Raw genomic sequence first — 288,358 nt, 5'->3', positions numbered from 1 at the left:
GCCGCACTCTTTTGCGCATGCACGGATCGGCTGCCCGCGCCCACCACTGGGAGTATTCTACTCTTGTGTAGTAGTACTGCACAGGCGTGGGAGCACAGCAGGGGTCGTGCAAGGCCAGGTCCCATGCGTGCAGGAGCGCAAGACTGGCCAGATTACCAGCGGAGATAACAGGACAACAGAGCAGCAGGAGAGGACAGTGAGGGAACCCACACACCTCATGGGGCTGTAGGAAGCCCCTAGTAATTAAGCATACAACAACAGTCAAGATCTCAGGTACACTGTAGGAAAGTAAAAAAAAACTGTGACATTTAAAAAGCATACATTTAAGGTACACCTTTGTCCCAAAGTAAAATGCACTATCAATTCATTTTCCTATGATGCGGTCACTTAGAATAGGTGGTAAAAATCTGACAGGGCAAGACCAACTCTTCATGTGGGATGCCAAGCATCATTTTCAGAAGGACTGAATGGCAGTTATTCAGTCCAACTGCTAAAATTGTGTTCCAGTGCATAGGGAGACTCACCGCCATCTTTGTATAGATCTTATTAAGGGAGTGCTTCTGTAAGGTGTAAAGGAAATACTGAGAAATCCACACGTGGAGAAAAAAGGACTAGCCCACACGTTGAGAGATCAATCAGGTTTTTTCTACCTGCTGTAACAGCAACAAAGGAAAATTGTAAATTATAGTGCATTCTACTTTGGGAGAAATGTATTTATTAAAGGTATGTGTTTGCCTGTATTTATTTTATTTAAGTATTTACATAGCACAGACATATTACACAGTGTTGTACAGAGTATATTGTCTTGTCACTAACTGTCCCTCAGAGGGGCTCACAATCTAGTTCCTACCATAGTCATGTGTCTATGTATGTATCGTGTAGTGCATGTATCCTAGTCTAGGGCCAATTTAGGGGACACCAATTAACTTATCTATAAGTTTTTTGGGATGTGGGAGGAAACCAGAGCACCCAGAGGAAACCCATGCAGACACGGGGAGAATATACAAACTCCTTGCAGGTGTTGACCTGGCTGGGATTTGAACCAGGGACCCAGCGCTCCAAAGCAAGAGCGCTAACCACTACACCACCGTGCTGCATGTTTACATGTTTTTGTAATAGTTGTCCTCTGAAAATTTTACTCAATAGGTATTTCAAATAGCTACCATCCGCAGCTCCTGGCCGACCTTCACTTTCGTGACCTCTGAGTCACGATGCTGAAAAGAGAGATTGATTCTCTCTACCAACGTGCAGGGAGGCGGGGAAGCGGCAGGGAGTGTGGCCAGTGAGAGAGAGCTGACCAACGGCAGGTCTGGAAACCCTGCAGGAACTCCCCTAGCGGGCGTTCTGAGCAGGGAATACCTCTCCCCATGTTTACCTCCGATAGTGACAAATAATGTCGCTAATCTCGGGGGGCTATAGCGCAGCGGTGGGGGGGGGGGCAGAGAGCAGCAATGTGGGCACACAGAAGCATGTCATGAGGCAGAGAACATGCCTCTGTGTCCCATCTGCCCTCCAAGGAACTGCCTCTGGTTCTCTTTCATGCAAACTTCAAGGTCATGCTGTTCAGCGGTCTGTAAACCATGTGGAGCCCACCTTCTGCACCTTTAATTAGACTGCTCTTGCTGAAGTTGAGGCCAACACACACAGTGAGTAATAAGGGATGCAGATGTTGTGACAGCATCACACAAGGTAGCTGCCGATGTAGCAGGAAAAGTGATGACACAACTGCAGAGTGTTTCTGAGATCCATAGCATCAATGTATTCACAAACACACATGAACTCTACTACCTCAAAATCAACATGTAATAAATAAATGATAAGAACACTAGAGGCACAACTGACAGAGCACTATCAGGCTGCACATGGGAGGCACACCTGACAGTGACAGAACAATGTTAGGCTGAGTTACATTCTCTCTCTTTCATAGACTAGGGCAGCAAAGTGAAATAACATGGCAACAGAACTACTGAGAAGGGTGCCGGCCAGTATCTCGCAAAGAGGAGTAGTTGTGGCAAAGCTGCTCTGAAGATCAATCACAAATGAGAGATTGGGTAAGATGGTATGCTTAACTTTTCCTACTTCCAGCTAAGGAACACAGGAAAAAATAAATGTCTACTCCCACATAAGATTTAAAGGTTTAAAGACAAATTTCTCCACCAAGATTTTAAACTCTTTTTTTGCAAAACGAAAACATTTTTTTTTTTTTGTGTGTGTCATATTTCCACAAGAGACCTTCACATTCATGGCAGATTTGGTCATAATAATATTTGCAATTAAGTCGAAAAGTTGGTGCCAGGCATAAATACCTTTCAGCTTCAAAACCATAAGGTCGAAATGTAAGGTAGAATTTGGCTAGTTACTCTGCTAGTTACGCCCACCTATATTCACCACTCACCACTAGGGGTTGGAGGCAGAGATCTACAGAGCTCTGACCACATGTGCAGCTTGAGTGCATTTAGTGATTGGCAAGTAAACTTTAGAAAACAAATACTCCTGTGCTGCAATCCATTTTACAAGATGAACAGTAATAAAATGTCACTATGTGTTGTTACTAAAGAGCATACAAAACATTTTTTTTTCAAGCACATTTATTTACTTTTAATCACAATTACTATGTACTTCTATACTCATTCCACAGGAGTGGAGCAGATGTCAGAGACCATTGTGAGATTAAACGTGGTTTCCAAATTCTACTCCAGTTTATCCCTGGTGCATAATAGGGGGATCTTTATTTATTTAACCTTTATACTCTTATGGATCATATGGGCTTGTATTGCACACTCACTAACTCCGTATTCCCTGAGCGTTATCAGTCCACACTGGGCACAGAGATTTAAACAGCTTGGAAAGAGTAACCCCACACTGCTTGCTTTGTAAATGTGTTTTTAACTATGTACACTTTAAAAGCTTTAAATATTAGAGAGAGAAGTTAACCTGGTCACTCTAGTTTGAGAATGATTGGATAGCACTATAAACCGCCAATGCTATTATTAGCCACCCCACTGGACCAAATGGGTTTGCCTAAAGAGCTCCACTTTGCTCAACATCCTGTGTCTGGTTTTTAAAGGACAACTGTAGCGAGAGGAATATGGTTGCTGCCATGTTTATTTCCTTTAAAACAATACAATTTGCCTGGCAGCCCTGCTCTTCTATTTGGCTACAGTAGTGTCTGAATCACAATGTCAGAAAAACCTGACCTGCTGCATGCTTGTTCAGGGTGTATGTCTAAAAGTATTAGAGGTAGAGGATCAGCAGGATAGTCAGGCAACTAGTATTGCTTAAAGGGTAATAAATATGGCAGCCTCCATACACCTCTTGCTTCAGTTGTCCTTTAAGCATCAGAGATGTTTGAATGTGGTCACTGTTATGCAGCTGTACAGAGGAGACATTTCACTAACACCATTGGGCACAGAGCTGCACTTGCATAATGCCATGCTTTTTTAAATACAGATGTTCAATGAAGTTTGCACTAGAGATAAGGATAGCATGATTAGAGTGAGTTTTTTCAAGGTAATTCCACTGTGACACCTGTCTCTTAGTGTTGTCCGGATCATGAACGATTCGGATCTTTGATCCGAATCTATTTAATGAGTCGATCATCCGAATCATCAAAATGAATGATTCGGATCGCAAAAGGGGCGGGGCCAGGAGCGACACGCCCCCTCTCAGCGGGCAGCGGGGTCCTGGAAGCAGAGCTGAGATGGATCGCTCTGTTGGATGGGAGGCAGCCTTGCCGGGACAGCAGGTAGATAAGAGAGAGAGGACATGGGTGCCACTGCCAGATATGTGTAGAGCACACATACTGGCTGAAACGTGCTTCTCATTATAGGCTGGCTGTTCCGTAGTTGTACACAGTGAACACATTTGAAGCTTTTGGCTCAGCACAGCTCAGTAACTTTGCAGGCACTGTGATTGCAGGGCAAAATGATCCTCCTCCACTCGGCACTAAACAGCTGCACTTATCTTCTGGGAATGCTTTCCTTCACTGTGTGACGTTTGCATGGAAAGTACACAGATAAATATAGGTGAAATAAATACATGTAAAGCATATGATTGCAGCATGTGGGTATTGTGTGCACAAACATTTCTGCTCTCTGCTCGTCCCTCCTCCCTTCTCTGTCCACTCCCTGCCCTCTGTCCATCTTCTCCCCTTCTCTCTGTGTGTCCACCCCCCTCCCCTTCTCCTGTCCACAGCAGGGAAAGACCTGTCCTGCTAGTCATCTCACCCCGAATGCTTCGGTAGTAAAATGATCCGAGATTCGGATCAAAGATCCGGATCTTTTCAATGATCCGATTCGAATCATCCGGATCATTGAAAAGATCCGAACTTCCCATCTCTACTGTCTCTGTAAAACAATTATTATCATAACCAGAAACCAGCTATTTTTATAATAGTCTCACAGGAGCAGCTGAACTGAGCATGTGTTCATCTCATGTAAGATGAATGGAATTGGACAGATGCCATAATTATCTGGATAAAACATTGTACAGACATTGTACAGCCAGCCCCCCCTCTCCCTTTTAGACCCCATTACCAGTTGCTTGATCTACTGTTGTACTTATACTCTTGATAATACACAGATAACCCATCATTTAAATGTAACATGACTTCTTGCTGATATACTGCACATATACAGTAAATACCAAGCTTCTTTAATACAAACCTTCTTAACGTTGATCCCCCCTCCAGGGTCTGATCCCCCCTCCAGTGTTTATTTATTTTAAATAAATATTTATGTTATTATTTTTTTATTAAATATTGCTATTCTTTTATATATATATTTTTTAAAATCCCTCCCTCCCCCAGCCGGCCAATCGTGGCGATTGGCTGTCATAGGCTTCTGCCTATGAGAGCCGATCGCACTGTAGTGCCCCAGGGGGACAGCTGTGTCACACGGCTGTCCCCAGTACACCGCTGCTGCTGATCGCATCGCTGTACATGTAAATAGATGTCGGTTACGTTGTCTAACAGTCTCCCGAGCGGCAATCACCTGCGCGCAAACTCCTGCATTAGCCGGCTCCAGGACCTGACGCCAATTGGCATTAGGCGGTCCTGGGGCTGCTGCCGCGGCCACGCCCATTGGCGTGGAGCGGTCTTCTAGTAGTTAAACTTAATAACCTTAATAACCTCCTGCAGCAACAAAATAGCAATATGGATGGCCGTCGAACATCACAAATGAGTGTTCACACATTTGACCATGAAAATTTAGGAAACTCTAATTTGAGACGAGCCCCATTGACTTTAATGGCAGGCAAACTTTGAATACCTTCAGGGCATCTTTGCAGCCACAATTTCTTTTAAAAAGGTGTACAAAGTGTCCAAAAACCCAGACAGTGGCATGTGGATGTGGATCAAGGGCAAAATATTCACCAAAAATATGTATTTCATGCAAATGCTTTTTTTAAAAACATATTAATGGCCGCTAACCTTAGCAGTTAATAGCAAAGTCCCCAAATGTGCGGGGTATGTTAAGAGGGACAATGGGAACAAATGTATTTTTAAAAAAGACATTGTAGTATTTCTTTTTAAACAATACCAGTTGTCTGGCAGCTCTGCTGGTCTCCTTGGCTGCAGTAGTGCCTGAATAACACCAGAAATAAGCATGCACTAATCTAGTCAGAACTGACAATAATGTCAGAAACACCTGATCTGCATATACTTGTTCAGGGTCTATGACTAAAAGTATTAGAGGCATAGGATCAGCAGGCAGCCAGGCAACTGGTATTGGCTAAAAGGAAATAAATATGGCAGCCTCCATATCACTCTTGTTACACTTGTGCTTTAACGGGGACTCCCTATGACCCCCCCCCCCCACGTGCGTCAATGCCCCCATCTCCTCTTGGGCACTGGAGATGGGGAAGAACCCCGAGTCCATGGACTGGGCAGTGACTCTGGGAAAGAGCGGGAGGCTTGGCTGTCTCTCTCTTCCAGAGCCCCCACCCCCACACCACGAACTATGTGGGCTGGTATAGCTCAGGCTGCAGAGCCCAAAGCGGCTTGGGCGCCGCAATATGGCTATCCCAGCCTGCATGGGTGACAAGGCGTTAAAGAGGCTTGGGAGGGGGACCCCACGTCATTTTTTTTCTTTTTACTGTAATTTTGCCATTAATAAGTTGAATTTTTTGAAATGTTTCCTCTTGTTCCCACTTTTCTTCTTAGCATACCCTGACAATTTGGTGATTCTAGTATGTACAAAGGTTGTGCTATTAACCGCTAAAGTTGGTGGCCATTGGCTTCAATGTTAAATGTGATAAAAGCAAATTGCAAACGGTCATTCTTCGCCAGGAACTCTTCACCGACTAACTAGTTTATCCACCCCAAATAGCAATATCAAATTTCCCTAAATTATTAATTCCCTTTTATCCAAGCCACAACCTAGGACTATTGTAATCAATACACCCATAAAAGTGATATTACCTCCATCTAAATGCTTTACTCCTTGTTGTTCCACTCACACACACACCCAATACTAATACATCTTAATATTTACTATACCTGGACTGGGTAGTGCCGGGGGCTGACTTCACAACCTGGCAGGATGGAGGTGAAAGTTGAAACTCCCCCATTGTCTGCTTTATACACACTTCAGATAAAGGATTGAGTCCTTCCTCGGTCTCTAGGATCCGGAAACTCAGGAGTAGTGCTTCTGAAGCCTATTGCGGTTCTGTATAATCACACTTTTCATGCTTACTATTGTCCAGTAATGAAATGAATTGTTAACCCCCTGAGTATGTGTTAGTATTTGTTTCCGTTCTGTTTAATGGTTTTACATTTCTTAAAGATAACTTTTTACCTGACCCAACACAATCAACTTGCATGTGCATGCACACACATCTTTTACAGCATTAGTCATTGTTTTCTTTATAGCTCTTGCTACTTAGGTGACTGGTGTTTGGATTTAAAAAGATGTTGTAAATAATATTAATAAGTAACATACATGCATAGATAGGTTCATGTGTTTTTATTTATTCATTTTATTGGAATTGCTTCTTGTTTAAAGGGAAGGTCCAAGCAAAAAAAAAAAAATGAGATTCACTTACCTGGGGCTTCTACCAGCCCCATGCAGCCATCCTGTGCCCTCGTAGTCACTCACTGCTGCTCCAGTCCCCCGCTGGCAGCTTTCTGACCTCGGAGGTCAGGGCCGAATTGCGTACATTTTTACACATTCCCGCTAGTGCAGGATCATTAACACATACATTTTTACGCGTTAGTGGTGAAACGCGTACATTTTTGTTCCTGCACTAGCTGGAATGCGTGAAAATGTATGCAATGTGGCCCTGACCTCCGAGGTCGGCTTGCTGCCAGCGGGGGACTGGAGCAGCAGTGAGTGACTACAAGGGCACAGGATGGCTACATGGGGCTGGTAGAAGCCCCAGGTAAGTGAATCTCATTTTTTTATTTTGCTTGAACCTTCCCTTTAAGGAAACACGGTTTGGTGGTAGTTTAGGCAAAAGGTTTATTGAATAAGATTAAAGCAGATCCAGGATGAAAAACTAACTATAACAAGTAAATTGTCTATCACGCGTTGGGCTTGATTCACTAAACCGTGGTAACTCATATCACGGCACGTTTTCGCGCACAATCGCAATTTTTTTGCCCACGATTGCGTGAGAAAATTTACAATTGCGTGCAAAAGTATGAGTATCATATGAGTTATCACGGTTTAGTGAATCAAGCATGTTATCAACGTTAACACGCCTTATCAGAGTAGCATAGTGAGCGAAACAAACGTATGCCTGTTAATTAGCAATGGCACTCGTCCTGCCCTGAGCCCCTGCAGGTTTGTAGCGCTCGCTATGCTACTCTGATAAGGCGTGTTAACTTTGATAAGGTGTGATATTTGTCTTATCACCGTTTAGTGAATCAAGCCCCATAAACAAACATTTGCGCATGATCACCGTACACGTTTCAAGTGAAGAGCGCACATGATCGCGCGATAACCTTTGTTTATCACGTGAACTAATACTGTTCCCGTGTTAACTTTTACAAGCGGCACAGCGTGTGATAACTGCTAGGATAGTAGTTATCATTCATCATGTGATAACTGCTGGGATAGCAGTTATCACTCTTTAGTGAATCAAGCTCAATATGTGAAACTAGCCTCAATGGTGTTTTCTTGGGTCCATTTTCCTCCAACATGTTTTGTATAAAACTGAAGAAATATGGAAGTTGCTGTCTTTAGTCACCTTTTAAAATAATACCAATAAAATAACAAAAACAATAATGCCTGCCAAATTAACCTATGCATCTATGCTACTTATATACATTATATATTTTTTGTCATGCTAATCTTTTGACTTCATTCATTTCTATCACCTGGAACAAGCATGCAGCTCGTGGAATCAAAAGAGTTGAAATGCTTACTTGATTGTTCTGGTAGCGACTGAAAGTATTAAAGGAAAATTGACAGCCAAGAAAGTCGCATTTCTTGAATTGAATGAATATGGCAATCTCCATTTCCTACTCGTCACAGGTTTCTATAAACACCTCCTCTCCTGCTGGAAGTGTATCATTAGCCTTCAGCACAGGTACTTAGGTAGCTCACAAATATCACATGAGTATCGAAAAATATACATTTTTTTTTTCTGAATTCTGATTTGTCTCTGTCCAAACTTTTCAGTTCCCAGGTAAGAAGGATCCTGAGTGAGCAGTAAGATGCAAATCTAGGCACTGATTTGATTTTTATGCAGGACACTTAAATGCATGGGTTACATATATTCCGTTCAATTGCTCTGTAATAAAATATCCTTAGTCATCCAGAGTGCAATGATTCAAGACTATAACTCACTCCTGAAAGTTTTCTAATACAGAAGCCTTGGATCTGATTGACTGTAAGCAGAAAGCAGTGAAATGATATGCACATTGCACACCGATGAACCCTGATCTGCAGCTGCTTACTTACATAAAACATTTTATATGATATGGTTTGTTCAGAAGAGTAGAAAAAGAACCAAAAGCGAAGTAATCTGTGCTGTGTCTACATTGCTCAAGGTGCCGTGATTAAAAAATTAAGACTTGAATGTGAATGTTCTAACCAGAAGTCAAAAATAGAAAAAAATACATGTGGGGGACAACTGGGAATAGATTCAATTATCTCTTCTTGAAAGGCAAATAAAAAATGAATGTCTGTCTTACTAGGCCTCAAGTGCTGTGCCTGCTTTACCTCTGCAGGAAAATGTGGCAGGATAGTCAGCCGGGTTAAAGGATTAGGAATACCCAGGTGACAATGACTCTAGATTAGTGATCTGAATAGTGTATACTGTAGTTCTATTCACACTGCTAGAAATACTGGATATTGAATTAATCTATACATCTTAAAAAATGTGCTTGTTTAATTGTTCAGTTTGTCTGCTCCTATAAAGCTAAAGATAGGTCATTAAAGTCAACCTGAGGTGAGAGTTATATGAAGTCTGCCATATTTATTTCCTTTTTAGCAATACCAGTTGCCTGGCTATCCTGCTGATCCTCTGCCTCTAAGGGCCAGTGCACACCAAAACCTCTAGCAGATCTGCAAAACGCTAGAGATTTTTGAAAAAGATTTCTGAGCCACTCTAGGCATGTTTAGAGAGGTTTTCTAAACATGCCTAGTGTTTTTTTGCAGCGTTTGTGTGTAGCAGATTACAAATATTGTTACAGTAAAAGCTGTTACTGAACAGCTTCTGTAACAAAAACGCCTGGAAAACCGCTCTGATCTAGTGTTTTGCAGAGCGGTTTTCCACATTCCTATACTCTAACATTGAGGCAGAAATGCCTCAGAAATCTAAAAAATGCTGCAGTCCCGAGTTTGCGGTTGTGGAAAAAACAAACCGCTCTGGTGTGCACCATCCCATTGAAATACATTACCCAAGCTGTTTTCAAACCGCTAGCGTTTTTAAAACCGCTCATGAACCACTCTGGTGTGCACCAGCCCTTATACTTTCAGCCATAGACCCTGAACAAGCATGCCAGCAGATCAGGTGTTTCTGACATTACTGTCAGATCTGACAAAATTAGCTACATGCTTATTTCTGGTGTTATTCAGACTCTTCTGCGGCCAAATACACTAGCAGGGCTGCCAGCCAACTAGTATTGCTTAAAAGGAAACAAATATGGCAGCCTCCATATCACTTTCACCTTGGATTCATTTTAAATAGGTTGTGGTGCTTTTAAAAACCAAGTTTAGCCCTAAAACTTTAACCCTAAAATGTTCTTTCATCGCACAGTTCACAAGTACTTGAAAATTCAAGCGGTTTGCTTTTTTCCCAAATCACAATCTTCTAGTGTCTAATGTATTTCCATTTTATACATTTTATGATTTCTGTGCATTTTAAATGGCAGGTCTGCATTTTTTTTGTGTGCGCAATGTGTCATTCACATTTCAATGCAAGTCAGTGCCAATGCAGAAAAAAATCCTTTTTTATGGCAAATCAAGCTCAATTTTGAAGATAATTACCGGTAGATACATTTGCAGCAATGGTATTCAAAGAAAAAAATTTGAAATGACAATTAGTATAAAAACACATATAAAAGTCACAAAAAGGAGCAATAAACTTTCATCAAAAATGCCCAGAGAAATCACAAACATAGATTTGTGCATACAGGAAATCACATGCAGAATTCACACTGACAAATTTCAATGCATAAATTTGAAAAAGCTGCAAGTTGAAACGGTAATGTTACCGATATTCTACTACATTGATATAGTAAAATATCGGTAATATTTACTGATATTGTACTATGGTGTAGTAGTTAGCATTCTCACCTTGCACGCTGGGTCCCCGGTTCAAATCTCAGCCAGGTCAAGATCTGCAAGGAGTTTGTATATTCTCCCCGAATCGGTGTGGGTTTCCTCCAGGCACTCCGGTTTCTTCCCACATCCCAAAAAAATATAGATAAGTTAATTGGCTTCCCCCTAAAAAATTTGCCCTAGACTGTGATACATACACTACACGATACATACATAGACATATGACTATGGTAAGGACTAGATTGTGAGCCCCTCAGAGGGACAGTTAAATGACAAGACAATATACTCTGTACAGCGCTGCGTAATATGTCAGCACTATATAAATACTTAAATAAATAAATATGATCTAACCTCTCCCTACTCTCACACAGAACCCTCCCCTGGTGGTACCTTTACCCTTAACCTCCCTTGTTGGTGCCTAACCTTTAACCCCCACCTTGGTGGTGACTAACCCTCTACCCCCCTAGTGCTGCATAACACTTTTTGTACAGTTTGACAACAAAGAACACATTTGTGTCAATATTGCAGAATGAAGAACAACAATACTTATAATTACCAATGATCTCCCATAGAAGTATCAGTCTGATAAAATCCCAATAGCCCTTTTCTTCCTTTGACTTAAAGGGAAGGTCCAAGCAAAATAAAAAAAATGATTTTCACTTACCTGGGGTTTCTACCAGCCCCATGCAGCCATCCTGTGCCCTCGTAGTCACTCACTGCTGCTCCAGTCCCCCGCTGGCAGCTTGCCGACCTCGGAGGTCGGCTGGGTGCATTGCGTACATTGTTACGCATTCCCGCTAGTGCAGAAACATTAACACATACATTTTTACGCGTTACTGGTTCAATGCGTACATTTTTACGCATTGAACCAGTAACGCGTGAAAATGTATGTGTTAATGTTCCTGCACTAGCGGGAATGCGTAAAAATGTACGCAATGCGCCCAGCCGACCTCCGAGGTCGGCAAGCTGCCAGCGGGGAACTGGAGCAGCAGTGAGTGACTACGAGGGCACAGGATGGCTGCATGCGGCTGGTAGAAGCCCCAGGTAAGTGAAACTCATTTTTTTATTTTGCTTGGACCTTCCCTTTAAAGTGAACCTGAGGTGAAACTAAAAGGATGAGATAATTGTATTTATCTTTCTACTCCTAAACTGTGATGAAACGCGGAAAAGCCGCTGTCTCTCAAGGTGAGGCGGCTGTTTCCGCGTCCAGCATGGCGTCACAACGCGGAAAAAACGCCGCATGCCGCTTAGGCGGAATCCGCATTGGGAACGGCGGAATCCGCATTGGAGGCGGCTCCCGCACTCAGTTCACTGGATACATTGCAAAACAGTACTGGTGTGGCTGGGACTGATAGTCCACCAAGATTCAGACTTACACGCGCGCGAGCACAGAGGCAGAGTTTAAATAGCAGTTAGAAGGGTGTCGGCTGACCAGCTGGGTCAGCTGACAAATTCCACTGCTCCCATTGGACCAGCAATTAGGGAGGTCCTGGAAAGGTCCTAGAGTATATATACTGCTGGTTGTTCACTTGCTCTTTGTCTGGCGTGCGATCACATATGTGGGAGCACCCAGATCCGTAGTCAGATCCGCAAGTGTGCCGGGACCAGCTGGAGCTGTAATCCTACACTTAGCTAGATTCTGTTGATAGCTAAAGTACTAGTTTGATTGTGATTATCTGTTATGACTTTTGCCTGCCTTGACTATCCTCCTGAACTCTGATCTTGCACCTCGATATTTCTGATACTCTGTTGCCGAACCCCGGCTCGTTCCTTGACTCTGCTTCTGCCTCCTGATTTTGTACCCCGATATTTCTGATACCCCGTTGCTGAACCCTGCCTGTACTTTGACTCCGCCTTTGCCTTCTGATCTTGTACTTTATCTGTCCGTGTGTGTACGACCTGGCTTGTCTGACCTCGAGAACCGACCTTACTGTTAGAGGCGGTTCCTCGCTCTGTTAGTGATCCTTCCTCCTGAAGGTTACTTTCAGTCTGTCCTTCCTACTGTCAGTCTGACTCCTCCCGTCTTGGAGAGCTCAGGTCTGCGGAAGGAATCTGTGCAGTACTCCTTGCTGCACTGAGGCCTAGTCCTCAAAGTGTTACTGTTACACCAAACACTACACTCTACTCAGGTGAACAGAGGTTAGCTAGTATGTCGGATTATCAGTGATACTGCAGATCACGTATAATCTGGTATACATCTGTATTCCCAGTGATTCTGCAGATCACTGGTAATCAGATCCTCTCTGTGCTTCACCGATCGTTACAGAACGCCAGACCAAAAATACTGATGGACGCACGAGCTGACCCTCTGTCTGTGCTTGCCACTTCGGTGGATAACATCCATCAAGCACTGGGCCAGCACAAAGCCTTAATTGATGCTCTTAAAGGCTCTGTGCAAACCCTTCAGACGTCAGTTGATTCGGTGCGATCCCCTTCCTAGTGATGACATACGTATGCCCGTACCTGATAAGTTTTCCGGCCACAAGTCTGACTTCCGGAATTTTAGGAGTAGAGTGTTGTCATATTTCGAATTGAGACCCCGATCATTGGGGACTGAGACCCAACGGGTCATTTTTATTAAAACATTGTTAACCGGTGACTCCCAGACCTGGGCATACAATCTGCCTCCCACAGATACAGCTCTGACCTCAGTTGAGGAATTTTTTAAGGCTATGGCTGTGATATACGACGACCCTGACCTTGCGGCAACCTCTGAGCGGAAGCTCAAACTTTTGCGCCAAGGCAGAGGGTCGGTCGAGGATTACGCGGCAGAATTCCGTAGGTGGTCCGTCACCGCTAGATTTGACAACTTTGCCCTGATAGATTACTTCCTGTCTGGGTTATCGGAGGAGGTCTCCGACCTAATGTTAACTGTACCTGAGCCCAAGACAGTTGATCAGGCCATATCATCGGCCATTCGAGTTGATCGCAGGCTACATCATCAGAGGCAGGCTAGGGGCAGTCACCGTGTCAGGGTGACTTCGTACGCGGCACCATCCGCTACTCCCCTAGTAACACCTTATCCGCCTGTCTCAACCTCTCCGGCCTTGCCTCCGCCCGAACCAATGCAGATTGGTCGAGCGAAACTGCCCGAACAAGCCGGGAAACGAGTCTGCCTAGGAGTAGTGGGGGGTGACACCCTAGGCACGCCATTCTCACCCCAAAAAGAGAAAAGATTGCTTCTCCCCTGTACGATTACATGGGATAATAAGTCTGTAGCCACTGAGGCTTTTATTGATTCGGGCTCAGCGGCTAATTTTATGAACACTGAATTTGCTCAGGAGTTGGGTATTCCTCTCACTCCAGTGAGTCCCCCCATTCAGGTCACGGCAGTAGACGATTCCCCTCTGCAACGGAATCGTTCCCTGTCACAGACACCGCAGGTGAAGGTCACCTTAGGGGTACTGCATGGGGAACATCTACAGTTTTTTGTATTGCATATGTCAACCTCCACTATCATCCTAGGCATGCCGTGGTTACAAGTCCATTCTCCACAAATAGACTGGGCTACGGGTCAGATAACCAGATGGTCCGATCATTGTCACCAGCACTGTTTAGGGAGAGTGACTTTGGGCCAAACCAGGGTTCAGGTGGAGGGGGTTCCTGAACAGTACATGGAATATGCTGACGTATTTTGTCCCAAGGCAGCGGATAAGTTACCCCCACATCGCCCTTTCGACTGTCCCATTGATCTCCGTTCCGGTTGTGTACCTCCCCGGGGTCATTTGTACAATCTGTCAGGGCCCGAAAAATTGGCCATGCAGGAGTACATCCGTGAAAATTTGGCCAAGGGTTTCATTCGCCTGTCCCGGTCCCCTGCTGGAGCAGGGTTCTTTTTTGTCAAAAAAAAAGATGGAGGCCTGCGACCCTGCATCGATTATCGCAGTCTCAACAAGATTACTGTAAAAAAATCGCTATCCGTTGCCACTGATAGATGATTTGTTCACTCAGATTACGGATGCTAAAATCTTTTCTAAGCTAGACTTGCGGGGCGCGTACAATCTGGTACGCATAAGAAGGGGCGATGAGTGGAAAACGGCCTTTAATACACCAGACGGGCATTATGAGTACCTGGTGATGCCCTTCGGGCTATGTAATGCTCCGGCCGTTTTTCAGGAACTCATTAACGAGGTATTCCGGGAGGTGTTGGGGAAATTTGTTCTGGTTTATCTTGATGATATTCTTATCTTCTCCAACAACCTCCCTGAACATAGAAACCATGTGAGGTTTGTGTTGAATCAGTTAAGGCAGAACTCGTTATACGCAAAACTTGAGAAGTGCATCTTTGAAGTAACATCTGTCGCTTTCTTGGGGTACATAATCTCCACCACGGGCCTATCTATGGATCCTGCCAATGTCTCCGCTGTTCTGGAGTGGCCACAACCGGTTGGGTTGAAATCCCTTCAGCGCTTTCTTGGCTTCGCCAACTACTATAGACGGTTTATAAAGGGGTACTCCACGGTTATTGCTCCCCTTACCTGTCTCACTAAGAAGGGGGCAGATACCACCCACTGGTCTCCTGAGGCTTTACAGGCTTTTGCCACCCTGAAGGGCCTATTCTGTTCAGCACCCATCCTCAGACATGTGGATGCCTCTTTCCCGTTCATTGTAGAGGTGGATGCCTCGGAGGTTGGGGTGGGGGCTGTGCTGTCTCAGTGGTCAGGCTTGCAGGGTAGATTGCACCCGTGTGCGTATTTCTCTCGCAGGTTCTCCCCTGCAGAGAGGAATTACGATATTGGCAACAGGGAGCTTTTGGCCATCAAGTTGGCTTTCGAGGAATGGCGACATTGGTTAGAAGGAGCTGAGCATACCATCACGGTTTACACCGATCACAAAAACCTAGAGTATATCGAGGGGGCTAAGAGGTTGAGCCCGCGCCAGGCTCGGTGGTCGCTGTTCTTCTCCAGGTTTAGTTTCATTATTACGTACACTCCAGGTAGCAAAAATGTTAAGGCGGATGCGTTATCCAGGTGTTTCGAGTCAGAGGCAGCACAGCCCTCCGTTCCAGAGACCATTGTTCCCCAGAGGTTGATACTGGCAGCAACTGGAACTTGGGAGGACTGGAAGGAGACTTTGACTCCCTTTCAGCAGGACATCCCGGAAGGGAAGCCCGCAGGGGTTTTGTTTATTCCTCTGCCATTTCGTCTCCAGGTACTGGAGATGTTCCATGCGCATAAGAATGCTGGCCATCCAGGGGCATCTAGAACACAGGATCTGGTGGCCAGATGCGCCTGGTGGCCGTCACTGGCAGCAGATTGCAAGGAATATGTGAAGGAGTGTACGATATGTGCCAGGAGCAAACCCTCCCGGCTGGCACCTGTCGGTACCTTACAGCCTTTGCCCACCCCGAGTGAGCCGTGGACCCACCTGTCCATGGATTTTGTGGGTGAGCTTCCCAGATCTGAAGGCATGACATTCATTTGGGTCATAATTGACCGCTTTAGCAAGATGGCCCACTTTGTGCCATTGAAGGGACTCCCCTCGGCTCAGGAGTTCGCGGAGTTATTTATTACACATGTATTCCGATTGCACGGCATTCCTGAAGACATAGTTTCAAATAGGGGAGTGCAATTTGTTTCCCGATTTTGGAAGGCTTTTTGCCAACTTATGGGCATAAAGCTATCATTCTCGTCTGGTTATCATCCTCAGACAAATGGCCAGACTGAGAGGATAAACCAGTCCTTAGAGCAGTTTTTGAGGTGTTATGTTGCAGAGGCGCAAGACGATTGGGTCAGATTCTTGCCCTTCGCGGAGTTTGCTCAGAATAATTTAAAAAATTCGTCCTCCGGATTTTCCCCCTTTCAGGTAGTGACAGGGAGATCACCCAAATTTTCCCCATTGCCTGTGGTCTCCACTCCGTTCCCAGCCCTGGAGCTCTGGCAAATGTCATTTAGGAACCTTTGGGGGACGGTAAGAAGTAACCTGGAAAAAGCATTTCTGAGTCAGAAGGGTCAAGCTGACAAAAGACGCTCAGTGGAGTGGAGGTTCAGACCAGGAGACTTGGTCTGGGTATCCACACGTCACTTGACCCTGAGACAACCTTCTGATAAACTTGGTCCCAGGTTTGTGGGTCCATTCCCGGTTGTCAGGAAAATTAATGATGTTACATATACCGTTGACCTTCCCACCAGCATGCGGGGAGTAAGGTCTTTCCATGTATCCCTTCTTAAACCAGTAGTCCAGGTGGGTCCCACTCCTCCTCCTCCTGTATTGGTAGATGCCCAACCCGAATATGAGGTGGAGAAGATTATTGATTCACGTACTGTACAAAACTCGGTACAGTATCTCGTTCATTGGAAAGGGTACGGCATTGAAGAGAGGCAATGGGTACCAGGGAGGCGTATGCATGCGGATGAGTTAAGGAGGGAGTTTCATGCCTTACACCCCGAGAAGCCTGGTAGGAGTTGTCCGGAGTCCACTCCTCGGGGGGGGGGGGGGTACTGTGATGAAACGCGGAAAAGCCGCTGTCTCTCAAGGTGAGGCGGCTGTTTCCGCGTCCAGCATGGCGTCACAACGCGGAAAAAACGCCGCATGCCGCTTAGGCAGAGAGGCGGAATCCGCATTGGGAACAGCGGAATCCGCATTGGAGGCGGCTCCCGCACTCAGTTCACTGGATACATTGCAAAACAGTACTGGTGTGGCTGGGACTGATAGTCCACCAAGATTCAGACTTACACGCGCGCGAGCACAGAGGCAGAGTTTAAATAGCAGTTAGAAGGGTGTCGGCTGACCAGCTGGGTCAGCTGACAAATTCCACTGCTCCCATTGGACCAGCAATTAGGGAGGTCCTGGAAAGGTCCTAGAGTATATATACTGCTGGTTGTTCACTTGCTCTTTGTCTGGCGTGCGATCACATATGTGGGAGCACCCAGATCCGTAGTCAGATCCGCAAGTGTGCCGGGACCAGCTGGAGCTGTAATCCTACACTTAGCTAGATTCTGTTGATAGCTAAAGTACTAGTTTGATTGTGATTATCTGTTATGACTTTTGCCTGCCTTGACTATCCTCCTGAACTCTGATCTTGCACCTCGATATTTCTGATACTCTGTTGCCGAACCCCGGCTCGTTCCTTGACTCTGCTTCTGCCTCCTGATTTTGTACCCCGATATTTCTGATACCCCGTTGCTGAACCCTGCCTGTACTTTGACTCCGCCTTTGCCTTCTGATCTTGTACTTTATCTGTCCGTGTGTGTACGACCTGGCTTGTCTGACCTCGAGAACCGACCTTACTGTTAGAGGCGGTTCCTCGCTCTGTTAGTGATCCTTCCTCCTGAAGGTTACTTTCAGTCTGTCCTTCCTACTGTCAGTCTGACTCCTCCCGTCTTGGAGAGCTCAGGTCTGCGGAAGGAATCTGTGCAGTACTCCTTGCTGCATTGAGGCCTAGTCCTCAAAGTGTTACTGTTACACCAAACACTACACTCTACTCAGGTGAACAGAGGTTAGCTAGTATGTCGGATTATCAGTGATACTGCAGATCACGTATAATCTGGTATACATCTGTATTCCCAGTGATTCTGCAGATCACTGGTAATCAGATCCTCTCTGTGCTTCACCGATCGTTACATAAACATGTCTTTTTTTTAAGATATCCCGCGGTTTTATTTTATATTTAAACATTTACAAAGTAGATTGAATATTACATTGTCTCTGCTCAATGGCAGCCTATTAAGCATCCCAGAGTTAAAATACATTAACTATTGACCTTTTCCTACTGTCCTCAGAAGTTGTATCCTGCCAGGAAAACTGGTATGGCTGTGATTTGCTTATCAGTGATAGTTATTATATTTCCAACAAGGTAACAGCAAGACAGAAGCAGCACTACACACAGATTGGATGCACAAAAGCAGACACCAGTGAATGCCTATGGGAAAATCTGCATCAGAAAAATTGCGTTTAGTGGAAACAGGTCCATAGGCATTCATTGGAGTCAGTTTTTCTGCCTCCATTCTGCATCCAATCTGCGTTTAGTGGAAACAGGCCCTAAAACAAGACAAACAACCTGGTTATTAATATGCTTTGCTCTCAACATACACATGTTTATCTCCTCATGTCACATGTCGCCTCAGGTGCACATTAAAAATATTTATATTTGTCACTCCAAAAATCCCACAAATTTGCCTTGTGCATTTTAGGTTTGTAAATAATTTCATCCAGATTTACAGATCATGTTAAAGGTACAGTACCTTTCCAAATGATTGAAAGGACAGTCTCCCCAGAGAGTAAAGAGAGAACAATGAATAATTAGAGAGAATAATGAATATTTTCTGAAGAATTTGTCCCAACCATGTTATCTGTTGTGTGTATCTGTACAATCATCATAACTCAGCCCTCTTAGCCATAATAACATCTTTTTAGCCTACATTGTATTAATGATAGTACAGATTTACCCTTGTGACTAAATACTCTGATCACATAAGGACATAGGATACAGGTCTAGGCTGGTGGACAGTGGTGACCTGCCACAGAGATCAATACATTTCAGTCTTCTCAGTAATGACCTAGTCGATTATGAATAGATAGTGTTGATAGATGTTGCCATTTTTTCAGATGATAAATACTTGAATGCTGAAATATATCAGATGTTTACATAAAGACCTTGACAAAATTGCAACACAGGCTATAAAATGACATGTGAAATGTGGATAGATGTGAGGGTACAGGCTGCAGCACTAACACTGTGATGTATGCAGTTCATTTTGCATTGGCTAAGGTAGATATGGAAAGGATGGCTAAGGTAATTAAAGAAATGAAAGATCTATTTTATAACGAAAGGTTAAAAAGAAGATTGCCTTGCAAAAAGATAAAAATCTTGTCTACAAAGACAGTATAAAATAAGGGGAGATTGGGGAGGTAAGCAGATGAATTAAAGGACATCCGGGGTAAAAAATAAACTGATGAAAAACAATTGTATCTATCCCCCTTCTCCTAAAAATGACTGTTTAAGGTATCCCACAGTTTTATTCTATATTTATATCTAGTTTTTTTACGTTTTTACTATTTCACTGTCTCTGCTCAATGACACCTTCACTGAAGTATGCCAGAGCTCAAATCTATGAATGATTGACACTTTTTATCTTATATATCTGGTTTCAGAAGCCATTTAATGACAGGAAAGTGTTTTATGGCTGTAATTACTTATCATTGAGTGTTATGCTATAATCTGACCCAGTCCGACATGGTCAGAAACTGTCACTTGCATACCTGATGTTTCTTTTGTTCTTTCAAGCAGAGAAAGAAATAAAGGAACACAGCCTAGTTAGTTGTGTGCTTGGCACTGTACATACACATGTCTATCTCATCATGTCAAATGTCACCTCGGGTGTCCTTTAAATGTTGAGTTAGTTTTGGTGCTGCTGGTTCCATGTCTGGGTATCAGCATTTAATTCACTGAAAAGGTACACTCAGACTAATGGTGCCCATATGGCATAGTCACCATAACTATTCAGATCCAGATACAGCAAAACCAAAACGAACACTGGGATGGGAATGCCGGGATCTATACATACTGTCTGCTAGAGGGGGAAAGGGTCATACAAAAAAAGAAAAGTTCTCTGTCTCTTCACAATATATATATATACATATATATATACACACACACACACACACACACACACACATATATATATATATATATATATATATATATATATATATATATATATATATATATATATATATATATATATATATATATAGTGGGTTGCAAAAGTATTCGGCCCCCTTGAAGTTTTCCACATTTTGTCACATTACTGCCACAAGCATGCATCAATGTTATTGGAATTCCACGTGACAGACCAATACAAAGTGGTGTACATGTGAGAAGTGGATCGAAAATCATACATCATTCCAAAATTTTTTTGCAAATAAATAACTGTAAAGTAGGGTGTGCATAATTATTCGGCCCCCTGATTCCATACTTTGTAGAACCACCTTTTGCTGCAATTTCAGCTGCCAGTCTTTTAGGGTATGTCTCTACCAGCTTTGCACATCTAGAGACTGAAATCCTTGCCCATTCTTCTTTGCAAAACAGCTCCAGCTCACTCAGATTAGATGGACAGCGTTTGTGAACAGCAGTTTTCAGATCTTGCCACAGATTCTCGATTGGATTTAGATCTGGACTTTGACTGGGCCATTCTAACACATAGATATGTTTTGTTTTAAACCATTCCATTGTTGCACTGGCTTTATGTTTAGGGTCATTATCCTGCTGGAAGGTGAACCTCCGCCCCAGTCTCAAGTCTTTTGCGGTCTCCAAGAGGTTTTCTTCCAAGTTTGCCCTGTATTTGGCTCCATCCATCTTCCCATCAACTCTGACCAGCTTCCGTGTCCCTGCTGAAGAGATGCACCCCCTGAACATGATGCTGCCACCACCATATTTGACAGTGGGGATGGTGTGTTCAGAGTGATGTGCAGTGTTAGTTTTCCGCCACACATAGCGTTTTGCATTTTGGCCAAAAAGTCCAGTTTTGGTCTCATCTGACCAGAGCACCTTCTTCCACATGGTTGCTGTGTCCCCCACATGGCTTGTGGCAAACTGCAAACAGGACTTCTTATGCTTTATGTTAACAATGCCTTTCTTCTTGCCACTCTTCCATAAAGGCCAACTTTGTACAGTGCATGACTAATAGTTGACCTATGGACAGAGTCTCCCACCTGAGCTGTAGATCTCTGCAGCTTGTCCAGAGTCACCATGGACCTCTTGACTGCATTTCTGATCAGCGCTCTCCTTGTTCGGCCTGTGAGTTTAGGTGGATGGCCTTGTCTTGGTAGGTTTACAGTTTACAGGTTTACAGTTGTGCCATACTCCTTCAATTTCTGAATGATCGCTTGAACAGTGCTCTGTGGGATGTTCAAGGCTTTGGAAATCTTTTTGTAGCCTAAGCCTGCTTTAAATTTCTCAATAACTTGATCCCTGACCTGTCTTGTGTGTTCTTTGGACTTCACGGTGTTGTTGCTCCCAATATTCTCTTAGACAACCTCTGAGGCCGTCACAGAGCAGCTGTATTTGTACTGACATTAGATTACACACAGGTGCACTCTATTTAGTCATTAGCACTCATCAGGCAATGTCTATAGGCAACTGACTGCACTCAGATCAAAGGGGGCCAAATAATTATGCACACACCACTTTGCAGTTATTTATTTGTAAAAAATGTTTGGAATCATGTATGATTTTTGTTCCACTTCTCATGTGTACACCGCTTTGTGTTGGTCTTTCATGTGGAATTCCAATAAAATTGATTCATGTTTGTGGCAGTAATATGACAAAAAAAACTTCAAGGGGGCCGAATACTTTTGCAACCCACTGTGTATACTGTATATATATATATATATATATATATATATATACAGTATATATATATAGTGTTTCCAGAGTTGAAAGAAAACAAAACAAAACATAATTTTACTGTTGGACCTTGCATTACAGGCACATACCCCCGTGCCATTTCTAAAAAACGTTGTCACCAAGAAATAATTAAAAATAATAATTAAATAATAATTAAAAATACTGTTGTCACCACACAGGAGTGGTAGCAGCTGTATGACCTGTTTCTCAAGCCCCTGGTAACTGATATGTGGATTCTAGCTTCCTTTGAAACAAAAACATGTCATCACGAAGCAACTCATGGGGGAAAATCATCATTCTAAAGAAACACTTTCAGGGCTGGTGCACACCAGAGCAGTTCTGGAGCATTTTTTTAAACGCTTGCAGGGGGAAAAGCGCTTGGCTAATGACAGTGAATGGGATGGTGCACACCAGAGAGGTTTGTTTCTTCCACAAACGCAAACTCGGGGGCTACAGCATTTTTTAGATTTCTGAGGCGTTTCTGCCTCAATGTTGAAGTATAGGAAAGTGGAAAACCGCTCTGAAAAACGCTAGATCAGAGCGGTTTTCCAGTTGTTTTTGTTACAGAAGCTGTTCAGTAACAACTTTACTGTAACAATATTTGTAATCTGCTACACACAAACGCTGCAAAAAAACGCTAGGCATGTTTAGAAAACCTCTCTATACATGCCTAGAATTGCTCTGAAATCTGCTTCAACAATCTTTAGCGTTTTGCAGATCTGCTTGAGGTTGTTGGTGTGCACTGGCCCTCAGAAAGCAAACATTGCACATATGCAACCTTACGGTCAATTTAGTAATTAAATAGAACTTCAGTTAGGCCTGGGGCACACCAGAGGAGTTTTTCTGAGCGTTTTGAGTTTTTAAATCTGCTGCTAATGTTATCCTATGTGTCTGTGCACACTGGAGCAATGAGGTTTTGTAAAAAACCCATAGCATTACATTGGGAAGAGCTTTTAGAGGTTTCAAAAGCTCTTCTCAATGTAATGCTATGGGTTTTTTTACAAAACCTCATTGCTCCAGTGTGCACAGACACATAGGATAACATTAGCAGCAGATTTAAAAACTCAAAACGCTCAGAAAAACTCCTCTGGTGTGCCCCAGGCCTTAGACCAGGTTCAATTCCCAAAAATGGGTTGAGTCACAAGTGAAGCCTTCTGCAGTCAACAGATTACTAAAGAGCATTCTGTAGTGAAGGCCAGAAGTAACCACCTTTTTGTATAATGCAGGTTTCTGCTTGTCAGCAACACAGAGAAATAAATGCAGAGAAAATCATCACATGGTCCAGCAGTCAGGGACAATGACTGCAGCAGGCATGCTCAGAAATACCGTACTTTTAAAGACAATACCTGAAATAGTTGTAAAAATAGGTCATCTTTTATAGACAAAGATGTGGCTTCCATAATTCACTGCAAGAAAGTGTACAGTATCTCTGACAAGAAAACTGCATGAATTGAAAATCCCGACGTATTCCCTTATTTGCCCATTTAAAGCGGATCTGAACTCAGAACTTCTCTACTCTAAAAGATATGCCTTTAAAGAAAAAATTATTTCCAACAGCTAATACAAATCCTGCAATAAATCCGCAGTGTTTCGACTTCCTGCTTTCATAAAAGCAGACCTTTTGGTAACATCCTGTGCTTTCAAATGAGCTTATGTGCCATGGCAGTCAGCTGACACAGGGGAGAGATCAAAATAAAACGTGTGATTAGACACGGATGAGGGAGAATTAGACAGGCTAAACTCTCTAAATACATACATGGTGCATTTCTTTGTGTTTTCCTTCTGTTTTGAGAAAGAGGCAGAAAGCAGGAGAAAATGGACTGGTAAAAAGTCCAGCGGAGCCCTTTACCAGTTCACATGCAGTCACAAACCCTTCCCATGCAGCAGACCAGGGCTCTGTAGTTCCATCCATAACTGTATGAATGCTCACCTGATTGGAATTCGGCTTCGGCCGGATCTAACCAGTCCAATCATCTCTCTTGTCCTCTTTTATTGCACATTTGGAGGATTGCTTTTTTAAAGTAGTCATTTCAGCAAGAAATATTGCTCAACATTGCAAGCAGAAATCTTCCAGTGTGCTTATTGGAAATCTTGGGAACAATCCTACATAATAAATGGTGATAATCTTCAGTCGTAATGCTATACATTTTATCAACATTTAGTGAAGCAAAACCAAGTCAAGAAAGGTCAAAGGATGAAGAATATTCTGATTACAGTTCATGGCAAATCAGATTATGTTTGTACAGCATGAATACAATTATTGCCTGAGCAATTGAACCAAGCAGAACTCAGAAAGCTTCAGATGTGTTCTGGCCCATAAACCATTTATTACTTCAACTTACACCCCAGGGAATAGAAGTGAACTACGCAGGCTTTAGCATCCTGATTGGGATTTTGACTTTAGCTTGAACTGAGAGGCTTTTCTACACATCAGGGCTGAATGACATTGGCTGAAGGTAATCCCATCTGTCTCTGTCTAGACAGTTCTCGGCACCAGTTTGCATTGCGCCTTCTCGCTGCTTTGTTGGTGTTTTCTTGCGATATCCACAAATTTGACAACAAAATCAATTACTGATCATGCTGCAGTGCGTGCAGGAACATGATTGAATGCTGCACATTGCCACTGTACGCTCAGCTTGTACAGTAAAAGAAAAGAGAAGGGGAAATACAATCAAGTGAATAAATGTGTATATCATGAGAGCATTCCTCTTCTCTTCAAAGTGTAATGAAGTAATCAGACATATGGGAGGTTTGCTTACAAAACATATAAAATCATCCTAAACTGCATGGCATGGTTCAGCTGGCAGCACATCTCAAAGTTGCTATTTTCTTCATGTTTTCATTGCAAATGATTAGCTTTAATAAGCTAAGCAGGTTATTTCCAGGTCTTGGAACACATCCTATTTCACAGAAGCAAATTGGCTGAGACATGTTCTGTATAAAGATGGAACAGACACATTTATCACTATGAATAACCTGAGAGGGGTACCATTTTATGTTGCATAAACCAGAAACAATTAGATCGTTCTAAATGAACTATATAATTGTTTTTTAAACACTGAATATTTATTATCCAATAAGTTGCCAAATCGTCATTGATTTCCATTGTTTGTTTGTTTTCTCAATGATTTAGCGAGTTCTAAGGGGAAGAATATAGAGACTGGATAGTACAAGTCAGCACTCAACTCATACTGACCACTACCTTTGTAGTAAAACTATTATACAACAATATGCGTCATTTACTTACTCTCTTGGTTAAAAAGGCTCCTTGGTTAGATCAATAATGCACATCTGTTTTCACAGAAATTATACAGTCTAAGGCCCGGTTCACATTAGCGGTGGCCGTCCGGAATCGCCGTGCCGGAGCCGGACCGCTTTCAGAACGGACGGAACGGACGCACGGCATGGCAATGAAAGCCTATGCGTCCGTTCACATGCGTCCGTTCTGCCGGACCGGAGCCGGACCGGATCCGGGCCGGATCCGGACTCCGGCGTCCGTTCCAACATGCGCTATTTTTTGGTACGGCTCCTCCGGCAGCCGTATCCGGAGCGGAGCCGGACTGCACCATCCGGCCAATACAAAGCAATGAGAGCCGGAGAGCGCACAACACACTGGCTACAAAAACCGGACGTTCTACCCCACTTCCTATGCATTTTGGATGGGGACCACATGGGCCCAGCAAAGAGTGGGGCAGCAGCGATTTCATGCTGGAGCTCTTTTTGCCAGCAACATGTCTGATATGTGAAGGAGGCGAACAACAGAGAGAATTCCCAGGTTTACGAGTAAAAAATGCCTGGATCCATGGTCCCAACTGCAGTCTCTGTATCCACGGATGGTCTCCACACGTCCACCTGTCTCCAACAATGACCCCAGACCCTTCTGCTGACCTCCCAGACCCCAGGTAAACCTCCCAGACCCCAGGTAATTAAAGGGTGTTATCTCCTTAAGAAACCGGATCCGGACCGCAACCGTGTTCACACCGCACGGAAACCGGATGCAAACGGACCGGATCCGGACCGGATCCGGATAGGAACCGTACGGATCAGGTCCGGTCCAGATACGGTGCGGTCCGGACATCCGGTGCGGTTTTTACTAAACCGCAAGTGTGAACGGGGCCTAAGATGCATACTTAGGATAGCTTTTTCCCACATTTTTTTTTATATTTACATGGAAACTGGCAGTTTGCTTGTGATCTTACCACTATGCACAGAATAAGTTGCTCAGTACAAGTAGTTTGGTCAATGCAAGCAGTATTTCTCCAGAGACTTGAGACACATCTGTAACTATAGGGGGGAGGTGGGACAACAATTAATTGGGTTGATTCACTATGAAGCGTTTAAGCTACTGCACTCGAGCAGTGCAGGCTAAAATTAGTGTGCGTACGCTATGCGCGGTTCTGTTTCATAGGGTGCGCTCCTAAGTTACTTGTGCTCCATTGCCACGCGATGAGATAGAGCGTAAACATGAAACTTCACTAGTGAGACGGCCAATACGTTAATTACAAGGAGCGCACGTAACTTAAGAGTGCAGGCTATGCAACAGGACATCGCGTAGCATGCGCATGTTTATTTTATCACAAGCTGCTTGTAAGCGGTATCTTAAGTGCTATTGAGTGAATCAACCAGAATGTGCTCAGGGGTTAGTCAGGTGTTAAACGTTGCTAAAGATCCAGTCTGCTGGATCTTTAGGCGACGCTGAGGGGGCGTACATCAAAAAAGGGCGTCGGGAAAAAGGGCGCGATGGTAAACGATAAGCAGTAATACCGTTTATAAAAGTATTGTGTTGTATTTCGTTTACAAATAATGTTTTACAAATTTAGAAATCATTAAATAATGTGTATGAAATCGCTAATTGTGAAAATGTTAATCTTCCCTGTTTCAAAAGTGAAACTTATAATTACGTTTGTTAAAAAAAGATAATATATGTTTAATCGTTATAACTGTATATTACTGTGAATAACCTTCATTTATTGTTTCTTCTTATAATAAAATCTGAAAATATTGTTTATAACGATGATATAAATATATAGTATACGAAAACAGAGGCGCCAACAGGATAAAAACACTGTTTAAAATCTATAAAATTGCTTAGGAAGCAGTGGTGGACTTACCCCCTACAAGCAGGCACAACGACTGTGTATTCAAAACAGGTTAAATTTATTGGTACACTCCAGGGTTAGCTTGCAACGCGTTTCGCAGGTCAAGCACGCTTCATCAGGCAAATACAGGAAGGAGTACACAGCAGTATGTCCGGGTAGAACCTGGCGCCAGGTTCTACCCGGACATACTGCTGTGTACTCCTTCCTGTATTTGCCTGATGAAGTGGGCGTGACCTGCAAAACGCGTTGCAAGCTAACCCTGGAGTGTACCAATAAATTTAACCTGTTTTGAATACACAGTCGTTGTGCCTGCTTGTAGGGGGTAAGTCCACCACTGCTTCCTAAGCAATTTTATAGATTTTAAACAGTGTTTTTATCCTGTTGGCGCCTCTGTTTTCGTATACTATACGTCTAACATCCACCCTTGGTGGAGGGGGATACCCCATCTTCTTCATATCTACAGAGAGCGACTTTGTAACGATTGGTGTCAGCAAGAGGCACAAATATCTGATTAAGTGGTGATATACAGAATCACCACTAATGCAGATATGTTAGAGTGAAATAGTCAGTATCTTCCGGATGGTAAATCAGCGGAAGGCTCACTAACACGGTAAGTGCCTGAAATGATCTACTCAGACCAGTGTCACACCCCGAACCTTGATTATTTGGGATCCGCAGTATCGCCAATAATACAAGGATAGACCCGATTATATAGCAATCTGCGGAATTGCTAATAATGCGGGTAGATGTAAAGCAGTGGACACACGAACAACATGGAAATAAACAAAGCAGTAAATATTCACAAAGTTGTGGAAATATCCATCACACGGCAATTCCTCAGAGGTGTGGTTACCTCTGAATGGGAACCCCGTGTGTGAGATCCCCCAAAGTGGCAGTGGAGGAATCTCGGCCTCTGGCAGTAACGGTCTGCTAGGGCCGGCGTCTCAGGGAGGCAAGCCTCAGATAGTAACCCAACAGTGGGAGACGTTCCACTGAAGGGAGCAAGGTCAGACAGAAAGAGGTTCGGCAACAGTACAGGCGGCAACAGTACAGAGACGTGAGACGAGAGAATAGTCATGAACCAAGCCAATAGTCGTTAACGGTACGGGCTGGCAGAGTACAGAATCAGGAAGCAGAAGAGAAGTCAAGACAGGCACAGAATCATACACAGAGAATCAATAACAATAATAATCTCCTAGTCTAGGTGTGAAGTCCTTGGTTTCAACACCTGGGATCTAGTCTAAGGTCTGAGTGCTGACACAGGGTATCGCAAACACAGACAAAGTGTGACTGAAAAGCACTTCCTTATATACTGCCTGGGAGAGAAGTCTCCACCCCAGGCAGCAACCAATCAGAGCAGGCTAAAATGTCAGCTGACCTCCAGGTCAGCTGACACGCTTTCTAAGAGTATAAAGGCGTGTCTGGCGTGCGGCCGCACCCCCTAGAGGCAAGATGGCAGAACCCTGGTGAACAGCATGTTGGTGAGTTTGGAGCAGAGTGCTCGGACGGGTGTGCGCAGCGGATGCGGACGAATTTCCGCATCCCGCGTTGGAAGGTCCGCTTGCCGGACTGGATGCGACCATATTTCCGCAATCCATCCGGCGTTGCAGATTTTTCGTTACAGTACCCCTCCCTCTAGGCGTGGACTCCGGACACGTCCCACCTGGCCTGTCAGGATGGAGCTCATGGAACCGTCTCCTAAGTTTATCAGCATGTAAATCACCTGCTTTGACCCAGGATCTTTCCTCTAGACCGTACCCTCTCCAATGCACCAAATACTGCACTGAACCCTGAACTCGTCTGGAGTCCAAGATCTCCTCAACCTCCCATTCAGGCTCACCATCAACCATGACAGGGTGAGGCGGGAGGGAGTCCACCTGAACAGCTGGTTTCAGGAGTGACACATGAAAGGCTTTCCCCACCTTTAGAGAATGCGGTAACCTGACTCTGTAAGTAACACGATTAACCCTTTCGGAAATTGGATATGGTCCAATATACCTGGGCCCCAGTTTTGCGGATGGCTGCCTCAGAGCTATATGACGAGTTGATACCCAAACCTTGTCTCCTGGTTTAAACTCCCACTCCGCAGGCCGTCTCTTATCTGCCTGCCTCTTCTGTATGATGAAAGCCTTTTTTAAATTTTCTCCGACATTAGCCCAAATCCTCTTGAAAGATTCCTGCCACTCCTCCAGGACAGGGAATGGAGAGGTCGACACTGGCAAAGGAGAAAATTTGGGAGATTTCCCATTGACAATTTGAAAAGGCGCATAACCAGAGGACTCATTCCTGAGATTGTTATGTGCGAACTCAGCAAATGGTAGAAACTCCGCCCACTGGTTTTGGGCGTCCGCCACATAACATCTCAGGAACTGTTCCAAAGATTGATTGGTCCTCTCTGTCTGGCCGTTGGTCTGTGGATGGTAACCTGATGAAAAGGACAACGACATACCCATCCCCTTACAGAAGGCCCGCCAGAACCTAGAGACAAACTGGACCCCTCTGTCTGAGACAACATTCTCTGGAATGCCGTGTAATTTAAAGATATTTTGAATGAAAAGATCTGCTAGTTTTTGAGCAGTAGGGAAACCACTCAAAGGCACAAAGTGGGCCATCTTACTGAATCTGTCTGTGACCACCCATATAACAGTCTTTCCATTGGAATCTGGAAGTTCTCCCACGAAGTCCATGGAAATATGTGTCCATGGCTCCTGAGGGGAGGGCAGAGACTGCAAAGTTCCAACTGGAGCCAGTCGGGAGGGTTTGCTCCTGGCACAGACGGTACAGGTCTTAACAAATTCCTTGCAATCTTGTTGTAGAGATGGCCACCAGACAGATCTACACAACAATTCTTGGGTTCGGGTAATGCCAGGGTGTCCAGCATTCTTGTGTCCATGAAACAACTGCAGCACTTTGGGATGTAAAGTACAAGGGACATAAAGAACCCCTCTTGGTTTCCCTTCTGGGACTTCTAATTGAAAAGGACTTGAGAGGCTAGGAAGGTCTTCAACTATCTCAGTGGCTGCCAGGATGATCTCTTTCGACAGAATACTTTCTGAGGAAGGAGATGGTGCAGTTTCAGGTTCAAAACAACGAGAAAGGGCGTCCGCTTTAACGTTCTTACTCCCTGGTGTGAATGTAATTATAAAATTAAAACGGCAGAAAAAGAGAGCCCATCTAGCCTGTCTGGGGGTGAGTCTTTTAGCTTTTTCAATGTACTGTAAATTTTTATGACCTGTGTACACAGTAATTACATGCTCCGCCCCCTCTAACCAGTGGCGCCACTCCTCAAAAGCAAGCTTGATGGCTAATAATTCCCTGTTTCCAACATCATAATTTCTCTGGGCAGGGGAGAATTTTCTGGAAAAAAAAGCACAGGGATGAAGCTTGCCCTGAAGTCCTGAACGTTGAGACAATACTGCTCCTACTCCAACCTCCGAGGCATCCACCTCCACTATAAATGGGTAAGCAACATCTACATGACGTAATATGGGAGCAGAACAGAATGCCTCTTTCAGAGAGGAAAATGCCACAACTGCTTCTTCTGACCAATGAGTGGCATCAGCCCCTTTTTTTGTCAAATTAGTAAGCGGATACACCACCGAAGAGAACCCCTTGATAAATTTTCTATAATAATTTGCGAATCCCAAGAATCTCTGTAGTGCTTTAAGCCCAGATGGTTGTGGCCAATCCCTTACAGCAGAGACCTTCTTGGGATCCATGGACAACCCTGATGTAGAGATAATGTAACCAAGAAAGGCAATCTCCTTTACCTCGAAAACACATTTCTTTAATTTCGCAAACAATTGATTCTCCCTGAGTCTTTGTAACACATACTTCACATGTTGGCGGTGTTCCGTGATATTTTTAGAAAATATCAAGATATCATCTAAGTAGAAGATTACAAAGCGACCCAGTACCTCCCTAAAAATCTCGTTGACGAACTCCTGAAAAACTGCAGGAGCGTTACACAACCCAAAGGGCATCACCAAGTATTCGTAATGCCCCTTGGGAGTGTTGAATGCCGTCTTCCATTCATCTTCCTCCCTGATACGGATCAAATTGTAGGCCCCCCTTAGATCCAACTTAGTGAAAACAGAAGCCCCGGGAACCTGTGTAAATAAATTGTCGATTAGCGGTAGTGGATACCGATTCTTAATCGTGATCTTATTTAGACCCCTGTAGTCAATACAGGGGCGCAAACCACCATCTTTTTTCTGAACGAAAAAGAATCCCGCTCCTGCAGGAGATCTTGAAGGGCGGATGAAACCCTTCTGCAAATTTTCCTGAATGTACTCGTCCATGGCCAATTTTTCCGGGGACGAGAGGTTGTATAGGTGGCCCCTGGGTGGCATGGTTCCTGGTTTCAAATCTATTGGGCAATCAAAAGGTCTATGGGGGGGTAATTGATCTGCTGCCCTAGGACAAAAGACATCAGCATATTCCTGATATTGTGGAGGTACTCTTTCCACTTGAATCTTAGTAGAACACAAAACTACATTCTGTAAACAATGTTGTGTACAATAAGGCGACCAAGTAGTCAACTGCCCATTCCCCCAATCAAACTGAGGAGAATGTAATTGTAACCAGGGCAACCCTAGTATCACCGTAGAGGTAGACATCTTTAAAACGAAAAACTGTATGACCTCCCTGTGCAGAGCTCCCACTTGCAGCGAGAGGGGAGGTGTCTGACACAGTGGGGACTTTCCTTGCAAAGGAGTGTCATCAATCGCTGTAACATATGTATGTCTTCCTACCGGAAGTACAGGGATATTTAAACTTAAAGCAAAGCTTAAATCTAAAAAGTTAGCTGTTGACCCGGAATCTACAAATGCTGTGGTAGGAAAGTTCTGCCCTTCCCAATTTAGGGAACAGGGCAATAAAAAATTGTCTTGTTTTGGAGGTAAAACAATTCCGCTTAGGGTGGTGCCCCCTACCACACCTAAGCCGAGGAGTTTCCCGACTTCCTACCACAGTTTTGTGCAATGTGGCCCTTTTCCCCGCAGTACATGCAAAGACCCTCTCTGCGTCTTCTTGACCTTTCCGCCTCCGTGAGGCGCCCGTGGCCTAACTGCATCGGCTCCTCAGTCTCAACTGCTGCCGAGCTACTGGCCCCAGAAGTCCTAGAGTACATGGGGTACCTGCCCTTCTTGTTGTACCTCAGACGCCTATCTATTTTAATAGACAGCGTAATAGCCTCATCTAGATCTTTGGGTTCCGGATGACTAACCATCACGTCAGTTACTGCTTCTGACAACCCATCTAGGTATCTATCCAAGAGTGCATATCGCTCCCATCTAGAGGACACAGCCCACTTCCTAAACTCTGACGCATACTCCTCAGCAGTACTGCGTCCTTGTCTAAGGTTTTTGAGCTTACGTTCGGCCGTGGCGGCACTATCTGGATCATCGTAGATGACCGCCATGGCCTTAAAAAACTCCTGGACAGAAGACAGAGCAGGATGCTCATCAGGTAAGCCATAAGCCCACGTCTGGGAATCTGCATGCAATAGTGTCTTGATAAGAGTGACCTTCTGAGCCTCGGTTCCCGAGGACACAGGTTTCATCTCAAAGTAAGACAGCACTCTGTGACGGAAATTCTGGAAATCTGACCTTGTGCCTGAAAATTTCTCAGGAATGTTCATTTTAGGCTCGCTAAGAGCCGGGGGAGGTAGAACGTTAAGTGGTGATTGCAACCTTTGGACAGTCTCATTTAACTGAGTAATCTGAGCCTGCTGTGCAGTTACAGTAATCTTCAGCTGTTCTAACTCTGCCCTTACAGTCTGAAGCTGGTTTATCACCCCCTCCATTTTACTTCTTTATGGTCTGTGTTTCTGTAACGATTGGTGTCAGCAAGAGGCACAAATATCTGATTAAGTGGTGATATACAGAATCACCACTAATGCAGATATGTTAGAGTGAAATAGTCAGTATCTTCCGGATGGTAAATCAGCGGAAGGCTCACTAACACGGTAAGTGCCTGAAATGATCTACTCAGACCAGTGTCACACCCCGAACCTTGATTATTGGGGATCCGCAGTATCGCCAATAATACAAGGATAGACCCGATTATATAGCAATCTGCGGAATTGCTAATAATGCGGGTAGATGTAAAACAGTGGACACACGAACAACATAGAAATAAACAAAGCAGTAAATATTCACAAAGTTGTGGAAATATCCACCACACGGCAATTCCTCAGAGGTGTGGTTACCTCTGAATGGGAACCCCGTGTGTGAGATCCCCCAAAGTGGCAGTGGAGGAATCTCGGCCTCTGGCAGTAACGGTCTGCTAGGGCCGGCGTCTCAGGGAGGCAAGCCTCAGATAATAACCCAACAGTGGGAGACGTTCCACTGAAGGGAGCAAGGTCAGACAGAAAGAGGTTCGGCAACAGTACAGGCGGCAACAGTACAGAGACGTGAGACGAGAGAATAGTCAGGAACCAAGCCAATAGTCGTTAACGGTACGGGCTGGCAGAGTACAGAATCAGGAAGCAGAAGAGAAGTCAAGACAGGCACAGAATCATACACAGAGAATCAATAACAATAATAATCTCCTAGTCTAGGTGTGAAGTCCTTGGTTTCAACACCTGGGATCTAGTCTAAGGTCTGAGTGCTGACACAGGGTATCGCAAACACAGACAAAGTGTGACTGAAAAGCACTTCCTTATATACTGCCTGGGAGAGAAGTCTCCACCCCAGGCAGCAACCAATCAGAGCAGGCTAAAATGTCAGCTGACCTCCAGGTCAGCTGACACGCTTTCTAAGAGTATAAAGGCGTGTCTGGCGTGCGGCCGCACCCCCTAGAGGCAAGATGGCAGAACCCTGGTGAACAGCATGTTGGTGAGTTTGGAGCAGAGCGCTCGGACGGGTGTGCGCAGCGGATGCGGACGAATTTCCGCATCCCGCGTTGGAAGGTCCGCTTGCCGGACTGGATGCGACCATATTTCCGCAATCCATCCGTCGTTGCAGATTTTTCGTTACAGACTTCTTAATCCTGAGTGGGGACAGGCTAAACTCCTCACCTGCCTATACAGTGGTTGCCTGGAGGTAACCCTGGTTTGTGAGTATTTCATTTATACTCGTTTCAATTACCCCTTTTTGCCTGTACATACTACACCATATTGGGCTCTCGGTTCTTCTTTCTTTCTCATCTAGATGATATAAATATAACTACGTTCGTAATAAGTGCTGTAAAACATTAGTAAGTATTACTAAAATTTTACTAAAACTATACCTAACCCTACTCTCATACAGAACCCTTCCGGTACCTATCCCTGACCCCTAGACCCCCCTGGTGGTTCCTAACCCTAAGACCCCCCCCCCCTGGTGGTGCCTAACCCTAAGACCCCCCTATTGGTGCCTAACCCTAACCCCCCTGGTGGTGCCTAACCCTAAGACCCGCTGGTGGTGCCTAACCCTAACCACCCCCTGGTGGTGCCTAACCCTTAGACCCCCCTGGTGGTGCCTAACCCTAAGACGCCCCTGGTGGTGCCTAACCCTAAGACCCCCCTGGTGGTGCCTAACCCTAAGACCCCCGGGTGGTGCCTAACCCTAACCACCTCCCTGGTGGTGCCTAACCCTAACCACCCCCCTTATTGATCGATTTATCATGTGGATAATAATGTTTTACAAATAGTGACTGTAAAAAATATATTGCAATTTACGTTACGTACTGATCGCTTTATTTTGTGAATAATAATGTTTTACAAACAGTAAGGGATAAAACTTTAAATAATTTTTTAGTTAAATACGATACATATGTTTAGTATCTTTATAAACGTTATTCGTCACGGGCGCATTTTCTAAACTTAAATCATCACAAGCACAGTTATAAAACATTAAAAATCTCCGGGCGCCATTTGTAAAACGTTAATAATCTCCGGCGCTCTTTTTTCCTGTTCGGCGCCCATTAAACTATATTTATTATGGAGGTGAATGGCGGTGCCCTTTTTGTCCACTAGTTGCCAGGGCCTTTTTATCGTTGAGGGGCTCTCATACATATGTTAGATTCTGGCCTGATGCAGTCCATATCAGCCACCTCGGCCGAGTTTAATTCGGCATGTGTTTGTAGCTTAAACGGAACTCAACATAAGAGTGATATGGAGACTGCCATATTTATTTGTTGCCTGGCTGTTCCCATTATCCTATGTCTCTAATACTTTTAGCCAGGTACCCTAGACAGGCCTGCAGATCAGGTGCTCTGACTCAAGTCTGACTGTATTAGCTGTATGCTTGTTTCAGGGTTGTAACTCATACACTTCTGATGCCAGAAGATATCACTCCTACCTCAGGTGCACATTAATTAGTACAAAGATTGTACAGTTAAAACCCTTTAATGTAAGCATGGGCAGGTGTCAGCGGCAGTAACTCATCCCCTCCCCATAAATTATTCCTATTTTGAAACTCCACCTGACCATCAGAAAAACTGCTGTGTCATTTTTTTTTCTCTCGAAAGGGTACCACCTCCACCTGTGTCTCCTCTGTTTGTCTCCAGTTTGGCAGTCTTAAAGGCTGCCGCCTGGTTGAGGACAGGCTGCGGCAAAGCAGGTGAGGTTAGCCATAAAAGCCACAGAAGCACAGAGCCCCAGAAAGATTTGGAAAAAAATGGCTGCGGCAATCTTGCCAATCAGGGGATGGAGTTTTAAAATAAAAATTATTTATGCGTGAGTGGATGAGTTACTTCTGCTGACCACTGCCGAATCTTGCAGCACTAAAACAGGGCTTTACATTAAGGGCTTTTTCACCCTTAATAATCTACAGCCTAGGCCCTCCTTACAGGATATACAAACTCCAAAAAACTTTAAATACGTTAGATACTGTACAATGCTCTGCAATGATATCCAGTTCAGGGCTACACTTACCTTCCTTTCCTGCAAACCTCTGTTTCACTTCAATTGCTCCCATACTAGACCCCAACCACCAGTGGTCGGGACCTTTTGAACCAGATATACTAGCTGCCACGCATGCGCAGATGGATCCTGGAGGCTGCTCTGGCTGCAGCCAGAGCGCTTCCTTTTCCACTGTAAAAGCACACAGCACTGTCATTAGTGCATGTGAAAATGGTAGCGGGTCCAAAGCAGCCTCCAGTATCCATCTGCCCTTGTGTGGCAGCTACTATACCCAATTCAAAGGTCTAGTATGAGAAGAATTGTGGATAGTATACCATGGCGGATCAACATATTTTTTAGTTCGGATATTCTTTATAATTATAGCAGATTTACTTACCTGTGGCTTCATCCAGCCCCTAGAAACCTATGTGTCCTTTGCCACAGCTTTACTCTCAGCTACTCTCCTGGGGTCCCCTCCGTATCAGGCGCTGACCTGGCCAGCTCGGTGGCTTCTGCACTAGCCACTTGTGGTCACGCTCCTGTAGCCAGGAGCATTCTGCACAGGCACTTCTGTGTCTGCACAGAATGCTTCTGGCCATGGAAGCAATGAAGCATGACCACGAGCGGTGCATCGGCGTGCTTGCACATAAGCCCCAAACTTGGCTGCTCCGGAGGGGCCCCCAGAAGAATGGCTGAAGGCAGAACTATGGCGAAGGACACAGAGGCTTCTAGTGGCTGGAGGAAGCCCCAGGTAAGTAAATCTGCTATAATTACTGTATTTTTGCCTCATGTATCCTTTAAGGGGACTAGTCAGGGATACAGATTTAGGCCTCAATTCACTAAGATCATGCTGGAGATAATAAGACAATAGAAAACTTACCTCCACACAATGATAGAGTTATTTTATCTCTTCATTCCTTAAGTTACCTCCTCTGTAGTTATTTTTACACACAGTTAATTAACAGCCTGTCTAATTCTGTAGTTATTTTAAGGACTGAAACATGACAGAAAGGTTAACTTTAGGTTTGCATGAGGTAAAATGTTTCCTGAATACTACATGCCTTATCACCATGGTGACAACTCTAGAAACATTATTAAAGACAGGAGATAAGCTTAGTGATTTGAGGCCTTAATCTCATAAACTATTCTCCGTACTTTTTTATGTAAATATCTTTTTGAACATGCTCCATTATACAAAAATCACTCAAAAATATTGTTCCTTATTAACTAAACTTTTATGATACTTTTCTCAACTTACACTATTTTACCAAATATATTAGAATGCCCCTCCAAACCACTGAATTCAGATGATCCAATCCCTTCCGCGGACACAGGTGAATAAAAGCAGGCACCTAAGCATGCAGACAACTTCAACAAACATTTGTGGAAGAATGGGCTAATATCAAATTAACTGCGGTGTGGTACCATGAGAGGAGTTCACATGTGTAATAAGGCCATTCATAAAATTTCCTTACCACAAAAAATTCCACAGCCAACTGTCAGAAACACTAGGAAGTCAGCCACAAAGTTGTGGGCATGTAACATCAGAGAGCGGCATCAGTGCATACTGAGGTGCACATTGCACAGTAGTTGACGACTTTCTACAGAGTCAATACAAGGCAGGTTCTAGACTTTGGCTGCCTGAAGCTAAAAGTCCAAAACCCGCCCTTCCCCTTCCCCCTGGCAGAGACGTGATATCGCATAGATGTAGTGGCTCCCCTCTCTGAATATCCTACTCCTCGCACTCCCTCCCTTGAAAATAAAGTGTGCTGGTTCATTTTCCCAACCTCTCCGGGCGGCAGAGAAGCTATTATAGCATAGATGTGAGGCCGCGTCACTCACCTGCTCCCAGCAGTTTAGAGATGGGATCACCAGTCACAAGTCTGACTACAGCGGCACCTCATGCGACCCAGCAGGACTAAGGCCCGGTTCACATTAGCATTAAATAGTGGACCGTAAGCGGAACGGAGTGGAACGAATACTGTACAAACATAACAGATGCAAACGGATCCAATGTTAACCTATGGAACTATTCACATGTGTCCATTCGTACGGATCTGTTGTGTATGTTCCCCTAAATGGAACGCAACTTTGCTGCAGCACCAATTGTTTTTCAGACCGCTGAGCCCAGCAGACCAGAAATGGAAGATGAAGCCCTGCATTGGGGGCAACGGGAAAAAGGAATGTTTCTTCACACTAGTGAAGAAATGGACCATTCGGAGGGTAAAATCCACTGGGGGTGGGGGGATGTGGGGACGTGAACTGGGCCATTTCTGAGCGGGCAGGTGGGTGAGGGAGGGTGCTGCAGCCGTGCGAGTGGGTGAGGGAGGGTTAAAACTTACCCAGGCATCTTTTTCATTGCAGCCAAGTGGTAGAAAGGGTTTTTATTCCAGGCTTCCGTCTTCTACTGCGTCATGTGACTACACACATTATGTGACTAGTCACATGGCGGGAGTAGTCACATGACACGAAAAAAGATGAAAGCCTGGAAGAAACCCTCTCTACCACCTGGCTGCAATGAAGGAGACGCCTGGGTAAGTTTTTAACCCTCCCTCACCTGCCCGGCTGCTGCATCCTCCCGCACCTGCTGGAGTGGAAAACGGAGTGAAAATGGGTCCGATCGACTGGTGATCAGATCTGTTTTCACAGATCCGTTTGCCAGTGTGGACCAAGCCTTTCAGATCTGGTGAAGCGGAGACCGAATCTGCTTTACCGGATCTATTTGGCTGAAAAATGCAGTGTGAACGGGTCGAACTAACAAGTCCCAAGAGGCACCGCTGTAGCCATGGATATGGACGATGGATGGGTGGGTGTAAATCTGAGAGTGGGTAAGGGATGCGGCGTGGCATCTATGCTATATTGAGTCCCTGCTGTCTGGGGAAAGTTGGGGAAATGAAGCAGCACGGGAGTGCAAAAAGAGGGATATTTGCTGCCTCTAATTGCCGCCGCCCTGAAGGATGCATTTCTGCTTTAGTCAATCTCTACAGACCTCCAATCATCACATGGCCTTCAGATTAGCTCAAGAACAGTGTGTATAGAGCTTCATGGAATACGTTTCCATAGCTGAGCAGCTGCATGTAAGCCTTACATCATCGAATGCAATAAAAAAGCATTGGATGCAGTCGTGTCTCTGACAAAAAAAAAGTATGTCTCAGGCTGATCCATAATTGCTATCATGTGAGTAACCCCACATTTTTTTTTAAAATCCAGAATCTTAATTTATGTGGAGATGCCATTTCCTGAAGGAAAATACAAATTGCTATCCTGATCAAATCTATCATGCCATGCGTCTCTGTTAAATTTACTGCAGCAGGAATGTCCCTAGGAGACTTGATCATGTCTAGTAAACACTCACATTTCAAGTGTAATCACTTTTGCAGCAGAAACACCATTTCACTGAGAAACTCAAGCACAAGTTTGTATTTTGTGTTGATATTGCTTAAATTTCTGAATATTGCTGCAGGGGTCTTTTAACAGCTGTCTGGCCATGTATAATTGCCCTGTTTAGTAAGGTGGAAGCTTGCGCTCTCCCTGGAGCTGTTGGGGGGGACAGGAGAATGTAGACTGCTTGTTTTTACCAATTATTTTAGTGAATGTTTGAAGTATTGTGCTCATAGGATAACAGCATTGTTATATCTTATTTGAAAATGTTTAAAAGTAGCTCCTGATAACGTAGATATATTGCGCTATTGTTTGGTTTGTATAAGAAGTTATGCTTGGTGAACTCTGCCTTCTTAAAACAGAAGGACATTTGCAATAATTCAGCTATAAGTGAACACTTGTGGTTACCCACAATGCACCACTACTGAATATGCAAATTATATTTTTTCGCCCCTTTAAGCCAGGCAAGCATTCAGAACCTTTAAAGTTGAAAATTCCAGAAGTAAACCGGAGGCGGGAACCGGAGCATCAGTGAGTGGCTGCACGGGTGCAAGATGTCTGCGGGGGACCATTAGAAGCCCCGGGTAAGTTCAACTCTTTTTCCCCCTACCCACCTACCTTTAAATGCACCTCTTATTAAAACCAGAGCATCCACTATAAATTAAATAAATTACTTGTGCACATTTATGAAACACTGAATTGCATTATATTGTATTAAATCCTCCTACAATTTGTAGGTACCATACAATTTGCAGATTATGGGGGTGTGGCCACACCATCCTACCCCCCCCCTCCCCCCCCCCCTTCTGAGATTGCAATAAAGAAAAACATAAATATAAATTACAATGTAACCCCATACCATTAACAAGTATATAGCATACAAATTTGCATTAATCAACCCCCTCCCCCACGTTGCATTCTGTTTAATCTCTGCACCGTTTATGCAGAAGTGATTAGAGGTGGGCAGCATCCAGAACTGATTGAGTTCTACTGACACTGAACATCTAGTTACAGGTCAGGTCAGGGGAATTGATTTGCTCAACTTTCATTAGCAATCAAATACTTCCTGCTTTTATTCTCCACTGCTGAACACTGAGGAAATCGTGTCGGCACTATTTACTAATGCAGCCACAGTGCACCTAAAGGGAACCTAAACTGAGGGGCATATGGATGTTTCCTTTTAAACAATACCAGTTGCTTGGCAGTCCTGCTGATCTCTTTGGCTGTAGTAGTGGCTGAATCACACACCTGAATCCAGCATGCAGAGGCGGCCTTAGAGTACGCGGGGCCTGGGGCGAGTGATGTATGCAGGGCCTATCGCCATAAGTGTAGGCCATATACCGTACCACCACACTCACGGACTTTTAAAGGGAACCTGAACTGATTATTTAACATAAACACATGACTTTGCTGCAAATCAGTATTACATACTTACCTCACCGTTAGTTCCTCTCAGAAGCTCACCATGTTCTTTTTCCAGTGATCCCTTCCAGTTCTGACAATCGTTTGTCAGAACTGAAATATACCATTTGTTGTCAGTTGTATATCAGCTGCTGTCAGTTACAACTGAATGTGCAAGGTGATGTCCATGTTTTCCTATGGCTCAAGTGGGCGATATTACAGTTTAACAGTGTGCTGACCAGGAAGCTGTTAGCAAAATGGAGGACAGAGAATTCCATTGATCACAGTCCACAAACACAACGCAGGAGAGGAGAAAGAGATTGATGAGTGAACTACACAGGAGGTAAGTATGACTTTTTTATTTATTTTTACTTTTAATTTTTTGTTTATTTTTACTTTTAATTTTCAGTTCAGGTTCTCTTTAATATACTGTAAGTAAAAAAACAAAACATGAGTTTAACATACCTGGGGCTTCTACCTGCTCCCTGCAGCTGTCCTGTGCCTGCATTGTCATTGAGCGATGATCGCTCAGCGAACCTCCAGTCCCCCGCAGCGCCCCTCTTTCGGTCGGGCGACTCGCCAAGTCACTGTCCACTGCGCATGTCCACTGCACTGCCGCCAGAGAGATACGTAGAGAGCGCACTTCTCTTGGCCACGACTGGAGGAAGTTACAGGAGCAGTATCAGAGCTGTAGGCAGCAGAGGACTGCGGCATAGGAGCAATCCATGCGCATGGGGCTGGAGGAAGCCCCAGGTATGTATAAAAACTTTTTTTTCTCTTGTCTCTGGTACACGTAAAGTAACGTGCTAATTGCTATTAAGAAAATAGATGCATATATGCAAGACTTAAATACAAAGAGTCTGTGCTGCAACAAGCTAATTCAACACCAGCAGTGAAAGGGTTACACACACAAGAGAAAGAGAGATGCTGGCTAGTGTTATCAGGGCTGGCAGGGGAGAGAGAGAGAGGAGGTGTCGGCTTACCAGGGAGAGCCTGTAGCTGATGTCTGCAGGGACTGAGAGTGCCTGTGATCTCTGCACAGCCAGTGTACCTGTCCCCTTGATCTTCAAGAAGAGGCTTAGGAGTGATTGGAGAGAAATGTAGGAAAGCTGCAGACACCACCAGGCAGGACTGGAATCCTCGGCAGCTTTTACTATTTCAAAAGAGCCGCTGCTCTCGCCTTACTGGCTGGCTGTCTCTGCAGGCAGAGGGGGCTGGAATGTTGTAGTCTAACAACAACAACAAATAACATTTGTAGAGCGCTTTTCTCCCATAGGACTCAAAGCGCATAAGCATGGCTCAGACCATCGTGGTACAGAGGAAGAATTTTATAAGTCTGGAAAAGGCCAGGCTAAACAGGTGGCTTTTCAGTCTGGATTTGAATAGCTCCAGGGATGGTGCTGTCTTTACTGGGTGTGGCAGGGAGTTCCAAAGAGTAGGGGCAGCATGACAGAAGGCTCTATCTCCAGATTTTTTGAGGTGCACTTTGGGAGTGACCAAGTTTATAGAACTTGCTGATCTGAGGTTGTGAGAGGTGTGGTGCAGCTTCAGCAAGTCCTTCATGTATCCAGGGCCCAGATTGTGCAGGGATTTGAATGTCAGCAGTCCAATCTTGAAGAGTATTCTCCATTCTACTGGTAGCCAGTGCAGTGAGCGAAGGATCGGTGTAATGTGACAGTGGCGAGGCTGGTTTGTTAGCAATCTGGCAGCAGCATTCTGCACTAATTGCAGGCGACGCAGGTCCTTTTGGGGGAGGCCAGCATAAAGGGCATTGCAGTAGTCCAGTCGTGATGTGATGAAGGCGTGAATTAGGGTTGGAAGATCCTCTGGGGAAATCAGATGTTTAATCTTTGCAATGTTCTTCAGATGAAAGTAGGAAGATTTAACTACAGATGAAATTTGGTTTCTGAAACTCAAATCCCCATCGATTAGTACACCAAGGCTGCGCACAAGGTTAGAGCTGTTTATGTCTGAATTCCCAATCCTGATTGGTGTTGCTTTAGGATAGAGCTGTTTTGATGGCGAGCACTGGCTTTGGACAAAGAGGACCTCAGTTTTGTCAGCATTCAGTTTCAACCAGTTATCATTCATCCATGCCTGTAGCTCAGCTAAGCAAGAGTTTATTTTTGGAGTAGGGTCTGTTCCACCAGGTTTGAAGGACAGGTATAGCTGTGTGTCATCGGCGTAGCAGTGGTACGTCAGGCCATGTCGTTGGATAAGTGTACCGAGTAGCAACATGTAGATTGCAAACAGCAGAGGGGATAGGATTGATCCTTGTGACACTCCGAATTGTAGAGGTGCAGGTTTGGACATTATAGGTCCTAGGTATACTCTCTGTGTTCTGTCAGTCAGGAACAGCCAGCCACAGCATCTTAACTCCTGCAAAGCAAGTCCAAGTTTGCGGCAGGAAGGGCATCCAGGCGGACAGTGGCATGCTGGGTAGACTCATGTCTTCTTACTACCGTTTTCTGCCTATTGTTGCCTAAGGGAAGCAATTTGCCGCCTAAGGCAGGCTGAAGCTGCGTCAGGCTGCCTCATAGACAGACCTGCGCTAGTAGCATGTGGCAGTGCAGGGCCTCTTCAGGTGTGGGGCCTGGGGCGATTGCCCCACTTGCCCCCCCCCCCCAAAGCCGGCACTGCAGCATGCAGCTAATCCAGTCTGACTTCAGTCAGAGCACCTGATCTGCATGCTTGTTGTGGGGCTGTGGATAAAAGTATTAGAGACACAGGATCAGCAGGGGAATCAGGCAACTAATATTATTTAAAAGGAAAAATCCACATCCCTCTCACTTTAGGTTCCCTTTAATGTGACTGGTTTCTGCTCCTTGCTTCTACCACTAGGTGGCACAGCTTGTCATAGATACAAAGAGGAAGGTAATGGGATAGTTAATACTTGCAGGAGTCATTTCAAAAACATCAGTTACCAAATCTCCGGGAAAAAAGAGTCACCTGTATGCCTCAAAATGAGTTCCTTCCCTCCTTATTGCCCCAACCTTTTCCAAACTGCCATTACCAGATAGCTCAGTCATTTTGACTCCCTTTTGGCAGTCTGTCTGTGAGATTCATATTAAAACACTGGAATACTTAATTCTGAGGATAAAATTCCCAAACTGTTTACTGTTTAATAGAAATTGCACATTCTATTAAATATAGGTTAAAGAAACAAAAGCATTCTATATTTAAAACACTGGAGCTATTTTATGACATAAGCCTCAACAGGGTGACACAGTGCTGCTAGCGTTATCTCACCGAACATGTGATTATACAATAGTTCTTACTGTTCTACAGAAACAAGCTTTGATTTAGAACTATTGACTTCATACATTGCTGACAGTGATTGGACAACAGAAACAATGCCACACATACAGGACGCTATAGCTTCCTGAACAATTGTGAAAGCATTGGCTTGGAAAAGGCGCACAAATAACAGGAGAATCGGATATTAATCATTCATAAATGAGGAAGGGGTGTTAACACATTAACTGCTAGCAAGGAAGATACTTGAACCTGACTGGGAATGATTAGAAAAAAAACGACCACATTACTTTCAGTTCTCCAGCAGGTTGATTTCAGCACCTTGGACAGGGCCCGTCTGCCGCAGTGTAGCACTATGCAGGACAGCAGATGGAAGCCTTAGCCAGTCCCCAGCAGGGCCGGGCCGAGGCATAGGCTGGAGAGGCTCCAGCCTCAGGGCGCAGTGTAGGAGGGGGCGCACAATTCATTCAGCTGTCATTCCTAATTGTGTTTGAAGCAGAAAGAAATAAGAAAAGGGCATACATGGCAGTGACTGCAAGCCAGATAACTAGATATTAAGGTGTTGGGGAGGTTGTGGGCCCTGCGGCACCTTAGTCTAATAGCAATCAGTGTGTGATGGCTGTGGTGGCAGGGATGGGGGGCGCACTTTAGTGTCTAAGCCTTGGGTGCTGGAGGACCGTGTCCCGGCTCTGGTCCCCAGCTTTCTCCTCATCATCACCTATACTTACTGATTCACACCACTGATAGATACAGCCCCAACTGCTGTGCACAGGTACTGTAAATTGACCCACACTGTACACTAGAGCATATCCTCATGCATTACCTACACAAAAGCATTGATCCACCTCTCTCCCATCCCTTGTACACAAGCACAGATCCACACACATCATTATCCTCTATGCACAAACTCATCTGAACACATATAACCAAATAAGCTGAACACAAGCATACTCTCCAGTCCAAAAGTACACTGATCCACATATACTCGCATCCATGGTATGCAAGCACTGAACTCACGGATCCACATACACTCACATTCCTGGTATACAAGCATACACTGATATCACTGATCCACACTTGCCACTGTCACATGTACAAATTCACTGATCCACATACACTTACACGCAATGTCTATCATCTGTTCAGGAGTACAGTTATACACCACTATGCCCAAAACACATGCAGACTAATCCACATACTCATACAAGCCCTCTACAAAAGCACACTATTCTACATACACTCACATCACACATAGAAGGCAAGCACATTGGTGATGCACACACTGCAATATCCCTACTCACTCACTCACTCACTCACTCACTCAAACAAACGCACACAGATCTAAATACCTGTACACCCCTATCTCCTGCACACAATCACCCTGTTTCACAGTGATCCTATCACATGCACACACAAATACTGATCCACATACATCCAAACCCTCTGTACAAAACCACTGATCCATATAAACCCACATCCCCTGTTCACCATCATAATGACTCACATACACCTACATCACCTAACACTGACCTGCTTATCCACATACATCCAAATCGAATGTAAACAAGCTCTGATCCACATACTCTCATACCACTTGTATACAAGCACTGATTCATGTACACCAATATCACCTGTACACAGGCACTATGATCTGCATCCAAACCCCCTTTATGCTGGGAATACACTGTTCGTTTCTGCCATGCGTTTTTGCTCTCGATCGTTTTTGCTGCTCAATTTCAGCTCTCGATTCGTATCTTCCTCTCGTTTTTCTTATCTTTTTCCATTCACTTCTATCAGAAATCGAGCGGCAACACAATAGAAAGGGAGATCGGACATGTCGGAAATTATCTATCGAACCATCTAATCAGCTACAAAACAAAACGTGTATTCCCAGCATTACAAACGCACATATTTATAAAAACCCATATCCCCTGTACACAATCACAGTGATCCTCATACACCCATATTTCCTGTATTTAAGGTATCCAGGCATCCCTTGTACAGAAGCACACTGATCCACATATAGCCACATCCTCGGTTTAGTCATTGCTCAATATACTGTACTTGGCCTGTGTAAAAAGAAACTGATCCACATGTCTACAGCCCTATCCCAGGTATGTACACAAGAACACTGATCCACATATACCTCTATCCCTCCCTGCACACAAGTGCACTACCCAACATATACCCCAGTCCTCAACACATACAAGTATTGGGTTCCACATACATCCCCATCCAGAACACTAATCCACATAAACCTTTGTCTACTTATCCACAAGATTGCTGATCCACAGACATGCAGTCCCTCAAGCACATACATTCATCTATAAGCATCCCCATCCTCTGCTGACTCAACAATACTGATCCAGGTATACTAACTTACATACACCCAATTACCTTCATACACAAACTCGCCTGATCCACATGCACTCCCGTCTCTTGAACACAGGTACAACAACCAACATACAGCCCATTCTCTGCATACACAAGCACACTCATCCGCATACACTCCCATCCCCTGAACACAGATACAACAACCAACATACAGCCCATTCTCTGCATACGCAAGCACACTCATCCACCTACACTCCCATCCCCTGAACACAGGTACAACAACCAACATACAGCCCATTGTCTGCATACACAAGCACACTCATCCACATACACTCCCATCCCCTGAACACAGGTACAACAACCAACATACAGCCCATTCTCTGCATACACAAGCACACTCATCCGCATACACTCCCATCCCCTGAACACAGGTACAACAACCAACATACAGCCCATTGTCTGCATACACAAGCACACTCATCCACATACACTCCCATCCCCTGAACACAGGTACAACAACCAACATACAGCCCATTCTCTGCATACACAATCACACTCATCCACATACACTCCCATCCCCTGAACACAGGTACAACAACCAACATACAGCCCATTCTCTGCATACACAAGCACACTCATCCACATACACTCCCATCCCCTGAACACAGGTACAACAACCAACATACAGCCCGTTCTCTGCATACACAAGCACACTCATCCACATACACTCCCATCCCCTGAACACAGGTACAACAACCAACATACAGCCCATTCTCTGCATACACAAGCACACTCATCCGCATACACTCCCATCCCCTGAACACAGGTACAACAACCAACATACAGCCCATTCTCTGCATACACAAGCACACTCATCCACATACACTCTCATCCCCTGAACACAGGTACAACAACCAACATACAGCCCATTCTCTGCATACACAAGCACACTCATCCACATACACTCCCATCCCCTGAACACAGGTACAACAACCAACATACAGCCCATTGTCTGCATACACAAGCACACTCATCCACATACACTCCCATCCCCTGAACACAGGTACAACAACCAACTAGAGATGGGCCGAACGGTTCGCCGGCGAACGGTTCCACGCGAACTTCGGTGGTTCGCGTTCGCGTCCCGCTGGCGAACCTTTGCGGAAGTTCGGTTCGTCCCATAATGCACCTTGAGGGTCAACTTTGACCCTCTACATCACAGTCAGCAGGCCCAGTGTAGCCAATTAGGCTACACTAGCCCCTGGAGCCCCACCCCCCCCTTATATAAGGCAGGCAGCGGCGGCCATTACGGTCACTCGTGTGCTGCCTGCGTTAGTGAGAGTAGGGCGAGCTGCTGCAGACTGTCTCTCAGGGAAAGATTAGTTAGGCTTAACTTGTTCCTGGCTGGCTGCATACCTGTTCTGTGAACCCACCACTGCATACCTGTACTGTGAACCCACCACTGCATACCTGTTCAGTGAACCTGCCACTGCATACCTGTTCTGTGAACCCATCACTGCATACCTGTTCAGTGAACCTGCCACTGCATACCTGTGCTGTGAACCCACCACTGCATACCTGTTCTGTGAACCCACCACTGCATACCTGTGCTGTGAACCCATCACTGCATACCTGTTCAGTGAACCTGCCACTGCATACCTGTGCTGTGAACCCATCACTGCATACCTGTTCAGTGAACCTGCCACTGCATACCTGTGCTGTGAACCCACCACTGCATACCTGTTCTGTGAACCCACCACTGCATACCTGTGCTGTGAACCCACCACTGCATACCTGTTCTGTGAACCCACCACTGCATACCTGTTCTGTGAACCCACCACTGCATACCTGTTCAGTGAACCCACCACTGCATACCTGTTGTGTTCAGTGAACCCGCCACTGCATACCTGTTCTGTTCAGTGGACCCGCCACTGTATACCTGTTTAGTGAACCCGCCACTGCATACCTGTTGTGTTCAGTGAACCTGCCACTGCATACCTGTTCTGTGAACCCGCCACTGTATTCCTGTTCTGTTCAGTGAACCCGCCACTGTATACCTGTTCAGTGAACCTGCCACTGCATACCTGTTGTGTTCAGTGAATCCGTCACTGTATACCTGTACTGTTCAGTGAACCCGCCACTGCATACCTGTTCAGTGAACCCGCCACTGCATACCTGTTGTGTTCAGTGAACCCGCCACTGCATACCTGTTGTGTTCAGTGAACCCGCCACTGCATACCTGTTGTGTTCAGTGAACCTGCCACTGTATACCTGTACTGTTCAGTGAACCCGCCACTGCATACCTGTTCTGTTCAGTGAACCTGCCACTGTATACCTGTACTGTTCAGTGAACCCGCCACTGCATACCTGCCCACCACTGCATACCTGTTCAGTGAACCCACCACTGCATACCTGTTGTGTTCAGTGAACCCGCCACTGCATACCTGTTCTGTTCAGTGGACCCGCCACTGTATACCTGTTCAGTGAACCCACCACTGCATACCTGTTGTGTTCAGTGAACCTGCCACTGCATACCTGTTCTGTGAACCCGCAACTGTATACCTGTTCTGTTCAGTGAACCCGCCACTGTATACCTGTTCAGTGAACCCGCCACTGCATACCTGTTGTGTTCAGTGAACCCGCCACTGTATACCTGTACTGTTCAGTGAACCCGCCACTGCATACCTGTTCAGTGAACCCGCCACTGCATACCTGTTGTGTTCAGTGAACCCGCCACTGCATACCTGTTGTGTTCAGTGAACCCGCCACTGTATACCTGTACTGTTCAGTGAACCCGCCACTGCATACCTGTTGTGTTCAGTGAACCCGCCACTGCATACCTGTTGTGTTCAGTGAACCCGCCACTGTATACCTGTACTGTTCAGTGAACCCGCCACTGCATACCTGTTCAGTGAACCCGCCACTGCATACCTGTTGTGTTCAGTGAACCCGCCACTGCATACCTGTTGTGTTCAGTGAACCCGCCACTGTATACCTGTACTGTTCAGTGAACCCGCCACTGCATACCTGTTCAGTGAACCCGCCACTGCATACCTGTTGTGTTCAGTGAACCCGCCACTGCATACCTGTTGTGTTCAGTGAACCCGCCACTGCATACCTGTTGTGTTCAGTGAACCCGCCACTGCATACCTGTTGTGTTCAGTGAACCCGCCACTGCATACCTGTTGTGTTCAGTGAACCCACCGCATCAGTGCGCATACCTGTGCAGTTAAGTGAACCCACCTACCTACATGAGTGCACGCAGTGTGATATACCACTCCGTGCATACCCGAAATGGACAAAACAGGTAGAGGAAGAGGTAGTGCCAGAGCCAGAGGAAGGCCGCCCGGCAGGTCTGCGCGAGGTCGTGTAAATGTAATTTCGTGTGGACCTGGCCCACAGTACAGTGCTCGGAAGAAGGCACGTCCCATCACCTCCCAAGATTGTCAGGACGTGGTTGAGTATTTAGCGACACAGAACACCTCATCTTGCTCAGCCACCAGCGCTACTACTAGCACCACTTCCGCTGCATTTGACACTTCGCAAGAATTATTTAGTGGTGAAATCACTGATGCACAGCCATTGTTGTTACAGCCAGATAATTTTTCACCAGCTCATATGTCTGCGTTACGCGGCAACACTATGGATGTAACGTGTAAGGAGGATGAAGGACCTACTGATGGTGCATGTTTGGATTTTTCTGAGGCAAGCGAAGCTGGGCAGGATGATTACGATGCTGACGATGATAGGGATCCTCTGTATGTTCCCAATAGAGGAGATGAAGAGGGGGACAGTTCAGAGGGGGAGTCAGAGAGTAGTAGGAGGAGAGAAGTTGCTGAAAGAAGCTGGGGCAGCTCTTCGTCAGAAACAGCTGGTGGCAGAGTCCGGCACCATGTATCGCCACCTATGTACAGCCAGCCAACTTGCCCTTCAGCATCAGCTGCTGAGGTCCCCATAGTGCCCACATCCCAGGGTGGCTCAGCGGTGTAGAAATTTTTTAATGTGTGTGCCTCAGATCGGACCAAAGCCATCTGTTCGCTCTGCCAACAAAAATTGAGCCGTGGAAAGGCCAACACTCACGTAGGGACAAGTGCCTTACGAAGGCACCTGGAGAAAAGGCACAAACAGCAATGGGATGGCCACCTGAGCAAAAGCAGCAGCAGCACACAAAAGAAAAGTCACCCTCCTTCTCCTCTTCCTCCTTCAGGTGCATCATCTGCTTCTGCCGCTTTCTCCCTTGCACCTTCACAGGCACCCTCCTCCACTCCGCCTCTGCCCTTGAGCGGTTCCTGCTCCTCTGCCCACAGCAGCAGTCAGGTCTCCGTGAAGGAAATGTTTGAGCGGAAGAACCCAATTTCGGCCAGTCACCCCCTTGCCCGGCGTCTGACAGCTGGCGTGGCGGAACTGTTAGCTCGGCAGCTGTTACCATACCAGCTGGTGGACTCTGAGGCCTTCCGTAAATTTGTGGCCATCGGAACACCGCAGTGGAAGATGCCAGGCCGCACTTATTTTTCGAGAAAGGCCATACCCCAACTGCACCGTGAAGTTGAGAGGCAAGTGGTGTCATCTCTTGCGAAGAGCGTTGGGTCAAGGGTACACCTGACCACGGATGCCTGGTCTGCCAAGCAGGGCCGCTACATTACGTACACAGCCCATTGGGTGAACCTGGTGGTGAACGATGGCAAGCAGGGCGCAGCGGACCAAATTGTGACACTTCCACACTTCCACGGCTTGCAGGCAGGCCTCCTGCCACCTCCTCTCCTCCTGCTACATGCTCTTCGCTGTCCTCCTCCTCCTTGGCTGAGTGGCAGTTCTCCTCTCCAGCTACACAGCCCCAGCTCCGCAGGGCCTATGCTGCATGCCAGGTACGACGCTGTCACGCCATCTTAGACATGTCTTGTCTCAAAGCGGAGAGTCACACTGGAGCAGCTCTCCTGGCTGCTCTTAAGAAACAGGTGGATGAGTGGCTGACCCCGCACCACCTGGAGATTGGCAACGTGGTGTGCGACAACGGCAGCAATCTGCTTGCCGCTTTGCATATGGGGAAGCTGACACACATACCCTGCATGGCACATGTCATGAATCTAGATGTTCAAAGATTTGTGGCAAAGTACCCTGGCTTAGCGGATGTCCTGAAGCAGGCCAGGAAGTTCTGTGGGCATCTGAGGCGGTCTTACACAGCCATGGCACGATTTGCAGAAATTCAGCGGAAAAACAACATGCCGGTGAGACGCCTCATTTGCGATAGCCAGACTCGCTGGAATTCGACCCTGCTCATGTTCTCCCGCCTGCTAGAACAGAAGAAAGCCGTCACCCACTACCTCTACAACTACAGTAGAATGAAACAGTCTGGGAAGATGGGGATGTTCTGGCCCGACAACTGGACACTGATGAAAAATGGATGCAGGCTCATGCGGCCGTTTGAGGAGGTGACCAACCTGGTGAGCCGCAGTGAGGGCACCATCAGCGACTTAATTCCCTACGCTTACTTCTTGGAGCGTGCTGTGCGTAGAGTGGCGGATGAAGCTGTGAATGAGCGTGACCAGGAACCGTTACGGCAGGAACAGGCATGGGACCAATTTTCATCAGACCCAGCTGTTTCCTCAACACCTGCGGCAGCACAGAGGGGGGAGGAGGAGGAAGAAGAGAAGTCGTGTGCAGAAGACGAGTCAGATTCAGAGGATGATGAGCAAGGCGGACCTGTTACCAACTCACCGGAAGGTGGAAAGGATGCAGCACATGCAGAACCAGCTGTCAACTATGCTTTACAATGCCTTTAAGGGTGATGTGACAGCACAACGCCAGCAAGGTACCACTGCCACTAATCCTCCTCCCGTGTCCACGCAGTCAAAGACAGGAGGCTCCAGCGATCTCATGGTGATGTCGGACATGCGGACGTTCTTTAGTCCAACGCCTCGCCGTAGCCCTTCCGGATCCACCCTCCACCAACGACTGGAACGGCAGGTAGCCGACTACCTGGCCTTAAGTGTGGATGTAGACACTGCTGTGAACAGCGATGAGGAACCCTTGAACTACTGGGTGCGCAGGCTTGACCTGTGGCCAGAGCTGTCCCAATTTGCCATCCAACTTCTCTCCTGCCCTGCCGCAAGCGTCCTGTCAGAAAGGACCTTCAGCGCAGCTGGAGGCATTGTCACAGAGAAGAGAAGTCGCCTAAATCACAAAAGTGTTAAGTACCTCACCTTTATCAAAATGAATGAGGCATGGATCCCGGAGGGCTGCTGCCCGCCCCAAGACTAAGTCAGTCCCCGCACACACAGCATCTCTGCCTGCACGCCGTGTGACTGGCTGCCTGGGCTGCCCCAAGAAGACTAAGTCGCTCCCAGTCCCTCCACACAGCATGTCTGCCTGCAGGCCGCTTGACTACCTTCTCCGCCACCACCAACAGGGTCCGGGACTCCAGGCGGATTGCTGAATTTTTTAGGCCGCTGCTAGCAGCGGCCGCTGTAATAATTTTTCTGGTGCGTGTACATGACTGCCTAATTTTTCTGGCTGCACTGCGGGCAGCTGCAACAACAAAAGAAAAGGCATGTACATGCGCCCATTCCCCTTCGTGATCATTACCTTGCCGTGGTGAAGGGGCTTGCGTATCACAATGAAGCAATGACTGGCGCCTAGATGAGTGTCTCGGGGGGCACACAAAAGATAATAAGGTCGTTGCTTCATTGTGGTCAGACCAAATTTGATCAGCTGGACAGTCACTGTTCTGTCATTCAGCTACATCAGCCAGGCGACCATATGGGCTGTAAAGCCACCAAAACCTGCACTCTCGCCATGGTGCGCACCAGTCCAGCACGGCCATCACTACACAAACAGCTGTTTGCGGTGCGTTACACGGTGAGTTTGGTGTGTCAGTGTGAAGCAGTACCTTAATTACACTACCTGATTGATGTATACACATGCAAGATGTTTTAAAGCACTTTAGGCCTGTCATTTAGCATTCAATGTGATTTCTGCCCTTAAAACGCTGCTTTGCGTCAAATCCAGATTTTTCCCGGGGACTTTTGGCATGTATCCCACTCCGCCATGCCCCCCTCCAGGTGTTAGACCCCTTGAAACATCTTTTCCATCAGTTTTGTGGCCAGCATAATTATTTTTTTTTTCAAAGTTCGCATCCCCATTGAAGTCTATTGCGGTTCGCGAACTTTAACGCAAACCGAACGTTACGCGAAAGTTCGCGAACCCGGTTCGCGAACCTAAAATCGGAGGTTCGGCCCATCTCTACAACCAACATACAGCCCATTCTCTGCATACACAAGCACACTCATCCACATACTCTCCCATCCCCTGAACACAGGTACAACAACCAACATACAGCCCATTCTCTGCATACACAAGCACACTCATCCACATACACTCCCATTCCCTGAACACAGGTACAACAACCAACATACAGCCCGTTCTCAGCATACACAAGCACACTCATCTACATACCGTCCCAACCCCTGAACACGGGTACACTTACCAATGTACAGCCCATTCTCTGCATGCACAAGCACACTCATCTACATACACTCTCATCCCCTGAACGCAGGTACACTAACCATTGTACAGCCCATTATCTGCATACACAAGCACACTCATCTAAATACATTCCCATCCCCTGAACACTGGTACACTAACTAACATACAGCTCATTCTCTGCATACACAAACATACTCATCCACATACACTCCCATCCCCCTGAACACAGGTACACTAACCAATGTACAGCCCGTTCCCTGCATACACAAGCACACTCATCCACATACATTCCCATCCCCTGAACACAGGTACACTAACCAATGTACAGCCCATTCTCTGCATACAGAGAACACTATCCACATACACTCCCATCCCCTGAACACAGGTACACTAACCAATGTACAGCCCATTCTCTGCATACACAAGCACACTCATCCACATACACTCTCATACCCTGAACACAGGTACAATAACCAACATACAGCCAATTATCTCTGCATATACAAGCACACTCATCTACATACACTCCCAACACCTGAACACAGGTACACTAACCAACATACAGCCCATTCTCTGCATATACAAGCACACTCATCTACATACACTCCCAACACCTGAACACAGGTACACTAACCAATGTACAGCCCATTTTCTGAATTCAGAGCACATACAGAAGTAACATAGATTATTACAACTACAATACCAATAGAGAGTTAACATGGCAAATAGTAAAGGGCCTCATATGGGCCCCTCAGGTCTACGGGGTCCTTGTGCGGTTTCAACCCCTGCACCCCCAATTGCTATGGCACTGAATGAGGGTTAGTTGCTCGAGTCAAGAGGGGGGACATCTGTGCACAATATACATGAAGTGGAAAGAAGGAAGGGGCAACAATAGGATAAAAAAAACAACAACCTAGGAACATAAGGACAGAGACACATTGCAGAATACTTTCCTGATACCTCCACGTCTCCATACTTCCTGGGTTAGCTCCTCCCCTCTAACCCCTATAGGACCCGTTCTAAAACTATAAATAAAGGTCATGATCCCACACACCTCATTCTCTGTTTTGTCCTCAGACACTATAGGATCCGTGGATTGGTAGATATAGTTTGTTACATTGTGTGAATACTTTTGTGCATCTTATTGTTCGCTCATTGAGCACCTTACCCCATGCCAGGTTTTTCTCTCTTTAAATGGTTTTTTCCTGGTATTTAGGAGAGTCTGTGGCTACTAAATGTGCCTCTATAGACCTCCTAAGGGATCAATGAGGCGCTTCACCCTGGCTAAATGCTGGGAGGGATTGCTGTGTGCCCATTTTAGGGCGCGCTTTAGCCTACCTGTGGGCTCTGTGTTTTGGTTAGTGTAGCCGTTGGTCTACCCCCCTCTGCTCCACAAGTGATTCGCCGCAGGTCTGCCGGAGAGGCTGTATCGGTGGCCATTGCTTCACTTCCGGTTGCGCGTCTTCAGCGTCCGGAAGTACTGTCTGCGCATGCGGAGGCATGGGCGGAGCTCTATAGACTCGGTCGGGTCAGGCGGCGGCCATGTTTGTTATGGGCAGCGTGCCCTTGCTTGCGGAAGTGCGTTCAGCACGCACACTAAGAAGCCCATTTAAGTGCAGTAAGATCCGCTCCTCAGAGTGAGAGGAGTGGATTACTGCGACAGCCGCTGCAGATACTCCAAGGAGGTTTTGGTCTGACTTATTTTCAGTAAGTGTTTTAAACCCTTAGGGGTTAGACTGGAGTAGTGGATTTTGTGATGTATTCTGTAGCTTATATGTGGTACTTTTATGGATGCATGTTCTTTATTTTATATATATCATTCTGGATGTTTTGGTAATTGAAGTTATCTGATATTCCCCACAGTGAATCCCGCCGACAATATTGATCCTGGCCCGTCGGGGTAAGGCATTTTTTTTTATTCTTAAAGGGGCCATGTGTTTAAAAAAAAAAAAACGCACATTTTATTAAAAAGCAATTAAATTATTGCTCAATTCCCGCAGAAATCACGATGCAGGAGAGGGAAGTTCGAGATCTAGCTCTCTGCGCTCCACAGTTCATCCCGTGGATAATTCTGTTCCGGGAACTTCTGGGTAAGGAAAATGATAGCTATATATATAGTTTGAGAGTTTTTCCTTTCTACTACTAAAGCAATTAAATCATTGCTTATGTCTTGTAGAACTCAAAAGGAAAGTCAGAGATCAGGCAGATCACGATCAAAGTCAAGACCGAGGAAGCATAAGTCGAAAAAACACCATCGCAGGTCCTCACGGTCATCACTCACTCATCTTTGTTTTTTTAAAAAAACACTCCCATTAACTTGCATTAAAATTACGGCAAAATTGCTGCAACACTGATTTTCAGAAAATCGTGATTTTGGCAATTTTGCTACAATTTTACAGTGCTTTTAATGGAAGTCAATGAGATTGTGTTTTTAAAAACAAAACTAATAGAAAAGCTCTCTGCAGTGTGTCACTGCCCTTTGTACCCTTAGCCTAGTTCCCACTACAAAACGCTTAGCGTTTGTGATTTTGCAAAGCGATTTTCAGAGTGATTTTTAAAGGAACAACCGTTTTTGTACATTTCTTTAGGCCTTATTCACACCTAAAATCGAATATGCAAACATTTTGCGTTTTTGTGTGTTTTTCCACCTCCCGGCGCTCCACTGCACGCTGCATTTCTGGTAAAAGTGCTAAGCGTTTTTCCAGAGCGGTTTTGTAATTCACCCCCTGACGCAAGTCAGGAAGTGAACTCTTTGACCCATAAAAGAATAAATACAATGTATTCTTAAAACCGCTCACGCAATCGCCACAAAAAGCGATTTTGTGAGCATTTTGCTTTTTTCCTACAGGCAAAATCGCCTCAAAAATGGTACAGGCACCACTTTACTGAGCGGATTGCAAACAGCTCAGCTTTGAACTCTCTCAGGGGGGAATCATTGCAGAAGGGTGATTTTAGGGTGATTTTGCAAATCGCCTGCGCTTGAAAAAAGTGCAAAAACACCTTTAGTGTGAATGAGCCCTAAAAGAGGAACTTGAGCAAAAAGGGGAAAAAAATCAATACATTGCAAAGTGAGAAGTTAAAAAATAGAAGCGAGAATAAGAAATAATTGGTATTCGCTATGTAATTTGTTCATGTTGTTTGACCCACAATCAGCCTTCACGTCATCATCTTTACTACTGGCAGACAAGAGAAAAACTAGACAGCACCAACTGCCTTTATCTATAACCACATCCCCTAACATTGAGATAGGCTGTAGGCTACATTTCAATATGCTTTTTTTCATAGATATACATACAGTATACATAGAGGGAGATACTGGTTACTTGGCAGTTGAAAATGGCCTTATTTCCTACAATGCAATGAGGTTCACAGACAGGAAACTGTCAGGACCATGGTCATGGCATCACAATGTGGTAGGGGTTTCACCATATCAGCCATGCTGAAACGCAGGAACGGCAGAAGGGCATAGACAGCCCTTCTACCGTTCACATGTACTGCACTGCGCAGCAGTACGATGCACTAGGAATCGCTTGCGTACTGCTGCTTGCATTTTGCCCGGAAGCGCAGAGCTGATCCCATCACTGTCAATGGATGGGATCAGCAGCGCAGCAGCGCAGGTGGCGTGCGATCGTATGCGCTGCGTTCGGATCGCACAGCCTTCTGCGCTAGATAGATATGAACTTAGGGCCCTTTTCCACTAGCCGCAATCTGCTTAAGTAAGCGGATCACCAGCATTTTGGCGATCACTAGTGCACAGTGATTTACATGTAAATCAAGATACACTTTTCCTTTAGCGCATTTTGATTTCTTGCAAATCACAATCGTCGGGCTGCATAATTATTAATGTGATTGCATTTCACTCCCAATGGTTCACAGCACAATTGCAGCAAGTAGAAAATGAAGCTTTTAAAATCGCAAACGCATTTGCAATTGTGCACTACATGCAGAATATGTATATATTCAGTCCTATACCCCCCCCCATTATACACACATATCCCCCCCCCCCCCATCTCCTGTACACATATCCCACCATCCACTATAGACAGCACGGTTATAAGCATACAACCCCATCCCCTGTACGCAGTCACACTGATACATATCCACCTCATCTCCTGCACACAAGCACCGAGTCACTCCGCAGGGACATCCATACATCCACCTCCCCTCCAGCATCCCCGTGCTGGCGCGATCTGCAGAGAAAAGCCACAATTCTGAATGGGGAGCACATTCTAAAGAAAATCATTTTTTGCTCAGGGCACGATGGCCTTTTAATGGATTTCATTGCCCTCCGCAACCCTTTCCCCCTCGCGGATTGATTACTGGCCCAGGGGTCTTGTTGGTGGGGGCGGACAGGGAGGGGAGAGGGAGATTAGCAGGCTCAGTGCTAGCTATCAGCTCTACAGGCAGGGAGGGGATCCGCATAGAGCGTGTCACAGCTTGTCCGGAGACTGCAGCTTGTGTCCTCCTGTCGCCTGTCTGCAGTCTCCGAACCATGCTGCTACGTGACAACTGTCTCCCGTATGCCTGGCCCTGCATGCCTCTCTCACAGTCCCCCTGCTCTCATACATTGCATGCAGGCATTATAGATGTCCGGGACACATAACTGCACTGTACCCAGCACAGCCAAGCTCTATAACAGCATTCTACTAAATGAGGATGCAGGCTGGCAAATGATGGAAGGGCATCACTGGTATCCCTTTAGAAGTGCATCCTCCTTCCTCCTCTTGCCAGTGTACCCCGGCACAGGTCTATACACACCATCTGCTGGCAGAATGTCCAGATATATTACATTAAAAAAAAAATTGAATGAAGTCCTGTGTTAAAATATTGGTCTCATGACAGCAAAATATGCTGAAGGGGTTAACAGCAGGTTCTGTGGGATGGCTGCTGCTTTGGTTCGGAGTACAATGCAAAGAAAGAGATGGCTAAGAAGATCAGAGCCTGCAGCTCTGTTAGTCTGCATTGAGGGAAATGGCTGGGGTGGGGGCTCCTGATCCATACCATACTTTTGCATATAGAAAAAACAAGATATCTATTAAATGCTGACTCAGAATTGGGCAAATACGTGGATGGAGTTGGCTTACGGTATCAAACTATGTCAAATTTGAACCTTGGGCTATGATTGTTATGCAAGTAAATACTGTACACAGTGCACTGTTATATATGTCTGATGCATGGTACACACCATGCAATTCTCACTAAAGATCCTATTTCCAGTCGAGAAAATGATAGAATCGGGTTAAAAATATACAGACTACTAAATGCCAGCAACCGATCCCCACGTTTAAAATCGATCTCTTTTGCAATCCGAAGCAGATCAGTCATGCTGGAAAATATCGAACAAAATACTGGCCAGTGGCCATCATTGCATCTGTATGTCCTTTTGGTGCATACTCAAGTGGAAAAAAGATGTGTGTCTGCTAAGGTCCATTTCCACATCGCAATTTTCCTGCGATCATCTTTTCATGAGGAACAATTGTTTTCATGATATCGGGTAACATAATTTAACGAAAAATCGTAAAACGATGTTAAAAGAAGTGTGACTACCCGCGATATTAAACGGAGCGGCCATCGTGATGGATCGCTGAATGAGCAATTGCTTAGATCCCCACTGACTGCCGCGCAAAGTATCACAATCGTTCAAATGCATGTTTGTGCCCATCGTTTGTTTCCATGGTACACAATTTAGGCTCTCTGCACACTGCATGCGATTCCGATTTTTAATCGGTTTTTACATCCGATTCCGATTTTTAATCGTTACTGCATGCTGCGTTTTTTCCGTTGATTGCATTCGGGAAAAATCGGAATTGCAAATTGGAATCGCAAAACGGATTTGCGGTGTGCAGGGAGCCCTAAAAAGATGCTATTTTGTAGTATCACTTCAGATTCCCCAATCCATCTTCCAGTGGGTATGTAGATTTAGCTGTTTTCTATATCCGATTGATTGATGTTGGATCTGAATATCGATCGCATGATCACTTGCTCGAAATAGATCTTGACTAGTCTGACATGGTATTATTATCCATGACCTGCGGAAACTTCGCAGCAGCTCCATGCGTGCAGGATCGCGTGATGTTGTATTGGACAGCAGCGGTGGTTTATTGCATTGCACTGACAGTGATCGGTGTGTGACAAGGTGCAGCAGCGCAGCCGTAGAGTTAGCAGAATGTACGGTGCTGCTGATGGTTTGTACAGTGAGAGCTCTGCTGGTGCTGCACGTAACTGAGCAGCTAGGTGGCAGGGAGCCCGGTACAAGTCTCTGCACCACCCTATGACCAGCAGGGAGGAGGAGGATGGAGCACGCACGTCCAGAGGGATAACCAGGATGCGCGGTTTCTCCCTTTCTGTCCGTCTCCCATCCACATACTCCTAGACAGCCAACCAGTGGCTTCTGGGCGGCTCTAGGCAGCAAATCCGCCCTCCCTTTGGGTTTATTGAGAGTTCTATCAAGAAATCCAGTTCAGAGGGAAAGGGAGGGCTATCTAGCGCACGTCTGTGAGAGGGATACTATAAAGAGGGAAGAAGGAACATCCTGCAATCTCCGAGCGATCTGGTTGGGGATTTCTGGCAGCTAGCACTTGAGAAGCGCTATTCCAACTCTGACTTCTGCCACACCAAGTTTCAGACTCTTGATTTTTTTTTCCTTTCTTTCTTTTTATTTTTCTTCTTTTTTTTTTTTTTTTCTTCTTTTAACACCGTTAGAGGCAGCTGGAGATATTACCGTGCGTTCAATGGAAAATAAGAGCGGCTTGATCAGTCCAGCTGGATGTGGTACCCATTTCACGTTTTATTACTACTTAGGAGGATGGTGACTGGTGGACCCGGCGGAGAGAAGGATTTGATTTACAATGCAACTGAGTGCTAGCCTGGAGTTGCTAAATCACCGTCCAGGAGCAGCAACACATTTTGAGGGAGCCTTTGGGTTGATGATGCACAAACTGGTCCTGTTTGTCTTGTTGCCAATCGCTGCTGGATGGATTCCTAGATGCACAGCATCCGTTCATTCAAGGGACGCCTGGGAAGTGTGAAGTTGAGCCTGGTGGCGTTTTATTTTTCTGGTGTTTTTGTTTTTTCCTCTAGCCTGAGAGTCTAGATCTTGTTGTGAGAGCACACTTCTGCCTGCATCTGTACCTGCCTCTATCACCCTGCTGGAACTAATCACAAGCATCAGCTTCTGCACAGCCTAATGCAGATAAGATTACAGCTCAGAAACTGCCCAGTTTACGCCAAGTGTCTGCTAGCAGCGTTTTCTCCTGTGTAATCTGCAGCTACTGGAGCAGCTAGGCAGTCCGAACAAGCACCGTGCTTTTTACCTGCTGCACTTACCAACAGTATTTAACAAGTATTAGATGAAAATCCCATCCCTGGGCTAACCTTTTACTACCAGACTGCGTCTTTCCCGCATCACAAGAGGCATAACTGTCCTGCTACCTACAACTGCTTCATCCCTGGCTGCAGCTAACTGGCCTCTGGACTGGGAACAGCAGCTGCCTTGTAAGTTGTAAGACCTTTATTACTAGTTAAGGCACCCACATGCGTTACAGTGTGATTGGGTTGCCTATAAATGTGGGGGGCAGACACACACAGTACAATCAGATCATAATAACCCATGCCATTCTAACAAAGTTAACAGAATGAATTTGCAAATCGTATTTTCTGACTATTTGATCTGATTGTAATGTGTGTGATAGCATTGGGCGATGACATGTAGGGTTCTGTAGAACAGTGGGGAAGCTTGATGAGGATTTTTCTTGCAGGGGTAAATATGCAGTGTTTTACTGCCATATTAATTGTGACTAGATTGAATACAAATGTTGCATGCCTTGCCCAGTAGCCTAGTATGGGAAATGCTAGATAAACCGGTGGGAAATCAGTGAAGCAGCCTCAAGCATGCAGTCAGTATGGGTCTGAAGGAAAGCATAAGAAGAAGGATTGTAAAGACTTGCCAGGTTAGTGGTAACGTGAGCTAGAAAAGCCTGGGTTTGTCTTCTAGCTATCAGGGATTGCAAGTATACTGAGCAGTTGCGGCAGCAGCTTCTACAGCCCTTTCCAGCTCTCCATATCATAGCAGTAGAGTAGCAAAGACACAAGGAATGGGCTCCGATAAGAGGAATGACTCCATAGTAGGGGCAATGAAGCACAAATTGTATTTGGCAGCTGACAGTGCAGTTACAAGGAATACTGGTAAGGACTTAGGATTCTATTGGCAACAGTTATACGGATAGGTGCATTATGTGAATTCTACATCACGCTGCCTTGATTAGAATATTAGAAAAACAAATGTGTGGGAATAGCGTATTTGGCTTAATGAAGAAAAGTGGCCAACTGCATACTATGTATGCAGAATGCCGGGCATGCTAGCATCAGTGAATAGGATTCTTTTTTTTTTTATTTTCTTTATCAGACATGACTGCCTAGGCTGAAAGCAGGCACTTTTTACAAGTGATATATTGTAATGTGTTGTGTATTTATATCTGTACAGACTTATATTATACTGAATGAAACAAATCTGTTTGTTTGTGTGATTGTGTTGACAGCTGTTGGCTCCAATTAGAAATGAGATGTAAGGCATCTTGCAGTCCATGCACGCCTCCTCTTGCAAATCGGCACCATTTCTCAGAGGCAACCCTTAAATCCTAAAATCCAAGAAAACAAAGGAAGCACATTATCATGGACCTAAGGGATTTTTACCTGTTGGCTGCTCTTATTGCCTGCTTAAGGCTGGATTCTGCCATCGCCCAGGAACTTATTTACACCATAAGGGAGGAACTGCCGGAAAATGTACCTATTGGAAACATACCAAAGGAGTTGAATATCTCACACATCAATGCTGCAACTGGAACTAGTAACAGCCTCGTCTACAGACTGGTCTCTAAAGCTGGCGACTCTCCTCTGGTCAAGGTGTCCAGCACCACTGGAGAGCTCTTCACCACCTCCACAAGGATAGATAGAGAAAAACTGTGTGCCGGTTCCTCTTATGCCGAGGAAAATGAATGTTTCTTTGAGCTTGAAGTAGTCATCCTCCCCAATGACTTTTTCCGTCTTATTAAGATCAAGATAATTGTCACTGATACCAATGATAATGCACCCATGTTCCCTTCAACTGTGATCAATATCTCTATACCAGAAAACACACTTATAAACAGTCGCTTTCCCATCCCATCAGCAGTGGACCCTGACACAGGTTTCAATGGAGTGCAACACTATGAGCTTTTAAATGGGCAGAGTGTCTTTGGACTGGACATTGTCGAGACACCAGAGGGGGAGAAATGGCCACAGCTGATTGTGCAGCAGGTGTTGGACAGAGAGCAAAAGGACACTTATGTGATGAAAATCAAAGTGGAGGATGGTGGCAGCCCTCAGAAATCCAGCACTGCTATCCTGCAAGTCACAGTAAGTGATGTGAATGACAACAAACCAGTGTTCAAAGAAAGTCAGGTAGAAGTTCACATCCCCGAGAATGCTCCCATAGGGACCTCTGTAGTACAGTTGCATGCAACAGATGCAGACATAGGTACCAATGCTGAAATCAGATACATCTATGGTGCCCAAGTGACATCGGCTACCAAAAGGCTTTTTGCTTTACACAACAGTACTGGATTAATTACAGTTCAGAGACCCTTGGACAGAGAAGATTCTGCAATTCACAAGTTAACTGTCTTAGCTACAGATGGCAGCTCCACACCTGCGAGGGCAACAGTGACTATCAATGTAACTGATGTGAATGACAACCCACCTAACATAGATCTCAGGTATATTATAAGTCCAATAAATGGAACAGTGTATTTATCAGAGAAGGACCCTATCAATACAAAGATAGCCCTGATCACAGTGTCCGATAAAGACACAGATGTCAACAGCAAGGTCATCTGTTTTATTGAAAGAGAAGTCCCCTTTCATTTAAAAGCTGTTTATGATAACCAGTATTTGCTAGAGACTTCTTCTTTGTTGGACTATGAGGGCACCAAAGAATTTAGTTTTAAGATAGTTGCAGCTGACACGGGAAAGCCTAGCTTGAACCAGACTGCCTTGGTGAGAGTGGAATTGGAGGATGAGAATGACAACCCTCCAATCTTTACTCAGCCTGTAATTGAGCTATCAGTGTCTGAAAACAACCGCAGAGGTTTATACTTAACTACTATCAGTGCCACAGATGAAGACAGTGGGAAGAATTCTGACATTGTTTACCAGCTTGGCCCTAATGCATCTTTCTTTGATCTGGACCGGAAGACAGGAGTTTTGACAGCCTCTAGAGTTTTTGACAGAGAGGAGCAGGAACGTTTCATTTTCACTGTCACAGCCAGAGACAATGGGACTCCTCCACTGCAGAGCCAAGCAGCTGTGATTGTGACTGTGCTGGATGAGAATGACAATAGCCCCAAGTTTACACACAACCACTTTCAGTTCTTTGTGTCTGAAAACCTACCAAAGTACAGCACAGTGGGAGTCATAACAGCAACAGATTCAGATGCGGGAGAGAACAAAGCTGTAACCCTTTCAATACTTAATGATAATGAAAACTTTGTCCTAGATCCATATTCTGGTTTGATTAAGTCCAATGTGTCTTTTGACAGGGAGCAGCAAGGTTCATACACATTTGATGTCAAAGCTGTAGATGGAGGCCAGAGTCCACGCTCCTCCACAGCAAAAGTAACAATCAATATAATGGATGCTAATGATAATAGCCCTGTAGTTATCTCCCCTCCATCCAATACATCATTTAAACTGGTGCCTCTTTCAGCCATTCCTGGTTCCGTAGTTGCAGAAGTTTTCGCTGTGGATGTTGACACGGGGATGAATGCTGAACTGAAATACACAATTGTCAGTGGAAATAGCAAAGGATTGTTTCGAATAGATCCAGTAACAGGCAATATTACTTTAGAAGAGAAACCATCAGCAACAGATGTAGGCCTACACCGCCTAGTGGTAAATATCAGTGACCTGGGATACCCCAAGCCTTTGCACACTCTGGTTCTGGTGTTTCTTTATGTAAATGAGACAGCTGGGAATGCCTCCTACATTCATGATTTGATACGCAGGACTATGGAGACTCCTCTAGACAGAAACATTGGAGACAACAGTCAGCCTTATCAAAATGAGGATTACCTTACAATTATGATTGCAATAGTGGCAGGTGCCATGGTGGTCATTGTGGTCATCTTTGTGACAGTTCTTGTCCGGTGTCGGCATGCATCAAGGTTTAAAGCTGCCCAGAGGAGCAAACAAGGGGCAGAATGGATGTCACCAAACCAGGAGAGCAAACAGAATAAGAAAAAGAAAAGGAAGAAACGAAAGTCTCCTAAAAGTTCTCTGCTGAACTTTGTTACCATCGAGGAATCTAAACCTGATGACACTGTACATGAACCTATCAACGGGACAATTAGTCTTCCAGCCGAGCTGGAGGAACAAGGGATCGGACGCTTTGATTGGGGAACTGCCCCCCCAACAACCTTCAAGCCTAACAGCCCTGACCTAGCTAAGCATTACAAGTCTGCCTCTCCGCAGTCTGCTTTTCATCTTAAAGCAGACACTCCAGTGTCAGTGAAAAAGCATCATGTCATTCAGGAACTTCCTTTGGACAACACCTTTGTTGGGGGTTGTGACACCCTCTCCAAACGCTCTTCCACTAGTTCAGATCACTTCAGTGCCTCAGAGTGCAGCTCCCAGGGAGGCTTCAAGACAAAAGGTCCTTTACACACCAGACAGGTAAACGAGCACTTTTACTGGTCTATAAGTACTGCATACAAGTGCCCAATCAACCAGTATTAAAGTGCCACTATGTCTTCATACAGTCATCTTTGACTTGCTCATGTTACCGAGAGGGAAAAAAAAAATCAACCCCTTTCCATTTTTTTTCCACTGAGTCTTGACAGACTTTTGAGGACTCAGAAGTTCAGAATATATATGCATACATGTGTTTATGCATATATGCATTTACCATTGTTACATTCCTGATTGTACTGTACTATACATGTGCATGTTAAATCTCACGGCCCCACTGTAACCCCTATACTCCAATAATGAAAAGGAAAACAAAAATGTTCCAGAGGACTTCCTATTGTCACCATGAATATGTCACATATGCTCCACTGTGCAGACTTCAGAAGATCTTGCTTTAAAACTTTTTTATTCTTAATTTGATGGACAAGTATTATATAAGGTCACACAAAAAAGGGGTTCACTTTTTTTTACTCTTGCTGGAAAATGAGATGATGTATTTTGCATTAAATACCAATTGTGAGTAAAAATGCATGACTGGGTGCAATTCACATCTGGAAAATGTATTTTAATGTTTAAATGATTTTTTTTTTATTTTCTTTTGTACAGTATTTATCAGAAAAATTACAGGTATGCTAAAAAAACATGCTTGTAGCTAAATTGAAGTTCTATATGTACTTATCAGTCCTGTGCCTTTGCTAGGCTTCCTAGCTGCACAATGTATTTTATGTGTTCTTCTGTCCTACAAATATCAAAATTTAAATAAATAGTCTATATATACTATTTATAAATACTTTCCTGTGTATGAATCCGTCTTTAAAGAAACCAATATGCCGCAAAAGTCAATGTGCAAAGTGCAGTAACCCCTGACAAACACCGTAAACCACCTTTCAGTCTTAGGAGTAACCTAAGCTCATGAAAGGTGAAATCTGATTGGTTGGTCACTTCACTTTCCACATAAGCACTTTCTTACTAAAATTAGCCCAGTAAAATTTGGAAAAAAATTGGTTAGAGTTTAACGCGTGAGTCCCAGTACACAGGCATTACTTTAATTAGTATGATAAGACGGTCCCGTGACTTTGAAGAATTATAGATTTGAATTGCCCCCAGGTTTAAGTTATGTCATACTTGAAAGTTTTTACAGAATTTCTATAGAAGGGTGTATGAACTGTCTACCCAGCATTTGTTATATTATACGTCTTCTTATACAGCAAACTTCTGCTTTGAGGCAATGGATTTATTCAAATAATTAGAGCAAAAATTATGCAGAAAGAACTCAATCCATTGTAAATATTTCTTCATCTAAGTAAAGCAAAAGCAATCTGTCAAAGCCCATTTTAGCTGTGAAATTTGCCATCTAAAGAGGGATTAGTGATCAGGGAAACTCATATTTTACAAAATCCAGCATTAGCTTTCAGACCAATAATTCCCTACTAATAAAGATTTAAATGCAGAGCTGTCTAATTTATTTCATTGAGACTTGTTTGCTGCCTCTGAATTAGAGTAGCGGAGCAGCCTGTAGATGGCAGTAAGGTTCTATGTGGCTTGTTCTGGCTTGGTGCCAAGCCTGCAGTATATTAGACATGGGGGGGAGGAATAGATCAGGCTGGCTCTACAGCCAAAGAAACCTTTTATTTAATGACAGTTGCACTGGAGCGACCAGTCCTTGAGTTTGTAAAGCAGATCCAGAATGGATAGGGTGTACTGCACCAACTTCCTCATCTTCATTTCATATGCCCAATAAGTAATGGGACTTCTGGCGTTAGGCCTTAGGAATTGTGAATGCTTGCAGTGGTAGTATTCTGTGTAAGGAAAAAGAACAGTTTGTGTTTCACAGTTCACCATGCCTTGTGACTATGCTATATACCGTAACTGTACTTGTTGTACATCGCTATTGTCCATGCAAGTCATTTAATAATGTAGTGCAACAAGCAATAAAGACGAGCAGCATGCAAAAATCCATAGCAGCCAATCAGGTTTCACCTCTTATAGGTTAACGGCTGTTAGAATACAGAATGGTGATTGCTGATTGGTTGCTTTTGATTACCGCTTTGACTATATTGCTTTTATACTGATAAAGTAAAGCCACTTATTTTACCGCACAGCCCTGTGAATTGCTGGTGAATTGTGAATTTATTTTACCATATCATCACCCATCACACTTAACATTTTACCCTTATGGAAGAGCTTACGAGCGACTCTGCCGGCGCAATTGTGGCCTCAAATATTGAGAATTTTTTTGTTGTTGCTGCTGCTGTTGGCTCCTGCCAGAGTTCTGTAAACTACTTTAAATGACAGTTGGCTTCCTTTCATTCTTTATTTATAGACGTGGAGGCTGATCTATTGGTTACTGTATAAGTAATTCCCTTTCAAAGGATCTATTTTCTCAGTACAACATTACCATATCAGGCATGCTTTATTGACAGCCGTTTTATTGTAGCCAGAGGCTTTACAGTAAGCTGTTTATTGCTGTTCCCTAACTCTGTTGACAGCAATTGGGGAATTAATTTCCTTGCCCTAGTGAATTTTCTTGGGTATAAACAACAGATGTTAAAGATATGAAACAATGACCCACTTATATGCTACAAGTATGATGTAACTCGCTTCAAGTAGCGATATTTCTCAGCTGTAACTTTGGGTCATCAAAGGGTGGGGGCCTGTAGGATGTGACTGCTGCAGACTGGGTGTTGTGACAAGATACTTCCAACTGTGCTGTCGTACAATCCAGTCTCTCTTCATTTTAGTAGTAGACTCAGAGCAGATATGGTAAAAGTTAAAGCTGAAGTAGTGAGTGTGTCTGTTAATAATTCACATTCTTAACATAGAAGGAACAGAAAAAAAAAATCCAATATTCACAACATTCTCAAGTGCTATACCAAAAAGCATGGGGATAGTCTAACCATTTTATTTTTTAAGATGTGAAAAGTAATTTTTTGCTATCACTTAAGCAATATCTTTGGGCGTTTAATTCCAAAATAGTAATTCTTTTTTCCTCAATTTAAAAAAAATAAAAAACATTATATATAGTTACTTTCCTCCAACTTAAAATGATGTTTTCTTTAATAAAAATAAAAATCCTGTTGCTCGTAAATGCTCCTAGATTATTAACCATGTATTCATATACACTTACATAGCCATTTAGCTATATAAAATGGAATTTATCTCACAGAACTTTGTGTATATATATATATATATATATATATATATATATATATATATATATATATATATATATACATATACATATATATATATATATATATATATATATATATATATAATTTTTTTTTTTTTTGAGGGTTGATTTGCAACTTTTCAGATCAGTACTACTTTTTTAACATCCAGAACAGTATCAACGTTTTCATGCTCCGGTTTAAACGTATTGAGTAAAGGATACAGAACGTTTTCCTGGTTAACTAAAAACGTTCAATTTAGGTAACCCTAGTCATTGTTTATAGTATACTTTTGGCCAGTTATTCTTACCCTCTCAGCATACTTCATACTGTGTGCATTAAGGCCTTGTATCTACCAGCAGACTAGTTGTTACACACATTTTTATGGCATCACATGTAAAGTAATTTATTCCAAGTAAAATAAACCAGCACTGTTTCATCACTGCCTGTAGATATACATGTTGATTATTTTTGTGCAGTTGCTGTATAAAACCGTGAATGACAATATTCAGGGGGTTTAATGGAAGCTATGGGTTTTAACCCTCATGGTTTTGTGGCTGTGCACTGGGTGTTTATTACAGAAGGGATGTGGAAAAAAAAAAGAAAATGTGTATACAGCTGGAAAGGCGTACGCAGAACTAGATTAGCATAATCCCTTCTGGGAATGGGATGTCAGGGCCCTTGGTATTTAGAAGGTTAACAGTTATTGTTGATCTGAAAAACAGCAAGTTATATGGTACTGTCAGTAATTGTTATTTGTTTATACTTTGAAGTGCTGGCAAGTTCACAGTTCACAACGCTAAAATAAATTGCCTTTTTAATACCATAATTTTATTTGTTAATGTAGGAAAATGTCATCTGTAAGTGCTCAGCTCCATCCTGTCTCAAGCATAGGTGACACATTGTAAATTGAATGATGAAAATGTTCCAAAAAACAATTTATTTTTGCATGCAGAACGGTCTTGCTCATTATTCAAGAAAAAAAAATATTTTTAAAATATTTTAGAGTTCATTTTCTCATTATTAAAGAGGAGGAGGGGAAGGGGGGATTTGTAATACTGTGAAATGTATCATGCTTAAAGTCAGAACACAAACTGACTTTGTCACCACTACTGAGTTAATAAGTCGGAGGCCATTGTTTATTTTAGTGATGGAGAGGCAGTTCATATTTAGAGGCTTCGGAGGTTGACCCTTACTGCTAATAATATAACATTGCAATTTGCTACTCTCAAGTGGCGCATGTTGCTGCAGTGCTTCAACATTACTGTTCCGAGCTCATAAACCAGTAGTATAAAAAATACCCAAATCATTAGCAACATGTGTAGGTGAACCAGATTACAGTAACACGAGACTCAAGCATAGTAATAATGTCATCTATGCAAGCATTTTTATAGTATGATCCTCCTTACAATTTCCAGAGTTTAAAGCAAACCTAAAGCCAAAAAAGTATGATATAATGAACTGTATGTGCAGTACGCATAATGTAGTAGCAAAGAAAAATTCTCATATTTTTAGTTATGGTGTACTGTTTTTTTTCTTATAACACTGCATCACACTGTCTAAGGGCCCATTCACACCTAAAATTGCAAAACGCTAGCGATTACCACCAGCGTTTTGCGGGAGTAATTTTGCCTTGATTACCGCGGAAAAATCATTGGACAGAGTAGCGTTTTGGGAGCGATCACGATTAGCTGTTGTATACATGCTAATGGGGAACTCTCCAGAATCGTCGCCAAAATGCTGCATTGACGCTAATCGCAAAAGCCCACGATTGTGGCAGTGAGAACACTGCCATAGGGAAACATTAGCTACACTGTTTACAAAACTGCTAGCAGTTTGCGGTGAGCGGGAATCGCACGATTCCCGTTCAAGTGGGAACGAGCCCTAAGGGCTGGTGCACACCAAGAGCTTTTCTGAGTGTCTTTAAAAACGCTAGTGCTCTGAAAAGCGCTCAGCTAATGTATTACAATGGGATGGTGCACACCAGAGCGGTTCATTTTTTCCAAAATGCTAACTTGTGTCCTGCAGCATTTTTGGTGATTTCTGAGGCGATTCAGCCTCAATGTTAAGTGTAGGAAAGTGGAAAATCGCTTTGAAAAACGCTAGATCAGAGCGATTTTCCAAGCGTTTTTGTTATACAAGCTGTTCAGTTACAGCTGTACTGTAACAAAAAATAAAAAAAACGCTACACCAAACGCTCCAAAAAATGCTAGGCATGTTTAGAAAATCGCTCTAAACATGCCTAGAATCGCTCAGAAAAACCTCTCCAAAAAACGCTAGTGTTTGCGGATCCGCTAGCTGTTTTTAGTGTGCACTGACCCACAGTCACAGTTTTAAAACCACACTCTGTCTTTTGACCTATAAAACAGAGCAGAAATAATGACCCTTTTAACTCTCCTGCAGTAAAGCTTTCTTATCTTAGGCCCAGTGCACACCAAAACCGCTAACAGATCCTCAAAACGCTAGCGGTTTTGGGAGCAGATTTCAGAGCGATTCTAGCCATGTTTAGAGACATTTTCTAAACATGCCTAGCGTTTTTGGGAGCGTTTTTGTGTAGCAGATTACTAATATTGTTACAGTAAAGCTGTTACTGAACAGCTTCTGTAACAAAAACATCTGGAAAACAGCTCTGATCTAGCGTTTTCCAGAGTGGTTTGCGTTTTTCCTATACTTTACATTGAGGCAGAAACGCTTCTGCAAACTGCAAACGTGCAGCAGGAGGCACGTTTGGGGTTTGCTAAAAACCTCAAACCGCTGGTGTGCACCATCCCCTTGAAATACATTAGCCAAGCGTTTTCACAGGCGGAAGCGGTTGGTGGATCGCTGCTAAAACCGCTCGGTGTGCACTGGGCCTTATTTGAAGCTGTTTCTCACTGTTAAAGTGTTTCAGAAAACAGGACAGTATACGACCCAGTGGATCAAATAGCTCAGAGAAGCTCTTTTGCATAGATAACAACTGACATTTTTTGTTTGTTTTTTTGTTGTTCTTTTACTCTCTCTGTACTGGAAAACAATATGATACTCGTTTCTGTGCTACTAATGTTCTAGTTCTTTGCTGTACTTCACATAGAATTTATTATCTCATAAGTTTATCTTTGCTTCAGGGTTGCATTAACAAGTATACAAGTATTCATGAATTATCCCATGTGCCCCATGCATGGCATATGAGAATTCACTAGCAATATGCTCTAATGTGCGCAGATGTGTATATATATATATATATATATTTATACATACATATATATATATATATATATATATATATATATATATATATTTGTATGGTAACCTGAGCTGTCTGGAGAGCCTATGACTTCAGGCTGCTCACTGGGCTCTTTAGCCTAATTAATATTCAACCAAGGCAAGCAGGATCAGACTAGTTTAGTGTTATGCTGGGAATACACGGGTCGATTCGGCGGCCGATTAGCCGGCAGATCGACCCCAGCTGCGGCCCGCTCGTCCGCGCGGATCGATCACCGCTCGTCCCCGCCGGCGCTTCCTTATCAGCGCTTGATTCCCTGCCATTGTCCGCCGGCGGGGATCGAGCAGGCGAAGGTCGAGCGGCTTGATCAGGCCAGCTGAATATTATCAGCTGGCCGGATCAGCTGGTCGATACACGGTACAGAAACGTTAGGCTTGTGTGATTAAACCAAGCCAGATACATTATTTTTTGGGTTTTCTCACAAAAAGTCATATTATTCAAGGGAAGGGAAAGAAGAATCCAATGAGTTTCCGTAACCAATGACACTCTTAACTTTATTTTGTGTAAGCTTTGCTGTATAGGCTTCATCACAGTTATGCTTGCTCTCACTACATTACCATGCAATGCTACTCTATTAAAGTGATACTCCACCTTCAGTGGAAAAATCAGTAGGTGCCAGGTCCTCCAACAGTGTGTTCATTTAAGGTTGTCTCTGTTACCTCTCCTGCCATCTGCCTTGATATAATTATTCCATGCCCCAAGTGGGAGATTACTGCACAGACAGCTATGTGCATAGTTCCAGCCTTAGAGAGGGGAGTACTGATGGATATGTCTGCTATGGAGCTCCTGAAAGTGTTGCAGGAGCTCAGTGCTCTGCCTTTCTGCAGTATGTCATCATTTATCAGAGGCTGGTGCTTAGTGATTTTTCCACTTAGGGCCCGTTCAGACTGCACACGTTTCCAGCCGCGTTTTGGAAACGCGTGCAGGAGGCTGACACGCACGACATCAGACAGTGCATAGAGTGCACTGTCTGATGTTCACACTGCATGCGTTCCGGACCTGTGCGGTCCGGTAACGCATGCTGCACGCAGATTTTGTCAAAACGCGCGGCTGTCCCATTCACTTTTCAGTGATGGGATCAGCCACGCAACGCACAGAAACGCGGATGGCGTGCGTTCGTACGCGTTGCGGTCCGCACGCGTTCCACACGCATGGCCATCCGCATTTGTGATCTGAACGGGCCCTAAATATAAATTATGATTTTAAATAAACAATATGAGGCTGCACATCCAAATTCTTTTAGATGATCTAGAAATGTATTTATTTATTTTTTAAGCGTGGTACACAACATAATTTTTCTGTGAACAGGTGCTTCAGAATTTGGGTGGGGCAGTTTAGGATTAGGCATCAGAAACTATGTTGGAAATACATATCACTGTATAGTGAACAGGTTCTACAAAGTGTGTGTGTGTGTGTGTGTGTGTGTGTGTGTGTGTGTGTGTGTGTGTGTGTGTGTGTGTGTGTGTGTGTGTGTGTGTGTGTGTGTGTGTGTGTGTGTGTGTGTGTGTGTGTGTGTGTGTGTGTGTGTGTGTGTGTGTGTGTGTGTGTGTGTGTGTGTGTGTGTGTGTGTTATATGTGTGTGTTATATTAATCATAGATATACACATACTGTATTCAATGTAATAATGTAATAATGATAGAGATGATAATATACATATCCCATGCAAGGGACATAAAACAGTATAACATATAAAGAACAAACAAAAATATCACAGATTCATTAAGTCTTTAGTCATATACTGAACATAATATGGAAATCATACAATAAGGTAGTCTATATGTTTGTGGATAATAATGAATATAGCGTAATTGCCACTGCACCAATGATTGGTAGATGTGCAGGAATCACCCTTGGAGTCACAAGTCACTGTAGATCACTCCATACGATTCGCACCATCTAAAAAAGGTTCTTGATTAGGCTTATTAAAAAGAGTTACAGCATCTTTCACATACCCACATGTGGATTTTTAGGATGCTGTAACTCTTTTTAATAAGCCTAATAAATAACCTTTTTTAGATGGTGCAAATCGTATGGAGTGATCTGTGTTCAGACAAAAATGCAGGGACATACCCAATAGTTTGAGGGCCGGTTCATATGGGCCTCTGGCGGCATCCCTTTTGTTGGCGTCTTGTTCGGGGGCCTTTGCGGGCTTTCTCCCGTAAACTTGAATGGGAGTGTTTGAGGATGAGTTCCGGGCGCTGGCAGTAAATGCCCGCCAATCGTCCATGTGAACCGCCCCTAAGAATCAGCATAGCATGTGTTAGATGGCAGTGGCAAACTGAGACTAAATACAGACTGTCATCTGACTTCATAAGTCTCTGCTAAGAAAAACAGGATCAGTGTGCTCAGAGGGCCTGATTCACAAAGCGGTGCAAAGTTTTTGCACGCCTGTGAAAAGACCCTTATCACGCCTAAACTCAGTTTAGGCGTGATGAAATTAAACTCATGCGAAATTCCCACGCGCAGTTTTACGTGCGCAATCGCGTAATTCCGCGTGCAGCGGCCATAGGGTTTTATGGGCGCATCGCGCGCACTGCGCCGCGCGATTGCGCACGCAAAAGTTTGCACGGGGGAATTTCGCGCGAGTTTCATTTTATCACGCCTAAACTGAGTTTAGGCGTAATAAGGGGCTTTTCACAGGCGTGCAAACAATTTGCACCACTTTGTGAATCAGGCCCCATGGGCGCTGCGCGCGGAATTACGCGATTGCGCGCGTAAAACTTTGCGCACGAAAAAAAAGCACAAATCGGTGCTAACTCAGTGGTGCAAAGCTTATCACGCCTAAAGTCTTTTAGGCGTGATAACTGAGTTATCACCACCTTGTGGATCAGGCCCATAGGGTGAAATTCTGCTATGCGATTGAGAGGTTATTTTAAGTTGAAGCAGCTAGGGAGCAAATAAAATCAGTAAGTGAACATACAAAGCACTGACTGTAAACAATGACCCTAAAGAGTAAATCAGTAAGTCTCCGTGAGCGTAGCAGTGGAGGGAGCAAACAGTGTGTGTGTGCGTGGGGGGGTGGGGGTGGATTGATTGGAAGTAGTCTGTTCTGGGCGCTGGAAGTAAAATAAATCATGAGTATGACTGCCAGTAGATCATGGTCTGAGTTATATGTTGTTATAAAGTGAGGAGACCCAGATACTAAAGATCAGGGTAAGTTGCCCTAAATCTACATAAGCAGCTAATAGTTGCCTTGAGGCAGACCTGACAAAAAGAAGGGAAAACAGAATAATATTTTAAGCCAAAGTAGGTGGGGGAGGCATATGATATTAATTTTCATATAGCAAGGAACATTTTTGCTTCTTAACTGGACGTCTTATCTACCAAAATTGCTTTAATTTTATTGTAAAACTAGGCACCTTAGCCGGTTTAATAACGGGCTAGGGCTGTCACCGCCGCCTCCTATCAGCACGCATGCGCGTGCCCTCGCCGCACGTGCGCGTGCCCCCGTCGCACGTGTGTGCGTGCCTGCTCGCTCGGCCCCCTGCCTGTCCTGCTCCCGTCCATCTGCTGTCCCTGCGGCATGTGTGCAGTACCACGCAGGGACACACACACGGACATGGGATACAGAGACACAGGGGTTTTATTAGGTAGGATATGGCATGCCCGAGAGAAACGTGCTCACGGAAATCGGTTGAAAAAAGACAGTCCAGCAATACGGAAAGGAAAAGAGCCGGGCACTTACCTAAAGTTGCTGCTTTTTATTCCTTGTGGATCACATAAACATACAAAAAGGTATAATACCAGTGAAGATGGCTTCCGGAGGCGAGGTGCACCCTTGCAGCTGAAGCCATTTGTATTTTTGTATGTTTAAGTGATCCCCAAGGAATAAAAAGTAGCAAATTTGGTAAGTGCCGGCTCTTTTCCTTTCTATATTATTTAAAAATAGTTTCACCATGTGATTAAATCACAAAACACCATTAAGCAGCCCATACACTCAGCCGATTTTCTGGCCGACCGATCGATCGCGATCGATCGATCGATCGATCGATCGCAAATCGGTTGGCCAATCGACCGATCGACGGCCGATTTCGATCGATTTCGATGGATTTCCATCGAACTAGCAGGGTGGAAAATTTAGGTCGATCTGATGAGATTGCTTATCAGTTTGCATTGACCTTAATGGAAATCTGATGGCAAAAAAATGCCATCAGATCGAATTTCAACAGATTTCAAACTGAAATCTATTGGAATTCTATCCTGGTAAAAAATGTTCTAAAAACGCATCAGATAGATCATCAGATGCATTTCTTATCTGTCTGCTGCCAATCTGACGAGTGTATGGGCACCTTTATGGTTAAGGCCATGTTCACAGTGTTGCGGTCTAACAGCCACTTTGCAACATGACCTCCAGCACTGCAATACGATGTGCGGTGGTAGTGTTGCGTTATAACGGGTTGCGGTATGGCAATGCACTGCATGCAGTGCGTTACTACAAACATGCTAACAGTAAAAGTAAGGCATAATTTTCATTGTCTGTATGCTTACTGTACCTGGATAACATGTGGCACCCTTGTCATGATCCATTGTGTTGCATTCCTGCTGTCACAGGGAACGCAACGGGCTCTGAATGTGGCCTTAATGTGTACCCGAGGCGGAGCAGGAGGGGGGGCAGATGGGATACAGAGGTGTGTTCCCTGGTTCATGACATGCCTCTGTGTCCCCTATGCAGCTAGTCAAAAATTTGGAGGGGGAAGGGGCGTCCATCGCAGGAGAGGCACTCCTGCAAAATGCCCACTTTGGGCCCTCTCCTTCCTCTCACTGGCCCTTCGAAGCCTATCCCCCGCCTGTTCCCCACCTTTCTGAGCTCTGTGATTCTCGGAATGAGAGCACAGAGCTCTTAATGCAGTGTTGTGACCCCTGAAAGCGAAAGTAAGCCATAACAGGCTTCAGGGGGTTGGGGAGCAGCGGGGATGGGTGCTACCTGATCCAACTTGCACCCAGGATCAGGTAGTATGTTTTTTATGACCAAAAAAACCTGCCTTGGGTTCTCTTTAACAGGAGGATTTAAGCATTATTTTACCGCACTTCACATGGATAACAGTTTATGGTATGCACAGAGAGTTTTACTGCTCCAAACTCAATGTTTATTGAATGCAATAGGCTTGAAATAGAAGGTGTATATTAATGTACATTAGGTCTTCAGCAGTAAGACTTAAAACGTGTAAACCATTAGGCCTCGTTCACATCTGTTGCGCTGAGAAACGCGTGAAAGCGCGTGGCAAAAAATGCATGCGCTTGTGCGCGCTTTAGTGCGCGTTTCTGTGCGTGGCGCTGCGCTTCTTTAAGGCACGTTTTGATTAATGTAGCAGTAGCAGTTGTCAATAAAGCTTTGTTTTTCTATGTAAATGTATTTTTTTTCCAAATAGGGGTAAAAAACGCATGCGCTTCTATGCGCTTGTACGCGCTTCTATGCACTTAAAAAGCACACCCATTCAATTGCATTGATGTGCGCTTTACAGCTCAATGCACAGAAATGCATGCAACACTACGTTTTTGTAACGCTGCTCAGCGCAGTGCATAGATGTGAACTGGCTACATTTAATAACATGGGAAAATCAAAACCTTTCTGAACAATGCGCTGTGAAAAGCGCACAGAAACGTCCCTTATGTGAACGAGGCCTAAAGCATGTGCAGTGCGCTAAAATAATGTGTGTAAATTAATGTTTTACAAAATAATACTGCTCTGTATATCAATCCTTACATTCTATGTTTTTAGAGTTTTCAACAGGTCCATAATGGTCTGGCCAGGTAAAACAATATATTTTTTAAGGTAATAAAAAAATGAAATTTAAATGCAGTGTTTTTCAAGGTTATTTTGAGGTAGCATTCACATGTCATGTTTGGCAGATTTCTTCCCAAAATCACAGCTGAATTGATTACAGTACTTCTCCCATACTGTAAAACTGCCTGTGAAACATCAAGGGCTTGATTCACTAACCGGCGCTAAGTGTTAGCGCCAGTGTGAAAAGCCCTTCTTGGGCGCTAGTGCGTGCAAACCTACTTTGCGCGCAGTCCCGCGTACTGCGCGCACAGCGCGGGTGTGCCTATGTGAGTGCTGATAATGTTGCACCCACTGCCCCTTGAGTCACACCTGGTGCGGCAAAAATGGCATATCGGGTGCCCCCGAAGTGGCGCATCACAGCGCTGCTTATCGGGTACCCGATGCGTCATTTTCGTCGCACCGGGTGCGACTTTTAAGAAGCAGCACCGCGCACTATTACCCGCGCTGCACGCGCAGTGAGCAGGGCTGTATCAAATGTGTGGGCTTAAAGCACCTAACGCCGTGGTTTGCGCACACTAACACTTAGGGCACACTAATCGGCTTAGCGCCGGTTAGTGAATCAAGCCCCAAGTCACTAGTTCCTAAATAATGCACTATAGCAGCCTACAGGGCCGGATTTGTATTTCTTACCGCCCAAGGCCGACTATTACCAGCCGCCCCAACCGAAAACCGTATCCTACCACCTCTCTCCACACACACCAATCCAAAAATTTTTGGGTCGATGGTGTCCACTATTGGGGCTAGTGCCGAGGTCTCCATGGCAACGTGAAGTGAATCAATCATGTCACACGGGGGAACTGGTCAATCAAGCGATCTACAGGTGATGGGTGTGGTGGGAGCCTTCCACCACACACACATAGTCAAAAGTGGCTCACAATTGGACATCGGGTGGGGTCAGCAACACGTAAAAGTGAGTCCTGTACCCACTGCTGTTTTCAGGGTAACAGTGCTGGCCAATCAATAATTAAGAAATGGGTACTGTGAGAGGCTGCCTTCTGTATTCTGTACTATTTGCTGGTGCTGCTCCTGGTCCTTTCATCCCCCACACCAAGTGCGTGAGACCCGGCCTTCTGTCACTGCCTGCAGCTGTTGCTATGTCATTGGTCAAGGTCTGGGTTTTTGCTAGTCACACACTGTTCACAAACGTTTGGTTAACGGACTGCAGCTGCCTGTAGCACAGCACAGGCAGATGCCAGCTGGTACTAATAGTGCAGTTATCCTGACCACTTTCATTTGTTTGGACACTTGCAAATAATGCCCACTGTCTGCAGGCCGCCCCTTGTTTATCTGGTGCCCTAGGCCATGGCCTATGTGGCCTTGCCAGAAATCCAGCCATGGCAGCCTAGTGACACACTGAACACAAAATGACCACACACACAAATACGCACAAACATACTTGGACACACACACACACACACACACACACACACACACACACACACGCATTTCATATCCCATCCTTTTCTACTTTGCACCAAAGCAGAGGCTGGGCCATGGTCATTTTGAGGACACATTGACACATTAGGACTCTACAGATTAAATACTGTAGTGCAAATAGAAATATAAGATTAAATGTGATGTAGTCCTATAAGCACTTTTCTTCATTTCATAAAAGTATTGTTTTAAGTACTGAATGACTAAAAGGAACAGCATGGGGGACAAGTCCCTAGACCAGATTTACTAGGTCATATCCAGAGAGTGACAAGCACATGGAGCTTGCTAGATATCTTCTGATCTGCTTCTGATATTCCCACTTGATATTATTGGAGATCTCTTGAGATCATATTTTTGTAATTTTTTATCTTTTGTAGCGCACATGTAGAAAGGTGGACATTTTTGTTGGTACCTAACAGTTGTTAACAAAATAACTTGGAACTGACAAAAAGTAATATTGTTTATTCTATATTGAAAAAAAAATCTGACTTTGCTTCAGAGTTTTAAATCAACAGAATATTTCAAATAATAATACAAATTAAAAAGGCTTGTACAAAAATTGTAGGATAATAAAGTCCAAAGAAGGTCACTCTACTCCAGTAATCTGCAGGTTAAATCTTAATGGCATATACAGACATAGTAAGGGCATAATGTTTTGGGCTTCCCTGAACTTTGTCAAATGCATTTGAGATTTACCCTGCAAGCAAAGCAATTGGACAGATTGCTGGGTAGAGTGACCATTTTTGAACTGTATTTTGCTGATTTGAGGTAAGGTGAATCCCGTTGTTTGAGGCACTCCCAGTCACAATCATTGTTGAAAATTAGTTACTCCACTGCAGGTAGTCTAGCCCACTCCCAGTGAGCGCCTTCTCCAAGCTGCATTTTAAGTCTCTCAAGCCTGATGTAGTATTGCAGCTCCAAAATATAACTCAGCCTCCTTCGGCTTTTATTTGGTATGGTGTGGTGTTCTTTTCCTCGAAAGTTTTTTTTTAGATAGTTGACATAGAGCTGATGTACCACAAGGTTCAAGTTTTTTGTCTTATCTGTCCCAAGGTCATTGTCCAAGAAGCATGGGTGTTGTTTCGTAAAACTTTTCTTATGAATTAGCTCACCTTACATATTAATTTACAATTTATCTCTCATACAACCTGATACAGGAATGGCAGGACATTTTGCTGCAGTAAGCACATGTTAATTTTACCAATCCTAATGTCATGCTAAGGAAAATGGGCGGTGCTTCCCCTGAACCTTGTGCATAGCAAAAATTACTGGCCTTTTCGTGCTTCAGGCCCATTTTTTGTCTTAATTCATCCTTTATTTTTCCTTACCTGAATTAACTCATGAATTATCTCCCCTTATCTGTCTAAACTGATGATTTATTGTTCCTTCTTTGTTTTTCTCATAAATTGGCTCTTCTTATAGAAGAGGTGAAAAATAACTAAGGTGAAATAATACGAGAGAAAAGCTTTGTGACTCAACCCCATTTTGGTTTGTCAATATGCATTTTAGCAGATTCTAGTCTGGCTTTTTTGTCTTTTTGTTTCAACAGTGGAGTCCTCCTGGGTCTTCTTCCATCGAGGCCACTGTCACTCAAAAAGCAACGGATGGTGCAGTCAGACACTGACGGACCTTGACCTTGGAGTCCAGCTTGTATCTCTTGGGAAGTTGTCCTTGGCTTTTTGTCTACCATTCTCATTATCCTTCTGCCCATTCTGGGGTCAGTTTTCCTCTTGCAGCCGCATCCAGAGAGGTTGGCTACAGTTCAATGGACCTTAAACCTCCTAAAAAATATTGCAACTGTTGTCACAGGAACTGTAAGCTGCTTGCAGGTGGCCTTATAGCTTTTGCCTTCAACATGTTTGTCCATCATTTTCTTTCTGATCTTTTTAGACTACTTTTCTTTTGCCTTCACTCGTACGGGTTTACAACGATACCAAACTGCAGGGGGACCACTTTTTTCTTTATTTAAATTGGCTAAATGACTGGTTTTATTATTGGAGATGTATAATAATTATTAACTATTAAAGAAAATAGCTAATCTGAAAAATCACGTGAATGCTGTTATTTACCATTCTTTCTAGGGGTACCAGAAAATGTATCCAGCTGACTATAGAATTTCTTTGTAGGACAACCAATACCCACTCTGTTTTACTCAGTGATACACCAACAAGGGGCAATTGTTTTTTGTTTGATCAGGTTTTTTTAAAGAGGCGTGACATACTTTTTTGATCTGTTTCTTCACTGTAAGGGTACCAATACATTTTCCACATCTTTATATTAAAGGGACCCTGAACAGTCAGTCAAATGAACTTACCTGGAGCTTCCTCCAGCCCCTCGTAGTTGATGAAGTCCTTCGGTGTCCTCCGGGCTCCCTTCGCGCTGCCCCCAGTGGCTCAGTTAGAACGGCGACTTTGGCCGAAGTCATGGGCCAGTACGCATGCATGGCCCCTCCGCGCGCCGTCTCACTTGCACGCCTGTTGCTCTAAGCATTCTGCGCACACGCAGTTCTTGAAAGAATGAACTGCACATGCTCAGAATGCTTATGACAAGACGAGCGTACAGAGGGGCCGAACATGCGCAATGGCTTCGGCTGAAGTCGCCGCTCTAAGGGAGCCGCTTGGGGCAGAACAGAGGGAGTCTGGGGGACACCGAGGGACTTTATCAACTACAAGGGGCTGGAGGAAGCCCCAGGTAAGTTAATTTGCCTATTTTATTGTCTGCTAAGGGTCCCTTTAAGCCTTCTGCGTATCACAGTAGTTTTTATGAGCTGTGATGTTTAACTATATAGTGTAACCTCAGGAGAGGTAAGTGCTACATGGATATTTCCAGGTGCAAAAACAGCAGCTAGGGATTATTTATATATCCAATTCATAGGAAGTTATGAGTCTGTTTTCACATAAAGCAGGTCATGAAGGTGACTCTTCATTTTAATTCTTGTGGACATATGCCAATGATTGAAATATACTCCTGCCTATCAGATTGATTTATCATTTATATTTAGATTTGGAGGTGACTGAGAAATAAAATAATTAGCCCTAAAAATTGGAATCTTATGTAAAAAAAAAACCCCAAAAACAAAAACTTGTGTGAAAATCAGAAATGACGGGCAAATATAAGTGGCACAAAAACCATAGTTTACACTAAAGCTTGTAAAAAAATGAATTTTCATTGATTCTCAGTATTGATGATGGTCAGGTGATGAGATCAATCATTTTATGTGGATCAGGATGATCTGCAGAGAGCTAATATCACAGCCCATAGATATATCAAGTGAAGATTCCTCTATTAGGTAAATGGGTTAGGTTGCCCACGTACTGGATAATATTGTAAGCTTATGCTTTTGTAGCTGTTAACTAGTGGTCAGTGGGTAAGTTGTATCCAATGAAAATGCTCCTTTTAAAAACTGGCAGTGAAAAGCCTAATCTTTTATTTGTCACTTTCACAGTGGCCTTTTCACACCAAAGGCAGAGCAGAGTGAGGGCTCTTTTCCACTATGAAACACAATCGCAATTGCGATGCAATCTCGTTTCAAATGAATGTCCTCTAATGCCATTGAGCTCCTATACTCAGTATAGGAGCTCAGTCACATCCAAAATGCGGCAGGAGGACGATTGCACGCAGGACAAAATCACAACGCAATCGGATTGCACTAATGGAAATGCCCACTGCCATTTTCATTTGTTTTACTGTACCCTGCGTTTTGCAGTCCAATAGTGATCATAATCAGATCGTAGAAACGCTTGGTAGGGAAATAGGGCCCTCATACTGTTTTTCACGCTTCAGCGCTGTTTACACCCCTTGTGGTGGGTTGCAGCATGGCCACACAGAACATGCTTGGAGACAGGGGTTCCTATTCACTTGAGTTGAATGGGGCTGTGTCTCTCTTTATTCCACCACAAGCAGAAGCAGTGTGAACAGAGTGTACTGATCGAAAGTACCGTCTGGGCCCTAAGAGAAACCTGACATCACAGAAACATTGCAGTTGAATGGTTATCAGGCTGATTCTGTGGCTTCAGTAGCTTCTGACTGTTGCGTCTGAAACCGACATTAAGTCAGTGGATTTCGATTAGCGTCAGAACTCCTTATTTGTATACTTCTCCTGGGACAGCAACTCAGAAACTGTTTGGCTGGTCTAACATCATAAAATCCTTATTGTACAACTCTCTAGAGCTATAGCCCACACAAAAAACAAAAACAAGAAACCTTTTCAAAATGAATTTCACCGATTTAGTCTAACACCACATACACATGGTAAGGGTACAGAAGAAGATAGTACAATACATATTATATAGAGTTTGGTCATGGGAAGAGTATTAGAATGACAACAAGGCCAGCAACACTTTTTAGAATGCAATAAAGCTACAAAGCCTCTAACACTGATCACAAGTTTGTCAACTTCTGTTCTGACTAATGGAAAAATAATCTGATTGGTACAAGGACAACAAATTCATAAACTGTTTCAATGACAGAGGCTGATTTTGTTGATTGGAATGATTTTCACCTTATCCTATGTACAATTAAAAAACCCATTCAGGTTTATGGAAAATCACTCTTTGTAAAAGGTTCTGAAGATGGGGTTGCTAAAGTCAAAGTACACATTGTAGGCTAAATGGTTAGCAATAAACAGACAGACACAAGCAAGCCCTTATTTACAGGGAAAGGTATGACGAGTTATCATTAGTTTACACCTAAGTTGTCAACAAATTCCCTCATAAAATGTAGGGTTTATTACTTCAATTAAAACAATGTTCTCATAACATCAGTAGGAAATAAACTATGTATCATGTCTTAGTTAGCAGCTGATTGCTGGTATGCAGATCACTCCACATTCCATTTACAGCCTGTATTAGTGAGATGAACTAGTGACCTTTATTTAAAGCAATGTATAGGTTACTGAAATTAACATCTGTTGGTTAATGTGCAATGCTTACTGTGCTATTGCACAACAATCAGGCCACCAAATACCCCAACCTGTATGAAGTAATATTTAATTACAAGACAATGACACCGTTATCAAAGAGTATTTAAAGAGGAACTGTAGTGAAAATATATAATGCCACTAATACAAGTGCTTATTTTGTTTTACAGTATTAATTTATAAATTATTTAGTCAGTGTTTGCCCATTGCAAAATCATTCCTCAGCCTGATTTACATTTTGACATTTTTAAAAGGTGGCCACATCTTTAGTCCTGTCAGGTGCATCTCTGCGAAAGGTTTGTTCACAGAGAGGTATAAAGCCAGTAGAAAATATACCTGGTCTCCCAATATGCTCTGGGAGTAGAATTCTGCATAGATAAGCAGCCTAGGCTAAACATCACTTTTAGAGCAGGGCTATATACCAATGTACAGCAATATATAGATACAGGATGTGTTTCTGATACTGAAACCAAGATAATTAATGTAAAACTGGCTATCCTGAATAATGTTATGCATTCTTCTATATGTCACTACAGTGCCTCTTTAAACCCCTTTTTATCAGAGAATGAGCCTGATAGAAGAAGGGGAAGCAATATCTATCCCTGATTTAAAGGACACCTGAAGTCAGAGGGATATGGAAGCTGCCATATTTATTTCCTTTTAGGCAATACCAGTTGCCGGGCTATCCTGTTGATTCTCTGCCTCTAATATGTTTAGCCATACACACAGTGGCGGCTCCAGGAAATTTTTTTAGGGGGTGCTATGCAGGTGCTGGACCAATTTCCGGGGGAGCTGACGACCTGCGGCGCGCGCCGCGGCAAAAAATGGGTGTGGCTACAACCTGCGGCGCGCTTCGCGCGCCGCGGCGAACAAATAGGCGTGGTCATGACCGGATGAGGGCGGGGCTAACTGTAATTTAAAGTGAACCCAGGGTGAGAGTGATATGGTGGCTGCCATATTTATTTCCTTTTAAACAATACTAGTTGCCTGGCAGCCCTGCTGATCTATTTGGCTGTAGTAGTGAACTGAATTACACCAGAAACAAGCCATGCAGCTAATCTTGTCAGTTCTAACAATATTGTCAGAAACCCCTGACCTGCTGCATGCTTGTTCAGGGTCTATGGTTGAAAGAATAAGAGGCAGAGGACCAGCACGGCAGCCAGGCAACTGGTACTGCTTAAAGGGAGATAAATATGGCAGCCTCAATATTATTCTCACCTCGGGTTCCCTTTAAAAGTGCAACGCAAAGACAGAGGGCCCAAGTTTTGGTGACCCTTTTCCCAGAAAATTCACATAATTGTGCAGGTTTTCTGAAGAAAATACACGTAATGTGAGCAGATTTTAACAAAAAACACGTCCAATGACCCCAATATGCACAATCGTTATCAGATATGGCTCCAATATGCACAATCGGTAGCAGATATGGCCCCAATATGCACAATCGGTAGCAGATATGGCCCCAATATGCACAATCGGTAGCAGATATGGCCCCAATATGCACAATCGGTAGCAGATATGGCCCCAATATGCACAATCGGTAGCAGATATGGTCCCAATATGCACAATCGGTAGCAGATATGGTCCCAATATGCACAATCGGTAGCAGATATGGTCCCAATATGCACAATCGGTAGCAGATATGTTCCCAATATGCACAATCGGTAGCAGATATGGTCCCAATATGCACAATCGGTAGCAGATATGGTCCCAATATGCACAATCGGTAGCAGATATGGTCCCAATATGCACAATCGGTAGCAGATATGGTCCCAATATGCACAATCGGTAGCAGATATGGTCCCAATATGCACAATCGGTAGCAGATATGGTCCCAATATGCACAATCGGTGGCAGATATGGTCCCAATATGCACAATCGGTGGCAGATATGGTCCCAATATGCACAATCGGTGGCAGATATGGTCCCAATATGCACAATCGGTGGCAGATATGGTCCCAATATGCACAATCGGTGGCAGATATGGTCCCAATATGCACAATCGGTGGCAGATATGGTCCCAATATGCACAATCGGTGGCAGATATGACCCCAATATGCACAATCGGTAGCAGATATGACCCCAATATGCACAATCGGTAGCAGATATGACCCCAATATGCACAATCGGTAGCAGATATGACCCCAATATGCACAATCGGTAGCAGATATGACCCCAATATGCACAATCGGTAGCAGATATGACCCCAATATGCACAATCGGTAGCAGATATGACCCCAATATGCACAATCGGTAGCAGAAATGACCCCAATATGCACAATCGGTAGCAGAAATGACCCCAATATGCACAATCGGTAGCAGAAATGACCCCAATATGCACAATCGGTAGCAGAAATGACCCCAATATGCACAATCGGTAGCAGAAATGACCCCAATATGCACAATCCGTAGCAGATATGACCCCAATATGCACAATCCGTAGCAGATATGACCCCAATATGCACAATCCGTAGCAGATATGACCCCAATATGCACAATCCGTAGCAGATATGACCCCAATATGCACAATCCGTAGCAGATATGACCCCAATATGCACAATCAGCATCACCTGAAAAAGAAAAGAAAAACCCATTTACTCACCTACAGCCAGAAGACCTTCTTTCCCGACCTCCTGTCCCGAGTCCCGACCTCATTGTGGCGCGCAGCGCCCGCGCGCCCACGATCCTCTTCCTTCCCGACGTCACGACGAGACTTCCTGCCTGCATGCAGAGAGCAGGGCTACGGGAAAGAAGTCTGCAGAACAGGGCTCCGGGCGGCCATCTTACCGTAGCCCTGCCTGCTGCTCCGTGCTGCCGCTGTGTGAACTGACTTGGCGTCTTTTAGACGCCTGAAGTCAGTTCACTCCAGGGGGTGCTTTGGGGGTGCTTGGACAATTCTAGGGGGTGCTCGAGCACCCCCTTGCACCCCCCTGGCGCCGCCCCTGCATACACATCATGCAGCAGATCAGGCGTTTCTGACATTATTGTCATATCTAAAAAGATTAGCTGCATGCTTATTCCTGGTGTTATTCAGACACTGCTGCATCCAAATGGATCAGCAGGGCTGCCAGGCAACTGGTATTATTTAAAATGAAATAAATATGGCAGCCTCCATATTCTTCTCATTTCAGTTGTCCTTTAAGGCAAGATAGTCTCAGATTGGCTATACAGATTAAAATGACGTATAATGCAGATGGGGAAATAAATATTATAGGGTAGCTCAGGGAGGTATAGAGGTGGCTAAAATTCACATGAATTAGAAAATTTCAAAAGCATTTATGGCACATTGGTTTATTTTATAGATATCTCTAGCTTCCAATTATACTAAATCAGTTATGTGGCAGGCAGTTTAGACATACACCTCGGCTGTTGTTATGTGTGGCAATCCCATGCTCCACACTCTGATGTTTATAGTATTGCACATTTGTCTCCGTCTCAAGATGCTTTATCCTGCTATCTATGCTTTTATATCATAGATATATGCATCTCTAGCGTAACAGATTCTTGTCCTAGGACACTTATGCTGTAATATATGCTTCACAATGGAATGCATGGTTTTCTGGATGAGGCGGGGGAGGGGTATTTGGGTCTGGGAATTTTGTGCAGTAACCCTATAGGAATGCTCATTACCCAGCGGGTGTTCCTATACATTGCTTCAGAAGCATCACATTCCTTCCATCTCACCGTGATAAATGGAATTAGAAGTGATTTACACATCAGGATTCAGCTGCTCATTGCGAGACGACAGTTTGTTTCCTACTGAGGACATTTAATAATTCAAGCAATAAATTGGTTGACAGATTAGGTATATATTGCTAATAGTTTGCATAAGATTTCCTAGGACATGTTTGGGTATAGTTAAAGCGGATCCGAGATGAAAAACTAACTATAACAAGTAACTTGTCTATATATCTTATCTAAAGTTTAGATCTAGCTGCAAACAGCTTTAATAGAAAATGATTATTTCTTCCTGTGATACAATGTGGGCCACCATGTTGTTTGTAAACACTACACAGAGGCAGGCTTATCTGTATCTTGAGCACTCAGCCTGTGAAAAAAACCTAATCCCCCCTCCTCCCCTCTGCCTCTGAAATCAATGGCTAGTAAGGCCTGGTTCACATTAGCATTCCCTGTCCAGATCCGCCTGATTGGATCCGGACTGTATACTGTACAGATGGAACGTACGCTCCGCATAGCAATGCAAAGTCTATGCGGACGTTCACACGCGTACGTTCTGTACACTCCGGAGCCGGATCGGATCCGGGCTCCGGAGGCTTTTCCAACATGCGCTATTTTTTGGGTCCGGATCATCCGGCCCACGCACCCGGACCGGATCCTGACTGCACCGTCCGGATATGGAAAGCTATGGGGAACAGAAAGCACAAAACACACAGGATACAAACACCTGACGTTCTACCCCACTTCCTATGCGGATTCTAGCGGCCATTTCGGATGGGGACACATGGGAAGCACTGGAGCAGCAGTGACTAACCGTGCTGGAGCGTGCTGGAGCTGTTTGGCAGGATGTCGGAGGTGGAGGTGAGGCCTACAGTGGAGGACCTGATTCTACAGGTGCACCAGGTGCACCTTCTGCAGACCCCAAGGTAATTTTGTTATTTTTTTTGTTTTTAAACCCCACGGATCCGGATGCATGCATGATGCAAAAGGACCGTACGGTCCCAATCCGGATCAGGTCCTGATACGATCCGGTCCGTTAGCAAGCCAAAATGCAAGTGTGAACGGGGCCTAACACCTCCTCCTTATCCTGCCCAGACTGAGCTCCCATGAGCCCTTGCTACTGCCAAGGCTCTCTGAAAACCTGTGGGCGTGGTTTATTTAGTTTTATAGGGAATTAGAGTATTAAAACAAAAACAAAAAAGTATTTGGCTTGAGGAATGCCCTATAAACGATAGGAAAAGAACACAATTATGCAATGAGTAAAAGTTCACCTCGGATCCACTTTAAACTAACCTGCTGATAACTTGCAAATGGCATCGGTGATGGGGCAAAAAGCAGAAAACTCTTCTCATGGTATTTAAAGCAAACCTGAAGTTATCTGCTGAGATAAACAGTTGTATCTACAGTTCTTATCCTAAGTAAGACTTTACTTTAATCCGTTAGTCTTAATTTGATTTTAAAGATTGCAATTCTAAGTTTGAAGTTTTTACTGTTTTGAGTGAATAACTACAGTGGCCACAGTGTTTTTTGATGCTCATATAGGTTTCATACAGACGAAATACAGAACTATGGAACTTATATGCACTCAGGAGTGTATTTCAGCCATGAAGAATATTTATTATGACCTCTAATTATTTATCAGTGTCAGTACATGTAGCTTCTCATTCTCAATGAAGAGAAAAGATCATTTGCAGCTCTGGGGCCATATGCAATTCACTTTTTCTCCTAAGTTTTCTCCTAGGAGATCATTTTTTAATATTCTATTTAAAGTACTGTTCAGTACTTTGTACTCAAACAAATACCAAAAAGTAGATGATAAAGTGCAATCAAAATTGTTTTGAGTATTTTCTTGATTGCTAATGGCTTAAATGGAATTTTGACAAGGTGGGAAAATATCACCTAGGAGAAAACTCAAGAGAGAAAGTTAATTGCATATGACCCCTGGGTTAATATGCAATTAACTTTTTCTCCTCTATGCTTCCTCCTAGGAGATAATTTGTCGTCTTGCATTTAAAATAGTTTTTCAAAACTTTGCAATTGAAAAAGTACCAATAAGTATGTGAAAAAGTGCCATCAAAATTGATTTGAGTATTTTTTTGCTTGCTGGTGGTTTAAAGGCAATGTTATTTACAAGTTGTGAAAATATCACCTAGGAGAAAACTCAGGTGAAAAAGTGAATTGCATATGGCCCTTGTCATAAAATGTCTTTTAAACCAAAAACCAAAAAACCTTGTAAGACAATACTAAAAATAAATTTGATAGTAACTATTCATAAAGTTTTGGGTACTTTTTAAATTGTAAAATACTTAAAAGTTATTTTAAAGAGAATTTGAAAATTGTCTCCTAGGAGATAACTCAGGAGGAAAAAATAATTGCATATGGGCCCAGAGCCCATATGCAATTCACTTTTTATCCTGAGTTTTCTCTTTGGTGATATTATCGCACCTCTTGGGCCATATGCAATTCACTTTTTCACCTGACTTTTTTCCTAGGAGATAATTTTTCATCTTCAAATTAAAATAACTTTCCAGCACTTTTCAACTAAAAAAGTACCAAAGAGTAAATGAAAAGGTACTATCAAAATTAATTTGAGCATTTTCTTGCTTTCTGATGGCTTAACATGCATTTTATTGACAAATTTAAAAATATCACCTAGGTGAAAACTCAGGTGAAAAAATCAATTGCATATGGGCCCTTGTCAATAAAATGTGTTTTTAAATCCCCAGCAAGCAAGAAAGTACTCAGAATAATTTTGATAGTACCTTTTCAACTACTTCTTGGTAATTATTCATTTCATTAATTATGAAAAATGTTGAAAAGTTATTTTAATTATCTTAAAAAATTATCTCACAGGAGAACAGTAAGGTTCAAAAGATAATTGCATATGGGCCCTGGGCTCACTTTTTCACCTAAGTTTTCTCCTAGGAGATAATGTTTAATCTTCTGTTTAAAATAACTTTTCAGCAATTTGCAATGGAAAAAAAATATCAAAAGTAGGTGGAAGAGTACCGTCAAAAGTATTCAGTGTATTTTCTTGCTTCCTCTTGGCTTAAGGCTGCTTACACACAGGGACGTTACAGGCGCACGTTAGTGCGCCTGTAACGCTCCCCCAAGGCACATTGTAACGCTCCCCCAACGCACAGCAATGTAACTCAAGTGGGCTGTTCACACAGCCCACGTTGCGTTACATGTAACGCTGTACGTTTCCCGGAAAGTGCAGCATGCTACGGCGTTACAGCGGCTATAGCCGCGTTAGACTGTTTACACATGCGCAGTAGGAGGCGGAGAGGAGGCGGGGAGAGCCAGCTACAGTAGCCGCGCACATGGCTACTTAATATTCACTGCACTGGCAGCCGCTGATTGGCCGGCGGGACCACGTAATGCGGAGTGTCTCGCTCCGCGTCACGTGGTCCCGCCGGCCAATCAGCGCCACTCTGGGAGACTTTATCGGAATAGAGCCGCCTAACGCGGCTCACTCTACCGTCGTCTCTTGCAGCACCATACGTTGTGTTAGGTGCACGTTATGCGACCTTAACGTGGCACCTAACGCAACGTCTTGGTGTGCAGAGGCGCTGAGTGTCGTTTGTTTTGCTAGATGCTGTAACTCCTTTTTCTATTGCCTGAGGAAGCGGGCGCTGACCCGTGAAACGCGTTGCTTTGTTTTATCTGGAGTTCGTTAATAAATAGACTGAATGTACAGTCGTGTTGTGTCTACTTGGAGGAGGTAAGTCCACCACTGCCTCCTCTAATTACCAAGTTTTGGCTTTTAAGTTCCTTTAAAACCCCTTTTATCCTTTTGGCGCCTCTGTTCTCTCTTATATAGTCTTGGTGTGCAAGTAGCCTAAAGGCATTTTATTGACAAGGAGTACAAAATATCAACTTGGAGAAAACTAAGGAGAAAAAGTGAATTGGCCCATATGCAATTTTTCTCCTGAGTTTTCTCCAAGTGATATTTTCACAACTTGTCAATAAAATAGCTTTTAAACCACCAGCAAATAAGAAAATACTCAAAATAATTTTAATAGTACATTTCTCCTACCTTATGGTACTCTTTAAATTGCAAAGAACTGAAAAGTTATTTTAAAGAGAAAATGGAAAATGATCTCCTAGGAGAAAACTCAGGAGAAAAAGTGAATTGCATATGGGCCCCTAGAGTCTTAACCCTATGAGTGAGAAAATAGGAACTAGTTCTAAGTACTATAAACATGTTTACTTCATTATGGGGTACATTCACTAACTTGTATATAAGTTGAAATGATACAGGTGTTTACACAAGCAAAGTACAAACAAACAAACAAACACAGAACACTTATATCGCGCTTTTCTCCTGGCGGACTCAAAGCGCCAGAGCTGCAGCCACTAGGACGCGCTCTATAGGCAGTAGCAGTGTTAGGGAGACTTGCCTAAGGTCTCCTACTGAATAGGTGCTGGCTTACTGAACAGGCAGAGCCGAGATTCGAACCCTGGTCTCCTGTGGCAGAGCCAGAGGCAGAGCCCTTAACCATTACACAATCTAGCCAAGTAATGTGCATTGTGCACTTATCATAACTCATGTCACGTATACAATGTGAATGCTGCTTCCATAACATGCATTACACTATTTTCAAGTACTTTATACCAGCAGCATGCATGTTACGTTCATAAGGCAAGTTGCACTATGTGTGCAACACTGGTTACGTTGCTTGCGTAGACAATGTAAAATTGTAATGCACTGTCTGCATATCCCATCTAATGCACCCACCACTACAACTGTGGATATAACCTTACAGTAAGGGATTGGTGAGTCCTCTATATGGATAAATATTTTGCAAGAGAGGCATAGAAGTAACCTTAGCAGACCTCCTACAAATGATGTAATGCTGAACATCTGCCTGCTAGCCCTCTAATCCATGTTCTGTGGCTGACTAACCATTGTAAATGCTACTTGCCTGGCTACATCTATACTTTCAGAGTCACTTACCTGGAACAAGCATGCAGATCAGCTGTACTGACTTTCCTCTGCCTCCACTGGCTGCATGCTTGCTTTAGGTATATGATTTAGAAATGACTGCAGCTAGCATATCAGCATGACAGGCAGGTTAATGTCATTTTTAAAAAGAAATCAAGATGAGAGCCTGCATAAGCCTCTCTATCCAGGATTCTTACAATCTGCACATTTGTTCTGAAAAGTGGAAGTAGAAGTACCTTAAAGAGACACTGAAGTGAAAAAAAAGCATGATAATGAACTGGTTGTGTAGTACAGATAATAATAATAATTACTAGATACATTACTAGAACATTAGTAGCACAGAAAATATTCTCAGTTTAATTTTCAGTTATATAGTTTGTTTTTATAACGTTGCATCATTCTCTAATATTTTCAGTTTACACACTACTCAGCATTCTAAATGATTTTGCAGAGCAGGCTTGTGAACTATTTACCTGTTCTCTGCAGAGAAAAAGAAGATGCAATGATTGACAGTTGAGATAATAAGCTTCAGAAGACAGAGCTCTCTGCGACTTTGAAAGTCGTGGAGCTCAATGGCTCTTTTGCATAAATAACAACTGGAGTTTCTTAACTCTTCCTGCACTGGAAAAAATATTAGACTTATGTCTCTGCTCCTAATGTTTTATTTCTTACCTGTACTACACATACAAATCATTATATCAGAATTTTATTTTTTTGCTTCAGTGTTTCTTTAACCAGAGGATGGGTATTATTATAACCAGGCACCTTTTTAGATGTAGGATGGCAAGAGTCATTTGTTTACCTCACTTTCGACTTTTGTACGTTAAGCATCTGCTTAAACCTAGCAGATTTAATTATTAAGAAGTGCTTAAAGGCCAACTGGCATGGGTTGGATCATTCAGAGACTTTTTGTGTTTTGTATTGTTTTCCTCAAATCATTTTGTGATTTAACAGTATGAGTATTATGTTACTATTTCAATTTTCAGTCAGTTATGATTTTATACCTATTTGCAACCCAAATACACCATTTGGTGTAACAAACAAACAAAAAAATGCTTCCTTTTACTTCCTTTCCTCCCTATTATGATGTATGGATTAAATACAGTATGTAGTATATGCACAGTGTTGGACTGGGACCTGGAAAAACTCAGGAAATCCACTTGCTGGCCAAGCAGCAGCAATCAGGTGTTTCTACTCACAGTGAAGACTAAAGGTTTCTATTGGGAGTGACAACACAGGGTTTCTGCTACTTGGCCAGCAGGTGAATTTCCTCAGTTTTTCCACCTCCCAGTCCTACACTGTATATGCATGCAACATCAATGCTTGACAGGGGTTAGTTTGGAAATCTGGTATCTCTAAAAAGGATCCTTAGGATGGGGTGGTGGGGGTTTGGGGGGGGGGGGGGGGTTCATATCTAAGGCTAACCAAGTCAGTATGAAAAGATTAGTCTCTGCCCGCTGTCAGCCGCTGCACCGACACTTTACAGATTCTGGATGGGGAGAGGCAGGAAGAGGGCCCCAAGGTGAGTGAAGGGGGGGGGGAACTTGGCCCCTTCTCCGCTGCTATGCCCATCACCCTCCTTCGGTGGCTGTCTCCCCTCGTGCTCAGGACTCTCTGGCGGGCCCCCCCCTGACCACGGGCCCTCGGTCTGTGCCCGAGTGCCCTAATGGTCAGTCCGCCCCTGGTCTAACCCTAACCATCCACAGTACCTGCATTTAGGACCCATACCCCCAGTAGCCCCAATATTGCCCTTTTCCTCAATTTGAAGAGTAGCTTTAGTCTATCACAGAAAATTATGTGACAAAAGTCATCACCGCACAAACATTTTGCTCACATGCGTGTGAATGTGTGCTCACTGCATAACATTGACCAAGTTGTGAAATAAGCTTACATTCAAAATAGGCAACTTCAAATGTGGGTGCCGGATAAAGCAACTAGCAGAATATCATGAATATTCTAATAACAGGTGCCGGATAATGCCAAAAGTAGAATATTGGAATTTTTTGTGATATTCTACTATTGGAAGTTTGTTTAAAAAAGAGCTACAAAATAAATGTAAAGTGCAAGCTGTTTGAGATAATCCTCTACTTCTGAGGAAATAACCACACAAATTCTCTCCACAATACAAGAGCTTCACCTCCCACAGACTCCAGTAAAAACGCCACACACTTCAGCAGTATTGCACAAATCTTCTGCACTCCAAACTACCTCCAATGCACCACCAAACTATCTCCAATGCCCTCAACAGATGTTGGGGACTGAACAACAGCCCACAGTGCGCATAGGACCGGGGGTCACAAAAGCACTAGTCGGGTGTCACAAAGCCTCGATCAATCTGCTGGCCAGGATCAGAGACACCATGCTCCCCTCCATGATCAGACTGCTGTACAGGTACAGCTGATTGGCTCTGTCCACTCCGCTGGGAGCTCCATGCATGCAAATAGTTCCAGGACACAGGAAGTGAAATAAAAACTTGTTAGAGTACAGAATATTTGTGAAACTGCTTAAACTTGTGGTGCTTTTACTGGAGTCTGTGGGAGCTGAAGCATTTGTATTGTGGAGAGAATCTGTGGTATTTCACTATCACTTTGCCTAACCTACCTCTCACACTATCCCCTCCCCCTTAACCTAAGCCTAACACTACAGTGTTAACTTACTGCATAAACTGCAGTGTGATTTACGCCTGCCAATGCTGGTTTTGGCAGTGTTATAATTGCTTCTTTCATTTTGATCACCTAACCTTAACCAAACCATTTATGAAAGATTCTCTAACATGAAGCTACTGTCATTACCTTATCACTGACATCTAACTGCATCCTTACTCTAACATTAATCCCTTACTAATGACAAACCCTAACTTCTCCCTGACATAAACCCCCTCCTGATGACTAACCCTAACTTCCCCACCCCCCTTTCATTAACCCAACCCTGACCTTCCCCCTAAGATTAACTCTTCTCTGATGCTTATCCCCAACCTTCCAAAATATTTTAATGCCCACCTGCTTCCTAACCATAATCTTCTAACCCTAACCAATAAAACTAACATGCCCTATTTTATCACTAATAGCTACCTTTCATCATCTTTATCAACCTCTCAGACAAAACCTTTAGGCACCAACACTGGGCATGTTTTAGCTGACTGTTTATGGTCAAATAAATCGTACAGCAATAACCTGCTTTGGATAAACCTGGCCCAATACTAATTAACCTTAAATGTATTTAAAGGGATTATTTTACCTGTTAAAAAAATAATTTCACTTACCTGGGGGTTTCCTACCAGCCCCCTGCAGACATTCTGTCCCGCGCCAGTGCTCAAGGATCCTCATGTCCCCCGGAGCGGGTTACTCTCCCTTTTTTCATCTAACTAGATGAACGCCACTTTGCACTGCACAGGAAGCTCCCCGAGACGTGATCGAGAGCAAGGACGCACACTGCCACGGCCGTGCAGATGCAGTGGCGTTCTAGTAAGACGAAGAAATGGAAAGTGACCTGCTTCGGGGGAAATAAGGATCCTTGAGGACCGGCGCGGGACAGGGCGGCTGCAGGGGGCCGATAGAAGCCCCAGGTAAGTGAAACTTTTTTTTTTTACAGGTTAAAAAAACCCCTTTAAGGACTGCAAGCTCAGCCCTAGCCACCTCATCATGCAGACCACTGTTATATGCCTCAAGTGCCTGACACCCAAACTTCTCCATATTTTAACCCAAAGAAATCTGAGTCTCCCTGTAAGGGTATCCACAGGAACAGACTGACTGGCACCATTGTAGAGAAGGTGAGTTTCTAGTAATGAGTAAATTAATTGACTCATCGTAATCACCACAACAGTCCCGATAGTTACAGCAGATAGCAGGATATGATTTGAAAACATTCAGCTGTCATTGTCACCCATGAGAGCTACCTGCATATGGTGTTCTTTACAGCTACATCTTTACTTTTTACACATCTACAATTAAAAAAAAGGAAAAGCTGCAGTTACCATTCAGGAGCTTATTTCCCTATGGTAATCCTTCTCATTGTTCCAGGTGTGACAGCGTTGGGAATTCCGACCCTGAATGACGCCCGAGACAGGCTGGAGAACCAGCCAGAATTACTTAATAAGGCTTTGCTAAAAACAAAACAGGAGATGTCAAATACCTGTTTATGTATAAACAACACTTAAAATGTTTTGCTTACGGTTTACAACTAAAATTCTGCAAGGAAAAAAAAAAAAAGATAAATGTTGTTTTACTTTTATTTATGCTAATGTACTATGCAAATACTATGCTACAAGCAACTACATGTAAGCGAGTAGTGTAGATTGAGCTGCATACAGGTGAATGTGCAAATGAAGTGCTTTATTCCCAGAGGAAGTAGTGTGTTTACATGCTTGTTTTTTTGTTTACGCTCTTTTAGGATAGTGTGTGTGCCTGCGTCCTTCTGGTTGACGCTACTGTTTTTTTGCTATTAAGACTGTTTGCTGTGGTCATGGAGCTGTGACTATATATACAGTGTGTATATATATATATATATATATATATATATATATATATATATATATTATCTTTCCGTTGTGGCATAATGATTATCACCATGCTTATACAGAGTGGGAGCAAACATTAACCTGCTTGTCAGTGTGACGGCTGCAAATGCCAGGAAGTATAGGCATGTTCTTGCTTCCCCTGTGCTCTGATCATGGAATCATGGATTCGCATGACCGAATGGCACAGGATGCAGAGCCCAGAGGAAGCTGGAACATGCTGTTAAGTAGATCTATGTAGTGCAAATAATTAATGATATCCACTATGTGAATATTACATTGTCAGCGTTGTGGTAGTCATTAAACCGTATGACACCAACACTGTGAAATAGGAAGAAATGGGGGTCCTCTGGAGCTGGGGCATTGTTGCTCTTGTAATTGCTAAGACTTCTGGTCATTTGTAGAGCAGAACACTAATTATAGCACACTTCACTGTGCACAGGGAGCATCACACCTCGTTGTACAGAATACTGCACACATCACCCAGCAGAATGCTCTACAATATTGCACACAGAATACTGTGCACAACACACTCTGCAGAACACTGCAGACAGCACACCCTGCAGAACACCACACAATACACAGTCTGCAGTCACAACACACTGCACATAGCGCACACTGCAGATTACTGCACAAATCATGCATTTGAGTGTAGCTGTGTGCACAAAGCATGGATTACATTCAAAGGGAACTTGAAGTGAGGACATGGAGGCTGCCATATGTCTTTACTTTTAAGCAATACCAGTTGCTGCCTCTGCCTCTAATACTTTTAGCCGTAAGCTCTAAACAAGCATACAGATCAGAGGTTTCTGGCAAAAATCTGACAAGCTTACCTGCATGCTTGTTTCACTTGTGATTACCATTATTATAGCCAAAGAGATCAGCACTGCCAGGCAAATGGTATTGCTTAAAAATAAATAAATATGGCAACCTCGATATCCCTCTCACTTCAGGTTCCATTTAAGCAACTCCTGGAACAGGTTTCAGTTTTTAGCAATGAGAGACTTTTTATGTGGAGGATGTTCATCTAAAGGGATGAGGTGATGTCTTATATTTCTGTTTCACACAAGCCTGGGCTTCTCATGTGCAGACACTTCCAGCTACCACATCATCTTAAGAGATCACTGAAGTCACTTGTCTATGACCAGGGCCAGTTCTAGACTTTTTGCTGCCTGAGGCAAACTTGTGAGGATGCCTCTACCCCCGATTTGGAATGATCACACAGCACCCGACAATTTTCTATGCTTCATTTAATGTTCTTACATGACATGCTGCAGCTCAACACAATAGCACACTGGCTGGCTGTAACAAACAAACTGCTCACTCTCAGCCACACCATTCCTCCTCAGTCAGGACAGCAGTGCCACCTCCTTCCTTCTGCTGTGCAGAATCAGAGTCAAATAAAACGCTACTGCTCTCCTGCTTCCCTCCTCCTCACTCTCTGTCAGACTCCTCACACAGCACTACAAGCTGCTTTTCCCCAATGATGACCTCTTCACCTCGCTCTCCTCTCGCTTCTCTTTCTACTCTGACTGCATGCTGTAAGTGTAAACACAGTACAAACACACTGCCCCTCTAATCTCGGCACCTGGCGCAAATGTTTCTCCTTGCTTCATGATAGAACCAACCCTGTCTACAACAAAGTTCTGTGAAAAAGATTCACACATTTATAAATTGTATGTAGGATTTTCTTAGAGGGAGTTGTTTTAACTCCAGTTTGGTGGATTTAACGAAGGGGCTCTTGTAAAAACATTGATTAGAATGTAACCTTTATGATGTGTCAAAAGCTATATTATGTGGCGCTGTCTTTTGGAAAGTGTATTGGTTACGGGCTCTGCCTCTGACACCTATTCAGTAAGAAGTCCTTAACTCCGCTACTGCCTACTGAGCACACCCTAGTGGCTGCAACTCAAGCACTTTGACTCTGCCAGGAGAAAAGCACAATATAAATGTTATTTGTCTTGTCTTGACAGTTACCTGTTCACCCACTTGTAGATATTAGCTTAGCAAAATGTCTATAGTTGTTTATGTAGTATGCAAAGCTGTGCACTACACATTTCTAGCAACGTAACCCAGCACCTCTAAGCAGCTGTTGTATGTGTATAAAAGCCCATAACAAGATATTGCCAACAGCGCGGGCTTGGCCCTGTACATATTGCAGAGCATTATACATTACCTGCTCCCGGTGGCAATGCAGGACCCTCTTATTTTCCTGTTTAGTTTGCGTGCTCTGTGCAGCCTGCTAATAACCATACGGCTTCAGTCCTATGTCATATGAGAGGGATGAAAGCTGCATGATAATTGGTTGGTTGCTTACTTGTAAACTGAACAGGAAGGGAAGAGGACCTATCACTCTGCGCAAAAACTCTCAGCTCCTGCTCCTAAGCCCCCCTCAGCTCCTAGGCCCAACCAAATGAAGTGGGTCAAAGGAACTATTGTTACAACCCTAATTTGAAAAAATAAAATCATGTGTTTTGTTCATCAATTCCTCATGGGCTGAAATTTTAATGGGATGAGTCTTTTGCCCAAATAAGTTTGGAGTATAAACGGTTCTTTCTCTTCTATGTCATGCTAAGAGAAGATATTTTGTTATTGTTTGCTGTCGATTATGGCACTTTATTGCTGTATGCTACAGCAGCAATTTTTTCTTTTGTCTTTGATCTGTGGATGTGGTCAGACATTTATTATTAAGCAGACAATGTGCATTTATGTCCAAAAATGACAGTGCTGTATTTGTCTTAGGAGCAGAATACAGCTTGCACCAGAACATCTTGTACATTAAGCCTGTCTGTGTGCAAAAGCACCTGTTTATGATTGTTGCAGATTCTTTAAAAAAAAATGATAATGAATGCTGATATATCTGTCACTGACAGCAGAGGGGAAGCTATAAAAAAGCAGTTGTGGGATCTGTGCACATGGCTGTTTGCAGCCTCCGTTACCCAATTTAGTTTTTCGGAAACAGATCAGTACTGATTGCTGTGCTCATATCCTGAAGCAGAGCAGCAGGCCAAATTTGCTCTGCTCTCCTCTGTATTTGGTGTCTGTTTCAGGTCAGCCAGACACAGAGGGCTGTTTCTGATATATACTGTGCTAAGTTTCCATCTTCGGTCCTTCACCATTTTCTCCCTAAAAAGGTAAAGAGAATGGTAGCGACAAACAGTCTTATGCACAGCTACTAAGTGTTTAAGGGACCACTATCGCAAAACATTTTAAAATTTAAAATACAAGCAAACACATACAAATAAGAAGTATGTTTCTTCCAGAGTAAAATGAGTTGTACATTACTTTTCTCCTAGGTTGCTGTCACTTACAGTAGTTTGTAGAAATCTGACAAAATTTTTAACAGGATGTTCCCTTTCCCATGCATGGACACACAGCAGCAGTCTTCAGAAACCATATGATGGTTCTCCATATGATGGGATTGTTACTTGCATAGTTTTGGGAGGGCCCAGTATATGTTTTGCTCTGGCACCCTTAGCTATGTAAAGGCCTGAGCAAGCTATCGCAGTTGTGTCCTCTTCTGTTTGCTTTTCAGCATCTGTAACATGTATGTGTTGTTGAACAGTGGACACAACTGTGTTAGTGGGGTCAGACCCAAACTATGCAATTTTAAAAAGGCCAAGTCACATGGCCTGCTGCCTGCGGCTACCAAGCAGAAAAGCAGTCAGTATTGTTTCCTGTTGATTCGTTGCCGCACCACATTTTCAGCCCCTAGGGGGATATGGAACTGTTAACACCACAGACGCTAGAAGCTACATGCACCTTCTCTGAAAAGTCCATCAAACGTGGCACTGGCGCAATTGATGGCAATTAATGGTAACACTTCCACTCATCTTAAATGCGGGACACAGTGGATCCTGGTGTGGTAAAGGACTGGCAGCTGTCCATCTGAACCTGTCCTAAACTTATGCTAATAAAACAGTGTGTCCTCAAATTCTAAATGTGTGCAAAACAAGAAAAAACAACAGTAAGGTAAAGCTATTGAAAAATGTGTACATTTGTGGTGAAACTATTGAAATTTTAACAGGTCATAATTCGATTTAGGCCTCTTTTATAGTGAGTTTTTTTCTGCAATTTTGAAAAAAAATGTAACAGCCATGTAAATCTAAGGGCTTTTTTCCATCTGCAGAAAAACAGAACTGTTTGTATTTTTCTGTGTGCGTTATAGCGGTCAGGAATGTGCACATTTTAACATGTCTAAACACGTATGGTATAGGCTAGAGAAGACATACAGAAGACGGTGTATGCAAATGGGGTTCAGAGTGTAAAGGAGGCAATGTGGTATATATGTGTCAAGACAAGACAAGACAAATAACATTTATATTGCGCTTTTCTCCTTGCGGACTCAAAGCGCCAAAACATTTTAAAATTTAAAATACAAGCAAACACATAGGATTCCTATGCAAGGGCTTGCAATGCAAAGGAATCACAAAGGAAGTAGCTTTGTCACTATGCAAGAAACACTGAGACTCACACCGAAATTAAAGGAATTAATATGAAGATTTATTGCAAATGTTGACATAAATGAAATAAACAGCATCAATGATGTACATAAAGCTCATGCAGCAAATCATGCAAATAACCAGGCAATTAGCATACATAAACAAATGGCATTAAAGAGAAACTCCGACCAAGAATTAAACTTTATCCCAATCAGTAGCTGATACCCCCTTTTACACAAGAAATCTATTCCTTTTCACAAACAGACCATCAGGGGGCGCTGTATCGTTGATATTGTGGTGAAACCCTGCCCACAAGAAACTCTGAGTATGTACTCCTGGCAGTTTCTTGTCTGTGAACCTTGCTGCATTGTGGAAAATAGCTGTTTACTGCTGTTTCCAACTGCCATAAAAGCATGCAGCAGCTACATCATCTGCCAACAGTAAAAATTTCACCATGTGATAAATGTCAGAATGTAAATCAGGGATTTAAAAGATTTTAGGACCTACAGAGGCGCTCTAGCTTTCTATTGACCCACACTTGTGTTCTCCTACCTCAATTGCCTGATCAAGCGGGATGTGCGCCCGTGAAACGCGTTGCACTGTATTTGGAGACTAATAAATATTTTCTTGTATTATCTACGGCTTGATTTAGCCTGGTCATTTTTAGTGAGGGTAGTGGATCCACCCACCCCCTCTTTTTTAAACGGTTTTTAATCCATCTTATCCTATTTTGGCGCCTCTATTAACCATTTTTATTCATATCTTGTCCACCCTGGGTGGAGGGGTGTATCCCCATTTCTTCCTATAGAGAGCGACTTTTTATACCTGAGTGGGGTCAGGTGAAAATTCTCCCCACCGGCTATTACAGTGGTCGCCTGCGTGGTGACCTACACTTGTGAGTATATTCTCATTTATATACCTTTTCCACATTGGTCGAACATATTACACCAGATTTGGCTCCCGGTTTTCTTCTTGTCTTTCAAGCTCCGCTCATTATAGTCTGTGTTGGACAGTTCCTAAAGGAGAGACCCCTGCTGGTGGCAGAGAGTAAAACTAGTTGCTGCATAATCACTGAGGACATCTGCTGGTGACATAGAGGAAGTTCATCAACAAAGTTCAGGAAATTGCCAGCAGATGCCACTCGTGACAATATGTCTGCGAAAGATATTCCTTAGCTGTTTTTAAATCTATGATCAAATTCTCTCTAAAGGTGGCCAGGAACGATACAATTCTTTGAATGATCGATAAGAAACAATTGTTCGGGCACACTAGCAGAAGGCTAGCTGCTATCCAATTCCATCAAATTAATGGAATCAATCCAAAAAAGATCATATAATTGATTGTACAAATATTTTTTTTATTGTTAATGGCCACCTTTATGCTGGGCAGACACCACACACATTTCAGCTGTGACTGTTTCATTGTATTTTTTAAAATAGATTTCATTTATGCAAAATCAAACTGATAAGTTAAGAATAATTGATCATTTCTGATCTCTTTATTGTGTGTTGATTTTATGAAGTAGTGTTTATTGTGTGTTGATTTTATGAAGTAGAAGACTCTGAAAGTGGATTGATCATTTTAAAAACAGTTCAATGAATTTTTTCACTTATTTTGCAATTTTTTTAAAAGCAATAGTTTACAAGATTGCATTATACACTGTATGTGTGTGGTCAGCACTAGAATTACCTTGCTACAGAGTGATGGTGTTGAAAAGGTACATTGTGCATTACAAGTACAATTCTGGGTGACATAAACATGTTTCAATGTGGGTGCTTTCACACTGTGCACATTACTACATGTGAACACGGTACATGCAATGGTATGGGAATACTAACATGTTTGTGTTGTATCAGATCGAATTATTAATTTCTGAATAAGCTGTGAATTCTATTGAAGTATGCTATGAAAAAAAAAACACATACACAGTGTGTCATTTATCATGTGCGCGTTGCACAATGCACATGGTTTAAGTATACCCTTTCTCTGCTCATTAAAGTGGTCTGAAAGCCAGCATTTCTACTTTGCTCTAAAAGATTCCTCACAGCTTGAAAGCTACTATCCCAGATTTTTTTTTTATCAGGACATCACTGAAATCTTTAAACAAAGCACTTTGTCCTGCTATTCAGCTTCAAATCTGCATCCAAACTAGTGATAACAGTATCTTTGTTTACATTCTAATGTTGTTACACAATGTGTAAACACAGTGTAACAAGTTGAAAGGAACTCTCTGTGCTTCAGACACACACACAGTTCAGAATAGCTCATTAAAAGATGGTAATATATAATAAAAAGCAGTTTGAATAAAATGCAATGACAGCTTTAAGGGCACAATAAACTACACTTTGGAAACTTGTCATTTGTAAATAGACAATATTACATATGCACAAAAGCAAATATGATAACTGTATGAGTAATAAAAAGTAGGAAAGCACATTTTTATTGAATATTATGTTGAAATTTAAGACCACTGTAAGGCCTGGAACCCACTACCAGTGCGTTTCTAAACACTTGTGATTTGAAAAGCTCTTGCTAATATAATGCTTTGTGTGTGATCCCACTTTAGGGATGCAATTTTTAAAATAATCCATAGTATTACATTAGCAAGAGCTTTTCAAATCATAAGTAGTTAGAAAATCACTGCTAGTGGGTCCCAGGCCTAAGTCACAGCCGGGGACCAAGTTGGGATGTTGGAAGTTGAAGAGGTACAGACAGTTCTCTCATCACTGTCTCTCTTCAATAGAATGTAAAATATATTAATAAAAATAATCCTATAATGTTTTATGTTCTATTTTTAAAAATAGATTCAATTTGAATGCAATGGATTCTTTATATGTAACTTCATGGCAATACAAAAAGTTGGGGGAGAGAGAAAAGTTCACAAGCGTAAACAAAATTGGAGAAATTTTAAGAAAAAGAGCCTTATATCTAAAGACCTAAATATATCACAAACACGAGAGGAAATGATGCTTTAGCTTCTTTATTGCTAATTACCCATCCTTGTAAAGAATATATATATATATATATATATATATATATATATACACACACATATATATATATATATATATATATATATATATATATATATATATACCTGTGTATATATATATATACAGAAACCACAGTGAGATATTTTGGATGTATAAGATTCACCAAGTCTTGTTTTTTTCTTCTTTTGTTTTTACATACACGGTCCATTGCCTCTGTGTTGAATGCTCTCTTGCTAGCCTGGCATTTGGTATAACCGTAGTTTAAAATACACAGGATACAGTGTGAGCTCTGTGGGGGACAGTACAGTAATGACTGACTCTTGACAGTTATGCTGAGAAAAAAACTCTGTAAGGTGGATGTGAAAACAGAGAGTGTGAGTCTGATGGAGTTCCAGGAGTTAGGAGAAGTCAGGGAAGAAAGTGGAAGGCACAAGCACAGGGGGATTGGATGTTGCTGAAAAAAGGCAATTTTTGGAGGAGATAAGGAGATGCCTAAGGATATATACAATATAATGAGGGCAATAAGGGACTTTTCTGCATTCTGGGGAAGAAATACACGCATGAGAATTCTTTTTAAATCAGCTATGTCCTAGGGAAAGTTTTTCCTACTGCAGAATTATTTGGAACAACATGTAATATAGAAATGTGTATACACTTTAAAAATAGGTGAGAAATATAGGTAGGAAAAAAACTGTAAATATTGTTCCACTGACCATCATGCAGAAAATAATCCTGTTAGTTACAATTAGCGAACACTATGCAACAGAACCTTCAGCATACTGTCCTCCATAGTAAAAATAATCATTTCTGAAGACCTCATTTACTACCGTACTTATTATAAGCAGGATGGTTATTCTGATAAAAAGGTTCATAAATAAATCTTGTCTGGACTTATTACAAATTGTCTGTGATTAGGTGGCAAAGATTGTGCGTTTTGGTGTTATAGGATCATAGTTAGGGTTGCTGAAAAGTGAGAAAATTAGGGCCGCAGTCACATGCAAGCATCAGTAGCACTTTTATTAATGCATTTATAATAGCCGGGGTGTATTCAAAAATAAATGGTGTTGTTGGGTACATACACCTACAATCACACTAATTATTTCAGTTAAAATAATTAGTTGCTAGAGCGCTGGTCTCTCTGGAAAGTCACGTCAACTCCTGCCGTAAAGCGAACCTGCTCAGGCTTTGGCCAGAAAAGCCAAGCCGCCGAGTCACACCCATGCTACAATGCATGCACAAGCCATCTGTGCCATAGCAAGGACCTTTTGGGCTCGGCTATTTCCGCCAAATCCCAAGGGGGTCCATGCTACCGCACAAGCTGCCATGGTTTAGGGGTTCCTGTTCTTAATTGGCTTGGTGAAAGAAGACGGCTAAGGCCTCTAGGAATCCAGAGCATTCCCCTTCCAGGGGTAGTTTTCACATTGTTCTTTCAGCAAATTTCACGTTTGCTTAATAAATCCAGGTTGGGTTTGGAAGATTACTTATTTTCGCTTATATATCCGGCCCTGCAGATCCTTAATAAACCACTAAGACAGTGTAACCTCTCCGAGATGTGTCTTTCTACTGAACCCCATATCTGCGTGATTGTTATGCCTTTAGTACCAGGAACAACAGAACATTTTTTTCTTAGCAAAATCCACTTCTCTAGCATGAGAAAGCAGATAAACACACAGGACAATAAAACTACGTAGTAGCGGTAATAGTAGTAGTAGTAATAGTAGTAGTAGTAATAGTAGCAGCGGTAGTGTTATTATTATTATTATCCAGTTTCAGAATCAAGTCATCTTTACCCTGCACATATAAAGGCATGACTTGCATAAAATACATTTTTATATATCTGTTAGGGAGTACTTAAAGATTTTTGTTTAAATGATTTTCAAATATTCCTTTATCCTTTTCATTTATTAAAATATTTATTTTTGTTTATTTGTTTTATTTTTCTGATCCTCAACTCACTGCAATGGGCTGACTGGGTCAAATTCAAACCCAACCCAAGTACTTCCTGGAGTAAGCTAAAAACCTTGGTAAGGCACAGTAGTGTACATCATTGTTGAAATAAATACAATTATACACGTACATGGCAGCTGGGTGCAGGGTGAGCCGAACTGACAGCTCTCTCTTCTGTTGCGCAAATTCTGGGTGGTGTTCATTACTATTACCTCTCCGAATTGCAGCAACTCCAAGGGAGAAGTACTTTGGGGTCAGGCAATCACTGTATACCTGATTTACCTGTGCAGGGAGTGCGGACTACAGCATTACTGCTATAGCCGTGCCAAGCTTTGGCAAAATGTGGCTATAGCAGGGCACAAGAAAGCCCTGCTTTGCAATTATACTTCTATAAAATACTGACATTTTTCACATTGCATTATAGAGGACACTGAATGATTCCCATTACCGACAGGTGGGACTCCAGCACTATAAGGAAAGACTGACATATATCTATCATACTCCTCACACTGGACATAGATACTGAAATCGGTACCCCAGATAGAGCATTGACACTGTGGGAGATAAGCCTAGACTTCCAACATGGCCAAAAGACAGAGAATACCAAGCAGCTTTTGAAAACATATTTATAAAAAGCCCACCTGGACAAACCTAAAATACTTACAGTAAATCTGAAATGAGGAAAGTTGACATGTGTTTTACAATTTATATAATACAGGTACTAAAAAATAAATATCTATTTGCGTTGCCACCCTTTACATTTTTGTAGATTGTATAGTTATACTTCCTTCTCTGTCGAGTTTAGCTTTTTTGCCAGCTAGCATTCTTTGTGTTAAACCACAGAACATGTTTGATAAATGTTCTATTTGTAACCTGCAGTGGTAAGCTTTATCCCACGTAAAGGTTCAGAAATCTTAGATTTAGTTAGATTTATTCTTTTCAATGAAAGCTGCAATGTTCTGCTGTGTTTTCAGTTCCAGACACTGCAATATTTTATCATTTTTGCCTTTGTTTCTCGGGTCAAGATGGCAATCTAGATTTAGGGTTTATATTTTCAGACAAGCATTGGAGCTAGTAGAGAAGCCTGTATTGGCCTGTCACTTTATATTTATAAATGCCTAGGGAGGGAGGTTCAGGCCTAATAAAATTCTGTAGATATATATTTCTTAACAACCATGCTCAAAAAAAATCACTAGTTAAGCAAGTGAATGTGAACTCTGGAAAAGCACTGTAATCTCTCATGCATTCTGTAAGATATAGTCTGAAATGGGAGATTTCATTGAGTTCATTTCCAATGCTCTTTGCACGTGCCATGAATTACTGCAGGGATCAAAAGCACAAAAGGTATATTATAAATCTTAGATATACTTTCTGTGTGGAATAGCAGCAGTTGTTGGAGCACAAAAACATATATCCAGTGGTTGTGTAGAAAACAGTGAATTCATTTCTTCCCAGCTTTAGTAAGAATGGAATATAAGCACTAGCTAAATGTCAACTCACGTGATCCTTAAAGGGCTTTTCAACCTTTGCTTTAGTTACAAATTCCATTATAACTATTCATTTGAGATTCCTTTTCTGGGACTTAGTGGTAATAATTGCTCATCTGGCCTGTTTAGAGTCCGGAAAAAGAAGGATGTCGCATTACATCTAAAGAACCCAGTGAAAAAAAAAAATGAATAGCTCTACAGAAGTTAACGTAACCAAACTTCAAAGGAAATGTGTACAGTTTCATATTTACGTTTTGAGTGTATAATCAGATAATTATTTTATTTCTGGAAGAACTCTGTATTTAAATACAGTTTGCCATAAAAGGCATTTAAAAAACAAAACAATGTTTTGGGGAACCTGAAACACGACTAATTATTTAATTTAAATAGTGAAATGTATTTTGCATTCATCTGTTTGGACTCAAACCCACTAGCAGCCTTTTCTAAGCGTTGCATAATGCAATGCTACGGGTGATTTTTATAAAATCACATCGCTCTAGTGGATCGCACCCATAGCATTACATTAGCACAAGCTTTTCAAATCACAAGCGCTTAGAAATGGCATAGTAATGTACTGCTAGTGGGTTCCAGGCCTTAGGCCACTTTTAAAAAGGAGGCAGCACTACTTTACATCTGCTGGACGATTTAATGCTGCTGAATGGCAGTATTGCACCCATGTGTGTCAGCACTTGACACAAGGGGCCCTATGCAATTCATTTTTTTCAACTGAGTTTTCTCCAAGGTGATATTTTCACAACTTGTAAATAAAATGCCTTTTGCACCATCCGCCAGCAAACAAATACTCAAAATAATTTTGGTAGTACTTTTTCACCTAATTTTTGGTACTTTTTTCATCGCAAAGTGCTAAAAAGTTATTTTAGATTGAAGATGAAAATGTATCTCCTAGGAGAAAACTCGGGAGAAAAAGTGAATTGAATATGGCCCAAGGTGTTTGCCAGGCAGCAAAAAATGCCTCTGGAAGTACCAGGCACATGCACAGGAGAAGGTGACAGACGCTAAACTCGTTGCTTTAAGCCTATGTATCTAAGCTGCCTTAAAGTGTACCTGAGATGGGTGGGGGTAAATGATTTATACTTACCTGGTGCTTCTTCCAACACCCTGTATTCTGCCAGCACCTCAATGTCCGTCTGGTCTAATCCATTCCCACGCAGTCAGCCCTGAGTTGGGGACATTTGTGACCCTTGTCAAACGCCTCCTTGGTTGGCCTTTCAAACAGGAGACATTACCCAATGCTCATTTCAATAGAGCATACACATTCTTTCAGCACCCAAAGTAGCAAGGGTTAGTGCACATGTTGACATTTTGAGTGAGGTTTGTAAATATAGTGGTAGATCTGTGTCTATTTATTTTGAGGTATTGAGTTGTATGAGAAAGACATAGTTAATTGTTATTTCTTCTACCAAATGATGGCTTAATCAGGATAGGACTGTGCAAATTTGGGGGTAAAAAGTGTGCAGACAAGTCATGACAAATAGGAAAACTTTATTTCCCTTCAGTGTAATGTATTTTTGTCACCCCATGTCCTTTGCCCTTTGTTTAGAGCTCTGGCTACAATCATTCTTTCAGCAGCTTTGTAGGAGATTGCTATTGTTTGCCGGCCACAGGAGCTGTATTAGAAATCCACAAGTCCTTTTTAATAGCAGCATTTTAAGCATCATGTTCATCCATCATGGTTTTGGCTCTAACATTTTTCACTATAATGTGAATTGGATGTGAAAATGCCTTTCTCCTTTTGTTTCCTTAACTAGTGATGCATGTCAGCAGCTTGCATGCAGTATCACATTTAGAGTCAGATCGCTCCAGTATAAACAACATAACAACTGAACAGTGCAATGCATGGATTTAAATCATTCATCCGATCCTCATGCCATACTTATTTTTTTAAGGGCTGCATTCTCAGAATAGATTAACATTATTTGTCTCCTGCCAGTTGCACAATTTCAGGTGTAATAGGAAAGAATGTTACTGAGAAGTATTTTTCAAGAGTTATTTATAATTTTAGTTTGGCTGAATATTGTAGAATGCAAATTAGTACAATGTAATATAACATTCTCTGCAGATCACGCAATTTAAAACTATTTTGTGACTGACAGAAAATTGCTATGAAAAGTAGGCACAAACACATCGGTTTAGCATAACATTTGCATGTACTTTGTTTTGTTTTTAAAAATATATATCACAGCAATAAAAATATTATTTCCTGTAAAAAGAAAAAATATCCATCAAACATTTGAATTTAAAGCTGATTTTTACCTTAACAAAATGAAAATGCACCCTCCCGACTACCCATCTTAGATGCACACAACATATACATCAATCACAACAAATTAGTGGCACTATTTCTTAAAGAGGAACCTTAATCAAGTATTGAACATCAACCCAATCAATAGCTGATACCTCCTTTGCCACACAAAAATATTTACCTTTTCTCAAACGGATCATCAGGGGGCTCGGTATGACTGATATTGTGGTGAAACCCCTCCCACAGTGTGATGTCAGCACCTAGGTACTGACATCCTATTTTGGGAGCCACTTTGCATTGTGGGAAATAACAGCTGTTTCCAACTGCCAAAAAGCAGCATCTCCTTCCACAAACATCACCTGCCAGCAGTAAAGATGTCACCATGTGATACATTTCAGAATGTAAATCAGGGAGAGGAAAGATTTAACGATGGGAAAACACTGACTAAATCATTAATAAATTAGGATTGCAAACATTAAAAGCACTTTTTTTTTTCATTACGTTATTTTCACTGCAGTTCCTCTTAAACTTTCTAAATACAGTAGAGATTTGGTTATCTGGTTGCTTTCTAGTTGCTTTAGACCAGGGGTCTCAAATTCAATTTACCTGGGGGCCGCAGGAGGCAAAGTCAGGATGAGGCTGGGCCGCATAAGGAATTTCACAATCGCGACGCATCGCCGCCTCTGCCCGCCCCTCTCACTCTTCCTTTACAGAGAGGGGTGGGGAGAGGCGGCGATTGACGTCAGGAGGGGCAGAGCTGAAGCTGAAAGCTCTGCCCCTTCCAGGAAATGCCGGCGGATTGCCCCCCGGGCGATTTGGGGGCTCTGCAGCCCTTGTTTAGCGGCGAGGATGCGGCGGATTACTTGGGAGCACGGAAGCGAACTATAAGGAAGCTTTTGCCGGCGAGGGCCACAAAATATTGTATCGAGGGCCGCAAATGGCCCGCGGGCCGCGAGTTTGAGACCCCTGCTTTAGACTCAGTGTTAAAAATAGCCCCAACTAACATAGTACTCTACCCACTCTATATACATGCCATTAACTCTGTATTAAATGTTAAAATACAGTATTTGAAAGTATATTAACCTTGGGGGAGCCATGCAACTGAGTCTTTAAGCACAGCAGAGCCCACAAACAGCCTAAGAAGTTTGCCTTCACTACTGTGGGTACTGCCGGTGATGTGTGCTGGTTGGTTGAGACTGCTGGTTAGCTGAGTTCTGGACTGGGACTATCCTGTACTGTATTTTTAGCCCTCTGATATAGTTAGATGACTACGGTTTTGTTCTTCTCACCTGTCTTGGTTTGGCAAGTAAGGCCAGAATTCAGGCAGTCCACGGCACACCTCATATCTGGAGGCATGGCTTGGTGAAGCTCTGGTCATTGTCTTTCTTTCAGTGCTGGAGAGATGAGCAGATGTGCTTCTAATGTACCATACAATTGATGGGAAAGGGGATTTTGTTTATGTTTAAAAGGCTAGAATTCTGTTTAAACTTGGCTTGGCTGGTCATAGTAATTGATGCTAGCTTGGTCAAATCCTGATTGCATTCTAGTATCCACTCCAAGTAACAGTCATAATTTTTTGTAGGATCTTAACAGAAATTAATCATGCAGTTGTTTTGAGGGAATTTGTTTTGCAAAATTAAAAACCAAAAAGGACAATGTTGGAAAATAGTTGGGTATTTGAAGTGAATATTGTTATTTGCAAAGTTAGTGTAAATATATTTACTGCTAGCATATGAAGTTTTGAGCTCCACACAGTAGACCACAGGGTTGTTTTTTGTTCAATAATTCAATGTTTATTGCCATATACTTCTAAACTGAACATATCAAATGTGTGCTTATAATGATTCTAGTATATGCAGTGTCTAAATGTACCTAAAGGTTTTTGGATGTTCCTTAGGAGCCCTGTTTATGATGACTGCAGTTGAATTCCCAATCTGGATTCATGCCTCACTAGTTACAAAGACATCACATTTGTTGAATGTATAATTTATTTTGTTTCAGTTACTGTACATGAAAAAGATAAAGATTGAAACCCCTCTCTTGGTAGCCTGAGGAGTAATACTACAAATAGTACTTTCATTAATAGAAGTCAGACATGCAAGTGTAATCCCAGTGATATTTCTATAAGTGGCTGGATAGTGTACTGGTTAAGGGCTCTGCTCTTTCTGTTCAGTACGTTTTCACCTATTTAGTAAGAAGTACTTGGACTAGACTCCCTAAAACTGCTACACTGTAAGAAGCAGTGCCCTTCACTAGTACACTAACCAGCCACTACATACATGCTTATAGAAATATCACGGGGATTACACTTGCGTATCTGACTTCCATCTAATGAAAGTACTATTTGTAGCATTACTCCTCAGGCTACCAAGAGAGTGTTTTCAATCTTTTTTTTTTTTCATGTAACTGAAACAAAATAAATTATACATTCAAGAAAATGGGATTTATTTTGTAAGTAGAGTGGAATGAATCTAGACTGGGAATTCAACTGCAGTCATCATAAACAGGGCTCCTAAGGAATATAAAAAACCTTTAGGTACATCTAGACAATGCCTATACTAGAATCATTATACGCACAAGTTTGATGTGTTCAGTTTAGATGTGTATGGGTATATTCATTGAGAAAAAAACAAAACTGTGGTCTACTGTGTGGAGCTCACAATTTCATATGCAAGTGGTATATACCGTATTTTTACACTACCTTTGCAAAAAAAAATTATTCATTTCAAATACTCTATCTTCCACCATTGTCATTATTAGTTTTTATCTTTAAAAAAAAAACAACCCTCCCTCAAAACATCTGCCTGATTTATTTATGTTAAGATCTCAGATTTATTTATTTTTTTGACTGAAAAGGTATCAAGCTTAACGGACCACTCAGTACTGGGGTTTGACTATACAGCACTAAGTACTGAGGTTGACCATATACCACTAAGTACTGGTGTTGACCACACATCATAAAGTACTGGGTTTGACGACCATACATCACTAAGTACTGGGGATGACCATACATCACTAAATACTGGGGTTGATCTTACAAAAGTCTAGTTATATGTGTTAGTCAGTTAGTAATGGACGGCAATATAAGTTTATGTTCACGAATAATAATAATTTTGCAAAAGCTACATTTTGTTTTTGAGTAAATCAAAGTGCCTTGACGTTAATGAGTATGACAAATTACATTTTTATGGTGGGGGGGTCTTAAGGCAATTCAAAGTTTTTAACCACTTCAGGACTCAGCCTTTACCCCCCCCCCCCCCCCCACCTTAAGGACCAGCGCTGATTTCGCTGATCTGTGCTGGGTGGGCTCTACAGCCCCCAGCACAAATCAAATACCAGGCAGAGCGACCAGATCGCCCCCCTTTTTTCCCCACTAGGGGTATGATGTGCTGGGGGGGTCTGATCGCTCCTGCCTGCATGTGGCTGGCGGGGGGGCACCTCAAAGCCCCCTCCAACACAGGATTCCCCCTCTCCCTCTCCTCCCTCCCTGCCCCGGAGATCGGAGGCTGCACAGGAACGGATCTGCTCCTGCCTGTCATGTGACAGCGATCCCCGGCCGCTGATTGGCTGGGGATCGCTGATCTAGTACAACGCTGCTACCGTTAGCAGCGTTGTAAAAATGTAAGCAAAGCACATTATTTCCGCTTGTGTTTACATTTAGCCTACGAGCTGCGATCGGCAGCCCGCAGGCTATTCACGGAGCCCCCCGCCGTGAATTGACAGGAAGCAGCCGCTCGCGCGAGCGGCTGTTTCCTGATTAATTAGCCTGCAGCCGGCGACGCAGATGTGCGTCGCTGGTCCTGCAGGTACCACTTTGCCGACGCGCGTTATGAGTGTGCGGTCGGCAAGTGGTTAAAGGATGCTTGAAGTGACATGTAAGACAAACTTAGGTACATATACAGTAGAATCCCTTTATAGTAAACTCCAAAGGACCAGGAAAAGTAGTTTACTATATCAGAATTGGTCATACATTGTATATTTATACAGACACAGCTACTTAGACCTGAGGACTGGGTTTACTCTATCCAGAGGTTTACTATATTAGGGTTTACTGTAACCAGAATCTACTGTAATACTACTATTTTGCTGTTTTGTAGCAGAAAGAAATTGATTTTACATCAGACTCAAACCTCAAATAGTAAAAAAAATAAAAATAGACTCTATTCTATGTTTTATTTACCATTCCCATATACATTTCTTTTCAGTGCTGGTTTGCTTTCAATGGCAATTAAAGGGTTCTTAAGACTATATTTGGCGGCCCACAAACTAGGAATGATGAATGGCATTGAAAATTCTGAGGTGATGCAGAACTGCTGAGTTGACGGAAGTACTCCTGGGTCTCGGCTTGGCTTCCTATTGGAGGAAGCTAACAGAGGCGGGGAGTGGTGGGGGAAGCCTGGAATCGAGGGCGAGATGCTACGAGGCTGACTGACAGCCTCGCATAAATAAAGCAGACTAGCGACAAGCAGATTGTCGCTAGCCTGACGATCTTTTAAGGGGGGACAGTAGGGCACGGGGGGGGGCTGGCAGTGGCAGTACAATGACCCAGGGGCATGCCTTTGTGCACACGACATGCCTCTGGGTCCTGTTAGGATAACAATATGCCACCTCCGGTTCTCTTTAAGTGGTTTGAAAATACATTTTTATACAATGTTCATAATTCTGCATCAAATCCAATATTTTCATCTCTTTGACTATCCATACCTTGAAAAGACACACTCCTTTACAAACATACATTGTGAAAATGCTTCCTTAACTATTGCCAAAATGAAATCAGTTTGACTTAACAAAACATCTGATATGAAAAAAGAGGTCATAGTGAGACTTTAGTAAATCACTTCATGAGGGTCATTCTTATAAGCAAACTGCGGCATATTGATATTTGATTTGTTCCTTTTTGAAGGCTTAATTACAGTGTGAATATTAAGACACTTCATTGCTACTCATAACACTTTGATACAGATAGTAACAGTGATAATGACTTCTGACAATGAGAACAACAAGAACTGACTAATTCCTAATAATGAAATCTGAATAATAATAACCTTCAAGTCAGGAAAAATTACTTAATCCTCTTCTGCTAGAGGGACTCAAAGGCTTTACTTGTGACCGCCATTCATATCCCTCTAGCCAAATGTAAATTAAAACTAAATTAATAATACGTTAACCATGCACAGTCTGGTAATAGCCCTTGGCTCTCTTTCATTTATAAGACCATAATATGGAGGTAGAAGGCATATGTTAGCATGCAAAGTATGAGAATCCACTTTACAACTTGTCCCATCTTTATCTCCACAAGCTACATTTTTTATTATGCTCTGAAGGAATAAGGAATCTATAGATTATAACTATGGTAGATGGATGATGATGGTGATATATCAATTATGTTTATTGCTGCAATGTTTTATAGTATGATTAGCAGTATTTTACAGTTCAGTACAGCACCTTTCACATCCATGTCTTTTTATAATATGTGTGAGCTTGGCTTTGTATTAATAGCAGTCGTTTTATAAGTGTTGAACACAAAACTATACTTGTTTGCTTAGTTTGTGTCTTTATTAAAGACTGTAAATTTTACATCATAAATTAATTAGGTAATTAGGAAACATAATATATTGTTTTGTGTGCATTGCTCCACCCAAAGTGGTATTTGTGTTTACATACTAAGATAAATGCAATGGCCTGTAAAGGGGTTTTCTGGATTACTTACTTTATCACTTTGTCATTAGGGCTGCTTTCCACTAGCAGCATTTAGCAATGCGATTCTGATCACTATTGAATTGCAAAATGTGAGGTACTCACTAATGCAAACAACCTATTTCATTTCTTCCAACGGAAATCACAAATGCATCACAATCATGTTGTATACCTATTGGATCGTGTGGAATCTAGATGGGAAATAGAAAAAAAATCATCACATTGCAATTGCAGTCGTGTTTCATAGTGGATAAAAGCCCTTAGTGACATTCACTGTTGTGTGGTACATACACTAAACATGAGCCTGAGGTACACACATCATATGACCTATCTATAGTGAATATGTGTTATATGAAAAGTTATAGTCAAATTACGAAACATATACGGTACTATATACACTGATGAGCGAAAGCATTTACACTTAATTTAGTTTCTATTTTCCCTGAGAGTGAAAGTGTTTGCACAATCCCTGATGTAGCCACATTGGGCCCAATCAAATTTACTTTTTTTCCTTAGTTTTCGACTAGGTGATATTTCCATATTATAAATAAAAAGCACTCGCCAGCAAGCAAAAAAAAGATTCAGAGTAATTATTGTAGTACTTTTTCACCTACTTTTTGGTACTTTTTTAGTTGCAGAGTGCAAAAGTTGTTTTACCAGATGTAAAATGATCTCTTAGGAGAAAATGTAGGAGAACAATGAATTGGATCTGGCCCATTGTGTTTTTCCAATAAAATGTATTATGTGGTACAGTCACAGACTCCTGCAGTTGATGGTTTTCAGGATCATGTGAATATGTGGATGTATGTGTTTGTCACTTCCTTTTAGGATGTGGTGGTATCTTGGTGTTTTCCCTTACACAGCATGCCCACGCTGTTTTATCTCCTGCCCCCCATATGTTATTGTGACCTGCATAAATATGATGAGGTTGGTAATCAGGGCAGTATGATGAAGAGCTTTATGACTTGGTATCACTTCTGCTTGCTGTACTGGTAGAATGGATCCATTGATTCTTATATGAATTTGCTCAGGCATTCTGTTGGTGGTCATCCCTATGTGTCCTACTGGGAGAGTTTCTGTATATGGGTTCCAGCTGGCTTATTGGTACCAAGAATGTGGTAGGTTGCAGTTGCTGCACTTATTTTTTAAATCATTAAAAACTTTCCCGCAGATATTGTGTAGGTAATGTGTGCTGCCAAAACAGCTCTGATTCATTAAGGAATGGATTCAAGAAAAACACATTTTGTTTCAGTGTCTTGCACTTCCATTGTAGGAACTTTCAGCGGTGGACTAGAATGTCAGCATGAGTAATCAGATTGGTCTACAGCTACACAGTCCCATATGCAACATGCTAAAATACACAATGCGTTTTTCATAAGCAGCCTTAGATTCGTCAGACATTTGTGCTATAATATCTCTTCTGTAGGCTTAGACCACATGGGCTTGCCCTCATTTCACACTGGCAGCAATGAGCATTTGATGCCTTCCCCATTTCCTGTTTCCAACAAATCACCTTCAAGAACTGACTGTCAGGTGTCAGGTGCCGTTGCAATGATGTTATAAGGTATCAGTATTCTTCACTTCAACTTCAGTGGATTGACTGTTGTCACAGATTGGTGTGTGGGTGTTTATATAATCGAGTCACTAACTGTCCCACAGAGGAGCTCACATTCCAATCCCTATCATAGTTTTTATCTTTAGTTCCTATTGTAGTCTAAGGAACATTTTAGGGGGGGACCAAATAATCTATTTGCACGCTTTTAAAGGATACCACAGCCCAAAGGCTGTGGTAAAATCAAAGTTGCAATGTGGAGGGAAAGAAAGATGCATACTTACCGCTTCCCTCGTTCCCTGCCGACGGGTCCCGCTCATCTGTTACAGCTCCCGGTACCGACCCGACTCTCCTGACCCTTCACCCGGACATACTGTGCTGCGCATGCGCAGTATGTCACTATACTCTTCGCTTCTGCCGTCGCATCGTGACGGCAGAAGTACGGACACTCCCCCGCCTCCTCCTCTCCCAGCGTGTGCGCTCCAATCTAAAGCTAGCGTGACATGCTGGCTGGAGTTCGCACTGGGATAATCGATGTGGAGAGAGCGGAGGGGGAGTAAGTTAAAAAAAAGACACTGCCGGCTGGAGGGAGGGAGCGAGTGAGTGGGCGGGCGAGTGGGCGGGCAGGCAGCGAGTGGGCGGCGAGCAGGCAGCGGCAGTACAGCCCAACCATTCTGTACATAGATGCAATGACATCTATGGTACAGCGAGAAAATTGTCCCCACATTTATCTCTGCATATGTGCATGTATATACATGTGTGTACATGTATATATACACATGTATATACATGCACATATGCAGAGATAAATGTGGGGACAATTTTCTCGCTGTACCATAGATGTCATTGCATCTATGTACAGAATGGTTGGGCTGTACTGCCGCTGCCTGCTCGCCGCCCACTCGCTGCCTGCCCGCCCACTCGCCCGCCCACTCACTCGCTCCCTCCCTCCAGCCGGCAGTGTCTTTTTTTTAACTTACTCCCCCTCCGCTCTCTCCACATCGATTATCCCAGTGCGAACTCCAGCCAGCATGTCACGCTAGCTTTAGATTGGAGCGCACACGCTGGGAGAGGAGGAGGCGGGGGAGTGTCCGTACTTCTGCCGTCACGATGCGACGGCAGAAGCGAAGAGTATAGTGACATACTGCGCATGCGCAGCACAGTATGTCCGGGTGAAGGGTCAGGAGAGTCGGGTCGGTACCGGGAGCTGTAACAGATGAGCGGGACCCGTCGGCAGGGAACGAGGGAAGCGGTAAGTATGTATCTTTCTTTCCCTCCACATTGCAACTTTGATTTTACCACAGCCTTTGGGCTGTGGTATCCTTTAAGATGTGAAAGGAAAGCAGATTACCCAGAGGAAAGCCACGCAAACATGGGAGCAAACTCCATGCAGATTCTTTCCTGGCCCCGATTTGAACCAGGGATATACATTTGAGGATTTTTTTCACTTTTACAATTTGCATTTTCAAGTAAAAAAAATCTTCTGCTCTAAATAGTGTATATACTATTCTGTAATGCGTAGTAAAGATTTTTTAATATAGCCACGATAATATATTATGAATGCTCTATTCCAAAGTCATCTGGCGTGAAAATAATTTTGCCTGGAAGACTATAAATAACATCAAACGTTTATCCCTGACAATTTAATGGGTAATCTACTTCTAGGTATCTGGGAACACCCCTATACTGAGGTAGAAACGGGTTATTTTTTTCTTTTATTTATGAAACAGTGATGCTTAGCTTTCTGCTTAGAATTATTCTTTGTCGTACGGGTGTGCGTTAAAGCATAAACCATAAATTTTGATAAAGCATTCATAAGAAAGATCAGTATTCCTTGGAAGCCACTTTATACATGTTGATACAGCATAAATTAAATTTCTTGATAAAACAGAGAAGAATTGATTTTACTTAGATAAGTTTACCACTAGGATTTAACTCCCCAAAAATGTGATTAAAGTCTATGGGGAGACTTGGCAAAAGCATATCAAGATAGATTTATCTCGTGCAGTAATACAGAGAAAATGAAAAATAGCAGTTTTCGATGTTTACAATGCACATACAGTGCTCACATCTATTTTGGAGCATCTGAAAATGTTCTGTCACTGAAGCATTGATTTGCTTTGCTAACAGTATTCCCCTTAGTGTTACCTCTCCTTAAGGAAAGAAATTATTACTATTATATGAAGCCAGAGAGATATAAAATCATGAGTGCTAATAATTTTCAAGATCACAGTGTGTCTTTGAAGTGCGTGGATTAAATAAGCATCTTCTTTTTTCTTCCTAAGGTTAAAATACAGTTTTCCAAAGCAACCTATTTTAATCAATTAATCACAGAGGCGCTAGGCTGAGACATAGACACTTATTGGTGTATGCTCCATCCCCTATTGCCTGATGAAGTGGGGCCACACCTGCGAAACGCGTTGCGATGACCCTTTGGAGTATATATATATATATATATATATATATATATATATATATATATATATATATATATATATGAATAAATGTCCTTGTTGATATAATATCAACCTGTTTTTTTTGTGTGTTTTTGTAAAAAAAAAAAAAAAATTAGCTACTTTTACACTTTTGGCGCCTCTGTTCATTTCCACATTGTTCGAGTCCACCCATGGTCCAGATCTACAGAGAGCGACTTCTTAATCCTGAGTGGGGACAGGTCTAATCTCCCCACCTGCATTTACAGCGGTTGCCTTAGTGGCAACCCATATTTGTGAGTATTACTTTACATACTTGCCTCTCATCACCCACATCAATCCAGTACATACTGCAATATATTGGGCTCTCTGTGTTCTCTCATGTTTTCTCGTTATTTTAATAATTTGTAAATGTTGTTGGTGTAGGACAGCTCTGTGCTTGTGCACATTTTTGAGGGACTGCGAAGGAGAAAATTATCTTCCATAATACCCTTTACCTAAGGAGAGGGAAAGCTCTGGGTGCTATAGAGCCTTACTACTCCTCTCCTTGTCCCCTCGTACCAGCGCTGGCTTCTTCATTAGCAATATTTAACTGATCGGTCTAACACTGCTCTCTGCCACTGCAGAAGGTTTCAGAAGTCATTGGGAGCCTGAGTGTCCCTGAAGACAGGCCTTTCTCTGTACTGCGCATGCACGCTCCCATGCATGCGCAGTATGCAGCTGCCTATTTTTCAAGAGCACTTGGGCTCCCAAAGACTTTCAAAGTCTCCTGCGATGCAGGATTTAAATGGGATAACATCGCTCCAACAAGGGCACCGTGAGAGGAGCGGAAAGGCTCTATAGGACCCAGAGCCTTCCCTTTCCTTAGGTAAGTATTTTTTGGTTTGTTTTTTATAGGGTCCCATTGACTTTAAATAAGCAGAAACCACAGAGTTAAGGGGACTGTAACTCTCTCACTGCTGGATTACTAATACCAGTGCATCTACTGCTTACACCATATATAGAAATACTATCTGCTGAAGGATTTTAGCATTTTGCCCTTTTGTTAATATTTCTGGCTTTAAAGCTAAGTTTTATGCAGATTGCTAAAAAAAATCATAACATGCTGTCCTCACCTCCTTATAGTTAATGATTTTAGGTTAAGATTAAAAAAAGTGTTGCTTGTAAATTTCTTTCAGTCGGGCTCTGAAGTGGTGGTAATGAGACCACTTCTGGCTGTTTCCTTCCAGTGAAAAGCTTAACAGGGCAATGGGCTAATGGGCATTTTCTCTTGTGGTTAAGCAAAGACTATTTAAGTGAAGATTACATTTAAATATAAAAGAATTAAAGAAAAAAAAATAATAACCTTTTACTTAAAGTCATTGGATCCTTAATGTTAGTGTACTCTTCATGATTTACTCGTAATGTTCAATACTTAGTTATGATAGCATTGTAACATAGGATACTTTAAAGGAATACTTAAGTCTGGCAAAAAAATGACTTTTACTCACCTGAGGCTCCCCTCAGCCCCTTGCAGCTGAACGGTGCCCTCGCCGTGTCCCTCCGATGCGCCGGCGGCCACTTCCGGTTTGGCCGTCACCGGCCGACAGGCTGGGAACGCGGCTGATTAGCCGCGTCCCCGGACGCAATAGCATTATAGAGGGCGCTATTGCGTCCGGGGACGCGGATGATCAGCCGCGTTCCCAGCCTGTTGGCCGGTGACGGCCAAACCGGAAGTGGCCGCCGGCGAGTCCTGGTGCATCGGAGGACCATGGCGAGGGCACCGTTCAGCTGCAGGGGGCTGAGGGGAGCCCCAGGTGAGTAAAAGTCATTTTTTTTGCCAGACTTAAGTATTCCTTATAATACGTGCAATACACTGAATTTATGCACCAGTTTGGGATTTTTCCATTTGAAGGATAAAAGTTTATCAAAGTTCTCTCTGGTTTTTTTTTGGTTTTGGTTTTTTTTTCAAACATAGCAAGTAAAAATAAAATTAAGGACGTTTTGCCATGATTAGATTTTATGTTACTCCGCTTCACTTCAATCTTTCCTTTCTGTCCATCCAACACAATTCTAAAACCAAATCAAGGAAACAATAGAAGCAAGTAGACTTTGGAGACAAATGCATATGCTATACCTATAACATGGTGCCCCACAGGTTCATAGTTTCACAAAGGAAAAGATCTCAAAATTATGAAAAAAAAGGTCAACGCATTCTCTCAGATAGAGTCTTGAAAATAATATTGATGAGGATGTTTTACGACGCTGAGTATTATAATCCATTGAGGAAATGCTCTTTTGGATCAGCTCTCATGTATCACTGAGATTTTTTTGTTTGTTTTTGTTTTGTAGCCTCCTGTACATGTGCATGTAGTGATAACCTTACAAGTAAACAATGTATCAAGTGGATCTGTTGTCAAGTGAAATACTTGTCTGATGGATGTTGGCCTTGTCTGAATTTTAACCATTGAAAGTTTAAACTGGACGTTTAATAATTTCAGAAAGCAGTTGAAGAAATTTACTTAAACTCGTTTTTTTTTAATATATATATATGAGTGAGTTTTAAGGTAAAGCATTTGGGAAAGGTAAACCTTTAAAGGGGTCTTATAGTCTGTCTTGAGTCACAGAAATCATATATAGTATATATTTTTCAATTATTGTTGGAGAACGCTGCCAGTAAAGCCTTAAATTGTAGCTCAAAACTCAGTATACCCATGTATACGTCTTGTGTTGTCTGACCATGATTCCAACTTAACTATCCTTCAGAGTGATTCAAGCCAACCAACCTCCTTAAAATGTATCTCTGGTCGTTCCTATGTCTTGAGAGTCATACCTACTGTGAGTTTGTTTACATGATTACCTTCTTCATGAGGTTTAATGAAAAAAGTAGCAATTAGCAAGATGGGTGAAAGTCCAATTAAGAGCATTAAAGAAGATTGATAACCCTCTTAGACAGAAGCTCTTCTGAAGTCATGCAATGGTGATTTTGGAACAAAAATAAAGGTATTTGCAAAGTGTCTTTTTCCTTTACATAGACTAAATGTATCTTAATTAGGAAGTAGGGACCGAGGTGAAAGTGATTGCATGGACATTAACCCGATTCCGGACGCAGGTAGGGGAAATCTATGCCCTTTTGACGGCCTTTAATTCCTGCCAGGGCGTAGAAATCAGCTACTCTCACCGCACGGTCCCATCACTCTCACCTTTCGTAGGTAGTAGCTCACTTGCACTGCTTTCAGAATTATAGCAAGGTTCTGTGCAACAATCAATTTCATTGGCTCCTGTTCCTGTGATCAGTGTGAGACAATCAGTGATTACAGCTCTGGTTCCCGTAGAGAGGGGCCAGATACCTACCATATGAAAGTGGTTCACTTTTCTGTAATGTCCACAGTTTAGCACGCTAAATGCCTAGGTTGTAAGCTGGAATGCAAAGTAGAAAATGCTACTTCTGTTTTGGGCAGGAATGGAATTTTGAAATCAACTTTTAAAATACATACATACTGGGGTCCAATACGCTATTGGGCAGAATACTGGGAATGTGTCACAAGCAGAGAGTCAAGGACAGGTCTACTTTGAGGTAAACCTGTTTGCGGGTCTGCGAATACTGTGTGCTGATTGGACCATAAGTAGTGAACTCTGGTCAACAACTGTGATTCTACCTTCCCAAGATGCTCTTTAGATATGATTGTAAGATCTGCCATATTTAGCTTGTGACAGGTTTGTTTTAATATTATCTATACTAAGTGTTGATTTTTTCTTTTTTGTTGCATCCTGTGAAGTTCTTTGGTGATGTTGCCTTATTATGTATTAAAATGAATTACATATTCTCAAATCATAAATTCCACTTTTGTGGCATTTTGTAAAAGGCAGATAGCTTATTTCTTAAAAGCAAACAAAACTCATTATAATCTTTTTGAATTCTGCATAGAAAAAAAAAGAACAATTACTTTAAACTCTGTTTAAGTAAATGTCACAACACATCCACAGTATTTAAGCGTTCTTGTTCCACAAACTTTGAAATGCTAAGTACACTTTCAGAATTATAAGAAAATGCACAATATTAGCAAGTCTTTTTGCCAAAGTGGATGTGCTGGGAGTGTAAACATTGATCTTGGTAATAATGTTTTGGTTGTATACAGAATTATTTTAATGAACTGTGTAAAGAGGGGAAATATCCTTTTTTTTAAAAAATCATTTGATTTCAGCATTAACATTGCAAATGTCACCACTCTTCACACTGACTATATGAAAGGGCTGTGTAGTTAAGAGGCAGAGCATAAATGAGGGGACCGCATGCTGAGGCAGCATTAGTAACGGCGTACACTGGCAGAAATTACTACACTTAAAAAGTACTTAGATCTCAGATGCAAATCTGTTTTCACTCTATTAAGATATGCAAAATTAAAGTTGTTAAGCTTTTTTTTGTATTATTTTGTGAAACTTATTAAGAAAGGAAAGGACTTTTTAATATCAGCAACAACACAAAGACTGAAAATACAAGAGATCACTTTTGTATGCTGCCATGGCGTTTTGCCTATGTGTTGGGATCAGTGAGGCCATACATACACCCTTCACTATGGTATTTCAGCCCTTTACAAGGGAGACTTGGAGTGAGTAGAAAAGTATAGATTGATATGAAGGAAAGCAGATTCCCAGCCTAGAAAGCACAAAAAATGGACACAAACTCCCCCCAAATACTTACCAAGCCTCCGGTGATGTCTAGCATCCTTTCTGAATCACCTAACGGACTCCTCACAGATTTTCACCTTCCCCCTTGCACGGAAGCAAGCATGTCAGCTGACCCACATCGGGTCACAGGACAAAACAACTTGAGTGCACGGAAGCTGCTAGGAGTCCATGTATATGTATATATATATCCTATATTATAATCTCCTGTGTCCCTAGGTACACTCCTGTGCCTATGTCCATGTGATTGCACTACTGCACATGTGCCACACGGACAGCCGTTGGGACAGGAGCAGGACGGGCCAGACGCACAGGCGTGTGACATGTGGCGGTGATGTACAGCATCACTTCTCCACCATAATTTGCTCTGCATTTGTAACCTCCCTCTTCCATTTGCAGTCTTCTCTTTTGCAATCAGAAACCTCTTTTCCTTGTCTAGCCACCCCCTTGGGCAACAGTCACCCAAGGTTAGTACCATTGCAGCCTTTCCAGAAACCCAGCACTGCCTCTATGCTCAAGGGATGTAAGTAAGCACAAATATATCGCGAGGGGAACGCCAGCGCATACCACTAAGGCTGCATCTGAAATGACCACCAGCTCAGTGTGTAGAACCTATATAGACTTTCTACACACTTCGCATTCAATTCAGCTAAAGTACCTCCTACTTTAACCACTTGCCGACCGCGCACTCATAACGCGCGTCGGCAAAGTGGCAGCTGCAGGACCAGCTGCAGGCTGATTAATCAGGAAGCAGTCGCTCGCGCGAGCGGCTGCTTCCTGTCAATTCACGGCGGGGGGCTCCGTGAATAGCCTGCGGGCCGCCGAACGCGGCTCGCAGGCTAAATGTAAACACAAGCGGAAATAATCCGCTTTGTTTACATTGTACGGCACTGCTGCGCAGCAGCGCCGTAAGGCAGATCGGCGATCCCCGGCCAATCAGCGGCCGGGGATCGCCGCCATGTGACAGGGGACAGCCTGTCACTGGCTGCACAGGACGGATAGCGTCCTTTGCAGCCCCGATCTCCGGGGGGGAGCAGGTAGGAGAGGGAGGGGGGAATTTCGCCGCGGAGGGGGGCTTTGAGGTGCCCCCCCCGCCAGCCACACGCAGGCAGGAGAGATCGGACCCCCCCAGCACATCATCCACCTAGTGGGGAAAAAAGGGGGGCAATCTGATCTCTCTGCCTGCTACCTGATCTGTGCTGGGGGCTGCAGAGCCCACCCAGCACAGATCACTAAACACAGCGCTGGTCCTTAAGGGGGGGTAAAGGGTGGGTCATCAAGTGGTTAATAAATGTTAGCACTTGTCTTGGATGCAGGGCATGCATTTTTCAGTCTGGCAGAGGCGGTGCATGCCTGTGCGATTAACCATTCAATTGCAGCATGTGTTTAGGGATGCGCAGCCTTTCCCCCCCCCCCCCCCACCTTTCCTTAAGCACAAATATATACTTGTCAATGATTCCCTCACTACACACACACACACACACACACACTTTTGTCACAGGTCTAATGCAGTGACCCATCTCCAGCTTAAGTTCTTACATATACCCGGCAGCTTTGTAACTTGCCACTAAAGCTTTAGTGAAAGAAACTGCAGAGGAGACACTGGGAATCAAGCTTGAGCAAGGAGAGGTAGCTATGATTTCTAGTATGCTCCCAATGCATGCTCCATGGGGGGGGGGGGGGGCGGGGGGCTTGTATCACCCAGGGATAAACACCCACACACAGTTTTATCCCCAAAACTTCCCATAAAAAGTTGGCCTATTTGCAGTGATATTTAGTGAGGCGAAATAAGTACATTTCTGTATTTTGAGTGCAGTACCTCTTTGACATTTCTTTTCTTGTTTAAGGAACTGTATGTTTTGTTAGTTTTTCTCTACCTCTATTTTGCTTATCTTAAAATTATTTGAAAGCATACTCAAGTAGTTATTTTCGGTAGTTTAAGCTATTACTGTGCTGCCAATATAATGCTATCACAGAGGGTACTCTTTTCTGAAAAGCATTATTTTGTACTTAGTTGCATTAAATTACAGGTTGTACAGAATTGTCCCCTGTATGAACTCCAATGGAATCTCCATGTATGAAATACATTCAAGCACTGTTGGGCATACCACCACTAAGATGTCAGCAATCTATGTAAATGAAAATAACAATGCGTAAACTCAGTAAACCAAACTGTGCTAAATGGGCTAAAAGCAAAACTAGTGGTTAGAAAAATTAGATCAGCAATAAACCTGTACAAAGCTTCTGTTCAAATAGTGTACACACACACATTGATTTCTGGAAGCTTTACTGAATTAAGGAAAAACTGAATTTCTACAAAGTTTATCGTACAAAGCTGTGTAGGTAGAAAAAACTAAGTTTTGTAAATGTGATACTTTTTAGTGCAAAGCTGTACAAGTGTAGCATTTTATATGTAAGGTAAATAGAGCATTTCATTCCCTATTGATCCTACACTGGCTAATATTACAAGATGTGCTACTAAATAACTGTAAAATGCCTTTGTTACCATTTTGGTACAGGCACTGTTATCACTTAAAGTGTATCTTCACGTAATTAGGCAGTATATATAAAGCAAAGCTGTACAGAAAAAAAAAAGAAGAAAACATAGATACTCGTACTTGCTTGTTGCTTCAGTAGAGGGGTGGGGGTTTTTTTTTAACCTTGCCATGGAAGCTATTTAGTCTAGAAACTGCCCTGACTTGCACATTTGTGGCCCGCTGGAGATCATTTTGCAGGGCTCTGGCAGTACTCCTCCTGTTCTTCCTTGCACAAAGGTGGAGGTAGCAATCCTGCTGCTGGGTTGTTGCCCTCCTATGGTCTCCTCCACGTCTCCTGATGTACTGGCCTGTTTTCTGGTAGTGCTTCCATGCTTTGGACACTACGCTGAGGGACACAGTATACCTTCTTGCCACAGCTTGCATTGACAATCCTGGATGAGCTGCACTACCTGAGTCACTTCTGTGGGTTGTAGACTCTGTCATGCTACCACTAGAGTAAGAGCACTGCCAGCATTTTAAAGTGACCAAAATATGAGCCATAAAGCATAGGAACTGAGAAGTGGTCTGTGGCCACCACCTGCAGAACCACTCATTTTTTGCGGATAGCCCAAAAGCCCACCGTTCCTACATAGGGTCCCTCTGAACATATCCGACAAGAGCTTACACAGACTGTCTGAGGGTTCGGGCCAATGGCAGTAGGGTAGAGGCAGAGGCATAAATACAATTAGTTGGGCCTCATGCAGAGATCTGCTGCCCAGGAAGTCCACAATTCCATTACGTGTGAGGGGAGGATTCCCACTCGTAATTCATGCAGGGCTGTGGAGCGTTATACATAACTGATCCCAACACAATAGGTCTCCTCTGTTTCCTGTTGAGTTTGCAAGTGCTGTGCATAACTTGCAAACTCATCAGGAAGTAGAGGAGAGCTATCACGCCGGAACAGGTGTGAATAAAGCTTTGCTATCACTGCCGGCTCTGTATAACTTACAAACAGGATAACCCCCCCCTTCTCCCCAGCTCCAGGGCCCCCCAGGTTTTTAAAATCTAGAGAGATAGTGAAGAAAGTAAAATCCTTAAAATAGAAGTTAAACAGGCATTAAAGGCACCAAAGAAGTCTTGTGAATTGACCTTAAAGAGAACCCGAGGTGGGTTTGAAGAATGTTATCTGCATACAGAGGCTGGATCTGCCTATACAGCCCAGCCTCTGTTGCTATCCCAAACCCCCCTAAGATCCCCCTGCACTCTGCAATCCCTCATAAATCACAGCCACGCTGCTGACAAACAGCTTGTCAGAGCTGGCTGTGTTTATCTCTATAGTGTCAGTCTGCTGCTCTCCCCGCCTCCTGCAGAACTCCAGTCCCCGCCTGCATCCCTTCCCTCCCTGCTGATTGGAGGGAAGGGACGGGGGCTGGGACCGGAGCTCTGCAGGAGGCGGGGGAGCAGCCGAGACTGACACTACAGATGTAAACACAGCCCGCACAGTGCGGCTGTGATTTTTGAGGGATTGCAGAGTGCAGGGGGACCTTAGGGGGGTTTGGGACAGCAACAGAGGCTGGGCAATATAAGCAGACCCAGCCTCTGTATGCAGATAACATTCTTTAAACACACCTTGAGTTATCTTTAATATGTTGTTGCAGTAAGCCCAGCAAAGCAGTAGGAGTGTAAAGGATAAATATACTGTTGACCTAACTCTGCATTATTATAACAGCAATGCCATTGGATGATGCTGGTCTTTGTCCTAACTCCTTATTGGACACAGGTTCACACCTACCGTGATCCCAAGCATAGAATGTCAGGTTGCCAATACCTCACTGCAAACACAGAATCCCATTGACTAATGTCAGTTTGCACGGCCACCTCTATAGAGAATCTAGCATTTGTAGAGGCAACCAAGCATCCCACCATTCACCAGATGCAGCAGTAAGTAAGCTCTCTGGACTAGCAGATTTTGTTGGCCGAGTACAGGCTAAATCTATTGTTTTCTTCTTTATCCCTTCTGCTCTGTGCTGCTTTGTTGTGCGCCTCCCCCCCATAGTTACAAAACAGGTTGCTAGCCTGTAGGTTAGCAATGCATCTGCCCTGATGTAATGATCTGCTCAGCTGTCTGCACGGGCAGACATCTGTTTGTCCATTCTTTGGGTCTGGATGCTGCAGGTCTCTGGAAAAGAGACCTGTCTTTGCTCTGCAAGTTTAAGAGTTGCTCTGCTGAGGAATTTGCATACACTTATGCAAATTGCCTGGCTGCCTCCTTTGAGGGCTTGCAGTATAGGTGCCATGTTCTCCCAGAATCCCTTGCTGGTCATGATGGTTTGTTCCTGCAAACTCTCCTGGAGTGTTAGCCTTGCTGTCGTTTGCTAAGATTATCTTAGAGTAATTCCTGGGGACTGCACTAGGCATCCCCTCTAGTGCAGTCAGGTTGTATTATCTGTATTGCCTTGTTCTATCTCTTTGTCTCGATTGTCTTGTCACCAGCGGTGGTCGACAGGAAATCGTTCTGTCTGTCTGGGAGTGTAGGCCAGAGCTGCAGTTGCTACTGGCTGCTTCATCTGTCTGGATTGCATTCGCCCTAGTGGTAGTGGCAGTGTTTCCTTCTGTATTCTGCCTTAGGGGTGCTAACCAGAGCAGCGGTTGCTACTGGTAGCCCCATCTGTTTGTCTGTTTGGATTGCATACGCTCTAGCGGTAGCAGCGGTGGTTCCTTCTGTATTCTGCCTTAGGGGTGCTAGCCAGAGCAGCGGTTGCTACTGGTAGCCCCATCTGTCTGTCTTGTCTGTTACGAACGCTTGCTGTAGGCTCGGTGAGGCAACCGTTTAGCAAGCGTTCACGTTCCCACTTTATTTCCGTTGTTGTGTTTTCATCGACGCTGGGTGGCGACTAGATTGGTGGACACACATACATTCTGTCTCTGTGTTCTCTCTCTCTTTAAGGGCGATCTTGCCCTGCATTGCTTCAACTCGTACAATTCCCATCTGGCGTCTGTGGCAGTGCAGAGGCTGTATTCGTCTGCACTCCACAGCTCCATCTGCTGGTGGGAATCTCCCTCTACAGGTGCATAGCACCATAGCTGGGTTCTCTCAATTTACACGCTTGTGGAGGTTTTCCATAGTATCAGCACGCGTCCTGTGCGCTGACCACGGAAATAATTCCCCAATCGTTACACCTGAAATGTTATCTTTAGAAAAGATAAAAGTCATCTTTATCAGAGATTCAGTTATATATATATATATTGTATATTCTGGCATATAAGACTACTTTTTAACCCTTGAAAATCTTCTGAAAAGTCAAGGGTCGTTGTATACGCTGGATGTCATTGATGCTGGGTGATACGCCCTGTCCTGTTACTGACTCTCAGATCTGACTGCTGAGGACTGTAGTGTAGTGTTGCAGGCGCACATGTGTGAGATCTGAGAGGCAGAGAAGGAGGTACAGTAAATAGTATACAAGGGTGGTCCAGAAGGGTGAAAGAGGTGTGTTTTATGGGCACAGCACAATCTATTCTTCCATACCGCTCTGATAAACCGGGAGACGGAGAGCTGACCAATCCAACCAGTCAATCGCCTATATACAGTTACTGTTATACTGTTAATGTTTTTTAATGTTTTTTTTTTGGTGTGCGTTTGAAGATGGGTAGTCTTATACGGCGAGTTTATCACAAACTCTATATCACCTTAAACACCCAGTGGTTTTATACGTGAAAAGATAAGGTATGTATATATATATATATATATATATATATATCTATACAGTGTTTAGCAAAATAAACCTGATAGTGAGTGTGCATTGTACAGGCCATCAGATTGCACTACAGAAATGAAAAAAAAAGGGAAAAACTGGGACCATATTAAGAAAATATATACTCTGTAGACACGACATGTATGTGTAAATATGCACTGAAAAAAAACAAACACGTTATCTCCTTGGGTTAATTTTAGTCTTCACTCATAAGAACTGTCTTGCAGAAGCACATGTGGCATGTAGAATACAGCTGATCAACTGCTCTGAGCAAATTATTGCTCTATATGCTTCAAACAGGGACAGATGCTTCCAGAACAGCAAACAAATCACAAATCAAGTGTATATAAAACACTCAATATATGATAGCAACAAAAAACATATGGGAAGGAATGTACTGGTTAATCTAATATTGGTAGGCTGTAACAAAAACACGTTCCCAACACACGGTGCACACTAAACCTACGGACCGTGGCTAGTAATGCTGCTGGCATATGACTGTGCACTCATGTGTTGTTTTAACCCCACACACAGGTAATATTTTACATCAAAGAAATGCCAGGGTCTGAACAACCTTGTAAGTGACTGTAGCTTGCAGCCTTCCTTTCCACATTCTATTAATTTTGCTGTGATGGTGAGATAAGAATAAAGTACACAACCGTTCTGTTAGTAGCACTAGCTATATGATTGACTGTGTCTGTTAGATGTACATATATCCATGTGTAAATTGATTGTATACAGTAATGGAGAGTGCAGAAAAAATGTATAAAATATATGCTGTCCATTATGCAATACATTGTGGACTAACAGTATTTGCATTATTTATTTATCTATCCTTCTGTTGATTCAGACCTGTCTTTGATTAGTGTTCATTATCTGATTGTCACTATTTGATATACAGTTAATGGATCCATGTATATGAATTCCCCAGACCCCGCTCAAATGATTTAGCTGCATGTTGCTAGGAAGCTTAGATTTCAAGCCTGATGGGTTAGGGTTGCTTTACCCGCTATGTCATGTTCATTTTCCAAGTACAAAACTGTGAGGATGTCCAGCTCCATCAGTTGCAGCATTACTGTTAGCCCTGGAGGGATTTACTGTACATGGTTCTTCATGAAAGGGATCCTGAAGTGAGAGGTATATGGAGGCTGCCATAATTATTTCTTTTTAAGCAATACCAGTTGCCTGGCTGTCCTGCTGATCCTCTGCCTCTAATGCTTTTAGTCATAAACTCTGACCAAGCATGCAGCATATCTGGTGTTTCTGACATTATTGTCAGATCTGACAAGATTAGCTGCATGCTTGTTTCTGGTGTTAGTCAGACACTACTGCCGCCAAATAGATCAGCAGAACTGCCAGGCAACTGGTATTGTTTAAAAGGAAATAAATATGGCAGCCTTCATATTCTTCACACTTCAGGTTCCCTTTAACCCTTTCCTCTTCATTGCCAGACTTAGTCCTTTCTCTTGATGTTGGACTCATCTGACAAAGAGGATTATGGCTGACCATACTGCCATTGGATCTAAGCTGACAAGGTGTCAGGCCCATCTATCCAAAGTGTTGGACTAAGTCTAACAATTTGATCCCTCGTCAGGACTATGTTGCACTGCTGCACCACAAAATATAAATATTATTTGGATTCCCATTGCCTGTTCTGCCATTGGTTCTATTGCAATATGGCATCAGGCCCCTCAGATCAAAGTGTTGGTCTAAGCCTGACACTTTAATCTCCCCCAGCATCATGCTGCACCCATAATAGCATTTTGTGTCGCAGTGTGTGCATTATGGGGTGGAGCTGGAGCACACATGAGTCAGCACCAGCCGCCCTTTGATGGGTGAGTCACATCCTCATACTAATACGAGGAGGTAGGGACCCCACTGGCTCCCCCAGGCAGAGCATGCAGGGATCACCCAGTTCCCGCCACCTGCACAGAGAATGGAAAAGTAAGTGCTCTGAGGAATGTGAGTGGTCTACCTAATGGATTGCAAAGGGTTAAAGCATACCTGAACTGTCACATGGCATGAGGAGATAAACATGGATGCAAGTAGTACCAGTCCTAATAAGAACTTTTTTATGGTCTTTTGTTATTGCAAGGGTTAATAAACTAGTGTTTTGTCTATGCAGAGGAAGATGGTAGATTAGCAGCCAAAAAGAGGAGGAATGCAGATTAGCAGCCCAAAAAATGCAGAGGCTGCTCTCCTGAAAAGTATATAGAAGCCAACATCTGGTTAAACAAACACACCAAACTTAAAAATGAAGCCCTTGGATTAAAGATAAAAATATTATATTCTAGAAAACCTCTATATCCCATAACTATTGCACATACAGTTTATGATCATCTTGTAAATTCAGGTTGACATTAGTTTGGAAATGTAGTTTGCTCAGGATCGGACAAAAAAAAATCACCCCCAAAAGCTATGGTAATCCTTTAAGAAACTATTGTTAGTGCAAATTAAAAGAGTATCACACTCACAGTACTCAGCCTCTTTTTGATGTATTGTGAAAGTAAACCCACACAAAACATACCAACATACTCTTTTATGTCCTTTGTAGGATAATAGTCAGGACTGTAATGTTACAAGGCAAGAGTGCTAATCTCTTGGCCATAATACTGCACATACATCAATATGACAGAAATGCTGTTTGACGTTTTTAAAGACGTGTTTGTATGCACCCTTATCAACAAGTGGCTTTCTGTATCCTTTTTATTACTGCTTACTCTGAAGTACAAATTTTCTTCATGATGTTGTCAACATTTTCTTGGGAACTTGTATGTTTATACGTCTGCTTAAATGCAGGCTCATGAAAGGCAATTTATCCTTTTACCCTCTGCTGTATAGTGGGATCAATCAAAATAATTTCTATAGAGACATAGTGGGAAATTAGTGATTATTTACCATGGCTTCCTTAACCTGCAAATCATTGGTTTTCGCAAGCTGTGTTTACTATCTGCAGCAAAAGAATATGCACTATTGATTCAACAGTTATTTCCAACTGGTGGTCGATTTTGAACCTATCAGAATACTTCCTTCTAATGCAGACAACAGTGATCAGGGATTATGTTTGTTTTTGTTAAAATGCTAAGTAGTTCCTGTGATCATCAGACTTTATGTATACTGTCACAGTAACCTGTTGTGCTAGCGAGCAAGAAGTCTAATCCTATTCTGAAACTGATAAACTATACATACAATGTAGTTGCAGCTGCTCAACCTTACAGCTAGCCAGATGACTAATGCTGGGTTAGTGATCAACAATTTCATAGGTTTCTTTCTCATGTATTTTACTTGAGGAGAACCCCAGCTGAAGCTCGGGTTCAGAAACACATACTTACTTAAGAAGAGGAAAGATTCTGGATTCTTTAGAGGCTTCCTGGATCCTCCTCACTCTTGGTGCCACTCGCCGGGACCCTCTTTAACATCAGGGTGTCACTCCTCTTCTGTACATGAGAGACTCTGGCTTACTGACGGGCACAGCCATACTGGCAAAGACGGAGTACAGCTGCGCTCATGCCTGAAGAGGAGGCCCTGATATTCCTACTAACAAGCCCTAGTCGGTTATCTTTGTGCTTATGCTTAGTGATGGGGAACTGGAGAATGGGGTAGGAAGCCTCTATAGGATCCAGGGACTTTCCTTTTTTAAGGGCAGTCTTTGTACCAGAGGTTCACCTCCGGTTCAGTTTATGATAACTTTCACCTTTAAAGCAAATTTGTCATGGGGGATGGAAAAAATCAGATAGCAGTTGGAGGCTTCTGAATGGCCCAGAGGCTTTCGGGTTTCTTGATAAGTCCACCATTCAGGCACAGGAGCACCATGATCTTATGCTTCTGCCACACTACCATCAATACATCAGTGCATCCAAACTTGGATTATGCAAATAAGGTCAGTGCACAGCTTTTTTTCCTTTGTGCTAGAGTGCTTTCTTCTACTGGGCATATGTGGATCATACTTGCGCATGCCCATTTCAGATGTGCCTGTCCACAGAGGGAGCACAGCCACAAGAATCCTAATTGACAAGCTCTTGTCAAATAGGTTTTGGGGTCCCCAGTGCTTGAATGATGGGCTAAAGTTTTTAATTTTACTTAGATACACTTCAAGAGCTCACTGACATTACATTTTTGTGTCCTACTTTCAGTGACAATGACATAACAAAACCTTGATGTTTTTTGTGGACCTTCACTCGTATGAGAGACCCCTAAGTGGCATATTTTGGGAGGAGGGAGGCATGATTAATTAAAATAAATACTTATTAGTGGAGGCTCTGCCATCAACAAAGCAGTCAAAGCACATCAACTGTCAATAATGGTGCCTTCCGTTGATTTTTAACCACTTGCCGACCGCGCACTCATAACGCGCGTCGGCAAAGTGGCAGCTGCAGGACCAGCGACGCAGTATTGCGTTGCCAGCTGCAGGCTGATTAATCAGGAAGCAGCCGCTCGTGCGAGCGGCTGCTTCCTGTCAATTCACGGCGGGGGGCTCCGTGAATAGCCAGCGGGCCGCAGATGGCGGCTCGCAGGCTAAATGTAAACACAAGCGGAAATAATCAGCTTTGTTTACATTTGTACGGCGCTGCTGCGCAGCAGCGCCGTAAGGCAGATCGGCGATCCCCGGCCAATCAGCGGCCGGGGATCGCCGCCATGTGACCGGAGACAGCCTGTCACTGGCTGCACAGGACGGATAGCGTCCTGTGCAGCCCGGCTTACCAGGGGGGGCCAGGTAGGAGAGGGAGGGGGAGGATTTCGCCGCGGAGGGGGGCTTTGAGGTGCCCCCCCCTCAACACCCGCAGGCAGGAGCGATCAGACCCCCCCAGCACATCATCCCCCTAGTGGGGAAAAAAGGGGGGCGATCTGGTCGCTCTGCCTGCACGCTGATCTGTGCTGGGGGCTGCAGAGCCCACCCAGCACAGATCAGCTACAACAGCGCTGGTCGTTAAGGGGGGGTAAAGGGTGGGTCCTCAAGTGGTTAAACAGTGGCATGGGCTATAGAGACAAAATGTTTCGTCCAGAATCGATGTGTAAAATAGCCAAGGGCACCCAAATACACACACAAACAAAAAAAGGATTTAGCAAAAAGAATTGGAGTCAGGTCTACCTTGTCGCACCTGCTTGTAAAGCCCTGCTGTAGTTTAAATTTCAGGAACAATTCTCAAGCAGCTTACAGGTGTCTGCGCACAGCTATGTACACAGTTTTCTAAAATAAATTGCCTTACTGGCTCTTAATAGTGCTGTTTTGGCCAACACAGCACTCCTGCCCATTTGTACTTTAAAACTGATTTCTTTGGCATTTTATGTGCCAAGCATGCCGCCTCTGGCAGCTGGGGAGAAATACACAGACAACAATGCCTGATTCAACAATATAGAGCTAATATGAGCTGGATCCTAAGTTCTCAACTGAATGAACATGTACCCCAGTGAGTATATGAGCTTGTCCTAGACATTCAATTATAGTAAAATTTGAGACTTCAAAAATAATAAATCATGTATAAACAAACCAGACTATGTATTTATAGTTTGCTAAACCAATCAAGAATTGTTTAACATATTTATACATACAAATTAAGTACTTATAACAAACATATGTGTCAAGGGGTATTTGAGATGATGTTACCCACAATAAGGGGCACCTGGCCAACACACTCAATAATAAAAGGGTACATGTTATAATACTTTTGAGAAACACTGAGAAATTATATAACTGGTTTCAAAAAGTCACCTGATCCAGAGTGATAGTTTGCATGTATTCACAGGAGAAAAATGTAGTACTCAGCAGAGTGTGTTTTGGGGCTAATTTAATAAGTCACATGCATAGTAAACTGGAGCAAAAGTGGAGCAGTTTTCCAGAGCTACCAATCAGGTTTCAACTGTTGAATGGAACATGGATTCTGATTGGATCCTTTTTGGTATAGCATCCGCGTTGTTCCAGTTTTAAATACTCTTTCTTATCAAACAGTGACAGTTTATGAACACTGGTGGGCTAACCTTAAAATGCTTGATTACCAAAACTTAAATTAGGTTACCTGATTAATAATGCTACATAGCTGCACTGTTGATTTTAGCTCCAAGTGATGAAATATCACCCCCAACATGTACAAACATGTACAGTAAAAAACACTTGTATCACTTTGTGTCTCTACAGAGTAGTAGAAGGGGTTTGATTGTCCTTGTAGGGACCAAAAGCACCTAAGCGAGAAGTAGAGAGACACGAGGAGCCCAATAGTTCTTTATCGTTAGGTGTAAGGGGACGAAAGTATATATATTGTAATAAATATTGTTGGTTGCTATTGGCAACAACGCTACATCTTCGTACAAACATATACAGTAAAAACCACTTGTATCACTTTGTGTCTCTACAGAGTAGTAGAAGGCGTTTGGTTGTCCTTGTAGGGAACAAAAGCACCTAAGCGAGAAGTAGAAAGACACCAGGGACCATATGCAATTCACTTTTTCACCTGAGTTTTCTCCTACGAGAAACATTTTCATTTTCAATTTAAAAAAAAAACATTTTAGCACTTCGCAATGGAAAAAAGTATCAAAAAGTAGGTAAAAAGTACTATCAAAATTATTTTGATCATTCTTTTGCTTGCTGATGGTTCAAAAGTAATTTTATTGACAAGTTTCAAAATATCACCTAGGTGAAAAATGGAATTGCATATGGGCCCAGGAGCCCAATAGTGCTGTATCATTAGGTGTAAGGGGACGAAAGTATATATATATATATATATATATATATATATATATATATATATATATATATATATATATATATATATACTCACAAAGGTGGGTTGCAGTTCCTGCAACCAGCATATAAGCCTGCATGGAATTCACCGTATCCACTCGGTGCTCCAGGTCATGTCGGATACTGGAGGGTCGTTCTCCCGTAGTTCAATACACTTTCTATAAAACTGTAAGGCAATTACTTCCAAAGGAGGTCTGAATAATAGAAGGGTGGGATGGAGGCGCCCTAAATATATGGGTGTTAAAACATAACATGTAAACGAGAGGTATTCACATACCTGTACAGAAAATGCAGACACCGGTTCAACTTAAAAAAATATTTATTAAAAAAATTGGTTTTGGGGGCTCCCGATTCGCTGTTTTGGATGCACTGGGTGTGACGTTTACAGGGCAGCGGGTGCAATGTTATCGTCGCACCGTGCACTATTACTTTCCAGCCGCGCTGCGTGCGATGTGGTGGTCCTATGGGCGCAAACCACCTAACGCTGTGGTTTGCACCCACAAACTTTTAAGGCCTCCTAACCGGTTAATTGCCGGTTAGTGAATCGAGGTCATTATGTTTTACAGTCTTAACACCCACCCCACCTTTGTATCTGTCTCTACAGAGAGTATACTCATTGCACTGTGTGATGATTTTGAAATTTAGATTCTAAAGTATTTCTTTCTATCTAAACCCTTATTTTATACTGTATTATACTTTTTTATTTAAATCCTTTGCATTTCAGTGCACAACTGAGAAAATGTACAGGCTAGCCATGAGTCATCCCTATTTTTACTGTGAATGTTAAAAACATTGGATGCAATATGCCAGAAAGTTAAACTGAAAAAAAATTAAAAACAATAAATGTAGGCATGTATACTGCACTATTGATCTAAGCCTAGCAGTAGGGAATTTTACACATAAAGTATGAATATGGAAAAAATATGCCAAGATTTTAAAGACAAAGGAGCCTTCATAAAGATGTGGTTATCTGAAAACAGATCATCACAACCTTTTTCTCCAGTTTTATAAATCGTATCATATCACTTTTACAATTATATGTACTGTATGTGATCAATTTCCCTGTTCCCTAAACTGGCAGTCAGAAGCTTCATTAACTTGCTTGTCTTAACCTCCTTAGCGGTAACCCCGTGCTGGACACGGGGTAAGCCGCCGCGGAGGATTCCTTAGGCCCTGCTGGGACTATTCGCATAATTTTTTTTTTCAAACACGCACTTTGCTAGCTGCGTGTTTGGTCCGAACGCCGCCGATCCGCCACTACCCGCCGCGATACAGGGCCCCCTCCCGCATACCCCTTACGCAGCCTGGCCAATCGCCGCCAGGCTGCACTATGGGGTGGATCGGGACTCCCTGTGAAGTCGATGACGGCACTCCATTCGTCGCCATGGCGACAGGGGAAGCCCTCAAGGAAATCCCGTTCAGAACGGGATTTCCTTATGGGCAAGCAGCGCCGGTGGCGATCAGACGCTACGGGGGGACGCCGCAGGGAGGGGGGAAGCATGTAGCTAGCGCTAGGCTAGCTACATGCGGAAAAAAAAAAAAAGGTTAAAAATCATACCGCCAGGGAGGTTAACTGTTTGCTACTTACAACACTGAGGCCTCTTTCAGAAGGGAGGCTGAACTGCGAGATTGCCAAGAAGTTCAGACTCCCATCTGCTGCCCGCCAGTGTAATCTGGTGCAATTTAAATGCAGCTGAATTGCAGCAGTAGTAACACCACACGTGCCAAAATCTGAAATGTGGTGGTGTTACAGGGTGGCAGAGGACTGAGAAATGTTGAGTCTGAGCATGGCTGCGGCCACGCTCAGAGCTGACTCCATGGGGGCTGCCTGTATAGTGCCGATGTATACCTAAAAATGAAGTAGACCTAACTTCATGTTGAGTTTGAGCATGGCTGCGGCCATGCTCAGATCTGACTCCACGGGAGCTGCCTGTAGAGCGCCGGTATCGAACACTATCAAGTGCATGGCCAGTGCCGCATTCACCACCTGTCAGTTGCCTGTGAGAAAGGGGCCTTAGTTATTGCCGGAAAGTGTAGTGGTACATGATCCACTGACTTTCTTTGTGGCCACGTACCATTACTTTTTGAAGTGTGAAATGGTGAAAGGTGAAATGAGGCCCTGGGCAAAACCTACCATGGCCAGCACCACCCGATAGCAGCATGCGGTGTTCTTTCCCTCTTCTTCCCCAGATAGGAGCATTAATTTGTCTTTGTCCCATGCCCCCCATATAGCAATATTAGGGTAGCCTTTGATCCCCCCTCCATATTGGAATATTAGTATAGCCATAGCCTCCCCCCTTCCCTCAGATAGTGGTGTTAAGGTGAACTTTGTCCTTCCCTCCCCATTCATGCAGAATGAACAGCAGCATGTGATCTCATCTTTCCAGGTGGTAATATCATGTCTGACATCCAATCATCATTTGCCAAAGCAGAACTGAAGGCAGACATTCCCTGAAAATGCATCTAACAACATTTCATAGCAAAGTATACTGCCGTGTTACTGCCCTTTCTTCATGAGTTCTAAATATAAATGCATGTGTTGCACTGTCTTGAAATTGCATACATTATCTGCACTTCCTGACTCATTGATAACAAACAGCTGGTCTAGTCTGTGGCCACTGTAATGAATGTAGCTATGTGGAGTTTCCTTTATTCACTGTGTTGTCAAGATATACAATCCCTTGCTGGCTTATCTAACTGGTATACTGCAGTGCCCTTAAAATAGAATACTTTTTGACAAGCATGTGCTGTTACTCCTTACTGTACAATCGCTTCTCCAGAAAACAGCTATGTTGTGTTGATAATTATCCAGTTCTAATTTTACCTACAATATAGTCTCAAAAATGACTGTTATTACACCTCGTGGAGACCTGTAATTAAGGGAGCAGTCTTTCTTCCCTTACAATTTTCTTTTTCGTATGAGCTTTTCCTTGCGTGAAGTATATTCATGTATCCATTTTATTTATTTTTTTGCTTTTCTCTTGCAGAGAAAATGAAATTTGTAGACTTGTTTTTTAGAAGTACAGTAAACATTATGTAAGAGGAGGAAGTCTGTAAAGCAGTAGACAGCATACATTGTGAACGCATGTTCATGAGACGTGTGTGAGGAAATTTGCAGATAATAATAACCACATGAAATATGTTTCTTGAAGTGTTGACGGCATAAAACACACAGAGAGGGAGGAAAAATAGAACATCATTTATAGTGTAGGCCTCCTCTGGCTTAACGATTCACACATTTCTCACACAGCCTTGTAGAATCAAAGTTGAGCTGAAAAAAATAACAATAACATACTTGTTTAGCTAGTTATGCTAGTGCTACAAAATTAGCTCAATAGAGTTAGCTTCCTAGTTACCATAGTGATGTGGGCATGCCATAATTTCTGGGTAGAGGAGAGTGAGCATGGCAATGTTTATGGGTGGTAGAAAGTGGGCATAGCATCATTTGTGAGCAAGATGTCAGTTTATACCACACTTACTGAATGTTCCTTATTTTGCCATATTTCCTGGCCACGAATACATCTACCTCCAGTACTTCAAGTCAAGGCACAACCATATAGATACCTTCTGGGGGAACCTATGGTAGAACAGGAGAACATTATTTATAACACAGATAAAGTTAGTTTTCATAGGTTTTCACAATACAATATCATTATAAAGGTTATGGGCTTTTCACAATAATTAACTTTACCTTTATATTTCTTGTCCACTTTAGGGCATTTTTTATATACAGTATTTATGTATAAGTTCACTAGTTGCCACAAGCTGAGGCGTACATTCAAAAGCATAGCAAGCTAATTTGGGCCCGTTTAAAGGGGACAGGAAATAGCGGAAATAGAGTATCAAATTTACCAACATTCTATTGCTTAGTTTATATAGTGAATATTTGGTATTGCCTATTTTACTATGAACTAACATTTTACAACTCTCCTAGTGGTCCACCTAAACTTACCAAATCTTACACTGCATCCCAATAATTTGTGTGTCCCATAAAGTAGTGGATGCCGGGGCCACCCGCTATGTCAACTGCGGGTACTAATAGCAGGTGCTTCGCTTTGAGACAGCTATCATTAGCTGCAGTTCACATAGCAGGCCCCCAAATTTGTGGTATTTTTGGTGGTTCTACAAGGTGAGGGCCCAGATTCTTCACTGCAGCAGCAGGGTTATGTTATAAGTAATCTGTGGAAAACACTTATGGGTTTGATTCAGGGCCCGTTTCCACTAGCGCGGAAACCGGGCCGAATTCGGAGAGTTTCGCGCGGGGAAACTCTCCCATAGGAAACTATGGTGCCGACGGCCGAATCGCTTACCCTACCGATTCGGCCAACACTGGCCACAGTTTTCAGGCGGGAGGCAGCGAATCCCATAGCCGTGCATGGCACGGCTCATGGAATTCGTCAGCTTTTTTTCCACCAGCAGCATTTTGTGATCCAATTCCAATCACATGCAGATCGCAAAACAGGACACCTTATAGATAATGTAAATCACAAGGCTACTTTTCCATTACTGTGATGCTAATGCAGTCATATTTTCCCCAATTGCAAAAGTCCTGTCTGCTGCATTTTTTTGCTTGTATCATTAGCGTCCCTTAAAAAACACAATTGTACAAAAAATTGCATTATTAAAATTACATGACATTTTCCATTGCCTTTTGCAATTTGCAGGGTAATAGCCATAACTGTGTTTCACGCTATGCATCTGCCACATCCTAAATGTTGCTGTGATGCTGTTCACCAATATTGCTTCCTAAATGTCAAATGAGAAGGACCACCTTGGCATTGACCATGCTTCTAAGTCATAGACTCACGTCTATATATATTCTGCTGTAGGTGTCCATTGGACTCCGGAATGAGTAAGTGCACATTTCATTGTGTTCCAAACAGCAGATTCCCACACACTCTGACAGTAAATGAGTCTTACCATCAACCATTATGTACTTCAATAGCTGCCGAGAGGGCACAGGTTATATGCTTGTGCCCTATATTTAATTATTTAGACAGTACATGACCACAAATTTACAGAGGGAAAAAAAGCAGAACGTATAAATGCTTTCATGTGCAGATTTCCCAGATCTATCAAAATATCCATTTAGACAATATTCGGTTGGCGGTAACATGGCTATTAGAATATGACATTGATGCTTTCAATTTGCTTGGAAATGCAGTTGGTCATATTGTTTTAATGTAGCACATAATCCAGGCACTTCACCATTCTTTGAATATTTATTATGTGCAGTGATGTGCTGCATTGTTTTTCTCAGATAAGAAATACTTGTCTGAGATTTTAAATTAATTATCAACATAGCCAGGAATTCCCTTGGCGCCGGTAATATATGAGAAAATCATAGAGCAGACACCCAGACACAGGCACACAAGCGCAAACAAGGAAGAAAGCAAAAACCCTCACAATTACATTTTCTCTAAAATACATTTTTATAGAGGAGCAATTTGCTGTGTTCCCAAACGTATAGAAACAATATGCTTCAGAAGAGAGTAAAACTATCTTTGAATGTTGTTTGTTTACAAAAAAAAAAAAAGTTAAGCTTTCTTAGGAATTAATTTATCAGCTGTTCTCCAATGATATTTATTAGAAAGCCTACCACTGGCTGTAGGGGCCTCATGAGGAGCGTGCAAGGCTAATAATCTTCCCTCGCACACTGCGTTATGAGTCTTCTCAGTAGGGCAGCCCAAACAAGGGAAATGGGACTTGGGAGTGAAGGGATAATTTCCAGGTTCCCCCATTTATCAGGAAGACTTTGTTCCTTTTGCTGAAAACTACAAACAGCCAGCAGGTATTATTTTTTATTATTATTTGCCAATACAATCTTTTAAGATGCTGTTCATGCTGAATCTGTTGCTAGGGCTGCCTGCCCGATATTCTTAATTTATGCACGGAGCCTGCCACTGAGGTTGTGGGAGATATTGCGTGGGTAGATCCTGTGAAGCACCTACTGCAGATACTCAGTATTCTTCTGAATATCATAGCACTAAAGCTAATGCACAAAACACTTCAAAAACTCATGCTGAAATTAAGGGAAAGAGCCCAGTGCTCAAACTTGCATCAGTGGGCGCGTTTTGGAATAGTTGTAGCCCAGACCGCAACATATGGCACTGTGTAAACAGCTCCACTGACTTATTTTTACTGTTTCCATGATCAAAGGTTGTTTTCAGTAGGGGCAATGTTTGATGGCTGTTTGAAGGTGGGGATACAGTGCACCGTAAATGTAGGTCCGCAGAGACTTGCCATTATGATAACAAAAGTTGAACATTAAAATATCTTTGCTTTGAAGCTAGAATATGTTTGGTAAAAGCAACAACTCCCTTTCCTGAGACTAATAGAGTCCTAGCAAGTGCAAGTGCATATGCATTCAAATTTCATGTAAATTGTATACAGCTTGAGCTTTGACCAATCAAAATTGACAAGAAGTTATGATGATTGGTCTAATTTTAAAATGCTTACAATGTATACATTTATTTAAAATAACTTTCAGTACTTTGTATTGGGAAAAGTACCAACATATAAGTGAAAAAGTACTTTTAAAATAATGTTCAGTATTTTCTTGTTTGCTGGTGGCTTACTTGCCAACCGCGTCACACCGTTGGGCGTGGAAGTGCGGCAGCCCCAGGACTGCCTAACGCCGATCGGCGTTGAGGTCATTGGGGCGTGGTTTGCGGTCGATCGTGCGCGCTGATGCATGCACATCCCTGCTTGGATGGCAGAGCTCCGCTCCGCCTTCAGTCTCCAGTGTGACACGGCTGTCCCCTCCAGAGGCAGGGAAGTGATTGGCTGAAGCCTATGGCAGCCGATCACGCTGATTGACTGGTGGGGGGAGGGAGGGGGAACCACAAAAATAAAAAAAAATATACACATTTTTATTTAAAGAAAAAATAAAAAAACATACATATTTGTAAGAAGAAAAAATAAACATTGGGGGAGCGTTCAGACCCCACCAACAGAAAGCTCTGTTGGTGGGGAGAAAAGGGGGGTGGAATCACTTGTGTGCTGAGTTGGACAGCCCTGCAGCGAGGCCTTAAAGCTGCAGTGGCCTAATTTGAGAAAAATGGCCTGATTTTAAGGAGTCCTCAAGTGGTTAAAAGGCATTTTATTAAAATGTATAATAAATTACATCATCACATCAATTAAATTACATTAAAATTATATAAAAATATCACATATCAGAAAACTTGGGAGCAAAAGTGAATTGAATTAGGATCACAGGGGTAAAAATAAGAGTAAACCCATGCAAATCGAGATCAATTACAAAATATGTAAGAACAAAACATATAATATATATTCATACTACATATGCATCACATGACCTTACGCTGCCTCAATAAAATACATAACGTCATCTCACTATTATTCCACATTCTATGCCCAGAGTTCTCCTTTTTTAACCACTTACGTACCAACAGTCTCTGCCCCCTTAAGCACCAGAGACTGCTGGTACGGTAAAAAGCTGCCTCCTGACGAATCGCCGCACATACCCGCCACTCTTGCCGGTCACCACGCTGCCCCATCGCCACAGGCTCCTCTCTCTACCGACTCTACGAAGGCAGAGTGCTGACAGCCGGTCAGAAGCCACTCTTATTGGCTCCTGACGCTGTCTATCAATGGGAGCCAATCAAATGCAAATTTTAATGCGTAAAGTGCAAGAAACCCCCACCTTAGGCTAAGCCTGACTCACTCTCACCATTTCCAGCTATTTTTCCCTAGATGAATAAAGCTCCTCCATACCGCCAGGGAGGTGAAAGTAAATCTGTAGCCACATTTAAAGTCAAATACTCACCTATAGAGAGGGAAGGCTCTGGGTGTGGCTCTCTCTTCCTGACCACACCCCCTGGTGCTCTCTCACCTCCCTGCATGCTGCGAGAGAGAATCAATCTTTCCTTTCAGAGTCGTGACCCAGAGGTCGCGAAAGGGAAAGTGGGCCAGTGCAGCCCACAGGAGCGGCAAAGAGTGGCGGTTTTGGCGGCTACTTGATCCGCTCAGCCTCCACTTTGGGCTCTCTTTAAGACTGAGGGAACTCCCCAGTAAACAGGCAGATGGCCAAACCCACTAATTATAATCAGAGAGGGGCTGCAGTCAAAATAGTATATATTTAAATAGACATATATATACTCAAATATGCCTTTCGATATAATAAACATTTTATATGTGACACATGTATTTTAAATAAAGTTCAGAATGTAAGAATAAAATTTACTATGCCTTTTCTTTTTTTTAATCCCCCTAGATTTTGTTTTATATTGGCAGTACAATGAGATAAAGATGAATGGACACTCGATGGCATTTAACCTGTATTAAAAATAGGGGGGGGGGGGGGGGGGGAGCCGAGATTGCTTCTCTCTTAAGGAAATAGGATTTGAGAATAGAAAGTACATTTACATTCCAGTCTGACTATCAGCGCCTCTGCTTAGATTGTAGCATTGTGCTTAGAACATCAATAGGCAGATTCCTCATGTATTGCAAGATTCATCCATTGTTTATCAGTGAGAGCTGCGGGTCAAGTGCATAGGTAAAATAGAAAATAAATATTTCAGCTACAAGGGTAAACAGGAGCCTGGCTTTCTAGAGATCCACACTTTCCCTAGCGCATAAATATTTAAATTGTAACTTTATCATTATAAACAAGAAATGCAGGTGGGTCATTCAATTACCCATCCCCCACGTACAATAAATGCCTTTTTCATATTTTTAGGTAAACATTTGCATCACCCCTGACAGCTCAGAATAGTTGAGCTATTCAGTGCGTTTAGTGCTTTGTTACGGTCTGGAAATGCAATTGCTTATTTTAGAAATTGCAGTGTTGACTCGCACCTCTAAATATTCATTGCTAAATAATGGTCCAATTTACATTTCTCCCATCCATAATTTAATATTTTTCCACTGGCCATACAATTAAGAGATAATATTGTACATGCAAAGGTTGGTTGAGATGTATGAAAAGCATTTATGTTTTGCATTAAGATGCTGCACAAATCAAATGCAAGCATCCAGGGAAGATGATTTGTGCCCTGATTAAGACTTAATGCATTAGTATGTTAAAGTGAACCTCTCATCTCCACATAGCAGCAAAAGGGGCCTGTGTGTGTGCAAACACAAATAGCAGAGTATCTTCCATCTACAGGCATAATTACAGGTTCTGCTTTATGATGTCATCCAGCTGATCAAGTGCTGTCACAGCATTCTTTTGAAATCTGCTCAAGACATCCTTATAGGAACACTATTCGCTTCTGCAAGCATATTTCCTATATGTGGATGCCTAAGTGCTGTATTGGTGAATATTGGGGCTGTAAGAAGCTAACATTTCAGTCTGTACTGAGGTCTGTGGCAAATATATTCAACTCTTAAAGGGACACCCATGAGGTGAGAGTGATATATGGAGGCTGCCATATTTATTTCCTTATAAACAATGCCTGGAAGTCCTGTTGATCTTCTGACATATGTAGTATCTGAGTAAAAACCGTGGAACATGGTTATGGCTAATCTAGTAAAACCAGAGTCAGATGAGTCAGATCACCTGATCTGCTGCAGGCTTGTTCAGGGTATATAGGTAATAGTTTTAGAGACACAGGATCAAGAGGACTGCTAGGCAACTGGTATTGTTTAAAAGGAAATACATATGGCAGCCTCCATATCACTCTCACCTCCCTTTAAAGACAAGTCATACTTAAAATGTGGAATTAATGCAAGGCCTTGCTTTTAAGAGTAACTGTCGAGCATAAAATCAAAAATCAATTCTTTATTTTTATCTGGTAAACAAGTAATAAGTGTGCTAATAACCAAGCAACCCAGAAGTTATTTTTCTTCTCCATAAAACATATTTGGTACATCTGCCACACAAAGGAAGTTGCAGGGAATACTGGGCTTTCTTTTTTATTCTTTACTTTCCCCTCAGACTTAACTAATGCAGCCTGATTGGCTGAAGCCTATTTCCCTCCTGTTGTACCCTCCCACACCTCTGTTCCTCTCTGATTAGCCAATATTTCTCAATGCACTTTCTAATGCAGAACTGGGTGGGAGTGTCTGAAGACTGGGAGGTGGGTGGGCAATACAGAGACAGAGTAAGGGAGGAAATTATGTCAGGATTGGTTTCAAGATAGACACAGACAATTTCTCTTTTTTAACTATATAAAAATCACTAAAATCAAAATGTGGACAGTGCAACACATATGTTATGTAAGTAGAGCAAGTATTTATCTACTTATATATGTTTGTTTTTTTCTCTGAGATAGTATGGCTGACAGCTCCAATTTTAACAATATTTGCAAAAGGTTTGCACCAACCTCACCTAACAAACATTTTCTATATTTTTGTGTCAGTAAGTTTTCCAGCTTGAAGTAAATTTGAAGGGAAAATACACTTTTAAGATAATGTATTGTATGTGTAGTATGGCCGATATATAGAACATGAGTAGCAACAATTCTCAGTTACATGGGTTTATTTCTAACATAGCATCAGATTGTCACAGTTGCCGACCGTGTCACGCTGATGGGTGTGGCCACGGCAGCAGCCCCGGGACCGCCTAACACCGATCGGCGTAAAGTCCTGGTGCAGCCGTTTGCTGGAGATAGCGCACAGGCTACGTGTGCATCTCCTGTTGGTAGGCGGAGCGCACACAGCTGTCCCCCTGGGAGACCTGAAGGTGATTGGCTTTCCTAGGCTGAAGCCTATGACAGCTGATCACAGTGATTGGCTGGTGGGGGGAGGGAAGGAGGGTCTAGGGTAAAAATAATGAAAAAACTAGTAAAATGTATTAAAAAATAAATAACAAACATATTTACATAAAAAATAAACACACAGGGAGTGATCAGACCCCACCAACAGAAAGCTCAGTTGGTGGGGAGAAAAGGGGGGGGGGAATCACTCGTGTGCTGTGTTGTGCAGCCCTGCAGCTTGGCCTTAAAGCTGCAGTGGCCCGTTTTACATAAAATGGCCTGGTCTTTAGGGGGGTTTAACACGGCAGTCCTGAAGAGCTTAAGCTCTGTGTGTGTGTGTATGGGGGGGGGGGAGGTAGGAGTCCCTCGTTATGTCCCTAGTTATGTCCCTAGTGGGTTCTTTTACAACACAGGACTAGTGAAGGCTGTTTTCCTGTGTCCCAGGATATCTAGAGTAATTGATATCTGAACTGTACCTTCCTTCTCAATGACTCAGCCCATTATTTGGCATAGTGCATTATGGGACATAATTGTGCAATCCTCTGGGCTTCACTTAATATAGTTACATAGTTATTTAGGTTTAAAAAAAGACATACGCCCATCAAGTTCAACTAATAAATAAGGTACAACAGTTAGAGTGAGTTGCTGAACATCATGACATCATCCAGTAGCCTCTCTTGCGTCACTCCATTAATTTCTACTTCTCTGACTGATAGAAAAAACCCTGAGAAGTGAGTGTGGCCTGGAATCCCCAATTTTTTTTTTTGAGCGTTTAGGTAGCACTTTAAATCGCTAGTGATTTCCCTAAACGCTCTTCCAATGTAAATGGATGGGATAGATTACACTACAGCGATTGCAATTAAGCATATCACAATCGCAGGACATGCAGCATTTTTGGAGCGATTCCATTCTAATGAATTGTATGGAAGCAGGGAAATGCCTCCCAAAATCGCTTGAAAATGTTGTCTCAAATCGCTAGCCATGGCACTTTCTAGTGGGTTCCAGGCTTTTGTGTGTGTGTGTGTGTGTGTGTGTGTGTGTGTGTGTGTGTGTGTGTGTGTGTGTGTGTGTGTCTGTGTCTGTCTGTGTCTGTGTGTGTGTGTCTGTGTGTGTTTGTGTGGCTGTGTATGTGTGTGTGTGTGTGTGTGTGTGTGTGTGTGTGTATGTGGCTGTGTGTGTTTGTGTGGCTGTGTATGTGTCTGTGTGTGTGTTTGTGTGTGTGTGTGTGTGTCTGTGTGTGTTTGTGTGGCTGTGTATGTGTCTGTGTGTGTGTGTGTTTGTGTGTGTGTGTGTGTGTGTGTCTCTGTGTGTGTTTGTGTGGCTGTGGCTATATGCAGGCAGAAATACTGTACATTTCTGAGTGTTTGTATTTTTTTTTTTTTTTTATAAAGAGCTTTATTGTACAATAAGGCAAATACAACAACAAGCTAGAGATAGCATAACAAATACAAAAAAAAGAATAATATCAAACATGGATACACATCCTACGCATATATATATTGAAGAGCGAAATACCAATGTCCATACCATTCAACCTAGGAAATGGGGCACAAGAGTGCCTCCTACTGAGATCCTAGGGATCAGTCCAATCTAATAAGTTCTATAGTACGTTGCTCTTCTTGACTGAAAGAAAAACCTCTAAACTAAAACCAACCCCAAAATAAAAACAAACAGAAAAATAAAAAAAAACAAAAAAGGGAAAAGAAAAATAACATCCTGTCTAAACACAAGAGTCCCGAATGTCAGAGGCATTCAAACAAATAGAAACCCATCACACATCTGTCCAAGGGGAACTAAGATTGTCTATACGTTTTCCATGCATCCCAAATAAGATCAAATCTTGTTATATTCTCAACACTATAATAATAGACTCGATCAATTAACATCATCAAGTCAAGACGCTGAGTAACCAAAGCTAACTCCAAACCAGTGGATTTCCACTGGAGGGCTATTGACCATTGGGCAGCCAATAACATGTTTCTATATAAGGGCCGGAAACTTCCAGGAACTTCATCATTAGCCATATATAAAAGGGCCTGGGGGGCAGTCAAAGAGATTGGAAAACCGAACACATCTTGTATTAAATTTTTCCATGAGTCCCAAAAACGTTGTGCATGAGGGCAATCCCAAAAAACATGCACCAAAGACCCTTCCATACCACAACCTCGAAAACAAGATGAAGAGGCTGAGGGATACATTTTATGAATTTTAACCGGGGTATAATACCACCGAAACAAAAGCTTAACCGCCGTATCTTTCACCATATTTGACTTTACCACCTTGAAGACTGCAGTCCAAATAAGGGACCAGTGAGTGTTTGTATTTATAAAGCACTTTGCTAGAAATATGACATAGTTGAGTCATGCCTATTAGATTCGCTAACCTCTAATGTCTGTGGGCATCCGCACACTTAAAATAACTGGTAAGTTTTAATGAATTTTAGTAGTGATTTTATAGGCTAATATACCTATATAGAAATGAAGATAATTTAAAAATAACGAACTACATCTATAGACAGCAAATTTCAAGGTTAGGAATTTTTTGGGGGACAGTTTGTTTAGCGATTCAGTTTTGTGCATGAAAACACAGCGTCGTGACCCAGGGGTCACGCAAGGGAAAGTGGGCCATTGCGGCTCACGAGAGGGGCGGGGAGTGGCGTTTCTTTCGTCTACCTGATCCGCTCTGCTCTGTGGATCGGGTAGCCTATTTTTTTTTTTTGAGCCCACCTTGGGCTCTCTTTAAGCAGAGTTCTTGTCCCAGAATATTCTGGACTTGGAGACTAGTTATTATTTGCGCTAACTTTGGAGCACACATTAAACAAACATTCAGCAGTGATGCACCTGCCAGCTGTAAAGATGTCACCACCTGTGATACATAGGGTGAGGAAAGATTTAAAATGATCAAACACTGACTTCATATATCATACTGTAAATTGATATTGTAAAAAAAAGTATTAATTACATTAAATTCTGTTAAAATGTACATAAGACAAAGGAAAAAAAAGTTTTATACATACCTGGGCTTCCTCCAGACCTGACCGCTCCCTTGTCACAGTTCTCAGCCTCCTACAGCCTCCACAATCCAGACCAGTAATTCGGCCAGTCAGCGCTTGCACAGTCTGGCCGGGCCGTGCATGCACAGTAAGCCCCCGACTCCTGAGGTTCCCGGGCCGGATTGTGGAGAGTGCAGGAGGCAGAGATCAGTGACAAGGGACTAATCAGCACCAAGGGGGCTGGACAAAGCCATAGGTATGTATAAAATGTTTTAAATCCCTGCTGTCAGGTTCACTTCACATTCCTCTTTAAAGAGACTCTGTAACAAAATTTTCAGCCTTAGTTCTTCTATCCTATAAGTTCCTTTGCCTGTTCTAATGTGCTCTGGCTTACTGCAGCCTTTCCTAATTGCACAGTGGCTGTGTTATCTCTGTTATATGATCTAATCTGTTTTCTTCTGTGGGCTCTGTCGAGTTAAGGCTGGAATGTGTGGAATGTGCAGGGCTGCTTGTGATTGGATAGAAGCGATACACACCCTCTGCAGGCCCCCTGCAGGCTCTGTATGACTCACACACTCTGCTTATGTGAGCCTATCACAAGCTGGTTAGTTTGTTTGTAAACACTGCCTAAAACTGGTAATTACAAGCCAGGATTGCAGCAGAGAGTGGCAGAAACAGCACAGAGGGGCCCAGGAGAACATAATGAATAGAATGGTATGCTTTTTGCTGTCACAATTTTAGAGTACAGATTCTCTTTAACACAATAAGCATGACTTCTGGGTCACTTTTCATTGTTTACATGGGCTTTATGTTCATAAATATAGACCATTCTGAAGCTAATTCAATGTCAATATTTATCTGCATAATGGAAGATATATTTAGCGGTCGAGACAAAAGCAGTAATATAATTTAAATATAGAAAAGTTTCACATTTGAGTGCATGTGGTCATCATACAGCAATCTTCATTGTCCCCAAACTGTCCACAAGTTAACTTCTGGACCTGTCAGATTGGAACACGTGGGCATCCCCAAATAAATTAAAGAATGGGACATCTGGGCACCCAAGTAGATACTGGCGGCCCAAGCTTAATGTATGGCCACCTTTAGTGTAACAATGCTTTTCTTGATATTTGATACAAAGATGAGTACAATTTTGCAGCTGAGAATTTTTAAAGATATGTGTGACAGTAATTATACATTGCATTTCATTTTTTACTCATACTGTAGTATTAATGGTAGATTTTTCAATTTTTCATGATAGGTCCGCTTTAATGAATGCCCAGATGTCCTACAGCATGTGAGTGGGTGGAGCTAATGCACCGTGACACTACGCTTTTTCTACTCTACAACATGCACTGATTATGCGGTCTGTCGGAAGTTACTCCATCTGAAAACTAAAGCCAGTAATGCATTCAATGTTTCTGACACAGCAGAAAGTGGACAGCTTGGGCCGTAGAGACTGACACAAATATAAAGATGAATTATTCTGTACAGACATGGATTTTTCCCAGATTGCCCAGCTTCTGTAGGGCAAGGATCAAGAAAGGAATGGATTTGCCCCAGTGAATACAAACCTGGATTCTCCCCACTTGCCTCAGTTCTGTTGGTTATGGACTAAGAATGGCTCAAAAATATCAAAACTGACTGGCACAATGCCAGATTCACCTTGGATCCCCCAAATTCTTATGTCTGTAAAGATGCACTTGTATGTAATATTGCAGGTGTTCCTAAGCTAGGATCAAAGGTCTTGTTAATCAGGTCCTTAGGGATAGGCAAATCTGGTAAGATGAAAACACTGAAGATGAAAGATCATTTCTCTTTTTAAAGACAATGCATCCGTTAATCAAATAGTTTGCAATGCAGGCACATTTTTCAGATGGTGGAATAACATTTGGGGACTAATGATCTAAAAAAAGACAATTTAAATGCTTTGATTTATATGTCTTTTTGTAAGTCTGGTCGTCATATGCATCTATGTGAACCCAAAGTTCAAATGAACAGTCTCCTTATGTGAAATCTATATGCAAAATAATTGCACTCAGAGTAACATTATTTTTAGAAGTATGAAAATAATCAGTGCTGTTTCTTCTGATTTGCTCTTAGTGTCGTGAGTCAGCTTAACTTTACTTAAACTATCAAAAAAAAAAAAAAGAAAGAAAAAAAAAACAATTAAAAAAAATATGTCCAGCATACCTGAAAGATGCCAACCCAGCAAACCAAGCATAGAGACTGGTACCTTATTTGCAAGAGGCAACAAGTCTTCTGGTCATCTGATACTGTAATTCTGGTTCATCTGGCTTTCAACAGCAGACAGATGGTCCAAGAAGAGGTCCAAAAGTGTTAGCTTCTACTTAAAATGTGAGCCAAGTTTTGATGGACACTGTCCGCATTCTTGGACATAGTGTGGGAAGCTCATGCATTATCATTAACTAATGGGTCATCATAAACTAATGTGATATCTGTATGCTCTTGTATCTCAAAATTACATTTTAGATGTGATTATTAATTGACAAAAGGACCAAGAAGTGATCAATTTATTCTGCATAAATCTACCTTGATAAGAATTCATGGACATGCATGTAAGTGATATGATCATGAAAATATGATCATGTGATTGATTTGTATGTATCTTGTTTTCTGGTCATGTTATCATGTTGTTCTTCTGTTTCCTGTGTATATTAAGAAGCAGAGGCGAGGCATAACCACATGATTGTAACCATCCAATCAGACACTTACAAATTAGTCACTGGATCAAGTGAATTACATGAAACTCTGTGACTCTCTGTAAGAAGAATTTCTGCAGAATTAATAGATCAACTATACTAGTGACTGGTAAGGTAGAAGAACTGTTATTCGATTATCAAAATTCTAGTCCAAGCAGAAAATGAGAGAAATATACTTTATTTTCAAGAAACCTAGTTTTTTGTTTTTGTTTTTTTAACGCATCATAGTATACTTAGAAGGACATCAGCCATCTCCTTTGCAAGTTGTAGAAGCTACATGGGGCAAATAACTTTTCACATACACACGTCAATAGCCCACACCCCCTATATATATATATATATATATATATATATATATATATATATATATATATATGTGTGTGTGTGTGTGTATATATATATATATATATATATGTATATATATATGTATATATATATCCCCACTTAAAGAGAAACTCCGACCAAGAATTGAACTTTATTCCAATCAGTAGCTGATACCCCCTTTTACATGTGAAATCTATTCCTTTTCACAAACAGACCATCAGGGGGCACTGTATGGCTGATATTGTGGTGAAACCCCTCCCATAAAGAAATTCTAAGTACGTACTCTTGGCAGTTTCCTGTCTGTGAACCTTGCTGCATTGTGGGAAATAGCTGTTTACAGCTGCCAAAAAAGCATGCAGCAACTACATCACCTGCCCACAGTAAAAATGTCACCATGTACTAAATGTCAGAATGTAAATCAGGGATTTAGAAGATTTTACAATGGGCAAACACATAATTTCATTTATACATAATTATTGTAAAAAGGAAGCACTTTTTTATTATATTATTTTCACTGGAGTTCCTCTTTAAATAATGTTTGAGGGACTTTTTTTTAGGGCTTCCTGCCTCTACACCTAATGCTGATGTATATATAGCTGACAAAAATACATGTGACTATTTTATTTTGTTTAGTGAGATCCAATTATCCTAAGTTGTTTTCTTTACAGCTTAACTCATGGCAAACAACTAAAACACAGTTGAAATATGATATATGCAACATTTCTTACCTGCCAAATATTTGTAACTGCACAGCCAATACTGTAATTCACATGGCTCTAGGCAGCTTGGCCAGACATCAGCAAAATGATGTGAATGACATTCTTGCATTAAGCAGATGCAAACAGGCCACATCTAGTTCACTGTAGAGAGTAGCACCAGCACACTAATGAATCAACACTTTAGAATTTTCTCTTGTAAGGAAACACACAGAGTAGGAATAGCAGTGCAGATCTGCTCCTCCCTCTACCAGTCTGAAAACTGCTGTGCAGGGAACTAAAAGAGGCAGATTCATGTATTTATATTAGAAGTATATAAAAATATATGTATTTATCATGTTTTTTAAGAACACATAACTACTTTACATGGAGGATTTTTTATGCTTGACCAGACATCAGGTATAATGAAAACATAAAAATGTGATTATAATATTATAAACAGTATGTATACAATGCCAGTGAGTGATAGGAGTGCAATGTGTTCTGCAATAGACATTCAGATATATTTATTCTTTAGTACAAATTTCTTTTCTTGATCTTTTTATATAGTATATTAAGTGTCTACATAATTAAAAGTCCAGTAAAACACAGTATGCAGGTTGTCATTTATAAAACAGGGAGTATAACAAATCAGCAATATGCATGTACATTTTTGTGATACTTTACAGGCCTTTAGGTATTTGTCATTGTGTTTACTGACTGCAGTCTATTAGTTTATATTATTGCTCTTGGAGGCTGCAAATAAATTGCTATGGCTAGTGTAATATAAATATGGATTTACATGAACAATTTCAACACCCCTCGTCTGAAAGTAGTTGGTTTTATTGCCCAAAGACCATCAGCTATGACTGTTTAAACACCTATTTACTTCATCTAACATAGAGAAAATGGTTCCTATCAGGCAACTTTCACTTCCCATGTACAGTCAAATTAAAGAGAGTAAATAGGTTTTATATATATATTTATTATGTGTAGAAAAGTAAAGAAAAAAAAATCTTTCAAGGAAAAAGGAAATATTACCTATAACATTTCACAAATACTAATTCCATCCAGCAGATAGCATTACAAACAACACTGGAAGAAAAAAAAATGTTACCATATGTAGCTCTTTGTTCTCACACTTCTGACACACCTATAGACCGCCTGTCCTGCACAGGCGCATGCTATACAGAGTATCTTAAAGTGACACTGAAACGAGAAAAAAAAACTTACGATATAATGAATTGTGTAGTATGGATAATGAATAGAACATTAGTGTCAAAGAAAAGAGTCCCATATTTTTACTTTCAATTATATTGCTTTTTTTTCTAGCATTACATATTCTGTCATATTTGCAGTTTTCTAACCACTCTCTGTATTTTAAACTATAAAACAGAGTAGAGCTAATGTCCCTTTGAACTTCCCTGTAGTAAAAACTTATCTGAACCTGTCTGTCACTGTTTCTTTGACGTAGAAGTGTTTCAGAAAACAGGACTATCTTCGACCCAAGAAGAGCTCAGAGAAGCTCTTTGGCATAGATAACAACTGGCATTTCTTAACTCTTCCTTTACTGAAAAACAATATGAGACTATCTCCTTTGCTACTAATGTTTTATTTCTTAGCTTTAAGGCCGAATTCCTGGTATTAAGCAAATATCTTGAATTCACTCTCTGTACAACAAGTGATTGTAAGTTGCCTTTAAAAATGCTCTTCACACATTCTTTTATTTTCTTTAAATTTTTGTAGCCACATGACCGCTCAGTTACTCTCCCTCCTCTACTGATGCAGTCAGACAAGAACTGGCATGCTGGTAGTGTGACACAGTCTTCAATAAACCCCATTCTATAATGCTCTGTGGCATATTGTCTTAAACCTTACACAATGCACTCTTGGGGGGGTAGACTAGGGGATTCTGCTAAATTCCTGAAATGTATTTTTAAGGCATGCACATACTGCTGAGCTTTTTAATAGAAAACCCAGCATGCTTCAAAACTGAGTTTCACCTTGCATTAAATGTTTATTTGTAAAAGAGTTCTGACTAAAAAATTGCAAAAGGTTAATTTGCCCATGTCTAAAGATGGCACGTGCATTCAAAAGAATGTATTTGATAATATAATTACATTGATCATGAAATTGAATGCAAATTGCCTCTTCATCAACAATTGGGCTGTCTTTGCCTTGAATTGTTTATTTTCAAAGAATCAGTCAGAACAAGTGGAAAATAGGAACATTTGAGTAAAATGATAATGTTAGGAGATTCCACTGTTGTTGAGATAAAGGCAGTTCTGTCAGTTCAGTGCTATACATTGCACAGATTACCAGTATGTCTAATGTAAGCTTCCTCTTTTGCAAGCAAGCAAATGCATTTAAAGTATAGTCATTTAACAGTGATGATGGAGTGTCGACATTTTCTGCCAGCCAATGGGTTAGTTCTGGTTTGGAAAACATGTAAAAAGCTCCTGCTTTGTGTAAGCAATTAGTCTTGCAAACAGGTTGAAAGTCCTCACTCCACAAAGAGACTGCGCGTTTTTCTAATTTCAGCTTAAAGCAGATCCGAGATGAAAAACGAACTATAACAAGTAACTTGTCTACATATCTTATCTAAAGTTCAGATAGTTTACACAGCAAATATAGCTGCAAACAGCTTTAATAGAAAATGATTATTTCTTTCTGTTATACAATGACAGCAGCCATGTTGTTTGTAAACATTACACAGAGGCAGGCTTATCTGTATCTTGATCACTAAGCCTGTGAAAAAAAACTAATCCCCCCCTCCTCCCTCCTCCCCTCTGCCTCTGAAATCAATGGCTAGTAACACCTCCTCCTCCTCCTGCCCAGACTGAGCTCCCATGAGCTCTTCCTACTGCCAAGGCTCTCTGAAAACCTGTGGGCATGGTTTATTTAGTTTATAGGAAATTAGAGTATTACAACAAAAACAAAAAAGTATTTGACTTGAGGAATGCCCTATAAACAATAGGAAAGGAACACAATTATGCAATGAGTAAAAGTTCACCTCGGATCCACTTTAAAGGAATACTATCGATTAAAGCATTTTTTTAAATGCTGTATGTTAGTGCAAACTTTATTACAAGTACTAGGAGCAGTTTCTTTCCTCACACAGCTATGCCTCTCTGCTGTAAAATCCTCTGTCAGTTTTAGATACAAAAGTGATGGACTTTTAAAGGGCTAGACCATGTCCCTGCACAGGGGCTGCTATCAACTCCTCAGTGTATAGTTTAAGAATCTTATTCAGATGGAGTTAAGGGGTTAAAGATTCCAGCAATGTGTATTCCTTGTCCTTTGTTCTCTGACTGATAATGCCTTTGTAAACAGGGTCTCACCCTCTCACAGCAGCCTATGAAGTAGAAGCAGCCTACAATGTAACTTAACAAGCAAGCCAGTCAGTCAGGAATAGTGTATACACATCTGAGATCTCCCTGCTAGTCATATTTACAGCAATATTACAGCTCATCTAGTTACCTGTAAACTCCTTAGATCAACCTCCTCCTCAGACTCCCCTGCATGCTGTGACACAGTGAAGTATATTTGTGAGCTGTGTGAAGAATGAAGGATAATTTTTGAGCAGGGAAAGAGGGAGAGAGAACGGGTTGAATAAATAAAGTGCCCCTAGTACTAGTGGTAATGTGTACCCTGATATAGAGTATTCAAATAAAAAGTTGTTTTAATTGATAGTGTTCCTTTAAGTCTATTTTGAAACTTTTTAGTTGGCTATAGACCGAAATAAAAAAATACTATTTATTAATGCTATATTGAAGAGCATGAGCATATGTTTGTAGACATTTCTAAAGAAAGTGGTGTTTCACTTTAACCTTGATCTGTTCTTTAAAATTAGCCATTTAAAACATCACATCAAGGCTAAATTGAACTTGTTGCCTGGACAGCGTAGTGTCACGGAGTCTAGCTTTTCATCTGCAGACACACCCATTTAGCACCATTTAGTTAAGGTGCTGCAATCAGCCCACATGAATCAGGGATTTGTTTTTCAAAAATGGTTGTTTTTTGTTTTTTTTATTTCAATAATTGAAAACCCTTGATCCACTTGGTGATCTCCTCCTCACCTGTGGTCGAAGAGGCACCCTTTTGCAATGCTGGTTGCATTTTAAATTGCTGTTCTTATCTCATGACATTGAAGATGTGAGTTTAACTGTAGTCATTTAAAATAAAATGCCAAGAGCCAGGTGTCTCTAGGCTTTAACATTTCATGAACATCATTCATGAAAAAAAAAATGACACCAAGCATGAAAGACAATCACTTAAAAATTAAAGAAATCGGCATAGTGATATTCAACAAATCAGTTATATATTTAAAATGAGGCAATTTCATTTATGTTGTGAGCATATTACATATGGTTATATATTTTATCAGGGTGAATTATAAATAGACAGAATGGGCCTTTTTCACTTTTTCTCCTACGTTTTCTCCTAGGAGATAATTTTTCATGTTCTGTTTGTAATACATTGTCAGCATTCTGGAATTGAAAAAATAAGTGAAAATGTATAGTCAATAGAGTATTGTCTTGTTAGCTGATGGCATAAAAGTCATTTTATTGAAAAGGTGTGAAATATCCCCTAGGAGAAAAACGTGAATGGAATAAGGGCCAACGTATTTAAAGGTAGGCCACAATCAAGAACATCACAGGTGGCTGGATTGTGAAGATGGCTCCCATACCTTTTGGCTGGAAGGCCACGGTTTACTGTAGCAGCTCCTCTGTTGACAGAACTGTACTCCTAATGAGAAGGAAATAGTTTGTATTTTACTATAGAAATGGATTGTGGTATATGTGAATATTTTATGAATGTGTAAATGTCCTTATTGCTGAAACTCAAACGTGCCCCACTTCACATTAATCCTATGTGTCCCCATTTAATTCCATTTAAAAAATTGGGATCTCCAAGCTTAGCAGTTCAGTGTGGGCAATTTCAATGACTCCAGCAGCAATCTGAGTTCTTGGCATGCTATTAAATCTCCATTTCATGGATTAGCTTTCATCATGACTTTAATAAACACTCAAGCACGCTGATCTAATGCAGCTCCTTCTAAAACAGTACTGACAGAGCTCACATTTGAACTCCAAGGTCACCACTCCACCAGTCCTGCCAAGATTATTCAGACTCAGACCTTTCCCAATTAGATTTGCAAAAAATATCCAGAGTGTCTGTGCTAAAAATATTAAATTCCTTTGAATTCATTTTTTAGTAGACTGGGAAAGGTATTTCAGGTACTTAATATGTATTAGCTGTGCCTATCTTGCACAAATGCATCAATGTACTTTTCACACTTGTCAGAAGTCCAACCTTTAAAGAGAATTTATCATAAAATATGTCTGTCTGTAAAAAAGACAGTGCCACACCAGAATGATAAGTCCGAAGACTGGAAATTATTTATTTCACTAGAACATTTAAAAATAGCTTCTTTCAAACAGGTGACTTGATAACACATTATCTTCCACATGCCATATGTAGGGAACAATAGCGTTGGGCAATTAGAAGTTATAACTTGAGGAAGTCTAATAACTCAAATAGCATAACACCAAGCTGGCCTCATATTTCCTGACACGGCTTTTATAATTATTATAATTATCATTATTTTGTCAATTGTTAGAAGGTCCAAAAGGTCACTATAGATGGGATGGGGTCCTAAAAAATGTACAAATTAATTTTAATGGAACATTAGAATTTGAAGTGTAACTTCAGTCATTAAAAAATAACATGTTTGTTCTGAGCACACTATTGTGTTGCTTTGGAATGCAGGTGGTTTTATATTATGCATAGCGCCTGCCACAATCTGTTGTTTTCTTTTTGACTATGGCATTTTCCTGGCTATCCTGCTCATTCAGTGTCTCTTAGGCTAGGTTCGCAGTGGGACGTTGCAGAACTGTGTTATAAAGTCTTATAACACAGCTTACTGCACTGCAATAATAAGTCTATGTGACGCTCACAGTGCCACGTTAGCGTTGCATGGTAATGTGTTGCATTATGGTAATGCACTGCTGCAGTGCATTACCTCTAAATGCACAAGTAACCAGGTACAAGAAATCATACTTTTCATTGCCTGTATGCTTTACTTTACCTACTTTATGCAACGGTACCGCAGCGTTCGTGTGTTACCCCTTTTTTGTTGCCTTGTGTTGTAATGTTGCATTGCAACTTTAACTTTGCATCACAATGCAACGTCCTACTGTGAACCTAGCCTTACAGGTCTTTCACACTTATCTCTGCAAATTCTTCCTGTGACTTTGTGTTATGTGATTTTTCGGTTCCGTCTTACTTTTTTTTTGCACATTTTGTAAGTAATTTTACCTATTGCATACCAATTAAGTTAATTTACATGACATTGTATAAAAATGCCTTGCACACAAAAGCATGCAGCACTACTGCATGACTTACAAAAAGCAGAAAAATTGGATAACAAAAAAAAATTGCACAGGAACACAAGTCAAATACAATGCTATTGACTTGCATTATATGGAAGCCAAATTTGAATCTTCAAAAATGCAAACCATGCGCAAATTCTGTTATGCGGGAATGACCACTAATACTGTCAAATCAAGTATACAAATCAGGCACTGTAATCTAAGGTCTAATTAAGATGGACATTGGAAGGCAGTGAATTCACAGAAAGCAGACAGGACAATAAGTCTACCTTCAGCTGTGAGTATCAACAGCAGGTATGTCCAAAGTCCGGCCTGGGGGCCAAGTGCAGCACTCCAAGTCATTTCTGGTGGCCCCAGCTCTCTACAGTTTTTAATTCCATGCAGCCCGCAGGCCATAGCTGTGGTGCCACTTGCAGATGCCAACAGCAGTAACAGCCACCGATTAGCAGTTGCCACTATGCCAGCAGCAGTAACAGCCACCGATTAGCAGCTGCCACTATGCCAACAGCATTAACAGCCACTGATTAGCAGCTGCCACAGTGCTAACTGCACACAGTATATGAGTTATTTTCCATGGAAATATTTTAAGTGACAAACTGTCGCGTCACACGTGCACAGTGTACCTAATGGCAATCAGCAAAAATTGTGCTTAATTTCACTAGTTCGCCCCCCTACAACTCACAAGAACGGTGACATGGCCCTCGGCCTATAAAGTTTGGCCACCTCTGATCTACAGGGTTAAAGGGTCTAATATCCAAGTACAAACAGTTTCACACTGTGTAAAGCGATGTCTGTGCCAGGGATAACGTGTAATGGAATTTTATTTCCACTTTATTATGTTTGTTGCTGAGAGAAAGTGTCTGATCTGCAGGAAATAAATACACTCAGACATCTTTCCCCTATAAAGCTATTTGCAAAAGACAAGGGCGCCTATGCAATTAACATTTTTTCCCCGGAGATAATTTCTCACCTTGAAAAAACTTTTAAAAAGTGGAGGAAAAAGTACTACTTAACTTATAATTGCATGATCCCATTGCAAAGCAATTATATTTCTATGGTAAGTTCACATCAGGTTTAGTGTGGCGGGTTCCGTCGGAGTCTGATTTTTGTGCATGCTTGTTTGTGAATTTTTAGCTTAACATTTTTCATGCAAAAACAATGAAATTAATTTCCCTGAAAATGTATCTGATTGCATTCAATTTTTCACTCAAAACACAACTGTTACACGTTTTGTCACTTGTCTACTTTAGGGGACCCAACAGGAATAGGTAAATTCAGCTACGTGATTAGGTGGACAGCACATTCTCAAACTACTAGGTTTCCAATAGGTTGTAGTAAACTACGCCCACACTATTTGGCCAATCACAAGGCTTCATGCTGTAGTGCTGCTGGGTGCTGTGGAGAAATGTTCCTATAATGATTCCTGCTGGATCCCCTAAAGTAGATTAGCGCCCACAATTTGTTTATGCAATGCTATTGACTAGCATTCAATCAAATCGCAGATGAAAAAATGCTGATCTGTCCCCAAAGAAAAACTCAAAAACTGCAGATCTGTCCCCAAAGAAAAACTCAAAAACTGCAAATCACACACAAGCACATAAAAATTGTATCATTGACGTATAGAGGTACATCAACATTTCAGAAATTTGTATTTATTTGGATAGATCGCCAGCAGACTGAACTGTTTGCTTTTCTACAGGCAACTGAAGGTGGTGAATTCACCATCTATCAGTTGCTACCGGTAATGAGATGGGCGCTTGCTAAATGGCCTCCTATGGTTTTAAAAAGGAGCACAGCCTTTGCCATACACAGATGCAACAAGAGACCTTTTTTCACTGCTGGGTAACGTCACAGCATGGCAAATACAACATGTGTGGTGTTACCAAATGTTGCCATTCGGCTCCATGTAATTGCAGTAGAGTAAGGCTAGTGAGGGCAGCCTGAACTCGAGACAGACAAAAATGTTGCAGGGAATTTGGATGCACCATACGCCGTCATGGACCGTAATGTGGATTACGGATATAGCGGCGCTTAAACAGTAATTTGCACACTGTCGAAAGACAGAACCCTTGTTACTATACACATCCCTGAGCTCTACGCCCACATTTCCCGGTACCTTAATTACATGCATGTTCCTGAAATGCCTGCAATTCAACCATCCGTGGAAAAGAGGCCTAAGACAAATTTGTATCTGAATGAAGTATAAAATCAAAAAGATCAACAAAACTTGACCAAAAAGGAAATACAACGCTTGCGTTAAGCAAAAGCAAATATTTTAAAGCTACTTGTAAAATGAATTACCTGTATTGTATAAACACTGCAACATGTATGATATTCAGAGACACTGTAGTGTGGCATTTTAGACACAAGTGCAGCTCATCGTTAATGAATGGAACTGGCTAGATGTGGAAATGTACATTTCAATATGCATCCTATAACAAAACACATATTTCAGATCAAAAGACCAATGAAAGAAGCAAAACATCTCTAATATCAGCATCAGACACATTTACATCCACTTGCATCTATTCCTAATTAAACGGAGCCTTCTTTGCTTGTTTCAGCGGATGTGAACCCATGGAGACTGCATGAAAGAATGCCTACTTACTTCACAGAGTGATTGTTGTAGCCCAGTGTACAGTGGTGGCATGTTTTCTAGAAACCTTTGCTTCACATATTGGTTAAACAGAGTGTTTTTTTTTTCTTTTGACATGTTTTACAAATCTAAAAAGCAGTTCAGCATTTCAAAGACAATCCTCCTCAAGCAGAAATTAAGCTTATCACGCTGTCTGGATTGTGACACTGCAGAATATTTGTCTTCTGATCCCTGATCATTCCCATTGAAGCTATCCTTCTCTGAAGCAAATCTGCTGAACTGATTATGATGAGCGCATTGGTCTGCCTAGTGGTTAGCAATAAAGCTTTGCAGTACTGGTGCTTTGCCTTCAGCATCTAGCAGGAAAATATTTGCTTTGGGTTTGTGTGTTCTCCTATTTTTTGTATGGTTATTCCAGTCACCGTGTTCCCGCCCACAAAGCATAACGAAATGTTGGTTGGTCAACTGCCTTCTGCCCGATTTGGCCTTAGTATGTTTTCTTGTATGCATGTTTGTGGTAGAGATATTAGATTGTTGAATCTTTTGGGGCAGAGTCTGAAGTAAATGATTTTATGTAATTTGTAAAGCGCTGCATAATATGCCCTTTCTCTGTGTATCTATATATGTATATATCTATAAAGTATATAATAAAAATGAATAAATGATAAACAGTGCTTAATGTGAAATTTTCTGTTGTGTGCTCCATTGAGCCAGATTTCTCAACTTCAAGTCTAAGGCCTGGTACCCACTACTCTCAAATGAAGTATTGAAGTGCAAATGCTCCGAAAATGCTTCATGTCCTGCGATTGCGATTTTGCTCATCGCAATCACTACTGTGGAATTTGTTACATTTATTTACATTGGCAGAGCATTTAGAGAAATTACTAGCGATTTAAAGTGCTCCCTAAATGCTCAAAAAAGTGCTCTAGTGGGTTCTAGCCCTCAACCTGGGTGAGACTTGATTGTTTTTTTTGTCAAGCTGCATATATTTGCATAACAATTTACATAAATTTGCATAAACTTGGAAATATTTGAATATCATTGATCACCCCTACTCCTCAGCAGAAAATTAACCCATAGTCTAGCAAGCAACAGCGACCTGCTCAGATCTTCATGCACAAGACAGACGCCATTGCACTTCCTGTGCTGAATGCTTGCATGTCTGCAAATGTGTGCCTGTCTGTTGCACATGTGAAAAAAAGAATTCCATGAGTTTCCCAATATGCTCTATGGGGAAAACTCATGCTATTCTACTAAGTGTGACCCTGGTCTAAGGCTAGTTTTACGCTGGAGTGTTGCATTGTGTACCCTGTAAAAACAGGATCACAACACAACGGAGGGGAAAAATAGCGTTGTGCATTACATGCTCAAAGCAATTAATACAGTGAAGCATATAAGCATACATCACTGCAACTGTAAATGCACACGTTGTCTGATACTGCACAGCATGCTGCGCGTTATTTCAATACTTTCCATCGCACCACTACCATGATATTTGCTATGTGACTATACTGTCGGATGCAAAGCTACAGTACACATGTACCCAAAAATAAGGGTACTGCAGTGCTGGAGATAAGGAATGGTCAATGAGATTCTAATAATGCTTTTGAAGCAGAAAAATTAAAATTCGGTATGCACATTTATACAACTTGAAAATGTACCAATTGAATTCCACCATGATGGGATTTGATTGGTACATTTTCATTCTGCAGAAAATGTGCATTCTGAATTTGCGTAAGCCTGCATCAACTCAAAGTTATTTGCATCTTAGGCTTGATTCACTCATCAAAAGGTATCCAGTCCTGTCAGTTTTGTATCAGTTTTGTATGTGTTTCGATGGGTGTGTCCACACATAAAAAGTATACATTTCAAAAAAACTAATGCAAAACAGACGGGACAGTACTGTACTGGACTGAAAATGTACAGCTTTATGTTTGAACCAAGCCTTATTGACTGCTGGAGAGATCATTAGAGAACAAAAGTGGTCCTGAACACCTGGATTGTATGCTGTTATGGAAAGAGTTTGCAGTCCTAAGTACCAACCTTTCAGCAATTCTCTATATGGTCAAATATGGCTCATGTCGTAGCAGACAGGATTAGTCAAGTCAGGCCAAGTTTTGAAGAATCAGGGCTATTGAAATAAACAGGCATTTATTTTCCATTATGTGCTAAGGCAGTGGTGTTACACTACATGGGCGGTTAGGTAGAATATTGGTAAAATAACATGTATTCTACTAATGGTATTCGCTATTGCCCATTAACCACTTCGCATCCAGACCTTGTTTTCCCCTTATTGACCAGAGCAGTTTTGACGCTTTAGCGGTGTCCCTATTCAATCAGCAATAACTTTATCCCTACTCACTACACCTAAATGATCTATATATCGTTTTTTTCAAGACAAACCAGGCTTTCAATGGGGGGTATTTAGTCCCAAGAACAATTTTGTTTTCTAGGCATTTTAATTGAAAAAAGGGAACAAAAATTAAAAAAATGCATTATTTCTCAGTTTTTAACAATTCCAGTTTAAAAATAAAAAGTACCACAGTTTATAAAACCATTCCACCAGTTAATGTCCCCCCTAATATAGTCAGATGTGCCCCGAGTATCAGCCCAACCTTCCCAGTTTATCCAGATGTGACCCCAATATCGGCACCCCGGTATAGTCAGATGTGTCCCATGTATCTACCACCCCCCAGTACAGAGAGACAGTAACGCCGCCAGGATTGGCACCCCTCATTATAGGCAGTTGTGTCCCCCGGATAAAATTTCCCCCTTTATAGCCATATGTACCCCCAGAATTGCCCCCCCCCACCAATTATAGCCAGATGTGCCCCCAGTATTAGGTTACCCCCTCCCCCAGATAATCAAATGATCCCCCATTTTTAGATGTCATCCCCCCCAGTTACCCAGATGCCTGGCAGTTTTTTGCACCCCCAAACCCCCCCCCCTCCCCCCCCCCAGTGTGGGTAGCCAGATGTATGACACCCCCCCCCCATTAGGCAGCCCCTCCGTGCACAGATGCTAAAAAAATGTAAATAAAGCCACCTCTCTCACCTTACCTCGTTCCAGCGATGAGCCTGCAGCCCGAGCATCCGATCCCAGCTCTGATCTCAGCCGCGTATTGCCGGTGACCCGGGTCCCGGCTTGATGACGTCATCAAGCCGGGACCCGGGTCACCGGCAATACGCGGCTGAGTTCAGAGCTGGGATCGGATGCTCAGGCTGCAGGCTCATCGCTGGAACTAGGTAAGGTGAGAGAGGCGGCTTTATTTACATTTTTTTAGCCATCTGTGCACGGAGGAGGGGGAGATGAAGGATCACGCTGTTTGTTACAGCGGTGATCGTTCATCCGCAGGGGGGTCACTAATTGGCTACAAGGGAACATGTTCCCTTTTGCCAATTAGTAAGGCAACCGACAGTGCCGGGGGGTGCGCTCTGAAGCGCGCCTGTCCCTGCACAAAAGGGCTTAAGGCAGGTCAGTATATCTACGTGGCTGTGGCTTGGAGAGTGCCACAGCTGACGTAGATATACTGTAGTGGTGGGGAAAGTGGTTAATAATGGACTATCAGTAACATTGTTGATATCCTACTAGCCATCTTTTAAATTAAAAAGAGAATATACAGTAAATGGGTACCTAGTTTATACTTTTCTGTTATTTTATTTATGGACATGTTACACAATATAGGAAAAGTCAGTACCATGGAAATTTGAGTCATTTACCTCACACCACATACACGCCACATAAAGGAAAACACAGTATTCAATTTCATACAATGCAGATATTTGTTAGATGCCGTATGCTATTGTTTCAGCTTGAAATACTAGGCAAAAGTCTGATAAATTCAGTTTCAGACACAGGTGAGCTGAAGAAATTTCAAGGGTGGATAAATACAGACAGTTAATGTTATAAACATTAGAAAGAACTCATTAAGTAGATTGTTATAAAGCAATCACTTCTGCAAGCAATACACTAAGTGCTAGGGGGTCACATGACCAGCAGGCACGCCAACAAACAGCGTGCACGTTGTTTGTGAAAGAGCAATTTATTATGGGTTCTCAAAATACAAACCAAGAAATAATTTGCCTGTGAAAGATTAAATTGAAGCTGCTGGGGGATCAGATAAATCTCCACAGCGCAGAGAATACTGAGAAAGGAGCATGGATTTACAGTGTATTAGTTTTAAAACTGTTATAAAGCTGAAATGTCAGCAAAGGACCTCATTACACAAGTTGTTCAAAATGTGGCCCACTTTTTGTGTCTCAGGAGAGCATACAATATCAAATCTGAATGGTTGCTATAGGCAAATGTTATAATCCCGCTATTCTTTCTTTTTTTTATAAACCTTCATAAATGACCTAAGTGGATTGTTTGTAGTATACAGGTTTAACCCAGTAAAACCTGTGATTAAAGCAAACGTGGGAGGTTTGTATAGGCTTCATTTGGATACTTTTCTCAGGAGTGGGAAGCCTCTGAATGCTGAAGAGTCTTCCCAGTTCTCATCAGGCAGACCGATCCAGCGACAAGACCCCGAAGTACACCTGTGCAGTAACTCGGACCCGCCTGTGTTCCGGCAGACAAAGCCCAGCCTAATCAGGTCGGTACTACTGTACAGGCGGCTTGCACAGTAGCACGTGCTCAATCTGATCCAGCTTTTTCCCAAGAAAGCTGAGTAGGTCTGTGCTAGTGCGCAAGTATGAGTTGTCAGCAAGTGCCAATAAGCTATTTTTGGGGGGTCACAGCACTGCAGTGGCCACGGAGTAGGATGGGGAAACCTCTTTAGTGGCTTTAGTGGCTTACTCCTCCTGAGCTGAGTACTCCGTAGGGGTTCTTTTTCCTTTCAAGTACACTTTATGAAAAAATATAATTCTAAATATCGCAGTGTTTCCATGTAGCCATCATTGTGCTTGAAGGCCGGATACATCACACATGAAATGGATTTCATCCAAAATCATTACTTTTGATATTGATGATCATAATACATATATTATAATGTCACCAAGTGTATAAATAGTGCATGCGCTCTCCTCTTTAATTTGCCATCATGAGCATCTTTTGATGCTACCAAGATATTAATAAGATGACAGTTACATGATTCAGTTATCTAGCTGGATCAGGTGGCAATACTTTATTTAGGCCTCAATTCACTAAGCTTAACTCCTGTCTTTAATAACTCTTCAGAGCTGTTTTACAGTTATCACAATTATATCACCATGGTGATAACTGTAAAACAGCTCAGAAGAGTTATTAAAGACAGGAGTTAAGCTTAGTGAATTGAGGCCAAATGGCTGCAAGACACTTCTCATCTGTGAGGAAAATAGTTTGGCAGGTGGGATTACCCCTTTGCTCTTGCCCCTCACACTCAACCCAGTAATGCCTCTTTCAGATAAAAGGCTGAACTATACACTTATCGGGCAGTACAGCATCCTGTCGGCCATCTACGAGTGCCATTTGGGTGCAATTAAAATACAGCCAGATGGCAGCATTTTTAACACCATGAGTGTCAGTGCTTGACATAGAGAGTGGCAGAAAGCTGTGACATGTCTTGCCTAAACGTAGCTTTGGCTGTGCTCAGATGTGACTTCATGGAGGGCAGGGGAGCTGGCTAACACCAGTACTGAGCGCTAAAAAGTGGGTGCAAGAGAGCAACCGACAGATGGTGACCTCACTGTCTTCAGCTGCCCATATGAAAGAGCCCTAAGTTAGAGTCAGCAGTCTTTGTGTGTGGCTGCCTATGCACCCATGCAGAGATAGGAGAAGAGCTGAGTAGTCCGGTGTGTTTCAAAGCTGACAGGTCAGGTCAGAGTTACCAAATCATCCCTTTAAAGGGAACCTAAACTGTGAAGGATATGATTTTTCCTTTTAAAATAATACCAGTTGCCTGACTCTCCTACTGATCCTGTGCCTCTAATCCTTTTAGCCACAGCCCCTGAACAAGCATGCAGATCAGGCGCTCTGACTGAAGTCAGACTGGATTAGCTGCATGTGTGATTCAGCCACTACTGCAGCCAAAGAGATCACAGGACTGCCAAGCAACTGGTATTGTTTAAAAGGAAACCTCCATACCCCTCTCAGTTAAGGTTCACTTTAACTACTGGCAAGTCTAAGTTATGCAGGTTCTTAGACACAGAACATTTATATTGTGCTTTTCTCCTGTTGGACTCAAAGTGCCAGAGCTGCTGCAGTGGCTGCCACTAGGACACGCTATATAGGCAGCAGCAGTGTTAGGGAGACTTGCCCAAAGGCTCCTACTGAATAGGTGCTGGCTTACTGAACAGGCAGAGCTGAGACTTGAACCCAGGTCTCCTGTGTCTGAGTCCTTAACCATTACACTATCCAGCCACCACTGGACCCAGCTGTAATTAAAGGGATGAGTTTTCAGAACTGGGTCAGATTCTGTAAGGTTAGCACAGTTGCCTGTATAATACATGAGCTATCATCACTCCAGGTGCATAACATACAGTTACAGAAACCTACAAGTAAGTGAGGTACTAATGGAAGAAACCCCTAGGTTGAGAGTGGGCAACTGCATATGTATCTTTAGTAGCACATTTGAGTGGGAAGCGCATTTACCATACGATGGCTGCTATGCAATGATATTGTCCGGTGCAACACAACACAATAAAATTAGTGTGAAAGGTATAGGTACCTTTGCATGTGACAACTAGAAATGATAAAAAAAATTGTTATTTGATAACTTTTTTTTGCATCTTGTACGCAGCTTGAAATTGTTTGGAACAAAGTGCAGGTGCAACAGAAATTGCACAGTCAAAATAAGTTACCATATTTTTTGGACCATAAGACACTTTTTCTCCCCACAAGTGTGTGTGTGTGGGGGGGCCTGCATCTTATGGTCCGAATGTTCGGCTAAATGTGCAGCCAAAAGTACGTGTCCCCAACCAAATACCTATAAAACGCCGCCATCCAGCGTGATTCAACTCCTCCTGCATCTCCAGGATGTTCTCTTCTCAGTTACATGCCACGGGGAGGATCGGGAGTGCTGGTTGCCCTGGTGTGTCCTTGATCTGTCTCTGAAGCTCCCAGAAGCTCCTGGAGATGCGTCCTTCTGACAAGCTGGCCAGACCCCCCAGCATGTTTTCTTTGCCGCGGTAGTGTTTGCCGTGATCACATGACATCTGGCAGCTACAACACGGCTGTGCACAACAGCCATGTTCTGCCCACTGGCTGGCAGCATTAAGCTCCAGTATGTCTCCATCCTTGCAGTGGATTTTTGGCACGAGTGCTCCTTTCCCGCTGCCATGCTGGCCATGCCCCCATCATGCCAATGTCTTTCACGGAGGCCTTGGAGGATTTGTACAGCAGGTTCTGAGACAAGAAGAGTAATCAGAGCTAAAGCGTTCCACTGGAGGATGAGAGAAGATGGAGAAGAGGACTTACAGGCTGGTTCTGGTGAAATCTTCTGTGGCAGGTAGCTGGGGGGGGAGGGGGCAGCAGGGGTTTGTAAAGGATAGTTAGTGTAGCCATTGGGGCAGCAGGGGTTTGTCCAGGGTAGTTAGCGTAGCTAGTGTGGTAGCAGGGGTAAGTCTAGGGTAGGTAGAGTAGCTAGTGGGGCAGTAAGGTTTAGTGTAGCTGGGCAGTGTAGCATAGATAGAGACCGCTTAGGGAGAAAAGATCCACAAGATGTCCCTGCACCATGGACGCACCAAGTTAAGTATATATTTTTTTCTCTGATTTTTGCCCTCTAAAACTAGGTGCGTCTTATAGTCCGGAGCGTCTTATGGTCCGAAAAATACGGTACCTCTCACTGATCATCTCCAGTACCCAACCAAGATCTCTTTTTAACCAACATGACCATCCAATATTTCATGTGTGTTAGTTGAACTCTATGGGTTACAAACCTTAGATACTGGCTTATCTCTCTGCGCCATCACGTAGGAACAAAAAGAAACTTGGCCAGTATTTTCCAATTAGCCTAATTGAGTTCTATAACCAGAAAGCTTTTTGGCGGTGGTTGCTTTTGCTCTGTAAACTGCAAAACAATAGCACAGAGTGACTTATTTCAATACATGTGTATAACAGCTTTTGCCAGGTTTTTTTGAAAGACATTTGGATTTTATTAATAGGATTACATGGCTAAATTCTGGATGCTTACAAAGATCTAATAGTAAGTAATTACAATCTTTGAGCGCTACGCTTTTCTTTCATTGATAAGCCTTTTGTGTACCTTATGCCATTTTTTGAAGGGATAAATAGTCAAATATGTTATTCAACACATTCAAAAACCCGGTCGGATCTTCTATTTATTATAGAAATAGGAAAGAGAAATATACAGATATTAATTGCACAGGCGAACCTTCCTCTGTTATGTAATTTTGTAAAGCCAGTTTCATAAGCATGGGAACAAAGTGCATAGTAAATTAGAAAGTATGCTTTCTTTGTGTTTGTCACAGTTATGTGGTTTATTGTGGCTCTCTGTTTTGTAAATCTTTTGCATGAAGAAGGGTTTATTACTCTAATTAAATACTGTTGTTCAGCGTGTCACTTAACATAGATACTTGTGCGGCTAATTAGTCAGTGGTTCAGTACTGTAAGAGGTCACTTGGTAACCACAAATAGGTTGCATAAAAAGATTTTTTATTATTATTATTTTCAAGTGGGAAATAACAATTACAGGTTCCAAGCATCCGTTTTGTTAATTGTGAATTAAACTGGGGAACAGGGTCTTTAATTGGGAAAGAGCTATGGAAGCAAGTTTGAACCAACAAAAAGAATAACTGGAAATTAAAACGATAAATTTGCCAAGGGAAAAACTGTTGTTTTATAGGGTTTAATATATATAATGCTTTGCTTGCAAGTGTTCATATGATAAAATTTAGGAAAGGACGATAATTATTAATAATTAAGTGTCCTCTTACTGTTACTAAGATATTGTGACCATTATGTGGTCTGCTGAACAGTGTTATAGGTACATTCCAAGTTTGTTCAGAAAAATGCAATTTTTTTAGTTTGGGTCTCAGTTTTGGTTCTGTCTGTTGCAAGGGTTCATGGAACATATTTATCATATTATTATTTCACAGTGCTTTTGAGGCCTAGTTTACAGTGCTCTGTTGCGTTGTAGAATAATTCTGCAGGTCAACTCGCTGCCCATACAATCCTATGGAGCTGTTCACAGTAAAGCGTTGTAACTGATTGCGTTACTCTAACTCGCTGCATGCAGGCTTTGTAATAAAGTCTATGTCCAGTCTCCATTGCAGGTAACATACATTTCAACGCATGGATTATGCAACTGACCACTGTGAACCTAGACCAGGCATGGACAAACTTGGCCCACCAGCTATTACGGAACTACAAGTCCCACAATGCATTTGCCTTTATGACTGTGGCTGTCAGACTCCTGCAATGCATTGTGGGACGTGTAGTTCCTTAACAGCTGGAGGGCCAAGTTTGCACATGCCTGACCTAGACTGAGGGTCCTTTCACGCTGGGGAGGCGTGGTGTGGTAATTTTAATGCAGCCTAATGAAAGTCTGTGGGGTAGGTCATGCTACCCGCGTTGTGGTATGCTGTGCCGGAAGTGCCCTATATAACACGCGGCCTGAGCGAAAAGTGCAGTTAGGCTATGTTCACAGTGCCAATGCGCATTGCATTGCTACATAACGCAGATAAAACGCAACGCAAAGAAGCAAGTAATCTGTTGCGGTGGCATGCAATGTAACAGAGGCATAAGAATGACAATTGCATCATAGGTGTGCGACGTTTGTGTTGCACATTTCAGACTATAAAGCCCCACCTTTTTAAAAATAGATGTGCGCATGTGCAATGGCTATAACATAGTGTGACGCAACGTAAAAATTCAAACATGCAAGCGTTACCATAGACTAAAATTAAACGCGTCAATGCATAATTTGCATAAACGCATAGCAGGATCTGCGTTATTTTTATGTACCCCGTTGACGCACTTCGTACCGCATGCACGTGAAAGTTGCATTGACTTTTCATTGCTGTGCGATATTCTCCATTAAAAAACATCCGTCATGATGCAACGTAACTGAGCACTGTGAACATAGCCTAAGGGTTGTTTGCCAGTGAATACATTAGTGCAGGTGTTGAAAACCAGTAACAAAAGGGTATAGTTACTAAACTGCCTGATGTGGTAAGACTTTACACATGTTATTATGCTTATTGTAGTTTAATAACAATGACAATAATATTTTTAAAGCGCTTTTCTCCCTGGGGACTCAAAGTGCTGTGACCCTGCATTATGCAGTCTCAAAGACTCGGGAAAAGAGGTGAGTTTTTAGCCTTTTTTTAAAGCTGTCCAGAGAAGGAGCCTCTCGTACTGATTGTGGAAGTGAGTTCCATAGAGTAGGGGCTGCATAGGAAAAGGCCCGAGCACCAAATGTTAAGTGTATCCTGGGAACAACCAGATTCATCTTGTTGGCAGAATGGAGGGTGCGTGGATGGGAATAAAGTTCCAATAGATCTGCTATGTATTTGGGTCCCATGTGTTTTAGGGCCTTGAATGTCAGCAGGCAGACCTTAAAGTGGATTCTCCATTTTACTGGCAACCAGTGAAGAGTTTGCAGTACTAGGGTGATGTGTGATTTGCTACTAGTTTTAACCACTTGAGGACCCACCCTTTACCCCCCTTAAGGACCAGCGTTATTTTTTGTGATCTGTGCTGGGTGGGCTCTGCAGCCCCCAGCACAGATCAGGTTTCATGCAGAGCGATCAGATCGCCCCCTTTTTTCCCCCCTATGGGGATGGTGTGCAGGGGGGGTCTGATCGCTCTGGTGGGCAGGCTTGTTGCGGGGGGGGGCACCTCAAAGCCCCCTCCGCGGCGAAATTCCCCCCTCCCTCTCCTACCTGCTTATCCCCGGTGATCGGGGCTGCACAGGACGCTATCCGTCCTGTGCAGCCAGTGACAGGACGTCCCCTGTCACATGGCGGTGATCCCCGGCCGCTGATTGGCCGGGGATCACCGATCTGCCTTACGGCGCTGCTGCGCAGCAGCGCCGTACAATGTAAACAAAGCGGATTATTTCCGCTTGTGTTTACATTTAGCCTGCGAGCCGCCATCGGCGGCCCGCAGGCTATTCACGGAGCCCCCCACCGTGAATTGACAGGAAGAAGCCGCTCGCGCGAGCGGCTGCTTCCTGATTAATCAGCCTGCAGCTGGCGACGCAGTACTGCGTCGCTGGTCCTGCAGCTGCCACTTTGCCGACGCACGGTATAAGCGTGCGGTCGGCAAGTGGTTAAGGGGCGCAGAACCTGAACAGGGCATTGCAGTAGTCTAGGCGGGAGGATACAAGTGCATGAACCAGGGCAGGTAGGTCTTCAGCTGGAATATGGTGTTTCATAGCGAATACACCCCAATGTCCCTTGTCCAGTGCAGCTAATTATTTAAATGTCTACATAATCTCATGACAACTGTGTGCCTAACAGAGAATAATATTGGTAAAGTTAAACTAGCCACAGCATGATAACCTTTATGGACAAATAAAAGTGTTTATTCCAGTTAATGGAAATCCTAAGTTTAAAACCACTATATTTGAAGTAGGTCATTTTGACGCCTGTGGACCTTTGGTAGAATGAGTGCCGCATTGACTGTAATGATGATTGCGGCTATAGTAGTGTTGGGCGAACAGTGTTCGCCACTGTTCGGGTTCTGCAGAACATCACCCTGTTCGGGTGATGTTCGAGTTCGGCCGAACACCTAATGGTGTTCGGCCAAACTGTTCGGCCATATGGCCGAACTAAGAGCGCATGGCCGAACGTTCCCCGAACGGTCGGCTAGCGCTGTGATTGGCTGAATGTGTCACGTGGTTCAGACCCGAACGCGCTCTGATTGGCCGAACGGGTCACGTGGTTCGGGTAAATAAATACCTGATCCACGTCATTTCTCCGCCATTTGTCTGTGGGTTTAGCTTTGGGTAGGCAGGCAGGGTAGTTCTCTCTCCAGCCAGGCTAGCCAGGGTCCCCCGGTCATTGTGTCGCTGCTGGGAATAGTAGTACACCGCTTACCCACACTATATAGCATTGTGTTTACTGCCACTCTGTGTCTCTCTGCTTGGAACAGTAGTACACCGCTCACCCTGTATAGCATTGTGCTCTGTGTCGCTGCTGGGAATAGTAGTACACCGCTCACCCACACTATATAGCATTGTGTTTACTGCCACTCTGTGTGTCTGCTGGGAATAGTAGTACACCGCTCAGCCACACTATGGCCTCAATTCACGGAGCATTATCAAACGTTTATCAAACACTTTATCAAACGTTTGATAATTTACCTCATGGGTAAAATCTCATTTTAAATTCACTAAGGTGTTATATATTAATCGAATGTTTTACCGATAAAACGTTCAACAAATATATAACACCTTAGTGAATTCAAAATGAGATTTTACCCATGAGGTAAATTATCAAAGGTTTGATAAAGTGTTTAATAAACGTTTGATAATGCTCCGTGAATTGAGGCCTATATAGCATTGTGTTTACTGCCACTCTGTGTGTCATCTGGGAACAGTAGTACACCGCTCAGCCACACTATATAGCATTGTGTTTACTGCCACTCTGTGTGTCATCTGGGAACAGTAGTACACCGCTCACCCTATATAGCATTGTGCTCTGTGTCGCTGCTGGGAATAGTAGTACACCGCTCAGCCACACTGTCTATATAGCATTGTGTTTACTGCCACTCTGTGTGTCATCTGGGAACAGTAGTACACCGCTCACCCTATATAGCATTGTGCTCTGTGTCGCTGCTGGGAATAGTAGTACACCGCTCACCCACACTATATAGCATTGAGTTTACTGCCACTCTGTGTGTCTGCTGGGAACAGTAGTACACCGCTCAGCCACACTATATAGCATTGTGTTTACTGCCACTCTGTGTGTCTGCTGGGAACAGTAGTACACCGCTCAACCTGTATAGCATTGTGCTCTGTGTCGCTGCTGTTCCATCACGTGTGCTGCTGCTGGGTTAGCGTTGCCGTTCCCTGTTTATGGAACCTCTTATCTTTATTACATTTATGACTGCATGGCGGCAAAAAGCATGCTATCCGCACGCTTCTTGTCCTCATGCAAGGCCTGGGTTGTTGTGTCTGAAAGCGTGGCCTTCTCCTCCTGCGCCTCCTCCTGTTCCATCACGTGTGCTGCTGCTGGGTTAGCGTTGCCGGTCCCTGTTTATGGAACCTCTTATCTTTATTACATTTATGACTGCATGGCGGCAAAAAGCATGCTATCCGCACGCTTCTTGTCCTCATGCAAGGCCTGGGTTGTTGTGTCTGAAAGCGTGGCCTTCTCCTTCTGCGCCTCCTCCTGTTCCATCACGTGTGCTGCTGCTGGGTTAGCGTTGCCGGTCCCTGTTTATGGAACCTCTTATCTTTATTACATTTATGACTGCATGGCGGCAAAGAGCATGCTATCCGCACACTTCTTCTTGTCCTCATGCAAGGCCTGGGTTGTTGTGTCTCAAAGCGTGGCCTTCTCTTCCTGCGCCTCCTCCTGTTCCATCACGTGTGCTGCTGCTGGTGTAGCGTTGCCGGTCCCTGTTTATGGAACCTCTTATCTTTATTACATTTATGACTGCATGGCGGCAAAATGCATGCTACCTGTGCAAAGAAAACAGACATTTCCCACATTTAAAAGACAGTTTTCCCTTTGAAACTTTAAAATCGATTTTCTCAAAAACTATAAGCTCTTTTTGCTAAATTTTCCCTCTTGTACCCACTCCCAAGGTGCACATACCCTGTAAATTTGGGGTATGTAGCATGTAAGGAGGCTTTACAAAGCACGGAAGTTCGGGTCCCCATTGACTTCCATTATGTTCGGAGTTCGGCGCGAACACCCGAACATCGCGGCCATGTTCTGCGAACGTTCGCGAACCCGAACATCCAGGTGTTCGCCCAACACTAGGCTATAGCAATGCTTAGGGGGAAGTTTGGGTTCCAGTGGTGCCTCATAATTATCAGAATTAGGTGGTGCAGAAATCAGCGAAGTGTAATATTTGCAGTGAATCTGGCACTGATATCGCCAAAGATTGTGGTGCAGAGGGTGTGTGAGTAGAGGGTGTGAGTAGAGAGTTATATTAGATGATAGTAAAATATTGGTAAAAAAGACGAATATTCTGCTATCATAATTAGCCAGTGCTCATTAGTAAAATATTGGTTATTTACTTATATTCTACCATTGGCTAGCTCCATAACGTGGTGCCTTTTTTACATACTATATTATAGGGACACAATAGCTACATCACTTAAAGAGACTCTGTAACAAAATTTTCATCCTTATTTCTTCTATCCTATAAGTTCCTATACCTGTCCTAATGTGCTCTGTCTAACTGCAGCCTTTCCTAATTGCACAGTGGCTGTATTATCTCTGTTATATGATCTAATCTTCTCTCCTTTGTCAGCTCTGTCAGCTGAGGCTGGAATGTGTGGAATGTGCTGCTCTGCTGTGATTGGATAGAAGCTATACACACCCTCTCCAGGCCCCCTGCACACTCTGTATGACTCACACACTGACCTACTTTCAGCGAATCACTTGCTATGTCTTTTGTTTGTAAACACTGCATAAAAATGGCAATTACAAGCCAGGATTGCAGCAGGGAGAGGCAGAAACAGCACAGAGGGGCCCAGGAGAACATAATTAATAGAATGGTATGCTTTTTAGTGTAAGAATTTTAGAGTACAGATTCTCTTTAAAAGAGCCCAAGTGTGAACCAGCCCTGACTCTACAGCAGATGATCTTTTACATGTCTGTATTCTCTACTTTCCTTCTCTTTTGGTATAAACCTGCATGCTTGCCCAAACTAAGCACAGATGTTCATATGTGTAGCTTTCTTCTCAAAGAATGATGGTAGTGAGATAGTGCTGTGCATGTTTGACTACAATTATATATCTGTACTAGACTTTACTGCTGCAGCTGATTACATATAAGTCTGCCACCTCTAACACGGTGGCAGCCACCTCATACTTTGTGTATTTGAGAAACAACTTAGATAATTAATAAAGACTCAAAGAGCCATTATTGAATATTGATTGCTGCTAACCCAAGTCAGAAAAACAAATTAAATTCCTAACAATGAGCCACGGTTGCTAGGCTAGTGTGACTGTCTTGATAAACTGCATAGCTGCTGTTCAGAGAAAGGGAACAGAAAAGCTGTACATTAGATAAGAGATACATTTACTATTAAAAATTGATGCATTCTGAAGCATGTATGAAATATTTGTCTGTAGAAAGTGTATTATTCTTTTTCTGGTATCCAGTTAAAGTGTACCTGAGATGAGTAAAAAAAGTTTTATACATACCTGGGGCTTCCGCCAGCCCTTTTCAGGCTATTTAGTTCCTTAGCCGCCTTCCCACACCGCCTGGATCCTCCGCTAGGTGGCTCGGTAATTTCACAAGTAAGTGCCAGCCGGTGCAGTCCAGCCACCCGCACTACCCCATGATGCTCTTGTGGCTGGAAGCATTCTATGCCATTGCAGTAGTACTGAGCAGGCGTTGAACTCTCCTGGTGATGGGAACACGATGTGTCGCGTATGCGGCCGTGCCCTGTATGCGCAATATGCCCCAACTTGTGAAATTACCAGGCCGCTTAGTGGAGAATTCAGGGCCACCTAGTGGAGGCGGATGACGAGGGACCGATTAGCCAGAAGGGGGTTGGAGGAAGCCAGAGGTATGTACAGTATAAACTTTTTTTTTTCTACTCGTCTCAGGTTCCCTTTAAGGTCCCTTTACATTTCCTGACTTACTATAGAAACTAACACATTTACACAGCAAACATTTTTGCAGAAAAAAGATACAACATGTTTTCACTAGGGATGCTCAAATTCGGATTCGGAAGATACCCGGATAGTTGCAATCCGGATATCTCCCAGTAATGCTGTGCGGGCTGGGCGGGGGGGTCAAGCTTACCTCTCTGACGTCTTCTTCGCTCGTCCCTCGGCGCCTCCCATGATGCGGTCCACGCGGCGGTCACGTGACTACAAACACTTCCTCCTTCCGGGTTGAAGGAGAAAGCGTTTGTAGTCACGTGATGCGCGTGGACCGCATCGTGGGAGGCGCCGAGGGACGAGCGAAGAAGACGTCAGAGAGGTAAGCTTGACCCCTCCGCCCAGCCCGCACAGCATTACTGGGAGATATCCGGATTGAAACTATCCGGGTATCTTCCGAATTTGAGCATCCCTAGTTTTCACCTTATATACATCGAATTCTAATGTAATACATACGTTGCATTTTCTTTTCATGAGAATATATCTGTGCAAAAAACATATTTTTGTCTAAATTCAGCCATATTAAATTCAGCCGTATTTACTTTGGCCACAGTAAGTAACAGACCTCCATGACAGACCACCATAACAGGCAGACCCCCTTGATAAATCCTAGTTAAAAAAAATGACAGACTCCAATAACAGACAGACCCCCGGATGGACCAAAATAACAGACCTCCATTACAGGCCTCTGTACCAGACAGAACCCAGTGACAGATGACATAGCCACTATTACAAGCCAAACAGGCAGACCTTCATGACAGACCCCAGTAACAAATGCCTCACTCAGGCAGTGTAGGCATTACCTATCTCTTCTTCCATTCCAGATCTGCTGCTTCTGCTGTGTGTCCTTTGCCCATCCACCTCAGATCTATATAGAATCACTTGTGTTAACAATGATCAGTTATTAGACAGGAGAAGAGGGGTGCAGGGAAGACAGTGGACCCAGCAGCAAGTGCAGATAGAAGAGGAAGTGTGTTCTGCAAAGGGTAGTAGGTGCACAGAGCAGCAGTACTTCTAGGTATCAGAGTACATGACAACCTCCTGTCACACCGGGCCTCCTCCTGACCAATTGTGGAGTTGATAGTAGTGATGGTTGGAAATGCCATTTTACGATTCCAATGGAATTCTGAATCCCAACAGGTGTCTTTCTGATTTCTACAAAATTCCACAGAAATCAGAATTTCCGGTTTCCGACTGAATTTCTGATTTGCACACAAATATATGTATATTTGGCTTTTTTTGTTAATAAAGTTAAATAATTAAAAATGTGGGGTTTTTTTGGGGCGGAATCCGCTTTATTATGTTGATGAACCCTACTTTGCATAATTTGCAATTCGGATTGCAATCTTAGAATTATTGGACAATCCGAGAACTCGGAAGTGTACCGCGGTACACTTCCGAGTTCTCAGATTGTCCAATAATTCTAAGATTTGGTGCGCTGAAATATCGGTCTCGGAAACTAGGTATTCCGTGGAATTCCAATCACCAATTTACAATTACCAATTTCTGCCACGGAAAGCCAATTTCTGATTGGAGACTCGGAAATTGGAATTCTGCGCTATTTGGGAGCTCATCCCTAGTTAACACTTTCCATAATAGTCTTGAGTCACCCTGAACTTCTTGGGTATTCTGTTGCGCTAGTTAATAGTAATTCATTTTATAACATGGTATGTATGGCACCCATGTCACACGCCATTCATTGCCATATGCTGGATGCACCTCTGCTGAGGTTACAAAATAAAAGAAGAGAAGCTGGCTTGAGTAAACTGTCACAGCAACCTGACAAGTCAACACCTTTAAACATGAAGGTGTTAGTGTCAGCTTTGATTTATTTCTAACAAAAGCAACAGCCTTACTATTAAGTTTACTTATTTTACTGTGATTAATTAAATATAATTGTAATAGGTGAAATCACACTGTTCCTTCTTATTTTAGGCAACCCAGATCAGTTTCAACTTTAGTTGAAGCTGGACTGTAGCGACAAATCCTTTATCTTTGAGATGATGCTTCACCTTTACTATACAAATATGATTTTTTTTTTTTACATAACTGACTGCAGAGAACACTGATAAACTAAGTTGGCAGCAGAACTGACTTGTGCATATGTCAGAGAACAAGGCCCATATGCAATTTACTTTTTCTCTATCTTTTTAAAATAACTTTCCAGCACTTTGCAATTGAAAAAGTACCAAAATAGATGAAAAAGTACTGTCAAAATTATTTTGGGTGTTTTCTTGCTTGCTGGTGGTTTAAACTGCATTTCATGACAAGGTGTGAAAATATCACCTAGATGATAAAGTAAGGAGAATAAGTGAATTGCATGTGAATCCATGACCCATATGCAATTCACTTTTTCTTCTTAGTTTTCTTCAAGGAGATACATTTTCATATTCTGTTTAAACTAACTTTTCTGCACTTAACAATTGAAACAATATCAAATGTAGGTGAAAAGGTTTGCCTACATTATTCTGAGTATTTTCTTGCTAGCTTGTGGTTTAAAAGGCATTTTATTGTTAAAGTGTGAAGATATCACCTAGGAGAAAACTCAGGTGAAAAAATTAATTGCATATGGGCCCATTTCTCTTATATCCTTCTTTAACCACTTCAGCCCAACTGGACGAAAATTTTCATCCAGTTAGGCTGCGCGCACTACCGCGGGTCGTGTGCGCTCCCGCGGGCCTCCCCTTGCGCGCCCCTGCTGCTGGCCGTTAGCCCAGCGATCAATGAAAGGGATTATAAATCCCTTTCACTGATCGGACCCCCCCGGAGAAAAGCCGACAGCGTCTCTTCAGGCGCTGCGGCTTTTCTGAGATCAAAAAGTTCCCCATCTTCATACTTCTTCCTGGGAGCGAGATCGATCGCTCCCAGGACTTTTTGACTGTGGCCATGTTGTGGCCAAATAGCAAACTACACCAAAAAAAACACTTTGAATTGAATAAATACATTTTAAAACATTTAAAATCCCCTGTTTACCTCCCACACCAAAAAATACCCACATACAAGTTTTAATAAAAAATAAAATGAAAAATTACAATAATAAAAAAAAAACATAAATAGTTACCTAAGGGTCTGAACTTTTTAAATATTCATGTCAAAGGAGTATATCAATATGATTTATTAACCGGTTCAGCCTATCTGGACGAGCTTTCTCGTCCAGATAGGCACTGCTGCTTTGCCTGTGTGGTGCGCGCGATATGGCGCGCGCCCAAGCGCGCACCCGCCGCTAGCCCCCCGATCAGGGAATGGGAATATAATTCTCTTTCACCGATCTAACTTCCCCGCAGAAATACCAACACTTTCTATCCAGAGAGCGCGGTATTTCTGCCCCCAGGAAACTTCTGCTTAGCATTTTAGTTCCTGGATGCGAGATCGTTCGCATCCAGGACTTTTTTCACTGTGGCCATCTTGTGGCCAAATAGTAAACTGCACCCACATACATTTTTAATTAAAGAATTATAATATTTTACATTTAAAATAGGCAGTTTCCCTCCCACACCAAAAATTACCCACATACATTTTTTATAAAAAAATAAATTAAAAAATACAAAAAAAAAAAAAAAAAAACAACATAAATAGTTACCCAAGGGTCTGAACTTTTTAAATATGCACGTCAAGAGAGTATGTTATTATATTATTTAAAATTATAAGCTTATAAATAGTGATGGACGCAAATTGAAAAAATGCACCTTTATTTCTAAATGAAATATCAGCACCATAAATTGTGATAGGGACATCGTTTAAACGGTGTAATAACCGGGACAGATGGGCAAATAAAATACATGAGTTTTAATTACGGTAGCGTATATTAATTTCAAACTATAATGGCCAAAAACTGAGAAATAATGAATTTTTTTCATTTCTTACTTAATCTTCCTGTTAAAATGGATTTAGAAAAAAATAAATCTTAGCAAAATGTACTACCCAAAGAAAGCCTAATTAGTGGCGGAAAAAACAAGATATAGATCAATTAATTGTGATAAGTAGCAATAAAGCTATAGGCGAATGAATGGGAGGTGAACGTTGCTCGGATGCATGAGATTTTCGGCACTGCGGCGCTGAACCGGTTAAATTATGGGCTTCTAAATAGTGATGGACGCAAATTGAAAAAATGCACCTTTATTTCCAAATTAAATATCGGCGCCATACATTGTGATAGGGACATAATTTAAATGATACAGTAAGGGGGACAAATTGGTAAATAAAGTACATAGGTTTCAATTATGGTAGCATGTATACATTTCAAACTATAATGGCCAAAAGCTGAGCAATAATTATTTTTTTCCATTTCTTTCCTAATATTCCTGTTAAAATGGATTTAGAATAAAATTAATTCTCAGCAAAATGTATCGCCCACAGAAAGCCTAATTGGTGGCGGAAAAAACAAGATATAGATCAATTCATTGTGATGAGTAGTGCTAAAGTTATTGGCAAATGAATGGGAGGTGAAAGTTGCTCAGATGTAAAAAAATCTCAACCCTGTAGGCTGAAGTGGTTAAAGCCTTGGTTAAGCCCATATATTAAAAAAATCACAGCTAGAAAAGCACACATTTGCAATGGTTACCACTCCTTGCCACATTTATGTGCTTCTATGTTGGGCACTGAGCTACTCGGAAGTAATTTTCAAAACTTGACATTCTGTACAAATGCTAGGTGGTTCTTGGTCGAGGCAGCCAATCGAGGACCACCTCTTCCAGTAATCGAGGATGTATACAGCAGCCCAGATACGTCAATAAGCGATGATGTGGAAAGCAGGGACATCTCGGCTGAGCGCAGGCTAACAACATTTTAATCCTGCTCACCCTTCCTGGCTGCTCCACAATGTGTTGCCCTTTGTCCCCCCTTCCTCATCCATAGAAACAGTATGGGTCACTAACATGCAGGGTACCAACACATCTGTAGCACTTGTCCCAAAACTATCACCTATGCGGTTAAGTCCTGATCCCTGCCAGGCTACAATCCTAGCTGTGTGAGAAACATACAGGGGGTCTTATCTACTAGGCCTAAATAACCCTTCAACACTTAAGGGATTAGCAAACATCCATACACTAACCTTTTTGATGACCCGTTGTAATTAATGCATCTTAATCACACTTATTTATATTAGCAAAACAAATATATGTACAACCCTCCGATGTTAAAATGTATATAAGCTGTGCATTCTAACATCATAGTCAGTGTATCAGGAATAGGTTTTAAAAAATGACCTATCTATTGGGCTGAAAGCTTACTCTTTACATTGTAAAGTTAGATGATAAATTAATAGTATCATCCTTTTTTAAAACCTTCTTTTATATACTGTAGGTCCAGAGGTGCTGATGCAGAACATAACTGACATATGTCATTTCAAGAGGAGTTCAAAAATCTTCACCACTTTACGATTTAACCAGCTTCCACCATCTGCAGGACATTAATGGATAAGGTCACCTATGCATAGTAGATGGTGGTGCTCAAGCTTTGGGAATGGTGTAGTGGGCAGAACATTAAAATGCATTCATTTGACCCCAAAAGAGCTCTTTACTATTTTTTAACGGAGGTAGATACATTCTAAAAACAATATTTTTGATTCAAATAAAAGCAATAATTATAGTACCGAAGGATCATAATTCTCTGAGCACAAATGGTTACTATTTACTACTTTTTTAAGTTTACACAGATGGTTTTATAAATAACTTTCTTCCTCAAGGTCAGTTGTTTTAACACCAAGTTGCTTGATGGATAGTTGGCAGGAACTTTTGGCAACAGGAGTACATTGAGGATAAGGACAGGTTAACCATTGCATTCTCCAGGGATCTCCTTTAGTACATGTTCTATTTAAGATATTCATTAGTTGTAAAAAAAGACAGGCTGGACGTGAAAACATACTTCTTATAAATGGCATAAGGTGCTGCAAAGAAAAAGTTGACACTCCTTTGGGTAAACTAGTGATTAATGAATTAGGTAGATTAGTAGGATTGTCGGAAGCATTCCTCCTGCAGTTCAATGCCACTAAATGTTAAATGGCACACATGGGCCAGCAAGGATGTAATAGAAGAGCTGAGGATTAATGGGACACTGATGCTGTTGTAGAAGAAAGAGACTTAGCAGTCATCATTCCAGGTGACCTACAGGTTGACAAGAAACATGGGAAAGTAGCAGCGTTGCAGACTACAGGTTCTTTCTTTGAGAGGAAAAAAATGTGAATAATTGATGCTACTTTCATAGGTCATTGGGAAGTCTCCGTAACTTCTATTCAGTTCTGCTTGTTAAGATCAAGAGTAAAACTCGAGAGAAAATTAAGTAGTAGTTAGAATAGTAGTTCTGGCTCATCAGAGGAAACTTGTCAAAGGCTGGCTGATAATACAAATAAGAAGAGTCATGACTGGCTGTAATGCAGGCCCCTCCTCTACTAGGGACAGTGAAATATTTTTTTTTGTGCTAAAGTAAACACTTAAAGTATACCTGAGACAGCATAAGATGAAAAAAAAAATAGATACTTACCTAAAAAGATGAAATCCCCTAGATCTTGCAGAGGCTTCCCATATCCGTTCGGATTCCACCACTGGGGGTAGTTAGAATAGTAGGTCTGGCTTGTTATGTCCTCCTGGACCCCCCCCCCCCTCTCCCCCCATTGCCTGTACCCCTTTCTGATAAGAGCTTGTTGGATGTGTCACATTGCCACGCTCCTCTTCATGCATGTTCAAAGCCTTACTGTGCCTATGCGAGTATAGTCAGGCCTGTACACTAAGTCAGAGCAGCTCTTCCATGTAACTGTGAAGGCATGGCCATGCTTGTGCGGGTGCAGCATGGCCATGATCATGCATAAAGAGGAGTGCAGATGTGATCTTGTAAAGTGTCCATTCAGCAGCAGTGGTCTCCAGTGGCTTCCCTCTACCTAGGTAAGCATCTCTCTTTTGTATTTCAGGGTTCTCTTCAAATGATTAATACAATTGTTTTAACCATAGCCACATTTTAAAATAAAAATATAGAGCTTTAACAACCTAACACCGTGCACAGTACTTTATTGGTGTTTTTTGTCTTGATGGAGTTCCCCTTTAACTAATTCTGAAAAAGTGTTTAGTAAATGCATTGCTGTTATGCTACTTAATGGAATCTTTTTATTGATTGCACTGATAGACGGGCTTCCTATTATATACTGCAATGCTACTTTAGCGAGTTTCCTTCTGTTTTCCTTGATGCACACTTCATGTCCAATAACCAGAAAGACACAAATAGAATGAAGATGATGAAATAAAGGATAGTAAAAAGTGCAAGGTCAACCTCATAAAGCCGGGCTGAGTACGACTTATAGTAACTTTATAGATACAAAACAGGCCATTTCTTGCTTTACTGCAAATGAGAAAAGAAATTAATAGCTTAGATGAATAAGAGGGAAAAGGCCAGGACAGAATGAATACTACATAATGATGTAGTATTATTTGAAATAGGTGCTGTGCTGTGCTGTGCTGTGCCACAGACTCTGGTGTAAGAAGTACAGCTGTAAAGGATCCCAGTTATCACATCTCTTTTATCATACTTAATACCATTACTAAGTCCAAAGTATTCTTATGTACATAACTTGATAAGGGACATAGTAATATAATTTACTAGGGTAATACGCAAATGTAAAAACGGATAATGTTGCCAATGATATCTATTCTCATGTCAACTTTCAGCTGTTAGGAGACCGCACTAACAGCTAGAACATCGGGAAACAAACACTGGCAGTGAGCGCCATTGACTTAAATGACAGATGAACTCTTCATGGAAATGATTAAGGGGTATGTTAGTTTCCTTATCTCACCTGGTGAGAAGGTGGGCATCATGGGGGCTCCTTCTTAAAGGGGACTCCCAGAGGCCATCTTAAACCCCTCCCAAAGGGCGTGTGACGGCCCCACCTTCTCCTGGGCACAGGAGCTGGGGAAGAGTCCCTTGTCCATGGATTGGACAAGGGCTCTGGGGTAGAGGGGTAAGCTTGGCTGGCCCTCTCTTCCAGAACCTCCCATACCATGGACCATGTGGGTATAGCTCTATGGAGCCCTATGTGGTCCGGGCTCTGCAATCATTTATTTTTTATTTAACTGTACTTTGGCATTTAAAATGTTACCTTTTTAAAAAAAAAAAATGACACAGGGTCCACACTCAGGTGTGCAGTTCAGCCTTCCATCTGAAAGGGGCCTTGGGATGTAGAACTGTACAGAACAAAAAGGAATATGTAATTCAGCAAACCTGGAGTGCACAGGATTTACTATAAAATATCTGCTTTTATTTGGCAGCAGAAGTAAATTCTAACCAGGGTCATATTCAATTGTAGTACGAGTTGCTAAAATGTGACACAATAATTGATTGTGCCATTGCAATTGGGTGTGCACCAAGCTGGAAGAGCACATGTGCCGTAGGTACATGGAGGCTGTGTTCTGTTTATTTCCATTGAATTAATATCAAACTTGAGTACCTTGCACATACGATCTCTTGCAGCTGTACTGCATCTGAAATATATTCAATATTGTTATGCTAATTTTAGGTTCAGTGGTTTCAGTCATAATCTCCATACTGGTTCTGGGTCAGTAACTTAGAGGGTATTAAAGGTGTGGAATCAGCACAACAACCTGGCAAGAAGCATTTGTTAAAAGGGAGTTAGTGGTACCCTCTGTGTTCCTCTCAGATCAGTTTCTGTAGTGAAGCTATAGGCTGGGCAATACATCATAATTTGCAGTGTGCATGGCACATAAACCATTTATGTATTATTCATGTTTTTCATTACTTAGCTGGCTGAATTTGCATTGCCGACTTCCTGTGCAAATATCACATACAGCTGCTGTGAACACAGAGCTGACCCTGCTCCCCTCTGCCTTGTGCTGCTCACAATGGAGCAGAGAGTGAAGGTATTTGTGAGGTCAGGTGAACTGCTCTGTGCAGAGGGGAAAACCCCCACTCTGCTGACTAGTCCATAGTTTTTGCACATCTCTCGGGGTCACCTGACTCATTTTTCCAAAGGGAATTTCTATGCAACAGCTGAATCAAATGTGAAAGTTGTGTAATGGCTCAGCTCTGTAATGCAGTGTTACTAACCATGAAAAACCTGGGAGGGTGAACTAGGGCTTTAAAGGACAACTGAAGTGAGAGGGATATGGAGGCTGCCATATTTATTTCCTTTTTAAACAATGAGCATTGCCCGGCTGCCATGCTGATTCACTGCTTCTAATGCTTTTAGCTATAAACCCTGAACTAGCATGCAGATCAAATGTTTCTTACAAAATCTGACAAGATTAGCTTCATGCTTGCTACAGGTGTGTGGTTCAGAGTGACTCTATTGCAGCCAAAGATGATCAGGATGCCAGGTAACTGGTATTGCTTATAAAGAAATACACATAGTAGCCTTCATAGCCCTCTCACTTCAGTAGAGAGAGGTGTATTGAGGCTGCCATATTTGTTTCCATTAAAGCTATATCAGTTACCTGACTATCCTGCTGATCCTCTGCCTCTAATACTTTCAGCTATAGACCCTGACCAAGCATGCAGCAGATCAGTGTTTTCTTTTTGACAGATATGACAAGATTAGCTGCATGCTTGTTTCTGGTGTGATTCAGCCACTACTTCAGCCAAATAGACCAGCAGGGCTGCCAGGCAACTGGTATTGCTTAAAAGGAAATAAATATGGCAGCCTCCATATCCCTCTCACTACAGTTCTCCTTTAATAAACGTTTACCATTTCCTTTCAGCCATATGTAGGATGTGAGGTTAGTGCAATAGCTTTTGCTGCCTGGGTAACATTAATATGGTAGGGGCACAAAGTCTAAAACACAGTTAAGGTATTTTTGTAAAAATAAGACCCCGAGAGTCAGATTTCTATGTTGTGGAATCATGTGAGGTGTCTCAGCAGTTGCAGATGTATATACTGACACAATAGGCCTCTGACCAGCACTTGTCCCGTCAGTCTGCTTTCAGTTTTCTTATGGCATTGCCTGCACACACTGCATGGATTATCTTCAGTCTCTCTCACTTTTTCTCTCGTTCAACCAATATTTTCTATGCTTTTGTTGTATGCTGTTTCTGTCTTGAAAGTTGTTCTCTAAATGTAGATCTAGGTGTGATTTTGCATCTGTTGGGTATGTTTTGAAGACAATGAGTGCCTTTGCATATAATTTGAATGAATACATTTCAGCCAAAAGTAGGCTAATATTAGCATAGTGTCTGTTGAAGCAGTCCTGAACTAAAACACATACAATACAATAATATCAACTCAAGCACATCAGCCCCTGGATTAGACATTAAAGTGTGACTCTTATGTAACATTAAAAGTGATTATACTTACCTAACTGTTGCTTGTCTTAAGAGTTTCTCCTCCTGTGGCATCTGAAGATGTTCAGCTGCTGGACAGGGCAGCCAGCAGGGTGGGAGTGCTTATAATTTTATGTTACTTGGGTACTCAAGTATCCTACAGTATACCATCTATAGAACCCACCGCATTTTTATGGATGCTGATGAGAGCCTGTCTGCTGTAGGTTTTAATGGTAGCACTGTTGGCCACCACTGTCTGCCCCATGTGGCTACTGTAACTCTGGGAAGGCAATAATAGTAACTTTGTGTGAGTATTAAATACATTTATTCTAAAACATTTAATTGAGTCCGCCACAATCTGTCCACATGGCAATTCAGTGTATCTAGGCCTTAGAAGACAAAGGTTAAAGGAAACCTGTAATATTAAATGTAAAATGTAAAAAAAGGAGTTTAACTTACCTGGGGCTCCTACCGGTCCCCTGCAGACATCCTGTGCCTGCGCCAGGGAAAAATTATCCTCCGGTTCCTCACCGCCACTCAGTTCCACTTTGTGAGTTGTCAGGCCACTGTGCCTGCGTGGCCCTGGCCGCGCATCCTCACACCTGCTCCCGTCGCTGGGAGCATCCTGATGGTCCTATGAGGTTTTCTCGTATGACACGAGCCAGAGTGAGGATGCGTGCAGCCAGCCCCGTGCAGGCGCAGTGGATGTCGACTTGTAAGTCGACGGCAAAGAAACAGAGCCACAGCGGGGGACTGGAGGATCCTTTGCGGTTACGTCGCGGGCACATGGAGGCTGCAGGGGGCTGGCAGAAGCCCCAGGTAAGTAAAACTCTTTTTCTTTTTACGGGTCTTTACGTCCGCTTTAAGCACTGTTACTACAACAGAACAGGCATCGGTTGTTTTTTCACGGTTGCTTGTTTTGTTTTTTTGTTGTTGCTTTTTGCTCATTGTTTTTATTTGCCTTGCACTCCATTTTGATTATGTAACAAATAAATCCAAAATACTCTGTTTTAAATACTTTAGAGGCTGAAAGACATGAACTTCATTTCCCCAGTGGGGTGCTGAGAGCAGTAAAAGTCCAAGTAAAGTTTTTAACTCTTCCCCACTTTAATTAAATAGTTTCAGCGCTGTCTGTGTTACCCTTGGGAAGATTTATTGTCTGTTTCCTCTTCCAGGGCAAAGGATAGGATCATTTAACTGACAATTTCAGGTGTCTCTGGAACATCATTAATGTCTATTCTGGGGACTGATTTGTTTGACATAGAATTATGAGAATGGATACATTTTCATACTTCTTAAGCATCCTTCGCAGTTGTTGACAATAATGTATTTGTTAATATTTTCACATAAAAAGACAAAATGGTGATTTTTTTTTAATTCTTCAGCTGTGTATTACATGCAACAGATGTTTATTGAATGTTTTTTGTTGTTGTTGTTTTTCATGATTTGTTTTTAGCTTCAGTAGCTTGTTTTTCATAAGCATGACGTGGGTGTTGCTACAGGCCAGACCGGTGCACAAGATTTCGAGATACTTGTGTGCTTGTTTATGTGTCTGAAACAGACAGGAGGACAGACGAGCCTTAATGAATGGGAGGTAGAAAAGCAACAATGAAAAACAAACAAAGCAACACAATCCCTATGCTGTTTATATAGATTCAATCCCCAATACCATCATGTAAATCTCAGAGGATAGCAATCAAATTCTGATAATATATTTTAAAAGCTTATAACAAAACTTGCATTCATCTGAAGCATACTGTGATCCAAAATAGTTTGTTCCAAAGATAATTATGGGAGTGTATTGTTATGTAGGGAATATTATGCATGTATTTGCCCATTTATGTTTATCTTGGTAGGATTGCATGATATATTGCTTTTTGTATCATCTTTTTTGTTACCTTTGCATTGCTAAGAGATCGAAGCAGGGAGGCACAATGGTACTTTGGGTGCCGCCATAGGCTCCTATGTTAACAGTAGTGATTAGCAACTATAAGTAGTAATGTATTTATTGGTGGCTGGGGCTATAAAAACTGCGGCCACCCACTTTTTGTTGACACATTATGAATAGTGTGCCCGACATTTGTTGCCCAAATGACCACTTATAGGTGCTAATTGTAGCTATTAACATAGGAGCCTATGGCAACAACCAAAAGTACCACAGCATCTCCAGCACCTGATATTTGTAGTCACAGTTTAGTTAGGGTTAGGTTCAGCTTGGGGGATCAGTTAGGGTTAGGCATAGGTTGAAGGGATCTGTTAGGGTTAGGCACCGTTGGTTAGTGTTAGCCATAAGTTTGGTGGGTCATCAGGGTTAAGCATTAGCTGTGGTGTTTGGTTAGGGTTAGACATCCCTTGGGGGGGTGGTTACTTAGGGTTAAGCATCGGTTGGAGGGAATGATTAAGGTTAGGCATCAATAGAGGAAGAGTTCAAGTAAGAATAGGGTCAGGTTAGGGGATAGTACAATATTGGTCAAAATTATTATATTTGTTTAATTACATAGTAGAATACTGGTTATTTTTATTCTTCTGTCGGCTATTTCCATCACCCAGATCACCATGGAGCTCTTTTTACATGTACAGTAAGAGATTGCATTTCCCTGACATGTTTATTTGGCATGAATATTTATTCCTATTTGCCAAATAAACATGTTCACAGTTGTGCGTGAGTGCAGGAGTGGTGGACTGCTGTACCAACGCACAACTGTGAACCAAATCGGATCAATTATTGTACCGTGTGTGGCCACCTAGATGGTATCAACTGACCAATGGGAGCAGCTTTCTGAAGAAAGAGGGATGGAATAGATGCACTACACACATTTGGACAGGGGTAGACTATCTGTAAACACCCCCCACCCAACTGTACATATGCTTCTTTGGGAGTTTTTTTCAAATAAATCCCCTTTTGAAGAAACCAATCAGGAGCTGTATAGTCATTCACTTCCTGCAGCGCAGATTTCCAAGATCGGGCAAAGAAACCTTTTCAGAAAACTCTATTTCTGCCCCATATCTTCATGGCTTGAAGTAGCAGCCCCATTCACAGAGCCTGCCATTAACCCTTTCTACTGCTAGGCTGCTTGAAATCACATGAACAAATGTGTAAAGCAGGTCTTGTTGTTGCAAAAGCCGCGTTGCACAGGTAATTCAGCATTTGGACAGTTTGCTTTCTAAGCTATTCAATCTTCAGTCTAGATCTGTGCACGGAGCTGGGTTTTAAATAGTTTTGGAAATCGTGTTTATGAATATCCATGAATATTTATTCCTATTTTGCCAAATAAAAATGTAAATATCATTCCCTCTATAAATTTATCAGCTAACGGTTGTGCCCATTTGCTTTTGGTGTTAGCAAAGCTTGCAATGCTATTTATCTTAGTATTAAAATGTATTCCCCAGTGGTCATGGAAAAGTTGCCTGGTTCCTAGTGTCTCTGAACAGAAGATCATGGCCATGAAGCATAAATCCCAAAGCAGGCAGGAGAAATCGGATACAACCTTCTGTTCCCCATGGCAATAGATTCCTATGGGTATTACCAACTGCAGTTAATTAATCTGCACCATTTCCCTCTGGCTTGTTTTGTTTATGAGCAGGAAGTAGGAAATTGCTACTAGGATGAACCTCCTGCTTAATATGTGTAAATGGGCAAATAGTTTATTTCATTTACCTTTATAAATATTTTATTGTACATAATCAGTAGACTTAATTTTAGCCTGAATTTAATCTATTTACATTTGTTTTAACATTTCCTGCACGGTTTATTTAGAACATTGAGAAATGGGCAGCTAAAAGATGATGTCAGAGGTTAGTTTTTGCTAGGCTGTAATGTCAGGTGCCACCAAAGTGATAACTGCAGCAAACTCCTTGTAGTATTTTTCTTTTAATCAGCACATTCGATGAAATACGTTTCTACTGCTGGTAGGACGTTTGGCAAGGAATGGATGAGAACGCATTTGCACCATCATCAGGCTACTGATTAATGTCACAATAAGAGATTTTTTAATGATCTTGGCATAGACACTCACTTCTCAGCCACCCAAGTGATCATTTGTGCAGTGCTTTCAAATCTATCTGCTGTGCCTGTGCATTGTGAGTGTGCAGAAAAGAGCTTCTTGCATTTTAATTGATTCTTACAAATATATTATTATGAAGTATTTGACATTTATTTAAATATTACAAAAAGTGTGTGTGTGTATGTGTGTATCCATGTGCGTAGGTGCATGCACATGTATATGTGTATATGCACATGTGCCAGTACATGTTTGTATGTACATGTGTGTACATACATGTTTATGGGTGTGAGTGTGTAAGTGTGTAACCCTGCAGCAATTCATTCCTTAAGTAGAAATCAAATCCTTAAAGGACTCCCGTAGCGAATGCTTATATTATCTTTTTACTTACCTGGGGTTTCTTCCAGCCCCTAGTAGCCATTTCAGTCCCTCTCCGCAGCTTCGGTCCTCCTCATTGTCCCCGCTGGCCGCCCGTAATGATCGTGACCCCACCCCATGTCATCTGGCGTGTACTGCGCCTGTGCAGTAGTTGTGGACGAGTGATACAAGCCAACCACGCCAGCGGGTCGAGATCATTATGGGTGGCCAGCGGGGACACTGAGGAGGACCGGGGCTGCGGCGAGGGACTGAGACGGCTACTAGGGGCTGGAAGAAGCCACAGGTGAGTAAACATAGATTATACGTCTTCTCCTTGGGAGTCCATTAAGACTGGTACACACATCCAATTTTGATTAGCCAATGATTGGCCAATTTTACCACTTCCATGTAGTGTGAGAGCTTACCTACACAATCTATTCATAGTACTGTTGGTCCTCATACTACATGGGGGTAGTAAAATTGGTCAGTGATTGACTATTCAATATGGCATGTGAGTATGCACCTTTAGAAATGGGTCCTGGTGCACGAACCTACAGTAATATTGCAACATACTAACACTGTACACTGCCTGCGCTCAGCAGTATTACCAGCACTAACACTAGCTGAGTACCACGCGTACTGCGGTACATGTGTAACGTGAGCATTGCTATGGTAACAAGTGTTACGTTACTTTCTGAATGTGCACTACCATCGTAACACTAACCTGTCCATGTACCAGGTCGCACTAATTGTGCAATGCACAGACTCTGCAGGCGTTAGTACCTGTAATATTGCCATGCACTGCAGTTAGGTAAAAATTCATTGGTTAACTACCTTTAAACATGACAAAATAAATTGGAAGCGGTATCAGTCATGAGATACCGCCAGGGCTGTGTGGGTGCACTGACTTCTTTAAAATATATATTGTATTCAGATTCTATTGTGATTTCAGAGTAAATCTGTTAAAAATCAATGTAATTAAATTATTAATAAGACAAATGGAACATCAATAGTTTAAAGTCGAAAACCAAACTCTGTGTGATCTGAGAAGCGGGGATGGTGATCGACACATATAAATTGTATTTATAGCATTACGCCAGTTGGTGTTATTGATAAAATTGATGCATTATCATAGAGTGGAAACCCTCTGACATTCCAGTGTGATTAATGCAACAATGGCACCACACAGGCAGAGAGCTTCACACTTATTAACCCCCTTGGTGGTATGAAAAATACCGCCAGGGGGCAGCGCAGCAGTTTTCTTTAAATTTTTTTTTTAAATCATGTAGCGAGCCGAGGGCTCGCTACATGATAGCCGCTGCACAGCGGCATCCCCCCAGCCCCGCCGATCGCCTCCGGCGATAGGCGATCAGGAAATCCCGTTCAAAGAACGGGATTTCCTGGAGGGCTTCCCCCGTCGCCATGGCGACGGGGCGGAATGACGTCAGCGACGTCGGGACGTCATTGGGAGACCCGATCCACCCCTTGGTGCTGCCTGGCACTGATTGGCCAGGCAGCGCTGGGGGGGGAGGGGCCGCGCGCCGCACCGGATAGCGGCGATCGGGCGCGCGGCGGCGGCGATCGGGGTGCTGGCGCAGCTAGCAAAGTGCTAGCTGCGTCCAGCAAAAAAAAATTATGTAAATCGGCCCAGCAGGGCCTGAGCGGCACCCTCCGGTGGCTTACCCCGTGTTACACACGGGGTTACCGCTAAGGAGGTTAAACTCATCATGATTACATGACAATATTCATGACAGTTCCAGTATATTTTCTATTCATAGTTGTAAATGCATGACGTATGTTTCACGGTTCAATTCACCTCCCTAGAGTGTCACAGCCTACAGAGGACATATACAACAGTGTTTGGGAATGGGAAACAATAGTGGGTTCTCGCATTAAATTGGAATTACAGATTCTGCAACACTCATAACTTCATAATATTCTTATAAATATCAGCAGCTGAAATTGGAGGTGGCAGATTTGTAACATACCATGTCCAACAAGCTCCCTTTGCCACCAAGCGCAATCATGATGTCAAGGAGAGATTATTGGACCCTTACCGCCAGGCAGGCTGGCAAACAAGCAGTTCAGCTCCCTATGGAAGAGTCCAATACTGCTGATATTCTACTATTAGGTGTTGTATAACTCCAATAATAGAATATTGGTCATTTTACTATTATCACTTTATCTAACCGTCCTCATATACTAATCTACTCCTAACACTAACCTACCGCTATCTGAGCCTAACACTAACCACCTTACCTACTCCTAATGCTAACTACCTGCTATCTAAGTCTAAAAAGTCGAAATATTCTACGTGAATGAAGAAATGAGAAGGATGATCGGCCCTGCAGGTGCTTTATTCCAACAAGCGAGGCACAATAAGCAGTACACAAACAATGTTGCTATAAAAGGTCATATACCATTTCAGCAAAGTATGGTGGTGCGGTGGGTGCTGGAGACAAGTGCCTGATGGCCGTTTTGCGCTGTAGATGCGCTTCTATGGAGGCTAGTCTAAATATTCCAACACTAACCTACCTCTTTCCGCTCCTAACACTAATCTACACTTACACACTATGTCTTGTAACTTACCACACTACCACTATCTCTGCTGCGAACTCTGCTGCCCCAGCGCTTCAGCTATATCCATCGCCTCCGGTGCCCTAATTCTCCACTGGCAAGACAAGACAAATAACATTTATATTGCGCTTTTCTCCTGGCGGACTCAAAGCGCCAGAGCTGCAGCCACTAGGATGTGCTCTATAGGCAGTAGCAGTGTTAGGGAGTCTTGCCCAAGGTCTCCTACTGAATAGGTGCTGGCTTACTGAACAGGCAGAGCCGAGATTCGAACAACACTGGGTGCTGCTATAGCCACAATTACTATTGTGGTCTGTGCGGTGCCTGAGCTTCCAAGCAGCCATAGGTACCGATTTCCCAGACCACCAATACACACCCTCCCAATTAGTAAGTGAGATGGGATTGCATTTGATCTTCTTCAATGGTCAAGATAAAATACTAAGGCCCATATGGAATTCATTTTCATACCTTGCCATAAAATGCCCTTTTAACCCTCCAGCAAGTAAGAAAATATTCAAAATTTTGATAGCACTTTTTAATTAATTTTTGGGTACTTTTTCAATTGTAAAATGCTTAAAAGTTATTTAACAGAGAATGTGAAAATTATCTCCTAGCAGATAAATCAGGAGAAAAAGTGAATTACATATGGGCCAAAAAAACAATCCACACCTTTCCTCTTGCTAATCTTGTTTGTTCAAGCTTATGATCATTTATTGTCTGCAGTGCTCAAATGGACACTTTCAAATGTGACATCTTTTAACTGTACTTTTGCATTTTGACACACTGACATGAGTAGAGAGTTTGCACAGAAGAGGTTGTATGATGTAAAATATGGTGCTCTAGCAGTGGAATATCATCGATGTAAACTCTGCCTAAGCATTCCTTGCTTTCTGAGGTATATTATGAAACCAAATGTCTGTTCTCAGCCCATATGTGGCCACATCCATTTCAGTTCATGTTTAGTACACCTGAGTTACTAACTGGTACAGAGAGCAAAGAGGGACTTTAAAATAAATACATAACATCTTTGCAATGCAAATGCACTTATGAATTCTCTGATTCGCCAAATACTTACACGTCCGAAGTATTGGACCAATCAGAGAATGCAAAAGTTTAAAATGGAAATCAGAATACCACAGACATTTTAGACCAATCACAAGACTCAGATCCTCCCGAGTCTTGTGACTGGCCTACAATTTCCACAGTATTCTGCATTCTCTGATTGGTCCAATACAGTGCTACCGAGTATTTCCAAGTCTTGTGATTAGCCTAAAATTTTGGATTTTAGGACAATCACAAGACTCGAAAACATTTTGCAGCATCTGAGTCTTGTGATTGGTCTAAAATTTTCTGTGGTATTCCGATTTCTGTGGAAAATTCTGCATTCCGTGATTGGTCCAATGCTTCCAAGTTTTGTGATTGAGCTAAAATTTCTGAGTTGCTGTAATAGGGACAGAATTCCGATTGCCACAGCCGATTTCTGACTACTGATGTGGAAAGCTAATTTCTGTTAGGAAATCGGAATAACACTGACATTTTTGTCCATCTCTATCCCTAAATATTCTGCCTTAGAGAGCAACATGAGTTCTGTGACTGGGCTAATATTTCCGAGTTGTGGTAACGCGGCATTTCCCAATTTCTGGAGCCAATTTCCGATCACCGCTGCAGAAAGCTGATTTCCGATCAGAAAATCGTTAGTCGGAATTTCACTGAAATCCGATCGGAAAATCGTTAATTGGAATTTTAACTGAACATTTCAGAATATTCCTATCCCTAAATATTTAACTGATAAGTTCTGCCTTGAATAGCACATTTGCAGACGTCTTTTCTTAGCAGGTTTATGCTGGGAATACACAATGAGATTTTTTAGCAGATTTACTGTCCGATCGATTTTCCAATCCTTTTTTTCTGATCGATTTCCATTCACTTCTATGAGAAATTGATCAGAACAGTAATTGAAAATAAGATTGGACCTATCAGAAATGATCTGTCGAACCGTCTATCTGTCAAAAAGTCTCATGGTGTATTCCCAGCATTAGATTTGCAGAGTTAAATGCAAATCATTTAGATACAAAATCAGTAGACAGAGGGTGGTTATTGGCTTTATTGACCCTATTTTCAAGAGAGCCGGAGATTACTTTTTCATTCTGGGGTCAGAATAATTCTTATTGTTGTTGGTATTGTTATTGTTAACATCATCTTATATAGCTGTATCATCATCTCCCTTGGTGTTAAACGGAGTAAATAGATACAAGCTTGTCTGAGACTTACAAATATATACAAAAATAAACTTGAGCACAGATGGATAAATACTTAAATTTGTGGCAGAACATTGACATTAATACAGAAAAATAACAGGGGAAAGCCCTGCCCTATCAAGCATACTCTCTAAAAGAAGATTGGGGTGGCTTTAATTGACCTTTCTGTGTGTGAGGAAGAGGAATGGCTCCATATCTGAACTATGTTCTTAGGTCAAATTAATTGCTTGACAGAAGAGGTGGGATTTGAGGGCAACACAAAGATTTCAGAAGTTGCAATTTTAAGAGTGTTAAGAGGAAAATTATTCCAGAGAAAGGAAGAGGCTCTTGAGAAGCCTTGGATGTGATGGTGTTAGGAGACGTACTACTGAAAGGTTTGAGAATATTAGCCACGGTTAGAAATGGGCGCGTGTGTTGCCGCAAAGCTCATGTCTAACGGCAAACTTCAATGTTTCATAGCCGGTTGATAGCCGTATATTTTACTTTTTAATATACGGCTATCAACCGGCTATGAAACATTGAAGGTTGCCATTAGAGATGAGCTTTGCGGCAACACACATGTCCAGATCCAATGAGCAGTCTAGAACCATCGTCTCCCCCCGGCGGGCGCTCTCTGCCTCCCTTTTCGGGTGTGCTGCTGCCAGAGTCCCGAGCTGCTCTCGGGATATTCAGGGCGGCCTGCGAGTGCGGGGCCTGGCTGCGGTTTCCATCTACAGAGCGGCTCCGGGAGCTGAGAGCAGGCGGCGTGTGCTCCGACACCCCGGGGCCAGCTGCCCCTGCCTGGAGGTACCTGCTCAGCCGGGGGGAGGAGGAGGCATTTACCCCAGCTGGGCCCCTGATGGCTTCCCGGCCCGTGCTGGAGGGGATGTCCGAACCTAAGTACGCCCGTGTCCGACCATCCAAGGCCGGGTTGCTGCTCTGCCGTCCGCCCATCCCCAGTGCAACCCCGGCCGGGTCACCTCGCATCCACCGGAAAGTGGCAAGTGTCTGATACAGTGCGCAGTGTATCTTCCATACCGTTATGATCCACATTACAAATCGGCGCCGTATCATTTTTGCTACGGCGCCGTATCGGTTTTGATAACGGCGCAGCCAATATTCTCGTCAGTACGAGAATATTGGCCGCGCCGTTATCAAGACCGATACGGCGCCGTAGCAAAAACGATACGGCGCCGATTTGTAATGTGGATCATAACAGTATGGAAGATACACCAGGATGAACCGGCGCGTCCATTTCATTGTGCGGCTAAATAGCCGTTTTCGACTACTGAATACCCAGAAGCCTAGAACTACTAAGAAAGTATAACAGGCTAAAAGAGATCAAAAAGCCCTTATAATAAAAAGCAATGCTGAATATTTTCCCTCCTTAGAACAAAAGGTATTTGCAATAATTCAGTTTTAAAGGACAATAATCACTCAAAAATTTATATAAAATGTGGATTTATTATTATTGTTTATTGGATTTACATAGCGACAACATATTACGCAGCGCTGTACAATACATAACATTAACGACAATGATAACCGGGGTGACCGACAACACAGTGCAGGTAATAAGCAATAAGATACACAACACAATACCGGTAGTAATACAATGCCAGATCCTACACTGGAGTGGTAGCCCAATAATACAAGTTCACATTATTCTGGGTAGAGTGCACAATCCAGTATGATACACAACATGGGACCCAGCCTTGCAGCGCTGGGTCCCTGATTTAAATCCCAGCCAGGGCACTATCTGCAAGAAGTTTGTATGTTCTCCAAGTGTTTGCAGGGGTTTCCTCTGAACACTTTGGTTGCCTCCCACATCCCAAAATCATACATACATAAGTTAATTAGCTTCCCCCTATATTGGCCTTAGACTACAATACATACACTACATTATATAGACATATGGTTATGGTAGAGATGAGATTGTGAGCCACTCTGAGGGACGGTTAAGCGACAAGTTAATATATTCTCTGTACAGCGATGCGGAACATGTCGGCGTTATATAAATACTAAATAATAATAATATTTTTCCTATGTCGCTGGAGATTGACTAGTCCAAATCATTCATCAGTCAGATTTTTACTTCCTACTGTAAGCAGCAGCAACCTAGGAAAAAAAGTAATTTATAGTGCATTTTGCTCTGGGAGAAATGTACATTTTATTTGCATGTATTTTACATTTTACAAATTTTTTTTTTATGATAGTGGTCCTTTAAGTGAGCCAATGTGGTTTTTCATGATGTATCCCTCCTGAATATACCAATAATTTCGTTATGCCCCTAAAAGCCAGGCACACATCCAGAACCACAGTTTTATATTGAGTTTATAATATACAATTTACAGAGCCACATCAATCCAACATGCATGCACATTCTGAAAAAGTTCTGAATTATCAAAAATACCTTCTATTTTTAAACAGGCAGCATTCTTTTCAGTGGTGTTAGGAGATAACCCCAACAGTGAACAGGAAATGGTCATCGACAGATTAGATGTTGTAAGTAGTGTGGTATATGGAAAATAGTGATAAGCGGATGGAGGATAGTGTTTTGAAGTCTGACATGACTTCTCTAAACAAGTGTCAACCAGTAGAAGGATCAGCAGAGATCAGTAACATCTGGAGAGTGAGTACAACCATTTAAAAATGTCATTGTATTGTAAAACATAGCTAACCCAGAAAAGATTATTCCTTTTGGAAGGTTAGGGCTAATTCACCCGCCGGGTTGATCTCACACTGTCAAAAATTAAACTAAACGTCTCGCTTACTCTGACCTACATTCTCAGTCTATTCCTATGGAAAGTCCTGCAGGCAGCAGGTGATACGCCCGCCGCTTGAAATTCTTGGAGCAAAGAAAGTGACAGATAAAATCCTGAACTGGCAAATGATACAGAAAACCACACATCCCATCCTCTTTTTTTTTTCTTTGCCTTCAGACTGATGAATTTTGCATTGCTCGTCTAGATTCCGGGGATAATCTCGACTGACAGAAGTGCGATTGGTTCAGACCGTAGCAAATTTGATCAATGTGGACATACTAGGGAGACATTTTATAGACTTTCCTGCCTTTAGGAAAGCAAGGTCTTTCCAATATGCTTCCTGCAACAATCAAGGATTATAATATAAATGTCCAACAGATTTAAAAAAAGATTGAAAGAATTAATGAAGTATGACAAAAACGTACCTCGGGGTAAAACGTCCGTATAGATTTTTATGCGGTACTGCGAAATATCAGACTTATTGGCATCCACTATTGCTCTTTGTGCATACATGTCTTAGGAAACAAGTGTTTGGAAGTCAAGCTGTCTCCAACTTGTGGCTTAAACTGTCACAGCCAGTTAAGTCACGATTAACCAACTCTTGTCCTTAAGACCTTGAATTGCTGTGGTTTTTTTTTAGGTCGTTCACTTCATGCTTCTGAAATGGCTGCTTAAAGAATTCATCTGATTACTGGCAAGGCATAAACTGCATAAAGTTAATTGGGATTATCATAATTACATTTAACGTGTCATGCTTCAAACAAAAAAAAAAGGCTTTCTTTTTGCCATTTTAACCTATGAAGCTTTACATTACAATGCTTGTATGCTAATGTGGGTATCAACAAAGCTTGTGAGTGGACCTTTGCATGGAAAAATTCTATAGTCATAATGTAGCATGCATTGCCCCCTTAGCTTTAAGCAATTCAGGCTTGTAAAAATGTCACTTGTGTTGTGTTCTGGTATGAAAAGCTGGGCCCACACACTGCACGCTATTAACTGATACTCAGATTGTCTTACTGCAGAAATGATAACATAGCTTAGACTTTCTGGTCTTCCAGGCATGTGATATGTGATTTCTGCAGTCTCCCACCTACTCTTTACGCCTAGCTGAATAGACCTCTAATCACTAACGGTAATCTCTCTCTTTGTGCTGTCTGAGCATTATCAAAACTGACATCTCCAGAATACATTCTACACTTGCAGAATGCAAACTATCTTTCAACCACACAGCAGCACTAGCCTCTAGTATATCTGTGATGGTTTTCATTCATCCTAGATATGGTATAGCCAAAGGAAGAGTAGCATAGGATTACCTGGAAGTCTGTGTTCTGGAAGATGCTTTGCTGGTGCTGTAAGCAATGTGTTTAGCTCAAGTAAAGTAATAAATACCCAGACACTTGTACAGTCAAACTGCTTACTCCATTCAAACCAACAGAAGTCAAATGATATTTATTAATTCAGTGATTGGCTGAAGGTGTGAATTGTCTTTAAAATTTATGGGTTAAATGGACAGAGCCTTTTAAATATTAGTGATAAATGGTGTTGAAGGCCCTTTTTCCCCATTTAGGAATTGATGTTCCAGTTTGATAACAATGGCCTCTTTTAGCCCTCTTGCAGAGCAGCTCTTATTACCATTTACTTTTACTATACAGTTACAGTATCAAATTCACTTTTCTCCTAGGTGGTATTGTCACGCCTTATCAGTAAAATGCATTTTAAGCCAAAAGGAATCAAGAATATGCTTAGAAAAAAAAAATTGACTGTACTTTTTTTCATCTAATTTTTGGTACTTTTGCAGAGGGAAGGAAAATGATCTCTTAGTAGGAAACTTTAAAGAACAAGTGATAGAAATAAGGACCAATGATACTTTCATAGCCTTACAAAATCTGTGTAAGACAATACATGTTTTAGCAATGCACATAAGCAATGTATATCTGCATAATAAAAACAGCTGAAACTATCTTTTTTGAGCCTATTCATAAGTAAAACATTAACTCCAGCTAAACCTTTGTGTTTTTGTTTGAAACAGAATGGGAATTATGCTCTCTGTTCCCTGCAATGTCACATCTACCTGCCCCCTTACGTTTATTGCTGGCAAGTACAGTAATTGCATAGAGCCCCGGTTTCTGTTTAGCTTTAGCTGTACATGAAGTACTCTTCTCCCCACAAACCCAGCATTCTGAACAGCTGTTGCTCAATCCAACTGCCAAAAATGTGTGCAAATGAGTAAGAAAGCTGACTGGCATCTTTTTTTAGATTCTTTCCAGTGAGTTTTTTTGCAAAGAATAACAGAGATTTTGAGGATCATCCATGAGAAAATGGAGTAGTCCAAAACTTGTCAGGTCTGTCAGATGTTTACTGCCTACTGTTAGCGACAGCAGCATAGGAGAAAAGTAATTTATAGTGCATTTTAATCTGAAAGAAATTTACTTCTTATAGTACATGTTACACTTAAAGCGGACCAGAGCTCAGAACGTCCACTCTGCTCTAAAAGATACGCAACCGAATAATACCTTTAAACTAAAAACATTTCTTTGTTACAGTTGATACAATTCCTAAAATAAATCTGCACTGTTTCTACTTTCTGATTGAAGGAAGCAGACATATTGTTAACCTCCTGTGCTTTCAAATGGGCTTATCTGCCATCTCTGCCATGGCATGGCAGTCATGTGACACAGGAGAGAGATCAAATTACAACTTGTGATTAGCCACAAATGAGGGGAAAGTAGACAGGCTAAGCTCTCTAAATACATACAGGGTGCATTTCTCTATGTTTTCCTATTGTCCTGTGCAAGCGTTCAGGTCCACTTTAAGTACTGTATGTGTACACTTGTATTTTAAATTCGAACAATTTTCTGTGATAGTGGTCTTTTAATATACTACAAGCATAGGCTTCTGCACATAGGGGAAAAATTGGGCAGCCGCCCCCCCCCTTGTCGTCAGCCGCCACCTCCCCCGCCCAAACAGACAGCGTGTGTCCACCTGCTGTGTCCCGTCTGTCCCCGCTGCCTACCATATAACAGGCAGCGTCGGACCTCCGATCAACCGGCGACCAGTGAGAAGCGGGAGCTAGTACCTCACTGCACTGATATGCGGAAGTGACATCATATGTCACTTCCGCATATGCAGTGTGATGTCCACAAGGGTTACTAAGTGCCTGCTTCTCACTGGTCGCTGGCTGATCGGAGGTCTGAGTGATGCTGTCTGTTACATGATTAAGGAAGCGGGGACAGACGGGACACAGCAGGCAGGTGATGCTGATCTGAGGTCTGACACATCACGGTGAGTGGGGTGGGGGTCCCTGTCACTACCTAAAACTGGGAGGCACCTATCACCACCTCAACTAGGGGAGTCCCTGTCACTAAGCATGGGGAGTCCCTGTCTTTACCTAAACTGGGGGGCATCCCTGTCACTCACTAGCTCAACTGGAGGGCACCTGTCAACGATACCTGTGTCGGAGGCGCTCACAATCTAATCCCTACCATAGTACTAGTCTAATGTCCCACCTTTGCTAAGTTTATGTAAATTTGGCTCCCCCCATGACCACACCCACATTCTTGTCCATGACCACGCCCATAAATCCCCCTCCCCACCCCTCGGAAATGTTTTTGTGACTACATGTTCATGACTACAAGCCTCACTGGAAGACGGCAGAAAGTAATGCTGCAGCTGATAATGATTATTGCTTTACAGATCAGCTATATATTACTATCACCAACAGAAAGTTAGTTCTAATTAAAGAGAAACTCCAACCTAGAATTGAACTTTATCCCAATCAGTAGCTGATACCCCCTTTTACATGAGAAATATAATGCTTTTCACCAACAGACCATCAGGGGGCGCTGTATGACTGATTTTGTGCTGAAACCCCTCCCACAAGAAGCTCTGAGTACCGCGGTACTCTGGGCAAACTGCCACAATGTAACAATGTTCACAGACAGGAATTAGCTGTTTACAGCTGTCTCTAACAGCCAAAACAGCTAGGAGCAGCTACATAACCTGCCCACAGTAAAAATGTCACCATGTAAAAATCAATAAAATTCGACCTTTAAAAAAAAAATGTCATCATGTAATAAATGTCAGAATGTAAATCGGAGAGAGGAAAGATTTTACAATGAGCAAACACAGACTAAATCATTTATACATAATTATGGTAAAAAAATGAAGCACTTTTTTTACTACATTATTTTCACTGGAGTTCCTCTTTAAGTTTAAAATTCTACAAATGTTGTACTGTAAACCACAATGTTAAAACTTAGTTTCACTACCTACCTAGCTAGCTAACTAGAAACAGTAGTTAACTAAAAAGTCAGCTAGCTAGCAATCTATTTACTCAACAGCAACAATGCCCTCACCATGACTAATCTGGTTGCCAAATCAATGGGACTTTAGATATAGGTTGATATAGGTTGCCAGTTTCCCAGAGGCATACGTGCTATGGTTCCGTCAGTGAGCTAGGCACAGGGTTAGCCGAATAATGGCTCACCCTGCTGCTGCTCAAATTCCAGGTGAAACTAAACATTATTCCACCTTCAAATTGTAGCAACTCGGAGGGAGGTGTGATTCGGGGTCTGGCAATCGCCGGATCCTCTAATTAGTCTTGTGCAGGGCTAGCAGCATAGCACTAGTGCTATGACAGCAAAGCTGGGCGCCGTCAAAACCTGCTTCGTCCCAGAGTCCCTTGCTCATTGCGGGCTAGTATGTGATGGACCAGATCAGTATAAGATAGCCTGTCAAGCTTCATAGTTACATAGTTATTTTGGTTGAAAAAAGACATACGTCCATCGAGTTCAACCAGAGAACAAAATACAACACCAGCCTGCTCCCTCACATATCCCTGTTGATCCAGAGGAAGGCAAAAAAAGCCTTCATGAATTAACAATAAATATTAGTGTTATTTTGGCTTTAAATGAACTGAACCAAATGACTAATACTCAGGACAAATTTAACTTTGACCCAAATCCAAAGATCTGAAGAGCAACATTAGTCATTGAGGACAGGAAATAAAGAAAAATACCTCAAATAGGGAAAGAGATTGCACCTAAAATTCTGACAAGCTAATTTTTTGGGGCAGAGTTCCGCTTTACATTTAATTAGAATATTATTGGTGGTGTATTCTTTTTCATTTAATAATAAGGTAAGGCTCTCTTTATATGTCTTCCAAGCTTAATTAAAATGGGATTGCTGCATCTGTTTCTACACAGCAAAGTCAACATCTGTTGCACTTCTTTCCCTAGATACAAGACTGATAATTTTAGATTTTACCAAAGGTGAAACTTTTAACAGAAGTCTGATAACAGTATTCGTGTATGATAACTCTATTACTTTTCAGAGGTTAAATTTACATCTGCAAGATTTAACTATACATTAACAAAACTTACAAGGCACTGATTAATACTACTGCCAGAGAGGACATATCATTCCACACAATGAATAATAGGGTACAGTGCTCCTGTGGGTCACCTCAGTTCTTATTTGGGTGGATTCGGATGTGACAGCCAGTAGAAAGATAGTAAGTAGAGGGGATCAGTAAAATAGTAAGAACATCTTATGCCCCTCAAAAAATATATATGCATAAAAACAGTAATTTTTTTCATTTTTCTTATCCATAATTAGAGTTAAAGTGAACCTCCGGACTAAAAAAATCTACTCAGCAGAACTGAAAAGGCTTGTTGTTTCTTTATCAGTTTCACAGCATCAGAACTTTGTTTTTCTTACCAAAGCATCATTTTTAGCTAAGCTCCACCCATCAAAGAAAAAAAGCCCGGGCTTTTTTTCCTTGATGCTGTGCAGAGCATGATGGGATTTCCTATGTTGTTATTCACGTTGCCTAGCAACTGGGAGAGGTGCTTAGCACACAGGACAGTTGTAACTGTGTCTCATGCTCCCTGTCACCTCCTTTCAACCAAAAAGATGGCTGCCATCATGAAATCAAACATTTGCTTGTTCTTTTTAAAACAGGGCGGGTAAGAGATTATATTACCTATCTATTTTGATTAACATAACTAATGTAACTTAATGACAGTATGTTTGTTTAGGCTGGAGTTCCTCTTTAATGTGTTTGGCTTCTTCGAATTCAGACACTGGCAGGGGGTTTTAAGTCACCCTTGTAGCTACCTCTGACCACTGCACTCCATGTGTCACTCCAGCTATCAGGAGTAGTATTAGAGGGATGTGAAATGGGATTTGAAGCACATCAGCCAGAAGCATCAACAAGGGTGAGTTAATACCCCGTGCCACAGTCCACATGCAGGTTCTGTTTGAAAGAATTCAGAACGAGGTTCTAAATTCGAACGAGCCAAACACGTCAACACTATCCATAATCATATATCAGCTTGTTTTTTCTTCTGCAGCACAGTTTGTAACATAAACTTAGTTTTGGCACAAACTTGCTAAAAAATGTTGATCTGCATAAGGGACCTGATGCAGCAAGTAAGTACGTTAAAGTTGGAGTGCGCAGGTAGGACATGGAAATTCTACCGCCCATCAACCCTAAGACCTGGAACCCACTAGCTTCACTTTTCGAGGCCTTTTGTAAGCGCTTGTGATTTAAAAAGCTCTTGCTTATGTAATGCCATGGGTGTGATACCACTTGATAGATGTGATTTAAAAAAAAAAAACATAGCAATACATTAGCTTGAGCTTTTCAAATCACAAACACTTTGAAAAGTGCAGCTAGTGGGTCCCAGGCCTTAGTGCCACACGTGTTACTAGGTTACTATAGCAATGCATAGCATTCCGCGTGTTACCATAGCAATGTGCAAGTTAGTCCAGTAAAGTGCATGGTGCTAAGGGTTAATGGGTGGTGTTCCTTCAGTAGTTGCAATGGTAGAATTGCTGTCAGCTGACTATACACAGCACCTTTATTGTACTTTGCTGCATAAGGTCCAAGGACACCAATCAATCATCTGTGCATTGTTTTCCAATATGCCAAAAACTGTTGTGATGGCTCTGTTTACCAAGAGATTTTAGATATATTTGGTTAAAGAGACTCTGTAACAAATTGTTTATCTTTATTTCTTCTATGCTATAAGTTCCTATGCCTTTTCTAATGTGGTCTGGCTTACTGCAGCTTTTCCTAATTGCACAGTAGCTGTGTTATCTCTGTTATATGATCTAATCTTCTCTCTATAGTCGGCACAGTCAGGCTGAGGCAGTCAGACTGGAATGTGCAGGGCTGCTTGTGATTAGCTAGAAGCTGTACACACCCCCTGCAGGCTCTGTGTGACTAACACACTCTGCTTAGCTGAGCCTATTAGAAGCTGGTTAGTTTGTTTGTAAACACTGCCTAAAACTGGCAATTACAAGCCAGGTTTGCAGCAGAGAATGGCAGAAACAGCACAGAGGGGACCAGGAGCACATAATGAATAGAATGGTATGCTTTTTATTGTAAGAATTTCAGAGTACAGATTCTCTTTAAGCCAAGGTATCTCCCTGAAATTGATAAGTTTGAAGAAAAAACAGACTGACTTCATTAGGGATGAAGAACGTACATATCTTGTCAGGTTTCACTGGGTTTGTTCTTATGTATTATTATATTTTACAAAATCAAAGGAAACAGTTGGAACTTTTCGTATGTAAGTTTCACATTTACTTACTCATCAAACTATATTCTAATTATTACTATATTTTTGTTTAATTTATTTAACATTTTTAAATATCCTAAGCTTTTTAAATGTATTTCCACTATTCTGTTACACAATACAGATTTATATATTCACTCTGTGTCCGTGATTGCTCGACCTCCCCTCCCCAATAAAAGAATTGTGCTGATATAAAAACTTGATTGCCTGATTTAGCTATTTTTAGGTGTCTACCAACTAACAAGTCTCAAGAAAAATTACAACTAGAAAAAAAAAAAACATGCTCAATGTTTAGTTTTTTTTTTTTTTACTTATTCATGTTGAGTTGGTGCTGCAAGGTGTCTGCAAGTGAGTCCCTCTTTAGCTTTCACTATTCTAAATTCACTATTAGATGAGTCAGGCAAACCTTGTTGTGCCCTAATATACAGTTATTCTGAAAGATAACAATACAAGAAACAGAGCTTACATATTATAGCTGTCCCACAAGCGCCAACAAGTGTAAAATATTTATATAAAAAAAACGGTTAAAAAAAGGTAGTATTAAGGTGGCCACTAACAGTCCAATTTCTAGTGAAAAATCGTTCGAGCGATCAGAAATTATGATCGGAAGTGAAATATTGTAATACATTGTTCACTACACCATCAACGAACCAATCTTTGCTTCCTATCTATCACAACCAAGAGAAAAATCTAAATTTTGGTTCGACGTGTCCACCAACAGAGATTATTTACAATCAATCTGATCAGAATTTCTGATCGCTCTAATGATTTTTCTCTAGAAATTGGACCGTTAGTGGCCAGCTTTAGACTTACCTCTCGAATGATGACCTAAATAGCCAATTTTAGTGAAAACTTTTAATAGTCACTTTTATTAAAAAAAAAACAAAAAAAAAAAAACAACACTCCAAAATGTGTGCATTTTGCGGGATGAATCCCGCTTCCTTAGACAAAAAGGGGAGTATCAGTGGCAGAAACTCTGTGCGCTGGGCTCCTCTATGAGAACATTCATGTCATTTATTAGTCTTACTACTTTCTTGGGGGGAAAAACCAATCAATCCCTGCAAATGTTTTAATATGTCCAGAACACCAGGTTGAGGCGCTTGCTGAAAGAAAAGCAGAAAGAAAAGATGGCCCCTGAGCTCAAACCATCAACCATTAAGACACCAGGGAGCCAACCAGCAAACACCCGGATCCCACAGAGGTGTAACATCAATCTTGAAGAATAAGCAGGCTGGGTCTCCACATGGATTTTGTAGTAATAGCTTAATGTATTAGTCGTAACATAGCCACAAACAGCACAACGTTTCAGCACGCAGGCCTTTGTCAAATGCCCTTGAGAAGAACATAAAAAAAAAAATATGTTGATAGCATTGCAACTGAGATATGAACTTTAGACTTTAGTACTGCAAGGCAAAATTGCTACCCACATAGCCAGCATACATGGCAAAATATAAATATATATATACATATATATATATATATATGTGTGTATATATATATATATATATATATATATATGTATACTAGTCTACCAAAGCCTGTTTAAAAACGGGCTCTAGGTAGTGATACTGCCGCCACCGCCGCTGCATGTTAGTGTGCATGCATGCGCGCACCCGCCCACCGCACAGACACCCACCTGGCTCCCTGGCCCATCCTCCTGTCCCAACAGTTGTCTGTGCTGTACACATGCGCAGTACAAAAAACCCAGGGACACACAACCATGAGGAGGATGATGCAGGGACAGTTAGGGATTACTGTAGAGGATAGATAAAAAAAAGAAAAAAAAAACGTTTGTACAAAGTAGATATTTAAAACATTAACAAACGCAAGAAAATAACATTTAACTATTAAATTAATTACTTATATCCAATGCAAAAGGGTGGTTTCTAGATACCACTGAATTGGGGCTTCCATCTTATCAGTTCCATTATTCATCTTAGTAGAAGCTTGGGGAGGGAAGATCTGCTTCCTCCGCTTGAATCCTGCATTATTATTATTATTATTATCTGTTGCCTAAGACATGACTACATTCTTCAGATTTATTTGCCGAACTTCTTAACTTCAGTGTTGCCGGGGAAAATGCAGAAGTAGTAATAATAGAAGTCATTTAGCAAAAACTAATCTAGTATAGATTTAGTAGTGTTAATCTTATGAATGTGCCGCAGTGAAGGTCATCTCGCTGCTTAGGCATTTTGCCAGCAGACCAGCAAGATATTATTTAATTCCATTAGACTTTTTTTTTTCCTTCTCTGCAGACTCAGATGAGTATAAGAGTAATCTGCAATGATTTGTATATTTAAACTGCCAAGGTTTCTCTTCACACTGGCTACAATCTGCAGAGAGGGTTTAAAAAAATAATCTGCATTTAAAAGTTATCTCCAATGTAAAATAACAGAGTATGTCGGCATAAAGGTCAGTGTATTGTTAGAGCAATACACACTAATAACGGCTATTCCGGTTTACACAGGAAGCTCCTTATTTGTTTTATTTCCCAGGCTTCCAGCCCTGCTCATAAATTAATCACTGGATGCACATATTGGCTATCTCTTTTCCTAGCTACTGGGCTGACGTATTGAAGCTCACTTTATAGCCAATTTGCATATGCATTCCTAACATAAACTAAATGTTAATAGTTCTCATGACATTTTCATCTGACTGATGGAGAGATCCCAGACACTCCACACACATAGCAACCAAGCAAGCAGGAATTTCAGATTTATTAGCACGACAAAAGTTGATTAAGTGTGCATTTTTTATATGACCACCATATCTCGGACTGCCAAAGATTATTCCCAGGCAGCTATAAAATATGTTTATGCAAACAATGTTAAGAGGGCTTTTTAGGAAGAGGAAAAAAAAAACACTAATTATTTCAAACATAAATTATAAATTGATGGAGCAAACAGCTTGACCTTTTTATCTCCTTCAAAAAACAAAATATAAAATAACAGAGATGAAAAGGGAGAGTAAGATCATTAACCTGTAATTTACATAGACAATAAATAGTAGGTAAAATGTTGCTTGAGGATTTTATTTTGTGATAAATTACCATTCTCATTTGAAAAGATTTTTATAGCATTTTATAACTAATAATAAAGCTTTGCCTACTCCCTGCTGTGCAGGTCTGAACCAGCATTATACAAGTTAAGAAAATCAAATACAATACTGTCTTAAAATGCGTAGGACAAAATGTCATTTTTTTAAATCAATTGTTCTTATTCCTCATGCTTGTAAAAGAAGTATCTATTAAAGGAAATATAGTGCACTGTGCCTGAAATTTTATTCTAGTATAGAATTTTAGATCATTAATGAACTCAATGTACAGTTAAAAATAAAAACAACAAAACTCAAACAAAAAACAAAAATGCAAAATAATACAGTAGAAGCCCAGTTAGACTCAAGGTTCCTGCCATGACAATGTGGGCTTGAATGACAGTGGCGCTTCATGCAGGTGCAGTAAGGGCGACCTCGAGGTCATCCTCTGCACCTTGCAGGGACCCCGGGCTGGTGGTTGCGAAAGAAGCTGTCATCGTGGGACAGACAGCTGCGAGGGTCTGGAGAAAGCCCCAGATAAGTAAATTAGATTTGCTATAATTTTGACTGATGATTCCTTTAAGCAGTTGTGCTTTTTATTTTGTTTTAAATTAGAATGTCTTTTCTGGTGTATGTCTTTTCTATAATGTCACAGTAATGCTCCATTTTTTGAGGCATATCCATATAGGCAGTGGATCTTCTTCACTGGAACCCACTCAGTCCTAAGCTGACAACATTTCTGTAGGTGGAGAAGGCCAGTGGGAGTACACAAGGTACATGCTACACTATGGTAGACATGATCTAGCCATGGACTGGAAGTGTCATGAAGTGGTTTTGCAAGTGGTCACTCACCATACTGAGCTACTTGACCTGTATTTTTCATAAAAGGTGTTTTAGGAGCAGTTAGTGAGCAGCAAGAAACCTCTGTAAATACCCCCTTTTAACTACCAATTAAATCCTCAGCTTTGGAAATAAGAGGACAGTAGTTTATTTTTCCTGCCCTTCAACAGACATGTAATCCGATAACTCCCGGTATGTTTTCAAAGTCATACATTTTAAGACTTAAGATTTTAGCAATACTTTTCAAAGTAAAGACTAGTGACTTTTGTTTGTTTGTTTGTTTGTTTGTTTTGGTTTTTTTGTGTGGTTTTGCCCTTCCTAATCAAGTAAAATGGTAAATATTTTCTGTAACTGGAAAAATCATTATAAAAGGTGTACCACAAATGGGGTGCTTTAAGATTATTTAAAAGGTTTTCAAATTAACCTTTCCTTTGGCTCTGAAAGCTGGGAAATGCTGCTGTCAAGCTACCTGCCTTTGAACAGCATGGGTTTAAGCAGCTAACTGATTACTTATTGATGCTTTACTGAGCTACAGGATGGAAAGAAGCTCAATGTAATGCAGCATAACCTCCTCTCCCTATCATTGAGAGCCACCCCATACATTTGTGTTAATTGTTTGTGTTGATGTCATGATCAAGGTTTTGCAGTCATGTAAAGTTCATCTTTGTTCTTCTGCTGATGATTGCTGCCCCATTTTCTCCATCTGTTTCAAAGGAAACCTGTATGGAGGGAAAAGTGCACCTGGGGTACTTACATTGAAAGGGGAAAAACCTCTGGATCCTATTGAGGCTTCCCCTGTCCTCTGCCACCAGATCATTCTAGCACAGAGATCCCCAAACTGTCTCCAAACAAAACAATGCTGTGACGGGGCTCATGCAATCGCACCAGCGGCTTATCACTAAGGCTTCAGTGGAAATAGCCGAGCTGGCTCGGTCCGCTCTACTGCGCAGGCACAGATGGCTCACACCTGCGCAGTAGTGATCAGGCTCCACAACAAAACTCAGCCCTTGGATCTCTAGCACAAAGAAAGTATGTATAGAGTCTCCATTTTTGTTAGTAATGATTACCAAGCAAGGTGAGCAGTGAGTAATAAGGTTCATGAGGTTTTGGGGTATGAAAGAGCAAACCTTATTTCTGTCTGGTTAGCTGTGTATTTGGTTGAATCGTGGTTAGCACTTACAAGAGGAAAGGCTTACGTATAAAGTGCAATAAACCACAGCAATAAATTATACATAATGTTTACACAGATTCACGGATCCTCATCAGAATAATTGCATTAGTGTACTGCACTTTGCAAATCATTGTTGGGCTTTGTAGTGCCTGTTGAAATAATTTAAGGTGGACCCAAACTAAAAATACAAGATTTCAGAAATACAATCTGTTTTCTAAATTATAATAATAAATAGCAGCCTTTTTTCAGCTGCATGATGACAAATATAAAATATTTTACATTTATTGGAGAAACCCCTCCCTTCCTTGCATATTGCTGGCAAATAATCCGGCAAACTGGTGGAGTAGATGGTGTCCAGCAAAGGAGGAATTGCTAATGGCTGCCACCTGTATAACCCTAGTTATGCAAAGAGAAGGGTGAAAAGCATGCACTGAAATGCTCATAGGCTTGAAGGAGTGTTTATTTATATTCGTATGTGTCAGAGTGGTGCAACTAAATATTTTGAATAAAAAAAATGTTTGGTTTGGGTCCGCTTTAAAGAGAATCTGTATTGTTAAAATCGCACAAAATTAAACATACCAGTGCGTTAGGGGACATCTCCTATTACCCTCTGTCACAATTTGGCCGCTCCCCGCGGCATTAAAAGTGGTTAAAAACAGTTTTAAAAAGTTTGTTTATAAACAAACAAAATGGCCACCAAAACAGGAAGTAGGTGGATGTACAGTATGTCCACACATAGAAAATACATTCATACACAAGCAGGCTGTATACACCCTTCCTTTTGAATCTCAAGAGATCATTTGTGTGTTTCTTTCCCCCTGCATTTCTCAGTATGTGAAAGCCCAGCCAGCTCAGAGGAAGATTTATCCAGCTTGTAAAAGATAAGAGAGAAGAGAGAAGCTGCCCTAATCTAAATAATACACAGGCAGTGTGCATAGAGGGGCCTGGAAGGGGGAGTTCATAGCAGAACCACAACACTGAAGAACTTGGCAGCCTTCCAGACACAGGCCGACAAGTCTGACAGGGGAAAGATACATTGATTTATTACAGAGACTGTGATAGCAGAAAGTGCTGCAGTAAGCCAGAGCACATTAGAATAGCTTTTGGAACTTGTAGGATGATAAAAAACAGGATGCAATTTTTGTTATGGAGTCTCTTTAAGGTAGCTGAATACATATTATTGTGTACTAAGATATATAGAAAGTTATATTTGGGCTTTTTTATAGATAAATTGGACCCTAACAAAAAATTATTAATTAGATCCTATATGTTTTTTTAATTGTTAAACATTCTTTTAAATTGAAACCTAAGTGAATATAAAATGATAAGATAAACAATTGTATCTATCCCCCTACTCCTAAAAATGACTTTTAGATATCCCAGGTTTTTTGTTATGTTTAAAAACTTAAAAAATTAGATTTTTTTTGTCTCATCTCAATGATGCAGTGTGTCAGAGCTAAATATATGAACCGTTGACCATTTTATCTATCTCCTGCTCTCAGAAGCCCAGTTCTCTGCCAGGAAAGTGTTTTTTGGCTGTAATTCATTATCAGTGAGGTGCCCCATAATGTGACTGGGTCTTGACTGTAGAGAAACAGTTAGTTTTACACCTGAATATTAAAGGAACACACCATAGGTATGTGTATGCTTGCAACTGTACGTACATATACGTATCTCATCATGTCACATGTCACTTAAGGTTCCATGTACCTACTTCTAAGCTGTAGCACCCTCCCCCCCCTTATTATTCTGCTGAGTTAAGGGTTCCAGCAGGATTGTGTTACATGCCAGTCCAAAAATTGTGGGTGACGTTTAACTAGATGTTATTTCCTATTTATCATGTTTTAGGTGCAATGAGTTCAAGGTTCTTTTTTAATTCAGTTACTCTTTAAGTAACAAAAAAAAATCTCCGGATATAAGATAACGTAAATCTTAGTGACATCTCTAATCTCACAAACACATTTGACAAACATTCATAGGTTAGCAGTAATACTGAACATGATAATATTATGATAACACATTCAGAAAGACTTTGGTTTTTACTGATGACAACACAGCTAATTAAAAGAGGCTAGGTAATTGCCAAAATATTTCTATTACACCTGTGTTAAACATTTGCAAGGTGTCCATGTCAATTTGGAGATTGCAGTATGTGTACATGATATGTCTATATAGAAACTCCCAGTCTAATCTACTTTAACTCAGATACAGCTTCATGCCCAGAAAGTCATTAGCACTGGTGATACAAGACCATCTTTAATCAGTATGTCTATTTAGTTATATGGCACATTTACTGCATCTCTGTACATTGTACATTAAACCATTCGTGGCACTACCAGTCATTCAGAGGGGCTCCCAATCTAATGACTGATAATGTTTACGTAAAGTGGTTTGGTAATTAAAAAAAAGGAATTTTTCCATCAAGTTTAACAAATATAAGAAACACCATATCCACAATCTAAATTCTTACAGTTAGATACAAACGTTGGTTGTGGTAATAACTTTAATGACTAACTGTGGATTATTTATTGCAAGCTTTTGAAACATTTTGTTTCTTCTTCAAGCATTATACAAAACTTGATCTTACCATAGAAACTCTATTTGATCCAGAAAAAGGCAAAAATTATAAAAAAAGAGTGGGCCAATTAACATAAGAAGGACAAACAATCCTTCCTGACTCCAAATGATAAGTTCAATAGAAATTACAAATTGGTTTTGTATGTATGATCTACCAGTACACTCGGAACCTTTCCCATCATGGTTCTAACAAAGTCACCTCTAAAACATGGTGCCTACACAACATAGTTTAATGTTGCACAATCCTTTGGAAGATACCAGCTGGTGCACAGAAATCAGAACATAACCAAAGCACACCATATGAATACTGTAGTATACCGAATGGTGATGGGCTACATAGTTAATTATGAGCACAACAGTAATATCTTCTAGATGTATAAAATACATTGATGCAAAGTTTGGAAATTTCTATAAAATTGCTATGGAAACATGTACCATTGTATGCAGGAATGTTTGTAGTTGTTTTAGAATGTTGTTGACCTCACAAGGTTTTTTTTGAGCTTGAGGTTTGAGAGTCCTGTGATAATTGTTTAGGTGACCTTGTCACACTCAGTTATGTCCTTACACAGAATTTGTGGTACGAGACTGCCTTAAGCTTTTATGAGTAACAACCATTATTTATATGCATATGAAATGGAATTGTTCTTAAGAAATAAATGATTAATGATAAAAGTTATGAGCATTCTCTACCGCCATCAGCATGAAACCGTCAGGCTAGCACCACATGATCTTGGCATGGCACCAGAACAACTCCATTATTGGTATAGCAGATGCCGATACGTTAGCGTTTCTAGTTTTAGAGTTAGAGGATGAGGATCAGGTTAGGATCTGGGGTTTTTAAATCAAACTAAGTTATAGTGTGAGTATAGTATAACATGAAAGGTTTGTGGCAAATAAAAGGTTAAGATTAGTCTTAGAGACAGGTGATAGGCTAAGGTTAATGTTTACATCAGCAATGATGCAAAACATTAAGCTAGCTGGAAAGTAAGTTTCTACGAGGTTTGGGTTCCATATATATATATGCGCGTTCTCTAGAGCTGTACATTAGACGTGAATAGACAAACACATGCGGTGTCCGAAAAAGTTTACAGCATGTTGTTTTTTTCCCTAGACCACATCTGTTCATCTATTGACAACTATTGTACAGTTTTGGAGAACACACACACTTCTATCAGAAAAAAACAAAAACAAACATGCATTCCATGTAATATGTATTTATTAGGAACCATCCATGACATATCTTGCTTATGTCATGTTTAACAGGTTCTCTTTAAGAGCTGGATTATTTTAATCTCGAATCACCAAATCATATGGCTTTCCCTTATCATTGATTCATTTCACATGTTTAAATTGCCATACAAAAAGAGGAATCAAAGGCATGGAAATGGGAATTGGGAGTTAACAGCGAATGTTTGCAGAAAGGAAGACTTATTATTATCTGAAAGGAGTATATTAATCTGAATAAGAAGTATAATGTGTTGTGAAGAGTATTTTAATGCTATTACATAATATGGTGATTGTCACAGAGGTGAAATACTGTTTCTAAACTGTGTTCATTTTGCAATGTAAGATTCCTTAAAGAGAACCCGAGGTGTGTTTATAGAATGTTATCAGCATACAGAGGCTGGATCTGCCTATACAGCCCAGCCTCTGTTGCTATCCCAAACCCCACTAAGGTCCCCCTGCACTCTGCAATCCCTCATAAATCACAGCCGTGCTGTGAGGCTGTATTTACATCTGTAGTGTCAGTCTCAGCTGCTCCCCCGCCTCCTGCATAGCTCCGGTCCCTGCCCCCGTCCCTTCCCTCCAATCAGCAGGGAGGGAAGGGATGCAGGCGGGGACTGGAGTTCTGCAGGAGGCGGGGAGAGCAGTAGACTGACACTATAGAGATAAACACAGCCAGCTCTGACAAGCTGTTTGCCAGCAGCGTGGCTGTGATTTATGAGGGATTGCAGAGTGCAGGGGGACCTTAGGGGGGTTTGGGATAGCAACAGAGGCTGGGCAGTATAGGCAGATCCAGCCTCTGTATGCAGATAACATTCTTTAAACACACCTCGGGTTCTCTTTAAAGCAGACCTGAAGTTAAAATGCAATGTTTTCATCTACAGTCATGTTACACTGCTGAACCTATGAAATGTAATCTCTGTACATATTTCTTCTATTTTTGTGTCCTTATAATTCTTCCCAGTTTTGAGGGCCTAAGCTACTCCACATTGAGGGAGGTTAAAATGAACCTGAGTTGAAAAATAAACTGATGAGATAAACAATTGTATCTATCCTCCTACTCCTAAAATATACTTTTTTTAAAAATATCCCAACAGTTTATTTTATACATTTTATTTTTATACATTTACAAAGTAGATTTAATGTTTTATTGTCTCTGCACAATGGTAGTCTATTAAGTATCTCAGAGCTAAAATACATGACCTATTGACCTTTGTTTTCCTATATCATGCTTTTAGGAAATAGTTGTATGGCAGTAATTCCCTATCAGTGAGGGTTATGATATCATTGACAAAGGTCCCACAACAAGAGAGAAACTATAACTTGTCTGCCTGAAGGGTAACTCTTTCAGGTAATAAAAAAAAGAAACACCACCTTGTTATTGATATATTTGGCACTGTGCATACACATGTTTATCTCATCATGTCAGCTGTCATCTTGTGTACACTTTAACAAGGTCTGTTTAACCTCTTGAGGACCATGGTGGTAAACCCCCCTAGTGACCAGCCTAATTTTACATTAATTGGCCACTGCAGCTTTAAGGCCTAGCTGCAGGGCCGTATACCTCTGCACACAAGTGATCTCCCCCCCCCTTTTTTCCCCACCAACAGAGCTCTCTGTTGGTGAGGTCTGATCGCCCCGCCTGTGTTTATTTTTTTTTATATAAATATTTGTTTGGTTTTTTTAAAAATATTTTTTGAGATTTTCTTTTATTTTTTTTTTTCTAAATCCCCTCCCTCCCCCCAGCCGGCCAATCACGGCGATCGGCTGTCATAGGCTTCTGCCTATGAGAGCCGATCGCTCTCTTGTCCCCCATGGGGACAGCCGTGTCACACGGCTGTCCCCAGTGCAGCGCTGCTGCTGATCGCAGCGCTGCACATGTAAATACACGGCGGTTTCGCCGTGTAACAGTCTCTCGAGCGGCAATCGCCGCTCGGAGACTGAAGGCGGAGCTCAGCTCCGCCCACCAAGCGGGAGATGCGCGCGCACCATGCGCGCGATCTCCCGTAAACCGCTGCCCCAGGACTTTCCGCCAATTGGCGTTAGCTGGTCCTGGGGCTGCCGCCGCGGTCACGCCTACTGGCGTGACGCGGGCGGCAAGCGGTTAAATGCATAATGAAGCACTCATCTCTTCTTTCTGGGTGTATATCTTTATTATAACACATTTCACCCCTTTTTGACCAAACCTCTGTTTTCTGTTTCCTACAACATCCTGAGCCATATGCTGTTCACTTTTTCATCTGAATTTTCTCCCAGGAGATCTTTTTTAATCTTCGATTTAACATAACTTTCCAGCACTTTTTAACTAAGTAAAGTAGGTGGAAAAGTACTGTACTTTCAAAATGATTTTGAGTATTTTCTTAAAAGCCATTTTAGTTACAAGTTTAAAAATATCACCTAGGAGAAAAGGCAGGAAAAAGTTAATTGCATATGTGCCCCAGTTTCAGAACATAGAAGGTACAGTAAGAAATGAATTTTCTGGTTCATATTTCTGTTCTCCCTTTACCTTCATGTTATTTGGGGGGTTTTTTATCGATCTCTGCCTTCCGTACTTAATTACTTACTAGATACATTCTTGGGTTAGTGTGTTTGCTGATATTTCTTTTATGTCTGTTAATTTATGTATTTCAAGCCTTTTATAATGTCACATTGTGACAATGGTAATCACACTTTTTCACATCTTATTAAGTAAAACACTTTTTAAGCCACCAGCAAGCAAGAAAATACTTTTGATGAAAATAATTTTGACAGTACTTTTTCACCTACTTTTTGGAACTTTTTAAATTGCTGAAAAGTTATTTTAAACAGAAGATGAAAAGTATCTCCTAGGAGAAAAATTAGAAGGAAAAAATGAATTGGATCAGGCCATTTACCTTTATTCCATCTATTTTTCTCTCCTAAGTTTTCTCCTTGGTGACATTTTCTCATATTTTCAATAAAGTTTTTGAAGCTACCAGCAACTGAGGAAATACTCAGATTAAGTTTGACCTTCTTTTTGCTACTTTTTCAATTACAGAGTGCTGAAAAGTTATTTTAAACAGAAGATGAAAAAATATCTCTAAGGGTGAAGAGTTAAACTTAGGCAAAAAATAAATTGTATAAGGGCCATTTTCTCTAGCCCATCTTTGATGGAGTGGAGTTGCAAAAGCTTTATAGCTCCAAAAAAAGGGAGCAATTTGCAGAGACAGTTTTACTGTAAATGATGACAAATCTTTCCTAAATAAATGGAAATTGTGCATCCAAAGTTCAGGCCTGCTTTTCAGGACATCTTAGATTTTCATATTCATTTGTGTTAAGTAGTATAGACAAATAAAGTGTTTGTGCAGAAGAGAAAATGTGCAATGACCAATGTGTGAAACAATGTTAAAATGTATTACAGAGACAACTATTTGTTCATAAAATCTTTTTCTTGGAAACACGATAATATAAAATTTGAGAATGTATTAGAATGTTGTGTAGCACAGAATCCTCAATATATTCCATGTTACCTTGCTATGGTAGCTGCATGATGTTAGCAGGTCACTGATATGAGCATCCTGATCTATGAAATTGTTTTTTGCTAAGTATTACTGGAGTGGAAATACTAATTGAAACTGTCAGTAACATAATGGGCCATTGTAAACTATAATTTATACAAAGAAATGGATACTTCATTAGGATCTTATGATAGCTGTAAATGTAATGTGTCCCATTTTACCTTCTGTTATGTTTTTTTGTACAAAAGTATGCAAGTAATTTATTTTACCAAAGGAGCTATTTTATGTAATGTTTGTGAAATCTAATTGCACTCATTCATGTACATATTGTGACTTATAAATTCTGTCCTGCCTTTTGCGTTAATATGTCTGAATCTTTTTCTTAAAAACATATTTTCATTTACTTATACAAATTATAGAGCTCTTTTTTCCTAATTGTTACTGTAAAATTAACAATAAAGTCTGATAAGTTGTTTTATACAGTTTGGAGACTTTGTCCTGAATTTACTTATTGATTTTTTTTTTACAGTTCATTGAACAGAACAGTCCTTATTCAAACCACTGATTATTTTTACAAATAATCAATACAAATCCTTCCAAGCCACTATTAAGCAAGAGATTACACAATAATTTTGACAGTACTTTTTAGACCTAGTTTTTGGTTCATTTTCACCTACTTTTTGGTACTTCTCTCAAATACAGAAAGCTGAAAAGTTATTTAAAAAAAGATGGAAAATTATCTCCTAGAAGAAAATTAAGGAGAAAAAGTAAATTGAATATGGGCCAAAGTGTTTGGTTTATCAATTCAAATACAAGAGAAACAGGACCAAGTTTGGAGCAGTTGCCTAAAGTGACTAAAGAATCCTTGTTTCATTTTTACAGCTGAAACCTGATATTGATGTTATGGGTAGCTGCTCCACTTTTGCTCCAGTTTAATATACACCTTTGTTGATAATTCTGCCCGAGCAAAATAATTCTTGTTCAAGAATAATAAATAGAGTTGAGCCGAAATTTTAGTAATTTCACATTACTATAATTACGCATGCGAAATTCACGATTACGATGCGAAATTGCGGTAGCGTAATTGCCATTAAAATCGTAATTGAAAATACCGTAAGCGTAATTTTCAACGCGTAATTTCGCATTTCGTTCATGCCGTAATTTCGCATTAAACGCTACCGTAATTTCGCGTTAAACCGTAACGCTCCGTATAATATAAAAAAGCCGCCGACTTTAAGGGTTGATAGCAAAGCCCCCTTAAATGCTAAGAGCCTCAAATTTGGAGAATATATTAAGGAGATCAGGAGGAATAAGAGGAAAATTTTTTTTTCAAAAAGACCTTATAGTTTTTGAGAAAATCGCTGTTAAAGTTTCAAAGTAAAAATGTATACATTTAAAAACCCGCTGATTTTAACGGTTAATAGCAAAGCCTGCTTAAAGTTTAGGAACACCAAATTCCCAGGGTATATTAAGGGGATCAGTGGGAATAAGAGGAAAAATTTTTTTTTCAAAAAGACCTTATAGTTTTTGAGAAAATCGATTTTTAAGTTTCAAGGGCGAAAATGTCTTTTAAATGCGGAAAATGTCAGTTTTTTTTGCACAGGTAACAATAGTGTATTATTTTCATAGATTCCCCCAAGTGGGAAGAGTTTTACTTACTTCGTTCTGAGTGTGGGAAATATATAAAAAAAACGACGTGGGGTCCCCCCCTCCCAGACCTCTTTAACCCCTTGTCCCCCATGCAGGCTGGGATAGCCAGAATGCGGAGCACCGGCCGCGTGGGGCTCCGCACCCTGACTATACCAGCCCGCATGGTCCATGGATTGGGGGGTCTCGGAAGGGGAGGGGCAGCCAATCTTTCCCCTCCCCCTCCGAGCCCTTGTCCAATCCAAGGACAAGGGGCTCTTCTCCACCTCCGATGGGCGGTGGAGGTGGAGGCCGCGATTTCCTGGGGGGGAGGTTCATGGTGGAATCTGGGAGTCCCCTTTAAAAAGGGGTCCCCCAGATGCCCACCCCCCCTCCCAGGAGAAATGAGTATAGAGGTACTTGTACCCCTTACCCATTTCCTTTAAGAGTTAAAAGTAAATAAACACACAGACACTTAGAAAAAGTATTTTAATTGAACAAAAAACATAACCACGAAAAAAGTCCTTTAATATTCTTAATTAACCATTAATACTTACCTGTCCCTTTAAAAGCCAGTTCCCACGCAATATCCTCGGAAATATACTAATCAGTTACAATGTAACAAAGTTATTACAATGTAACAACTTTGTTACATTGTAACTACGCCGCACCCGACGTCACTCGCCGCCACCGCCGCGTCTGCGCTGACCCGACAGAGCTCTGAGCTATATAGCTCAGAGCTCCCTAAGCATCTTTGTATTTGGGCTCCAAGGAGCCCCATTGGTCCTTAGCAGACCAATGGGGTTCCTTTAAATCAGAAGGAACCCCATTGGTCTGCTAAGGACCAATGGAGCTCCTTGGAGCCCAAATACAAAGATGCTAAGAGAGCTCTGAGCTATATAGCTCAGAGCTCTGTCGGGTCCGTGCGGGACGCTAAGTCCCCGCCGCCTCCCGCTGTCCTCCCCGCCTCTTCCACATGTCACCCACATGTCACCCACAATGGGGTTCCTTCTGATTTAAAGGAACCCCATTGGTCTGCTAAGGACCAATGGGGCTCCTTGGAGCCCAAATACAAAGATGCTTAGGGAGCTCTGAGCTATATAGCTCAGAGCTCTGTCGGGTCAGCGCAGACGCGGCGGTGGCGGCGAGTGACGTCGGGTGCGGCGTAGTTACAATGTAACAAAGTTGTTACATTGTAATAACTTTGTTACATTGTAACTGATTAGTATATTTCCGAGGATATTGCGTGGGAACTGGCTTTTAAAGGGACAGGTAAGTATTAATGGTTAATTAAGAATATTAAAGGACTTTTTTCGTGGTTATGTTTTTTGTTCAATTAAAATACTTTTTCTAAGTGTCTGTGTGTTTATTTACTTTTAACTCTTAAAGGAAATGGGTAAGGGGTACAAGTACCTCTATACTCATTTCTCCTGGGAGGGGGGGTGGGCATCTGGGGGACCCCTTTTTAAAGGGGACTCCCAGATTCCACCATGAACCTCCCCCCCAGGAAATCGCGGCCTCCACCTCCACCGCCCATCGGAGGTGGAGAAGAGCCCCTTGTCCTTGGATTGGACAAGGGCTCGGAGGGGGAGGGGAAAGCTTGGCTGCCCCTCCCCTTCCGAGACCCCCCAATCCATGGACCATGCGGGCTGGTATAGTCAGGGTGCAGAGCCCCACGCGGCCGGTGCTCCGCATTCTGGCTATCCCAGCCTGCATGGGGGACAAGGGGTTAAAGAGGTCTGGGAGGGGGGGACCCCACGTCGTTTTTTTTTTATATTTCCCACACTCAGAACGAAGTAAGTAAAACTCTTCCCACTTGGGGGAATCTATGAAAATAATACACTATTGTTACCTGTGCAAAAAAAACTGAAATTTTCCGCATTTAAAAGACATTTTCGCCCTTGAAACTTAAAAATCGATTTTCTCAAAAACTATAAGGTCTTTTTGAAAAAAAATTTTTTCCTCTTATTCCCACTGATCCCCTTAATATACCCTGGGAATTTGGTGTTCCTAAACTTTAAGCAGGCTTTGCTATTAACCGTTAAAATCGGCGGGTTTTTAAATGTATACATTTTTACTTTGAAACTTTAACAGCGATTTTCTCAAAAACTATAAGGTCTTTTTGAAAAAAAAAATTTTCCTCTTATTCCTCCTGATCTCCTTAATATATTCTCCAAATTTGAGGCTCTTAGCATTTAAGGGGGCTTTGCTATTAACCGTTAAAGTCGGCGGCTACCTAACATTGATCCATGCGTCAACTTTTCCGCTTGGGAGCATGGCCATATGCATTAATTTCGTAATACCCGCTGCAATGCGAAAATTACGCGAAAATTACGCTTACGCGAAATTTCGCGAAATCCTTCTTCATTACGATTTGGTACTTACGGCCATAATCTTAATTACACTAATTACGCGAAATTTCGCAAAATCGTAATTACGTCACTACGCTCATCTCTAATAATAAATGGATTTGGGATGACAGGGCAGATCTTTAGCCAGCAGCCTAAAGACCTGTGTCACGCTAAATGGATAGCTCAACATATGTACAGACTTATCCATTGGTCGTTTGATCTCACTTCATCACACATCAATCTTTCCCTTGCTCAGTATTTTGTTGGGGAAATGTCCTAGTTGTGATTTGTCATCAAAGTGCTGCATCTTGGAAATGAACATCCTGCATGGCTAAGCTGTGTGGCACATATGACTGGTGTTACCCTTGCCTACCAGACTTAAAGAGGAACTCTAATGAAAATAACATAATTCATAAAATTGCTTATTTTTTACAATATCTATTTATTTAGTCATCTCTGTGGAATGTTGTTTCTGAGAATTCCAAAGTCAGTGAAAATAAACCTGGTCCCCCAGATTGCCCTGGGAGGAGAATTCCGCATAGATAAGCAGCCTAGGCTAAACATCACTGGGAGGGAAGGGCAATACAGTATAGCAATATACAGTAATATATAGATACAGGCAGTGTTTCTCATACTGAAGCTAGGAAAAATTACCATGCAAGTGGGTATCCTGAATAATATACCATAGTCATATGTCTATGTATCGTAGTCTAGGGACATTTTTTAGGTGGAAGCCAATTAATAATAATGTTGTAAATCATGTTCCACATTCTATTATATGTCTCTACAGTGTCTCTTTAAGTTTCCCTTCCTGTGCTGCCCAGCTGATCTGGACAATGGACATTACATAGAAAAAATATGGTGTCATGATAGAAGAAGAATAGCGACACTGGGTTCCATGGTCATCTTCTTGTCTGGGATACATGTGCTTAAACAAATGTACCTCTGATATGTTAAAAATTGCTAACTCTTTTCTAGAGCATTTTCTAAGGGCCTCTTTTCTAAGGGCCTCTGTATTAAAGAAAGCTGTCGTTGGGAGCATAAGCACATGATGCAGCTACAGAATCAGCATTTCATTAACCTCAAGGGGGTAAGAGGTGCCTAAATGTAAATTAAATTTAATTAAAAACCAATAATATACTATAGGAAGGAAGAGGTGGTTACCTCTAAATGATGACTCAAACTGGAAACTGAAAAAGATTATTCATATACACTGGTGACATGTTTCATGGGCTCGTGTCCACTTCCTCAGGCCAAAACAAGTATCAAATGACTGAACTAGCCAAAGCTCCTTTCAGCGGGCAAATTTTAATAAAGCCAAGACAGGTTTTCAGAATCGCTTTTGATGCCTAGTATTCTGCATCCAGGAGTACCCTAATAAACCAGTCACACAGAGTGCCTAAATGAAGTATTAAACCCATAATATTAGCTTTATGGTCAGGGCCAGTAGACTTCTTGCTGTCTGAGGAAAACTTGTGAGGTAGCCCCGATTTGGAATTATCGAACAGCACTCAACATTTTACTCTGCTTCAGTTAATGTTCTCACATGACATGCTGCAGCTCAACACAATATCACACTGGCTGGCTGTCAGCATGTGGAAAACAAACTGTTCACCCTCAGCCACTCCATTCCTCCTCAGGACAGCAGTGCCACCTCCTCTCTTCTGCTGTGCAAGTCAAATGAAACACTGCTGCTCTCCTGCCTCCCTCCCTCCTCACTCACTGTCAAACTCCTCACACAGCACAACAAGCTGCTTTTCCCTAATGATGACCTCTTCTGTGGTTAGTGTAAACACAGCACAAACATGCTTACCCTGTAATTTCTGTATCTGATGCAAATGTTTCACCTTGCTTCACAAAAGAACCGGCCCTGTTTATGGTGGTGTAGATATAGTTCTTTACAGCTTAGCATTGAATGGGCCTCTCTATTTAAAAGATAAAATCTCTTATCCTGCTATAATATCAGTTCAAAACTTGAGTCAAGACACTGTAGAACCTATAGAACCAGTATTTTGAGGAAAAAGAAGGTATCTTATGTCATTGCAAATGTTTTGGAATATGGACAAAATACATTTTTCTGACTCAAATCATTGTCCTTGTCCTGTCTAAATAATATTTACACTTTATTTTCATATTAATAGTTCTAGACTTCTTAAGCGTATCTTAGGTGTAAACAACTAGTTTTATAGTTACATAGTTGTCTAGAAGAAAAGACATGGGTTCATTAAGTTCAACCTTTGTTGCCTCACTGCACCTCAAGGAAAGAAACACCACAAAGATTGAAATAATCTCCCTGATTGGATCAAGGTATCACTTTCTCACACCTAGCAATGGTGGCCTTCAAAAAGAGGAAGGCATCCATGTCTTTTAAATGGAAGTGTAGAATACTTTATATTGTAAGATATTCTACATCTTAAAGCGGATCTGCGGAGATTAAAAAAAAAAAAAAACTAACTACAACAAGTAACTTGTTTATATATCTTATCTAAAGTTTATTAAGTTTACACAGCAACTCTAGCTGCAAACCGCTTCAACTGTATATGACTATTTCTTCCTGTGATACAATGAGAACAACCATGTTCTGTTTGTCACATTACACACAGGCAAGCTGCTGTGCATCTCCAGCCCTCAACCTGTGAAAACTTCACTCCCCTCTCTTCCTTCCTCCTCCCCTCTAACTCTGAAATCTCTGGCTAGTAACACCTCCTCCTGCCCAGACTGAGCTCCCATAAGCCCTTGCTACATCTGTCTCAAAGTGCCAAGGCACTGGAGAGGCTGCTTGTTTAGTTTATAGGGAATTAGAGTAATAAAACAAAGAAAAAGTATTTGGCTTGAGGAAGGCCCTATAAACTATATGAAAGGAACACAATTATGCAATGAGTAAAAGTTTATCTCGGATCCACTTGAACCTCTTTTACTGGGAATAAACCCTTTCTACCCTGTGCTGTTCATGTCCTCTTGTGCTCTGTACAGACCTAGGGGAAAAAAAGTGAATTGCTCTCTTGGATATTTTTATACATTCCCATTGTCTTTATGTTTCTCTTTTCCAAGCTAATTAACCCCAGTTTGTCCAACCTTTATTTGTAAGTAAGGCTATCCACACTTTTAATTTATTTAGTTGTATGTTTTTGTACCTGTTCTAAATTCCTCCTATAGTGTGGTGCCCAAAATGGTATACCCTATTAACAAGTGATACAGTTATAACATAGGAGGTAGTATACTAGCATTCCAATATTTTACTCCCTCACTGTCTTTCCTTTTTTTTTGGGGGGGGGGGGGGGGCTTTGCATTTCAGAGTTGTAGTTGCATTAGCTTCAGTTGGGGTCATCACTGGCTGCCAAGGATCATTACTGAAATTGGTTCATTGGTTCATGATAGCCTTGGACTTATAGTCTAAATGCATGAATTTAAATTCCTAATAAGTAATAACAAATTATCAGTAACTTTGAGCTAAAAGCAGTCAGCATTTTCTTTCTTTTTTTATTTTTTTTTAATGCACTTTAATTGTCATACACTGATTTCAACAGATTGCCACTGCTTAATATATGCAACATCTCAATGGTATGCTCGTACCCTATTCTGATTTCAAAAGTCCCTGTTATGTTAACTGGAAAAAAGTATTTTCCCTTATTTGTCTTTATAGGTGGTTAAAGTGGGTTCTATATATACATATGGTATATAACTATAGCAAGTACAGCAATTTACATGAGCTTTTCTTGGAACAACCCTGGCAACAATTGAGAGCCTCCGGTATATGGAATGTCTTCTGTGGATTACATTCCTCAACTGGATTTTTGACCACAATCATGTCTACTATGGCCTGAAAAGCTCACTAAATTTAAACCAGAATCCTGGTCTACACTAAGAGGCTTAAAGAGACACTTATGCAAGAAAAAAATGAGTTTTACTCACCTGGGGCTTCTACCAGCCCCCTGCAGCAGTCCTGTTCCCTCGCAGCCACTCACTAATCCTCTGGTCCCCCGCTGCCAGCTACTTTCGTTTTTGCCGACAGGCCCGTCAGGACTGGCCACGCGTAGCTTTTTCTGCATTCCCGACTGTAATTAGCGCTATTGCGGGCCGCAACGCGTACAAAAATACGCGTTGCCGCATATCTATGCATACGTAATGCGGCAACGCGTATTTTTGTACACGTTGCGGCCTGCAATAGCGCTAATTACAGTGGGGAATGCGGAAAAAGCTACGCGTGTCCAGCCCTGACGGGCCTGTCGGCAAAAATGAAACTAGCTTGCAGTGGGGGACCAGAGGATTAGTGAGTGGCTGCGAGGGCACAGGACTGCTGCAGGGGGATGGTAGAAGCCCCAGGTGAGTAAAACTCATTTTTTTTTCTGGCTTAAGGTTCACTTTAAGTATAGGTTGTTTTGATGGCATATTTTAAAAGCTGGTTACAGCTAAATAGGACCATTAAAAGAAAAAAAAAAAGTAATCAATATTTTTATGAAGACCACATCATTAATAATGGGGAACAGGGGCATAACATTAGGCCCTGCAATCAGTCTCGGGGGGCCTGGTCCTGGTGTGCAGAGTAGTGCAGCAGTAGAACACAAGGGAGAAGTAGCAGTACACAGCTACAATAAAAGTCAGTAGGGCTATGTTTGAAAGTTTTCTAATAACAGTTGAGGCAAAAATCAATAGTAACAAGTAGAGAAATAACTGCACTTCCAATGCAAGTAAATGGGGCTTTGATTTACCAATTTAAGGTTCAGTATATGGGGTATGGCAGCTCTCCTTATTTCAGATCCAGATCACTAGATAACAAAATCTAAAAATATAAAATTACCAATTTACATTTCAAACGTGGAGAAAAAAAAGTGCATTTTTTTAAATTGTCAAGTGATGAGTGAACTTCTTGCAGTGCCATTTGTGAGGTGAACATGATGTGCAGATGCCTTGAGCTGCGGCTGTCTGAAGAACTTGCGAGCTAATCTTTGCGGGTTTACAAACCCACAAATCCAGGGGTGAATGCAGGTTTGTGGATTTGCATGTCGAACCACAGCAATGGTTTCCCATCTCACTGTGCAACCTCTAATTATCTGGCCATTTACCCCTTCTGCAGTCTGGTATGCCTGTCCACTCTCGTCACACAGGAGCTGAGCTGACATCACCACCGAAAGTATATATTGAATTGGATGAAAAGGCTGTATGGACAGTGTGTAGGAGAGTGGCCCCTCTGATCAGCTGTTACTAACACAAACAAGAATTCTTTGGATAATTAGTGACTTTATTTGAAGCCAGGGAAACATTTAAGCTCTACAATCCTATAGATGTACATTATCTGTCAACAACTCTCTAGTGAGTGGTTGGAAGTCCTGTTTAGTAAGGGGTTGACTAACTGCAACAAAATACTTAGAAAGCAATGTGATCTATAAAGGAATGGCATTCAGTAGATTCCAGCTCTGAGTGACTGATATTTTTAAAAAGAAATTTCAAAACATAAGTGTACACGTAATGGATAGAAAAGGTTGCAGATGACTGGCACTCGAAGGAGGCTGGAGATGGCAGTCGGAATGTAGTTACCGAGCAGACTGTGCTCCTTACCTGGTGAAGATATCACACAGTATAGCCGAGAAGAAAAGCAGGTCTGGCACCAGTCTCAATGCTTCAGTGAATTTTTATTCCAACAGGTACAGTATAGCAAGGCACATGGAGGTACAAAAAGGCGGCCTGACAGCCGTTTCGCAGGTCCCCCTGCTTCGTCAGAGGCCAATAGAGGGCCTATTGGCCTCTGACGAAGCAGGGGGACCTGCGAAACGGCTGTCAGGCCGCCTTTTTGTACCTCCATGTGCCTTGCTATACTGTACCTGTTGGAATAAAAATTCACTGAAGCATTGAGACTGGTGCCAGACCTGCTTTTCTTCTCGGCTATACATAAGTGTACACGTCAAGGACCAGAGAATATTTAAAGCTCCGGAAATATGAAAAATTGTCATGAAATTCCTCTGTGGCTTAGTCACTGGAGACGGTACCTTATACCACCTATCGTGATATGTTCTTAGCTATTTGTGAAAATGTAAATATGGAAAACAGAATGTAAATGTATCCTCTGCATTCTGCATCACAAAATATCAGTTTTCTGCTATAAAAGTCTTTTTTCACATTTGCTAAACCAAGAAAGTTCTTAAAAGAAGAGGTTGCACCGCAAGCCAATATCATAATAAAATAACATGATCATTTAAATACTAGACATTAAAAACTAAAAATAAATACAAGCTGTGTATTTGCCAAACATACAATGATGTTTCAGAAGGATATGCCTCTCTGCAGGGCTTTATCAGTCACATGAAGTACTAGTCACTATAACTAGTTGGATGACTTGTCTCTACATGCTGCAACTAGTGTCTACATGTTGTGACTAGTCACTAGAAATAGAACTCACTGCTCAAAAATCTGACAATCTTTAATTATTGGGCAACTGGAGGTAGCAGATGAGGTTTGCCAATTTGTTCCTAATGCAAACTTGTTGATGATGTCTAATCCTAGCAAAAAAATCACCTACCGGTATGTGACATCAGCCCAAGATTTCCTCATAGCAGAATCTGCTGGGAAATTTGTATTAATTTACTTATGAAAGCTGACATGGTGATTGGTTACTAGTAGGTGGAGATGCCCAAGAATGTTTGCATGAGGTATCCTTTATATAAAAAATAAAAAAAAGATACATAAATGAACTAGGTAAAATACTGTTTTGAAAAGAAAAAGTCTAAAACACGAAATGCTGTATTTTTTTTTTTTACCGAATGTGACTTAGTGAATTAAAGCCATTACCGTCAGGTGTATATCTATGTATGAGTTTGCCTTTGGAATTAAGCATAATATACTTGAGTATTTTCATGCTGATGTTCAGAAGACATCTAATAGGCAGTAGCGGCAATATGTCCTGTTTTACAAACACATGCAGGGCAAAGCCATTTGTTCATCATATGCAAAGGACCGAATAAACACTGCTGAATTCTTATCAGAATTTCTTTTAATTACAGCATGAAATGCTTTAACCTTTAATTATAGCTCATATCCACATTAAATTAATGATAGAAGCTGGTCTGGCATTTATTGCATTTGAAAACCAGAAAGATCAAAGTTTAAATGTGACAGTGCCATCACTATAGCAAAAGAGCTTGGCTGACACATGATCAGCATATGGATGTCCCGTGGAAATTAAAAACAGAGGGGGGAAAATGAATTAAACACTTTCTTTTAAGGGTGTTTTACATATACAAAAAAGGAAAAAAAAATATGTGTACATGTTCTAAACAATGTGTGTTTAAGAACAACTTTATCATGTGTTCTGTTACCCTCCTAGTAGTTATTGAAATTCATGTAAGAAAACAAACTTATTTTTCTCTTCTCTGGCACCAAATCTCTGCCTATGTCACTGCAGAGACTATGGAGGAGATGTGTGCAAAAAAGACAAAAAGGAAACCAAGAGCCTGTACCAAGAGCCTGTATTATTGTACTGTATTCTAGAGTATAACAGGTACCTGTATTTAGTGAATAAATAATATTCACAAACCAGGGTCACCACTCAGGCAACCACTGTAAAGGCAGGTGGGGAGCTTACACCTAACCCTACTCAGGTTTAAGAAGTCACTCACTGTAGACTTGAAAGTAGTGGGGTTAAATCCCTCCACCAGGGGTGGACTAGATTGATTGTTGATTTTGGCCAACAATTCTCTTTCTTTGTAGAAGATATGTGATCTAGAAACCAGGGCTGGATTGAATACAAATTGTTGTCTGTTGGGTGGCCCTTTCTCGCCACCTTCTCTTCACCTTCTCTTCAGAGATACCTGACCCGAGTCAAAGTTACATTAGATTGATTATAAACACGCTGGATCCACATACCAGCATATAGCTTACAAATTGTACAGAGACACATCAGCCCAACATGCAGACAGCCTGTTTCGAACTGTTAATCCTCTTCAGTGCATGGCAGGGATGGATATGGCTATATGGGGTAGGACTTGGACCTGTACAACATAATACCCGAGCAGCTCAGGGTGACCCAGAACCACTAGGAATAGGTATAGGGGACTGAGAGAGACTGATAATCCCTCCTACTAAAAAGAAAAGTTCAGTGTAATTTGCCTTCTTAAAACAGAAGGTATTTTGCAAGCTGTAATTCAGCTTTAAGTGAGCAACTGTGGCTTCCCACAATGCATCACTACTGAAGGAGCAAATTATCTCTTTGTACCCCTGAAGCTACTGTATATTAATCTCTGCCATGCGGTGATGAGGGCCAACAGTCTGAAACTGGCTGCCTGCATGTTAAGTTGATATGGCTCTTTAAAATGTGTAAGCTATAGGCTTGCTATACATCAGAGGTTATGGCTTCATGGGCATAAAGAAATAAAATTTACATATTTAGTAGTGATGCATTGTGTGAAGCCACAGTTACTCGTTTAACACCTACTCACTTAAAGCTTAATTATCGCAAATACCATCTGTTTTAAAGAGGCAAATTATGCTGAGCGTTGCTTTTTAGTAGAAGGGCTTTTTGGTCTTTTTTAGTCCCCTATACTTTCCTAGTGGTTCTGGGTCGCCCTAAGCTGCGTAGATATTCTAATATTTTTCATGTGTCTTCAGTCTTGGAAAACCTGTATAAGTTATCATGAATCATATTTTAAAGGGTACCCAAGGTGACATGATGAGATAGACATGTACAGTGCCAAGCAACAAATAGCAATGCTGTATTCCATTTATTTTTTTACTGCCTGAAAGAGTTAAACATCGGGTATGTAATTGACAGTTTCTCTCCAGTCGGGATCTATAGTGTAATCCTCACTGTTAAGGAATTACAGCCATACAACTTTCTTGGCAGAGAACAGCTTCTGTCTGCAGAGGATAGATAAAAAAAGGCTAATAGTTCATATATTTTAGCTCTCTGAGCCATGGAAAAACTGTATCAGTCATATGAGACAATGCAACATTAAGCACCCTTTTTTTTTTAGCTCAAACACAGAAAAAAGAACTGGGATTCTAAAAAGTCATTTTAGGAGTAATAGTATAGATACAATTGTTTATCTCATGAGTTTATTTTCACCTCAGGGTTCCTTAAATATATCAGTACAGTAAAGGTAACCTGGTGCCAACATCAAAGTGTTGCCCAGACTTCCACTTTAAATCAATCTTTAGTGGGATTAGGTCTATACAGCTGTGTCAGCAATAACTAGGCTTTGGAATTGGTCCATCTCTGTTGTTTCAGAAGTTCTCAGCCTAGCATGAACCCACCCATCCCAATGCATTTGAAACTGTCAGTCAAGAATTTAAATAGATCTGATCTGATTAATTTCCAGAGAGCTTGTCAGTCATCTTACGGAAGAGACACTTTGGGGAATATTTAAAAGTTTTGCAGCTAATAACTTTTGAAGGAAAGAATTGAAAAGATATGTATTGCACATTTACATTTTTCAATGCCCAATCAACAGAGACTTAAAGGGGCACAGAGCTGAAAAGCTGTTACATATAAAACACATCTGTACACATACGTATGAGATGCACATTTGTCCCAGAGTAAAATGAACTGTAAAATGCTTTTTCCATTAGTACCCGTCAGTTATAGTAGGTAATACTGTATTAATCTGATGGATCTCTCTTCTTACTAACAGGTTTTGGACTAATCAGTCTCTACCAGGGCCAAGACATGGTTCTCCAGCACCAGGGGAAGATATTCCATAGTGCACTACCCACAAATTGTGCTCACCCCAGTATAGGGTAGTCAAATGAGCCCCCAGTATTATGTAGCACCCCCCAACCAAGTATAGGTATCCAGATATGTGTCCAGTATTAAGAAGGTTCTCCCCCAAAAGAGGTAGCCAGATGTGCCCCCAGTATTAGGTAGCACCCCCAACCAAGTATAGGTATCCAGGAATGTGCCCAGTATTAAGAAGGTTCTCCCCCCGAAGAGGTAGCCATATGTGCCCACAGTATTAGGTAGGTTCCCCCTTCCCCAGTATTGGTAGCCAGATTTGCCCCAGTAATAAGCAGTCGTTCTACTTAGTATAGATAGCCAGATGAAGGGTAGGGGGCACAGGGATGGAGGGGCACAGGTGCGCCCTCAGGGCTCTGCAGCCAGAGGCTGGTGCCTCCTGAGCCTCTGCCTTAGCTTGGCCCTGATCTCCACGCAAGTAATTCTCAAGTTCACTTTATTTTTAAAAGCGCTTACTGAGGGACAGAGACACAGTCCAGCTGCAAAAATAGTATGCAGGTGAGCAGGGAAGCTTTCCAGTGTCTTTGTGTAGATCTCTGCCAGGAAGTGTTATTAGAGGACGCTTTGAGACCTACTGATGAGGAGAAAGACTAGTCCAAAACCTCTCAGTAAGAGGTGCAGAGCTATCAGATTAACCACCCTGATGGTTTGATTATTTTAGCATTTCTAAATGTAAAGTGGTACATTGATTACTGCTTTACATTCAGAAATGTGAAAATAATCACACCATCAGCATAGGTAGACTGACAGTGCCCCCCTACAGTAAAGGTATCCAGAGAGCCTCCCTTCAGCATAGGTAGCAAAAATGTGTGCCCCCCCATATAGGTAGTCAGAGGGGGCACCCCCATCCCCATGCAGAGTATGCAGCAGAGGGATATACAACTCACCTCTCTAGGATCTGGCAGGCACATGCAACCTGTCTTCAGCCTCTCCTATGTGCTCCATCTCTATGGTCAGAGCGCCATCTGTCATCATGTGACCAGGAAGGGTAATAATACCTATTATAAGTAACAGCTACATAGGAAGTCATTAATTTTCAGTGCACTTACCATATTTTTTGGTGTATAAGACGCTCCAGAATATAAGTTGCACCGAGGTTTAGAGGGCAAAAACCTGGGGCGGGGAGGTAATATACTAAATCTGTTGCATCCATGGTCCAGGAGCATCTTTTGGAGCTTCTCCTCCAATTATTGTGTCCTCCTGTGTCCCTCATATGTCCTTTCCGTCCCCAGTGTGTCCCCTTTTGTCCCTATGTGTTCCCCGTGTGTCCCCTTCTGTTCCCAGTGTGACCCCTTCTGTCCCCAGTGTGTCCCCTTCTGTCCCCAATGTGTCCCCTTCTGTCCCCATTTACTTCCCCTCCCCCCTTTTGTCCTCCACCCCCCCCCCCCCCCCACACACACACACACACACAAGTCCTTCACTCCTGCCGTGTGTCTCCCGCTCCCCCTGTGTATCCTCCTCTGCTCCTGTGCATAATTATCAGAATTGGCAGCTTGGCTCACTGGCTCACCTAATCTACGGCTTGCATGGTGATCAGAGACCCCTCCTCTCCTTCACTGTGCCTCTAGTGCCTGCTTCTTGTGATCGTGTCCTTAGCAGATGGGTGAAAGGCCTCTACTCAACTAACTTTTCTCCTGAGTTTTCCCACAGGAGATATTTTCACACTGTGGCCCATATGCAATTCACTTTTTCTTCTGAGAGATACAGTTTCATCTTCAATTTAAAATAACTTTTCAGCACTTTGCAATTAAAAAAGTCCTAAAAAAGTTGGTGAGAAACTACAGTCAAAATTATTTTGAGTATTTTCTTGCTTGCTGGTGGTTTAAAAAGCATTTTACTGACAAGTTGGAAAATATCGCCTCAGGAAAAAACTCAGGAGAAAAGGTTAATGGCATATGGGCCTGTGTCTCTATTTTGTTTTTTTGCTTTTTTTGTTTATTACTGTTATGAAATACCCAAAATAAGTTTGTATGAAGAATGTAATTGAATAGGGGCCAACATCTTTAATTACATACATTATCTTAAAGTGAGGCTCCAGCAAGAACTTGTGAAAATGGATTTAGATAGAGTGGAGAGGGGTTAGAACCTCAATCAGGTTTCCATTGTTGTTCTTGTTCTGACTTGAGAAAACTCCTCTAACCCGCAGGAAGTGAAGGCAATCTTCTCCAACACAGCCGGCAATGAAAATGCCACACGTATTCTAACCTTTTTTTTACACTAGATAGAAAAGTATTTTTATATTTGTTTGTGTCTCTATTGCAAAAATTTAACTTCCATTTCTAGATGAACATATGACTAGTGTAGGAAGTAGTTAAAAACATCCAAATATTTAACAGTTTCAAACCAATTCTCAAGCTATCCAAGGCTGGAATAAAGCAATTTGTCTGGAATTCCATTTTAAACTGACTATGCGTCCAAATCCTGTGAAATAATGAAAACAGTATCCATGTTCTTGTCTTATGATTGTTTCATGTCTGTCATCAATGTAATTTTCCTTTGTCCTAAAATCGCTGAATTATAAATTGTGCCCCTCCCTTTACTCCCTCACTAAACAGCTCAGACTGGCTACCTGTTACCATCTCTAGTCATGTGATATTGGTGACAGAATTACTGGTCATTGATCCTTAACTTTACTTAGCACAGCTTTTCCTCTGAGTGGCTGGATAGTGTAATGGTTCAAGAGTTCAAATCTCGGCTCTGCCTGTTAAGTAAGCCTGCACCTGTTCAGTAGGAGACCTTAGGCAAGTCTCCCTAACACTGCTACTGGCTATAGAGCGCAACCTAGAGGCTGCAGCTCTGGCGCTTTGAGTCCGCCAGGAGGAAAGCTTGATATAAATGTCATTTGTCTCTGAGAGATTAAACATTAGCTGAGAGTCTTCTATGTGGAAAGCGAATTGGCTAATTTGGGGACCAGCGGTGCGGGGGAAGTTTGGGAACCACAATAAAGCAGCCATGTTAGCAGCTATACCTGGAAATTTGACGCTGATAAAATAGTGGGCGCTGAAGCCATCTGCTATATAAACTTGGGCTATAAATAGTGCAAAGCTTTCCCATGCCCATACATACTGCGGCAAAGGTGGCATGGATATTGGTACGGATTGTGGTATGAGAAAGTTATGGTTAGGCACCGTTTGGGGTTGTCACTGCATCAGTTGGTGGAGATTAGTTAGAGTTAAGCATCTATAGAGGGAAGGTGCAAGTGAGAATGGAGTCAGGTTAGGCAATAGTAAAAATGATGATACTTTACTATTGTAATTAAATAGGCCTTAATTTCACTGATATTCTACTAGCGGATATTTTTAGTGGCCAAATTGCAGTGGCACCCTTTGTATATGTAAGTGTGGTAAGCATTCTTGTTTTTTTGCACATGGCAGTCTGTTGTAGTTTTTGTTTCAATTGCAGATTAGTTCTGTAAAATGAAATTCAGACCCAGGACAAATTATTAGAGGAATTAACCAATACTCTCCCGTATATTGATGAAGGCTAATGCAGGAAACGGACCCACAGACCTCCTGTTCTCTCATGTGACACTGGATTCAAAAATCTACAGACCAGAAATAAAAAACAGGCAGCAAGCCAGTCCTTATTGTCACTCATTATATATGTAAATCCATTAATTGTATTGTGTTCAATAATGTCTACAACCAAGGAACCAAGTCTATTATTTGCTAGCAATACCATGCTTACATATATTTTTTTATATTTTGCAGAGCTGTGCATTAAAATGTTTGTTTATCTTGGTGAATAGACACAGATACACATACATACATAAATAAAAATAAATAAATAAAATCACATAGGTCTTCATCTCTTCTCTTAAAGCGGAATATAACCCTGCATTTCAACTTTGCTCTAAAACATTATTTACAGCATATTATATGCAACCAGCATTTTTTTTTTTTACCAGACCAGCATTGGAAGGGTTAAACACAGAGGTTTAAAGTTCCATGGAGAGATATGCAGAAGTTCAGATGGATACATTTAACTAAATAGAATGTAACAAGTGATACATGTTACACACTCTTTGGCTGTCCTCCAGCTCCTTCTCAGTCAGAGAGAGTGAGTCACATGCCACACTTAGATACATTTATGTAAACAAAATGTATCTATGTCAGCTTCGGATGCATCTGCAGTTCTGTCCAGGACCTTTAAAGCTCTATGTAACCCTTCCAATGCTGGTCTAGTAAAAAAAAAAATGCTGGTTGCATATAATATACTGTAAATAATGTTTTAGAGCAAAGTTGAAATGCAGGGTTATATTCCGCTTTAAGTGCACGCATCTATATAACATATATCATCACTGTCGAAGTCAATTAGTAATTCTCTGACATTAAGTATTATCTTCCAACTTCAGTTTGCAGCTGCTGTAACATTTTTTAGGAAACTATGGCAACACTATGTGGCTTGGCGCCCATAATTTTGCTGTGTTGGTCTCATTAGTTCATAAGATTGCAGAAAGCAACAAGGACAGTATATGGCTCTCTGGCACCCTCATAGCTTTTTCAGCTTTACAGCAATCACAGTCCTATCACAGGGTGGAGTATCCCGAAGCAGGTCATTTCGGCACACTCTCTTCCCCGAACTGCGTCTGACCTGGGTGCCACCATAGACATAACGTTACTATGTCTATGACCACTCGGTAGTGCAATTCAGGTGACAGCAATCATTGGACCCCAAATTACTTCTTCCTCCAAGTTGCTACAACTCGGAGACAGAATAGTAATTTCAGTGGCTGCAGGGTGATCCATCCTTCGTCTTACCCTGCGCCAAAGTGACCGAGTGGCAATAATCCATGTACATGGGGAATCCTCACCTACACAGAGATGCTGGCATGCAAATGTCACAGTTGGAGTTACCACTCAGTAATTGCATATATGGCTTAAACATTAAGCCACACACAAATGGAACTGTGAAACCTGTTGTAACTTGTACTTGATTTGCACAGAACTGGTAGCTCTCATCAGTAGGGATTTGATGGAATTCATTCATTTTGAGGGAATTCATTTTATTTGAGGGAATACATTCACAGGTTCTCCAGCAGGTAATGCCTAGCACGACCTCTAACCTGAAATGCGACCGCTGGCCAGTAGAGATGGAGTGAGCTGCCATGACCTGTGACCAAATTTGCAAAGCCATGTTCCTGTTGGGACATGCAGGTTCACAAATGCCACATGTCAGCTGATTTCAGGCCAGAGGTTATGTTGAGCAGTATGAGATGGAAGTTCACTGCAGTGGGTTTCATCTGTACTCATCAACATATGAAGAGCTACAGAAACAACTTTACTGGACTACTCAGTGCAAGCAGGGAGACTTTTAGCAATTCATTTAGGGGATGTGTAGTAGTATATTATAAGTGTCTCTTATTATCCGCTTAAGGAGAATAGCTTCTGCTATGAACAGACATTGGTTGAATATTGCATTATTTTGGCTGCTTACATAGATTGGGAGATGGCCTCTTGGGTGCTTTTTGGGTCTTTTTAGCCTCCCAGCTGCTGGCCACAAGTGCTTTTCAGCTACAATTACATGCAACCGAATGGCAGTGTTTGGTAACACCACAAGTGTCACGTTTGACACATGGTGGCATTACCATAGGCCCCCACGTCAGAGGATGGCAACCCCTGTGCTCAGATGCAACTTCATGGGGGGGCTGCCAGCCCACCACCCATGCACTGCGCTAGCAAGCACCCTGCTGTTGAGCGGGAGCAGCTAATAGGCAGTGAATTCACCACCTGCAGCTGATTGTGGAAAAGGGACCTTACAGAGCAGACATTTCCCCAGCTGGTTGTGTTTTCTCAGAGACAGGCAGATGCCTTTTTGTATACTCTCCACTTTCATGTAGAACTAAAAATGCTCGAGCTGCGTATACATGGTCATAGCAAAATTGCAGATTGCAATACACCCAAGTCAATCAGCGAATTGTATATATTTGGTGGGATCCTAATAATTTTCAAGAGTATTGTTTAAATCTTGCTTACTAGGGGCAGATTCACGGAGCCTCTAGTAAGCACTGGGTTACTCTAAATATGTAATCACTGCATAAAGTAAGGCTTCTGACTAGAGTTAGTCTTTGAGGTGCAAATAATTGTGGCCTACATGCAAATGTCATGTAAATTGTATGTAACTTGGAACTGGCCCAAATAAACGCACATATTATTTTGATTGGCCCAATTACAAGCTGCATACTACTTGTATGTAATACAGAATTATTAGCATCTCACCAATCGCCTATAGCTCTGAACCGCAGGTATACAGCTGCACCCAGGAACCATCATGTGTCAGTCTCCATACACATCCTCACACCCCTGATATTAAACACCATCCATATATATATATATTTATATATATATATATATATATATATATATATATATATATATATACTGTATATGTATATATACTGTATATGTATATATTCTGTATATGTATATATATATATATATATATATATATATATATATATATATATACACTATATATATATAAGAGGGCTTATCAGGTTTCATTTACCTGCTGCCCTGTGCCCTGTGTTTATTATGCAGCCTACAGCCTAACTCTATATTGCAAGCATTCCAATCTAATCATAACTGCGTCTGCTGTAATGAATCTTATCTCAGTCAATCTTGCTCTCTTTTGTATATTGCCAATGAGAGGGAAGCTTGTCATCTCCCTTTCTACATTCCTGCTCCTGACTGATTGGCTGGGGGCAGCTCAGTGTGACACGAGGCGTAGAAGGGAGAAGCTGCTGAAATCTGATCTATGCTGTCCTCAATTGTGTTTACAAAGCAAGCTAGATATGACAGTGCAGTTTCTATGAGGAAAAAGGAGTAAGGGAGGAAATGACATGAGGATTGGCTTCAGTAAAAATGGAAAATGCCAGGAACAGCTTTCTCTTTATTTACTATATAAAATTCACTGAAATCAAAATGTGGACAGTACAATACATTTGTCAAGTAAGTAGAACAAGTGTTAATAAACTTATATATAACAAGCTTATACAGTATGTGTGCTTTTTTTTTTTTTAAATAGTATTGCTGTCCCTGCTGCTTTAATGCAAATAAAATAATATTAAATAATATTAGAGAAAGTAAGATAATAATTTAACGCATACAATCCCTAGTGTCTATTTTATAATCAAGTAAAAAGAAAGCAATTTACATATTCAAATATGGTATAGCTTCATGCAGCTGGCTAAATTATAAAGTTATAGGCATGGAGTTTTATAAATGCCAGTCATTTGTGTCCTTGAGATTGCAGTTATGATGCAGTCCAAGGCTCTACATTATCCTACAACATATTTCTCAAAGGAGCCTCTGACTAGCCATTGGAGCGTATATTTCATTTTTGTTGAATGGCAGAATTTCTTGGGCTTGTGGAGGTTTTTATACAAAAGAAAATGAGCCTTTCTCCCTTTTATAACTGCAGAACACAATATATGCAGAAAGGAAAATGTAATACTCTGTAATGCTCACATTAAAACATTACATATGCATTTTCCTTAGTGAGTCACATTCTAAGTAGCTGCATATATACCATCAAAGAAAATGGGTTGATTTAAACACATTTTATATATTCTGCTATCAATGTTAAATCAATAATGTATAACACTTTCTACTTGTCCGTCTTTCCTTCCATCTATCTGTTTGTCCACATTAAGGCCTGGTGCAAACTGAGCGGTTTTTGAAGCGATCCACAAACCGTTTCTGCCTTGGAAAACACTTGGCTAATGTATTTTAATGGGCTGGTGCACACCGGCAGTTTGCAGTTTTTAGCAAACCGCAAACGTGGTTCCTGCAGCACTTTTGCGGTTTGCAGAAGCGTTTCTGCCTCAATGTAATGGAATAGGAAAAGCTCAGACCGCTTTAAAAAACGCTGGACCAGAGCGGTTTTCCAGGCGTTTTTGTTACAGAAGCTGTTCACAGCTGTTAACAGCTTCACTGAAACAATATTTGTATTCTGCTACACTAAAATGCTCCAGAAAACGTTAGGCATGTTTAGAAAACCTCTCTAAACATGCCTAGAATTGCTCTGAAATCTGCTCCAAAAACCTCTAGAGTTTTGAGGATCTGCTAGCGGTTTTGGTGTGTACTGGGCCTCACAGTGGGTCATTGCATTGTGTTTTTTATGGGCTCGTGCAGAGCGCAGGGGGGATTTAGGGAATATTCAACTAGCAACAGAGGCTGGGCACTATAGCCAGACCCAGCCTCTGTGTGTAGATTTAACTCTTAAGATCCCCACCTCGGGTTCTCTTTAACACACATTTTTTTTTACCGCAACCCATTGTACTGCAATGCACCTGCCGCACTGTGAACAGTGCAGCAAGTTGCGTTACAAAGCAGCCATTATGCCGCTCTGCAAAGCACCACTGTGAACGAGGCCTTTGTCTGTCTTATTACAATCCAAGTATAGACTCGACTTTGTTTACACAACATGCATCTTACTTAAAATTGCAATTTAAAAATAAATAAACCTGTGTGACCGCTCCCTTCTAAGAATATGTCCATATCAAAAGCCAGTTTAAATACCTAATAACCGTGTCAGGCCAATGGGCATGAACGCGGTGGCTCCCCCAGGACCACGTAACGGCAATTGGCATCAAGTCCTGGGGGCCTGTTTTTGCAGGAAATTGCGTGCGATGATGCATCTTCGCTTAAATGACTTTTCCCCACGGCCCCTCTCTTACTGTTTCCCTGCAGGCATGTATGGGGTCATCATAACTGGAGGGGAGGGGACAGACACCTTGGGGGGCCCTACAGGTTCTGGGGCAATTGCCCCCTTTGCCTCTATGTAGAGCTGGCCCTGACTTTCACCTATTTTGGCACTTTTTTTAATTGCAGAGTGCTGAAAAGTTATTTTAAGTAGAAGATGAAAAGTGATCTCCTAGGGGAAAACTGAGGAGAAAAAGTTAATTGCACATGGGCCCTTGTCATTAAAATGCCCCACCAGCAAGTGAGAAAATACTCAAAACTATTTTTTATAGAACTTTTTCATCTAATTTTTGGCACTTTTTCAACTGCAAAGTGCTGAACATTATTTTTAAAGCGAAGATGAAAAATTATCTCCTATAAAAAAAACTATGTGTGCAGATTGTGCTTTAGTGTGTATAGTTACCTGTCCTCACTCTGGCTTGCATTCTCTGTCCCAGGCAGCTTTTGAACTGGCCACTAGAGCTCCAGGCGCACTGTCATGCAGTCACAGTGAGTCTGGAACTCTAGTGGACAGTTTAGAAAGCTGCACGGGACACTAGAGGATGCAAGCTGGAACAATGACAGGGAGCTATAAATGCTGCAGTACACTCACTGACACATGTCACCTGCAGCATATTGCCTATGGATATATCAGTCTCCCCACTTTACAACCAAAATCCGGATGTCAAAAAGTTAACCTATCCACAGTGATAAACAGTAGTTTAGAGTAGTTACAGTAGGTAGATAAGGCACTGATTGCCACCATAATTAATAAAATTGGCTCTTCAACAATAGGGTGATTTTTTTTTGTTTAACAGAGAAGTTCAAATCTGTAATCATTTAATTATAAAAAGGCCTCAAAGGTTTAGCTTATTTATTTATTTATTTATTTAATTTTGCTTCAGATGGTACTTGAAAACAAATCCCTGCTCTGGCAGTGTAATGAGCAACACTGCTAGTAACCAGTTTGCCAATTTTTTTGCAATAACAAAAGCATTTTCACAAAAATCTGGAGTTAGAGCAAACAAAATTGTAGTCATGGGGAAGGCAAAAATAAGGTAAATTAAAGTGTTTGTTTTTTTCTAAGAATTTTCATATTGCCACAGGGAAAGTTTGAGGCCTGGAACCCACTGAAATCAGCAAACGCGAAACGCAACCGCTAGCGTTTTGTCTGAGCGGTTTGCAAGCGGATTCATGCGCGTTTTCGGTAGCGTTTTGCAACATTGTATTTTTTTGCTCAGCGGTTGCGTAGCATTTTGCGTTTCGCGTTTTTATCCTGATTGGTCCTCTGAATTATTTTTCATTTTGTTACAGTGTGCTGAACCGCAAAACGCTAGCAAACCCGCTCAGTTTAGGTTTTGCTGAGCGTTTCCGCTAGCGTTTCAATACTTTACATTGAAGCGCTAACGCTCCCAAAATGCTGCACGTCCTGCATTTGCGTTTCTGGTAAACGCAAACGCTCCTGTGGAAGTTGCCCCATCCATCAACATTAGCCCAGCGTTTTGGCAAAGTGCTAGTGTATCGCAGCGCTGCCAAAACGCTGCCAAAAGCGCTCCTGTGGGTTCTAGCCCTGAAAGAGTAAGGGAGTAAGGATCCTAACTTTACTGAACCCAATTAATGTGAGACAGCTAATTTCAGCTCATTGCTGAGTCAATGATTTGGGCGCCACCATAGGCCATAATGTGAATTACGGGTATAGCGCCGATCAGTGACTGATTTGGGTGCTGGCAATAGCCAGAGCTCAAATTAGCAAAACAACTAGGTAAATCGGCCGAAATTGCATGTCCTCCTGAGTTGCTACAACTTGGAGTGAAAATAGTTTTTAACGCTACCCAGGAGTTTTGCTATATCAGGGTGAGACGTCTTTCAGCTTCACCCTGCACCACAATTTGGCAGCATCATTTTTGAATGCAGTCTATTCATCATGTGCCAAACAAGCATCAATGCAAAGCAGGGAATAATGGTGGAGTGAAGTAGGAAAAGCTGTCCAATTGCTCACACTGCTGAGTATTCCAACATCAGGGAGTCGATAGTGTTGAAGTGACCAAAAGAGTACCAGAGATGTTAAAGAGTACATGTTAAAGAGTACCAGAGACGAGCTTACCTAAAAGTTTTATACATACCCGGGGCTTCCTCCAGCCCCATCCGCACGGATGGCTCCCACACCGCCGTCCTCAGTCTACTCCCTCTTCAGTACCGGGTCCCATAACTTCAAACAGTCCCGGCCAGTCTGCGCAAGAGAAGTGTGCCCTCTACGCATCTCTCCGGCTACTGCGTCTCCGGATTTACTTGCGTCTTTCTTTCTTTCTTTCCTCTCTTTTTTACTGACTGATAATAGACCCTGCACAGTTCCCACGTCAACCATCTAAACAATTCCAATATCTTCATACACTGATCTAAAAACCTGCTTAGCATTGTGACAATAACACAACCCTGATTCATGGAATAAAAGTGAGAGGGAAGAGATGAAAAGGTTTATGCAATAAGTTTTAACCTGCAGTAAGGACAAGAGCTGGTAGGGAGCTTGAGTAGGACGTCATTCTTGTTGTGCTCATTACTCAAGTATCCTGGAGGGAACTCTAGGTGGACAAAAAGCTCATACCGAGCAGAAGATGAAAAACATCAGAAAGGTTCAAAAAAGAGTCATTACATTTACTATTACTGAACTTGTCATGTGTCTCTTGTTTTATGACCAGTAACTTTACAAGTAATTCAACATTGTCTAGCAAAGAATGACTTCACAGTTGGAAACTCTATACACACCAAGAAGCTTTGTGTTGTTATTCTAGGAGAGAGATCATATTAACCTTTTTAAGCCAGGTCTCTGACAGTATGTTACCCTTGGACAACTATTGAAGCTGACTGATAAATTAATCGCTGCGCTTCTCAACTGTTTATAAAAGCAGTGAGTTAAGGTGCCAATGTTCTATTTAGTAGTGATAAAAATATGAATAGAGTGATGATACCATGTGTAAAGGGAAGTACAAATAAAATTACCATCACAAATAGAGATGGCCTTTGAGTTTCATTTGCTTCTTAACATACATGCATACATTTTAATGTATTGTACCGTGTGAACATTTTTTTAATGCAAATTTAATTTCAGTTGTCTTAGCTGTATGCCTATTGTTTACATTTGTGCCTTAATTATACTTTTTCATCTAGCAAGTACAAAATAATCATAGTATGATAACATTTGAAACGTAATATATACACAGATCTAAAGATAAGTGAATTTATACTGCCTGAATGCATGTTTAAAGAGAAAATGGCTACACTTACATCATCTGAACTTATCTTAGTGATCGTCTTTGTAAAGCTTAAAGTGAACCTTAAGCCAAAAAAAAAAAAAATGAGTTTTACTCACCTGGGTCTTCTACCAGCCCCCTGCAGCAGTCCTGTGCCCTCGCAGCCACTCACTAATCCTCTGGTCCCCCGCTACCAGCTTGTTTCGTTTTTGCTGACAGGCCCGTCAGGACTGGCCACGCGTAGCTTTTTCCGCATTCCCGACTGTAATTAGCGCTATTGCGGGCCGCAACGCGTACAAAAATACGCGTTGCCGCATATCTATGCGTGCGTAATGCGGCAACGTGAATTTTTGTGAATGCGGAAAAAGCTACGCGTGGCCAGTCCTGACGGGCCTGTCGGCAAAAACGAAACTAGCTGGCAGCGGGGGACCAGAGGATTAGTGAGTGGCTGCGAGGGCACAGGACTGCTGCAGGGGGTTGGTAGAAGACCCAGGTGAGTAAAACTCATTTTTTTTTCTGGCTTAAGTGTCTCTTTAAAGAAAATCTGTAACAAAAAAAGTCCCCTGGGGGGTACTCACCTCGGGTGGGGGAAGCCTCCGGATCCTATTGAGGCTTCCCCCATCCTCCTCAGTGCCACGGTGGCGGCAAAAATCCTCCCGGAGCGGCGGCAATGTAAATATTTACCTCCGTGGCTCCAGCGCAGGCGCAGTATCCGCTCTTCCCACGGAGATAGGCGGAAATAGCCAATCTCTGTTGGGCTGCTCTACTGCGCAGGTGCAAGTCTTCTGCGCCTGCGCAATAGAGCATACCCGACGCAGATCAGCTATTTCCGCCTATCTCCGTCAGAAGAGCCGAAACAGCGCCCCCGCCGGAGCCTGTAAAGGTAAATATTGCACAGGCTGTCAGATTTGTTGCGCCGGCTTTGAAGGGCTGCAGCGAGACCCCCGTAAGACAAAGGAGGAAGGGGGAAGCCTCATTAGGATCCTGAGGCTTCCCCCTCCCGAGGTGAGTACCCCCAGGGGACGTTTTTCTCGTTACAGTGTCTCTTTAAGGTGGTTATACATCTAGCGATTTGGCTGTATGAGCGACTTTTCCATTTGACTATTCCATTCGATTGTAGTGTGTGGGTTACTAGTCGATCAACTTTTGATCAACTGTACTGAAGTCGATTCCTTAATAAAGTCAATCACTTTGTTTATTGAATCAGAATGTATGGCTACCTTTATGGCTGTCAGGATCCTCTATTTTAAAAGGAGACAGGAGAACATTGTCTTAACTTGTGTGACTGATGGCATCTCGTTTTGCAGTAGCCAAACGCTTTTCTGCAACCGAGCATCATGTCCTGCTGGTTTGCCATTACATCATGTTTTGAGCCTGCAAACACAACTAATGCTAGAAGCTACATGCGGCATTTCGAAAAATTTGATTGACCATGGTGCTTGGGCAATTGACAGTAGTCAACAGTAAATGCATTGAGATGAACGCTGCCATTTGTCTCAATGTAGGATGCGGTGGATCCTGGCTGGTGAAGACCATAGATGGACTGGGATGAGAGGAGTTATATTGTACTTCCGGGACCAAATCAAACTTCCTGTATACGGATGCATCACATGGAGATATTTAGTGGGCTGCTGATATAAAGCCTTCTATGTACGGGGATGACATTATTAAGGCAATTTAGGAGAGACGTTTGATAAGCTCTCCAGGGCATATTTAATTTAACAATTAAAAAATAAGCTCTTCAGATTTGCTTTGACATGACTAGATTTTGCACGCAGTACAAGGAGCCTGTCGGAATTGTAGATGAAAGAGAGTCTCTCTGATTCAAGAGATTCAGAACATTTGTTTCAACACTGGCAGCTGGGAATACTATGACAGCCACCCCTGAGTTCAGACACAGGTGACTTAGACAAGCAGGCAGATCACACCTTACTGCTGAAGGTGCTTGTAAACAATAAACAGATAAATCAGATGGTTCATACCTAAATTATACTAACTATTGATAAGAAGTTGATCTGACATATTTACAAGATCACTTATCATTTAAAGCCACCAAAAACAGAAGAATGTGAGCAGCCATGGAAATGACTTATTAAGCAGAAGATTATTTAAGTAATTCAATTTTCAGTTCTTGTAAATATTATTTTTTTTTTATCCCTGGCAGCTGCAGTGATGGCATTTTGTGTACACACAGGTTCTGTTGATTGTTGTTGTTAATATAATATTTTTTCACCTGACAAAATCTGTGTCTTTAATCTATTTTGTTTTTAAAGTTAGGCATAAGTAATGTGGAATACTCTGTTCCATCATGTAGTTATTAACAATGAAGTAGACAGAGTGATTTTGTGCTTTCAAACAAAATTAAATGTATTTAAAGTGTACCTGAAGTGACATGTGACAGTGAGATAAACATAGGTACTTATAATACTACGACAGCATGTTGAATTTTGACAGCTTGTCAACAGCAGTATGGTTTCCTGAACAGTAAATAGAGGTTAAAACAGCTTAGAAACAGTGAGGTAAGGCTTCTAATAAAGTTTAATGGCAGTAAAGTTCAAAGGGTCTTTACGTTTATTTCAGCTTAACAAGGCAGAGTATGAATTCTAAAAAGAAACTGTGACAGTCTGATGCAATCTTAAAAACTATGCAATTTAGGGCGCTTTCACACTGCCATGGTGCGGTGCGGCATTTTACCGCAGCCTACCGCTAGGGCAATGAAAGTCTATGGGGTAGTTCACATTGGCTGTGGTGCGCTGTACTGCGCCGGAAGAACCCTATCTAACGCCAGCACATAACTACATAACCCTGCCACTCCTGTGGCTACTTGCGGCGGACCAGCAGTAATGTAAATTTATGGCGATATGTGCTTTTTAAAAAAACCGCTCCAAGTTTTCTGTGTCAGAAGCATATTTTGTCAATACACGTCCACGCGCGTCATCAATTCGGCATCAAATGAGCGTCACTTCCTACTTGGCCTGCTGCCAGACGGGGATTACCATGTACTAACACGGTAACCCCCGAATGCCTGTTTTTGGTGGTGAGGTCCCTGGTTCGCACCGCTCCTGCCAATCCGCAGTGTAAAACCAGCCTAAACAGAAATTACAAATATGAGATTTATTTCCATGTTACTTATGTTTTAGTAATCATCATGACACACAGAATTAATTAATCTCATTTTTTTTTCTTCAGGTTCACTTTAATGCTTTTTTTTTAAATGATGCTGCAGGTTCTACTTATTTAGTCACATTTTACCTTGGAGAAGCTCACAGTTAACTGAGCCTGCTAATTTGTGATGTTTATAGCCATTGAGACATCTCGGCAGATATGGCTGGCTAGTCAGTATTTGGGTGTCTCGGCTGGGCTGTATTTTCTTGGACACTTGCTTACTGCACCCTTAAATAACGTTGGTGCCTGAGGTGTCTGCTGAGTAAGCAGACTACATCACTTTACACTGTATTAGTCATTCGTTAAAGTGAAGTAATATCCTTTACTACAATCCCCTGGTGGTTATGTATAAATTCTGTTTATTATTGTGCTAAGAGCCGTCAAGGTCCAGCATTACAGAAAGAGGGACTTGTTACAATAAATGTGCACACACAGTATAAAAAAATGACAACACAAATAGGCTTTAAAAGGCACAGTACTTTAAAGGAGAACTCCAGGATATGTTAAAAAATGATCCCTCTTGATATGTCATTTTTCACATTGATATTTGGTCTTATTTATTGCTTATAACATTCTTTGAAAGAGCAGTGATAGCAGCATTTAAACCATTTAAAACACCATGAAAAGAGATCCAGGGACTTTTTATCACCCATATCTCATATTGTACTTAAACCAATAAGTTTCTTATTTCCGATACCCTCTTGTGTTTAAAGGACAACTGTAACGAGAGGGATATGGAGGCTGCCATATTTATTTCCTTTTAAACAATACCAGTTGTCTTGCTGCCCTGTTGATCTATTTGGCTGCAGTAGTGTCTGAATAACACCAGAAACAAGCATGCATCTAACCTTGTCAGATCTGACAATAATAGCAGAAACACCTGATCTGCTGCATGCTTGTTCGGGGTCTATGGCTTAAAGTAATAGAGGAAGAGGATCAGCAGGACCTACAGGCAACTAGTATTGTTTAAAAGGAAATATATGGCAGCCTCCATATTCCTCTTGTTGCAGTTGTCCTTTAAATATAAGGCATTTTTCTTTCCAACTGTAATGTAAATACGCTGCTTCTCCTGTTATTTTCAGAGTCATTCAAATAGGTCAATCAGCAAGGTAGGTAGAGAGAGCAGGTGTTTAAAACATTTGCAACTGATAACCAAGAAGGGAAAAAAAGTTTTACTTCTTCCAGCCCTTTACTGTCTATCAGTAGTTGTGGGTTACTGTGCAAGCACAACCCTGTCCGCATGCCTCCTCAATCGCGCTTCCATGGGCATGAGCGTTGCACTTGCACAGTTAGTAAAGCCTATAACTACTTATGCATACATTGCTTCTGGCCACTGGAGCACAATATAAAGGGCCAGGGCCAGCCAGGGATGCGCATGTGCAGTTGGCGAACTTCCCGAGCGGGACAGAGACATACAGGAGGGAATGTGGTGGACTCTAAAGGACCTGATAGATTCCAGGAGGCTGTGAAAAGCCCCAGTTAAGCAAAACTCCAGTGTTTTTCCCCTTCCTTGTTTTTTTTTTTGAAAAGGCAAATATGTCTAAAAGGTATAAATTATGCTTTATTCAATTACACTTCACGGAGTTCTAAGAGAAAATAGAATGTTGACATTCCAGCCTGCCGGATACATATTACTCTGCATCACACCCGGCATGAGTCTGTAGGTTGGACGGAAAGTCAGAACACCTGATGTGAGTACATTAGGACATACTATAAACAAAAAGAGGTAACCTGAAGTGAGAAGAATATGGAGGCTGCTGGCTAAGCTGCCTCTAATATTTTAAGCTATAAACCATGAACAAGCATGCTACAGATCAGGTGTTTCTGAGATTATTGGCAGATCTGACAAAGATTGGCTGCATACTTGTTTCTGGTGTGATTCAGACACTACCAGGCCCGGATTTACATCACAGGTGCCTATAGGCACAGATGTCCTGGCACTCTAGACTTTACCCTCCATAAACCTACAGAGCCCTGCCAAACTGTACTGCAAGTGTGCTGGCTGTCCTAGCTGTCCCTTTTCCCTTACTTCCCTAACCCATCACAGGTAGCTACAGCTGCCCCTTAGTATTAGGTAGCCAGATCTATCTTCAGTATTAAGTAGCTAGAGGTGCCCCGGACTGAAGGGAGATCTGGTCAGTGGAATGCTGAGACCCAGGCGAGTAACCTCTCATTTACACTCTGCATAGGGAAGTAGGGAGGCGGTCAGGGAGGGAAGTAAGCCACCTTATCATCATCAGGTGCCTGTAGGCATGTGCCTACAGTGTTCATGGTAAACCCGGCCCTGGACACTACTGCAGCCAAATAGATCAGCAGGGCTGCCAGGCAACTGTTATTGTTTAAAAGGAAATAAAAATGGCTGTCTCCATAGTCTTCTCACTTCAGTTGTCTTCTAAAAGGAGGTCATCATGGCATCCTTCATATTCACCTCCTACCTGGCGTACTTTAAATCATAAAATGCTAATTAGTTTTAAAAGATTCTTGCCGCATCAGCCTCACTTAACATAGTGTGTAAGTGTAATTAAATATAATAATGGGACTGGGGAATTGCATGCGAATTACACTGTGTTTTGCACATATATTGATAAAAGCATTCTTTACTGGTGCAAATTGTCTTCCACGTAGGGGATCCTCCATGAACCATCTATGCCACTCCATTGACCTACTTTAGAATAAATGATATTACTTGTGTGAGTGCAGATCCATCTATGTACATGCCGCTGTGCTTCTTCTAATATCAGCAAATAGGCCATTGATTTTAATTATGTGAAAGCACCACCATTCACTCCCCTCCCTCCCCTATCAACAGAAAGCCAAATGCAAAATGATATCAATAATATGAAAGAGTATACGAAGTACAAGAAAATACGCTTGCAATAAGCATTTTTTTCTCATATAAATCCTATCAGCTTGCATGCAGGCGTATCCACTTTTCCTAGGATCTTTCACAAAGCCTAATATTAATCATTAATCTGCGTAACCTAAAAGCTTGTTTATGTCTATGTGACACGCTTTAATGTAAAGAGGCTATTAAAGCAAGCAAGTGCATTAATAAGGGGATCAGTGGTTGTGCTTGTACTGGAAGGTTACGAACCTGGGTTTGATTCGTTTGAAAAAGGCCATAGGGTATGTTCATTTAATAAAATTTGTAAATATTCTACATATTCATTCATATAGTAAAATATCGGTAATATTTACTGACATTTTACTATTACCTAACCTCTCCTTTCTCTATTCTGAACCATCCTGGTGGTGCCTAACCTTAACCCTCTGGTGGTGCCTAACCTTAATCTCAACCCATTGCCCCCCCCATGGGCGCAAGACCTTACCCCCCTGGTGGGCGCCTAATCTTAACACTACCCCAACCCCACCTCCCCCTTTGCTCTGATACCCTATCATAGCCGAATCCTGTTGAAAAAGGTGTCCACTACAATAGTGGTCTCCAGGACCACCCACTATACAAACTACCTAAGGGTACTTGGATGGAAATTACATTTTTATGGCAAGTTTAGGACTGACCCAAACACATGTCCTATAACACCGCATCAGCAACCTGGGAGAACTGAAAGGACTGGGCTGAACCCATGTTCTGTAACACTGCAACAATAACCCTAGAAAAGAAAAATGACTTGCTCGACCACGTTTTCTATAACACTGCATCAATAACCTGGGGAAACAGAAAGAATTGACCCGAGCACATGTTCTTTAACACTGCATCAGTAACCTGGGGAAACAGAAAGCACTCTCCTGAGCACATGTTCTATAACACTGCATCAATAATCTGGGGAAACAGAAAGTACTGGCCTGAGCACATTTTCTGTAACACTGCATCAATAACCTGGGGAAACAGAAAGCACTGGTCTGAGCACATGTTCTGTAACACTGCATCAATAACCTGGGGAAACAGAAAGCACTGGCCTGAGCACATTCTCTATAACACTGCATCAATAACCTGGGGAAACAGAAAGCACTGGCCTGAGCACATGTTCTGTAACACTGCATCAATAACCTGGGGAAACAGAAAGCACTGGCCTGAGCACATGTTCTGTAACACTGCATCAATAACCTGGGGAAACAGAAAGGACTGGCCTGAGCACATGTTCTGTAACACTGCATCAATAACCTTGGGAAACAGAAAGCACTGGCCTGAGCACATTCTCTATAACACTGCATCAATAACCTGGGGAAACAGAAAGCACTGGCCTGAGCACATTCTCTATAACACTGCATCAATAACCTGGGAAAACAGAAAGGACTGGCCTGAGCACATGTTCTATAACACTGCATCAATAGCCCGGGAAAACAGAAAGCACTGGCCTAAGCACATGTTCTATAACACTACATCAATAACCTGGGGAAACAGAAATTAAACAGCTGCTAAAGTGTTTGAAGGAATTCAGGGATACTTGTGCATGATCTATGATCTTCCAAGTCTTTTGATAAAGTTTTGGTTGGAGCTCAGCTTTAATTACTATGTATAAATGTATCTAAGGAGTATATGAAGATCTGTCAATTAAGCTCATTCCAAGGTTTGTAGAAAGGAACAGAGAGCTTTAGATGTGACAATGTTACCATTAGTACAAAAAGAAGTTGTTCCTGGTAAGTCTGGTTAATCATTAAAATGTTCTATGATGTGAATTAGTAATCACACAATCAGAATAAAAGATATGTGTCCTCACAAGTAAAGGTATCCTTAGTAATAGCTACCAGAGCGAGATTCCTTTGTTTTCCACTGGAGTTTGTTAAAGAAATGCATTGGTACATATGTTACACAAAGCTTTCTTCACTGCAGTGCAAAGGTGACCTGGTTATGATAAATAACAAATAACATTAGTACAGATGATGATGATTGTTAACCACTTAACGACCGCCTAACGACGGCAGGTCGTAAGTGGTTTTACATGGAAACGGCCGCTCGTTCGAGCGGCCTTTCCATGTCAGTTCACGGAGTGTGTCTCCGTGAACAGCCTGAGAGCCTCCGATCGCAGCTCGCAGGCTCAATGTAAACACACGGTGAAGAAATCCCCTGTGTTTACAGCATACGCCGCTGCTGCACAGCAGTGCCGTAAAGCGATCAGCGATCCCCGGCCTCTGATTGGCCAGGGATCACCGGCATCTGATGGGCTGAAGCCTAACAGAGGCGGCTCAGGACGGATCGCCGTCCTGTGCCACCCATAGGAAAGAGGGGAGGGAGGGAAGGACAGGGAGGCTGGGAATCGCTGCGGAGAGGTGCTTTAAGATCCCCGCACACAGAGCGGCGGCGATCAGACCCCCCCAGCAGGACATTCCCCTAGTGCGGAAACAAGGGGGGAAGTCTGATCGCCCTGGCTGCAACACGATCTGTGCTAGGGGCTGAAGAGCCCACGCAGCACAGATCAAGCAAAACAAGCCCGGTCCTTATGAATGGTGACCAAGAAAAGTGTTGGCAAGCATAAAGCTTTGGAGCTTTGCCAGCACAAAGGACACATAAGGGGGATTTACTAAAGGTGATGTGTAGGGAAGAGAGGGAATGTTTTCCAGTGTTCACTTAGAATAGCTAGTAGTCAGATGCAGATAAGTTTTATTTTCTTTTTAAATCCTGATAGCTTGATTGGAGGTTTTATCGTTTCCCCAGCAAAGTATAATTTCTTCCAACACGCACCTCTTTCAGTTAATCACCCCTATGATCATCAAATGACTACCATTATTCACAATATTCCCTAGATCTGTTCATTCATAATGAGATTTGCAGCAGATGGAGTTGATTACTGCTCTGTTATTGTGCAACGTATGTTAAGTCACATGACGTAAATAGGTCATGGCATCTATTGCCAATATATCATGCCACCTGACATACTTAAAGAGGACGTGAGTATGCTGAATGCAACTTTATGAAGAAAATTAGTTGTTTTTGACAACATGTCTTTAGTGTTTTCCCATTGTCCTTTTCTTTACTCGCCGTGATTTACATTTTAAAATGTATCACAGGTGGGAACATCTATACTGCTGGTAAGGTGCATCACTGTGGAATGTTTGTTTGTTGTTTGTTCTGAAGTGAGTAAAAACAACACCTGGTCTCCCAGAGTGCACTGGGAGGAGAAGGCTTTGCAATGTCATAGTCTAGGATAAACATCACTGGGAGGGTGTGGTTACTTAACAATATACAGCCATATATAGATACAAGCAGGAGCGTAGCAATGGGGGTTGCAGAGGTTGTGACCGCATTGGGGTCCTCGGGCCAGAGGGGGCCCAAAGGACCCTCCCTCAACTACAGTAGCTCTCTATTGGTCCTCTGCTCATAATAATCACTTCTATAGATACTTTGAATAGTAGTAATCATTACCAAACTGTTCCTCATACCCTTCTTGCACCTCTGACACTGTAGTTGCCATTGGCAGGTTCTGGTGTGCCATATCAGTTGTTATGTATAGAGAGCTTGGGGGTCCCCATTGTAAAACTAGCATCAGGGCCCACAGCTCCTTAGCTACGCCACTGGATACAAGAAGAGTTTGTGATGCTAAAACAAGGACAATGAATGTAAAATTAGGTATCCTAAATAATGTAGTACATTCTATTATATATTGTTATGGTGCCTCTTTAACTATATGACAAAATAAATCACCATTGTCTTTTGTATAAGTCTTGAAGTTGAGGCTAATTGATGGCTCATCTCTCTGTAGCCAGAGGTGTCGGGGTGGAGTGCAAGTTACTGTAACAATGAAGGTGACATAATTCTTAGCCAACTTTTCATAGTTATATTTAGATTGACCAAATGACAGCAGAACTAATCTAAATTGATTTTCTGTATGCTAATTACAGTTATTTCTATTTTTGTTATTGTAATACTATAATTAAGAGTAAAGATAGTGACATTAAAATGCACTTACTTTCCCATTATGTTATTTTTTTCCATTTTATATCTAAAGCTATACTTTAGCTGCTAACCAGTAATATTTCCATAGAATGTATAGCCTCCCTTCTTACCAGTGCACCCAGTTTAATTCAGGCATTCTGAATCTAGCATGTCTTCTGTCTTTTTGCATCCCGCTTTTAAAGTGAAAGGCTAATTTATAGATGTCTGGTAGACTGCAACAGTATTGGAAATGTAGGCATAATAATTTCATTATTTGCCTTAGATATTTTATTCATGTTTACTAATAAGTTAATCATGTGGAGGAGCTATGCCTACTGCATGTGTTTGCATTCAAGCTTACATACAAGTATATTATTGTACTTACTATTTGTTGTTTTGTTTTACTCATAAGATGTTTCACTTTCAACAATGACGTTTAATTAGTAGCCATTACTTCCACTGCCAGGATGATGGAGATGTGTACATCCATTCATATCTCCTTTTGCCTCTACTCCATGTGAGTAATAAAAATGTATAAATAAATACATTAACCACATAATTCTGAAATTGATGTACAGCAAATTAAACATGGCTGGGCTTCCTGCAGCCTCTGCTGATGTCAGTTTTTTAAAAAATGAATAGGAGAAGACCATCAGTTCATGACCGTTGGTGATCACCGCACCAAATGGATTCCACAATTTCCAACAAGGAACAGGTATAATAAGAAAAAAAAGAAAAACGTAACAGTTGCAGGTACACACTTATCCCAAGCACAAAAGTGCATTATCCCCATGTAAATTTTTTTTGAAGGGCTGGAATCAAACTAGCCAGTCCTAGTCTGTATGCTACTCTGAATATGGCAAATAAACTGCATAATTTGGGCACAGGACCATGCTTGATGCCCCCATACACTTGAATGAGCACTATCACTAAAAATAATGTAACATTTTAAATATATTTATATAAGATGTAACTTTGTGTCAGAGTAGAGTGAATTGTGAATTACTTTTTCTATGTCATTGTCACTTACAGTAGGAAGTAGAGATCAGTGACTGATCTGACAAATTTTACATTAGTCCATTTCTTCATGGGAGATTCTCAGGGTTCTCTTTATTTTCAAAAACACTTCCAGAATGTGCTTTGCTAAGTTGAACTCCAAGAGCAGTATGCAAGGGGGTAGGGAGGCTGACCGGCATCTTTGTATAGATCCTTTCCAGTGAATGCTTTTTTAAAGAATAAAGGAGATACTGAGAGTCCCCTATTAGAAAATGAACTAGTTTAAAACATGTCAGATCTGTCAGATTTTTACTACCTACAGTAAGTGACAGCGACAGGTGAAAAGTAACTTTAAAGGGAACCTAAACTGAGAAGGATATAGCGTTATCCTTTTAATACCAGTTGGCCGACTCTCCTGCTGATCCTGTGTCTCTAATACTTTTAGTCACAGCCTCTGAACAAGCATGCAGATCAGGTGCTCTGACTGACTGAAGTCAGACTGGATTAGCTGCATGCTTGTTTCAGGTGTGTGATTCAGCCACTACTGCAGCCAAAGAAATCAGCAGGACTGCCAGGCAACTGGTATTGTTTAAGAGGAAACATCCATATTCCTCTCAGTTTAGGTTCCCTTTAAGTACTTTATATTTTACAATTTCTCACACTGGTGCTTCTTTAACTGAGCGTTAACTCCTTTAACTTCCACTGAACTATGTACAAGGTGTTAATGAAGTTTTGTTTTTGGGATGAGTGTGTACGTACCTGTGATTTTCACTGTTTTTCTTTTAATCTACAATTAAACACTTTTCTGTGATGTAAATATCACAACATATGTCTTGTCAGGCACATTCTCATAATCCCACAATCAAATATCCAACCCTTTTTTTTCTTATTTTACACTACAAGGTTCAGTGACAGCTGGGTTAACCGCTAGCTCTGTTGCCTGCTAATCATATATGCAAAGTTCACTCCTGGGCATTCAGTCTATTTCAACCAATAATGCAGAGACATGCTGGCACTCAAACGCAAAAAAGAAAAAATCTAGGATACAAAATGTATTGCTTCTGAGAAAGAAAAAACAACAGCAAGAGAGCGCATTTCCTGCTTAAATTATTTGTTAAATTGTTTAAATGATCAAAGACGCTAACATAAATTTTAATAAGAAGAATTGTCACAAAGCGAAAACAAAAGATGTTGTTTCCACACTTGCCTGCTGTTGCTGCAACAGGACCGTTTTTGATCACATAAAATTCTCACTGCATTCTTAATACGGACTTCAATTCAGCATTGTCAGTTGAAATGAAGCTTAAAAACAGCCACTGAAGCCTGATGCTTCAATCAAGGAAAGAAGATTCCCATTTTTTTTTACCAGTGTAATGGAAGCAGAATACGGAAGTAGCCTCATGTGGGGAAGCACTGTCTGAGGATCAACAGGAGGTAGGCTGGTTAATTGTAACTTTAGAGATGCAGCCAGAGACACAGCAAGTGCATAGTAAATGTGCATTTGCATGGCATGTGAATATGAACATAAGCCATATCTTGACACACATTGTTCTTTCTTGTTTCTTTATCCACTTATCCCAATGCGCTGAGATCTTTCTATTCCTGAAATGGGTTTTTATCAAAGCTCTTTGCATTATGTCGATGCTACATACAGTACTTTTCCTGGTAGTGCTGCATTAATGAGGGTCATATTTTTACCCCTTACTTTAAAAGAGAACTTCTTTTTTTTCTAAGTGGCTGTATTTTAGTATTTTAATGAGACCGTTGAAATTGAAGCATGCTATAGTTAATGCAGGGAGTTCAGCTGAATACGAATTGGAGGGCGGGAGCATCTTGATCACACGCAAATATGATGGCATAATTATTATGCAGACCACAGCTGATAAGAATAAAATTCCAAGGTCTGTGTGTCTGTGTGTGTGTGTCTGTGTGTGTGTGTCTGTGTGTGTGTGTGTGTGCCTGTGGGTGTGTGTGTGTATGTGTGTGTGTGTGTGTGTGTGTGTATGTCTCTGTGTGTGTGTGTGTGTGTGTGTGTGTGTGTGTGTCTGTGTGTGTGTGTCTGTGTGTGTCTGTGTGTGTGTGTGTGTGTGTGTGTATGTGTGTGTGTGTGTGTGTGTGTGTGTGTGTGTCTGTGTGTGTGTGTATCTGTGTGTGTGTGTGTGTGTGTGTGTCTGTGTGTCTGTGTGTGTGTGTGTGTGTGAGTGTCTGTGTGTCTGTGTGTGTCTGTGTGTGTCTGTGTGTGTCTGTGTGTGTCTGTGTGTGTCTGTCTGTGTGGAACCCAGGAATGGAGACAATTCAGGCTTGGTTCACACTTATGTCTTACACACTACATAGTGTGGCTAGATAGTATAATGCAGGGGTCAGGAACCTTTTTGGCTGAGCGAGCCATAAATGCCACATATTTTAAAATGTAATTCTGTGAGAGCCATACAATGGGCTTGATTCACAAATCCGTGCAATCTGTTTAGCACGGGTGTGTTAAACAGTTAGCATGTGAAGTGCCGTTCGCTGACTTTTGCGCGTGCAAAGTGCCGCGTGAATCGCGGCACTTTGCGCGCGCAAAAGTCCGCGAACGGCACTTCACATGCTAACTGTTTAACACACCCGTGCTAAACAGATTGCACGGATTTGTGAATCAAGCCCAATATTTTTCAAACTGGCACAGTGCACATGTGCAGCAGAGGGCTTACGTCCCTGTTGCCATGGTGATGTGTATACAGTTCATCCTCCAGGGACCAGAAGTGTCAGACACATCTTCAGCTTCTCTTGGGTTTCAGCAACATTAGCAATTTTCCCGGGAGCCAGACAGGAGAAATGCCGATTAACAGCTTGTACAATTTGCTAGCTGACTTAGGAGTTGATTTACTTTGTAGGATGAGATCCCCGCAGGTGGCAGGCAGCCTATTGGGCCAATCAAAGTGCAGGGATCTCATTCAACAAAGTCACTGGACCTGACAGGATCCATGGTGGGACAGTTGGAGTGGCCGTTAGTTTTGAGGGGAGCTCGAATAAGTTAGTAGTGCATGCTACAGCAGTAGCGTGCATACTCTGAAAATTTTACTTGCTCTGCCAGACTAAGCTGCACTGCTTGAGCAGTGTAGCTTAGTAAATAAACCCCTACAAATTTGTCTGTGAGCCAGATGTAGCCATCAAAAGAGCCATAGGTTTCCTACCGGGCAAGACATCCTAACACCACTACCGCCTATGGAGCATGCCCTAGTCAGAGATGCTCGGATGTGCCTTATCCACGAATTCGGAAATCCGCGTGGTTGCAAAAAAAAATCCGCATTCGGCCCCGCCGCATGCGGATTTTCGTCCGCGTCCACGCAACCACGCGGATTTTTTCCCGTGAATGGCGTAATTACGCGCGGATTCACGCCCGGAGGCGGATTTTCTTTTAACGTTAATAACAAAGCACCCATACATGCTACAGTCCCCCAAATAGCATGGATTATCGAGGTGATAAGGGGCAACATAACTTCAACATAAAAAATTCCCCCCAAAAAAATTTTTCTAGAGAAAATGGATTTTAAAGTGAAATCAACACTTTAAATGGGGCTATTAATTGGTAATAAGTGGTTTTAAAAAGGGATATACGCGTTAAGCAGTCAAAGAGGTGAAGGCGAGTTCCAATGGCACTTGGCGGCGAAGGTACCGCTGGAGGAGGATGAGTGGCTGACGGCAAAAAGGCTCCAGAGAGGTTTTTGTAATTTTTTTTTTTTTTTGCAGCAATTAGCAATGACATCGCAGCAGAGTTGTCAGTGGACACGGGCAGTGTGAACGCAGAGTGCAGTGGTGGTAGCGACTGAGTCAGGAGAAGGACTATGCGGGCGGTCAGTTCAGCAGCACAGAAGGACCACGGTAGTAGTAGCAGCACAGCGTCATAGTGCTGGCCAAAAAATTAAATGCACCCGGTGACCCGGGCAGTGTGAACGCAGAGTGTAGTAGCGACTGAGTCAGGAGGACAAAGCGGGCGGTCAGTTCAGCAGCAGCAGCACAGTAGTAGTAGCACAGCGTCATAGTGCTGGCCAAAAAATTAAATGCACCCGGCGACCCGGGCAGTGTGAACGCAGAGTGTAGTAGCGACTGAGTCAGGAGGACAAAGCGGGCGGTCAGTTCAGCAGCAGCAGCACAGTAGTAGTAGCACAGCGTCATAGTGCTGGCCAAAAAATTAAATGCACCCGGTGACCCGGGCAGTGTGAACGCAGAGTGTAGTAGCGACTGAGTCAGGAGGACAAAGCGGGCGGTCAGTTCAGCAGCAGCAGCACAGTAGTAGTAGCACAGCGTCATAGTGCTGGCCAAACAATTAAATGCACCCGGCGACCCGGGCAGTGTGAACGCAGAGTGTAGTAGCGACTGAGTCAGGAGGACAAAGCGGGCGGTCAGTTCAGCAGCAGCAGCACAGTAGTAGTAGCACAGCGTCATAGTGCTGGCCAAAAAATTAAATGCACCCGGCGACCCGGGCAGTGTGAACGCAGAGTGTAGTAGCGACTGAGTCAGGAGGACAAAGCGGGCGGTCAGTTCAGCAGCAGCAGCACAGTAGTAGTAGCACAGCGTCATAGTGCTGGCCAAAAAATTAAATGCACCCGGTGACCCGGGCAGTGTGAACGCAGAGTGTAGTAGCGACTGAGTCAGGAGGACAAAGCGGGCGGTCAGTTCAGCAGCAGCAGCACAGTAGAAGTAGCACAGCGTCATAGTGCTGGCCAAAAAATTAAATGCACCCGGCGACCCGGGCAGTGTGAACGCAGAGTGTAGTAGCGACTGAGTCAGGAGGACAAAGCGGGCGGTCAGTTCAGCAGCTCAGAAGGAGGACCATGGCAACTTACTGGTAGTAGTACCATAACACCAAAAAATTAACCAAGGTAGGCACTAGGCAGGTAGTAAATGTCTTTATGAAGGCAGGCATAGTTAACAACAGCACATGCAGCAGCCACTTCATGTCCCCCTGTGTCCGACAATAGGGGCCAGGAACTCACCTTCCACCCAAGCCTGGTTGATTTTCAGGAAGGTGAGTTTGTCCACAGAGGCGTGGGAGAGCCGAGAGCGCTTCTCTGTGACCACGCCACCGGCCGCACTAAAGCATCTCTCTGAGAAGACACTGGAAGGAGGGCAGGATAGGAGTTCCAGGGCGTACTGGGAAAGCTCGCTCCAGATGTCCAGTCTCTTGACCCAGTACTCCAAGGGGTCCACGGGGCTGTCGGTGTCATTGAGCCCGCTGGATGACCCCATATAGTCAGACACCATGGTGGTCAGTCGTTGCTTGTGCTGGTTGGTGGTGGATGCTGTGGCGGGCACCTCTGTTCTGGGCTGCTGCACTGCATACAGGCTCTTGCTTAGGCTCTTCAGGTCTCCGGGGCGCCAGTTGCTGCTGCTGCTGCTGGTGGTTGTTGTTGTGCTGCTAGTGGCAATGGCAGGCACCTCTTGCTGGCTTGGCAGAGCAGTTACAGTGGGGGTGGAATGCTGGGGGAATGCTTCCAGTAGTCTGCGCACAAGGGCCTCCTTCAACTCCCTTGTGCGTTGCTCGGTGGTGGATGGCGTCATTAAGTCTCCCAGCTTCCCCTTCAGACGGGGATCAAGCATCAAGGTAATCCAGATGTCCTCCCTTGAACGCATCTGGATCACCCGGGGGTCCCTGCGAAGGCAGCGCAACATGTGCACAGCCATGGGAAACAAGTGGGCCTGCCAGCAAGATCTTCCTCGTCCTCGCCATTGTCCCATAAGGCATGCCTGTCCTCTTCCTGTGCCATGTCGTTGTCCTCCTCAAACCGCCATCCACGTACAACGCCTGCTGCACTCTGCTCCTCCTCCTCATTCAGGTTAGGGACCTCCAACTCTTCCACTACCTGCTGTGAGCCCTCCTCTGAGCTGGATTGTGCTGCCATCTGCTCCTGTTCTTCCAACTGCCTCAGGGCTTCATCCCCACGCTCAATTAAATTGTCCATTGCCTGCTCCAGTAGACAAACCAAGGGCACCCACTGGCACACAGAGGCCCGCTCCTCACTGACCATCTTGGTTGCCTCCAGGAAGGGACTCAGCACCAGGCATACTTGCTGCATCAGTGTCCACTGAGTGGCAGTAATCATGGGGACTTGCTGGTTGCTGGGGACACTTGGGTCTAGCATGTAGGCCCTAAGAGCCAGCCTGTGCTGACACAGCCGCTCCAACATGGCCAGAGTCGAATTCCAGCGAACTGGCATGTCGATGATCATCTGGTGTTGTGGCCTTCCATACTGCTGCTGTAAGGTGGACAAGAGTGCAGAGGCAGTGGCTGACAGGCGGAAAAAGCGTACCACCGCCCGGGCATCCTGCAGCAGCTCGCTCATCCCCTGGTAGGTGCGCAAGAAGCGCTGCACCACAAGATTGAGCACGTGGGCCAAGCAGGGGATGTGCTGGAGGTTTCCCTGCTGCACTGCTGCCACCAGGTTGGCCCCGTTATCGGCTGCCACATACCCCACTTCCAGGCCTCTGGGGGTCAGCCACCTCTGCTCCTGCTTCCTGAGGGCGGCCAGGACGTTGGTGGCCGTAAGCCTCTCCTTCCCCAGGGTCACCAATTTTAAAAGGGCTTGGCAGTGCCAAGGCTTGGCGCTGCTGCTGCCGAGGCGGGCTTGCTTTCCGGGTGCTGAGGGAGTGTCGTGACAGGACCCTTCTGCATCCCCCCTGATCCCGCATGGTGGCACCACTAGCTGGGCTGATGCGCTCTTGTCCTCCCTCCCTTCCATCAGTGTCACCCAGTGGGCCGTAAAGGACAGGTAGCGACCTGTCCCAAATCTGCTACTCCACGAGTCCATGGTCACGTGGACCCGCTTGCCCACAGAGTAGTCCAGGAAACGGGCCACGTTTTCCACCGCAAACTTGTGGAGTGCTGGGATCGCGCTCCTGCTGAAATAGTGGCGACTGGGGACTTGCCACTCGGGGATGCCAAATTGGAGCAGCGTCCGCATGGTGCTCCCCTCCTGCACCAGGGAGTAGGGAAGCAGCTGTGATGCCATGGCCCGGGCCAGCAAGCCATTTAGTTTGCGGATCCGCCTGTGGCTTGGAGGCAGAGGCTTGGTCAGACCCTGAAAGGTGTCGCTCAGCAGGGTCTGACGACGCTGGGATGCAGGGGAGGCAGAGGAGAGAGACGAACACTGGCTGCCAGCCTCAATGTCTGTGTCCTGAGCAGCCGAGGTGGAAGAGCGCTTGCGTGCTACTACTGCTGCTGCTGTGGGGGATTCACGACCCTGAGGGAGGGAGGATGCTGCTGCGCTGGTGGGCCTTCTGCTCTCAGGAACCCCTGCCAGCAGTGCCTGCTTCCTCTTAAAGTCCGCATACTCGCGGCAGTGGCGGCTTCTCAGGTGGCCCTGGAGGGATGAGGTACCCATCTTGCTCAGTCTTTTCCCACGGCTCAATCTTTTGCTGCATAACCTGCACACCGCATACCTTTTGTCATCAGTACATTCCTCAAAGCAATCCCACACTGGTGACTTTAATTTACTGCGGCCCCCACTAGCAGAGGGTGCAGCAGAGCAATGTGTGGTAGTAGTTGCCGGGGGTTGCATGGTGGTGGTGCCGGCTGAAGCAGTGTCCTGTCTACTTCCTCCACGCCCACTGCTGCCGATGCCCCTGCCCCTGCCTGACATATGGCGATATCCTTGCCTAGGCCGAGGTGACTCGTCATCCTGCTCTGACCATTCTTCCACGGACTCAGCAGGCAGCACATAGTTAGGGTCCACAACGTCATCATCAGCAGCATCATCATAATCCAGCTCTTCCTCTGACTCCCCCGCCTCCTCTTCTGTCCCTACATCCCCAGACACAGACCCCTCTTCTTCATCACCAGAACTCAACAACGCTTGTGATTGTGGCCCGATCTCAATCTCTGCCACATCAGTCCCCAGTAAGTCCTGTGCTTCTTGCATCAGCAGGTTCCCAGATGCCGGACTGAGGGACAGAACGCTGTCATCCTGGGAGGGCTGCTGACCAGTGGGTGCTGGGGTGGATGTCACAACAAGCGTGGGATGTTGGCTGCTGCTGCTACTGCTTGGAGTGGTGCTCACAGTAGAGGTCTGGGAGGAAGTCATGATGTCCATGAGTACGTCAGGTTCCATTTGCTCAACCACCACACGGGGACCAGAAACTTTAAAATATTTGGACAATGGCGTCCGCTGACTCGGCCCAGGCTTTGCTGCCCCCTTTTCTGCTGCATCACGACCACGTACAGCTGGGCGTCCTCTCCCTGGACGTGGAGCAGTCCCAGAAGTGGCTGAGGCAATTGAACTCCCTTTCCTCTCACCCCGCGAAACCCTGCCAGACATGTTGCTAGTAATGAATCACTGGATGCAGTGGGCACAGTACAAGGTCACTGAAGGATGCAGTGGGCACAGCACAAGGTCACTGAAGGATGCAGTGGGCACAGTACAAGGTCACTGAAGGATGCAGTGGGCACAGCAGTGGGCACTGGATATACAACTAGGTCACTGAAGGATGCAGTGGCCACAGTACAAGGTCACTGAAGGATGCAGTGGGCACAGCAGTGGGCACTGGATATACAACTAGGTCACTGAAGGATGCAGTGGGCACAGTACAAGGTCACTGAAGGATGCAGTGGGCACAGTACAAGGTCACTGAAGGATGCAGTGGGCACAGTACAAGGTCACTGAAGGATGCAGTGGGCACAGCAGTGGGCACTGGATATACAACTAGGTCACTAAAGGATGCAGTGGCCACAGTACAAGGTCACTGAAGGATGCAGTGGGCACTGGATATACAACTAGGTCACTGAAGGATGCAGTGGCCACAGTACAAGGTCACTGAAGGATGCAGTGGGCACAGTACAAGGTCACTGAAGGATGCAGTGGCCACAGTACAAGGTCACTGAAGGATGCAGTGGGCACAGTACAAGGTCACTGAAGGATGCAGTGGCCACAGTACAAGGTCACTGAAGGATGCAGTGGGCACAGCAGTGGGCACTGGATATACAACTAGGTCACTGAAGGATGCAGTGGCCACAGTACAAGGTCACTGAAGGATGCAGTGGGCACAGCAGTGGGCACTGGATATACAACTAGGTCACTGAAGGATGCAGTGGCCACAGTACAAGGTCACTGAAGGATGCAGTGGGCACAGCAGTGGGCACTGGATATACAACTAGGTCACTGAAGGATGCAGTGGGCACACAAGGATGTCACACTGTGTAATGAGATGCTCATATGCCAGCGAGCGAGCAGTGGGCACTGGGCACGGCACAAGGTCACTGACAGAATGAATGAACAGCGCTGGCAGAGAGTGGCGGCGCCGGCAGTGTGACTGGCTGCCTGCAAATAGTACAAGTGTATAACTGTCACTGGAATATACAAGTGAACACTGCAGCTGCACTAACCTGCCTGCCTGCACTCTACACACAGATAATCCCCACTCCCACTACACTGCAGCACTGAACCTGCCTGCACAGCACTACACACAGTTAAATAATTACTAGACTCCCACACTCCCACTACACTACACTGACTACAACTAACTACAGCAATCACTCACTGACTAGCTAACTGTGTACAGTATAAGAGCAGTGTTAGCAAAAAAAAACGCTTTGTTTTTAACACAATAAATGCACTTGCTCAAACAACAATGGCCTGGAGATAATCCTCTCAGCACCACAGTCTAGTAGCAAGGACAGAGCTTTTCCATCATGGCCGCCGCTTTATATTCAGGAGGGGAGGGCATAGCTCCCCTCCTGTGATTGGTTGCTAGGGCCTGGCTGGGGCACTCTGATTGGCCTGCAATGTGTCACTTCCGCATAGTTTGACGCATTTCCGCAAACCACGACTTCAGCCCCGGGTTTCACGAGCGTGAATGCGGATTTCTGTCCGCATTCACGCGAAGCCGAAGTAGATTTTCGTGGTTGAAAATCTATTCACGGCTTAGCGTGTCCGAGGCGGAATGCGTCAAAATGGTCGTGAATCCACGCGTAAGCGTGATCACGACCTGGCGGTGAGCACCACTAGCCCCAGTGGCTGCAACTCTGGCACTGTGAGTCTGCCAGTAGAAAATCACAATATAAATGTTCTGTATCTTGTCATGTTTCAGGTGTTGTCCTTCATCATCAAGTGAATAACTGAAACATGTGGTGTGTAAGACATTACTAATAAACAGAATGCAAGTTCTAGTCTCTAGTGTGCTTCCGTTTACATTCCTGAAGTATCACTTTGTGTTGCAGGAGTGGTGTACCTGCTTCAGGGAGTGCACTGGTGTCAATCTCTCCTGTAAAGGATAAAGCAAATCAGGAGTTCACAACACACACTGCATTCAAGCTTCAGAACGTGCATGAGTTTTCCTGCAACGTTTATGGGAAGCAGAGGGGGTAGCTCAATAATTGTATGAGGTAGAAATACTTGTGAGGGTGTAAATGGGATGAAAGTGCTGGGGGAAGTTAGACATAAATGTGAGAGCCTGGGGCCCATATGCAATCTTTAGGAGTTTTCTCCTCGGTGATTATTTTCACAATTTGTCATAAAATGCCTTTTACGCCACCAGCAAGAAAGAAAATACTTAAAATAAACTTAATAGTGCTTTTTCACCAACTTTTAGGTACTATTTCAGTTATAAAATGCTAAAAAGTCAGTTAAAAAGATGAAAATTATCTCCTAGGAGACACCCATGGCCCTGGGTGTCTGTGTCAAGGAGAGGAAATTATTAGTAGGTTGCATCATTGGGGAAGGTAGCATCCCTGGGAGGCAGCAGTACTGGGGAGGGGGGAGTGTAGACAGTCCTGGGGCAAAGCCGGTAATATTAGCACCGGCAGTGCTGCAGTAAAATTGGTGCTCCCATAGACTGCAATGTTAATTGCCACTATGAAGGCTCCCATCTGGCAATTTGGGCACTAGCCATTTACTCCTAATATTTAGCACAAATATAAGGCACAAGTATTGGCAGATATTGCTAAATGGGGGATCAGTTAGGGTTAGGCATCAGTAGGGGTAGAACTCGTGTGAGAATAGGTTAGGGTTAGGTGTAAATATTGGTGAATTTTGCAACGGGAAGGTCATTGTGGGTTAGGCATTGATAGAGCGATGGCTTATGTGAGAATAGGTTAGGCATAAATATTGGCAAATTTTGCAGAAAGGGGGTCAGTTAGGGTCAAGCATCGGTAGAGGGACATAGGCATTGTTAACTTTACTAATATTCTTCTAGTGGCCTTCTCCGGTGTAAAGATTACTGCGATACACTATTTTAATGTACACTTCCTGAGGAGAAGGAGCAATGTGACAGTATTGGGGAGGCAGTGAAACAGTAGGAGAAGGGATTCCTGTTGTTGTCCAGATTCATCACAGTGCCTAGGTGTCTAAAACTTCAATTTGCAGCAACCATTTTTTAAAAGACAGATAGACATAGTAAGCATTAAATGGACTCCGAGCACCTCTCATGGGTATGCCTTTAAGACTCCGACCAGTACTGTAAAGTCCTTAAAGATGCATACCTTTCTGTAGCTCTGCTCTCCTCTTTCATTTGATGACTGAATTGCCGTTCTACACCAAATAGTTTTCGTTCGATTTCAATTTAAAAATCGCGGCCGCCATCTTGGCTATGTTATAAGTTCCGGGTCATCCCTGGCTGCTCTGTTTGAGAAGTGCATCACTGAATGAAGCAGGAAGAGGAAGTGACATGCAAGAGGCTCCTCCAGAGGGGTCATAGCACGACTTTGTTGGAAATCGTCTGTCTTAAAGGCATGCCCATGAGAGGTGCTCAGGGTCCCTTTAAGACTTTAAAATGGATCTTGCAATGGACTCTGTAAGGCAAGATATCACCGTAATAAGCTATGCTGTGTAGTATGTTTTTAGTAAGTCTAACATTTCCTATGGCGTATAATTTGAATGTGCAGTAAATGGACCTGAGGTTGTTACTATATGGTTTTTTGTTTGATGTGCAATCTTCATACTGTGACTTATAGTAACATTGTTCTCTGGGTATATTTCAGTATACTTTAATGTGATTAGAAAGATGCAATGCATTAAAAGCACATCTTGACCTAAATACCAGCCTTGTGTATTACAAAGTCCATTACCATATACTACAAAGACATAGCTAATTGCAAGTTGTACAATGCGCACATTGTCAAACAGGAAGACATGTACTCTCTTTTTTCTAAATGCTTATCTAGAAAAGCATGCCTTACTTTACATATTGTGCTATAGATTTTATAGTGCTGTCCAAAAGAGGAGAAAAAGAACAAAACACGAGCAGAAGCTTGGCTGCAGAATTAAAACTCCTTTAATCATAGTATTAATGATAGTTGAAAAATAGGATATTACATTCATACATATGTATAATTGTTCTGCATAATTGAAAGTGTTACATCTATTTAAACGTATGGCCTGATTTATCACTAAGGATTTGGCCTGGTTTACAAAAGTTATCCAGGGCTGGAAACATGGTTGCATAGTGTACCCCACCACTGTTGCTGCTTCCAACTTTAAAGGGAACCTTAACTGGGATTAAAAAAAAAAGTTTCACTACAGCTGTCATGTGCCCTCACCGGTCCTCAACTATCCTCCGGTGCCCCACCGCGGATTAGTTTCATTTTCATCCAACTAATAGTCGGCCCCTGGCCACATGCATCCTTGTATGTGTTAACTTTGTGCAGGACGTGTTACACGTCCTAGGAGGCTCGTCGCCAGGGGCCAACTCTCGGCTGAAAATGAAACTAACACACAGCGGGGCACCGGAGGATAGTCGAGGACCGGTGAGGGCACAGGACAGCTGCAGGGGGCTTGGGGAAGTCCCAGGTAAGTGAAACTTTTTAAAAAAAATCACAGTTAAGGTTCACTTTAAAGCAAACCCGAGGTGAACCTCAGGGGAAAAAGCAGATTCTTTCCTAAGGAGATCCCGAGGAGCTTCCCACACTGTCCTTCAGACCTTCGCTGCTGCTCGGGACCCTCCAGAACATCGGGACTGTGCTCTTCTTATTGCATGAGCATGGCCATGTCTGACAGTGGGACAGCTGCTCATGCAGGTGTGGCTCCAGCCTACTGTGCAGACGTGGTGGTATTCATGTAGGCACAGTATGGCCATGCTCTTACTGACAAGCACTTTTGGTTTCCAATCCTAGTAACAAAAGGGTTTATACTTACCCAGGGCTTCCATCAGGCCCCTGTTGTCCAACTACTCCCTTGTCATCCCCTCCACTGTGCTGCTGTGATGTCTGCGATGTCAGCTGGGTTGCAGGTCACTGTGCATGCGCTGTTCCAGGCCACATGTCTTCTCCATTGCGCATTAGCATTCTGTAAGTGCAGTTACAGGCTTAATGAACTGCGCATGCGCAAAACACTCACGGCTATGGGAGACTGAATGAGTGGTGCGTGTGGCCAGGACTGCACATGCGCAATATTCTGCGACATGTATGTCAACATTTTTGCATAACGTTTTTAAAGCCATGCCTATTACTAGATTGTTATTTATTTATTGACTTCTCTTTCTTTCTTTCTTTGCTGGGCATTGAATGGTATATTGTCAGTTGCTGAGTTATCTTCTGCCTCTCTGTATGTCTAACCTTCCTCAATAAACTTAAAAACAGAGGAATAATACAGCATGAAGCAAATCTAACTGCTCCATGTACCTATAAACAACGTGAACCATTTTTAATAGTTTTGTATTAAGAGGAACATATTCACTGCTGTCTCTTTAAAAGACAAATGTACAGAGTACAATGTACAATAATTTTATTTAAAGGCATTCCACATCAAAAATCTCTTTTATGCAGCACTTCTTTTTATCTGTACTTTTAATCTTTGCCATAAAATCTCAGTAATAAACATAACAAATAAAGCTTATTCTTGTAAAGCTTTTATATCTTTACTTTTTTGCGTATTAAAAAAAAAAATGAGTATAAAACACAGTTACCGGGATCACCATGTTTCTTGTTTCAGCAGTTTGAGAGAGATTTATTAATTACCGCGCAGCTGTTAGAAAAATTCAAAGGAAGGATTAAGCTCTATAATACCACAAACAACAGGCCTCTCAGATACTGTATACGGCAGATAGAAATGTGCGCTCACAGCCATGCACAGTGCCATATAACTGCCAGACAATGGATCAGCTAGATGAAGGTCAATGATGAGGCTAATAATTATATATCAATTCACTGATTGAAACTGAATCTAGCTATTCAGAAAAAAATAATGTTTTGCAATATAGTTTAGCTTAATATATTGTTTAAACAAACTGAGATCTTAACAAAGGGGAAAATATGCTCACAGAGTTGAGATGCCAGTAGGTCAGTCTCACAGAGTTCAAACGGATCCCATTCTACGTTCCATGCTGATACTGCCATCTGAATGCAGTCAAGAGTTGAGAATGTTACAAAATGTACCGTATTTTTCGGACCATAAGACGCACTTTTTCTCCCCCAAAACAGAGGGGGGAAAGTCACTGCGTCTTATGGTCCGAATGTATGTGTTGACACACCCCCAGCCTCCCGGAGTGCAATACCCGTGGTGTGTCCACGGGTACTTAATGCTTATAAAGGGTCAAAGCAATGAAAAATAAAATCCTAGTGCTCTAAATCAAAGAGACACTTGTCAAAAAAGATGGGGATGATAGCAATAGCGCTAACGGTCCCTCAAATAGATTTCTGTTCAGAGCAACCATGAGCAAACGACCTCAGCCGAAGGACTCCTGCACCGCGATCGTGCTTCACAGGAACTGTGGGCAAAGACCCCAGTGAGGAGGGAAGCAGAGGTGCTATGTGGGTGAAAGACAGCTTACCGGGAAGAGAGAGTGTAGAAGGCTCACATGCTTACAATGCGATCGAACCTCCCCGCTAACGAGCGGCTTCTTCCTGACAAGCCCCTGCCTGTATTGGCTGCTTGCCCTGCAGTACATGATGATTGGCTAAGACGGGACTTCTTGATCCCACCCGCGGAGGTGTCGGGGCTACAGCCATAGGCTCATACATCGCCGGGGGCGGGACCTTGGCGCATCGGGAAGAAAGTGCAGACGGCTCAATGCTTACAATGCGATCGTAAGGGCTTCTTCCTGGCACGCCCCCTGCCTGTATTGGCTGCTTGCCCTGCAGTACATGGTGATTGGCCGAGACGGGATGTCAAGGTCCCGCCCCCGGCGATGAATGAGCCTATGGCTATAGCCCCGACACCTCCGCGGGTGGGATCAAGAAGTCCCGTCTTGGCCAATCATCATGTACTGCAGGGCAAGCAGCCAATACAGGCAGGGGGCGTGCCAGGAAGAAGCCGCTCGTAAGCGGGGAGGTACGATCGCATTGTAAGCATGTGTGCCTTCTACACTCTCTCTTCCCGGTAAGCTGTCTTTCGCCCACATAGCACCTCTGCTTCCCTCTTCACTGGGGTCTTTGCCCACAGTTCCTTTGAAGCACGATCGCGGTGCAGGAGTCCTCCTCCGCTGGTAAGCTCTCTTCTGCACATGTTGCTCCTCTGCTTCCTCTCCTCACTGGGGTCTTTTGCTCATGGTTCCTCTGGTTGCAATGAACAGAAATCTATTTGAGGGACGATTGGTGCTATTTGCTTTGTAATGTCAATCTTTTCTGACACCTGTCTTTGATTTAGAGCACTACAGATTTTATTTTTCACTGCTCAGACCCTTCATGTTTTATCACTGGCATTGCTGCTATAATTGTTAATGATATAAAGTTATATATGTATTAGAACTTCATAATGTATTGGTTCGTCATTTTGTGCCTTTATGTACTTTTGGATCTTCTTTAATAGAGTACAGAGACAGCTTGGGGGCAGACGGTCCAAAGACTCCCCTGCACCATGGACGCACCAGGTTTAGTATTTATTTTTTTTCCCTGATTTTTGTCCTCTTAACTTAGGTGCGTCTTATGGTCCGGAGCGTCCTATGGTCCGAAAAATACGGTATGTAATCGCTATTTTCCCCCTTAAAGAGAATCTGTATTGTTAAAATCGCACAAAAGTAAACATACCAGTGCGTTAGGGGACATCTCCTATTCCCCTCTGTCCCAATTTCGCCGCTCCTTGCCGCAATAAAAGTGGTTAAAAACAGTTTTAAAAAGTTTGTTTATAAACAAACAAAATGGCCACCAAAACAGGAAGTAGGTTGATGTACAGTATGTCCACACATAGAAAATACATTCATACACAAGCAGGCTGTATACATCCTTCCTTTTGTATCTCAAGAGATCAATATACACAGGCAGTGTGCATAGAGGGGCCAGGAGGGGGGAGATGCATCACAGAACCACAACACTGAAGAACTTGGCAGCCTTCCAGACACAGGCTGACAAGTCTGACAAGAGAGAGATAAGATGATTTATTACAGAGATGGTGATAGTAGAACGTGCTGCAGTAAGCCGGAACACATTAGAATAGCTTTTGGAACTTGTAGGATGATAAAAAACAGGATGCAATTTTTGTTACGGAGTCTCTTTAAAGTCAATGAGAATCATAAAAAAAAATCAACTAGATACTTACCTAAGGAGAGCTCCTGTCTTGGTCACCGTTCCAGTGCTGGCTCCCCCGTAGCAGCTTTCAACCAATTTGGTTCAAATACTGCTCTCTGTGCCGCCGAAGGAGGCTTCTGATTCAAACGAGAAAGCCAGAACTTAATGGAGGGGACCGGAAGAGGAGCGGGAAGGCTTTATAGGACCCAGAGCCTTCCCTTTCCTTAGGTAAGTATCTGGATGATTTTTTTTTTTTTTTATGATTCCCACTGACTTTAAAGGAAACAGGAGATTTGATTAAAGGGTGTATTTTATGATGGAGCAGAGTATTCTCTAGATGCAGATAGGCACCCAGTATAACAAGTTAGAACCAGGACTTCTCAAGAGCCGCTCCAACACTATGGAACTTCCTACCTCCACCCATTAGGGCAGCCCCCTCCTTCATCACCTTCAAGAAGGCCCTCGAAATTCACCTTTTCACTCTGGCCTACCACCCCTCATAATTGCTCTAAACCCACAGCTGAACTCTGGTCCCCTACCTTTCGTGTCCCTACCTCTCCCTCTAGATTGTAAGCCTTTGGGCAGGGTCCTCCTCCTTTTGTGTCCTACCTGATCATGCACCTCCATTACTGTGCACCCATGCTCTGCATTTGAGTGAACCTAACTTGCCTAATCTCCATGCTCCATCCAGTGACTGACTAAGCATTACCTTGTACTCATACTGTGCTGTGTGATCTGATTTTCATGTATTCCTGTATTGTCTTATTGCTGTATGTCACCCCTAAATATTGTCTGTAACCTAAACTAATGTCCAGCGCTGCGTAATATGTTGGCGCTTTATAAATACAATAAATAAATAATAAATAAATAAATAACTCTTTACTGAAGGAAAACATGCAGAGATAAATCATACAAACAGGAATGCTTGGGTCATGTGATAGCTAATGTTTGTGCCACAGAGAAACCACAGGCTATCACTACCAAAAATTAGTAAAGTGTACCTGAGACGGGGTTAAAGGGGGTATTTATACTTACCTGGGGCTTCCTCCAACCCAATAAGGTGTATGGGCTCCCTAGCCTCATTGCCTTGTACCTGTCTGGCAGTAAAAGCCTGTTTTAACTTGTCATATGTAGCAAACACATACCTGTGAGCGCCAGATCTAGATGGCGGTGGATGCAGCTAAACTGTCTCTCAACAGCTTTCCTGCAACCTGATTAGAATCAAACCTGTGGTTACCCAACCATATTGGTTCTCTACACAAAGTGCTGAAGTGTCCTTTTACTTTAAATGGTTGTTGGATGGTTTTATGTGGTTTAGAGTATAACTCAGAAATACTGATGAAATACTAATGAAATGAAAAAAAAAAAGATTGAATTGATATTAAAATTAAAGGCAGAGAAAGATTTGTATGGGGAATATCCAAGATCCGTATAAAGCTACAATGACAATACCCTTATGACTTTCTAAAGCACAGATGGCTTTCTCATTTCTTAGGCTATAGGTGGAGATCTAATTTACATTGAGCGCAGGTATGTTGTAAATCACCAACGTGAGTAGCTGAACTTTTGAATTTGAAATATAATACTTGGAAGCAGTAAAGCATTAAAAAAGTCTATTGTTTTTTGAATGGATTTAAAACTGACACGAGTTTTGGTTCAATAAATGTTTCTCCTGAGTGTTCTCCCAAGATATATATATATATTTTACCTAATCTACCCCGTGAAAAGAACTAAGATAGACAATACAAATAATGAAAGTTAGTTTCACTTGTGACAACTTCTTTTGATTACTTTTTGTATGATCAGACTGATATCCTTCAAAGTTCCAAGGACACATCAGACTGCCCAGGTTTCAGGTTTCACGATAGCTAAGGGAGTGAGGTGATGGAGCAGAGTAGTCTGTACATGTAGATAGGCACCCGATATAATAAGTTAGAGCTCTTTACTGAAGAAAAATATGCAGAGCTAAATCATCAGGAAATGCAGCATGTTTAGAACAGAGAGGAGCAACAACATACAATCCCATAAAGGTCATCATCACATTTTACACACAGTGACATCTTGTGTTTTTTTACACTGTAATTTAAGGTAATAATGTTATTAAATCTCTAACATGAGGCTGTGGACCCACTTGAGATTAGAATAGACAATTTTTGTTCATTCTCTGCTCATCAATAAACTGACAGCAAATGGCTTCTATTTTATAAATAGGAGTTGTTCACACTGATCACTCTGCAACGGATCCCTGAGATCCATTGTGGTAAGCTAGTGTGCTTATATCCTTTGGGGCTAATGGATCTGCCCCGGGCTACAGTCAGAACACAGCAAACCATCTGATTGGACACTACACTGTCCACTCCCGCTGGCCACACGTGGTCCAGCTCAAATGGGAACCGAGCCTGATACTTATTAACATATTCATCAATACATTGTACAGCGCCACGGAATATGTTGGCGCTTTATAAATAAATAATAATAATAATACTCAGGCTGCAGGAGAATGCTCCATCCAGTCACTATTTGGAATCATCCAGATGCAAATCATTTTGAATTGAAGCTGATTTTTTGATGTAGTCTGAAAATGAACTAATTTAATCCCTCTTTGGCATTATTTGATTGGTCCATACTCAAACTCCACAAATTTGTGTAAATATTTGCATAATTCTGCATAATTAGCGCTTTCACATTTACCCCTCCCCCATGCTTCTCACATTGTGGTTCATATGCAATTCACTTTTTCACCTGAGTTTACTCCTATGTGATATTTTCACAACTTGTAAATAAAGTGTCTTTTACACCACCGGCAAGCAAGCAAATGCTCGAAATAATTTTGGCAGTACTTTTTCACCTTATTTTTGGTATTTTTTCCATCGCAAAGTGCTAAAAAGTTCTTTTAAATTGAAGAGGAAAAATTATCTCCTAGGAAAAAACTCAGGAGAAAAAGTGAATTGCATATGAGCTCATATTTTAATAAAGAAAATGTGTTAAATCTGTTAGTAACCTGGGGTCTGATTCAATATGAAGCAAAAAAAGATCCCAATATGTACATTAAAATGTCACCCTGTATTACACACGACTTTAGAGCCCAAACCCACTAACGCAGTCGTGACTGCTTCTGTTTGCTTTTCAGCATCTGTAACATTGACGTGGAACTGAAAGCGGACACAACTGCGTCAGTGGGCTCAGGCCCTTAAAGTTGATTTAATTCAAATGTTATCAGTTGTGTTGCTAGTGCATTAAAATAATCACCTCATATGTAAAAGCTTTGGTGCGTGCATTAAGATGGTCTTTACAGGCATATTAATAGGTGATTTAAACAAGGTGATTTTCCATATGTTTAAGTAAGCTTGTGGTGTCATTTATGGCTTAAGTACAAATGCATGATATACAAATATACATACAGTAGGTGTATACACATATTGGGTATATTCACATGTTGTTGCTTTGCAGATGAAAATTAAGACACATAAAATGCAACTTATAACAGCCAAGTGAACAATATGACAGCAACATTTCATATGAACAATGCAAAATTGCTCCATGAACAAAAAGAAAAAAAAAAGAAAGAAACACAGCCTAGTTATGTTTGGCATTGTACATACACATGTTTATCTTGTCGTGTCACATATCATCTTGGGTACACTTTAAAGAGAATCTGTACTGTCAGATTTGTACAATAAAAAACATACCAATCGAGTCACTGTGATCTCCTGGATCCCTCTTTGCTGTTTCCGCTACTCCCCACTGTGATCCTGGCTTTTAATTGCCAGTTTTAGGCAGTGTTTACAAATAAAAAACATGGCCGCTAACCAGGAAGTGATGTATGTGTATATATATATATCATGTTACAGTATACAAGTTTTTATTACATAGTGAATTTTCTGCACTCCAGTCAGGGATTCTCACAGTTTCTCAGCATGGGAAGCGCCCTCCCCCCTCAGACAAGCTGAAATTGAGAGCAGAGAGCAGCTGTCTGCGAGGGATAAACAAAGCACACGCACAGAGCATGGAGGGGGCCTGGAGGGGGTGTGTATAACTTCTCCCTATCACAGTAGAGGCAGTGCATTCCTCTCTGGGTTGACAAACCTTGACAAAGAAAAGAAGATTAAATATATTACAGAGACAGTGCAACTAGAAAAAGCTGCAGTAATCCAGACCACATTAGAACAGGCATAGGAATTTATAGGATAGAAGAATTAAGGCTGAAAATGTTGTTACAGAATCTATTTAAAAGGTAACCTGTAAGGAAAAAAGTGACCCTACGGGTAAGAAGCCACTAGAATCTGCAGATGCTTATACTGCCCTCCTCCACTAGCCTCTTGTTGCCAGTGCTGGGTCCCCTGAAAATCCGCTAGCACAGACCCGCTAGGCTTTCTTCGGCAAAAGGCGAGTCTGATCTGGCCCATGCTATTTTGCATGTGCAGTAACATGGACCCAATCAGGTTTGTCTCCACCAGAGCCCAAGTGGGTCTGTGCTACTTTGCAGGTGCAGTACGGCCTCATTTTGGGGGTCCCAGAGGATTCTCCCTCCTGAGGTAATTATCTATTTTTGGCCATTTCAAATCTCCCAGGTTTGCTTTAAGAAACCAACCTTTGCTTTTTACTACAGTGTTGAGTCTGTTAGGATTCTTGTCTAACAACATTCCACATCTAGACCATGTAATATTTGCACATTCTTCCTTACAGAACTGGTCAAAATGAATGTTGTCTTTAAGATATTGCAAAGGGTTTAAATAAGGTTTAAATTGGGTCCCAGGCCTTAGGACTTACAACCTTCTGTCTTCAGCCTACCGTGTTATCAATTTTGCTGTAAGTTGTGAGTCATTATTGGGCTGGGAGGTGAACCTTCTTACTTCTGGCTTTCTGGCAGAGGTCAGCAGTTTCCCCTTGAGAAGTCAACAATTTTTTTTCCCAATACATTGTACATTCTTTCTTAGCAAGTGTCCCAGTTCATGTTGCAGAACCCCCGACTCCCACCCCCAACAGGATATCATCACCTCCACGCTTTATTCTAGGTGTGTTTTTTAGAGGATGGCCTGTATTGCCTTTCCTAAAAATATATTTGGAGTTCAAGCAAAATAGTTCAAGTTTGGTCTCATCTTACCTTAATGGAGTTATCAGGCATGTCTAAGTAAAATAAGTGCTACTTACCCGTGGCTTCCTCCAGCCCCAAGCTCCCAGCATGTCCCTAGGTGCAGCTCCGCAGTCAGCCGTTCCCTGCAGCTCCCCGTCTGCCTCTCGGTCCCCAGCGATAACGTCAGGCTGACCTGGAGGTCGGCCTGTACTGCGCCTGCGTGAGCGGCGCTGTCAATCACCGCCACGTGATTCAGAGCATACTGCGCAGGCGCAGTAGTTCTGCGCCTACACGGTACGCTCTGAACCACATGCCGGTGATTGACAGCACTGCTAACGCAGGCACAGTACAGGCCAACCTCCAGGTCGGCCTGATGTGATTGCCGGGGACTGAGAGGCAGTGGCGAAGAACGGCTGACGGTGGAGCTGCACCGAGGGACATGCTGGGAGCTTGGGGCTGGAGGAAGCCACGGGTAAGTAGCACTTATTTTACTTAGACATGCCTGATAACTCCTATAAGACCTTTTTGTATTTGCTATCAACAACATTTAGGTGTATCCTGGCAAAGCTCAACAGAGACTCACACTAAGTTCCCATTTGAGCCGGACTCCAACAGCCAGTGGAAGTGGACTGTGTTGTTTCCTCTCTGATGGTACATTTGTGGTCCGTTTGGGGCCTAGGGTAGATGCGTTTCCCTCGAAGGCTATACGGGAAAAGCATCCGCTCTCCAGGAAAAATTGCAGACAGCACAAGCTTAACTTAACCACTTGCCGACCGCGCACTCATAACGCGCGTCGGCAAAGTGGCAGCTGCAGGACCAGCGACGCAGTATTGCGTCGCCAGCTGCAGGCTGATTAATCAGGAAGCAGCCGCTCGTGCGAGCGGCTGCTTCCTGTCAATTCACGGCGGGGGGCTCTGTGAATAGCCTGCGGGCCGCCGATGGCGGCTCGCAGGCTAAATGTAAACACAAGCGCAAATAATCCGCTTTGTTTACATTTGTACGGCGCTGCTGCGCAGCAGTGCCGTAAGGCAGATTAGCGATCCCCGGCCAATCAGCGGCCGGGGATCGCCGCCATGTGACAGGGGACGTCCCGTCACTGGCTGCACAGGACGGATAGCGTCCTGTGCAGCCCGGATCTCCAGGGGGGGCCAGGTAGGAGAGGGAGGGGGAGGATTTCGCCGCGGAGGGGGGCTTTGAGGTGCCCCCCCCCCCCGCAACACCCGCAGGCAGGAGCGATCAGACCCCCCCAGCACATCATCCCCCTAGTGGGGAAAAAAGGGGGGCGATCTGGTCGCTCTGCCTGCACGCTGATCTGTGCTGGGGGCTGCAGAGCCCACCCAGCACAGATCAGCTACAACAGCGCCGGTCGTTAAGGGGGGGTAAAGGGTGGGTCCTCAAGTGGTTAATATATCCATTGCAGATTCACAAGTGTGAACGGATCCTATTTGTTTTACATTGCAGTTGCAATTGAAAATAAATTATAGAGCTAAGATAAGTAAAAGAAAAGAATAGATCATTAACAAGCAATTGTAATATAGCAGGTTACCATAGGCGTTAAATACTATTCCCCCTCCGAATCATAGCAACTCGGAGTAAAAAAGTAATTTGGGGTCCGGTGATCGCTGGCACCCCGGATTTCATTTAAAATCCCGCAGCATGGCCTCAGATGGATTAACATTATGTGTATGGTGGCGCCTATATCAGGCGCAGCGGTGGGAAGAGTGCGCCCTGAAGTGACCTGTTTTGTCCCATAGAGAGAAGGGGAGATATAATTTCTGACCTGCTCTTTCAGCAGCTTTGGAAGCTGCAGTGCGGTGTCAGAAAGATCAGAACATCACATGTCTGTAGCACCTAACAGACAGTTATAGCAGAATTACCCAAACTAATTGGCTTTCCATTTTGCCATGGGTTGAGTTGTCTTTCTGAGACATCAGATAAAAACAGACTCCCAGCACCTCTCATGGGCATACCTTTAAGACAGACTACTTCCAACAAAGTCGTGCTATGACCCCTCTGGAGAAACCTCTTGCAATGACCATGCGTGTCACTTCCTCTTCCTGCTTCATTCAGTGATGCATTTCTCTAACTGAGAAGACAGGGGTGACCCGGAAGCTATAACATAGCCAAGATGGCAGCCGTGATTTTTAAATTGAAATCAAACAAAAACTATTTGGTGTAGAACACAATTCAGGCATCAAATGAAAGAGGAGAGCACAAGCTACAGAAAGGTATGCATCTTTAAGTACTTTGCAGTACTAGTTGGAGATTTAAAGGCATGCCATGAGAGGTGCCCGGAGTCCCTTTAACATCCAGTTTTAATGTATCTCCAGTGCTATTTTTCAATTTAGTCTAAAAGCATTACTGCTTTAAAAAAAATTGAAAGAACCTCTTCCTTGTTGTTGTATTTATTGCTGAAACAAGACCGGTGATTATTTTTTTGTAGATTAGTATATTAATGTTTAAAGTAATCATAAGAAAACTCATTAATTAGGTTAATATTATATTACCCTAAACAAATGGTGCAATGTGAAAAAAATGAGTTTTATATTTTAGGTATTCATAATTTAACTGTTTGTTAATATGTTAATACAAATATATAATAATTCCCCTTTTTATGTAATTTGTCATTACAGCTGCCACAATGTAAGATGTCAGTGCTATGAAAATAATACCGCACGGATTATACAGTTTAATGCAAATCAATGGGTGATGCAGTATGCGTGCACGACCGGGGTGGCAAGCATGCATGGACCAGCGGCAAACCCAGTGACATTCCTCCTGCCCAGCAGAGAGTACGTCACTGACTGGGGGGGGGGGGGCGTGCCTTTCACATCGGGTACATTGAAATGAAGTGCAGCAAAAAAATGGCGCAGGGTGATGCCGATAATGGCATCTTGCTACAAAAGTTATTTAATGTTTCAGAAATATCCTAAAACGTTTAATAACCTTAGTGATAAGATGTCATTAGAGGCATCTGTCATACATTACCTGGTCCCGTTGATCCCGTCTCCTCCACTTCCTGTTTGTTTTGCAAGAGTCCTGCAGCCAGCCAATCTCCATGCGGGGACTGAAGCCGCATGGTAATTGGCTGGCTGCCGGACTCCTGCAAACTAACTAGGAAGTGAAGAAGATGCAATTGTCTAAGAGCAGGTATTGCATACAAACACCTCTGCCTACTCTCTGAACCCTCCCTATACCACACTGCCTCTCTGTACCTCTACCTATGCCTAAACCTAACCGCTCCACCCCCACTGCCTAACACTAACCCCCTACCTCTATCTACTCCCTGCCGCCACAGGCGGCAATAGTACAAGCTGTGATTAGCGGCAAGGAGATTAAATTATGGTGCCCAATAAACAGCAAGCGCTTAGATGCCCGCTATTTATGGTGGCGCCATTTTTATCTGCTCCCTATAACCCTGTCGCTGTACTGCGGCACAGGGTCATATGAAGGCTGGTTTCTGCGGTGCTAATCTTAGGTGTGCAGTCAGCCTAAGGACAATGACATGTTGGTGACTTATTCCTGCATAAAAGCAACTGTGTATCCAAACCTGTTACTTTGTTAGTGAGACCTTTCTTAGCAGTAGGCACAGATTAGGCTCATTTCCCTCTGTAGGCATTCTGTTGCATTTTGCAGGTCATTTGTAATCTGCAAAATGTAGGACACCAGCAACATAATGTAAATTGCGGTGACAAGTTTCCATAAGCAAGCTGATTAATTATCAAGCTGCAATGAAAATTTTTACACTTGTACTTGTGTTAAAAATCAATAGGAGAGCAAGAAAATTGCATAACAAATTCGAAATTGCATAAATGTGATATTTTATTTTTTTCCATCGACAAAAATGCAAAAGAAAATTAATGATTGCATTCAAATTACCCTGGGCTGCATAAAAAAGCTTTGATGGAAATAAAAAGACTTTGCATTGCACTGTGTTTGCGACTGTGATTGGCAGAGGAAAATGAGCCTTAGGGCATTTGTTGCTGCGCTGACATCCTTCAGTATTTGGATGAGCAGAGATTCCAAAGAAGCTTGGAAAAGGTTTCTCCTAATACGGATCTATTTTAATGACCGATGGCAGTGATTAGCCACAACATCCCATTACAATGCTGCCCACATGTGTAGACCGCACTCAGGGGCGGAGCTTGGGGTGGGCGGGGTAGGACATGTGCCCCCGGGCGCTGGGTCCCTAAGTCATTTGCCTAAGTACTTTGCTGGGCTTGCTCGCTGGCCGGGGTCTCCCTGTGAGGTCAGTGACGTCAGTCCCCAGTGGAACGCTGCGCAGAGCCAGCCCCATGATTCACTGCGGGTTGTGAGGAGGAGGAGCCGAGCTGACGAGGCAAGAAGGCAGGGAGAAGTTCGTCTGTGAAGCGGGAGTTCAGAGTGAGCTGAGCCAACGAGCCAGCAGCAGCCAAATCCAACTTGTCTCTGCTACAAATGCAGAGACAAGAAGAAATGTAACAGTTAGAAGCTCCTCTGAGTCGAGTCTGCCCGGCACCCCCAGGTAAAGAATGATGTTCTGGAATCCGGAGCAGTCTTAAGTATTCAAAGACAGGCAGGGTGGGCAGCAGTGTCTGCTCAGCGTCAAATCTCATGATCTGTTTAGTGTCTCTCTGCGTTTATCAGCCAGCCAGCACAGGTCTGTGATTATTGCTGGTCAACGATCGCCCCCTTCTCCCCCACTAGCAGAGGGACATAGACATTTTTTTAACTATGTGGGTCAGATCTCCTCTGCACATGTAACTCCTTTCACTCTCTCTCCCCCCCCCCCTCCTCCTCCATATCAGCTGTGCTTCATCTTGTCTGTCATCTATCTCTCCCTCCCCCATTGATTTTTATCTTTCCTCTCCTTTTTCATTGTGTTTCAGTTTCTCTCTTTCTGTCTCTTTCTCTCCCTCCTTTGTCTCTTCACCTTTACAGCTTTGTCCATCTCTTTTCCACATTCCTGCCCCCTCCCATCTATCTCATGGAGCAGGTTGGTATTTGCTGGATAAAGCACAGTACTTTCAGTGCACATATCTTTTAGCAACAACATTGGCCAAAATTATTGCTGATAATCTTGGCATCAATATATGTACATTTATTGCTTGAAGGTGGCATGTTGTCATTGTGCCTAAACAGTTAGAAAAGGGCGCACAGCATGCCTTATCATTTGGGTGCTGCACTAGGTCATGACATACTGTAGAATGACTATGGTAATGCTAACAAGGTAATTTGAGCACTGAAATCTGTCTAGCAGTGGTTGGGTGCTGGAGTTAGCAGCGGCTATGAGGTCTCCAGTTCCAGTTCAGTTCCAGTTAGCAGTGGCCATTTAGTGGTGTTGAATCCAAGCATAGAGTTATCAGTCAATAAGGTCGGCTGATCTACTACAATGTTAGGGGGAATGATACTATCGGCTTCTTCCGGAGCTCAAGTGTCACCATGTGTGCCTGTACTCTCGCAAAGTTGCAGTCCCTGGCTTGAATCTCAGGCAGCATGCAATCTCCATTTATCTGTGTTTTTTTTGAATGTGTGAGTAAACCCATTCTGATCCCACCAAAATAAATACATAAAAATGGCCTAGACTATGGTACGAAATTAGAATATGATTATGGTAAGGATTAGATTGTGAGCTCCTCTGAGATAAGTCATTGACATGACTATGTACTCTGTAAAGTGCTGCAGAAGATATCACTGCTATATAAATATATAATAAATGATAGGACATTAGACTATGACTATGGTAGGATTAGATTGTGAGCTCCTCTGAGGACAGTCAGTGACATGACTATGTACTCTGTAAAGTGCTGCAGAAGATGTCAGTGATATATAAATACATAATAATAATATGGTAGGACATTACACTATGACTATGGTAGGATTAGAGTGTGAGCTCCTCTGAGGACAGTCAGTGACAGCCCTATGCACTCTGTAATGTGCTGCAGGAGATGTCAGTGCTATATAAATACATAATAATACTATGGTAGGACATTAGGCTATGACTATGGTAGGATTAGATTGTGAGCTCCTCTGAGGACAGTCATTGACATGACTATGTACTCTGTAAAGTGCTGCAGGAGATGTCAGTGCTATATAAATTCATAATAATAACATGGTAGGACATTAGACTATGACTTTGGCAGGATTAGAGTGTGAGCTCCTCTGAGGACAATCAGTGACATGACTATGCACTATGTACAGAGCTGCAGATGTTACTGCTATATAAATACAGAATAATAATATAGTAGGATTAGATTGTGAGCTCCTCTGAGGACAGTCAGTGACATGACTATGTACTCTGTAAAGTGCTGCAGGAGATGTCAGTGCTATATAAATACATAATAGTAGGATATTAGACTATGGTAGGATTAGATTGTGAGCACAGTTTAATGTTATAACCTCATAGTTCAGCAACATTTGTTTGCATTTCAGAATCTTCCTCTCTGCTGCATTGCAACTTCATGTACATTTGGCTCCATTGCGCGTCATAAGAGTCTATTGGGGGCGCAAAAACTTTCTTTGTCCCCGGGCGCTGAAGTACCTAGCTACGCCTCTGACCGCACTGTTAGTAACCTTATTCACCTCTCACTGGTGTCTGATGGTAAACACAAATGTATGATGGTAAAAATAAATTCATGTTAGCTAATTTATCACCCAGCTATTCCCCATTAGTGTTGGAAGTTGGAGGGTTTGGGCAATGCTGACTCTATTGTTCTTCCTATGTGATCACTTATCAACAGAGCAGGCAGAAACAAGAATGTAAAGGAAAAAAAAAAACCTCTGGGGGATACTTATTTCAGGAGAGGGAAGCCTAAGGGTCCCAATGAGGCTTCCCCCTGTCCTGTAGCTTCAGGAAATCCAGCGCTGGCTCCCCCGAATACTTCCCGAATACTCCCCCGACAAGCTTGACAAGGCTTGATCTATTGACTTCTCTGGGTTCCAGCGCAGACACAGTACCGGCTCTTCATTAGGGCTAGGCGGAAATGCCGAGCCCGATAGTATCCGCTCTACTGCGCAGGCACAAAAGGACTTGCCCCTGCGCAGTAGAGCAGATCAATCGGGTTCGGCTAATTTCGCCTTAACCCGAATGAAGAATGGCTAGTGTGCCTGCACAGGATCACAGTAGGTAAATATTTACCTCGCTGCACTTTGGGGGACCCTGGCACTTGAACGGAAGGATGGAGGGGGACAGGGGAAGCCTCGTTAGGATCCAGAGGCTTCCCCCTCCTGAGGTAAGTGTCCCCAGAGTGATTTTTTTCATTACAGATTCTCTTTAAGGTAACCTTAACCCGTGTACACGGAACATAAGCGTGCAGTAATTTGGGCCTCAAATGAAGCTGCTAGTAGAATATTGGTAATATTACCGATATACTACTATTGGGCACTGTCTAATACCGATAGTATAATATCAGTAATTTTACCGATATTCTACTATCACTTCACCTAACCTATTTCTCAAACTAGCCCTCCCTCTACCTACTCCTAAAACTAACCTACCAACTACTGACTTCTAACACTAACCTCCCTTGCCCAGCCTAACACTAGGGATGTTCATTCGGATTTTGCGGAATTTAAATTTTTGAATTTCTGATCAGAAAACGGAACTCAGAAATCGGATTTCTGCAGAAATACTGCATTACTGCAATTCGGTAATTTTAGCCCAATTACAGAACTCGAAATCAGTGGACCAATCAGAGAATGCAGAAGCAACTCAGAAGTATTTGGCCAATCACAGAATGCAAAAAAAAAATGACAAAAAAAAAACACTACTCAGAAATTGAAAATCCGAACTCGGAAATCGGATTTCTGTAGAAATACTGCATTACCACAACTCAGTAGTATTTGGCCAATCAGAAAATGCAAAAAATTACCCCAAAAAAACACTACTCGGAATGCTTAAATCTGAACTCGAAATTCAGAAACCGATCGGAAATCCGTGGGGTCGGTAATCGGCATTGCTGGAAATCGAAAATTGTCATCTTCGACCATCCCTACTTAACACTATTGTTGCCGTTGTTTACTTACCCCTGCCGCTATTTGTTGCTTTGCTCTAATTGCACCATCCCTCCACCACTTTTCTTTATTTCCCCTTGTTTGGCTTTTCCTTCACCCTCTGGTACCCAAATTATACAGCAGGCACTGTGAATTAACAGTGCAGTCAATGCAGTGACCAAATTACAAAGCGTGCAGAGGTGCCTAAATTAACCACTTCACTATGACTCTAATCATTAATAATGTTTACTGGGCTTATTTATTTGTTTAACTTTTAACCACTTGCCGACCGCCCATAGCCAATTGGTGGTGGCAAAGTGGCACCCCCAGGACCGCGTAAGGCCA

At 42.3% G+C, this 288,358-nt stretch overlaps 1 protein-coding gene across 5 annotated transcripts; it reads left to right on the top strand.

The window, feature by feature from the left end:
• Window positions 1-60,330: 60,330 nt before the first annotated feature.
• On the top strand, window positions 60,331-185,337 carry LOC137545980 (protocadherin-9). Of its 5 annotated transcripts, none has more exons than XR_011026140.1 (4): window positions 60,331-61,347; window positions 62,391-65,559; window positions 152,638-153,157; window positions 185,144-185,337. XR_011026140.1 is itself a non-coding variant. In XM_068267838.1 (4 exons), exons 2-4 carry the CDS (start codon window positions 62,524-62,526, stop codon window positions 185,156-185,158), a joined length of 3,087 nt encoding a protein of 1,028 aa, XP_068123939.1. In that variant the 5' UTR covers window positions 60,331-61,347; window positions 62,391-62,523; the 3' UTR covers window positions 185,159-185,337. The 5 variants fall into 5 exon arrangements, 4 of the variants coding, with proteins under 4 accessions (XP_068123939.1, XP_068123938.1, XP_068123936.1 ...); XM_068267838.1 differs by having other exon boundaries at window positions 152,638-152,673; XM_068267837.1 differs by lacking the exon at window positions 185,144-185,337 and having other exon boundaries at window positions 152,638-154,420.
• The last annotated feature ends 103,021 nt before the right edge of the window (window positions 185,338-288,358 follow it).

Source organism: Hyperolius riggenbachi, chromosome 2 (genome assembly GCF_040937935.1).
Source record: "Hyperolius riggenbachi isolate aHypRig1 chromosome 2, aHypRig1.pri, whole genome shotgun sequence".
In the NCBI taxonomy this organism is placed as follows: Eukaryota; Metazoa; Chordata; class Amphibia; order Anura; family Hyperoliidae; genus Hyperolius; species Hyperolius riggenbachi.
This window is presented reverse-complemented; position numbering and strand designations above follow the sequence as displayed.

Coding starts and splice junctions, on each gene's coding strand:
- LOC137545980 (XM_068267835.1), top strand. CDS start 62,524: ATGGACCTAAGGGATTTTTACCTGTTGGCTGCTCTTATTGCCTGCTTA. Junction 65,560..80,775: donor GTCCTTTACACACCAGACAG/GTAAACGAGCAC, acceptor TTGTTTCAACAG/TGGAGTCCTCCTGGGTCTTC.